Genomic DNA, 283,970 nt, shown 5'->3' on the forward strand with positions numbered 1-283,970 from the left:
GGATGTGTGCTACTAAAATACAGCTGCGTATTGTTTAGCTGCAGTGACTTTTATTATCTGCTTTCTATAACTAGTCTTTGTTGAATCTGCTTGTTCCTGTGTCATGTCAATCACTAATCACTAATTTAAATCTAGCCCATAGTCTTTTGAAAAGTTTAGAAAAGATTAACTCATGAGGGTATATTCCATCAGAATGTTTGATTTAACTGTGCTACATCACTGTTGTCTGTTGACCTGTCTGCAACCAATTCAGTATGTTGTCACTGATGACTTAATTAAAAAATACCAACATTCAGTCTTTCATAGTTTAACAGTGAACTGCTTATTCTTTTGAATTAGAACCCCAGCCACCAGTAAAAGTAGCCAAGGTGCTTTTCTCTTTCTCAGTGCACAAAGCACCAGGGAAATATGGCTCTGCTCCTCTGGGCTTTGACATGGTACACCAAAATGAATTTCAAATTTTGTTCTTCAAAACAAAGTGTAGGGATCCGTGTGGGGATAGAAATAATGGTCCAGTTGCAGACATACACTTCTGTTCAGCACAGTTTTTACATGACCTCATGGTTCATTTCAAGGATCAGGAGTTCATCTCTCGGTGCATAGGCCCTGTACATTTCAAGCAAGTGGGAGAGGGACAGAGAATCTCTCTGATGAGCAGTTACAGCAAAACCCCAGCATTGGTGGAATGATGAAAGTGTATTACTCAATCCCACAGACAGCAGTGAGTGATGAGGGCGTGTAAGTGAGGTCACAGTGCAGAGGGATCTTCACTGAGGACTTGAGAAAGCAGAGGGCAGGGAATGAGATCAGAGAACTGGAATGAAGCCTATGTCTGTATACAGATGCTCACATGGTATTGTTGCTGGTATCACAGATTATGGCAAATACCACTGCAAACAACATAGATAAAATTTTATTATTTTATGTATGTATATGAATCATATTTAACAATATGAGTTATATCCCATAATTCTGGCCTTTGACATTGACAATGCATAGCAAATATATGATGACAGCAAATATATGCAAATGCTGCAATTTCTAAAGTCTCAGAGTTGTCATTTAATTTAAATCCATCCCCAGTCACTTTATTATTCTTCTCTCTAGCAATTTTCCACTTCTCTCTTGCAATTTTCCACACATCAGCACAGTGGCATAGAACCTCAATGAAAGGTACTTATCGTCCGAGTTTCCCCCTGTATGTGACGTCAGATCCCTCATATCTACTACCTTCTGAGCATAGCAGGGGGATTCACCTCAGACAACCTAGGGAGGTGGTCCACACCTAAGTCACCTACTTTGCCTTCCTTGTGTGTTTATGTTTTGTTCTCACTTTCACACTGGCAGAAAAAGTGACTCAATTTGCTTTTTTCATGTGGTGTAAAAAGGCCTCATGTTCTTCAGACAGAATACTTTTCAGTTGATTTAAATTGCATTTATCCTCTCTGGTTAGGCCTCTGTTGATGCAATCCCATTGTCAGTAAAAAACATAATTACTGGCTTGTGCATAAGCAGTCACTAATTCATGCAAACAAAATGGACTTTATTGAACAAGGTCCCTTGCTTCTCATGACAACGCCCCCTGGGTGGACTTTAAAATTTTAATGGTATCTAGTAAAGATTTGTTAATCCTTTGCTATTTTCCATTTATATTCACTTTTTGAGGCCTATAAAATGATTTAAACAGTGTCTTCTTTATGATGAAATGTCCCTTTGTTGTGTGTGCTTTGCTCTATGAATTAGCTTTTCTAAGACTGTTCAAACTTTGATAAATTTAAAAGTTCCATGAGGGAATACTGGTGTGTAATTTTGTATATTTAGGGGTGAGTCATGATGTTTAAGATGGACATACTTAAAGTGCTTAGAAGTGAGTAAGTAGAAGTATAAAATAAGTTAAATATGGCCCAAATGGATCTGATCCATGCCTGATTTCCTAATTTCCTTTGTAACACCCTGTAGGTGCACTATTCAGTGTCAATTCACTGCACGCAATTAAATGTTTTCATCCTACTAATTTGAACAGTAAGCAGAATGTGTTCAATGTGCTGTAGTGCTGCGTTGTATAACGTGGTATGCTGTACAACGTGTACAGCTATTCATCGTGTATTTGGGTAGGTTCACCATAAGAAGGGGATGCTACAATTCAGCGCTGGACTGTAGCGTAACGCTAGCGTAAACCTTCGATTACATATCTGCAGTGGCGACTTGAACAAACTGCTTCAAAATATGACATGAAGATAAGTGTAATTTTAGTCATACTGATACGCACTGCAAATGAGCGGTTGTGACTGTGTAGGGTTTTGTGCTGCCTCTTTCTTGCTCGTATCAGCCTTCAGGCACTTTCAAACTCCGATTGCAATTCCTTTTGAAGCGCGTTCACTGTCTCTTTCAAAAGCGCAGTCGCTTATTTCCCTCCTATGCACGCGCTTACCGACTGAGTATGCTTGCATCCCAGGCGTAAACTAATGGAAAGACGGAGAACGCAATGATGGCGACCGCCGCGGAGGAAATTTGCCACAGCAGTCCCAATTCTGAAAATTACATCACGTCAGTATCTTTTAAAATCACAAGGAAAAACCAGGACAGACCCTGGACATTGAGGTTTATTTACCTGCAGTGCTGTGAGTATCAAGAGATAGCGCATTATTTTACGGGTATATGTTTCAGCCACAGCGACGTTTTCATTTTAACTGCTGGCTGTGATATTTACACATTTGCATCAGCGCATATATATCAGCGGTTTTAAATTGTTATCCCACGAAAAGCCAAAATACTGGTTTGTGTTGTTGAAATACACCAATTCACCCCCCGTTAGCTCAAAAACATTGCAGGAAATAGCTCTGTGTTTGTATCTTTTCACTCTCTTCACCCAAGTCGAGTAATGCACTGATATAATTGTTTCAAATTCGCCAAATATAAATAACGCTTCACCTTTTAGGGAGAATACAACATTGATCTGAAGTTGTAATAAGCATAATCAGTCATGTAATGCAATATGTAGCACAAAGCTCAAGAGGATAATCCAACCATTTTTAAACAAAAACTCCTTTTAATGCGATACCTGCAGGTGGCACACATCCTGTCAAATTAAAGCATGTGATCCCCGACGGAGTTCTAAATTTCAAGCTGTTAATTGTACTAGTGCATGTTCTGTTTTCTCTGTAAGTAGAACATGTCAGTGGAACAGACTGGAAGGTTGGAAATGTCTGCGTTATAGCTGTTTGGTGAATATTGACTGAATGGGAATGGTAATGTCACCAGGGTAGCCAAGAGTGTTTCACGAAAATCAGTTACTTCAAAAGTGCATTGTAAAACAACTGGTTTCGTTTGTTTGTTCAAAAAAAAAAAAAAAAAAAAAAAAAACTGCAGAGAAAGGCTTTGTCCCAATCATTAGGCTAATCATAGGTCTGAAAGAGAGATTATAGTGTGAAGCATACATTCACTGGAGGTACACTATTTGGTTATATTGAGAATCAAACGTCTGCTGTCAATTTAAATATAAATTTAACAAGACAGAACAGTCATTATTTTATACAGTACAGTACACAAGAAAGCAAACATTTTAGCCATCCTACAGCCCAGACTTTAATCTGTGCTTTCCCAAAAACAAAATGTAGGTCTGCTAGATGCGTATGGTAATTTAAGTGATTTGCAAAAAATGTATCATTGAGAGGTTGGATAAGATGTTAGCTGAGTTGATCAAGTATTTGGCGAAAATAGTTCAAACTGAATTTTATAATTCAGTAAGCATTTTGTTCTCATTTCAGTAGTATGTGCCATCATCTTCATCTTCATCATCACATTGCAAAGGTCAAGAGGTATACTCCCATCTTCAGTCCTGTTTCCTATGTTTTAAACAATAATGTGAATATAAATCATATAAATGAAATAGTGGTACCATGTGTGTCTCACCTCCCACACCCTTGCCATGTTTTATTGAGTTTCAAGTATTGTGTCGAGAACACTAGAATGAAGTTCTTACAGTTTCAAGCTCTGTGGTCGGCAGACCTCACCACAAAGCTAAATTTGAACATGAGCCAATAAATAATTCTCTCAGATTGTTTTGTACCACATCAGTCATAATCTGAACATTTTTCGCAGTTCTTCAGGGTAAGTTCTCAGAACTGTGAAATGTTGAGAGATTTGTCAGCTTCAGTGTTTTCATCTTTCCAGATCAGAAATAACCTTGCACTGTTATAAACAGCATTATGAAAGATTCCTATCTGTACACAGTTCATAAATAGCCCACAGCAACCCTACAGAACGACTTGAATTGTTTTATTAAAGTGTGTGTTGTCACAGGCACATCCATTTATTTGAAAAAGAAAGTAGTTTCCTTTAAGTTTCTAAATATCATCAGCTCCTGCATATTAATAAAGCCCTAAAACAAGGACAGTTACCAATTTTGTCTTTTTCTGTGTTATATCTGTAACTTTAATTACAGTGGAAGTCAAATAGTGATTAGATTCCTCAATAGTTAACCCAGGATTGAGCCAGAAATTGTTAAAAGCAAGTGACAATGACTCATGTTGGGTGACTGTTTAAAATCTTAAAATCTAAAATGTTGTTTAAAATCTATGTTATTACATTACTTCTGTGCTTGTTGTGACATTGCATGTCTACAGACATTAACTGTTAACTTAACTGCAAATTAACTGCAAGACGTAATTGTCTAAATTTATATGAAGTTGTTTTAAATTATACTGAAGACACATGTAACTGAAGATCCATTTATTCATATTTAATCAGCCAAAACCGTAAATGAATATGATTTTACCTTCAAAGAAACCAAACATTTGAACTAGTGACTGACTGCTCACAGCCAGTAACGTGATTAACAAAAACCTCATCAATGAAACAGCCATCCCTTTTAGAAACAAAATGATCATTTCTCATTTTAACCCAACAAATCAGACACAGCAATGACTAAATACTATTTATACGTGAAAGGATGTCATTATTTCTTTAGTACTAATATGTCGATGAGCATATTTAAAGCAGTGAGGCTTGTAATCACTGCAGTGTCATAGAGGCCTTTGACATTCTGTGCAGTTTTCTGAAAACACCCCTTGCATGTGGCAAGGTGTAACAGATGTAACAGATGAACACACATTTTGATCAGACTATGTCTGGGTTAGTATTTTGAAAATATTGATTGATGGATATGTGGATTACTTGTGGCCCAAAACTCTGCTGTACTTTTTTCCTGTTTGTATAGCATCTGGTATTTGTTTTTTGCTTGAAAACAGTCTGCAGTTGTGCTATGGGTTTGTGACTGATGTTTCCCCTTTTTATCAGGGCATGAGATGTTAAGAGTCACAGGACAATAAATAAGGGAGAGTAATCAACAGAAACTAGGAGACTGTGGTGAGCATTTTATTTGCTCCTGCAGGGAGGCCATCTAAACAGCACTAAATTTGTATTGCTTTATAAGATGGTGGTATATCCAAAAAATTTAATTTACATTAGTTAGTTTGATTGTCCAGTAATGCTGTTTTTCATTAATTTGTCATAAAATGGCCTTTCATTCTTTATATGCATATTATAGAAAATATTACATAATTCTGGTAACTTTACCACCAGACACTGAAGGGATAAAGTCACAGATAAATTTAATTTTGTCACAGGTGCTTTTGTCACAGTACTATAATTGCTAAAAACTCTGATTTCCTCTTTGCTCTCCTTTTATGCACTCCCTTAAATGGATTGATATGGTATAAAAATGGAACATAATTTTTCACCTTAATTCTTCAGCTTTTATATTAGATGATAGCGTTTTGGTAACATTGTTATTTGAAATACAAAAATATATACCTTTTAGTGTTCATGAACAATGGAATCAAAAAGTATTTTGCATTTCCAAGTAATACAGAATACTGGCACAGCTCTGAGTGTTGCTGGGGTCCTTACATTGTTGTTCTTTATAAAATAAATCACCAAAGAGGTGTTTGTGCTTTCATTTCAGTATAATACTGTCATATTATTAGTTGTATTTTTAACCTGTGTAAAAGTTGTTCATAGAGGTACGTGCAGAGGGCGGAGCTAGGGGCAATGTCTTGTTGGTCTTCAAGTAAGAAGTGCCCTTCCCTGCCAGATCAACCCTTGCTAAGTCAATGCCCTTTTTAATTTTGAGCCCTTGCCTTCCATAAAGTCTGTGCATGCCCCTGCATTTATATGCTCCAGATAGTGGCTGGGATGCTGGACCTGAAAAATAATGTTCAATTAGAACATTTAGTGGTAAAGAGCAGGGCTTGTAACCCAAAGGTTGACAGTTGAATTCCCCATTGGGGTATTGCTGTTGTGCTCTTGGGCGAGGTAATTAACCTAGATTGCTTCCAGTAAATACCTAGCTATACTGAGCTATGTATGTTGCTGTGGTAAAGAGAGACGGGGAACCTATGAATTAGAATATATATAGAACAGACTTGGTGCCTGTAGACCATAGCATATACTGTAGAACAGCAAAAGGCCTCTTATTAAGAAGCTAAGGGGAATAATGAACTCTTAATATTTTGGGCATTTTTAGAATTAAATCTGCAGTAGGGCTGTGTTACAAACTCACTATTTCCCTGGCTCGTGGTTATGTAGTGTGTACGGGAAGTAGGGCTGCAACCTGACATGAGTGTAAATGTACACCAAAAAAAAAAAAAAATTCAAAATAAAACTGGCACCGGCTGGCCCTCGGAAGGGATGGAGCCTACCTGTTGCCTTCGGATCCGTGTTCTCGGTGTCAGTCTGGGCCAGCTCGGTCTTGCCCCGCAGTGGCGGCCAGCTCCGCGGCCATTGTAGGCGTTCAGGTTTTGTTTTTATTATTTTTTATTTATTTATTTTTAGTTTTCTTTTTTTTCCTAAAAGGGTTAGCACCCACCGTGCAGAATGCAAAAAGAAATCCCTCAACCCGTGGGAGGACGTGGATGGCGTTGGCGTCTGTCGCGGTGTGGTTCACTGGCGTGCCGTCATTATTTTTTTATTTTACCAACCAAGATGCGCATAACTTAAATTACTTTCATGGCTAGCTCACACACTGATTCGGCTTCGTGCCCACGAGTTGATCAAGCTTGGACCCTCCTTTTCTTTGGAGGCAAACCACATGCTCGTTTCAAACTTGCCGCCATTCCCATGCCAAACTCCACCACCTCTGATCACCTGGAGCTCCTATGAAGGCAACCAGTGGTAGCCCCACCCCTCGAGGGACCGTCAGCTGTGTGATGACGTAGCAGCAGGTGCCAAAAGAAAAACCCAAAACAAAAGAATACGTGTGTAGGTGTGTGAGTGAGACACTACCCCCTCGTAACAGCTGTGCAATATGATGATATATATTGTGTAACGATAGAAAAATGTCTGTCGTTTTATATTATGCTCTATCGTTTATTTCATTGTGTCGCAAATCACACACTTTAGGGCAATATTTTTTCTCATTTAGACGAGGCTTTGCGTTCTTCCACAAGGCAGGGATGCAGGCAGGAATTTTGCATGAAGGCAACACAAACATGGAGGAGACTGAATGTGACACAGAGCTATAGTTGAAAAGTGTTTTCTATTCACCTTTTTATATTTTATACATTAATATTTTATATTTTGTTACATGCTTATTTTCATGCTATGTAGTGCGCATGTTACATTACATGGTTTGTTGTGTTTTCATTAGCGATATTAAAGTTTCTCATAGTTTTCAGTTAGCATTTGCTATATTTTTTTTAACGTTAAATCGCTGTTTCCTCAAAGCTAAAATTAGCTAGAATTTTTCCAATCTAGTGTTTTAATGGCACTGGATTTAGCATACGCGCTAAACGGCTAATCACACCGGTGTGACCGTACAGGCGGAAGGGTTAATTGAAAATTTGCACAAAGGTTGTAAATAAAAGGAGAAAAATAATCAAATATGACTAATTGCCTTTTATTTGTCGAGTATATAATTCAAAATGTAATAAGAAATAGGCCTTTCCATGTGCTCATTTTATATAAACTATTTATTCATTGAATTTACAGAAAATGTGCTATATCGTGATATGTATTGTTGTTGGGATATGAAATGATCTGTATCGGGGTATGAGATTTTGGTCATATCGCACAGGCCTAATCTGCAGATTTATTTCATTTCCAGTTCAGCTCCAGGAAGAATTTGGTGGATCACTTTTTTTCCAATATCTTCAGAATGTAAACAGATGAAGGAAATGGGTCGCTATTTAAAATCCATAGTTTCATATTGAAATAGACGGCTATCGAAAACAAGGTCGAGCAGGCAGAATGGATTGTATGTAGAAAACAAAATGTCACTGAATATTTTCATCAGATATTGAGGCTTTCCAGTGTTAACATTGTACTTTTGTGGATTTCAAAATGCTTACTTACAGTTACTGTAATTTAGTCAATAATTCATTAATCATTGTGGTTGGGAAAGCTATTGTTGAAAACTGATCTCCAGCACAGCAGTTGCATAGCATATGCAATGTCTGAAACGTTTAATTTTAATACTTTATATAAAGCTTTTAATCAGTTATGTAACAATAGTAACCAACGTTGCACTCTGTGTCTTTAGTTTTTAACTGTGTCTGGAAGCCAGCTAAAATAATTCACAGAATAGGAGGGCAGTATTTTCATACTAAAATAAACAACGTAAACCTTGGTAGACTAAACTTATTCAACCAGCCCTGGTTGGCAACTTATTAGCTCCTTACTCGAGGCCTCCCAAAGCCCACCTGGGGATTGCATTGTTCAGAGGCGTACCAGCTCAGTGGCGCAGCTCAATGCAAATGAATACACCGGGCCCAAACCAGAAGGCAAAACCGTCTGAAATATTTATGAACGAGTCTGAACATTTTTCAAATTGATATTCTGTGTCTACTCATTTATTTCCAGGAAACAATTTAATGAGGGAACAAAAAGTTATTCCATATAGCACAAACATGAGAATGTGAATTTCATCTGTATTGTACAGCATATCAATGATGCATTTCTCCTGATTGTGCTAAAGATGTGCTTCTTTTTTCTAATTCTGCACATAAGCCCTCAGTGCCATGTACAGCTCTCATCATCATTCAGTATTAGGCACCATATGCACCATACCCCACATCATTCATAATTCTGAAAGCTCTAATTTTCAGGTCATAGCCTGGGGAGGTTGGAGCTGGATAAACCTGACATGCTTGTTGTAAAGGTCTGCTCTATTTGTGTTGAGCGACTGTAATCCAATTTGAAGTTCTGCCCCTTGGACTTTATAGACATGTTCATTATCTCTAACTTTCTGCTTTTCCCTGCCCACCTTATCCCACCAATTTATATGTAAGCAGCTCACAGAGCAGAAGTGTATCAGGTGGCAGAAACGGACATTTCTCACAGATGCCCAGAATGTCATTTTTATTTTGCTCTCATTCCTCATATCATAAACCAGTTTCTGTCACTTAGATCCATATTAGGCTCACTGTTAGTGACACAAGGCCAGATATTATGCATCATACCTGGAGGTAATATATGTCTCTCTACAATGCTTATTTTGACACATACCTCAATTTGTATAATTTTAATTTACCCCTCACTATGAAGATTTGCACACTGCAGAGTCAGACAAACTTAGATATGCGCGACACTGTGTCCAGCCAAGCGTGTCCATTTTGACCCTCTTAACTTAAAACCCGGACCAGTGTTTATTTGATGTGTGCAAATCTTAGTGTTTTATCTTTTCTTCCAAATGTGAATGCTTTTGATTTGGAGGGTAGTAGGTTGTGTTACATATTAAGTGACAGGCATTGTATAAATGATGTTGTTGCTGGACTATGTGCCTGTAATTTATAATCTGGTCCTTGAAGTGTATATATTTTTTTTTTATTTGAGGTTACAGTGATTTATGATGTACTGTTTATGCACATTGTTTTGTTCTTCATTCTGAAAAATTTAGCTTCCTAATGTTTTTCATGCATCCATAACTAATCCCATCAAACATTTCTCTGCTGTTATGGAAATGAGACATAATTTGCAAATGGCTTAAAGAACATATTTTTTTTTTTTTCCATTTTAGCCTCATCTTTCACTTGTAACTGATGTTCCTTATTTCCATACAAGAAGTTAATCAGGAGCATCTTATTAATATTCATTGAAGCCACGCAACGTTGTCCTTCTAATTAGGTCAGAAATGGCAGCGGCAAGGAAAGTGTTCCTCTGGAGGTGTGGGTTCGTTCCTCACCAGGCCTGTTGAGACCACGCCTTTCTTCCCATCACATATTCCTTATGGCCAACAAAGGGTGAGAAGTGTGGGCATTTACTTTGATAAGTAGCTAGTGTGTAAAATTAGTACACGGCAACGTTGCCAGCCCTCAGCTGGATGCAGGTGGACATAATGTGTCATAATGTACAGATCCAAAGTGTAAATTGCATAAGCATGGAAGGCAATTAAGTGTTTCCTCTTTAGTGTTATATTGAAGGTGCTCCCAATGGCTTATAACCTTCTGTTCCCCAGAAAATATTTTGATTGGAAACTGCTAAAGCTGTAAACCCTTGAGAAATGCTATTACAGAAACAACAATAACAAAAAAAAACTTGCTGACTTGCTGACTGACTTGCTCAATGCTGCTGACTTTACCAGTTAGCACTGTGAAGCTAATCAGTGAAGAGCTAATCAATGAAAAGCCTGAAGCTGCCAAGTAAGGATTGGTTAACTGAATTGATTAACTGAATTGATAACTGAATTGATTAACTGAATTATTATCTCAGCCAAATTTTATGTAAAACTAATTTTTATGCTAATTTCAGATAGTAAGCTATAAAAATGATTTTGTGGTATTACTGAGTAAATAACTTGGTTTAGATATAGATTTAGATATAGATATTTAGATAAGAACCTGGAAGTGTTGACCACCTGATATTTATCAGATCATCGTGATCATTATTTTTGTTAACTTCTAAGCAGGTTGACCACAGATACTTAACTATACATTACATGTACAAATGGCCTTGGGGTTATTGTGGCTCACCCCAAACATTTTTGAAGAATTTTGTGAATTTTCAATATTTCATTAAACAAACCATTTATGATAATTAACCTTTTAAGGGCACAGGTTCAAAATGTAATAAGGGCAATTTGAAATTTATGTGTCATGTTGTCTCACTTGTTTTATGTTGTTTCATCAGAGAGATTATGAATTCTCATCGTCATCATTGTTTTTTCATAAAACTGGTAGTATTAACTGCATTTAAAGCTTTTTTTTTTGTCAGATGATGTTTTTTAGTCAGATTTTTATGTTGTAGTCTGTGGCAAAATTCAATGTCTGTTCTATGCTGTAGATCTTATTCTGAAACCACCGAGGAACAGGGAGTAAATGTCCTGCTTTGTGCCGTGATCTTACTTATTAAATGTCATAATCAGTGTAATCCATGCTGTCAAACTAAATTTCATATAGAGCTTTAGACCTTTGTCTGGTAGTGGGAATCTTTGTGGGAATTTAGGTTGTCTGTGTGATTAATACGTTTTGTATATCCAGCTCAAAGGGTACCCTAAACTATGACTCTGCCTTTCCGCTTCTTTGCTGTGGCTCTGTCTCTAGACCAGGCCCTGTATGTTGTGTTCATTGTCAGTTCTTTGGCATTTAATTTATGGAACTCAGTCAAAAGTACATCTGTGTAGACGTGATGTTTACAGTTGTCATTCATACTTTTGAAGACATAATAGTACACATCCCACTCCCCATTCCTGCAGCCATTCCATCTCATATTTTGATGGTTATAGTGTGTCTTGTACACTGTGCCAGGTGCCTTAAACAATTGTAGAGTTAACTCTGTATAAAGTCTGTATGCATATTGTACTCCTAATTTTGACTACAAACTGTTTTTGTTTTAGATTTCATATCAGTTGCAACTATTCTGGGAACTGGGATTTTAGGTGAGTTGAATTAGATATTATCATGTTCCTTTTTTTATTTTTGCTATGTTTACCATGGCTTCAATACCATGTCTTACAAAGACTGCTCAATTCTTACTTGCCCAATTTGAAGAAAAGGAAATTCCATGAAGAACATGCCATTGAAATTCCAGCCTGGGGTGAAAATAAATTATTATTTCAGTTGACAACCTTATGTTAATTACACCCGCTTTCACATAGTTTGTGTTGAGGAAGGCAAAAATCCAGGTCAGGATATTTGTTATGGCCTGGATGTGGTGTGTAGCTCACATCTCCTTCCCCTCTGACTCATTGTGCTGTTGTTCTTTAGATGTTCAGTGGGGCAACAGCAGTATTTTCAGCAAATATTGCGTGGTTATAATTAATTCAACAAATAAATGTGAAAGCGTCAAGAATTTTCAAAGATTCGGCATCACAGCAGAGATTTGGGGTTTGGCTCCTCCTTTCCTCTTCCCTCCCCTCCTGCACCATGGAAACTTGGGCAGTATTATGAATCGGAAGTATTAAAATAAGCAAGTCATAGTGCTTCGTCAAGTATGAAAGGATGAAATGGACTGTGAATCTTTGCACCTGAATCATGCAGATGAAACATCGCTTTGCAGTGGTGAGCAATTTGATGCTGCATCATTGCACCAATTGAGTCAGTAGCTGTCCTAATCAACCGCTTTGCAAAAACGACAATTTACATGGCAGCAGAAAACAAAGTGGCCACTACAGTGTATGCACAGGTAAATTATGGAGGGGGTGGACGTCAGGGAGGAAAATTAATAAGGAATGAATTTGCTCAGAATGTATTATCTTAAAAATGATTTATTCTGGGGTTTATGAGCTGTAGAGTAATGCATATTCTTTTTTGTAAAAGACAGCAATAACATGGTGCATTAAATTTTACATTTCTGTCTGGTGCTGATTTAATAGTTCTTAAAATGTAGTACCCAAACTGCTTAAAATCTCAGCTCTATCACTTTTATGCATTCATATTTCCATTACATTGGAATAACAGAAATCCACTACTTCTAGCAGTTAATGTTTCTTTTTCTGACTAAGGCTAAAATAGTAAAAGGATTTCAGGACTGTGTATGCTAAATAAAAGAGATTAGACACCGTTAATTGTTGTAAGACAATATATCGTACATGGACACCATATAAACGTCACTGGAAATGATTGCCTCTTTTCTTTCATTGTATCACATCATACAGGTACTGTATTGTACAAGTTGTACTGTACAAATATAACTCCTTTTTGTGACTGAAGGTTGTGATGTGGATGTTTGTTACTTCAGGTCTCCCAGTCACAATTGCACAAGCTGGGTTGCTCCCTTTCCTGGTCTCCTTTGTCATTGGTTTCTTCATACAGGTGAGTGTGCTGCAGAGACCTATTGTCATTTTACTGTACATTTCATTAGCACGGGGAAAAGGGCCCACGCAGAAGTATCCCTGCTGTTGCTGCTGACTGTCCTGCCTTTTAAATGCATGCAAATTCATTCCAAACATTACATGACTAATTTTTGGACTGTTGTTTCAAATTTGAAAACACGTCACATTAATTCTATAAAATGTCAGACATTTCACCAAAAAAGGTATGCTGCTCGCCTTCCAATAGCCTGATATTCATCATGCTCTTTCAAGTGACAGTACAGAAAAAATGTTTTATTAAAAGCAGTTTGATTATAAATGGGCCATTAGCTGTTGCAGAAGTTGAGGTATCAGGGTAACAGATGCATAATATTCTTTCAAGAGTGTTTTCAAGTCATTTATCACGCAATCAAGGATATTACATTTATGTGTAAGTCTGCCCAGCGTAGATTGAGCTACACTTTTCATCTGAATTATTATACTGGAAAACACCTGGCTACCGGTAAAAAGGATTACTTCATCCCTAGCTTATCATCCTTCAAATGGCTTTTTTTCCATGATGTAAATTCATTTTTCACTTGAACTCCCCTCAATGACTGAAACGTGTAAGGATTCACTGACTAAACGCAAGTGAGTCTATTTTTAACAGCTGGGGTAGCATTCAGAAAGTCATAAGCTCCGTTTTCACTGCAAATAAATCTCTAGCTATTAGTGGTTGTGTCAATGCATTGCACTGCTCCATACCTGAGTGAGCACTCCCCTACAAAAAACAGCCCAAATCAACCTTGAGGTAAACCTGATGCTGCATCATAAAGTGGAGATTGCATATTTCAGTGATCTCATACATTCTCTTCTTGACCCATCGCTAATGGGCCTAGATTTAAATAAAAAATACGTTGAGGAAAGATTTATTGCTCTTTGTGACAGAGCTAGCTATGTGCAGTACTAGCTGGTAAAGAAAACTGCAGTATCTCCATATCATAATCTGAAAACAAGGCAAGTTGTCCTCACAGTGAGTGCTAATACTACTTGTCTGTGATCATGATACTTAATCATGGTTTCATCGCAAAATCTAGCGAAAGAGCTGTATCAAAAGAATTGTGTTAGAAAGTTGAAATGACATTTGTTTTTTGTATGTAAATGAGATCAGATTAGGCTTGAATTACTTTTGTAAAATAATATAATAACTTAATCAGTATTGGCAACATTATTAACCAGTAACATTGAAGACATTGTCATTGTGTATTGTAGTTATTTTGTGTGTGTGTGTATGTGTGTGTGCATGCATGTGTGTTAAATGGAGTTGAATAATAACACCCAAAGTAATTACTGTTTCACCCTTCTTGCCAGTCCATTTGCTAGGGTAACATTACCCATATCTAACCCCATAGCACAGCTGCTTTGTAACGGATTATGTTAAGGTATGTCAGACAATTTGAAATTAGCCTGATCATTGTGCATCATTTAACATCTAATTATCTGCAGTGTTGTACTTTGTGCTTAAGGATGTGTTCGGTTAATGAAGCATTTCCACACTTTTGAAAGCTCTGCTGTGATAAAATGGTTTGTAACTTAAGGACATGATTAAATTAATTTGACATGATGTGAAGTAATTTGGAGGACACCTTTTTGAAAGTGGAGTGGGTACTTGGCTCAGACCAGATAAAGGTTACTCTGTTGACAGTACTCCCTGCATGAAACTTGGTGTTCTGCTGGTCTCCTCTTAATTATGCCATTGACAGACCTTAAAGTTGCTGCAAAGTTCACATCATATGCTCAGTCCTAGAGCTATACTGACAAGGCTGAGCCTCTGAATAAAATTAAATATTCAGGAAGGACAACAATGTTAAGGAAATAGAGGTAGTTTTGCTATATAAAAGAGGAGCAAAAATGTGATTTTTTTAGATTTTTCAAGTTACATGTATTCTACCTTTCTTTGTTCCAGGGCCTGCTTATATACCTGTTTGTTGACTTGCTTCAGAGATGCAGAGTTGTACAAATGGAGTCTTTAAAGGTACATGGGAATTGTGTAGACTTGAGCTAGCATCAAGTCTTGAAGCCATTTATGTTTCAAAAAAGTTTGTATTGTTCCACTTTGGTGTATTTTAATGTACCGCATTACATTACATTATTATCATTTAGCAGATGCTCTTCTCCAGAGCCACTTACAATTGTATCCTTTTATGCAGCTGGATATGTACCAACATTTTGGGTTAAGTACCTTGCTCAAGGTTACAACAGCAGTGTCCCAACACGTTTGTTTACAAGCCCTGCTCCTTACCACACAGCCCCACAATACATACACATATTATGAATGTAGAAACCTTCTGTATCAATGAGATGATATTCATGAATATTTTTGTTTAATATTTCCATATTTTCATATTTTAATCCATTACTTTTACATATTTGTGCCAGTGGAATGACGTGGGTTTTGTGTCTAGTTTCTCTGTTTCCTGAGAAAAATAGTGAAGATCTGCAGCCACAGCTGAACTGTGAGATAATATATTACTTATGTAGATTCCTCAAGAACCACACTTCATTGGGCCAACATGTTTACACATTACTGCATGTAGTAAAATGATAGACAGTATGGCTCTCTCAGTTTCTTCTCTATGCCTGAATTCCCCCATGAGGGAAATAAACATCACTTATTTTGCTACCAATCCCATGCCACTAGAAGTAAGCAGGCTGTTATCTCCCTCTGCTGTAGGCACTTAGATCTTCTCTGTCTGTGTCCTGGTAACTCTGCACTAGAATAGCACCATAGCCATGCGCTACCTTTCTCCCACCACATGTGTTATCATTAGCTAGCCCCTGTGAGCAATGCAGATTAAGTAAACAAAATAAAAATTCATTCCTCTTTCATCTGCATTTGATAATAAATGACACTTGATGACAATGGATTCATATTACTGCTTCTGAAGTGTTTATTTAGCAGAATTTATGAATTATTTATGAAAGCTGTTGTCTGTATTTCAAAACTATATTTTGTAATTCCATATGGTACACTGGCATAAGCCTGTGTGAAATAATTGCTTTGAATACATGCAGCGCCCAGTGGATTTTTTTTCTTTTGGATTTTCTTTCATAATTTATAGTGCAGCCTGATAGTGTAAGGCTGAGATATTATAATATTCTGGGATGTCCAGAAAATGTAACATGCCTTAATATAAAATGACTTAATGTGTTCACATAACTGTAGAATACAATAATAGTCAGAACTGACAATTGACAAAATTGCATTTCTACAATTAAATTTGGGACTACATTTCAGAATAATATAGAATAGAATAATATTATCAGAATTGATAATCAGTCTTACAAATACCATTTTCTGTTTCAAATCAGATGATTATTATCTCTGCTTCTCTAAAGGGTTGTTTTTCATACAAAAATACAAAGTGATTCTCACTTTTTCTTTGTTCTAGAGATTGTTTGAACTCAGTTCAAGTACATTTCACATTTCAGCTGTGATGTACTGATCCTGAGCTGTTAGTGGCACTTCACTTAAGATTTAGTAAAGACCTTACTAGGTCCAGTTCTCAGTAGGTGAGTTTTGGGCAGCTAGTGAAAGGTGCCTGAAAGACGCAACAAATTTAAATTCAATCTCTGACAAAGATTGACTGCCGGAGTCTATTGGCTGCAGACCCACTACAGTCACTACATTTTTATTACTCTAATGTGATTCACACTTTTCTAAGGTTGTCAGGTACATTTTGCAGTCATTGACTTAGAATTGGGGGGGGGGGGGGTTATTTGATGGATTAAAGATTGGTATCTTGGTTTGGAATTTGTGTTAGATTGCTATCAAACACTTTGGCATTTCACAGTTACATTAGGTCTGTTAAGATTTATTCAATGAGTAATTGATTACATACAATGAAGAGTGAATGTTTAATTTTTGGTTGAAGTCAGAACACATTTTCGTCTAATGGAGCTTATCTTGGAGTGTTATAATAATAATAAATTGACATTTCTTCTGAATTTCATTGGCCTTTTTCTTTTTTTGGTGCAGGAAAATTTTAAAGACGGCATATTTGTAGTATGGTCTGTCTTGACATTTATGATTGCGTGCAGCCAATACATGTATTGGTGGAAGTTTATGTGAGTCAGACGTATGTCACAAGGGAAATTAACTATTACATTTTTGACATAACTAAAAAAATGATGAAAATAGCCGAACCTCTATAATGACACTGTCTTAAAATTTGAAGGCTTTGAGTGCTCTGCTAAATTTGGCACCAATATTTAGCTCCACTTGTCAGAGCTACTTTGAGTCCCCAGTAGTGGCAAACAAATCTTAGCTTTAGTCATTCTTATTTTATCACTGTCATTATTTATTTACTTGGTTGATGCTTTTATCAAGAGCAGCTTGTATTTTTGGAATTATTTTTAAAGCTAATGCAGCAGTTGTCCCATCTGGGACTTGATCCTGTGGCCTTTGAGCCACGGCTCCAGAGCCTTGAACACCGCTATGTACAGCTGGTGTTATGTAGGACATGTGTCTAGACATTTAATGACTTTTTTAAACAAGGGATCATGCAGAAGTTATTTTTCAATGTTATTCACTTCATTGGGTCTGCCTTACTTGGGCTAAACTTGAGTAGGGAGTTTGATTTTAATGGTTGGTGCATACTTGAATTATTAAGCACATTTATGTAGCTCCTGGTGACCTTTTAATGGATGTTTGGTTGATTTTGGTAAAAACTGATCTACTGTATTTTTATAGCTTTTACATACTGACACACTTTGCACGCACTCAGTTCTGCCAAACTTAAGTTGTTTGAAAGTATAAAATGCTTGCCTTTACTTTTTAAACAGTGGTACACTCGTTGAAGTGTTGACCATCTTTTTTTTCCCAGCTCTTCTGTATTAACGACTACTGAATTATACTAATGTAGTGTATTATAAGAATGTTGTTGTATACAAAGTATAATATTAGTACTATATGACTGTGACTATTAGAAAAATAATATTCTTGCATATTTTTGCATATTTATATTTGTATGGGAAACTCATAACGTATCATTAATATCAATTATTAAGTCTGCAGCTCCAGTTGAGGGTTTTTATTAATTGCATGTCACTGCTGGTGACTTAATTAGCGATACTTTTTGTTAAGGTGCAGAAATTCAGTTGGAGTGAGCATATTTTACTTAGTCATTTATTACTTAGTTAAGTAATCAAACTGCTTTACTTTACATAAGCATATATGACAGGTATATGTAACATGAACTGGTCTGGCTTCTAGTCCTCAGAGACGGAGAGAATTCTAATGCAGGATGTTGGGTTGGAGGAGCCTGCTCCCACTAATATAGAGATGGAGGAGGATGAGGAAGATGGGGAAGAACCAGGTAAATCACCTTAAATGATCTGGAAACATTCATGTCTGTAGAGCATTACTTATTTGTTTGAATGCTGCTGCCTTTTGCCAATCCAAACCTGTCCAAAGATGAACCGTGGGTAAAAAAATATTTTAAAATATTGAAACATTTGATTTTCAGATCACTGACTCTGAACACATAACATCTGCAGTGTGGTACTTTGATGGATTCTATGCTCAACATTAACTCTCTCTAGCCCCAAGAGATTTGGGCAGATGGATGTCTGTGGAACTTCTTGTGATTGACATCCTTGCCAACACTTAGTTCCAACCATAGCGATGATTCAGGTCTGTGAGCCACCTGAAAAGAGCCCACCACTTGGGAACTACAGTTCTACACTTCTGCCACCTTCAGTATAAACCCTGAATTCACGTAATAGTCATTTCTGTGAGTGAGGAAGCAACACCTGTGGGAGCCACGGGGTTGAGAATGATAAGGGGCTCAGGGAGCCTGTTAATGAGTGGTTATTGGACCGAGTGGAAGTGCTCTTTAGATAGGTAGAATCTCATTTATTTCAGGCTGGAAGAGGTCTCTTGAATCAATTGGGAATTGTGCCTGCATTGTGAAGCACTGAAGCATTTCAAAGTTTTGGTGCGGTCAGACATGAGCTTGGCTTGACGAGTTTCCAGATCCTCTCATTTCAAATGTCACCCTAAACATCCCCTAATAGTGTCCAGCTGGTGAAGGTTGGTGCTTATCCAGATGGTTTAATGCAGCACTCTTTGGGAGGGCTTTTCTGAGTTAAAGCCCAAAGACTATTAGTGTAAATGGCATTTCATGAATAGGACTGTCAGGTGTTAGTTCAAACTGGCTAGTTTTCTTGAAATTGAGACTGTCTGGCACACTGCACAATGAAACACTACTGTCTCCGTTTGATACTATTGTAAGAATACCTTAATGTGGATTTTCTTTGGATTTTTCTTGGATGAGAATTTGCATTAGCTACAATCTCCACTGTAATTTTACTTCTGTAACTATTATTCTGCCTAGGATTACTCAATTCAGTAGTAAACCGAACTACAACCTAATTGATGGAAAACATATTTGTATTCCAGTTTATTTTGCCTGCATGCTGGTTGTTTCCCCTGCTGTTCTACAGGCAAAGATATGGTTTGCCATGTGAAACAGTTGGATATCTGACTCCAAAGCAGATGGTTGCTGTATTGTTTTTTATTAAGAGTACCACAGGGAACATTAACAGGAGGGATTGAAATGCAGGAGCTGCACTGAAATCAGCCAGCATCAGCGCTAACTAATCAGGGTCGGCTGGGCCTACAGAGGAGAAGCATTAACTATTTTTGACAAGAGATGGAGGGAATAGTCAGCTAATGAAGATGAATGATCCAGAGAAAAGGGCTGTCCTGTCGACGAAAAGAGTAAGGAGCAAGAGGCTGGTTCATGGAACACATCAGAAATCTTTGTTTCCTGCCCTTACTCTTCCATTTTCCATTAGAGGAATGTGAAGAATAAATTAAGACAATTCCTATGCTCATATTTACTGTTGATTGAGGCTGTATAAGGATTCTGAAGTTAGACTGAAAAAAATTCAATCCTTTTAACTAGGTTATCTGAAATTAAGTAATTAAATAATACGTAATCTGTTTATGAGGTAGCTATGAATATCCAGTATGGATTGACTTTTCTTAAATAGTCATTTGAGCAGTATCATTTATTATTATTAAATGGGCATACTTTAATGTGCATACTTGTGTTATTGGGGTTATTTGGATTATATGAGTTTGAGCTCAGCTGTTTGTGAGCTTTTGTTTTTTGATAAAATTTTCTTTATAGAATAACTAGCATCAATTACTAACATTACAATTATCATTGACTTATTGTAATGATTCAGCATAAATGACTTTCCATTTCTTTGTGTTCAAACTGAAATGGCCTGTGACCAAAAAGACAGATAATTAGCACTGTCAGCTGTATAGCCTTCCCAGCCATCCATTGATTGACAATCCATATTTAAAGTCTAAAATGTCTGGATGTGTTAATTGAATGCAGTGGTACATAATAGTTATAAATAACTGCTGAATACTGCCTAATGGTTGGGCTTTTATCTATATAATTACAGACATCCATTTTGTCATAATTTTGAATTTGGTAGTATTAAACATTTTCATCAGTCTTTTAAGCAGGCCTTGTTCATAAAGACTTGTGCTGGCCAGTGCCACTCAGTTAGCAATATCATAACACATGGAAGAACTTGGAATTTAAAAAAAATGACAAGGTGAACGTTCCCTATAAACATAGATAACATATTATGCATTATTTTATTGATCCTGCTACCCTAGCTTATCCTTATTCTTTGTGTCTGTCAAACTGTAAAACATTGATGGCTAGGAAATATACTGCAGGTCATTCACAAGAATAGGTAAAACAGGTAAGTGATATTTTGCTGTTAGTGTTAAATTCCTACCAGGAGAGTTCATTTTATATTATAAATAAGAGTAACTTCAAATCAGTTCATTTGAATTACCTGAAGCTGCTTTATTTTGTATATATGGTTTATAGGCAAAGGGGATAGTCTGATTAAATTAAATAAAGTTCCATTCAAAATTCAGTGCAAAAAAATGTGATGAGATGTGGTGATACATAGCATTTTCTCCCCTATATGCAAAATGAATAACTTCAAGCATGAGAAAGGATTTCAACTTTCCATCACGAATATCAGATTTGATAGGTTGGCATTTTCTAACCCGAGTAACTGACCATTTAAAATGAGTAATTTACATTATGTTTTTTATGAAGAAGATGTGGCTGGGTTGACTGGTTAAGAGATCTGAAGTCCCTTTTTTTGGGTTACTTCAAATGCAATAGATATTGGGTCATGGAGGTTTAAGTATGCTGTCCTTAATATGGCACATTCATTACTGTATGGTGTAGTTTATAAGGTGATTTTCAGTGTCTTGTGAGTCTGTCTTGACACATTGGTGTTTTTGCATAAAAATAAATTTGAGATTTTGCTCAGATTCCAATATCATCAAAATGCTTTGTTTTGACACTTTTGACACTGCAAGATGGTATGGAAACTTTTTTGTGGAGATAAAAATATGCTCCATTAAATGTGCATGGCAGTATATGATTTATAATCATCATCATGCACTGACATACCTGCACAATATTACAACTGCACTGAAGGCATAAGTATCAAAGTCCATTTTGCTGAGTGAAATCTCAAGAAGTCCCATCCATTGTGAAACTGGTCTCCCCTTACACGTCCAGGCCCAGTTTTTCCTGGCATGGTTTATGGATTTAACACATGAACAAGGTGCCTTTCATGCCAGCCAGCCTATTAGATCCATAAAATGCTTGAAATTGATCACCTATCATCGTTAATGCAGTTTTAAATAAAACGTTAATGCTAAAAAATTGGTTTATTACTGACAGTTTCGTGCGCAGACCTCTATTATCAGTGGTTAGATACTGCTTAATTTATAGGCCAGGTTGACAGTGTCATCTGATAGCTTTTGCAGTGGCCTGATATTCCATGATTCAATTACACCTTCACGGTCTCTGTATACAGGCTGGCTGGCTGGGATTTGATAAGAAGGCTATTAAAAAGATGGATTTCTCTAAGCTGAAAATGTGCAGCTGCTACTTGTCCAGTTCAGTGTCCTTAAGTGAGGACTGTAGTAATCAGGATATAGGTAGGCCATTCATCATGGTATTTAAAACAAAACAAAACAAAACAAATCAAATTCTGATTATAAAAACTTAGTGCAAAAGAAGGATAATATCTGATAACCAAATGTCTTGAAAGGTACTTTATGCTTTTATAGATATCTTAATGTATTGTAGGACGATGGGATAGCCTGTCTGGTGACACTATGGTATGTTGCATGTGCTTGCTGTGTGAACATCTGTAAAGGACAGTAGCAGGATACAAACGTGAACTGCCTTGTAAAGATCTGTATTAACTATTTATACCATACCATAGTTAAATAAAGGAGTACATTTAAGTGTCTTGACTTTGTCATGACATGTAGCTGGCATTTTAAAAATCAGCCTGAAAATCACTACACAAGAACATCAGAACAGCATAATCACTCCTGGTGACTATATTCAGTGTGCATGTCCTCTGTTATTAATCTGCTTTATAATAAAAATAAGCTTGAATCAGCTTTTTGAGTTAGAATTAATATATGTTCACTAAAATTAAAAAAAAAACTTTTTTCCACAAAAAAAGTTTTAAGCAAGCTGATGAATTAAAAAAGTTGGAAAGTCCAAATGAGAACATCACAGCACCCTTAGGCCTTGTACACATTTTTGTTGGCTCTAATGTGGCTTTTCACAGCTCTTTGCTCCTTAATACAGCATTGTGTGTGAGTGTGTACCAACATTGGAGTAAATATGAATACTTAATGCAGGATTGACCCAAAAGTTGTGTGTATGCAATATGTGATCTAAGATATGACAATGCTTTCCAGCACACCCTGATTTGTTAAAAGTGACTTCATATCAGACAGTGTACACTCCACAATAGCAAGGAGCTTCTTAGCTTTGTATTTTACACTTTTACTGGTGCAAAAACAAACTTACACATCATAACATCCAAGTTTTTTTTGTTTTAAATGAAGTTGTTTACAGTGAGTTTATGAGATTGAGGGTAGCCTTCTAGCTAGTATTACTTCTAACATCATTTATTCTGATTTGACCTAGTTAGCTAGGTGGCCCACATGTATGTTGTTGGCTTTTTAATAGAGAAAATTCCCCAGCATTCCCTCAAAGGAGCATTAGCAGCTGACCTGAGAGGCACCTTGAAACAAAAAACACAGATTGATGCCTCTTGTTCAGCTGCTTGATAATGCAGTAAACGTATCTTGTTTTGATTTTTCCATGAACCAAAAATACCTTATATAGTATTATATGCAGTACAAAATTGTTGATCTTATAACACTGGAAGGGTTTCAATGCATGTCTGTTTAACCTAAATATGAAGGAGCCAGACAACATTCAGACCATTCTTTGCTTGTGCTGACAGTTTACTTTGTAGTGACTTTGGCCAGCACAGTAAATAGAATTTTAAAACCTAAGAGGGTGAATTGTCACTTTAAAGAAATGTTGGTTGGCAGGAAACTACACAGGGAATATCTGCTGTGAACCTTCAGTGGTCTCAACTCATATGTGACTGAACTGTAAGAGCAGCTAGTTGATTGAAGCATTTCTTTTGGAGAATGTCTGGAAAAGTTTTGAAATATCTTCACACCTCAAGCTAAATGATAAATATCCATACTTTATATTGCATCCAAACAAGCTAGGTTAGGCTGAGCACATGTATGAAAAATTTGTCAGGGATGCATGCATATTGATTTATGTTGCTATATATGTAGACATTCTGTCTTGTTTATAGCTGTGAAAGACTAAATTATATCACTGCAGAGATTCATTGACTTTTAGAATGCATTTCAGACTTATTTTTGAATTTGCAAGGGTTTTGTGGAATAGACATACATTGCTGTGGATAAGTCTTGGGCATAATCAGGATTTACAAGACATGGATGAGAAGATATAAAATTGTATTCCTGTATAAACAAGCAAAAAACATTGAGTCAAGTTTGCATCACTCAAATCTGAGTGGCATCTGAAGCAAAATCAGCAGGGTTGGGGAGTAACGGAATACATGTATTGACGTTACGTATTTAAAATACAATATATGAGTAACTGTATCCCATTACAGTTCCCATTTAAATTGATGGTAATCAAATTACAGTTACTTTTTAAAAATATTTAGATTACTGAAGGGATTACATTGGATTTTTTTCATTTAATTGCATTTATATTTTCATTTAATTCTATTCAGTTGGAAAATCTATCCAATGATATCTCTGAGGTGTATCTCCCATGTGCCCCTCACAAAAAAAAAGAAGAAAAAAGCGTGCAGCCTGCTTGACTCAAAAGACAGTAGAATGGAGAGTGAGACAGAAAGCAACCAGCGCAACGCGTTTTATGTCATGGAAATACTGGGACCATTTCACTTTCAAATTTCAAATAGGGTCGCAACATTACAGTACAATGCAAGCTATAATTGCCAGCAACCAAACTGCTATCCGCTTCGAAAGAGTCAACCTCTAACCTGAAGAAGCATCTTGAAGTAAGTTCTCTTTTTCATTATTTAAGATAATATTGGTCGCTAGCTAGCTATCTTACCATAGTTTGGCTGCACTGGATTAGCTATTCAGCTAGCTAGTAGGCTAGTAGGTATAGTATTAAAGCTAACTAGCTAATGAGTAGATACAGTGACAAAACAATATGTCACATGTTCAAAACTGGGATTACTCCAACAATTTTACACTACGCATGTTATACATTAAATTGTTAAGATACTCCTTTCTCACTCACAATGTATTTAGGGTGGCTTGTGCCTTTTCTAACTCATGTTTTCATGTAATGTACAGTTTTTGAATTAACATTTACAATTCTGAAGAAACTGCGATGAAATGCCAACAGACTTAACATGGGGGTGCCAAAATGTTAGCCACAACAATGCTAAGTGAACATTCTAAAAATAACCGTTCAGAACCTTAGTCGGATGAAAAAAAAAAAGTTAAAAATTAAAAACAGTGTTCAGAAAGTAATCCAAAGTATTTAGTTTTTACATTACTTACCTTGAGTAATCTAACAGAATACGTTACGAATTACATTTTAGGACAAGTACTCTGTAATCTGTAGTGGAATACATATTAAAAGTAACCCTCCCAAACCTGAAAATCAGCAAGTACAAATAAATATCATCCTCCAACAGAACAAAGAAGTCCAAAAAGCAGTTTAAGAAGTCAGTTAGTTTGAAGTTTGAAATATTCCTGAGCAATAGAAAGAAGGCAAGGACTGAATTAACAGCAGGATGAGAAGAAAGCTAGGAAACGGTTCAGACGTCATTCCCCAACCCATAACTGTAAGGAAGTGTTTCAGTAAGAACACCTCTATTAAGAAAGGAGATCAAACTGAAAGGTCAAACATGCACACTGTTTTAGTGTACTAGTGCATCTGAGCATAAAAATGTGAAATGTCTGACTTCGCACCGATTTGAAAGATTTTTTTTCACCAGTTATTTTTTCAAAACTGCATCTTCCTCATTTCACACCTGATATGTCAAAAAGACTTCACTTAAGAAAAGGTAGGCCTTGAAGTAAGAGGAAATGGAGACAGTGTAAATAAAGCGGTGTGTCTGACAATATTTAGCTAAATAGAGTCTAATGTGTTGTAAGACTTCACAGAGTGGGCATGTTTGTAACTCTTGAGAAATGCATACTGATAATGTTTTACGAGTGAAGACATATAGAAAACAGGCTAGGGGACCTCTGACCCTTGGCATTTAGAGAGGGAAGTCAGTTGCCTGTAGTGGAAGATTTCCATGGCCTTGAAGGGGAAGTGTTACCTGTGAACTATACACACAGCAAATTGTCTTCCTTCAGCAACACCATACTGGGTAGCATACTGGATACTAATAAAGCAGAGAGAGCTCCACTGGTAAGGATTACTAATAAAGGAATCAACAGCAGTGGCCTTATAAGAATCAATTTGGGCTCACTCACATGTAATACTGTACTCAGATGAGTACATAATTAGTGAAAAAAACTTTTTGTTTACAATTTGAATACAGAAAATAATGGCCCTGCATTAATTACCATAGTACCTAGTTAAGGACTCAGTACCTAGATACCAATCCATATGACAGGCTCTGTCAGACTGATTCAGTTATTTCCCCAAATGGAAACTGCAGCCGTGTCTTATACCCTTTATAAGTTTTACAGTGACGTTCTTCACAGTACATGTTGTTGTCAGTAATGAATTATTCCATTAGATGGTTGGCACCAAAAAAATTCTCAGTGGTCAAAGTTAGTTCCTATTGAAGTAACTTCAGAACTGTGTGTTTTTTATTTTCCCTTTATAATATTACTTTTAATAATAATAATAATAGTGACATGTTTGTTTAACATGTTAAACATGTGTCATGGTATTGAAAATTAACAAAACAGTAAAATTTGTTTGGACAAAACAGTAAAGCAGTGTTTTACATCAATTTTTACTCTGTTATACACAAATGTCTCTCATTGGCAGTTACACCATCTACATTTACTGCCAGTATTCCTTTAATTCATACCTGGTCACACTATTTACAGTCCACAATTATGCTGGAAAGATCTACTGAAAATGGCATGGAACTAAGCTTCAAACTGTGATCTGTAATATTAGAAAATACATATATTGAGAAGAGAAGTAAGATATATTACCGTCAATTACTTTTGAATTGTATCTACAAGTGTATATGCTTCTTTTTTGAATGCCATTTTGTAATGAAATGTTCACAAAAATGTATGCCATTTATGAGATGGCAGAGGATGCTGGTTTTTGCACTCTGTGCCTAAACAGGTCTGATAGTTGACTGCCCCTTTCGGGGTGTTTTAGTCATTCAAACTCTATAATCTTTTCTGGTCAGAATGGATAAAAGTTTTATTTATTGGTTGTAGAACTGTTGACAAGGAAAAATATTCAATGCAAAACATTTCTTGCAAGTCTCTTTAACATGGTGTCTGCAAAATTGGATTTGAAAACGTGTCATACAATGAAATGATGTAATAACTGCAATATATTTTGAGAAGGTTATCATACCATCTCATCTCATACTGTGACATTCTTAACTGTGTCCGATGTAATGATATCTCGAGAGCTGCCATTTGAATTGTTACTAAATGGTCGGATACACCATATCTGCCGCAGCTCTTAGGACTGTAATATTGCTTACTTGACTTCTCCATTCAGTGCTGATTAAAAGCCACATACTGAATGGTGTAATGTCATCTTTGTGTTGATCTCACTTCTGGCGGCTTATCTCTATCAAAGCTCGAGCAAAATGTATCTGTGACAGGTGTGTGGATCTAGCATCTTTCCATCTTAATTACTTGGCTGTCTCCTGCACAGCAGATGGGTGCTTCTGAGAAATTAATGATATTGCCTTCCACATCCACTAGCATATTCCCCTGTCATTCTTACATTAGATGTACAGTAGTTTTAACTCAGTGCAAATTTTAAGCTGCTCTCTGTGCAGAAGCTTGATTACAGAGATCCCTGGCTGACTAACACAACTGATTTAGAAAGTTCATTTCAGTAGCATACACCTGAGTACCACAGGGAATTAAGATGTACTTTTTGGTACTTCAGAATTCCTTAAACAAGTAAGAGTAGGTAAGATGTGCAGACAGACTTGTGAGGAGAAGAACAAGTGACACTGGTTTACATCTAATGCATTCAGAGGTAATGGATATTCCTACATATCTGTATACTGCTTGTAAATCTGTAAGTCATAGAGAAGGTTTGCCAGTTATTTTTCTATCACAAAGCAGCGATAGCTCAAGCTTTCATGAGTTGTGGATGATGTACTGTGTCATATATAACATGTATAAATGTCAATCAAATAGGTCTTCTTTATAATTTCAACAGCTCAACTGCAGCCCAGCTGTAGATTTCAGGATTGTCTTTCTGTCTTTTTCAGTTTGCTGTGATGGTACAGTGTATAACTAAAGGCAGAGTTGAGCCTAGAGCATTATCAGAGGAGGAGGAACACTGCTGAGCCCTGTTGTAAGGAATGTCAGGGAAAAAGACTAACATTTACACTTCACAACCCGTGATCAATACCATCGCATGAAATCTACAGCCCAACCAAATCAGTCTCGTTGGGAATTCACATAGGATCCACCTTTCTCACATTGTGAATTTTATCTGGTTTGGGACCCCTGTGCCAGTGACAGGTTTTGGTATGAATGAATTATGCTGATTGGAAAGGTAGCACCTGCCGTACTTGCCTTGTTAACTGCTTCAGAGACAGGATTTTTCCCTGCGATGATTTACTGCTTGTTCTCACCTCTTCACTCTGAGATCCATTTTCTATTTCTCTATGTTCACTTCTCTGCTAATTCATTATTTATTATGTAAAGGTCAAATAAAGGTACATCTGATGTGAAACATGCATACTTCTCTATTTGTTATGGAGTAATGTACTATGGTCCACCTCGGCGCTGAAGGGTTGCACCGTGCATCTGTTACACATGGTGTTGACTGATTGGTCTCGTTACTGAAACCATTTATCTGAGCTGCTTGCTTTCTGAAGTATCCCTGTCTAAGGGCAGTATACAGATGGCATTTGGGGGTAGAGGTGGGGGCCGGTGTCAGGATCATTATACCTCAGTATGTGATGTCCAGCCTACTTCTTTTTCAGACAGGGATCTTCTTCAGAGGGACACATCTGTAAGCAACCTGGAGGGGTTGTTAGGACCCAGTCTTCACAGCTTGGGAGTTCTCTTCCTCAACAAGTATATGAGTCATGCCTTCAACTTCATCCTGCTCTTTCAGTTGTAAGTAGCGGTTTCCCAATATCTCTTTTATAGTCCATTATGTTTCTCATTTGCTTTCAGCTAAGGATTGGCATGTTAAGCTGCAGTGATCAAGCCTCCAGTGTAGGTTTTATTTATGTGGACAGTAGGGCTGTGACGATAACTGCATCACCACAATACCGCAGTCATGAGACGCCTACCGCGGGGTTGAGCTCATTACCGCATCACCGCAATTATTTATTTATTATAGGGCTGGCAACGTTAACGCGGTAACGCTCGTTCACAATTAATCTGGAAACTTTAACGTGTTAGTGTTTTAACGCAAATTAATCAAGTTTGACTGCAACTCCCTTCCGTAATTCCAGCGCAGATATTTACCTGTCTGAATTACTGAAAGGCGTGGCAAACGTAGATGTGCTGAACTGCAAATTTCGTTTTAACCCTTTGGCATGTAATTTATTTGTTATGGTATGTAGCGCATGTGTTACCTTATATGGTTCGTTATGTTTTCATTTACATTATTAAGTTTCTTATAGATTTCAGCATTTGCTATATTTCTAGAGTTAAATCGCTGTTTCCTCAAAGCTAAAATTAGCTAGAATTTCTTCAATCTAGTGTTCTAATGGCACCAGTAAACCACTAAATTGTGGTAAGTTGTTGCTTTATTACCGCAGGGAGAAAAAATCATTACCGTCACAGCCCTTCTCTTAGTGAACTCTAGTGTCCAAAGAAATTGGTGGGTTACTTTGTACAGTGTCCACTTATTCAGCTAGATGTTTTATTGTAGCAACTCTAATAAAGTGACTTGTTCAAGGCTCACAATAGTAGTGGCCACCTGGGGTGTGAACTTGCATCCTTTGGTGTTCAGTCTCAATTCCCTGAGCCCTGAAACACATACAACATGTTAGCAGTTGTATGAAATTAAAATGGCTCAGCTATTTTCTCTTCACTTGAGTTGTATGAACTGTAATATGAACTGTAATTTGCTTGGACACCAATAACAGAAATGGCACCAAGAAACACCCTAAACTTAAAGAGTGAATCTTCAGAGTGAATCATCTTGATGGGGAGAGCAGTGCTATTTGTTTCACAATTGTTTGAATTTACCTCTGCATAGTTAAAGAGTGTAGAATGATGTGAAGGTCAGTGTGATGAGGTGTGTTTCAGCAGGAGCCTCCTGATGGAGTGCGGCACTCATCCATTCTGAGCAGGACAACAGCCTGTCACCTCTCTGGGACCGGCCTATGACAAATAATCCCCAGTCTTGCAATTAAGATTAGAGTGCTTCTAGAATCAACACTATTGTGATGGAATAACCGATCTGTTTTGCATCAGGGATGTAACGCTGACATATCCCCTATTGCAAGTTATACATTGCCCAATACTTTATGTAAATTTTCAGTCAAGTCTGTCCTTTTGTTAGTGGATTAGCCTAGCCCCCAAAATGTATAGATTGCCCAAGACGGGCCGAAAAGCATGAAATAGGCTGTCCTGTGCCATGGTGTATTGTTTTTTTTTGTTTTTTTTTGTGCTGACTTGATTTCATGCCAATTGCTTGTTGCCAAGTAAGAACAGACTTGGGCCTAGTTTCAACCCAGTCTAACCCAGCTTTAGTGGTACTGGTTTATTTCATCAGACTCCACACATGCTTTGGTACAGTTTCATGGGAACCATACTGATCGGATAGAGATACTGGTCAGATGCAAAGCTTAAAGAATCATATAAATAGATAATATCTATGGAAAGTAATATACAAAAATAATAGCACTACCATTGATGGTAGTGCCATTACCATCAATACATCAGTATACTGGCAGTTTCCAAAAACCTCCCAAGACAGACGACTGATTGTGACTGTTTCTTTTAGCTATGTTGGCCTCTCTAGCTCCGAACTAATGGGGACATGGAAAGAGAAAGTTAAATAGTGTTAAGCTTGATACTGTAAGTGTTGCATTAATTCACCCAGAATTATACCCCAGACATAGTGCTGTATTTTTTAATGCAAGTTTGCTGTGTTTTTTAAGACTTATGTGCCAAACAGGAGATGCAGAGTCACATTATTGGAACTTTCACAGATTTTAACAAGATTTAATCTATGGTTAGGGTGAACCTCTTTTGTCTTATGAGGAACAGCTATTTGCTTCATGTTTCGACTGCATGCCAGACATGACCCCCTATTTGTCCATAAATTTGAGTAAAAGGATACTCAAAGTTAAGGGAAATGCACATTTCAGATCCAACCTGTGCCTTATATTATAGTGAACAACCTGCAGAATGGAGCTACCCTGATCAGCAAGTAACTGTATTTCAGTTACACTGTGGTGGTTTGTCTCCAAGCTTTTTTCTACTATTTGTATATTTAAATTTAACTTAGCTTATCAGACTTTGCCCTAGGGGCAGAAGAGATACTGGAGATGGGCCTGGAGCAGGGAACATGCGTTTGGCAGAGAGGAAAATATCAGAAAAACAAGGGATACTGTTAGACCAAAATTTGTCTCCACCTGGAAACCAGCAGGAAATCAACATGTTTTACCTGTCCCTTTTGCTATGGCAAGGATGGAGAGAATTGTCAACAGCCATTTGAACAAATCCAGCATCAGTACAGGAGCAGACTGAAGGAAAGGAAATGATGATTACCGCTGTACATGGAAATGCTGATATCTCTCTTTTACAGAAGGGTTTGTTCATGCCATTTTTTCTTTACATTTCAAACAGCTCCATGATTCCAACTTGGCAGTGAAATATCTCTGCATTAATAAATGGACATTATTTCCCCTCTCACAGCAAGACACCTCCCCCCTTCTCTTCACTGAATCGGCCATATCCTGTGGCATTTTACCACATATCATTCCAATTATTGTCATTTGTCATCAGCTCACTTCTGTGTCAACAGCAATTCCATTTATCACACTCCATGTTTTGCATCAATAAGAAAATCAAGGGCTCTGCAGAAAGAGCCACAGTTGACAACGTTCTTTTGTACAAAGAACCTCCCTTTTCATATTTCATCTTAATTCTCCATCACAGCATTTGGATTGAAACATTAATAAAACACGTCGTTCTAATTGTCGTCCATCCATTGTCACACATGAACTTGATATTCTATTTTAGAAATCATAGCAACAGCACTTAATCACCCCTTAGTTAGTGTCATTTATGTGGGGTCTTTTTTGAGTAAAAGAAATGCTGATCCATTGATACTTGTATATGTTTACATAATAATAATAAACTGAATTGAAAGCCCTGCATTCAGTTCTGACATTAGTCAATACCTTGACACAGAAACAGGATCTCGTGACTGGGAGCAATGCAAATCATTGAAAGGAAGAGGGAAACGTTTTGATTCATTCAAAGTAAAGCCTCCAAAGATCCATTCCCCTCTTTTCCCAGTTAGCAACATTTCATTTTGCAATGAATGCATGCATGACTTTTTAAATTTTTTATTAAAATAAACCATCCTAGTTGTGTTTTATTAATCTGCATGCTATGCTAATAAGGCCAAATAAACAATCTTTATATTTGCTGTTTTTAAGATAAGGCCAGATTTACGCAGACTTCATAATGCTGCAATGGTAATAGTGTTTGTCTCTTTTTGTATGGAAAACCTGATGGCAAGTTTTGAGGTCAGGAATGTGGGTGCTCTCTCTAGGGGTAGATACGCTCTAATTGCTTTTTTAAATGACACAATTAGATGCCTCAAAAACAATTGTGTTAATTTTGCAGAGTAAGTCAAATAAGTGCACATTTTATAAAATGATACTCAGAGTGGACAAGAGAATTCTCCATCTAGATCAACATAATCCTATTCCCAAACTGAGTGATGAATTCATTACCCTCATCTGAGAGTCATAGGGTCCATTAATTTTATCCTCAGACGCCATCATAAGATCATGATTTGGCCTGCACAGTCTTCCATATTATTCTGTTGCCTGTGTGTACCTGCATATTTATGAAGTACACAACCTACTCATCTGTGGGGGTGGGCTTTTAGCTCTCAGCATTCCATGACCAACCTGGGACCTTATGAAAATGAGGTGCTCTCTATTATTGGATGCATTTTAAAACTGGAAACAGAAGCATAAAGGTAAATGTTGCTTTGTATGGAATTTATTTTTGAAATCATATTATGAAAACCCTTCTTTTTTCATTTAATATACCATTAAATAGTCATTTTTTTCTCTTCTTGTTTTTTTAAAAAAGTTGTGTGTAAGTCTTAGAAATATGAATTTTATTTGAAAATTGTTTAGCATTTACATTTGCGTATCTACATTCGAAAATGTGTTCACACAGATATGCGTCTATGTTTACCTGATTTGTTTTCCAAAAAATATATACATTATTTTATATATTCTCTTAATACATATTTCCAATACAGAAATAATCATCCTGTTTTTGTAATTTATAATTTTTTCCTCACTTTCAGATTTGTATAGCTGTCTTAGGGCCAATGACTTGACTTTTGTGTGTTTGTCATGTTTGTGTTTCATCCTTGAGTTAAATGCCTGAGGCACTTGCATGTTGCTCCATTTGATTTGGGGCATGCTATAAAGTATTTTCAGGTGATTTGATGATTATTATTTAATGATTTACATCCTGCAGCTGTGTTTGCCCAGGGTGGCAAGACTCACATTGAGGGGGGTCACATATGACACACTTCCTGTAGCCAGCAGTAAGAGAGAAGATTCAATGATTACTTAAATCCAGATATTGGCATAAAATGAAGGCAGATGACAATTGTTTTGCCTGATAGTTAATTTGAGAATACTTTTTTTTTTTTTTATTAAATATTGTTTTGCTTGAAAGCACTCTAAAAACTCAGAGATGACTGAACCCAAAACTAGGGCACAGCCCCCCATGAGCAGCAATATCCAAACCACAGAAAGAGCATCTGAGTGTGGAGGGCGTCTTTGCAATCTGGCACTATGCCTCACAGCCTCACACCATTGGTGTGATGCCAAGATAAGTCCCCTCCCTGAGCTGGCATTACTTCAATGGTGGTGGGGAGGGTCATTCACTTAAGTTGTTAATTAAAGGTGCCCTGGCTGGAGCCCAGTGATTCAACTCGGAGAATGATTCCCAGCAACAGACCAAGGTGGCGTTTTTGTTTTGAACATATGGTGCTGTACTGTAGTGAACTGTGGGTGGTCTGGTCTGGGCCCTCCATATTTGCAAGACAAATAAATCATTGTCATCAGCTAAACATAAACCAGGAAATACAGTTTAGTTATGAAATACGATTAAAGCATCTTACATGTATATATCTGTGTATATCTTCTATCTCCACTGTGTATATCTGTTAACCTTACAGAGGCCGCTTTTGTAAACCATCTCTTTGGTCTTTTCAACTGTGCTTGGATTCCATTGTATGTGTTCTATTCTGTGCAGTGCTGGGCATGGACTCCACAAGGTGTCAAAAGTGCAGCACAGGGATGCAGGCCCATGTCATCTCCAATGCTTCTCATGGCTGTTGTAACTTATCTGGTGGTGGACCGCTACTCTGAATAGCTTGTGCCCTCTCCTCCCATAGATGTTCAATAGCAAACACAAAACTTCCTCCCTTGTTTACACTTTCTGGCAGAGGGGAGTAAATTTGCATCCAGAAGATCCATGTATTGTGCAGCATTCATCTTCCCATCAATTTAGTCCAGATTGCTAGTCCCTGGTGCTGAAAAGTACCCCCGTAACATGATGCTACCACCAGCGTATTTCACTGTGGGGATGGTGTTTCCTGGCTGATGTGCTGTGTTAGCTTTACACCACACATACTGCTTAGTGTTTGAGCCAAAAAGTTCCACTTTAGTCTCATAAGACCGCAAGACCTTCTGCCATATGTTTGTAGTATCTTCCTGCTGACTTCTGTAGCTTGGCTAGAGTGACAGTTGGCATCACAGTAGCCTCTCTGACAAGTGCCACTCTTGTTTGGCAACTAAGTTTAGGGGGGCGGCCGTGTGGCTGTAGTTCCATATTTCTTCCACTTCTGTATGATGGACTGCACTGAGCTCCGAGGTATGTTCAGTGCCTTTGAAATGTTCTTGTACCCTTCCCCAGATTTGTGCTTCTCCACAGTTATATCCCTCACTTGTTACGAATGCTCTTTTCTCTTCATTTTGGTTTGTTCAATGGTAGATCCAACCATACTGTTTGACCTCATAAAGAGGGAAGGTATTTATTCTCATGAAGTAATTCAAAACAGGTGATCTACTAATACCCTACACAGGTGGAGACCATCAACAGATTGGATGAGTTTGTAAGACAATGCACCTGAGCAAGAATAGCCTTTTAATTAGAGGTATGAAGGGTATGAATACTTTTTAAATCTCAAAGTTTAATTTTTTTTTAAGTTTAAAGTTTTTTTTTAAGTTTTTGGATGTTTCTTTTGATTTGTCATGATGTACAATACTGTGTAGACCAGCTGGAAAAATCTTACTTCAAAATATGTTAAATTTGCAAACTGAGACAATAAATTGTGAAAACAGTATTTGGGGCTGAATACTTTTTCAAGACACTGTATGTGGTAAGGGGGGACTTATAAGTGACTAATAAAATGATAAACAATCCATTTAAATTCCTAAACTTTTTGCTGTTTGTAGGCCTGTTTGTAGAGACAGACATGGTGGAGTTTTTGCTGTCTGACTCAAATGGGAGAGAAAGACAACAGAACAACAGAACTGTTGAATCGGATACCAAACAATTGTGGCCACCACAGGATACCTGTGTTAAGACACTACAGCAACTGAATGTAATCAAAAGAATTTCTCATGGATGTGAAAACCAATACTATTCCCCTCTTCCACCCAAAATCACATATTTAAAATAGAGAAAAAATCAACAAATGGTCTGCATGACTGGAAAATGTTCACATAGAAACAAACACACCGTACTGTAAACAGCATAAGAGTAACAGTCCATCCCTGCCATTGTATTATTATGCTGTAATGATGGAGGGCTCTGGCCACATCATCACAACCAGAAACACGTTCTCCAGACCTGATGTGCTGAGGATTTTTGAATTGAAAGTGTGATTTAGCATTGATTGGTGGGCTGTCCCTTGGCAGTGTCTGACCAATACCAACTCTTTAGCCATAAAGTCATAAATACCTAGTAATAGATGCTAAATTACCCATAATGCAGTTTTGACCATTTGATGTCCTGTTTTTGATGTAGTTTTAATGGCACTATAGAGCTAGATGTGACCTCGTCCTGCGTGCTCTTATATTTAGATGGATTTTTTCAAGATAAAACCTTTCAGCAGAGGAATACTACAAATAACTAAACCCCACCAAATGCTGCTGCCACTTATAAAAAGCAGAGGACATGCAATTTCATATCCACTGCGAAATTAAGTTGTTATTGACTAATGAATGGGTAATCCTTGCTGAGCCTTTTGGTGGCAATTTGAAAACACAGTACCTTATAAATAAATTTCTTTACAAAATAACATTTTTCATTTGTTATTGGCAAAGTAATCTAAAAATGTCAAACCACTTAACTGGAAATGGAAATATATTATGTTCTTATTTTGTTTCTTGCTTTGCAAACTGTTCCGAGATATATCATTTAGAAAATGTGTTAGCTATTTCCTACAATTTGTGAGGCTGTCTGGAATTAAACCTGCAAAGCTTGCAAACAAATTCATTATAAACTTGTTTTGTTGATTTACTGTATGGCTCTGTAAATGGTGAATCTTTTATTGAAGAGTACACAATGCGGGGGTGTGCATCACCCCATCACTCTGCCCCGGTAAAGGCCAGAGGGATTATGGGAAGGACTCACATGCTGTGAATGAGTAAGACTCAAGTGACACATGGGGAGGTGACATGCAAGCTCCTGAAATGTCACCACTGGCCACTCCCGCTGGGCTCAGAAGAGAGCTGCAGAAGAGCTGCTGCCTTGGACTTTTTAATAAAGACAAAAAGGTTAATGAAGGCAAAGAGAGAGCGCATTATCTGGGCAAGCCTTTTCCACTGTTGTCTCCTGAGGAAGCAGAACATGGTCTTGCAGGACGTGAACACTAAGCATGCTTTTTAATCCATTCATTGCCATCCACACTTTCAGTGTGAAATATTATTTGTGTGAAATGTCACTACCATCGTAATGAACAATATATTTTTTTTCCTTCAGAATAATAGCCTGTCCAGTCAGATGTATTATGTTCAGCATTTATCAGCTGACTTCATTTTGGAGGTGGCAGTATTTATAACATGAATATACATAATGAACTATTCCTTCTTTATTTTTTCGTTCAAGCAAGGTTGCCTTCAATTCAACTTGTTCAGAGGTTGTTTGTGTTGTGTTTTGAAGTATTCAGTTATTTTTCCAAGATAATACAGTCTGCTTCTGAGTTGTAAAGTACAATTTTGTTTTAGTTTTTGAAAATATATGGATAAGGATAAATTACAGAAGTACAACAGAACTGCATAACTCAAAAGAAAAACAAAAATTGATTTGATATATAGTGACATTTTCCTCCCTGTTGATGCTTTAGTTTATTTCATGGGTTTGAGAGCAAATTTATATATGAATAACCAGGATTTTAGACGGATCACACTGGATGCTTAGGGATACTCGAGGACAGAGTGGCAAAGGACATCTGAAAGCATTTACTAATGGACCTGTAATGATCTGTGGGGTAATGTCAGGTGTATTGCACTGAAGAAGTGGCCTGCTGGGCTGATGGAATGGTCCTTGTTATCAGCATTTAGACAGGTTTCAGTAACACCTCTTCGATCAATACCCTCTTCATTGTGTTCAAGGGGCTTAGGACTCGATCAATGCCCCACCATGACATCCTTCTCTTCTACAACAGCACTGCACAGCTCACAACGGATCTACTAATATTGTCCTGTCATCTGTGTGGACACCCACAGATTCCTCAGATAGATTAATGGTGAAACTCTGCACTGCTGTAAACCCTGAGTCAGGCCCTCCCACAGCTTTTTGTGAGGGATCATGGGATATCGTTGTACTCACTGTGTTCATGCCCTAATGAGTAAATTACTTTGTTGGGTTTGTTTGAAAGCGGCACAACTAACTTCATTATATTTGGTTTCATCATGGTTTTTGATTAAGATTCATAGCACCGACAGTATCAACAAAGACAATAATATTGCAGTTTTGTAAAACAAATATGATGCTCATGGCTGAACTATTCTGAAATGTCACTTTGTTGCATTCAATCACCCTCAAAGAAAATTGGATCTATGTATTAGGGGGAAAAACAGTCTGGCAGACTTGTTTTTTGCATCCGATTCATCAGTGTTGTGCATATTAACAGATTTCAGTTTTGAAGTCTGCACCTTTTTTTTCTTCTGTTAACTTTTCCATGTTTAAAGTGCATGCAGACTATATGCAGTCAGGTTCCCTGCTGAATTTTTACAGCTTCACAGAATCAGAGCAGAGCAATCATTAGCAGAGATGTGAGTAACAGTGGTGCAAATTGGCATAATGATGGAAAAGCTGAGAAGTAACGAGTTTGTCTTTCCTTCCAGCATATCTGTCGGGATCAGCTACGCCCTGGCAGGCAGCGAGGCCTATGCTGAGCTTCTCCATGTGAGGTGAGCTAGCGCCTGGCAGGGCACAGTGACACGGTGATGTTGCTACCACCTAGACTGAGTATGGCACTGTCACATTACTTTCAGGTAGTGTGATACTGGCAAGGAGTTTTAGTGGACACAACGTCTTAAACCCAGCTACTGGGGAATCACAAGTAGAAAGGGGGCATGTTATTCTGAGGTTAAAATGGAGGCTCAGTTCATAGGTTCGTAGGCAGTACTTCTAAGGTAATATAATTACATGCAAAGGAAGTCAAAGAATGAGAGAAAGCATAGCTACCTATAGCTAATTTGAAAGCATTTCTCTTCCTCTCCTCCTCAAAGTTCTTTTTATTGATTTTATCTCCATGTTACACACAAGACAAGCACATCTAAAAATTCCCTCCATCCCCCCTTTCATATCCATCAAACCCCCATCATCCCTTCCCTGCTGACTATTAAATATCATTTAAGGAAATTAATGAATGAATGAACGAATTAATAAATAAATATAATCTATAAATAGGTCTTCGAACCATTTTAAACCTTCCCCATGCCAGCTCTGAAAAGTTACATCCTGCATTGATGGCCTGAAAAGGTGATTAAGAGCTATGGTACTCAAAGGGGAGGAGTCTTGGATGTTTTCCTAAACTGAACCCATACCCTCAGTGAATGCTTCACAATTGGACTGTTAATAGGCGTGTTAGGGATCATTGGGAGCATGGCTCTGAGAAGTGCTGGGAGGGATATTTGCTTACAAGCCTGCATTTCCATGCCAACCCAGGATGGATAGTTAGGTAGCTGATGGTAATGCCACCAGTATAACATGCACTTTTGCTGGCTTCCCAGTAATAAAGCCATTCCGCCACTGTGCTTGGACCTCTGAAGAAAAATTTTGCACATTTTCCCTTGCAATTCCATATGTATAAAGAAGTTATGGATCTAAGGATTTAAAGAATGACAGAGGAATAAATACAGGTAAACACTGAAAAAGACTAAGGAATTTGGGAAGCACAACAATTTTAATTGAATTAATCCATCTAGTGAGAGCAGTGTTGAGAATGAACCACGTGGTGAGATCCTGTTTAGTTTGACCAAGTAATTTAGCAAAATTATTTCAAAAGATTTTACAGCTTTGTGTAACATAGACTCTGAGATATGTGATTTTATCTTTCACCATGTTGAGTGGTACATTTAGGTGTTGTAATTGCAGAGCTTCATTATTAATCACTCTTGTGCAAATTTAATTTATATCCAGAAAACTGACCAAAGCATTCAAGTAGGGAGAGACTGAAGGCAGAAGAGCCTCCGGTTTGGAAACGAAGTAGCAGATCATCTGCATACTAGTGCTCAATGCCTCCCCTCACCACACCACATACCTGCCGGCAGTTGCACAGAGCAACTGCCAATGGTTCAATGGCTAACGTAAAAAGTAGAGTGAAAAAACAGATTCAGAGGACAGCCCCATCAGGCGCCACAATGCAAATTAAATGGTTTTGAGTGCTGAATATTGGTTGGAATGTTGAAGAAGGAGAGCAGTGTAATAATTTAATTCAAGAGAGGACAACTGGTCCAAATCCAAACTTTTCTAAAACAAAAAAAGTTGTTCCGCTCCACCCTGTCAGATGCTTTTTCTGTATTCATTGTGGAATGGCCTGTGATGGGTAATATAAAATATTAGCAATGAATAGTGAAGAATGAGTGGTGATTCTTAATAAACCCAGTTTGGTCAGGGGAAACAACAGTGGGGAGGACATCCTCAGGCCTTGAAGCCAGCACCTTAGCTAAAACTTTAACATTGCAGTTTAGCAATGAAATAGGGCTGTAGTAGGCACAGTCCAAAGGATCTTTACCTTTTTTAGCTAATAAAGAAATACAGGCTTGGTTCAGTGTTGGTGGGAGAGTCATCTTCCTCAAGAGATTCAGAAAAGACTGAAACCAGGTGAGGAGTGAATTGCATAGAGAATTTCTTGTAGTCCTGGGGATTTCTCTGGCTGCAAAATGTGGCTGCTGCCACTTCTTCCTGAGTGGCTCGCTCTTCCAAGCGTGTTTTAAGGTCTAAGGACAAAGTGGGTACTGTTGAACTACTGAAGAATTCCATAACATCCTTTCTGGAAACAGAATCTGAAGTGTACAGTGTGGAATAAAAGTCTCTGAATGTATTGTTATGATCAGACGTGATCTCCCCATTATCCATATTCAGCCCGCTAATAATCTGTTTGGCTCAGATCCCAAGTAGCTGATTAGCTACCAGCTTCCCTGCCTTCTCACTATGTTCATAAAAGTTGGTTCTGGTCTTCTGCAAAAGATTCTCTGTTTCTTGGGTTGAGATTCTGTTTTAAGTTTTAAACAATCTTTATACAGGTCTGGTGTGGGACAGCTGACATACTGCCTATCTAACTGCAAAATCTCATTAGCAAGGAGTATTTGCTTCTCTTTTGAGCACTTTCTTTTATTAACTGCATATGAAATAATTTGTCCCTTAGATAAGCTTTAAGGGCCTCCCACACATTTGAGGGTGAAACATCCACAGATTTGTTAGCACTTAAAAACAAAGGTATCTGTTCATATATAAATTTAATTAAGTCCTCATCTGCTAAAACAGAAGAATTAAAGTGTCTGTTTCTCCTAGAGGAAGACAGGTTGGGAAATAATAGCTAGCTAGGTAAATCTATGTCCTGTCCTCGTGAGAATTCTAAATGTTGCCTACCTCTTTTCAGTTGTCTCATTTTGGGGAAGCCAGCTATTAAATGTTTGCTGCATTTCAATTTTCTCTGTTCCTGCTGTCACTTTCTTTTTTTGTGTTGGGCACCAGACCTTCTTTTGTTCTCCATTTTGCGTTTATTTCTCCTGTGTGAATACACTACTACACTGTAGATGAGAAATCTTTGGCAATAATGGAATTCTCCTTTGGTCGCTGGGTCACCCACACTACTCATGACCACTCACGCTCCTTAACAGGTCTTTCCCCGCAACCGATGTCACTCTGTGCTGGTAATTTACCAATCAAATAGTATATGTTATCTAACTGATTTTCATCAAAAAGGTCTTTCCGAGCCCGCTGAACATTATGCAAGTGTTACAATGGTTGTATTTTAAGCTTATTAATTTAACTTTTCTTTGGCCATGGCACCCCCAGTCTTCGGTGCCCCCATGCAGTGCATATGTTGCATACCCCCTTTTTGCGCCTCTGGGTGTTTTATTTTCAGTCTGCCATGTAAATTCATACCAACTGTTATTTGTGCTAGACTTATAACTAGAAATTATACAATGCTATCTAACTGATGGGTGTCTGTGACAGAATGACGCACGTACCATCACTGTTTGCCGTCTTCTAAACCTGGTATGGCTGACACTGCACAGCTGATCAGTAACGTTTGGAAAAATTGTGTTCACAACTTGTTTGTTGTGTCTGGTTTTGTCAAAGGTGATTTGGAAGCAGCATCAAATCAACAAAAAAGTGACGCTGACAATCTATGAAAAGATTCTCCATTGTGTGTGTTTGATAGCTACTGTATGGCACCAGTTGGCTGCCCACATTCATACACCTAAAGGCTAGTGGCCTAGCCATCCTTGAATGAGTTTTTCGTTGCTTACATACAAAAACATCCACAGTATTACATCTTCCTCTTAGTTGTAAAATCAAGCAAACCAAAAAAAGGTCACTTACAAACTCAGATGCGTATTTAAGCATGTAAAGTAGGTGCATCACCCTAAATGTGTCAGCTATTTCATGAATGTTTTATGGATCAATAATGCAACAATGCAACAATGCATATAATCATATTCCAATATTCCTGTCATTCTGGCAGGTATTTTTTCTTTGTGGGCAGTTACTTAAGTTGGGGTTTCTACATTTTGATCTGTGTTATGCAGTTCTTCTATTCTGTTGAAACAAATCGTTCTGTTTTAGGCAGCAGTACATGTAATTAATTCAGCTACACAAAATGGGTGCTTTCGTATGGAAGAAACCATCATATTTGCAGTTTTGTGTCAGCTAAAATCAATGAATAGGAAGTGTTAACTATAAGCTTTGTAATTTAACAGGAAAATATTGTAGTCTTCTGAGTGTATTTGATATTGTATATGTTCTTCAGCAGTATTCTCAGCCAGGTGAAGTTCTTAGAGTCTGAGCATGGGCAGGGTATACGGAGGCAGTATACTGTAAAGATGGAACCATGCAGAGTGCTTGCCTGACCAGCCTCAAGTCTGTGCATGCTGCTTATTAATATTGCATGATCTACTTAACTAATGGAGAAAAAAACAAAACTTAATAGCATGATGTAGCCAACAGACACAATGTGGAAAACAACAGAGTATTTCAACATATCTAATCAGTGTGTCTTTAAATTTTGAATATTAAGTTCATCTTTTATTTAGCATAAAATGTAGTTGAAAGAGAATACACAGCTGTATAATACCATGTTTGGTAGGGAACATTCAAGCTTGTGAACTGTGTTTTCATTTACGCATTTCTGTGGTTTGGGCTAATTTGTGGATATCAGTCTTCATGTTTCTGTAATATTGAGGGAATGTTTATCCCTTTAATGTTTAAATTTCAAAAAGCTTTACTTTGAGGAAATCATTCCCTTTTATCATGCTCTGAAAGTTTGCATTTAAACACATACTTAAGTTTGCCTTTTAACCCCTCCTGTGTATCCTGAAGGACTCTGGCCCTGAATGTTGCACAGATGAGGAAACATTTCCTTTTCATAACAACTGGAAATTCACTCATTATAACTTGCCTATAGGGTATGTTATCTGGTGATTTTTTCTTTCTTCAAAGCTTCAACATATAACACACAAATTCTACTTTTACATTTCTAAACAACAAGACAGAAACAGTCTTTGATATCTAGAGTTGCAAATTTCATAAGCACTCTTCAGTTTTATTGTTATTGTAGTTTTTTAATTCATAAAGAGCACTTCTTGATGATAATGTACTGGAGGTTACTGTTGAGAAATGTTTTTCTTTTCCTTTTTTTTCAGAGTGACTTTTGTTTCGAATCAGAAATTACTTGCTTCACTGTCATCATTACTGAACCATAAGAGATGGCATTTCTGTGATGTATCAGCAAGCTGTAAAAGAGCAAATGTGTTTTCTGTTTAATACCATGATTAAATGTGTCCTCAAAGAGACCACAGATGTACCAAAAATTGGAAACATCAGACTTTTTTCTCTACATTTTGAAGCACCCCATCATTGTTCTGCATTAAAATACCTGGCGAAAAAGGACAATCGTTCAAACACACTCTAATAGTCTCTCCAAGAACAGCATACGGTACTGTAATTCAATTATAGTAGGGCTCTAATTGCAACCTGGTGCTGGTATTACCTTATTTATATGAGTCTGTCCTTCACTGGCAGGATATAGCCATTCTAGTAGTTAGTCTGATTTTCCAAGACAGCTTGACACACAGTGAAATATTGGGTCAGCATTTACATTTATATTTTAAATTTACATTTATTCATTTGGCAGACACTTTTATCCAAAGAGACTTACAAGTGAGGTAGAGAACATCACCATAAGGAGTCAACAATATTAGAAGCATTGCATGACCAGGTTTTCAATAGTTGGCCAAACAAGGTACAAACTACCTGGTGCAGCTAAGGAGTGCATTAAACCATTAGATTAGTTTTTTATAGTTTAGTAGGACACCATTTTGAGAGAGGAGAAATTCCTTTAGGGGGTAGTGTTTCAGATGAGAGGGGAAGAGCGGTGTCTTCAAATGTTTCTTGAAGACAGACAGGGACTCTGTAGAACAGATGAAGAGTGGAAGTTGATTCCACCATTGGGGGACAACAGCAGAGAAAAGTAGAATAAAAAATAAAAATAAAGAATAAAAAATAGAAAGTTCTGGACAGTAATTTTGTGCCATGAAGTGACTGCACCACCAGACACCGTCCGGTAGCAAAGCATAGCAGTCGGGACAGAACATAGGCTTGCAGTGTGAGTTCAGGTAGATTGATGCAGTTTTGTTGGTTGCCCTGTACACAAGCATCAAGTCCTTGAACATGGTACGGGCAGCTACAGGGAGCTAGTGGAGCGAGACCAAGAGAGGTCTAACGTTAGTCCTTTTTTGGTTGGTTGAAAACCAGATGTGCAGCTGCATTCTGTGTCAGCTGCAGACGCTTAATAGTGCATGCAGGTAGGCCAGCCAAGAGAACATTGACCATGACCAGAGCCTGGACAAGGAGCTGCGCAGCATACTCAGATATGTAGGACCTGATTTTCCTGATGTTGTATAGCACAAATCTGCATGATCTGGCAGTTTTTGCAGTGTGGTCGGTAAATTTTAGTTGGTCATCAATCACTACCTCCAGGTTCATTGCAGACCTGGATGGAGTTAGTGTCGTTGAGCCGAGCTGTACGGTGATGTTGTGCTGGATCAACAGGCTGCCTGGGATGACTGGGAGCTCAGTCTTGGATATGTTGAGTTGAAGGTGGCACTCCTTCATCCAGGCAGAGATGTATGAGAGACAGGCAGAGATCTGTGCTGAGACCATGGGGTCATCAGATTGGAACGAGGGGTAGAGCTGGGTGTCATCGGCATAGCAGTGGTAGGAGAAGCCATGCGCCTGAATGATTGGGCCTAGTGTGGTTGTGTGTAGTGAGAAGAGGAGGGGACCAAGCACTGACCTCTGAGGTACCCCAGTGGTTAACCAATGGGACTTAGACTTCCCACCCCTCCAAGATACCTTGAAGGATCTGCCTGTGAGGTAGGACTCAAACTAGCTAAGTGTAGACTTTTTGAGCAGTGGTGTTACCCGAGCCTGCTTAAACGCGGCAGGGAAGGTGCCAGTGGTGAGCGATGTGTTGATGATGTGTGTGAGTGCAGGTAAGAGTGTGGGAGAGAGAGCCTGTAGGAGATGGTAGGGGATTGGGTCTAGGTGGTGGATCAGGTATAGAGTAGAAGCTTGGAGAAACCCTTCTGTGAGGTATTGAAAGGCACTTGATATACTTGTCAAGTGCAATTAGTGTCTAAAGTTGCCATAACTTTTGACTGACCTAAACTTTGAATAAAGCTTTCACTTAAGTTTTGAGGGGAGCAGTCTTGCACATTTGTATTCCTTTGAAATGGATATATTTTAGTGGTGTGGTTTAGTGGTGCTTCAAAAAATAAATAATAAAAAGTTGCCTTTAGATTTATTTCACATGTGATAAAGGTAATCTTTTTTTTATTACTTTTGATTGTAACACCCTCATTTCTTGAAGGTACTTATTTACAAATGCTCTGGTGCTTCTGTGCCCTTGAGTTCCTTTTAACATGTTTATTATTTATTTCATTATTATTTTATTCCATTTTAGTTGAATGACGCTCAGGTTCCCCTATATGTATATTAACAAAACACATATTTCTGACAAATGCTGCGGGAGAAATAATTCTCAGAGGGCAATTTATTTAAAAATGATGAGAAAGTAAGACCTTTTTAAGTGTAAGTATTTATTTGTTTTATTCATCAAAAATGGCATGCCAGATATGTTAGCCAGCCAAATACAGGTTGGCAGCATTGAGATTTTTTTAGTTTCCCACAGAAATAACTGCAGTGACCCAGAAGTATAAATTCCTAAAAACATCTATTTTTGGCAATTTAACCTAATTTAAATGCATATATGTCTTACAATGATGTTTCTATCATTATTCTTTATCTGTCTCATTGTGGAACTGTACACATCCTGTCCCCGTACTGTCGCTATAATTTACTGTATGCACTTTTGTAAGTTGCTTTGCATAAAAGCGTCTGCTAAATAAATAAATGTAAATGTAAATTTACAGAGACATCTGTCTATACGGCTAATTACAAAACAAAGCCCAATTACGTAGTGTAAGGATGTACACATGTGATGCTGTTTAAGCAAATAACAGGTGTTAAAAACCTACCTGGCAGTGATGATTGTGTATGGAAGCTGTCTTAGTAATCTAATAATAACCAAGAGAATAGTCATGTTAATAATATACCTGTGTAACTTGTAGTTGAGCATTTCTAAAGCAAAAATACCATCTCACTTCTCAAATGCAAAAACAAGAGTCAAGCAAAAATGGAGGTGAGCTACGCCTCCACACCAAAGCCATTTTTCTCAAGATTTTGACTAAATCAAAAGCAAGGTAGTTGTAGTCTGTTTGCTTTGTATAGGATTTGAACATTAGTGATGTCCTTTCACTTGCAAAAGTAATTTGAAGAAATTGTTTAGTTAATTTTTAAATGTTGAGGTAGCTGAAATGTGTCAGTATTGACTGCTGCTGTATGTATTTGAAGTTATTTCTAGAAACAGGTTGTAGTTGCACATAACTGCAATAATGAGATGTTTCCTATTCCAGGAAGCTAGCTAACAACTGCTTATATATTTGTATTGCTCAGATTATTGGCAACTATATTGTTATTTGTTCCAGCCCTCTTGGTCAACCTCACAAATAGATTCCCTCTGAGGAGTATTCTCCATAGAGAACAAAATAGATCGAATGCTGAGCATGACCCAGTATGACATCAGCAAGCATGACCCATGACTGTTTAAGCATATTGAAGCATGGCCTCCTTCCTCAGCTTGAGTTGTTTATAGGCTTTAGGCCATACATATATAGTGAGAAAACAAGCTACAGTCTGATTAAAATCATATTTTCCTTTCAATGAAGTAAATTAATGTAACAGCTAATTCCCTTATCCTGGATACATCCATTAATAATTGTACTATAGACAGTATTTACTTACGCATTTTTGTATATACACACACTTCTATACACACAAGGGTGCATGTGCAGGTGGCTGTATTTGTCTGATGAAAAGTTGGTCTCCTTCACTTGTGATGTTGGTTTGGCATGGTGTCAGAGCGGACGGGTGGGGACGAGCATGTCACAGACAAATGTGTGCTGTCAGAAGTCCCATCTGGGCCAGGGCTTTGTCATTTCACACTGCCACTCTCCCCTTGCTTCTGCCGTTGTGTGTCATTCTCCTTGGGTGCAGTGTGGTCCTAAAAACACACAGAAAAAAAAAAAAACCTACTCAGTATTCTGTTTGAGGTCATGACAGCCTTGACTGCTAAAACAAATACACTAATGAAGTAATAAAAGATGTGAAAGTATAAAGATGAGCTTATCGATTAGCTGTCAGCTCCTCTCTGAATAATTCAGAAAGTCACAGATCAGTGAGGTGAGTTTATGATACAAATTTGGACAGGAAATGAGTGTTGTAAGCAGGAAATCTTGACATAAACAGCTCACATTGGAATCAATATATGTTTGAACTTCAGACATTAAGTATTCATGTCAAGTAGGAGGATGATACCTACTAATAATAAACAAAAATATTCACTGATATAGCCTGTTTTGGCATGTATAATTTTATGACCATAACACTTTAGTTTGTTTCTTTCATTATTTTTCTTTTTGAAGTTCCACTTTAACAGTGAAGGTGATGGTTTGGTGTTTATGTAGGAAGATTCAATATTCAAGAGCAGAATAAATCAATCTATGCTATTCCTTCAGGTGTACCATTGAGTGAAAACACTCAGAGACTAATGAATTGTAACATGTAATCTGGGGTCTTCTTGAAGTTATTGAGTTTTCAAACCCCTCAGCAAAACAGAAAACGGACTTAATGAGATATAAAACTCTTTCGATCATGACTGTTAATCTGAATAATATGGCTGCATTTGGTCCCTCTTCATCTCTACTGGAATTGGGAATTGCTAAAGGTCTCGTGCAGTAAATGATAATATCATTGACTCATGAGACCATCACATATGTGTTTGGCTGTGGCACTGTCAGTAATTGGAAAGTGGGGAGGATCATTTATAGTAATCTTCAGTGTTGTTTCTGTCTGTTTCTGTCTGCCTCTTGTATATGGTGCTTAATCTAACCCAGCACTGAACATGTCACCATTGACTCATTATCTTACTTGTCATCACTGTTGTGTACCGCTCACAAATTGGAATCAAAGCCAGCTGTTCTAAGTATCTAAGCATTACACGGAGAAATCCAGTAATCTTATATAAGATCATAGATAAGTTATAAGCCTGGTGTTCTCTGCTCCTGTGTCCTTGAAATGGGATAATGCATAACTTTGACATGCACACTTGTTTAAATGAAAACTCTATGTATCTGGTTCAAAGATTACAGGAAATATATTAATCTACACAACCTTAAAAGCAGTTATTGTAAAAATATGACATTTACATTTACATTTATTCATTTGGGAGATGCTTTTATCCAAAACAACTTACAAGTGAGGCAGACGACAAGTTATACACAATATACACAGAAAGTTTACATTTACATTTACATTTATTTATTTAGCAGACGCTTTTATCCAAAGCGACTTTCAAAAGTTGTATACTATGTGTTGTTGTTGTTGTTAACGCCATGTACCAAAGCATAAATAACTACTGTATCAGAGTGGTACCAGAGGGGTGTCACTGGATTGGAGATGAAATTCTAGCAGGCAATCTTAACATTTCAGTTTCAATGTAGCAGCTGTGGCACGATGATTCCAAGTGTTAATTTAATGTGAACCCCTATCTCAGTTTTCGCCCCCATGGTCTTTTCCTGTAATTGCGTTTATCACTTTGGAAAGGTAATTTATTTTGTTACACTCCAGTAAATATTTAACCTTAATATTATTCACAGCATTTTTCCATTTCTGCAGGCCGTACCCACGCAAATGCTTGAATGGTTCATTAAGAACACATTATAGGCTGATGCATCTGCTTGGTTACATATTCAGAAAAAGCAGGGCAGTGCATTGGAGGAAAACGTCGACTTTAAAGCAATACCCTTGAAGTACAAATCAATAGGTTATTTCACCTTCCAAAGTGTGATTCAGATAAATTACACTGCATTCTAGCATCAGGAAGTTAATCCTATTGATGTTGTGTTCACTAAAATGCATTAACATGCAGAAAGGCCCCTTTGAAAGCACTATCATATAGAGTTTATGAGCATCATGTCCTTACAATATATGATTAAGAGATGTTCTTTTAGATTTATTAGTCTGAATCCCTGTGGCACTTTAATCATCTAGCTTTAATAGCAGTATGAAGTCGTTACCTGGAGATGAACCATAGTTATTGAGCCCATATAAACTTTGTGCTATAAGCTGGCATTTTCACAACTTTCTCCCACCGTATGCAAACACGCACACACGCGCACACACACACACCTACTCCTGTACAGTAAGACATTTACATTCACATTTACATTTATTCATTTAGCAGACGCTTTTATCCAAGCGACGTACAAAAGTGCAAATAGTGGGCGAGCAACAGGCACAAGGGTAAGATGTGTACAGGTCATACAATGCAGGTAGTGGTTACATAAGGAAGGTTACATATCTGATCTAAGGTTAGATGAGGTTACATATACAAAGACAATTGTATTTTTTCTCTCATTTGCTCCAGTGTTGTGCCATCAGTTGGAAGGATTTCTCGGGTGATCAATGTGTTGGAAAAATACCTTCCATTTTTAAAAAGTTTCACATTTCACTCTACCTTAGATAGGAAGGTGTCATGGAGTACAGTTGTGATGTTCCAATATGACAAAATCATGTTTTAATATGGTGGCCTTTCCAAGCAATGTGGTTACTGAAATATCTCTGGTGCTTAACCGTCTTCACCTGTTTGATCTCCTTTCAAGGCTTATCTACCGAATAATATTGTTAAATGGATTTTTTTTTTTCTTTTAAAAATGGTTATGATTAAAGAATTCACAGAGTCTGAAAACTGTTAGTTTCTTAAGAAATGTTGCAGTTTATATTTAAAATCTGTTTTACAATTTTAAGAAAATGGTAAAAATGGTAGCTTTTCTTGTAGAGCACAGTATGTGTGCAGAGTTTGTGTGGTGTTAGTGTGTTAAATATTAGTGATATTAATAGATATACGTAAGTATTCCTACATAAGAAGTGTGTAAAACACCATAAGTATTACATTAACCTTCATTAACACTTATTTCAGCTGATTTAAACTGTTGTTGGATATACTATGCCACTAAATTAGAATTTTATGGGAATGCCACTTATAATATGGATGGTGAACAGCATAACTTAAAACAGCCTTTGTCAAATGTCAGACATTTTTATGAATGTTTATGGTTTATGTGCTTAGATAGCTATAAGTAGTGCTATGTGAGACACTTTGTGGAATGTGTTAGCAAAAAAAGCATATCGTAACTAAGTAGTTAGAGAAAAGGTGATATTTCATTGTGAAGGGTGTCAGAGCACCCATCTAATATAGGAACATGTGAGTGTTCCTATATTAGACACAAAATCTGGAACTCATGGCTATTTAGTGTGTATAAGTGTTTCATTGTGTGGACCGTGGGATTCTTTTTATTATTATTTAAAATGTTATGATGCCCAATACATTGACATATTGTCAGTTTTTATTGAACGACTGTTTGTGCATACTTGCATCAGTGGTAATTAGCAAGTAGTAAGTAGTATTAGTTTTAATTCTTGGTTGATTCTTGTGTACTAATTATAAAATTTGAGAATTAAGAAGAGATTAAGGACATCTTACTTTTGCACATGAATTGTAATTGTTGCTTTGAAAGAAATAAAAGCAAATTTGAGTTGTCACCATGTGTGACATGTATTAAAGCAGGCATGCCGTTGTTTTCTGTCAGGATTTATTTTTATGGGACAGTTTAGATGAATAATGTGTGTTGTAACTATTTGTCTTATTTGCAGGCATATTTATGTTATTCCTGTGTTCACCTGGATACTTTCTCTGGGAATTCTCCTGGCTCAGATTGTGATTCAGCCAATCACATCATTGCTGACCCTCCTCAAAGGGACTCTGCTAATTGTCACGGTAAGCAAAGAATTGAATTTAAACCTGTTTTTAAACAACCTCTGTCACACCTGAAACTGCTGATGCTGGAAATCTGCGTCAGTGCAGATTAAAGACCGCAGACATATTGAGCAAATGAACTGTTTTACATATGTGTTATTATTATTATTATTATTATTATTATTATTATTATTATTATTATTGCAGGAGAGCAATAACCACAATAATAATAATGTGAATCTGCAGTCATCATCTTGCTTGAGGCTTTTTGTGAATCTTGATTATTCTTGATTACTTAATATTCACCATATTCTTAAAAAGTGACAGTCTTTGCTTCCTTAAGAGATAAGCAAAGCATAGCTAAGTTGCTTTTAAAACATTTGACTTGTTAGTGGACCAGGGTTCATTTATATTGTATGTGACAAGCTAAATACATTTTTTCACCGACTTTCTATAAATTATTCCGGTTATTCCATTGCAACTATTATTAAATACATTTTTTGGATGTTTAGATATGTTTCAATGTCTCCATTTCCTTCATTTTTTTCAGCATTCCTAATTACAGTAAACTATAAAAGGGATGCAATGGGCCACTGAGTAATTCTTGATAGAGAATATTACTCCAAAGAAGGACACAATTCAGAATCAGCTCAAATTGTATAATCCTAGGGCCAAGGGGTGTAGAATGTAGCACATATTCTGTATTTCCACTTAGTGTGCTCTGTCTGTATTGCAGCATGAATGATGTTCATCATGTCTATGATTCATTAATCCAACTACTGTGAAGTTGGATGGAAATTAATAAATAGGACTGAAGGCAAGGATATGACACTGCAAAGTTAATGAACTACAATTAAGAAGTAATAATGGATTCTGACACATGATTTATGAGGCTAAAGGAATGTGTTATATTAGCATTCCCATTGCTCTCACCCCCTATGGTTAAAGTCACTACACATACAACTTCGCCAGATGAAAATGCCATAGTAACACGGTCTCATACCTGGAAAAGTACTTAAATGTAATAAACCTAAATCTGAGTCCTACTGTGATATAACACGATGGATATAGTAATGGAAAATTGTCATAGTATCTCTTCATTTGACCATTGTTAAATGTGGTCATTGCAGTCTCTCACAAAATTAACTAGACATTTCTTCATGTATTGCTGTTTTAATGGGCCCTAAATGAAACAAAACCCACTCTCAATCAAGCTTGAAATGACAGAGAAGGATGTAAAACTGTTTATACTATTATGATTTCATGTGAAGGCTTCTACTTTGAGATGCCATTCTTTGTTTGTTTTTGTTATCCTTATCTTCTAACCAAACAAAAGAAGTTTGCTGTCTGCTGTATCAGTACTGTTTGCCTCACTACAAAGTGTAATAGTAGTGACTTAATGTGTTGCAATTAATGTATACAGCAAGCATGAAATCACAGGTATGCAATGCTTTTGATACTGTTAGTTGTTCAGTATGTCCTCAGCATCAATTGTTGTGTATTTAGCAGGCTGTGATTATTTTCTGATCTGCCCACTGTCAGATACATGACATACAGGCATAGTTGGATAGGTAGCAAAAGCTTTCCCTTCTGTATGTAGATTTGTGTGTGTGTGTGTGTGTATATATATATATATGTGTGTGTGTGTGTGTGTATATATATATACACACAATTATATATATATACAGTATATAGCATATTTTTTGCCTAAGTAGTATAGCGGCAATTTATTGTCCCAGTGACTGTATTTGATACATGTAACCTTAGATCAGATTAGCTCTGGCTCGCTACACCAACCTTGTGCTCTGCTTCAGCACTATATGCATTGTATTACCTGTACACATCTTGCCCTTGTGCCTGTTTGCCCACTATAAGCACTTTTGTACATCACTTTGGATAAAAGCGTCTGCTAAATTAATAAATGTAAATGTCTGTATATATATATATATATATATATATATATATATATATATATATATAGATAGATATATAGATAATGTACCTAATTAGACTGAGATTTTCTTTATTTGTAAATCACTCAACTCTGCAACAGTGCAGCCCAAAAAAGAAATAAAGTTATAAATGAGATAAGAATAAAATGAGAATGGGATAAGAAAAAAATCAACAACTGAAATGTCAACAATTAATAACTACTCATCTCCCTACTTTAGCACTTGGTTGAAGTACATTGTTGCCAGAATGCCAGTGTGCCACAAAGCTTTGGCAAATGCATGTTTGAAGCACAGTTGATAAGGCCTGATTGGCCAGTACATGTCCATGCGTTCATCATACATACAGCTCATTAAGCACTACTCCCTGGCTCACTTGTCACATGGGCCACGCTGGGTTTTTTTTACTCAGTCGCTATAAAATAGTTGTCCTGGCCGCACAACTTTGCACTTGCCCTGACCTTGCATTTACGCCCTTAAAACCAGGCAATTAATCTTTTTAGTCTCAGTGAAAGAAGACTCAGTTTTCACATGTTTAAAAGGGATTAATAAAGAGGATTAGAAAAGCTATTTGAAGTTGAGGTTTTGTTCACAGAACAAGAGGGCATAGGATTAAATTAGTTAAAGGGAAATTTCACACTGAAACTAGGAAGTATGTTCTCACACAACTGAAACTTATTGATAAATGGAATAGCTCACAAGGAATCATAGTGGAAGCAGAGGTATTTGGAGTGTTCAAAACCAGGCTTGCCACAGTGGTAGATACACTTCACCTAATAGACAAACCTACATGGTCTGAATTGTCTGATCCCACCATTAAACTTCATGTTTTTACACAGTTAATAGCCCTTGTTTACAGAATGCCAATTGAAATGGAATGTAGAGGGGTGTCACTTACCCTTGAAGGAGGATGACATTTATGTCATCGCTTTCACCGTGTTCATAATATCCACATACAGTAGGAATTTTTTGCATAGTGCTCTTCATGTCGGCATTGTTCATTAATCAGCTATGAATAATCTTGATCAGCTGTTTGTCACATAAAAAGGCAGCCATCCCGATACTGAGCTTATTTTCATATGTTTTATCAGTGAACAAATCGTTTTCATCATTCATTTTCACTGTTCATATTCATTTTACTCTTGTTAGTAGTGTCTATTTTTATGTCATACTGTGGGTGGTTATTATTTATGTAGGTGAGCCATTGGTTCATACATCATGTATCATGCAGTCAAGCATGCCGCTCTGACACAGAGGCTTTTTAGATTAAAAATCTACTTGTTACATTACCCACAACTCCTTCAGTCAATCAGTGCAAGTTGACATTATTTCGAAACAAAACTGTACTTCTATAATGACTGTAATACATCCAACACCAGTTGCTTAATGGTAATTTGATGAAATTATGGAAAATGTTAGCTGTCCAATATTACTTACAGCCAAAATTATTATCATTAACTGAATGTGCACACATTGTGTATGATGTTTTTTTCATTTCTTTTATCTGATTTTAGGTGATACAGTCTAAGTGGACTTTGTAGGCTTATTAGTTCTGTATGCAAAGTAAATATAGTGCCAGTGAGAATAAATAAATGATACCCTAATAGGTCAGATTTTATTGTGATTATGCATTGTAAATTGCATTGTGTGTAAACCCTTTTAACCAGTTGTGTAATGTATTTTAAATTGTACAAGAATATTTGCAGCCCCATTTATATGGTTCTCATCCATGCCTATTTTGTATTGTTCTAACTGGAAATTTATTGGTTATTTCCTTTCTTTCTGTTGTCCTGCCAACCCCCAGCGATGTCCTTTATTTCAGACCATGTTTATGCCAATGTAACATTTCTCACACGTATGACATAGCCATTGAAATACATTTCTAACTCTGCTATATAGAATGGAGTGGTAATTTCTCAAAAATCCATGGTAATTTTGTGTATGTACTCCCTTCCCCCAAAGAAGTAAATTCTGGCTGTCTCCCCTTACCTTCTGCTAGTTTCATTTTGGATAGGTCAACAGTAATGTGAGACATTTTTGAAGACGTTTCTGCCAAGATTCCAATTGAAAATGTAAATGAGTTAAATGGCTGCCTGGAAATTATTAAGAGGAGAGCTGAGCAGGAAGTGTGTCAGATGTTGGTCTGGTAATTGCTGTGAGTCAGGGATTTATTGTTAAGGTTGGCTCTGTCTCCTTTAATTCATAAAAGAACATTAAATATAAACCATTAAAAATGCATATGGTTTCTTTCTTGCACACTGCATCAGTTTTAAATCAATATTCATGGTGTATTTCAGATGAAAGACCATTTTTGGCTTAGCTGTAAGAAAAAAAGCATTTGAAAGTTATACGCTTCATATCAGTTTGTCTCATATCAGTGGACTTCTGTAAAAGTATTTTGATCAATCATAGACTGAATCGAGGACTTGCAGATTGATTCAACTGCAGCGGCTAGTATTGCTGTGACCGCTATGAATACCAATGACAGTGCAGCAACTTCAGAACTCTTGATCAGTGCATTGTCTCTATCGTGTGACTTCTTCACACTAAGGCTGCCAAAACTGAGTGCTCACCATGGTAGATGGCAGTGTTACACCTCCTGAGCCTCATTTCCAGGCACCCTCACTTTCCCTGTGGAGAGCTGGAACCTGCTGCTGTGCAGAGAAGGAACCCAAGAGTTACGTCACGTTTCATTTTTTCAGCTCTGTGATTTTGTCAGCTCTGTGTGTCAAATGTGGTGTCAAGAGTTTTGGTAAAATATTTAAATCTGTAAGAAGCAGTGTTTATAGAATTTTTAAGAAGAATGTCACATTCTGTAAGAGTATCAGTCTTAAGCTTTCTCTGAATATTGTAATTGGTCATCCATGAAGAATGCAAAATGTTGTGGTAGGTATGCATTTCAGTGAATTTGATCGCATGGTGCCTTGTACCTCCCCTTTTCCCCTGAGAAATACCTTTGTGTTGACTTAAGGATACTCCTCCAGAAGTATTTCTGTCTCTTGTAGTTGTACTTGTGTTGTAGAACATAGTTTTTAGGAGCTTTAGTAAAGGTTCCTTAATATGAAACACCTAATGATAACTTCATGGACATTACATAAACATCAATAAACACTGTGGTCTGTTTTCATAGGATCTCCTATTTGTCATTCATATCATAATTGGCCATGACCTTCTGTCTTGATTAGAGTCATGAGCCTTGCTTGACCTTTTTTGCAGTCCATGCATGCAGCCATTGTAGCACCAAGCATCTGCTGCCTCCATACTGCAGATGTTTAGCCAGATAGTCTCTCAGAATGTGTTCACAGTAAGTTTTGTTTATTTTTGTTTTCACTGGAAATGAGAAGCAAGCAGGACAAACATCTAAGACTTAATAAAGAACGGCTGGCAGTCTGCATCGACAAGAACAGATTGTGATAGTGTCAGACTTTTAAAAATGATAATTCCTTTGAAGGAACATATACTTCAAGGGTGTTGATACGGTCTAGCATATCAGTGAAGAATACATAGTAAGACCTTAGGTTTGCATATTTCAATAAAAAGAATATGTTACTTATACCATCTTTGACATGCATATAGCAGTAATAGACTAGTCCATGGCTGCATTTTTGGGTTCAGAAGCTCTCGCACCACATGCCATTTTAGAAACTGAAGTTCAATGAGGCCAGAACTGAACTTTTGCAAAAAGAGGGACTAAGTATTTTGTATTAAGTCACAAATTGCATCCTAGTTTATCGAAAAAGTAAACCAAATTATCTGTTGGCTTTCAGTTCAGTAGATTACCAAATAAATATTATTCTCACAAAGTGCACTAGTGTACAATGAAAGAGGAGTAAGTTAATTGTTTGACTGAGCTTCCGTTTATTTGCGACATTTAATGTAGGCTCACTTTAACACTTTCAAATCCCCCACTAGAGCAATGCAAGTAAGTTTCATTTGTTTATTATCTATTTTGTCTGGCTATCATGTTAGTTGGTACACTATATTATATACTTCTGGTATAATATTGTACATGAGTAAGGGTATGGTGAATTTCTTAAATTTGTTTGTAAACATTTTAAAATACTGCAGCAATAAAATATAGTTGCCACATAGTTCAATGACACTGATTAGAACAATTTGGAGCTTTAATTTAGTGCCATTGCGGTGATAGAATCTTGAGCTCCGTATCAGTTGTTAATAATTAAGTCAAAAACGGGCTGCATTTGGGTGGTCATTTATTCTTTGGAAACAAGATTTTCATGTGATTTTTCATTCAAGCCCATGCGTTTTGGAGATTTAAGGCAGACAATAAATATTTTTGCCATGTCCTCTGACTGGACTGCATTAAGCTCACATCTTTAGTGTGTGTGTTTATCTGAATTTATACCAATTAAAATCATACTGAAGGAAAACTAAAGGGTAATTACAAACACTGTGCATGCTGAACATCATGTTTCTCTAGAAGCACATGAGCAACCTCATAAAGAGCCTTTCTTAATGCTAATTAAGGTGAACATGAGAAAAAAAATGTCTTAAGTTTCAGATGTTATCACAAAGGATGTTTTGCTTTAAAATTTCAATATTTTTTGCTCAGTAAGGGACTTCTGTTGGATAGCCAGGAGCGTGAATTTATAATCTTTCTCACCATGTCATGAAAGATTGTGATTCCACAATGCCTGAGAAAATCAATTTCTCTCTTCTGATTTATTCATTCTGTCTGCTGTAGCACACATGCACTCACTCACACACACGCGCGCACACACGCACACACACACACACACACGCACACACACACACACACACACACACACACACACACACACACACACACACACACACACACACTCACTCACATACATATACCAGGAATCCATAAGGTTGTAACCCCATCATAACAATTCACTGGCAAACTGGTAAATCATGGGTCTTTAGAACTGCAGGATCCCTATAATCAGGGAGAATTATTCATCGAGTGTCACACAGTGCAGCTGACAGAATATAATGCCATCATATCACATGTTCACTAAAAATTGAATTAAAGAAGTATTGCAAAGCGTGAATATCATTCTGTTGACTACATGCAGATTGCCGTAAGCAATGGTAATTAAGCACTGCTACCTTGTGTATCAGTCACTGTGAAGCCTTAGATTTAAGGAACTAAACTCCAGTGGTAAACTGTCATTACTTGTTGTCAGTGGTATCTCTGCCTGTATTCTTGAGAAGAATGCTTTCTATTTTGTAGTGTACAAGAAAAAGGCTTATATTTTCTGTAGAAAACTCCATTCTATGCTCAGTAGGCAGTACAGGAATACATCTTTTTTTGTCTTGGTGTTGACCTTGTACTTTCTCCAGTCCATTGACAGAGTGTTTTTGTACCTTAACCTTGCTGATATACAAAACTGCTAAATCTTAACCTCTTTTGGATTTGTAGCTCCAGGACAGCTGTCTCTGTATGTTATCAAAGCAATCTAAAATCGATCTCGTCTTTTTTCTCAGTTCTTCTTCAAGGACAAATGACCCAAAGGATTCAATAAAAAAGTGAATGAAAGTTGCAATGAGGTTTATTGAAGACATTGTTATTCAAAAGAACACTTCCATGGTATTGTACATTAACCTTAGCCAATCAGTTCATGACAGTTTATGTTCATGTATGTATTTTGTTTGCATATCATCTATATCACCACCTGTCTAATTGCTTAGTATGTCTGACAAAGTGCCAGTAATAACTTGTGACATAACACGTAAAAAGTAAATGTACATTGGTAAGTGTGTTTTTTTGATTGGTGTCTGAATTCAGTGGCATTAAGAATATGTAAAAGATTGTAGTAGTTCAAAGCAGGCTGAAAACATGTATCTGGTTTATATGTATTTAACTGACAAGGAATACAGTTTGGTAGTTGATGAAGAAAAGTAGACATTATAGCAAGGTATCCATTGAAGTGAGTGTGTTCCTTTCTCTCAATAAATATTTTTCTTGGTGTCATGTTGCATGAAACATAATTTGTTAAAAAAGAATGTGCATTTTACTGGATAAGAAAATATTTTGTTATAATGCCACCAATAAGCCCCAAAACTAAGAAGAGTAACAACAGCAGAACAACAGCATAACTTTCTTAATCTCTGATGAGATGTGGTATAGCAATCTTAAACGTCTCTGGGGAATGCTTTTTGATATTGCTTAACTGGTATGAAGCATTTGACTGAAGGTTCATTTTACCAGAAGCAGCGCATGAAAACTTAATGTTCAAGTTTTAAATTTTTAAAAATGTCACAGGGAGGGTGAAACATGAGGTTGCAGTACAATAAAATACAAAAACTCTGAACTTTGGTTTATTAGTGATAGACTTTGTGGAACAATTACGAAAGATTTCAGCACTGCTTTGAAAGTTTTTTTTTTTTTTTTAAGTAGTAGCAATTATCCATGATTGAGTGTTTACCCCGGTGGTTATGTGCTTTGTGGAGTTCAGATGTGTTCCTAGTTGCACTTCCTCCTATAGTTAGCTGTGTCCAGAGTTTATTAAAATTCAGCTTCTGCTCACATAGTACGGGGGGTCAGGGACTTGTAGGAAATGACGTGATCCCACCACTTGATCAAAGAGATCACACGCCAGCACTGCAGCACATCTCCAGATCACGTCACACTAGCACAATCCCCCAGCGTATTAGTATGATTTGCATCAATAATTCACTTTCAGCTCTCACATGTACAGTGTACAAAAAGCAGATAGTAAAAATGGGTAACCTTGTAATTTTAGAATTTTGTTGTATGCTGTTGGAGCAGAACCCCAAGGGCAGCTGTATCTCTGAAAATGAACGCCAAAAGATTTGTTTTTCCAGTTAGAGGGCTAATCATGTTGTTTTCATCTCATTGGAGGAACTGAAAAAATGTTGTGTTATATTGGGATTGTGCGATGATCAGGATTCATGCAACATCATGTCTACCTTCACTGTTTTATGCTCAGTTGGTGGTAGCAAGCTGGTGGCTGCTTCTGTAATGTACTAAAGCCACCCAGAAGACCATCACTCCCTAAACCACACTGCTTCTTCACTTTATATGTAGCACAGTAAATCACACCTGTAATAGGATAGTGTGTGGCTCTCAGAGTCATCCTGCCCTGTCTCTGCAGTCTATTGGGTAAAAGCTTTGCCATGATGTATTATTAGTATCTCATCATTCTTGCATGTAATCTTTCAGTGGGCCTTCAAAGTGGAAAAAAGGCCTTCCTCAAACACACTATACCTGGGCTTTTAAGCAACTGAAAAGAAATTGCAGTCTTCTGCTGACACACCGGTTATGAACAATTACCTGATGCTGTTGGCTGACGTTGGAAATTTATGCAGCCTGAGTTCTGACCTCATTGCGAATTTAAATTGAAAATCTGAAGTCCTTCTCAAAAGCCAGTCTGAAAATAACTTGGCATTCATGCTGTAGTTTGTGCCTTAATCAATCCTGCTGAGTTGGAGCTTGCACCAGTAACAAGTGTCTAATGTTTCAACGTCTTTGTGATGGAATGCATTGTGTATGGAGAATGAGCAGTGGCTGAGCGGTTGTCTTAATTAGTTCCTTCTGTTTTTATTTTTTCAGTGTTGTTTGGTATGCATTTCATCCCCGTCAAAATTAATGACAGTACCTCCATCTATGCAGCAGATGAAAACCTCACAAATATCACTTTCCAGATGTTGCCTTGCACTCCTTATTGTTACTGTAGATTTTTGCAGACAGCATAAGTTGCCTGAAGCTACAATATTCCAATTAGTTAGGTGATTTATTTTGTAATTCATGAATGTGTGATGGAATAGAGGAGCACTAATCACAACAGGGGAATGGGCACTGATGCCGAGAGATCACAGGAAGTGGGGGCAGAGAGGACAGGTGACCTAACAGGAGGTGGATCTCTGAACAGGCTGAAGAAAAACAAAAGTAGAAACTTCTGCAGTCAGATGGCCATAGAAGAACGTAGGTAACTCCCTTTGACTCAGTGAAAGACTACTGCTTTATGCCAAAGATACTGGCCACACTATCAAAACAAGGGGAAAAGTATGAAACTGCAGTGGGAATGCATCAAACAACAAAACCACATCTTGTAGGAAAGCCGTTCAACTGCCATTTTACATCAAACATCATTACCTCATTCAAGACATGATGCAGATGGCAAAGGTGACCACCTATAGACCAAAAATTGGCATGATGAAAACACAATATTGATTTTACTGGAGAAAATAGGATCTGTAGTCACAATTCTGCCTCCCTGTTGGAATGCCCTTCACAGAGAACAAAGTGAGTCAGATGTCATTGTAGCAGCGTTTTTGAATTTTGCATACACGCTGCGTGACAAATGCATTACCACAGTGGTGGTGCGGCTGGGGAAAATTGAACTTGCATTCATTGGGTAGGAGGAGCTGGCACCTACATTTCAGCACTGTTAATCATGCTAAGATGCTTCCCACTATATGCCAAGAGCAATGATTGCTTCAAGAAATGCATTAAAGGCTCAGACTGACTCTGGTGGCTCAAGTCAGTTTGCTGAGGTCATCATGTTTGATTGTTTGCCTTTTAACATGCGTACACTTGTGTTTTCCTTTTTTATTACTATTTTTATTATTAGTGGGCCCACAGAGGAGGATTGACAAGTAAACTTTGCAAGAGTATTATTTTGTGCTACGTTTCATTAACAAAGTAACAGTTTGACACATGAATGGCAAGCTCTGTTCCATTCCTTCAAAAAATAAAAAGAAACATTGACAAGCAATGGAAAACCAACATTGTGTTTAAAACCAACGTTACATAGCCCGGATCTGTGTGTTGTGCAGATTGTTCCCACTGCAAGTGATTATTCATGTCATACAGGAAGTGTGATCATGTATGATTAGCTTTAGGAACAGCTATGGGGAGATAGGCCTGAACACTGTATCTGAGAGTTTTTGTTTCCAGAGGTTTCGTGAAACTACTTAAGAGTGAGGTCTGATGCAGTCAAGCCTGGAATTGCCCATGCTGCCCTTCAGGTGTTCTCAATATGTTGCATTTTTTTCCTCAGTGAAAGGTTTAGCAGAGCACAAAACCTCAATCACCATGGATAATCAAGTAGCGAAAATTGTTTTGTTGCTACTAAATCAGGTGATTACACGCAGGCTTATTGGAGCTGCAAAACACTTTTCACATTTTAGGTTTGTTGCAAGTGATAACCTAAGAACTCATGACCTTTCACAAATAATGAAGACTTCTCGTGTACAAGCGCGTGCTCACCCACCTGTGGTTACCTTTGTAGTCATTATTTTCATTTCATGCATTTGTTCTGTGTAGCAGAGGGGATATTAAGTGGGTTACACAGATAAGAACAGAATGCTATGCTGTATTATGCTGTAGTTCTGTGTAGTTGCTCGCATTTTGCCCATGTTTTATTCCAAAGATTTTAAGTCTTGCTCATTATTGTGGTCTGTTGTGTCCTGGTTATGGCTTCTTTGTTGCTGAAAGTGTACTGAGACCTGCAAAGTCTGAAGAATTGATGACATCTCCACTTATTTGTACTCTGTCTGAAAGCAGAAATAAGTGAAGTGTGGACGTTGTTGCAGAAATGGCTGCTGAAGATAGCCCTTCTTATCTTATGTTGTTTGTATCTGAACAATGTTCAAACTCAGCTGAGGCTGAGCTGAGACTGGGAACAACACAGAAGGATGTTCACCATTTTACTTGTAGTTCACGCATTGCTTCGGTTTTATCAGTATTTCTCCAGCTGGGAAAAAACTCACTGTGCTACCTACTGACAGAAGGAAGAGACATATGGTTCCTGGTAGTTTTGTACACAAATTAATCTTTTATTTGCTTACCTTTAAGTAATATTAATATTAAGTTAATATTAAATCATCAATGGTTAGCAGCAGGATTTTAAGAAAAAAAAAACTACTTGAAGGCAGCAGCCATGATAGATTCTTCTGTCCATTCTTAGGATGACTGGGTTGGCTTTCATTAGTGTCCAGATACTCTGAATTTCAGTGTTGGTTACCTACAGACCAAGTGTTTCCACTGACTTTAATTTAGCTGAACATATCAATATTACTATTTTATTATTATTAATATTTCATATTTCTGAGATAAATAAGTCTGATGCATTTACATTTGAATGTGTGTGAGTGTACATTTGTATGTATTTAATGGTTAATCCTTCTTGCTTTCTACCTGCAAATTGTAGAACACGTCATGCCTCTACATAGCGTCCTCTTTTACTGTCTGCTGTGTTTTTCTGCTTTTAAATGTCAGTCTTACAGCTAAGAGACTTACAGGAGAGGGAAAACAGTTATGTTCACCTCACCCTCACTGCACAGGTGTGGGTGAATTGTTCCCTCACAAAAGTTGATACAACAAAAGAGGAGGTCTGAGGACATCTCCAGAGGTCCCAGAATATCTTTGTTATATGAATGGGAGCATTTGAGAGTCACAGGAATGTCTGAACTAAGTTCAGCAATCAAAGACGGGCTATTGTACTCTGGAAACGATGAGACGCAGCGGACGGTAACAGAGCAGCGTGGGGAGGGGTTAACGCTGTGCTTTCCTCATCAATAAACCTCCTTACTCATATCATGGCACACAGCCAGAAAACACAGAGCAAAGCTCTGGACACCACTTTTAGACAGCATAGGGGGTGTTTAAAAAAGAAAACAAAAAAGAGCTTTCGTGAATGAACACTTAGGCAATTGTCAATAGCTGTACGTTAATTCACGGAAACATTAAAAAGTCTTAAAAACTCCAATACCATACTTTGTATCCAAGAAACACCCTTTTGTAAGCAAGATTATTTACATTGTAAATGCTTACTGTCTAACCAAGTACAGTATGTCGTGTACATATCTGTGTGTAGATATGTACATGACATTTAAAAGAAAGAATAAAAGAGTAAAAGTCTGTATATAATTAGAAAAGGTTAATCACCTTAAAGTAACAGGTACATTACAATTAACAGTATATCACATTACTCTTTTTTACATTACCATTATGTTTTTTTTTATTCCCTCCACTATGCTTCTTGGGAAATCCACTATGGTATTTGTACAGCACTTTGTGACAATCTAATTTGTAAAAATGTGCTGTAACAAATAAATTTGATTTGATTTTGGCCAAAACTTTGCATGTGATCAGGTAATTGCAGCACTGAATCTGCGGGGGCCTCTCTGTAAAATGGAACATTTACTCCGATGAGCATGTGCTAAAGTGATTAAAGGCGATAGGCACAATCACACAGTTGAAATGTGTCCCTTTAAATGGAATATCTGAATATAGAAGAGATTATGCAGCCATCATGTTTGAATCTTCTTTGCCCGTGTTCTCACTCATTCTTTCAGTATGGCGTTGTGCAAAGACTGGTAATGATTTTATTGCTTTCTTACAAGGGTAGATGGATGTTGGTAATGCTGTTGCATTAGATGAAATTCCTTTTGCATGGATTTACAAGCTCACAGTTTCACATACTTTCATTCCTCCGCTGAGAGTGATGGAACACATAAGCGTGTCTGTAAGTTGGCAAGGCCTTGTAACCTTGTAAAGCCAAATGTAAATGTGGATGACCGGTAATGAAACACAGAAAGGCAAGGGTGGTGAGATTGTTGTGGGAGGCAATCTGGTAGCAAACCGCAAATCCATGGTACAACAGGGAAGAGATGACTCTGTCTTAAATGAAATAAAGTGCTAGCAAATGATCAAAACAAGGAACCAAATAAATCTGGAATAATTGTCTGGAGGTGCTGAAATAACTACAGCTCCATGCACACATTGATCCATTGTGGAAGGACAGAGGCTTTCTGCTTTAGTTCTATGTTTATTTGCATTAGTATTGTTTGGAGATTATCGAGATCTCTTTTTTTTTTGCATTTCCAATGGTACAAATCATATTTCAGAACCTTTATCTTGAGCCATCTCCAGGAGCAGTGTATATGTACTGATTTTGTAGATGCTCTTATCCAGAATGACAAAAAGTGCATACAGTAAAGTTAGGGATCATTTGTACCATACACTGAATCATTAGTTCCGCAGTAAAGCTTTTAGGTCCAGTATATCCAGGGATGTATATATTTAGAAATTATCAATGAAAATAATTTTATTCATTTTATTTTTTGTAAATAAATGAACCAAATTTGATGAAAACGTCATTACATTACACTACATTATATTACAGTACATGTATTTAGCGTGTACTTAGTTCTTATCCAGACAGAAGTGAACAGAAGTTTATTCAAATTATATGCCCAAGGTGATATTCCCCTTATTCTGCATCTTTGACCTTGGGTACAGAATGTCAGGGCAAAATTAAATATAGCTGATGCCATTAGGTAGAATGGAATAAGCTTTTCAACTGTTGAGAGCAGGGATGTAAATATGCAAGGCCACTCATGTTCTTGGCCGCTAGTTGGCAATATTGCTTCCTCAGTCTCCATGTACTCAGGAGAGAGGTACAGTATAGTACATAGTTTAATCCAGGTCAGAGGTGGCAGTGCAATGGTGTGGGCTGTGATAAAGCATGGGTCAAAATCACAGTTAGCACTTATTGATGTTCTCTCCCCACTAATTGAGTCAAGACTTTCCTGGTACAGAGTAACATATGTGTGATGGACTGGTCACCCTTGACGTGAACCCAATAGAGCACCTCTGGAATATTCTGAATTGATGTGTTTTAAGATCAGTGCAGTGCGTTTTGCAGATATGATTTCCCAGAGAGAAATAAATGCTGTCATAATGTCAGTGCCATGTTAGGCACTAGCATTGCCAGCAGCAATGCCAGTATAGTCTTTCCTGTCTAAGAAAAAATATATGGAGCCAAACCATTTTAAAAGGATTTTATTAATGTGTTAATCATTATTCATAAGATTTTATGAATAAGGTAATTAATAACAATTTGGCTTTGCAATGAAAAATGATAAACAACTGATCAGATCAATAATCTGTTAAGTCATTTCCCCAAAACCACCATGCTATGCAGTGTGATGATTCTTTTTATCATACCTAAAAATCCACACATGCAAGTTCACATTAGTGCTAATTTTAGTTTTCATCAAAATGAATGAACTTGCTACATGAACATCAGCTGTGAAAGGTTTTGAAATGTGTTCTCAAGAATTAAATTGCTGGTTAAAATTTAAAGACAAAGAGCAATGTTTGCAAAATAAATAGCAAAAGGGACAGACTATGTAATACAGTATCATGGGCTTTAGCAGGCTGGACACATTTAGAATTAAGACTGAGACCCTTTTAGTCATCTCTTCTTGTCAGAGGATATTAAAACACACACACACACATGCACACAAACTTGATTTCCTCTTAAATTAATGCAACCCATTCTGTAGCCCACCAAGGCAGTCCCAGTGCAACTCAAACCTAGGAGGTTCCTTGACTGGAGACTCCAGTGATATTTGGATTCTTGAAAAACTTAAGGAAGCACTCAGGTTCCGATGGGTTAGGATTATAGTCATCAGAGAATGTGGCTGTGTGTGGCTGTGTGTGTGTGTGTATGTGTGTGTGTGTGTCTGTCTCTCTGTCTGTCTGTATGTGTTGCAGGGGTGGGGTGGAGGCGGTGGGGGTAGTGATAGAGCTGTGTACCTCTCAGTGGTATTACATTTATTTCCCATTGATTTGCACTCTTTTAGAAGCTGGCATGGCATCAGCTCTCTCCCTTGATATGGTTCCTGCTGAGAGTGCTACCTACTCCAAACAGATCAATGCTTTGAGACCAAGGTTTCTGCTGGTCTTTTTTTTGCCTTCTAGCAAACCCCCCAAAGACTAGAAACCGGGAGGTCTGATTGACACTTTCTGTGTAGCTTTATTAATAAAATATCAACATTTGGAATACATTGAAGGGGAAATGCTCTTCTCCTAAATGAACCCGGCAACTGTAACAAATGCATTCCCTTTTCTTGATGTAAAAAAAGGAAAGAGGAGAAAAAAACTGCCAAGCCTCTTCATGAAATGTGAGAGTGGAATATGGCTTCGTAGAGATGCAATTTGAAAGGGATACATTAGACATTCACGAGATAGAATGTGCAATGACCGTTCTATTCATCTTTAAAAGTGTGCCATTCTTCACAGAATATGCATGCAATATATTTTACAATTTCATATCCAGCCCATATATAATGCAATATTATTCATGCTCAGCACCCACATGACGAATGAGCCCACCGATACATAGGCAATAAAATGATAAGTTATTGAATAGTTTTCTGTAATACAAGTCTGTTTTCTGGCTAATTGCACTTATTACCCATAAATAGCCTGTTGTGACATTATGGATCAATCAAAATATACCACCTACAATGTGCAGTTCCCGACTGGCACAGTGAATCAATGAATCACTAAGGAGATGCTCGCATTAAATTTCATTTAAATGAAAAATTGAACCAACTGCTATTTCAGCAACATGCCGTAAATTAATTAATATCCATGAAAAGCAATTCTATGCAAGTAGCAGACTTAATGTATTAGTAGTGACTAGTTTTTTTTTTTTTCTTTCAGTAAAACTGAATCATTCATGGTACTCTCAAAGTAATATGTTTTGTAATTTAATAAGTTGCCAATTAAAATGTTTGTCCTGAAATGTTTGTTTAATGGAGTTATCAACCCTAATTCAAATGGACCCTTTCTCCCACACATTACTTATCTTTGATCTCAGTGTTAGTTTATATGACATGGAAGGCAAATGATAATGTCAGGGAAATCTAGTACAAATGTATGGTTTCAAAAGGTAATTGATTTAACATTTAATTGGCTTCAATACTCTATATTAGTCTTTAGACATACTTTTGGTGAACCTATGTAGATAAAATGTAAGCAGCTCCCTTGAAGATTGCAATTGAATCCACCTACGCCACGCTTTTGAAGTGCATGTTTTTCAAGCACGTTTTTTACTGATGTAGCTCACATTCATAGACTGTGCTATTAGGATAAAATAATCATTCCAATGATTTTCTTTCTTCCTTTTACAATCCACAATTGCACTGCAAAGACATAACTGTGATGCATTATTTAACTAAAACAACACAAACAATATACAGGTTGGTCCAAAATGTGCACCCCATACAGATCGTAAATGAGTAATTCAAAACAGCACAATATTTTCTTAACACAAGGTGTGAGAGTTGTTTTGTTTGTGTGTGTGTGTGTGTGTGTGTGTGTGTGTGTGTGTGTGTGTGTGTATGAGTATGTGTGTGATTGTTCATGGATTAGGTGAACTAATTTGAGGCACACTCAGAAATCATGTATTTATGAAATGGAAAAATGTTGAGAAGACAACTGGCCAACACTTGGAGTTTTACTACATTTGGTTGTGTTACAACCTGAAAGTTTAGTGCATTTTAATGGAACAAAATAATTTGAAAAATAAAATTGATTGGAAAATAGAAAACAGAAAAATCCAGCTTGGATAAGTATTCACCCCCTGAATAATTCAGAATTTAATACTTAGTTACTTCCTCTTTTGTAGCAATTCTATAGCCTCAGTTCTTCTGTGGTAAGCTTCCACAAGCTTTTCACATGTTGCCTACTCTTCCATGCAAAACTGCTCTAGTTGTTGCACATTATGTGGAAACTGGCAGTGTACAGCAGTCTTCTGTTTCTACCACAAATTTTATATTGGGTTTAACTCTGGACTTTAACATGGCCACTCTAGGATGTTCACTTTCTTGTTTTTATGCCGCTGTAAGGTTACTTTGGCTCTGTGTTTGGGATCATTGATATGTTGAAAGATGAATCACCATCTTAGTTTCATGCAGTTTTATGCAGACTTTTCTAGGTTTTGCTGAAGGATCTGCCTGTATTTTTCACCATGAATTCTTTTTTCCAGTCCATGCCGATGAAAAGCAACCCCATAACGTGCATACACAACAGTGAAGATGATGTTGTCGGAGTGATAAGCAGTGCCCTTCATTCCCCAGACATAGCTTTTAGCATTATTTAATCAGACCACAAAATTTTCTTCCTAATTGTCTCAGAGGCTACCACATGCCTTTTTGCATACTCCAAATGGGACTTAATATGACATTTTTTAAAGTTCCTCCTCGCCACACTACCATACAGCCCAGATTTGTGAGGTACCTGAGCAATTGTCTCATTTGCAGTTTCTCCCATATCAGTCAGGAAACACTGTACGTATTTCAGTGTTATCCACAGCCTCTTAGTTGCTGCTCTGACCAATGGCCTTCTTCCCTGGCTGCTCAGTTTTAAAGGATGACCTGGTCAACAAAGATTCTGGGTAGTTTTGTGTTCCTTTCACTTCTTGATAAGTGATTTCACACAGCTTTGTGGGATACCCAAAGCTTTGGAAATCTTTTTGATTTGGATCTTTGGAAAAAAGTTTCAAAAACAAATGCTTTTACAGACTATATTAATTTACTGTTGTGAAATATTTCATGACTCTTATAACAGAGAGATAACGTCTGTGGTACTGTATGAGAGATTTCATAATATTATCATATAATATTAATAGTCATAATCATAATAACAATATACTGTATGGTTCTGTACCATTGCAATTGTCATTGCAACTGTCTAAAAATTCCAAGTATATTAAATAGTATCAGAATGTCCATTCTGCCATTTCTGCAAAATCAACTTGTAAGTCATTCATTCATTGTTTAAGTAGCTATGTAAAATTGTGCACTATGTAAGTCATTAATGCTGTGTTCAGACTTGAGGCTTTAATGCTCTATTTCACATTGTTGCTCATATCCATTTTTTTTGACTATCCATATCCATTTTTGAAAGTGATTCATATCCCATGTCTGTGTGAATGGACCTCTGTCACGAAATGTCCCACATGCGGATATAAACAACAAAAGTCATCACGTATGCCTAATTACACAGAATTATAATGATAAGGGTAACCTGTCACATGCAGGGTATCATAAAATAACATTCCCTTCACGTTCCCTTTCGAGCGTTTATACACAGGATGTATGCAAGCTGCATGGCTAGATATTTTATTTATTTCCACACATTCATGTGGGCCAAATCAAAACTGAAAAGATGGGACTTCATGTGTTTTTTGTTGTTCATACTGCTCTAAAAACATCCAAACTGAGCCACATATGAGGGAAAAAAAATCAGACACATTTAGCTGCAGCCTGAATGTAGCTTAAGAGCTAAGTAACTAATGTATATTCACAAAAAATAAAATACATTTTCAGTCATACCTTAAATTAGCCTGTGATCACATGAAGTATTCACAGCTCATGGGGATAATCTTTGTGCTTCTCAGACTTTAAAGAAAACGATTTTCTTCCATTTTTAACTTTTCTCCTCATCAGTAGTACCTGATGAGTTTGGGGGGGCACCAGCAGCACCGGAAATTTTTTGAAAATCATAATTTGCTCTAGGTTGAGAGATGAATCCAGTCAAACGGAAGCTGTCAAACATGAAAGCACCAAAATCCTTGAAGTTGGTTTAACCTGTACAAAGGTTTTATGGAAGCAAAACATTACTTTACAAAAGACAGAAATTAACAGGGACATTGCCTGACAGCTCCTTTTCTGTGACAAGCGAGCCAGCCAAAGCATCAAAGTACATCACAAGATCAGACCATTAATAAACTACATTGGTATGCAGATACTGGGAAATATTAGAACATCGTGTGACATTCTCACAAAAAGCTCATTTGTTTTCTCTCAATCTTTGTAAAAATCTTTTATGTGTAGGCACACTATACAAATAGAAATCATTGTAGAATTAGTCAGAGATGATAAATCAAGTCTTAGGTTATCCAGGCAAAAGGTGGCAGAAGTTGGAAATCTGTCTTTTATTGTGTATTATGCATTATACAGGATAAAATAGTAAATTAAAAGGTTTTTTTTTTTAATTATAAAATAACATATGTGGGTAAATTATGAAGTAATTTATAAAGTAATTATGTTCTGATCTACCCAAATGGCTGTCAAACTAGAGTCCTAGCAATCTAGAGTCCCTAGATTGCCAGATTACGTCTTAGGGGAAGCCAAGTCTAAAAAAGTATCTTTGAATGCTTAGAGTATAAGCTAAGATTAGATTTATTGAAATATGCTTCATTGTTAAAATTGTTAAAAATGCACATCTAAAGCATCACTTTCATTGAGTGGTTCAAGTGGTTCTTGCTCATGTGCCAATGAGGAAGATGACATGATGCATGAAGGAGAAACCTCTGCAGGAGTGTTCAGTGCTTTATCTCTTTTCAAGGTGATGTGTTCAGTGCATGCTCCTATGTGTCCAGGATAAATGTATGAAATCCCTTGTATGGGGGTGGGTGTTTTTTTTTTTATCACAAAAAACAGGAATGATGGAGCTAGTCTCAGTTTTACACAATATTACTATGTAGCCATATCTTGTAACAATTTGGACTCTCACCAGGTTAAATAGTTTTGATATTTACAAAGTGAGGTGAAAAAAAAAACCACTGCTTTCATTCGGAACAACGCACGCATTTCAGTAGCCTCTGACTGAAATACTTGCCGCCATCTGCTGCTTCTCTGTGCATTAGGAGCTTAGGAGCTTGAGCAGCTCCTCTGTCATGTTCTCGCTTGACTTACATGGGGGTGCAGGTTGATCGGTGTGGCTTATTTGATAACGAGTCGTGCGAGAAATGGAGGAGGACCAAGAGGCTGTTTGTGAGGAATGTGCTACCTTCACATGTCAGCTCTTTAGCCCTCCTATCATTCTGCTGCCTCAGTTGCTGCCGGCCTCCTGGCCCCGGTCTGATATCCTGTGAAATGGATTCGGCAAGCTCGTCCGCAGTTCTGCTGTGTGCATTAGGAGATATTAGAGTGCGGCTTGGTTGTTGTGCTTTTTGAAGGGCTTAGCTTTAGAAAGCGGGTTGCTGGCTTGAATGTTGTTTATCCCCCCCCCCCCCCCCCCCAACAACTCAGAATTGCAGGGTATTGCCTTCTCCTTGAGGCTTTCATCCTACCTTATCCGTGGGTTACTGTAGGGGTTAAGTGGCAGAGGCCAGGCTGGCGAGTGCAGTGTGCGTGCCCGCCCCAGCCCACTGCCGCTTTTGTGGTGAGAGGGAGTGTGTGGGAGGTATATTTAGACAGACACCAGCCACTGAGGGACTCACTCACCATTGTTCAGTAATGTGTGCTTTTGCAGTTCAACCCCTTCTCCCCCCTCACTTTGGATTTCTGACAACGTCAAGTCAGGTACAAGCTAATCACAGCTTTTGGTTAATATCACCACCATCACACAATCCACTGAAGCTTTTTGCTAGGAGATGGAAAGTCACTTAGCCTTTTCTCTAGAGCTTAAAGAGACCTGTGCAGCTAATGGAATCTTCTACCTTCTAATCCAGGTCATTTTTTCCGAGGTGCTTAAAAGCAGAATGTTTACCTGTGGACAATTTCTGCTCTAGTTTAAAAGTACTAGCTTTCTCTGAGCCAGTACAATGTCCTTCTATCAATATAGTGCACAGGAAACTACCCACTGGAAAATGTTTCCAAAAGTAAAAGGCTAAGCCTGTGTTTCATCAAACAAATGACCTTTCCCATTGCTTTATCAAGTTTGGGAAATGTTCATCCCTTTAAAGTGCAACATTGCTTTCTGGGAATACATTGGAATTGGGACGAATTTGCCCACATAGCTCCATTTTCCCTTTTGCTGAGCACTGACCCTCCACTTCTTTTCAAAATGCCAGATTTCTCACAATTTGTAACCCTTACAAGACATTGAGTAACGTAAGATGTTTCAGTTCTGTACAGAAAAATGTGTTGGAAAAGAAGGTGAATAAATTAAGCGGTGTGGTTGGTTCAACATAAATTGATGTAGATTATTCAGCGTTTAAGGAATTGTCATTACCTCCTACAGAATATCAACAGGATATGTATTACAATCAGTGTCTTCTTCACCATAGCTCTACTTCATGGAAATATACACAGCTTCAGAGATGTCTTTTGCTCACAGTCATTTTTATGACTCATTTTTTGGATAGTATGTAATTAATGACTGAATCTGCCCATTGATGTCTGGTTCCGTTTTGGCACTGGACATACATTTTTGGTAAAGAATATCATTTCCTTATAGAAAGGAGTTTTATTCATTTTTGGCATTGATGCTCTAACATGATATATAGTGGCCTGAAAAAGTATTCACCCCTGGACTTTTACCACATCGTGTTGTGTTACAGCCTGAAACCTTGATCAATTTAGATGGTTTTTTTCCTTCTGATCTACACAATCTACTCTACACTTTAAATTTCCTAAAAAAAGAAAAACTGGTGCAGCCAGTTACCGTCAGAATTCAAATAGTCTGTTGGGTGGTATCCATCTGTGTGTAGCCGAAGGTGATTAACAGTTTTGATTGAATACATCTGTCTTTGTAAGGTTAAATACACCTGTCTATGTGGGGTCCCACCATAGGACAAAAAAAAGTCAACAACTCCGGGATAGAGTTGCAGACAGACACAAGTCAGGGGAGGGATACAAAAAAGATTTCCAAAGCTTTGGGTATCCTACAAAGCAGGGTGAAATCACTTGTCAAGAAGTTGAATCTTAAATCTTGAAAGACACAATCTTTGTCGACCAGGTCGTCCTTTAAAACTGAGCAGCCAGGGAAGGAGCAGCATTAGTCAGAGCAGTAACCAAGAGGCCAAGGATAACACTGAAAGACGTACAGTGTTTCCTTACTGAGAAACTGTGAATAATACAACAATTGCTCAGGTACCTCACAAATCTGGGCTGTATGGTAGTGCAGCAAGGAGGAAGCCACACTTTTAAAAAATGTAGTTTTGCATGGAAGAGTGGGCAAAAGCTTGCAAAAGCCCCAAAAGACTTGAGGCTGTAATTGATGCAAAAGGGATGCAACTAAGTACTAAATGCAAAATATCTCAGGGGGGTGAATACTTATCCAAGCTGGATTTTTTTGTTTGCTATTTTTAATTCAAATTTATTTTTAAAATCATTTTAAAAAATAAATTTTAAAATGATTAGTATGTTTTGCTTATTGTAAGAAAAGAAATCCATTCAAATGCATACAACCTTCAGGATGTAACACAACAAAATGTAGTAAGATCTGCCATTCAACTAGCAAAATGATTTTCACAGAAAATGTTCACAAAGAAGTAAAGCTTTTTCATGTGAAGTGGTATGCTTCCTATTCCTGGCTGCTGTCAAGAAGTAAATACAAACATTGAGTCTAAAAATACAATCTATCATTCAGTTTATTTCTACTGAGCCAGTGCTGAGACAAGCTTGCTTTGTAATATTTGATCTTGGACAATATGCGAGAAAGGTGGTTCATGTGGCACTGTGGTGCTTCTGATGAATTGTGTTCAGTGTTGAGTGGCCTGTAGTAAGTAGCCCTGATTTGACGTGCTGTTTGATTGTCGATTGCCATTGGATTCATGGGCTTGCGCTCCATTCAACAAATCATAGTAGCACTAAAATGTAAGTGTTAAACTGACCACTTTTGTTGGAGAGAAAAAAAAAGGAATTGCCAGCAGTTTGATTTTCAGCAGTAGATGCCCATTATATTAACGTGAGACATCCTGTTCAAAGCAACAGTAGTGTTCTGTATTTTTCTCCTTGACCAGTATTTGCTCATCTTCATAAAGTGAAATTATGTAATATGTCATTTAGCACTATACTGCCAGCAAAACAGTGGTTGATATTAACTCTGGATATTAAAAATGGGGACCTGCAATAAATTGTGTTTATAATCACATTGATTAAAGGACCAATTAAACATCCAAAACTTTAGTTGACAACTAATTCTTTGATGAAAACTGATTGTATAATAACCCAGTGACGTGAAATTATAAAAAAAAACAAAGCTGGGACTATGGGAGTATTTTTATAATTTCTATTTTTATTTTGTATCTTATAATGTGCAGTTATGCAGTTGAAAAACTTTCTTTCATTGCCTATGTTTTATTCTCAAGTCACTAACTGCTTGTGTTTTTTTTCTGTGAAATAGAGTAGCTGGCTATGTAAATTAGTGAGGACTTTGCTCAGCTTTCCATTGTGTCCCTCAGCTGATTTCCACAACCAAGAGGCAAATGTATTGTGAGGGTGGACATTTATTGTCATTTGATTTGCTTGTAATAATCTACATACAGTCTAAGGACTTGGCTAAAAAGCCACTTACTTCCATGATAAACCATTCTGCTTATTTCCTGAGTAAAGTTTTTTGTACATAAATTTAACAAGTTCATCCCAAGCATTAACCAGACAAGAGGGTGCATAGCATTTGGTAGCAGGCTAAGATGTCATGAAATAGCATGGACCAAAAACTCAGCTTTTGAAAATGCTATACATTATAATAACTGTAATATTATGATGGCTATCAACTTATACTTTTGTTAGCTAGTTTTAGCTAGCTTTTATTTTTTTTAGCTACAGTTTTAGCTACCCAGCCAAAAAACAAGAAACTGTGACTATGTTGCTGTGTAGGTTGCATCAATTAGTCAACCATTTCTTTCTGGTGAAGACATAAAGGAATTTGGAATTAGGAATGTGTACATACACTCTTTTAATCTCTCCTGCTAAATATGAAGGAACACAGACAGCAACAAAAACAACAGAAAGAAACAACCCAACAAATATACTAATAGGAGACAACAATGATTAGCTTTTTTTTGACTGACTGGTTGCCAAAAAAAGTGTTATTTGAATCAGAACATAGGGGAATGAGGAGAGTGGTACATTGTTCTTGTTTCTGCCAAGGTTTAACGTGTTAATTTGCTAATTTTCTATCAGTGTCCCTTGTTGATATTGCTAATTAAAAGCTGTTTGAGCAGCAGAAAGAATGTGATGTTCATGCTGTAATTTGAGAAATATCACAGGGCAGCTCAGCATTGTGTAACATCCTATGTGTACAGAGGGGCTGTGATTCTCTCACTGGGGCAGGCCCTCTTGAGTGCTTGCAGTTTAGAGAAATTCCATTAACAGCTTCTCAACTCCAGCCTCAGTACATTCAGTCTTCTCAGGTGAGCTGTCATTCTGGAAATGAAGACCCAGTCCAGTGTTTCTAATGCGACTTCTTTTGCCTATATGTCATCACATGCAGTCACACTGAAAAGAACTGGGGTAATACAAAATGAGAGTCCCCCTCCAAAAATAATGGATTTAGGCCTGGCATAATAGTGGCGGTCTAATAAAGACATACACTTATTGTTCAATATGCTTAATTTGCTCTTGTGGTGGGAAGATCTTTTGTGTGATGCCTTTAAATGTCTCATGAGTCATCATATAATTTATTACTTTTAGTGGATTTTTACTCGCTGAGTTGCATGGGATTTATGAGGAAATATGTGGGAAAAAACATAACATAAAAAACAAATCTACCCATTTATTCATGTTATCGCAGATAACAGGAGGTAACTATTATGATATACTGTCAGATAAGGCAGGCCATCTTTTCTGAAGCTTGGCCTAATTAGATGGATTGGATTTTCTGCTAGCTTGGGCATATCTAACACTGCTATCCTCTTCTTGATAAGCTCAACAGAGTAAGACAAAAGGGTAGATATCTGCAATTCATGCCAGGTAATTGCATCTCAAACAGTGTATCATACTAATCTTTATAACTGAATATGCTTGTGGTCTCTGAGCAGAAAATGATTAGCTATATGTGAACTGCATGGTTTCTCCTCAGTAGTGGCACTCATGGAAAAGCTGTATTGTGTGATTACTTATGCCTTGGTTTGATCGAAAGGCACAGATTTTAACACAAGGACATATGACACAGAGAAATTGTTTTGTAAATGTAGTTAGATATCCCAGCATTACAAATCAACCTCATCATGGCCAGTATCCCAATGGCCAGTGGTTACCTTTCAAGCAATTTAAATAAAATTTTCAGGTCAAAAAGTTCAGCTCTAAATAGATATACACAGTAGTTGAACATGACAATATGCTGTAAATAAAAAAACATTTTCAGAGAATAGCATAATTTTGTTTTGCACTTTTGTTAGTAGCTTGGTCTGAAAAGCTCAGTCAACAGTTCAGTCTTTCGTCAATCGTTGATAGTGATTATCTTCGATCATTACCCGTTCATTTTATTCTGCAGTGATTTCTCATTATGAAATCCCACAAGGAAATACTTTTATGATTGTTTTTACTGCGCATTTCATCTTCTTAGCTTCCTTTTGAGATACAGTGGCATATATCGTGAGAACTGACACGATGTATGGAGGGTCATGAATTATCATTTTTGTGCATTTGGGGGAAGAGGGAGTAATCCTAAAACTCTGTTTTAACTTCATCACATTTTGTGTCCTCAAGGTGGCTGTGACATTCACCGTGGGTTCAGAAGTTCACCAAGAGATGACAAATGACTTCTCTCAAATAGGAAAACCTTTTCTGATGGGCACCGTAGCGCTGGGTAAGTATTCTGAGTCAGTGTATGTAGCACAGCATAAGAAAAACACATGGTTGTGTGCATGGGCGTCAGTTTGTTTTGAAAAGTGGTGGGAACAGCGACGTGTCCGACATGTTCACACCTTTTTTAAAGTGGTGGGGACGAAATGGGCCACGACAAAAAGTGGTGGGGACATGTCCCCAGCATCCCCAGCGTAAATGACACCTATGGTCGTGTGTGCGGATTAAAGCAAAAAAGAAAGGCCACCGTTGAAAGAGATCCGCTGCACCCTTTGACACAGGTCTGGAGGGGGAAGAAAGAGTTGTTGTGCGCAGAATGTGTTTTGGTGATGCGTGTGGGGATGGAAGCTGTCCCCGATGTGCTAATCAGGAACAGTGCTGCGTGTGCCCAGAGGAGTGGCTGAAGGAGGTGCTTTGATAACCCCGGCACTCAGAAAACGCAGGTGTGAGCAGGGAACTTGCTTCCTGTCTTCTCTTAATTGGTTACTGCAGGTTTGGAGCTGCGAGGGCAACAAGCTGTCAGCTCCAGCCACTGGGGACCCACCACTAAACAGCAAACAGGACCCGCTAGTTGGAAAGTGTCTCGCATAGTCCCCTGAACTCATTTAAAGACATTTAGGCTCAGAGTGTTGAATTAAGAGGGAGTGCTGTCGTGCCCCTGTCTGTCTCAAAGAGTTTATGATCCCTGCGTCGGGAGACTTGGTGTCCTGGGATGGTGTTTTTAAGGGAGCCAGGAAGCAGGTTATACTTGTAGTGATAGAGGGTGAATGAGGTCATTATGTTGACAAGCCCAAGACTGAGGTAAAGTTGCAAAGTCACATGTGTTGTTCCTTATAGGTTATGGGTCATTACATTCAGATTTCTGTTACATTCATAGTGGAATATACATAACCTTTATTACATTCATAACCGTACTTAGTTTGTTAGATCAGACAATCACTTTGTTAGATGCAGGCTGAATCCCTGCATATCTTACTGTGGTCCAGGCACTACATTTTTCTCCATTTAGAGAAAACAAGAAAATCTATGGGGTTATTATCTGTCACTCAAGGAAAACTGTGCTTTACCCTTTTAATGCTCTGGTTATAGTATGAATGATTATAAATGGAAAATTCTCAGAAATGTGATATCTGAGAAATGTGTAGCAAATTGCTAAAGAGTATTTAAATGTGTGTTTTTTATTTGCTTATCTAGAACATCCTGGATTGTGCCTCAGGGAATAAACCACAAATTATTGGGGTCCTTACCCCTCTGATTGCCATCTGGTGTAGCATACCTGTTTTCATTTACAGCTACTTATGTATTTGTAATGATCCAAAGGTTTGGCAAATAAATGCCGTAGTTTAACAGCTAAATCACCATTGTTTCCTTAAATGCACACTGTAGTCACTTTCCAGTGTGCTAAATATGTAAGGGTTTACACCTGCAAAAACTTAAACATTATACATGGAATGTGCTGGGAAAAAGGAGGCCCATCCACAGAAACACACATCAAAGTTAACTCTGCCAGTCGAATCTATTTCAAATGAAAATGTGTCAGTATTTTTAAAATAATCTTTCCTGAGATGCCGAAGGGTTATCAGCATGTTTTATTCACTGGTGCAATCTTGTTTTTATAGGTGGGATTGTCAATGTGATGCCGTTCCTCTTCTCTGAAATCTCCCATAACAAATCACAGGTAAAAATGTTACAATATTGCTGATGAAACATATTTATTATTCATATCTACTGTGCTGTAGGAGTGAACTCATCTTTATTTTAATATCTAAAATCTCAGTTTTAACGTCCAAACTAGTACGTAATGAATGAACTGAAGTTTGACTGATGACGTGCATGGTCCCAGTGAATGATGTGCTTGGGGACATAGAGCTCCAACATGGTGTTCGACAACATGGGCAGAGAACATTTTACTGGCAGCTGGCAGCCTAAAGGGACACCAGAGCCTCAGCGAAAGCTCAAGGGGAGGGAAACATCTGTCAGCAATAGCCCAGCCTGATGGCAAAAGAACCTTGTGCACAGGATGTGTACATACGCGTGCACATGCACACACAGACACACACACACGCATTGACAGATCCAGAGGAAGCGGGGTAGCTGTGCTGACCTGTCCACTCTGGCGATTGCATGAACAATCACACGCACACAATCACACACACACACACACACACACACAGTCACACTTACACGCACACACACATGCAAAGGCAAGAATGGCCGTGCTCTATTGAGTGCAGCCAGCTGTGAGGTGGAGGCAGTAGCATCCATTAGGACTGTTTCTCCCAGCACAGCAGGCAGGCCACTGGAGCAGCCCAGTGGGTAATGGCTTGGGAAACATACCTTAAATACTGTCTCCCGGTGGCTGCGCTTCAAGGCACTGCATCCTGTCTGTGAATGGGAAAGCCACATTAGCATCAACTGTGGGCATCTACTGAGTCTGTATTGGATATCATATACCATTTATGTTCTGAAATGTCATATAGCATTTCAGATCACTAAATTTGCATGTGTAGGTTGTATAACAGTGAATTTGTGAATAGTCTGTCAGTTGCAAATATGTTGTCAATAGCTAATGTTATCCATATTTTTTCAGGTTACTGTACCTTTTCTCTCACTGCTGTGAAATTGAACTTGTTTAGTAGACTTGTGCAGCAGCTAGTTTTATGAGTGAATGTCTCATTTATTGATAAATGTCTGGTTTCAGATCATGTGGTTCAGAAGAGTTGTACTGGGAGGACTTGTCACATGCACTGTTTTAAATATTTTATGGTAAGTTTTGATGCCTTATAGATTATACCCCATTCACATTAAGAACAGGACATAATATGTGCAAAATTTAAAATTAACTGATGATTGCTCCTTAAGTAGCAGAAACAACCAAACAGAATTTTTAGCCTAGCTAAACAATCAGGAAATATATTGGGAAATGGAGCGCAGCTAACTCAAGCGTGCTCACCGGTCCCAAGTATCAGGTTTCCAAGGTGGCAGGAGAATGGGGTGTGTGACTGTGCCGCAGATTACTCTCACACTCCAAAGTCACTGCATCCTGTAAGTGGTGCCATCTTGTCAACAGTCCCCTGTTCCTGAAATAATTCCTCCACGAATTTTGTGAAAGGGACTTTTCAGTAAGATACAGTCCCAGTAAGAGCTCTAGTGGTGACAATGGTGGCTTTGCATCCGGGTAGCATAGGTGAAAGTCACCTGCAGATTTTAAAAAACATAGATCCTAAATCCAGCATTAAAATGAACAAGGCAGGAAATTTTTCAGGTTTTTCAGAACGCCAATGATCCTGCTGTAGCTCCCAGTCTGTTTGTTTTTGGAGTCTCGCTCACTAAAGTGCAACAAAGTTTTCCACAGCCCGCATTGTATCTAATCATCTGTAAAGAACCTATTGAGTTGGCAATCAGCACTTTGTTACTCAAGAGAGCGAAAGCAATTATGTTGGAGCAGATGAAAGGGGTTTGATCCAAGAGATGAAATCACCCATCAGCCCCAGTGAAGATGTATGTTGATACTCCTGAGTGCAGCCAGTTGACTTTTCACTTTTGAGGCGCCATTTATCATCGTCTGTAACTGAACTGCAGCTCTGGCAGCTGTTAATGTTTCCTCCAGTGTTTAACATTCACGACGACTGCAGCGTCTGTGACCATCCTCCTTATTCGAAATGAACATAATTGCGTTGATTGGAATCCCTCATCATGAAAATAACAAAGTGTTTTTTCCACAGTGTTTTTCAGTTGAATATTGTTCATGTAGAAGAATCACTTTTGAAATAGCACACAGAAGTGCATCAAACACTTAATTTTAGCTTTTTAGATAAGTCAAGAGTGTGCACGTGTGTTATATGAAAAAACCATGGCTGTGTGTGACATGGATTTGTCCTCAATTAGCGCAATTAGTGTTGGGTTAAGAAGTCATCTGCACTTCTGAAACCAGCTGTTCTTTATAGAAGTATATTTGATGTTTTGTTTGTTCATTTCCAGTTCAGATTTTGCCTGGGCAATCACCATTTGATTGGACTTCATTTGAGAACCTGTCGCCAAGTGTCCTGCACAAGCATTTCAGCTTAATTACTGTTCATTTGTCCTCATCACAGACTCCACACAGTACCATCAGGACACACCATTTCACTCTTCATTTGCATCTCGCAGTCTGGCTTTGTCTGGCCTTTGGGTGACAAAGAGAGGATGATCATTGGGAATCTCCATAAGATTGTATCAACACATTTGGTGTTTGCTTCAGCCTGACTGGGTTGCACAGGGCTCATTTTATACTGTGGTTCAGAAGAAAGTCATCTCTCTGTTAATGCAAAGATGTTTTCACAAATGGAAAGAATGATGATTTTGGATGGGGATTACATTTTTTCCCATCAGTTTCAAATAGTTGACCATTCATGGTTGACCATGATCCGTTCCAATGCCTTTGACCATGTCAGGAGCACTGCACCAACTCAAATGATAGAGGCCTTGTTAGTTACAGGTGATGAGGTGGTTGAGTATCATTCCTGATGAAAATAACAAAAGAACATTGTGAAAAGAAAATCTCAGAAAGGGAACAGTGTGCTGTGATTATTAATGCAGCACAGCATCCCTTCCATCAGTGGATCAATTTACAAAATCCAAAATTTCCAAAATGTATTTTTCTAAAAACATACATGATTTAAGCTGTTCTCTGTTCACAATGGCTCAATTAATTTGATCTTTGAGGGAATTTATGTACATTATCCATTACTACAATTGTGGTACTCAGTCTCACATCCAGTGTCATTTGATTGAGAGGCCTACATATAACCCCAGTAGTGTGCTTACAGTGCTTTCTGCACTGATTAAAAACAGCGTTGGATTGGTGTAATTTGTTATAGAATTTTATTGCAGGAATTTGTTATGTGTATTTAGCTTGGAGATTAGTAAGAGCATTTTACAGGGGTAGCTGTGCCAGACTGTACATATAGCATTTTGAACTATATTTGAAGTGTTTTGTGGTTTTAGGGTGAAAAAAACGCTCATTTTAATATGTGATGAATATTTCAGACCTCATTGCTGAGGGTTTATTGACGGTCATTAAAATGCTGTATCTGTTGCCTTCGGAGGAAAATTACAACAGGCAAAAGTTTAATGAAAACCCCTTACGCAGTAATTGGGAAGGACTTTGTAAACACACTGGAAGCCTGTTTCATATTGATTTAGTGAAATATTAGAAGGGAAAGGGATGATAGCTGATCCATGGAGGACCTGACTGCTTACTCAAGGATAGTGTGATTTGTTAGAGTGCTCTGTACATACTAGCAAACAAAAAAAGAAAGAAAACTGTAGACTGGTAGATTGACAGACTGCTATATGGCCTTTGACTTGAGAACATGCAAAGCTAGGATATGCAAGGTCCAGCATGTTGTCTTTGAGACAAAATAAAATGTAAAAATCTGCTTATGGTGGATATGTGACATGTTTAGGGATGCACCTACAAAGGAGATGAGGAAAAATATGTTGTCATTTATGCCTCGGCCTCTTGTACAAAATCAGTGAAGTACTGAGCTCTGAATCAGAGAAAGTGCAGAAAGGAGCCATGCAGGAAGACAAGTGAAACTGAATACCACAGAAGCAGTTGGACTGTGAGCTTGGCTGCATTCTGTTGTCATATGCTCTAGCAGCCTTGCCTGAAATACAAGATGTCTGACGAAAAGGCAGGTGACACACAGTTTCCCCACAAAAGCTCTGCCGATGAGAGGGAGACCATGCAGAACAGATATCAGAGGGAGGTAGGCATACACACACAGTCCCTCCTGGGAAGTGCATTGGCGATCAAAGGCATATCATGCGATAATTTAGAGCCTATTTACTGACTTCCTACCTGGAGGTTCTGAGCCCAGTCTGACATTGCGAGAAGTAATTCCCAGACCGTTTATTTTCCTCCTCATATATATATATATATATATCCTGAATTCTAATACGAGATACCCCCAACATACATACTCGCACACCCTTCTCATACTAAAGAACAGCAGAATAAAATAAAAATGATCTGGCGTTGAAACCTGCTCAAGCATAGCCACAACAAATTAACAGATAAATCTTCACTGTCCTAGGCCAGGCACCTGAAAACCTGCAGTATATAAAGTTGTTCATTACTTTCTCACCTCTGAATTTTTCCCAGTGTGACTAGACAATAATCATGTTACGCAGGAGGGCGTGCATTGAAAAGAAAGAAAATAATAGGAATCATCCATTATCACGTCAATTTCCTATTCTCTTTCTTTTTTCACCAGCTTTTTTTCTTACTTCATTTCTCTCACTGTTTTATAATCTTTCCAGGAAATACATTCATCTCAGAGAACAGTTTTTGCCTTTGGAGTTCATTCTTCTAATCCGCAGTATTATTACAGCAAATGTGGTGTTTTGGCCTCCCCAGGGGCCAAAGTGATTTACCTAGTTAGGCTTGTTTAAGTGTCATTTCATGTGGGCCTAAGGATGTGTCTGTATCTATGTTCATGCAGGTGTGTGTGTGTGTGTGTGCTTGTGTATATGTTTGAGTCTGTGTTGGTGCATGTGTGTGACACTGAGTGATTATGAAGGCTTGCTGCAGTGATACCCGAGTGTATGTGTGAGCCATGCTGAAGAGATGTGCAGGCTCTGTCCGCAGTCTGAGTGTGGCCTGGCTGCCTGTCTCATTCAGGCCGAGCACACCATCTGCAGACCTCGTGTCAGCTCACTCACGCTTCACAGGCTCCTCATTGACTGTCAGAGCCCAGCCACACCACTTTTGGGTGGGGAAAGTAGCTCTCATCATGTAGTATGTTCATGTTGTGTAATGGATTAAGTATCAGTCATGTTAGTCATCTTTTTGTCCAAAATGCTTATGGTATACATTTTTAAAACCCTTCTTTGAGTTCCTTTTTATTATTGTGGAAATTGCTATCTGTAATTATATTTTAAGTCAGTACTTCATCCATTAGATCTGTCCCCTTTTGTGAAAAGACTTTATTGACATTGTTTTCATATTGTATGCATAAAGTAATCAGTTTAGTTTTAACTTTTATAAGGGATTTGCAGGTATTAACCTGCTTTTGCAGCACAACAAAAATCAGCTCAAATCCAGTTCATGAATATCTCCTTCAGCTCACCTCCCACAGTGTGTTTGCAGGCTTATTTATTATTATTTTTTTCCCCAGGCAAATTGAATTGGCGGCACTGGGTTTGCTTGTTAACTCAGGGTGGGAGTTGGCTGATACAGCAGCCGTCTGCTGTGCAGCAGGACCCGTACATGTATTTATGGTTTGTGATATCAATCTGTATTTCCAGTGTGCTCGCCCGCTTCAGAGCCACTTCCGTCAAAGGGCAATAAAAATGGTGCCCGAGCCACGCGGTGCAGGAGCAGTTTTTCACTGCACCACTTCCCCGGGCCTCACATTGTCTGGATGCAAAGAAACTCAGCCTGTTTCTTGTTTCTATACGAATCCCAGTGACGGGGCACTCCCCGTGGTCTTGATTCAGTTGGTGCCGTCTGCATGCCAAATAATTGAGTCATCGGTGAGCAGGTCCCTGCGTGAGGCGGCGCTGGTGGCGCATCATTAATGGACGCAGAGGGGAGAGTGAACTGAGCATTGATCATGGGGGAACTCCGACTGCGATGACTACTGCTGATGAGCTATTGCAGTCAACCGGTGTGATCTGGAATTTGTCACAAAAATGAGAATGGGGGGCCCTTTTTCACCCAGTTTATGTCAGCACGAGTGCTCGTACTGTTTATCAAGTGATAAACTTTGATAAATAGTCTCAAAGCCAGCAAAGTGGGACCCATAATCCATTGAACGTGTCCATAAATCGAGGGGTATTTGAAAAGTGACACCCTGATAGCGGTTTGAAAATGGCAGTTTATGAGAAAGCATTGCAACATATATAAACCAGACTAGTAAATGACACGGAAGTGGTAATTAGAATATATTGGTCCTGTAATCATTTCTGATGACAGCACATGGAGAAAAGCATTTGCTTGTGAACATTCTATCCAAAGGTTGGATGTCATTGACCCTGGTTGTCAGAGGAGTGTCTGACACAGTTTCAAGACTCAAGACATTTTTTAAAGACTGCTGTCACAGGTTTGGGTTTGTTATTTGGACAGCTTTTAAAAGCTTTGTCATTCTGAAACTTGTTACAGAATTTAACCTCTTCTCCCTAGTATTCTTGGGTGAGTTAGAACATTGTGCTCTTTTTTGAGTCCTGTGTTTTTTCTGTCATCTACATCTGTATTTGAAGGCCGGACTTGTATTTTAATGCAATAATTTGCTTTTTTCATGCTCACCTTGATCTTTTTGTTCTTGTATCAAATAGTCCACAATGATGGAGTAATCAGGAGAAATCTGTTTCATACTCATTGATCCAGGTTAGTTCTGATGTGTCCACAGACATCACATGTCCAGTGCCCTAGAAGCAACAGCATAAATATTGAGCACATGAGGATGCAGACAGCCAGCGAAAGCCATAGGACACCCAAGCGTCCCTCTTCACATTGCCTTGCAATTCATCTCTTTCCATCCAATATACCAAACCAATACACTACAGCAGACTCCAAGACCTGATTCAATGCATGTTACAAATGTGACAGATTGGAAATGTATTAAAATAAATTACACATTCCCGATTGTCTGTTTTACGGAAGGCCCTGCATAATTGCATCGTAAATCAAACATTTTCTGGAGATTGATAAAGGTGGTGAAGTGGAAATGTTTCTGAAGGGATACAGTATTTTTAGATACAGTTCTAATCAGATACCATTTTTCATTGTATCATAACAGAACAGCGGCACGCTACATCTCTCAGGTTAACGCTGGACTTTTTATAAATCAGTCTCCCTGCCACTTTATTGAAATATTCTGTTACTAGTGTTGCAATGTGCCATTTTTACTTGTAGCAAATTGATCTTGGATGTGATAATTTAAACAAAGTTGTGTGCTTTTTCCAGAGCATAAAAATCCCACAGATGGAAAAGGGACTCTTTTGAGGGCTGCTTTGTCAAATGGTGCAATGCGCAGATGGTCAGCCACATTTCGAAGCCTCCACCTATACACACAGGCCTGCTTCCAGTTATGGCTGCGGTATATCAGAGGTCTTGCATACAGAAACTAGTTGAAGCGGCTGACTCTGTTCCTGACCCCATCCTCCTCATAATCATTTCTGTAAGAGAGGTGGGATCACGGCCCCAGCAAAAACGCTTTGTTCACCGCTGCTTATGCAGTCTGGTGGTTTTCTCCCAGGCTCTCAGCGTGGGCTTGTCTGCCTCCCTTCTGAATGGCTCTATCCACCTTTTTCCACGGGTTTTAGTAAGAGCAACTATCAGAGAGACAGAGAGAGAGAGAGAGAGAGAGAGAGAGAAAGAGAGAGAGAGAGAGAGGGAGAAAGAGAGAGAGAGAGAGAGAGAGATAGAGAGAGAGAGAGTGTGTGTCCTTCTTTGGTGTTCTCATCTGTCACAGGCAGGCATCGGAATTAATATGCCACAGCTGCACGCTAGCGCTCAGCGTTGACCTATTTTCTCCTTTAAATTTGAGAATTAGATATTGAGATCTGAAGATAATCCTCTTTGCACGTAATGCCCAGGTATGGGAGGTAAAAAGTCCCTCACTATGTGTTGTCATGGTATGTGGAATGGAAATAGGAATGTTCTGTTTCACCGGCATTTCTTTGACAGTTAGGCTGTGATTATGTAAGATGCCAGAGCATGCCAAATTTACTGACAGTGTTTCTAAAAAAATAATGAATGGAGTCAGTGAAATGAGGTGAACTTTAATTTATTCACCATATTTTACTTCCTGAATCACTCTTAGCCAGACTCCTGTGATGTGGTGACAAGAATTAAAGCACATTGTAACCAATAATCTATCATATAATAATCCCTGAAATGTGGACTTAATTTAACACATACATTGGTTCAGTTGCGACTATTCTCCAGGATGGTACAATATTCTTTCATTGACAGCCAGCATCTTCCTCCACAAACATATTGACTTGACCCTCTCTACAGTATTTAGAAGAATTACATTACAGGGTGAGAGCTCATGGCAAATAATCCAAAAATGTTTAATAGGTGGAAATACCCAACATAAAATCAGTGGCTGAAGAAACGTATATTTTTTTGTTTCAATATAACTTCAAATGAAACACAATTGTACAGTATTTGCCAGAATTTTTACAAGGTTACACCACAATGATGTACAGTTTTACAAAGCTGACTGAGCAGATGTGTAAATGATGAGATGTACTATATTCCAGTAAATGTTAATACAATGTAAATATAAGTTGGTATATGTTTTTTTTTATTTCTTTAATGATTTCTTTAATGATTCATGGTATAAGAAGTATAAGTATAAGAAAACATTCTGCTGGTGTTTAAACTCACTCTTCAGCTTTAAGTGTCTTGTTTTCATTTAGTACAGTACAACAGCATACTGAATTATGTTGTAGTCCTCATATATTGCCCCCCCCAACCCCATGTGAGTCTAATTTGTCTAAATTGAATAGCTATATTAAGATATCAGAACTATTTAAATGTGGTCTCTTGCTTTCCTAAGAACCATTCTTTTTCTGAAGGAGAGCATTTGGAATCTGTTTGTGTTTACTTTCTAAGTTGGGAATGTTGGGAAATGTTGTGAATCAACAGCAAAAGTGGCTAGAGGTGAACTAATGGATAGAATAATGGAAGTAGATAATTCATCTGTCTTTTTTCCTTCACCCAGGTGCTGGGCAGTGCTGGAAATCGTTCCCCAGATGTCCGTTAAAAAAGTCTTAGAAGATGGAATCTCAAATAACAGCGGCATCTTCACAGAGACCTCTCCGCCGGCATACACATTTGTCTACTCCAACATCTCCCTGGAGGAGTAAGTACACAGAGCTTTTCAACTTCCTTCCTGAAAGGCAGCCATGACCTCCAAAATTCACACCCAGAGGCTCCTCCGCATGTGGCGAGCAATGAATTAAAGCACCCCGTTTCAAGCTCATACAGGACAGCGCTGCTAATTGAAAAGTAATTCCAGCTCCGAAGCAGAGCTGACAACTTTCAAAGGCGTCACCTGGTCTCTTACACATGTGTGGTTGTAGGTGGTGTTTGATGGGTGCCTCTGTGGGCGTTTCAAAAGCGGAGCAACAAAGGGGAAAAAAGAGAAAGCAATAAAAAAAACAGGACACTTCTATGGTGCCTCTCAGGGATGGGAGTAGATTGTTTAAATAAAGCCATTCTCATTTAATGAGCCACTAATAACGCAATGCTACAAAGCAGCATCTCAGCACACATCCTTTGCTGCATATATGCAGAGCACAAATGCTCAGACTGCTCACCACGGCTCTCCATTTCAGCAACAGATGAACGGCAGGTTTGCGGCAGCTTGTTCCCGGCATTAATTAGGCAATGAAAGCAACTCATGCTGAAAGGGAGCGAAAGAAGAAACACTCTTGACTCTCCTCCCTCCGATTCCCCTCATAACAGAGCTGGGTGTTAGGTTTGTTCGTTCCTATGGGGCCCACCAATGGAGAGGAGTTTTTTTTTTTTTTTTGATCCAGCTAGCACCCAGATGAGCGCGTCTTCTTAAAAGGTAGACCGCGCAGCATTGTGTATTTGTTCATCCCAGATTAATTTATAAATGAGAGCATTTGAGTGGTTTGTATGTATTATACATGAGTGTAGATTTTAGGATGAATGATTTAGTGTTGCCTGAATAAGGCCTGGAATTATGAGACCCTGGTGTTGGGGAAGACGTGACGGGGCTCCGCATCTTCAGAGAGAGCAGACACAGAAGTAGGCTCTCTCATCCTCTCGCCTGATCCGCTTGATCGGCGCTGTCACAGCTCTGTGGAAATGTGTTGGAGTGCGTCTCAGAGCTGCTCTGAGCGTTCGTCAAGAGCTGGCGATGGTCCAAACAATCCACACGGCTGTGTCTTACAACAGCCATTTCCAGGAAAAAAAGTTTGCATTGCACAGGGATGTAATTATGAAACAACAAATTAACAGAAATCCAAAATTAGGATCTGTGGGAAGTTAGCATTTGTGACTCTGGCTCACAGACTCCCTGGTATTTTTTATAGAGCTATTCAAGAATAACCTTTTTAAATAACCTGAAAATCACCAATAACCAATGCAGCTGTAAGTCACTCCAAGTTGTCCGTCTGAGTTTTCCACAAAGTCACCCGAGATTAGCTAGCTAAATGTGTTCCAGTAAAGAGAAATCCTCTTTCTGTACTTGAATACCTTGGATGTGCAGACATCTGTTTTAGGCTGTGTTGTGCTTGGAAACAGTACAAGGGGTACAATATTGATATCTGTCAAGGACAGTTTCTGTTGAAGAAGAGAGAGTCTAAGATTCTAAATCCAGTCTTCAGTATTTCTAAAGGAAACACTTGACCTTCTGAATTCAACATTCTGCTTCAAGTGCAAATACTTCGTGAGCACAGAAAGAGAAATTGCCTTCTAATAGAGCACTACACGCTCCCAGTTTTGTTCGTCCTTTTAAATTTTTCTATTATGAATTAAAATCTGTAAGGTAGGGCTACATTGGTACAGGACTAAAGATGCTTCCTGTTTATTCATCGTATGCTGATTGTGACTAGCATCAACAGGGTTGCTACACATGCAGTATTGTAATAATACCAATTATAATTTGTAGCAATGCCATTATTTATAAACCAAAGAACAGTCATTTGTGTGAAATATGTTTCATGAGCACTGCTTTTTGTCCTGCTTGTCATGAACAGTATATTTTATAGTATACATTAACAGTATACAGTATACTGTATTTGCCTGGATAAAAGTTTATATTCCATTGAATGTCACAAAAGAGTTCATTCAGAGTTCCACGTTTTGTGTTGTTTTAAAATGTATTAATTTGTAATTTATATTTCAATTAAAATTAGAATTCTCTCATCTTTACACGATTATGCATCATCAGTGAATAAACATTGTGTTTTGTTCTTTCAACTACATGCAAAATTGGAGCAAAGAGCTACTTTTGTTTGATCCAATTCACCAGTTGTACACATTTTCATTGTTTTTGAATAGTTAGACTGGGGGTATCACAGTTTTTGCTTCAACTTTGTGTTATAGTCGGTTTGGGAATGTTCAGTTTGCAGGGAAAAGTGGAAAGTGACGGTGACAGGTGTCTTGTGTTATTAAAATAATTAAGGTACAAAAATTACTACGTTTGGTCCTGTCTGCTTCTGCAGAGCAATGCTGTCACCTACAGGCAAACACCTGCCACAACAAGGAACCACACTGTAAGAGGTAACAATTAATTCAGCCTCATTATTTTGTTCTGTAATGCAAATAGATTTACTTTGTTCTTATGCTGGTTCTGATCTAATATGCAATACATCTGAATTCGTTGTCTGAGGTTGCATTTATCAGAATTTTGTCATTTTCTTTACCTCTGTATGGCACTGGTCCTCATTGGCAAATTGATGTTATTCAGTTTTATGGTGTTCAAATGAGAATTCAGTGCAAATTATAATGCAGCACTGTGCATTGAGCTTTCATGTGATACATTTTATGTGTGGATTAAAAAAAGTGAGTTTTTTGGTTTTATTTCTTTGAACCTAGTGCTGTATTTTTGACATGATTTGGCTTACAGTACCCATGTCCCAAACTTCATCTCACTACATGCTCCTTCAGAGAAACTGATGAAGTAAAAAAAAAGAAAAAAAGATGGAAAACAAAATTAGTGGCAGAATTTAGTTACCTGTTCAAAGGGATTTACGGGGATTATGAGGATGCATCCAAAGACCAAATTGTTTTGTCAAGGTCGTAGGGTGATTTGTGGTTGGCAGATTTGTGGGGGGGGGGGGGGGGGGCTTTTGTTGATTTGGTGTGCCATCACCCCAGCTATGTGCCTGTTTGCATGTGCCACAGATATAAGACAAAAGGGTGTGGATGAAGCCATGAGGGCGGCGGCGCTTGATAAAAATGCAGAGCATCCAATTTCTCAGCAAAGCTGTGGAACATTCTGGAAATTGGAGGTCAGACGCGGAACGCTGCACACAATCCATGGCAACCGAGAGGAAGGCTCCAGGGGCACTCTCAGAAAGAAATAATTAAAGCCTGGAGAAATTCATTTGCTCTGAAGTCACAAAAAGTCATTGAGAACGTCTTTCCCACAGTGCTACCTGTCTCACTTACAACAGCCTTGGTTAAATATTTTAAAGAGCTGACCGAAAACAGGGGTGAGAGTTTAGTGTTAGGGCTCATATCTGAAAGAGAAGTACTTCTGTTAGACAGCAATCTCAATCTCAAAAGGAGTTTGAACTCTCACATTATTTAGTAGCTTGAGGAGGTGTTCTCTTCTCAGCTGTAAAGGAATATTACCTCATTCTAATGGCTTTATATGACCATGCTCTTGCAGATAAATTTCTTTGGGCCTTTGCCCTGTGTAGTATTAGAAATGTTTACAAGCCATGGTGTTCTGGATCAAAGCTCAATTGTGTCAGAGTGTTGAAGGTTGAATGTTAAATGTTGACTATATTCAAAAGCCTGTAGTAACACACTGAAATTGTACATCTTTTATTATAACAGACTGAACTAAGTATTTTAAGATGGTCAAAAGCATTTGTGAGCCAAGTCATTTTGATTTGAAAATGATTATCTTTTCGTTTGTACATTATGGACAGGTTTGCCTTTTGTTTTTAGCAAAACCATACTTTGCTCATATGAAAGGTGAGATGTATTAGTGAAGCAGTCTGTCATTGGAAGGGCTCAGCGTCACCAATCAAATTAAGTTTAGCTGAGGATAATGGTAGTGTGACATGGCAGCAGGAAGTGATGCATCAGGCTTTTAACTTCAATTGACATTCAAGGAGATCAGATAGAAACACATTAATGAGGTGCTGAGGTGAAAGCTTCAACACCCATCTTGCAAAGTAGCAGTCAGGCTCTCATCATTTTGCTTGCCTTAAGAGTAACCTATGACAAATGGGTCGCAAAGCTTGCCAAGGAAGAGGAACAGTGCGCTTCCATTAAAAATGAGCTCCATTTGAAATGTAATTCTTAAGTCTTACCATATTTTTCATTCTACTTTATCCTCCTTTATGTGTAGACAAACGTTTTGGATTTCTTTCTCCCCTGCATATAGTGTCCCAAATGGCTTAGAACCAGTTTGTACCCAAGTCCCTGAAATACTCTGCATTTGTACCCAAAAGCATAGGAATATTTAAAAAAAACTTGATAAATGTCCCTCTGGCTATAAAGAAAAGCTATTTAAATTTCAAAGAGACAAAGGGGATAGCCAAAAGCTAAAGCCTTTATGAAATGCAACACTAGTAAAAGTTTTACAAAGCAGCCCTCAGAAACCTTATGGGTGCCTTCACTATTTTATGCATGCCTAGAAAATGCCATTTCAGATGCACACAATAGCACATTAAATGTCTTTTATTTAGTCTGCACTGATGACACAAACTCCTTTGAGGGTGAATTTACAGATGAGGTAGTCTTAACTTGGTCACTTAACCTTGAATGTTATCAGCGTGTATAATATATGTATATGTTCACATGTTTGGTGCATTATGGTTTTTTTCTCAATTTGACTAAATCCTTGTGTGTTTGAGCAATCTGTCTACATAAGATACAAGATCACTGGCCAAGCTTGGTGTTCTTTTAACATTTTGTTCTTTTGCAAGAGAAAAAGCAAGCAGACTAATATGTTTTGCGTTATAGTCATTCTCATTGTCACACCTTGCAAGTCAGGGCAACACCATCTCATCTAATTTCCACAAAACAAAACAGCAAACAACAAGAAACCTCCACGAGTCTTACAGCAAATCCACAAAATCCACAAAAATGCATGAGAATGGAAAGTACAAAAAACTGTCTATGATCTGACCATAAGCATGACCTTCAATTTTTTTAATGGCTTTTAATTTCCAAATAATTCTTTAAAGCAAAGCTGCTTTATTTTAAATCCCCCCCTAAAATGGACAGTTTGGCATGAGCTCTGCAACAGGAGTTGCTTATTTTAGAGGCTTTGAGTGCATCCTGACGACTGCTTCTTGTCATCTTGGGAACTAAATGTGCAAATACGGGCTCCATGGTGACATGAGTTGTCTGCTGAGGAAGAAGAGGATAAAAGAAGTGCTGTGGATGTTTTTTTTTTTCTTTACTCCAGTCACCAAGGCCCCTGGTTATGCCTCTCTTTCTTGTTTAAAATAGCAGTTTTAAGACCAATTCATGTGTTGCATGTACTCCCATTGAATTCGTTAGACCTGTTTTGAACATGACAGTCACAGTCCACACAATGCAAGAAATGTGGTTATGTCATCCTGGCTGTTTAAGCAAAACTCATTACAAATGAGAAATGAAAAAATCATGAAATGAGGTTTCTGTCATGTGTATTGCGTTGTGTCTGTTGTGCTGGAGAAAGTTATGTTTGCTAGTCAGTGTTGCATATGTAGTTTGAGCAGTAAGCATGTAGTCAAAAGGGGCACAATAAAGGCATGAGAGTTAATTGAATGTATAAAGTGGTTTGAAACAAGAAGAAAAAATATGTAAACATTCGATTTGTTGTCTGAGGAAGTGCTGCAGCTTTTTTTATGTTTTTTTTTCTCTCATAACTGAAAAGTGTACTGGGGAAAACTTGATTACCCACAGTAATATCTATTTTTATGTGTACCCCATTTTGAGATTTGTTGTTCTTGCTCCATTACTTACCTGTAAAGCTAAAACTTTGACCTATGCTCTTCATAGCCCTCAGTTAGCTAGAGCTTCACAAACTCTCTTTGCCTTATCTTGTTTCTGCAGTGCATCCCTGGATAGTTTTACAATGGGACACTCACTCTGATGTGATTCAGTAGCAATTTGTTGTGTTTACCCTGTCAGTCATGAAAAGCGGGGCTAGTTTTGTTATGGTGAAGTTGTGTTGCTGTTGGCCAGCTTCCACCTTTTTCTTTTGGTCAAATAAGTGTTTCTGTTTTTTCCCAGGTCAGAGAGAGTGGGAGAGATAGCAACTATCCCACTTACAAAGGTAAGCTCTCATTTTGAACCTTGTGACCTATGTGAAGTGTGACCTGTGCACAAACGTGGTGAAAGGCTTGATGCTCAACCGGCATGTTTGCCTGCACAAATGAATGCAGTTTACTACAGGTGGGTTATCAGAATGGGATCTGGTATATATTTCTTGATTATTATTGGAGAAATATAGAAATAAGAATGGCAGCTGTTTCCCTGCTCTGCTGATGTGCAGCACACTGGTGTGCTGGCATTTACCACAGTCGAAACCCCGCCTGGGGCCATTGTGATGAAGAATCACCATGGCTCATGCATGTCGCCTGGATGTTTTGTTTTGGTTCGGGCGTTGCCTGGCAAGACAGATGTTCTTATCGGCTCCCTGCCACTGAACAAGGCTTGACGTTATTTATTGTGGGATTCGGCTGCTCGTGCACCATCATTTTGTACCACTTCCCAGATAAACGTGCTCGAGGCAGGCGAAGTAGCTCAGCAAACAAATACACTTTAGATATCAAGAGGGTCTCTCTCAGGTGAGGTGCACCAGGAACACACCCACAGAGATGCAGCAATAAATAGCTGCCATTTGCTGTAATGTGACTTGGAGTGCTTTTATATTGTTCATTTTTCCAGCAGGTTGAATATACCCAACAAGGAACACATTTTTTTCACCACTCTCTAATCAGCCATTCTTTGTTCTTCCTGTTCTTATTCAAGGAAGTGCATCATTGTGGATAATTACAGCAGCCTTAAGTGAAAAAGTGAGGGGGATCAGAGAACAATCACACATTTAGCTGTGAAGTTGGAAGGAGCAGAACTGGAGGTTTCATTTTCAATATGAGGGGGCTGGCTGAATTTCATGTCAAAAAGCCATTCTCTCCTGAATCCTCCTCTGCCATTCAGAGGCCAGCAGGCCTCACGGCAAGCTTCCCTCCTACAGAATAATTATTTTATTTACAGTTCCTGTGATCTAAATCAGTTTGCGCTCATTGCTCATTGAGTGCAGTTTTTAGTGGGAAACGTTCTCAGAGAGTGGAGCTGGCACGTGGCAGGTTCCCTGAGTGCACTATTCAAGCTGACACTGTCGGATAAATAATAATGTGTTTTTACATGATCTCACAAGTGATTTTATACACCCCCTTTCTCCCTCTCCAGTAGAGCTCTTTTGTGAAGTACTAGACATGGGGAAGTTCGGTACACTATCGTATTACCCTCAAAGTTATAGTAACTGCATGTACTCAGAGACTCTTTGAACAGATCTATTAGAACTTTGTAGAAATTTGGGCAGTGAGCACAGACATAAGAGAAATCATGGAAAGACATGAAATGTCCACATGACATTCATATATACATCACAGTAACATTATACAGTATTTGCATACAGTACGTGAAGAATGAGGAAAAAAGGCTGAAGTTGATTTCTGTCATTAGCTTTTTGGTACAGACATGTCACAGCTTTACTGGTCCATACACTGAGAAACTGAGGACCCGTTTGGTGTGCAGGATTGGTTACTGTATACCTGGTGCTTCTCATGAATAGCAAAAGGATCTGCAAATCAAACACTTGCAGCTCTGCTTGAAAAAAATCCTGTCCTGCTGTCCTATATTTGCACCACTCAGTGTAACTTCCGCCTTGTCTGAACAGCCCAACATGGCTGGGTCATTTGTAAGCCTTATCACAGGGAGTAAGGATAATGACTTACCCAGTGATTCATGTATTGGGTAAACTGGTCCGTTGAGAGGTCTCACAGCCAGCAGACACAACTTTATTGATAAATTTGTGAAAAGACACATTAAATCAAGGTGTATAGAGATGAGGCATTTCCCAATGTTTTCAGATCTGGTTCAGGACCACCGCATCTTAAGTGTTCAGTGGATTAATCAAGGGTACAGAATACATTTTAGGGCATCCTACCACCTCAGTCCTCATTTAACACCCCTCATCTGATATTCAGTCAGTTCTTCAGGGTTCTGCATTCACCCAAATTTCTGCTTAAATACTGGTGCTAAAATAGCAGTTTGATATATGTATGATAGCTAATAACTGACATGTGAAAAATGAAATGACACCTTGAATTTGACAAAGTTCATCATCCCTAACTAGTCAGTTCTCATTTGACATTTTGGCCTGAACACTCCTACTTTTTCTCTTTCCAATGAAGGGCATTGAATTTTTCTCACAAACATTTAATCTGTTTGATTATGTGACAGTTTTCACACATCTGAAAAATAACTTCTTGCATCATTTTCTGGCCAGTACCTTCCTCCACAATTTCACAGCACATTGTACAGACACAGTTACAGAACACTAATTGTAACTCCACATTTTTTTTTATCTCATCTGCATTATTCAAAATTTAAAACGTGTGGTTGTAAGACATGTATCCTTACCTAACAAGCTATATTTTTGTTGTGTGTGATACGTTTGTATTTTGGCAAGTTTGCTTTATCCCACTTAGGATTATGTTAGTCTAACACAGTGTGTTGAAGTGGTATAGTTTGTTTACTGATGACCACTAATCCATCATCAATTATTAATGTAGCTCTTTTTCTCAATTTGTTTTGCAGTTTTTTAGCTATCCATGTATTAACGTCTTACTGCTACATATTGTGTATAAGTTGTAGGTGAACAACAACACACAGATAAGTATTGTGAAATGAGGAATCATGTAAAAAGTTTATTTTTTTATTCATTTGCTTTTCATATTTCTCATGTCATGTGTTAAACCCTCATTTTTTCCCATCAGTCTTTATATGATAATCTGCAAACAATGCTTTCATTATCAAGTTCTCAGAAAGATATCTATTTTGGTTCAATTCTGGAGCTATCAGTGGCAACTGAGGTCCCTGATGTGCAAATGTACTTCAGGAGGGAAACATACTGCGTTGCTAGATGTCAGTTGCACTGTTGCTGGCAGCTGATTAGCTCCGCTTCCACTAGTCTAAAGCCAAGTATAGTGAGAATCCAGTGGTAACATGTGGCATACATAAGTTTACCCAGCTAGCAGTGAGAGGCATTATGTTTGCTGTGCCTGTGTTCCCCTCAGTATTCCATCCCCGTTTCCACCTGCTTTGCCCCCTGTGTGCTTCCTCCTCAGTGAGAGAATCCTGAAGGCCAGTGTCAGAGGCTAAAGGAAATCCTATGCTTACATGTTCATTTAAACATACAATTAAGTTGCGTTTTGTGAAATTGCAGGTGTCCTGACACGTGTAGTGTTATAGCCTGTTAAGGCACACACCTCAAGGAATCGTAACAGTAACAGAAAGACACAGGATAGGAGTAATTTCAATACTCTCGAGTAGAAGCCAGAGAATTTTTTCCGGCTCAGAATGAGTTAACACTCAGATTAAATGTTTCCCTTTCTGAAAAACAATTTTTTACACCTCTTTCACATCTGAACAGTTCCAGGCTTTGCTATGACAATTCAGCTGTGAAAAATATCTTTTTCTGTATCATTCCCATGGCCTGTGTTCTCAAAATCAGTACAGAGGGGGAAAAGATGTGAACCATACATGAATAATGTATCACTCCAGATATTTCAAGCCCAGGCATGCTTTCCTCTTTTCTTTAATTCCGTTCAGCTTTACCAACCTCTTAATGATGCTCAATATTTGAATTCAAATCATTTATAATCCATGTGTCGGGAGCTTTCCTTTTATATTTCCTTGCATTCTAGTTCCTGTATGTAGGCAAAAGAGAAATTGGTAGCACTGCAGTTGTAGCTGGGTTACAATTTGCTCCGCATATTCTCATGCATCGTTATTCTTTTATTTTGAAGAAATGCTTTCCCCCATCTTGTAAACAATCATGTACATAATCTGTTGTCTCCCTATGCATCATTTATTGGCTTCTGGTCATATTGTTTGTCATCCACAGCATTTGTCATCCAAATTATTACCTTTCATTTTGTCAGTAGCCCACACAAAAAAGTTCTGGAAAGTCAGACAATACATTGCAAAGATCACCAGTTCAGGATAAAATGAATAATTCATATTTAGTTGCAGTCAGATATGGTATTGGATTACACATTGCTTTCTTCTCCAGTCTTTGTAATGAAATCCCTGCCTTTTTCACCATTCAGTCCTCCCAAGTTTGCAAAAATAGTGTTTGATACAGTCACTTTTGAGTACTCAGATAGAAGGCACATTTGAGTGATTATGTGACTCTTGCATATCTGTCTCTGATGCGACATTTGTAATGTTTATACTTCAGCCCCCCATATATTTCCAAGTTTCAGTATGAGCTACAGAGGTGAATGCCTGTTTTTTAAACTGTAGAAAATATGATGCAAAGGTCATGACTAATAACAGATCCCTGAAAATATTTGACTGAATGGTGGAGTGGTGGCACATTCTTGGGACATTAATGAGAGGTCCTGTGGGGGAACCAAAAAAGAGCCTTAGCATCATCTTGGTTTATGCCTGCTTCCAAAAGTGGTTGGAAATGGTATCATGAGATCCTGCCCCCGCACTCCAGCATGGTTTACAGTCTGCATGTAAATGGGCCATTTACCATGTCAGAAGTCCTTGTGAGACTCACTTGAAGATTATTACAGTGTGTGAACAGGACATAATGATAATTAAACTAATAATTAACATTAATGGTGGTTGAATGGATGGATAGATCATTTGTATTGGCCTAAATACTAATCTTTTAATCTGCTCTAATTTCCTGGGCTACCAGCAGGTATCCAGCAATCTTGTGCTGTGTCTGAGGTTGGGTTGCACATAGATGCCAGCTATACAGCTATACATCTCACAGGGCATACTGGGATTCTGCTTGGAGATGTAATATTGCACATGCCACTGCCTAGCGCAGAGGGTCAAGTGTTTGCATATTTCTGGCATGGCCTAAATTTGTTAGGACTGTGTCATAGAACAGGCTGGAGGTGACCCATTGGCCAGGTGCTATCTCGTGAGTAACTCGAATAGACTTGCACATCTCTGACACATGCTGTTATCCACATTACACTCTATTAACAAACTGCTGGGCATGTTCCATTTACAAATGAATTAATCTAATTTAATCTTACAATATATTGATAATGGGACAGCATTATGAATTTGCTCCTACCGATGGAGGTCCCTGTGCCTGTTGTTTGGAGTGATTATGCTTTGTTACATTCCTTTAAGTGCACTGAGCCAGAACGGCTGAGGTAATAGGTTATGATGGCAATATGTTGGTTTGATGTGCTTAGGATAACTTTCAAATCAATTACACAGGAACTTCTCAGATAAAGTGAGTAATGACTTCCTGTGGCTCTAATGAAAACATGCTGCAATTACTGCACCCAGGATTTATCTAATTGGATAATTGTTACATTTGGAGGATACTGAGTATGTATGACAATAGAATTATCCAGGTTTATATTAGTTGATGATTTCCCACATAGTTGTGACTAAATGTAAATAGTCTCAACTTAATAATGTTTGCACTGTGTGACAAATCACCATTTAGCCTTTTTTCTATTTATTACATGAGTGCACCATAGATTGGGCTGGGCTTAGTTAATCGTTAATCAGGTTTGCACAGAAACTGGTCCCTATGCAGGTACATTTACATGTTCAGTTTTAATTGGGAAGAACACTCTTTTCAAAATAATAATTGTACAATTGAAACATGAGATTGGGCTAGCAGAACTTAGGCTAGTGGTACAGATTTGTTGGCACATACTTTGTACAAATATTTTTCATAACTCCCTTGTTTTCCCATCAGTCAAACTCCCTAACATTAACAAATGTTCTGTGTAATCATTTGTAAATAATTGGTCATATTTTGACTGACCTCACTTCATCACATTTTGGGATGTGAAGGACAGGGCACTAACCTTGTCCCTGGCTGTCCTGAGACATAAATCATAAGATTTATGCTGCCCAACAGCACAAGCTCTCCATTATCTTTGAATTTTGAGGTTCATCAACTCAGATGTTTGGTTGTCTCAGGTATGAACCCTAGTTTTAATCCCCACTTCTTCATATTCATCTGATATATCATTGTCTGCCACCTGTCACACAATTGTCAAGGCCAAAGCAGTGAAAGATGGGATGGAGATGACATTTCCTAGGTAATTTATAAAATTTCAACAGTCTGCCTTACTCCAAACACTCCAGGTGAACTCATGGTTATCACAGTACTGATGTGGATAGACATCAGTCCAGCTGAGAGGCCACTAGCATCTCGCTTTCACATTCTACCTTAAGCAACTCTTTCGTCATCCGGGGAAAATGTGTGTATGTTAAAAATCCAGTGATCCAGAAAGCAGTGCTCAAGGAAGAGAGCAGAATAGTCAGCTCAGCCCTTGGCTAGAAACAGCATGAACTTTCACTCCAAATCAAGGTTTTACATACAAAGCAGAATGAGGGATTTTTGATCAGAGCAGTACAATCTCAGTAGCCTCTATGTGACTCCACATTGTGAAGCAAACAAACACTGGCATGACTGGTTTAGGAAGAGAGTGATGTAAGTCCCGTCAGTCCTTTCAGGTGTCCACTAAGAAACCGTCATTAAAGGAGCTTTTAGAGACGTGTACAAACCACATGAAAGTTGCTTTCTGACATGCATCTGTCTTCTCATAGCTGACCATTCACCATTCAGTTCACATACGTGAGAGACTGCTGACTACACTGCTGACTACACTGCTGAGTAGTCAGCAGTGGCTGGAACTGACCAAAAGAGAGAGGGGCTATGCAGAGACATTCCTATCTATTCTGCCACTGCTCTATTATAATTCCAGGTGTTTCAAGACCACTTGTCTAACTACCTGAAAATATATGTTGAGAACCTTAATATGAATAGATGCACATCAGCTCTAATTTATTCATGGAACAATGCTTTACATTTGGTTACTGTTATTATACAACTATGAATTTCAACAAACCTCATGATAGCTAGCAAATTAAGATGGCAAACTCATCACCCATTCATCCACTACATAAACTTATGGATTTTAATGGTGAGTCTTGTGTCCATTTCTTACTCTTCTGGGAGCCTCCTATAAGCCTATAGCAGACTGTATGGTATAGAGATCTGAGCACTTCAGAAGAGGAGATATGCTGGGACACATTTTGGGATGATATTAGCTGTAATCCTAAACATCAGTTAATTTTAAATTCCTGCACAGAACATATGTGACTCAAAAACAACATAAAAGGCACTCCTCTTTGTTTGATCTGCCCACAGGGTGCAATGTGTCCATTAATTCATATGTTTTAGGAGTGTCCAGATGTGTTACATTTCTGGGAACAGGTTTCCTCAACACTGTCAAAATCCCTCTACACAATTCAGACACTCCTACCCAGTTACGATCCAGCAGCCAAGAGACAGACAGCACTACATTGGCAGCCCCCACGTTCAATCTCCTGGCTCGAATGTGTCCTTGCATTCATTGAGATAATTAAAATGGAGCTCTCTGCTCTGGATTCATGGCAACAGGGCTTCAACTGTTGTGACGTGGAGCCCTGCGGCAGTGACATGAATTCAGTGTCAATGATGTCATTGAAGCATAACAACTGTATTTTTACAATCAGGGACAGGGGGATATTATACTTTGTCATATGTTCAGATAAAAACAACTCACCCAATCCGATTTGCTGGAAAGCAAACAGCGCACTGACTTAACCGGTGACACAGACTAAATACAGATTAAGTGTCCTCTTCATAGATATGAAAGTAAACCCATTTTATTATTGCATTTGTTTCACCTACAAAGTTATTGTACCAGTTGATAGTTGTGTTTTTAGCATTATGTCTTCTTTTGAGTACAACTTTGGATGTAAACTACATTGCTCTCATTTTTGTCTTTTTTTTTTACCCAGATTTTGGTCCTTGCTATGTTTGATCTAAAGTAGGTTTGAGAAGCTTTGTATTTCTCACTGTTAAACAGCCCTTCCTATCCAGCTGTAACTCAAGACTTTGATTCTTTCTGTTTTTACCTAATTTCTGTTTCACTTGATTGATTCATTTCTCATTCCCTAACTTGGAATAAATGAATAGTAATGTAAATGATCATTACAGTTCATTGCAGCTGTATAATATATATGCCTGATTCTCATTTGGAACATATTTTCCTAACTCAATCACATCAGTTTCCATATGTTCCACTGCACTTGGGCTACATTACACTGTATGCTAGCTGTATGAAATGTGTGTTAATATTACACAGACAGAAATTCACTGGGAATGAAGACATGTGGCAATGATGAATATTCTGCTTCGCTAAACCAGATCGCAATGGGAGTTCATGTTTACTTGTATTTCAGTGGAGGAAAAATAAATGAAAAAAGTCTGTATTGATTACTTTCATTGTTGAAGTTTTTTTCTTATTTGGAGTTATCTTAAGACATATTTTCTTTTCTCCATCTTTGTTCATATTACTTTAATACATGTTGGTGCTTTTGTACTACAGCTGCCATTTGTTTATTTATTCATTTATTTGAGTTGCTGTTACCCAGAGGATATGCAAGGTGATCATGCCAAGGACCAAATGTGAATATCACTGGAGCAAGAACATAGATACAGAACAACCAATGGTGGGTTGACCATGGAGCTGAAAAAGTGCTTTAATATAAGCATGCAGTAATAAAAGTTTATGCACATATTGCCTGACAATCATCCTTAAAAGCAGCATGCTGACATGCACATTAGAGCATAATAATGATCTGAAAAATGTTTCCAAAGCCAATGTCCAGTGAATCAGCTTCAGAGTGAGGTTAAGCACTTCAGGTTAAGGCTGCCAGAGTCTCAGTGGGAAAAAAAGATAAAGACTGAACAGAAGTATTCTTAGTAACCCTCACAAGAGGATGAGAGTTCTGATGGTTGTTGGTAACTCATTCTGCCATTATTATTATTATTATTATTATTATTATTATTATTAATAATAAATGTCCTAAAAAGAGAAAGGATTAAATTAAGGAAATGACTGAAACAGTAATAAAACTCTTGCTAGGAATGAACAATGATTTTTCGTGTTACTGTGAGAGATACAAAATCAGTTACACATGCTTGTGTAAAATCAGCCACATGATTTCATCCTTATTATTTCCTATTGATTTTCTGTTCATATTCGATATTAGACATTTTGAACTATTAATTGTCCCTAACTAGTAATTAGTAATTGTCCCTTTCTGGCATCCCAGGTAGGTTTAGTAGGAGCGTAATAAGAGTAATAATTAATAGGCATATGTCAAGGACATCATCCAACATTTTCATTTCAGCCTCTTTCCATTCTGTCTCCATGCATTTATATGTTGGAATATGAAGAGAATTATGTATACACTAACATCTTTACAGATGACTTTCATTATTTGCACAGTTAACATGAGCGTTTTGCATTTGAAATGGTCGTGCACTTGTTGGTATTTGAAAATTTAATTAGAATGTTTTGTCCAAATATTAGTATGAGGATTGTCTTCCCTAATTTTGATTGCCATGCTAGCAAACCAAGTACCTATATTGATAGTATAATTATTACAATAGACAACACCATTTCTGTAATGTAATGAAGCTTCCTTTGTCTTGTGCTTCAAGGCATTTTTTTCTGTGTAGGCCTAAGTAGGATATTAATAACCCAGCAGTGAAATGTTGCTCCAATATAGCTACTTTATTTGAAAATAAGGGGGTAGTATCTGTTTATTTCATGCTTGTACTTTCCACACTGAAATAGTTTATTAGTTTTGTTTTATCAATGAAGTCACGATGATTTGACGATGCCTTAACCAAATTTTGAAGTGACAATACCTGATACATATTTGCTTCTCTTCAACCTGTCACATCCACACAAAGATGTTGCAGTTAAGTGCTTGTGTTTGTCTGGCTGACTGTTTGTGTGTCTTTCAAAATCACTTTCGGTGCTTAAACAGGAGCACAAATATTAGCAGGAATAACTATCCTGCTGCAGAGTGATCTCCCCAATCAAATATGGCCAGCCTGTCTGTTTTGCTGTGGGAAATACTGAGGTATAAAGCTGAGAGAGAAAAAAAATAAATTTAGTCATCTAAGTGTGGTTGAGAGAAGCTTCCAGACATATTATCAGATAGTGGGGATGTTAGGAAAGGGGTATTAGGGGAAAAATGAAGCATAAATTTTGATATCCCTTCATGTAATTGTTCATTCTTGTGTTGTTTCCGGAGTAAAGTGTGAACATAGACCTGCCATGAAAATTCTAAGTCAGCTAAGCTAATAAAAATCTTTGAAGCAAGTTTGAACCATGTTTAAGCATTCTAGAATAAAATGATACCTTTGAGCAAACAGGAAAAAGCAGAAAAGTATGGCTATGGACAGGGAGAAAAATCAGTACTAATATTGATGGGAACAGAAGAATTACTCTGCAGCAAAAAAGGAAATGTCAAACGTCTGTGTGATTCAGGCTGGTGAAGCTAACCACATAAATAAAGATGGAAATCTTGCACAGACCCAACCAGAAAGCCAAGCAAGGTGCTTTCATTCAGTGTAGATTTTGAGCCCACTTGATTAATGGCTATAAAATGCAAGGTTAGCATTTCATGTGTCACATTTTCAACCATGAGTTTATACCATAAGAGAAGGACAAGGCATTGACTTCCAAAGTTTTTTTTTTTTTTTTTGCTTTGGGATAGAATAGATTTTCAGACTGTCTATTACAAAATGAAACTGAAAGTGGAAACAGTGTGAAGGTCATTTTTAATAAGGCTGAATAGTGCAGTTAAATGTCAAGAGAAAACTCCCGCTAGATTGTTTGTAAGCAAAATCATTGCATGCTTTGATTCTGCCTGTTTTCCGAGAGGAAAGTGATGTCAGATCACACTGGCAAGTGCTGTTTTCTGAAGCGCTGGATTTCTGAAGGGCGAATCCATACCTCAGCACGGTCCGTCTCTTTAATTACGGGTGTCCTGTCATTTGCAATGTTCCTTCCATACGGAGGCAGCTGCCCCTGCCGAGAAAAATGTAGTCATCTTAAGGCTTTCCACTGTAACACAGCTTGGAACCTGGCCTCTGCAGCAGACAGCCTACAATGACGAAGACATACACTGGCAAACGTGCGGCTTTCCTGCCTCTGAGCTCTCTGTATTCCATGCAGCTCATTTCAGATTATTTGCTTTACTTTGTGTTTGTGCCAATGCAGCTAAAGGCTCCCATTCACCAAAGTGTACATTAGGTGGCAGAGAATCATAATTAAGACAAGCTGCCAATTTTGTGTTCCAGAAAAAAAAGACATGCCATGCATGCATAAGTAATAAAGTTTATTGTAAAGCATTGGCCTGAAATAACCAACTTAGTGCTAAGCCATATACTATGCATAGTCTAATTTAAATGAGGGCTCTCCTGCCATCTGCTTGAAGGTCATTTGCTGTAGTCTGCGCCTTTCCTCGACAAGTTCATTAGTAAACATGTCCAGTAAAGCCCACAAATCCTCAAGTCCCTGACATCTTTTATATGACCGTTTTTTTTTTTGGTGGTAATCAAAGGGCTTTTTCTACTCTTTCAAAGTTGAAAGTGGTTCTAAGCTAACTTTGAAGTCATCCACTCTCATGAGCTGTGCTTTGGTTCTCCTCATACAGAGGCATATTACCGCCACTGCAACCTTGCACTGTGCATCAGCTGTGTGAGTCAGCAAATTACACCAGGAAAAGTCATGATTGTAGGTCATCCACGTGTAGTCCCAGCTCTGCCCTCTGGCTCAGAGCCTTCAGTGGTTGGGGTCACTCTAAAGGATGCACCTCAATTTTGCAGGCCCTTCTTAAAGTCACCAATGTCAAATGTGATGATGGTTTCAAGACCAGCCATTAACCTCACATGAGACTATCAGAATGTGATTAGATGTTTTATCGTTCAGATGATTTTTGTAGGCTTCAGCCTAGTATGAACTCTACATGATTTATTTCAGTAAATAAACAGCCTGCTTTAAAAGTAGAAATTCAGATGACAATTGCTTTAAGGTGACAATTGCTTTAAGGTTAAAAAAAGCTATTTCCTTGTACCAGCAGTGCAGAATTTTCCAAACTTGTGGAATACACAGCCTTAGTATTTTGTCCATATGCTATACAAGTCACTGTTTGCAGTTTTGCGTCAAATCCCTGAAAGCATGCTTCAAAAATGTAAAGAGATTCTTACTGACACACAAAGAACAGAACCTGTATAAGACATTTTTAACTGAGCATATTCCCCCATGCACATCAGACAAACTACTGCAGGGTTTGAGTTCTTATCGGTTCTATATGTTCTTACACCTTAAGGTTTTCCTGCTGCCTTTATCCACCTTGTTGTATCATACTTTCAGCACATTACCTGTGTAATGGGATTCTAGGGTTGCTGGAGAGATTTGTTTGTCCTTGGAGGCCCTTTTTGTTTTGTTTGTGTCTTGCTGTGCTTGTGTTGGTTTCCATGGAAACAATGTCAGTTTTAGTTGGGGAATAACATAGGATGTACCTCAGTGATTAAAATGAGTAGTAACATGTTTGAAATATGCTAACGTGCATAGAAAGGATCATGCTGGGGACTTTCAGTTGTCCAGATTGCCAGCTGTTCTATCAGATTCCTCCATTTCAGAATTGTGATTGTTTGGCAGCATTTAGACACTTGAGAAGTTAACTTTCCCTTGTCAAACTTTGAGCAGTTTGAAATACATTTTGTGTAGTGCTATCCAATTCAAATGATGCCAAAATAGCTCCTGAGTTATAAAAAGTATTATTTGAAAATTGCTTGCTCTCTATTATGCATGGGGGGGGGGGTGTCCTGCAAAGCTCTTCTTTATGGGAAAATAAACATTTTCACATGGATATAGTGGTTAATGCACTCAGTTATTGTAGCGCCTGCTGTGGTACCATAATTCCACAGATGGGAGATCAGTGGTGTATAGCAACTGTGTTCTGCAGATTTCGTGTAATTGCTGATATTACCTAGTTACTGGTAAGTGGTGCACCAAATAGTGAAATTCTGAAATAATTTCAGTGAAAGTGACCATGAAGGATAGCCATTAGGCTGATGCACTGTGATAGGCTGTAAGCTCCAGTCACTTGTCGTCTGTGTGGCATGCAGTTAAAGATGAATTTATAATGTTCACAGTCTCTTTCCAATTCACAGAATTTTGGCTGTGCACTTGTGCTCTGTATTTAGCTTGGTTAGATATACCCAGTATTTAAATGTTAATTACCAAAAGGTAGTCAGTATAGCAGAGCTGGAAAACTAGAAAGTCTTCACATGAGAGTTGCACTGTGGAGACCTGTGCCAACAGTCACAAGTAGAAATGTTTTTATTGCATGCTTCACAGCAACTATAGTTAAGAACATCTCACTTTCCTTTTTCAAAGCAAAATGACATGGCATGGAATAGGGCCATAGGAATAGAGGAATAGGAATAGAGTGTTGAGTGTGGAGTAGCGTCTGTAGCTAGTGTAGTTCTCTCTACTTTTTTATGTCCGTGTACCGCAAGCATAAAACAAGGCTTTCATAACTTGTGCACCACACTTGACTTTGATAATTGGCCCAAAGCACATTGCAGTATACAATGTGGTGGTCTCTGAACATATCTAAAACATGTCAATAACAAAAAGATCACTTGGTAATTATTGAAAGTTAAGGGCAAGCTACCAATATGGTTGTTTTGAATCCGGACCATATTTGCCCATCAATCAATCAATTTGAACCACTCAATCTTGTGATTTTGATAATCAATATACTCACAAAAACAAATGAAATATGTATGTCATACATTTTCTCAAAACAAAAGACCAATTTGATCAGAAAACAGTTTCTGGTTCTGAATAAACTGCATTAGAAAATAGATTTCAGATTCTACCATTGGCGTTCAAAACAGTTCAGAAACAGTTTGTAAAAAACTGAGCTTTTTATGGCATTGTAGAGCTCACAGCCATATGCCAGCCTAACCTGCACATAGCAGGGAAGAGCAGGGAACCCGTGGCCTTGGTGCATGAGTTCATTCCTGCCACGTGGCTCAACAGGTCACGCTTCACTCCAGCTTACATGCCAGTGAAAAGGCTATCCTGGCAGTCAAGGAAATGCACGCTTTGTCTTTATGCAGAGATCAGTGTTGCTGTCACTCTGTCACAAGCTGCATCTTACTTTTTCGCAATACAATCCTCATGAGATCTGGGCATAGAATAATGAGGAGTGAATTAACCACCAAACTGTCTGTCTGTGTGGTTCTCACTTTTTCATTGTACAATTCTCTCTGACTTAAATGTGTCTATTAATATCCACTACCCTGGCAGTGTTTCAGATCAAAACACACCAATAAAAAAAGGTAGAAGACAGGTTGTGTGTTTACTTTGTTGTCACATTAGAATTTAAAAACAGGAGGTCTCAAGTATGTTATCATGATCATGCAGCAATCTCATCTAAGGGGATATTTGTCATAAATGAAGAACAATATAACTAGTCACAAGTTTGTAATTGATCCCTTTGGGACCAAAAGTATTTTGCTTACTGCCACAGACTTTTGAAAGAGAAATGCACTTAAAACATGGTGGCCATAGAGAACCCAACAGGAGTAGTTCATAAAAGTATGTTGATTTGTGTGTCTTTACATTTGTAGAGAAGCTAGCCACCACTTCTCTAATACATGAGCCAAAAACAAAAGGTTAAAAACCAAGTTTATTTTGAAATCCAAACAAAGAAACCATCCTGTACAAGTCCAAAGCAGGGACAAAGTGAGCCTTTTCCTGCTCCCCAGCCACACCTGTATTTAATCACCTTTCAATTAGTCAGGTGTGACTTGTTACCTAATTGGCTGGCTCCCCAAGCAAATTGCCAACATGTGCACATAATTACAAATGATTGACACACAATTGGCAATTTACAATTAGCATTTAGTCCAAGGAAGAGGTGGTGAAGGTTCTCTTTCACAACAGTGTTCACTCAGGTGTTCCTTGGGACTTTGGAGGAGAAAGGTACCATTTGAAAGTACTTGAATCTTACAGCACTGACATTTTAGTCTCAAATTGCATATTTATGAGTCATATGTTTGTGTTTAATTAATTAATTGGTTTTCTGTTTTATGACTAAGTTCCCCTCTGTATAAATGCTGATTTTATGAATAATACTGGTTATAAAATATTACAGCATAGCTATGTGTATAGCTGTGTTGACAGTTAATTCCTGTTTGTAGTGAGTTTCCCTCTGAAAGCATTAAAGAAAAAACATATGTTGATTGGACCAAAAAAAAAAAAAAAGACAATCAGGCTTTCTTAATTTAGTCTCATTGGCTGCTCAGTTCTCTCCATAGAAAGAAATTAATTGTATCTAAATCCAGTCTCATGGAATTATGGCATACCTCATCTGCAGTAATTCGTCTTCATTGGGATTAAAGGGGAACAATGTACACTGAAATTTCACAGTCTGACAATGCCACAGCAAAGAATGAGTTTAATTTAAGGGTTGTATTCCATGGGGGTTGACTGTGAAAACAGACATTCCATACCGATTATATAGTATAGCACCAGACCACACCGAGCTAATGATATTTTCATCATCACAGGTTGTGGTTGTAGATATACCTTACCTAGATAAATAAGTCTACTTAAATGTAATGTACCATTGGTATCTACATCTATTCTTACTCCCCATTAATTAGGAACAAAACCACTTGGCATAACAGAAAAAATGTATGAATTGGATCAATTTTCACTCATATATTATACTTTAATCTTAATTGCATTGCACTGAGCAAAGTCATATTATTCATAAATAATGAATCACATTCCTGGACACCCTGAAGTAATCTTTCATGTAATATTCATGACAAAACAAACCTAAATCAACATACAGCTTTTGCAAGTTCACTGGAAGATTCTGGAGCTTCATAGACGCTTACAAAGGTTCCCTGTTCCCCTAGGGAATGAAATTAGTGCATGCATCGTCTTGGTTAAGGTCAGAGAGCTCTTTCATAACTGCAAGGCCATGACAAGTAGGGAGATAGCAATATAAGAATTTTTTAAAAAGCTGAATCTACCATTTTACACTGGAGTGTCCACTATTATTTAGAATCACCAGCATTGGTTGTGGCAACTAGGTGAGGATGCGGTCACAAGTTTATCTTGCCACCACAGATTGTGACACAGGTGATCCAAAAGGTGACCATAAACACAAAAGCAACAGTTGGAAATCTCCAAACCAACTTGTCTTCAAGATATAGTGTCAATAAGTACCATTCGATTTGCATACATGAATCAGCGTTCATTGATGGTACGCAAGGAAGGATCCTCTTCTGAAGGCAAACCACAAAAATGGCAACTCCAGTTTCCCAAACTACAAATCTGAATGGCAAATGCAAGCAGTCACATGAAAAATATGTATACAGTGTGTATATATGTTGTTTCGGTGTGGTTCTGATTTGATTTCTATTTCTATCATTTAGTGTGCCTATGTAATGTAGATATGTCCTTAGTTGTTAGTTACCAGGGTTGGGGAGTAATGGAATACATGTAACGGCGTTACATATTTAAAATACAAAATATAGTATATGAGTAACTGTATTCCGTTACAGTTACCATTTAAATTGATGGTAATCAAATTACAGTTACATTTTAAAAATATTTAGATTACTGAAGGGATTACATTGGATTTTTTTGCATTTAATTTCATTTATTTATTTCATGTTTATTCAGTTGGAAAATCTATGCAATGATAGGCAACTCCCGGGTGTATCTCCCATATGCCCCTCATGAAAAAAAAGAAGAAGAAAAAAGCACACAGCCTGCCTGACTCACAAAACAGTAGAATGGAGAGTGAGACAGAAAGCAACCAGCGCAACGCGTTTATGTCATGGAAATACTGGGATCATTTTACTTTGAAATTTGGCAAAGGTCGCAACATAACAGTACAATGCAAGTTGTGTTTGCCAGCAACCATACTAGTATCCGCTTCAAAAGAGTCGACCTCTAGCCTGAGGAAGCATCTTGAAGCAAGTTCTCCTTTTCATTATTTAAGCTAATATTGATCACTAGCTAGCTATCTTACATAGTTTGGCTGCACTGGATTAGCTATTCAGCTAGCTATAGGCTAGTAGGTATAGTATTAAAGCTAACTAGCTAAGGAGTAGATACAGTGACAAAACAAGTGAAATTTCACATGTTCAAAACTGTGTTTACTCCAGCAATTTTGCACTATTGCATTAAATTGTTAAGCTACTCCTATCTCACTCACAGTGTATTTAGGATGGCTTGTGCCTTTTCTAACTCTGTTGTTGCTGTTTTCGTGTAATGTGCGGTTTTTGAATTAACATTTACAATTCTGAAGAAACTGCGCTGAAATGCTAAGTGAACATTCTAAAAATAACCGTTCAGAACCTTAGTCGGATGAACATTCTTTAAAAAACCGTTAAGAACGTTCTTCGGATTCACATTCACAGTTTTACTTACATACTTTTAAAAATTTTAAAAGTTACGCACCTTGTGATCTAACAGAATATGTTACAAATTACATTTTAGGGCAAGTATTCTGTAATCTGTAGTGGAATAAATATTAAAAGTAACCGTCCCAACCCTGTTAGTTACCACACTACACTATACTGAATTCCAAAATAATTAGAGGACTACTTTGTATATGGCTCCCATTCAGTTTGGTCGCTACTTACCTAAAGGGAATATTTTCAGAAAAAAGAAAGATAAAGTTATCAACACTACTATGTGTTAATGTAGTACCCACTCGTTACTCATTGGGCACCATGTACCTTTTCATCACATGGTTATTGCTCTCTCGCTCTCAAGTTTTGGAGAGTAAAAATATCAAAAGTGATCTATGCTTCAGAACACAAAGTAAAAAAAATACTGGGTGAATAATCTCATGAAGAAAGTAGACTGGCAGTATACTCATATTTTCTTAATCAAAAGGTTATCTCAGTCTGATGAGGAAAGTGGTGTATTCTATACAGCCCTTGAGGGGATCAGTCAGAAAGAAAGAGTGAAGAATTCCTCTATCACATAAAACTGAACTGACTTTTTTTCTGGTAGCTGTGCGACAGGCTTAAAAAGGTCTGTAACTCCTTGACTTCTTAAGAAACTGCTACGTTGGGGTGTGTGAGATTGATAAGGTTTGAGCTCTCCATTTTACTTTCGATGCGATTAATCGCAGAGGGCCTGCATTATCCATTGTAGCAACCTTGGGCCTTTGCCCTCAGGGAGATCAAAGACATTAAATGCAAAGGCCCATTCTACAGGCCCACGATTGATACTTTGAACATGGCACAGTAATTGGAATAGAAGAGGCCATTCAGGTCCTCATACTCCCTGTTTTTTATCTTCTTTCTATCATTTTACACCTGAGATAGATGCTTGACTGGAAAGAGTTATGGATATCAGGCTTAGTTCTGGGGAAGCATAACTGGCATGTTCATCAGTTTGACATATGCCAGAATGGTATGATAATGATAAAAGGCATCAATCTCAAGCATGTGCGAGACCGTGGGCATAAAAGGAGATATCTAGGAGATGCTGACCATACAGTAACGCAGTCTTTAAGGTGGAAGCAGCCCAGAAGCCGCTCAACAGCAGTAACACCAGTGATCCACAACAGAATCAACAGAAATCAACAGAATTTGATGGGACCAGCTGTAATGTAGTATTAGCATTCATTTGTAATTTTTGTATGGTTATATATTTAAAGATATTATTTTTAAGGGTATAATCATTTAATACATCAGAAACGTCAGATCTTTTGCTGGTCTATTTTCCCTCTTGTGAAGGGTTATGGTTGAGTTTGTAATCAGATCTATGCCAGTGGTTTACATGGCACAACAGTGCACATTAAACTGACATTTTCAAACTGATGTGTCTTGGATATAATTTCAGTCTCATCTCAAGGGTAGCATTCAGATGCTTCTGAATGTTAATTTCTGGAAACATCCCAAGTGTGTGCTTGTGTGAATGTCTGGGTATTAAAATAAAAAGCAATTTGCCAGTAACTTAAGAACACTGTTAAAAGGAAAGCATATATATGTAAATTGTGATTTTTTTTTGTGAAGTTATTCTGCTTATTATTTATGCAAACAAGCTCAGGTTCTAACATTTGAATACTATTAAAATTACTGAAATGTATGTGTTTATTCGAAAATGATTTTAGACAATTTTATGTGCATTCTATATAATGGTCTGAGGGTCTGAAAGCCTATATCGTTTACAGAAAATTCTCCATTCAAAGCATTTCCTTTGAGATGAAAAGCAATCACAACTTTTGTGAGGTCCCACACTGGCTTTTGAATTTTACAGATTCACTTTCATATGTGATAACATCATGCTGCCTCATATAATGTTTCTTTTCTCTGAACTCATTTGTTAAAATTTGCTCATTGTAGATTTTTGAATTTTGAAACCTCTAAAATGGGCATTAAAATTGCAATCCACTGAGGCCTCTCTGTAATGCTTTTACTGTTTTGACCAATAAAATCCATTTCCCAGATTGAGATGTGGTCCAAACTCAGTCCCTATCCTGAAAAAGCATCAGGGTTTTTATGGGTCTGTTTTAACTTCAAGTATTACTTGAGTTCTGTTTCATTTTTGTTTTTCTTAAATGTGTGTTTGGGTTCCTGTAGATTTTTCAGTATGGTCAGAATGAAGGCAAGATATTAAAATAGTAATCTGTACAGGACTTTGCCTTTGGGGTGAGCATTGAGACACTGCCATGAGCCAGAAAATTTGTGATCTAATTTAGGAGCAGTGAGGCGTTCATTCTTCTCTCTGTAGGCTTTTGGCACTCCACTACATTCCCTTTGTACTTGAGGAGTCAGCTTTTGCCACTTTTCACGAATACTCTGCCTGTGTCATTGGAGTCACACATCATGTGCTGGGAAGGGACTGGTTTGTTTTCTCACTGTTTTTGCTTGACTTACAAACACACTAACGTTTTTAGTGCAGCTCAGTTCACAGTTCATTCAATTTATTTCATCCTTGTGATGTCCTGTCATTAATTGCTGCTCGTACACTTTGTACACTTTCTCAGAAAAATAGCACCACTGAAGTGTTATCCTCTGAAAATGTTAGCAAGCTAATCTTTATTAACATAGTAACATAGTAAAAAGATATTGGTAGGTGGTGGGGCTGCGTGTGTGTACTGTACTATGTTGTAATTACCTGACAGCATCTCCAATCCTACTAGTTTTCTATGGTAATTGAAACAGTCCCATCATGCCTTCAAATTTGTTTATTTCTAGTTAGTGTTCTACGGGTCATTATTTCTTACAGTTGATGTCATTTTAAGTTGTTACTGATGTCATTGTAAATAAGAATTTGCATGGTCAAATAAGAGTTTAAAGAATAGATAAAATAAAAAATATTGCTGATACTGAAATTCGCTGTTCACTTGTATTGTAGAGAATTCTGTTGCTTGCATTAGCTTTACCAAATGGAATTTAAAGATAGCAAAGTAATGTGATTGCTCTGTATTCTATTAATAGAAGACAAACTAAACCATTTGCAGTGACTATACCGAGCCCAGTATATTTTGTATTCTGTATCATTAAACATCCAAAAAAGATAAAACCTTTTTGTCATTAAGCAGGAACTTCTATAAAATTCTGATCTTTTTTCAACACAGTATTAATTTTAGATAGCTATTGTTCACTTCTCATCTACCTAGTTACCCTAGCACTGTTGTGTTAACATTGACAACTTCTCAGTTGCAATATTATGCTGGATTCATTTTTAAGTCACATGATAGTGACACTCTAATAAATTAATAATATGACATGTAATGACATAAGTCCTAAAGATGCACATGCTAATGGATTACCTTAAAACAATTCATATCAGAGGTATTTTGAAAGCAAACTAAACCACTGTTAGAAAGTTTTTTTTCTTCATTTTTCTTCACTGTAATTGTAGTCAACAGTCAGACAGCTTGCTTTTTTTGAGCATACCACAAGATTTAAAGAAATGAGGACTGTAGCACAGTGGACAAGTATACAGTATAGATAGAGTTCACTGCATTATTTGCCACCACTGTCTGCAAGCAGCCACATTGTGTAAAGCTAAGAGAGAACCTTGGCCTCTGTGGGCAGTATCCCTCAGTGTGGGTTACTTCTCGTTCCCAGGACACCTGCTTCCAGCTGCAACCAATGTTTATAAATTATCCAGGACATTTTAATGAGACCCAGAACTGGCTTCAATACATTTTGCTTTACACCCACACAAAGTCATTTTTTTTCTCCTGCTTAAGTGTCCTGCTGTTTTTCCCCAGATCCTTTTTATAATAACTGTCACTGTTTCATGGCTTCTCAAAGATATGCCCTTCACAACTAATATATAATATATGAATAAGCAACAAAAGCTCATAAAATTCAACAGAACTCAATAGAACAGTGTTCAGATAATAAAGGCCTTGTTGGTTTTGACCTGTGGCATTTTTTGTAACAATTACAATTATTTTTGCAGTTCTCTAATTATTTGTAACAGCTACTTATCTGCAAATTAGCAGTTGTTTATACAGATGGACACACTGCACATTAGCGTGGACAACAGAGGCAGAATTATAATCAGAAAATGTTCACGTGTTTAGTGCATAAGCTATGTCTGATTTCTCAAATGGATTGTTCAGGCTTAAAAACATGCATGCAAGAGCATGTGACTTAATAAAATATAGCTTTGTTTTTGGCTGCATGCAGAAAAGTAAGTGGATAAAAGGTCAATATTCAGCGGGCTTTGTGTTATTTGCAAATGTCTTGACAAATTTTTCTGTAATGTTCTGATGGGTTTAAGTGTCTTTTTAAAGTTTTTAATTAATAGTTGACATTTTGGAAGCCAGTACAAAATGCACCATACATAATTCAAAGTTACAGTCAGACACTGCACCTACATTTAGGTGCCTGCAGTGCTGTATGTGACATACCCAAGTGCAGTGTTGCAATGCTGATCTGACCAAAACTGCTTAAAGATCTGATAGACTAGAGACACTCACACTGTAATAACTCCTAGTGATGGGGAGGAAAGATTCTGGTTTTTTTAATAATTGTTTGATGAGAGAAGAACCCCCTGATGTTTGTAGATGAAGCCTCAGGAATGCGTGTCCAACCTCTCTAGGAGTGGGAGTGCTTTTAAAGATCACCCTTGTTCTTCATCGCCAAAACACAATTTTTGTTTTACTCCAAAATGCCATAACGATCTGATCCCCGAAAGTCAAGAGTGGCCTTTAAAGCTTCACCTCTGGGGGGCTGTGTGCTCGAGGAGGAGCTGGCTCTTCCAGGCATCCTTCTGACTACCCAAGGGCACGCTGGAAAAAAGAGAAGCATGTCTAAACAGTTAGATGTTTTAAAGCTCCAGATTGCAGTGTTCCTGTCATTTTGCTGCAGTGCTGAGGATGTACTTCACAGTGCAAAAGAACATCCTCGGGCTCCTACATAATGAAAACAAAACCAGGAGAACAAGATACTGTGCCAGTACCCACTCCTTTGTGCATATAGCTCTGTAGCATTTGGCTGTGAGGCTATTCATTTTGTACCAGGGGTCACAGTTGAATTCTTTCTTATCAGATTTAATTGTCAGAAGACGTTTGAATCAAATTTTATGTTTCCATTAGAGCATTTATGGACTTATGGGGAAAGTGTTGATTGATGTGGTAATTGAGATGCTATTTTAAATGCATATTTACATATTGTTTAAATAATTTAAAAGAAACACTTTGTCATCTGATTAGCAGTATGTGAAAATCAATGCTCAAGACCACATTCGTCATGTGTACCGCGCTTGCACTATGGAGTCAGTTAGGGCGCAAGGGAATTTTCTTAGAAAAGATCTTGAGTGCCATCAAGTGGCTATCAATGGACATTGCACATGGTTTCATGCATCAAGCACTTGTGTTTTGAACATTTTAGTCGTTCGTGAAAACATAATATATTGTTAATTTTAAGCAACTCGGTATAGGTTGTATTTTTAGGAAATCAGACACATAATAGCGTGGAGTTAATCATGCAATGCTGAAAAAGGGCCTGTTCTTTGAATTTATTCTGCATGCTAATTAGATTCAAGATAGGCTTGTACTACTAAATTATTATTATTACTAATTGCATCACTCAGACATGCACGTAGCTGTCACACAAGCCAACATGGTCCCTATAATACTTCCTACTAGTTACAATGCAATTGTTTGTGCCTCCTTTTGGCTGTATATGAATGTTTCTCTTCCAGTTCGATGTACAGTGCTTGAGGTACAGATACATAAATTATTTTCCACTCATTTGAGATGTCCCTTCATTCTCTGGAGATGAATTGCCTCTGTAGTTTTGCTTCCTGGACAATTTCCCATTGGGTTTTGCTAGAGCGCATGAAATACTAACACATGTAATAAATGCTGGCATTTTAATGGGGGATTTGCCTGGGACCAGACAGCCAGACTGCAACTTACAAGAATGTGTGAGAAGCAGCAGCAGATGACACCACTGGTCTAAACAAGAAAACAGCGTCAATCCATGTGAAATCACCATGCCCTCCAACATAGCTGTCTCATTTCTGCTTAAACAGTGACACATTCATCATGGCAAGGGCAAAGCTCTGGTCAGATTTGCAAAATTGTAACTCTCCGTTTGTCTGAAGTAGATCCGTAATGAGGTCGAGGGTGTTAACGTTTTACCCTTTTTTTTTTGCCTGTATGTCTCCGAGCACTATGCTGACCTTAACAGAGGTGAAAATTAGAATCCACAGCAAATAATGCTGGAATGATAGAGAATCTGTCCTAGTACCAACGAGTACTTTAACAAACTACAATTTCTCTTTACCAACTACAATTTTGTAGTGAAGGGGGAGAGAGGCTTTTGCACAACAAACTGGGTGGAACTTCCATGTGCTGTACAATTGTTGACTGATGTTAACCGAAGCACTTGGATCTCAACAGGAGAGCACATTGATTTGCTGTAATTGCTGAGCCAATAAGCCGTTTAGGACACAGAATGGCTGCATCATTGGGTTCATGATGCATCACTCTCCCATTGCTGCAATGTAGAGGCTCAAACCCCATGATCTGCAAATACTTCCTGAATCAATGGGTTCAACTGTAGTGGTCTATCAGCCATCCTCCTTACAGCTACACCACACTGCTGCCCATATTATCAAAGAGCATGTTTCTCAAGTAAATCATTTCATTTGTGCAGCCTTTCCTCCCATAACAACCTATTCAGATGAACTATTTTATCTTGACAATATCCATGCTATTCCTATGTATGCTCAATGTATGCTTCTATAGTCATTTTTTGTTTGGTTTTGTTCTCTTATTAGGTTGTACTTACACAAACAACCTCTGCCTCTCTATCACAGAGGATAAGCTTGCTAAATCAATTCATTAGAAAATGGAATTGCCCTTACCAGCCAACTGATATTAGATCACTTGCCAGTTACCAAAGTGGGTTCATTTTTTTGTCATTTCTCTCAATTTCATCTCCATGCTCTGAACATCTGCGAGTGAAATGGTTCCAACATGCTGAGCACCACTTTGTAGGTATCCCCAAGAACATTTGCCAGAAAGTAATGCTGGAGGACAGCTTGACGCCAGTGTATGTGTGTGTGTGGATGTGCCAGTGTGACTCCATATATGACTTGAAAGGCTGTTTTAGTGAAAACAGCCCTGTTTTGACATGGTGTTTGTCTTTTGCTCTCTTTTCACAGATCATTAATCAGAAGCACAGGCACTTCTCCTGGGTGGTGAAATTGATACAGATTTTTATTGCCATCAGTATAACAGTGTCTTTTCTGGTGATGGGATCTGCAATGAAACATACAAGTATGTCCCTGCGTAACATCTCTTGCTGTCACAACACCCATTCCTGTAGGCTGAAAGAAAAATGTGAAAAGGCGAACAAACCTCTGCGTTGTTTTAAGCGTGCTTTCACGTGTGCGTTCATACCATGTGTTCTGATACAGAAGACCGTATCCAGTTCAGAGGTAACATGTGGAAAATCCAGCTATGCCAGTATGGATACAGGACATGAGAAACGTGACATGAATTCCCAACAAAAGCTCTGTTTCTGTTTCTGTGCATCACTGCCAGCGGCCCTTACATACTTTGGTCTCCTTAAATATCTTAGGCATTCCTCTTCTTCATGTTGTTCTCTTCCTTCTTTTAACAGTTTTGACAAATTATCTGTCTCCTCTATACATGCAAAGAAACTTATCCCTCATATCATACAGCGTCAAACTCAGGGGATGTTAGTATTTCTTGCCCAATATCAAATGCATGCCAGTTAACTTGGACCCTGAACCCCCTCAGCCAAGTTATATAGGATTCATCACTCTGGGGTGCAGCACTGGTTTCACATGTGCCACATTGGGCAAATGCATTTTTTGACCCTTCTCCAGTGCGATTTAAAAGGGATTTACAAAAAGCACCCACACTGCTGATCTCTGGCACACTCAACTCTTTTATTACTTGTCTATCTAATGAAAGGCCCAGCCGCTCCACATTAAACACTGCTTTATTGTGGCCGGATCTGTGTCCACAGAATGGGATGCTAGCCAGCAATTGGGTGATTTCCATTTTTGGAACTGAATTTCTTAACAAGAATTCACCCCAAAGGTGTTGTTTTTCTCCCAGGCCTCATTCTAATATATATGCAATTTGGAGGCTTTATTGTAGGAAGAGAAAAGAGGCGGTTTTCCAGTGAGGGACTTCCAGGCCAAGAGGGATTCCTGAATGTCTGTTGCATTTTTACAGGTTTAAATACTGTTTGAGAGAGCTAGGAAATTATCAGTTTGATAAATCTATCTTCATTCTGAGAAATATCTAACCCATATAAAATATATTAGTAGGCCAAGAGGTGTACAGAGAGTTATCCACTTGCTGTAGGACATTATTGCTTGTACGGTCCGACCTCGGCTCACAGCTACATCGGCAGGTCTGCGCTGGTCCTGGCAGCATGAGGAGAGCTACCCCCTGCCAACCGTAGCGCTCCCATTAAAGCTAATCTCACCGTACTGCTGAGTCATCCATCACTAGAGCTAGCCTGGCCCCAGTTTCCCCTTGTGAAAACTGCCCCATTGTGCAGCTCATGGATGAGGCTGGCTTTCTTTGTGTACAGTGCTCAACATCAAACCAAATACTGTGTCTTGGTCCCTCTCTGTCTTTTTTTTAAGTCAGACGGAAGCTGTCCACGCCATTGCATTATACACTGGTCTACTTCAGTTTTTAGCATATGGGAGTTCATTTATTTTTCTTATCCTATGGTCTGCAATCCAATTTTAAGAGCATAAACCATGGACTTAGCTTCACTGTGGCTGTAATGACATCTGAGAGCTTGTTTTATTTTTGATCTGATTGTTGATCAGATGTTAATACAGATGATTAAAGGCCCCATTTTCTGATGGGAGCTAGAGAGGGGCTGAAAATGGAATCACCAGAGAAAAACAGCACATAGATCTTTTTTATATGCTAATGTTTGCTTGCCTTTGTTGGAATATTCATTTGAAGTTTTCAAAGCATCTGCAATTAAATACATATTTCATTGGACAATAAAACTGTCGAAAAAAATGAACAAGAGCATCAGGTGACCATCAGGTTTCCCTTTCGTTTTTTTGTAAATTGTCTCCAGCGATCAAAATGTCTGTTATGCTTTATTACATAACATAATGAAGGCCATGACTCATACAGGCACGGTGTTATTATTGCAAAATTACTGCAGCGGCGGTCTAGCAAAAGAAGTACTCCTTGATTGAAGTCCAGAGGTGTGTACATTTAGTGAATTTCTCTGCCAAATAAGAGCGTCTATCATAGTCACAGTTGCACAAATTAACAGTAGAACATGGCTATTGAATTTCACATTGGCAGGTGCAGGTTGTTTACAGGATCATGTAACCACCCTGTGGTGGTATCAATGCACTGTTTTCCCTATTGTAGTTGATGGTTTAGTGAATGCCCTCTTGGATGGGAATGCCGAGGGCATGTGTAGAAACAGTGGGAAGAGTTTGCCTCGCTTCCTTCAGAGGTGTAACTCAAGAAGGTAAGATTTTTTTTTGGTTTTTTACTACATAATTTCATTGAAACGGGTAAGAAAGCATTTGTGTTTAAATTTGTTGCATATAACAGGCATATTAAATTCCTGGGTTCCCCTGATGAAATACAAACATTTTTCATAAATGGAAAACTGTTGATCTCTTTATGTGTCTTAATTGATGTTAAATAGTGTTAAATAGTTCAATTCTTCTCCTTTCCAGATTAGTCAATGGATTCATGTCTCTCCTGGCATTTGGACTCATTTTTCTTGTAGCATCCTGCGATCCAAAGGTTGGTATTTTATCTCACAGGAGATTAATTTAAACCTACAGCTTGAAAAGACAGACTCTTGAATCTGAACCATTATTATTGAAGAGATACAAAGCGTCTTCACTAAAAAATATGCATGTTAGGATTCTGTACAGCTGTACACTGCACTATGATAGACAGAGGCAGGGGCGCCGCTAGAAATTTTGGGCCCTATGAAAGAGTATAATATTGGGCCCCCCAAACCTAGACCACCCACCAACCTAGAAAACCCATTTGACGACCCAAAGTTTAATTATTTGTAGACTGGTAGCTCTAGTGTAGTCTAGTGTTAATTACCTAATACTTAGCCTACTGTCATTCACCATTGATGTATGGATGGTCAGAGGTACATGAGTGGCATCTCTCATTAGTGTTATTTTCTAGAAAAAAGACATGTGAATTCAAAAGCAGTGTATATGAGCCTTAACCCCAAAGACCTTTAGCTTCGTGGATTGCGCTGTAAATACATTATCAACAAAATACTGCTCACCTCCTTCTCCTTCAACTGGGAGGTGGGTTGTGGGAAGGGTTCGTAATCCTGAAGCAGAATCTGTGCATGATGAGGGCATACCTGAATAGTGAACAAGCTAGTTAGCATGTATGCTAGTTAGCTAGCTATAGCAAGAGTGTGCACTAGCTGGCTATAAATTATGTTAATTATATTTGGATCAAAATTGCACTCATCTCATTTTCAGTGGCGATAAAGTTAATGTACTGAATAATTAAGTGAAATGACACTGACACTGCACTTGTTAGTTAGCTAGAATACATCCAGGCAGTGTGTAGGCCACAATAGTAATGTTGGCTAGGTAGCTATATGTTAATGGGCACCAAAGGAAGTTTTGTAAATAAATAAACCTTTCTTTGGAAAAAACTGGATGACTGTCGGCCCTTCTTAGCTTTCTGTTGCCTCACTTTTCGCTTTTCATATCCCCTTTTTCGATGACGACATGTCAAATCTACTGACAGTTCACCATCTGTTGTACTCGTAAGCGCACCTACTGGAAAGCAAAGATTCTAGTGCGCTCTGTAATCATTGCTGGAAAGTATGCCTACACAAGACTGAACCATGCAATGAATAGAGAGAGGGATGAAATATAAAGGCTATCCTGATAATTTTGCCAAAAATGGAGAAACAAACCACAAACCACGGTGCCCCTGGACAGAGGTAATGGTATTAGAACAATGGCTGTACAATTACTCATTCACCCCAAACCTCTTAAACCTGAACGGAGGCTTTAAGGTGCCCCCTTTTCTTCCTCTGGTCTTTCTGCATGCTGTAGAACTGTCTTCTTCAAACTCCAGGCTGAAGTGAGATGAGCTCATACATGACCACAATGCAAAGATCCAGCTGTACAGGGTACATTGAAAACAGTGGTTTTCATTTCGTTCGCAAGGAATAAATTACTGCCGCTGTGGTCTGTTTAACCCTATCGCTGCTGTAGGCCACTTGAGGAGAAACTAACACATCAAGTTTCCATGTTCTTTTCAGGCATCACTTCATCCTTGTGAGTCACTTACAAAGCCCCTTCCCTGTGCAGCAAGAGTGCCATTGATTTCTTTCACATCCTGTTTGGACTGCCAACAATGCTGTCATCAAAACTCATTTATGCTTCATATTATCAAAATCTTTAGTAGGCTATTAACATTTGTATCAAAGTGGTACAAATCCTGCCTCCACCAGATACATTTTAAATGGTAGATTTATATTTACCATTCAAATTCAAACTACAAAATAAAATGTATTCCACATTAGGAAGTGTGTACACTGAGTACTTACTGATATTTTGTCTTTACCATCATGCTTACCATCATATGTCATATGATATGCTCATATTTTGTAAGGTCAAAATCAAAGAGGATTGAGTGCACTCAAATTAGCTGTGAAATGTGAGAGTGAGTATTGTTTGTTTGCAAAAGGTCTGATTTTAAAGGAGAAATTTGCCACCATCCAGCAAGAAGTGCTTTAAGCTGAAGTGGTTGAAATGACACCTCAAGCAAACTTTTTGTATGGTCTATAGGGATTTGTGGTGATGCTGGATAAAGTGGTATCTTTCTCCCTGAACACCGAAATGGGTTTGTTCATTTTCCTAATGATGCGGACGTCCAGGTCAGAGCCATTCAGGTGGGTGCACTCAGTTTGGGGGAAATAAAATTCCAGGGATAAAAAGTGTCCCCCATATTTTGTGTTAAACTGCATCTCCCCTTGCCACACAGACACCTTTCTGTGCCTCTGCCTATGGGGGAGAGACTCTTCCGGCTGCACTGGGTCCTGCCTCTGTACTTCCTCTTCGCCGTGGGGTATGACGTCTTCACTAGCCTGATGGAAGTAGCAGAAAGCTTTATCCAAACCCAGTCCCAGTCAACCAACTCGTCCCTCCACTGAGACCCAGGACTCACTGACATAATGGTATGGTCACTGGTGCTGCTCAACATTTGTACATTCTCTTTCTGTACAATGTGAAACATTACCGCTTCCCTTTTAATATTGTACATCACTTAGGTTAAAGTGAGCATTTAGACTAAGGGTCCAACATGCTAAATTCCCCCAGAGGAAAAAAAAAAAATGAAGTTCTTGAATATTGAATTGAATATGCAAGCACTCATGATAACACTTTATACAGTGGAAAAAATAATTTTCACTTGCATGGTTTATGCTGCAATACTCATCACACTTTGTCAGTAGTCTGATTTTTAAGTTGACCACCTGCAATCTTGTTAATATGTAGCTACTTCATGATCATAGCAGTTTAACCTGTTTTATAGGGCAATATCTGGGTGTGCTTCCAGGCACTAATCATGAGAGTTTATAGCCCTTTCAAGGACTGCATATCATTTGTGCTCTAGATTCGGTACTTGCAGTAGTATGACTGACAAGTTTATAATGTTGTATATGAGCATAATCTTTGCATTGGTAGACTGATATTCTTACTTTAGAACAGTATGTGTGCCAGCTCAGATGCAGTTTATGGAAGATTATTCCTTTTCAGAACTGCAACTTTCTGTATATAACTGTGCTGCTTAAATTCCCACCTTCTGAAGATCTTTGTATCCGACAATTGGGTCTCAAGTTTTACTGAAAATGTTTTTTGAGATCTAACAACCATGGAAAAAGTTGGTGAGCAAATGAACAGTGGGCGATGGTGTAGCGCAGAGGTCAAGAAAGTAGGCTTGAAGGTTTCAGAGCTATTCCCAGGTGGTGTGGTTTCATCGCACCCTAGAGCAAAGAGCTTAACCTGGATTGTTACAGCACATCAAGCTAAATGTAAAAAAAGTAAGCTATGTATGCTGAATAACTTGCCTTTGCCAGTTGAATATAAAATGACTTTATGCACTCAAAATATTGTTACACATTTGTCTCCTTAGTTATACATTGCTGATGATCAGTTTAAAGAGTAATCAAATGTAATGTTTATGAATTCTAAACTGCAGTTTTGATGCATTTCATGTTTCTGCAAAATAAAACGCTTTGTAATACCTGCAAATCAAATCAAAGTGCAGACACTGAGTGCCATCTGTGAACTGTTATGCATGTCTTCATACTGCACATTACAACAATTACAATTTTCTGTCAGTCTGTTGACAGCATCCACTCAAAGCATGAAAAACCTAGACAATTTTCACAATATAGCAGAAGTCTTATTTCTGCAGAGTCATCCCTTATCTGGCTTCTATCAGGACAGGACTTTACAGTCCAGATTTACTACAATGGTTATGTCTAGTAACAGCTTCAGCAAGGATTACATTGATGATTTCAGGGAATGCCAAAGTCATATCATGTTGCAGAAACAACATAAATATAAGGACAAAGTACACTGCGGTTAGAGTTAATCCATACCTTAAAGGCATCAGCTTGAGAAAAACTATAAACTCATGTAATTATTGTGTATTACTGTGTAGTGACAAGAAATCATTACCAACTGGCTATCATTAATGTTCCAAAATGATGTTTCAACTGAACATTGACAATAATGAACACACTGTGATAATATCAAAATATATTTTATTCTGGACTTTTTTCAGATCTGATTCAAATAACAACAGTCAGATCAATACAATGCAAAGGGAATCTGCAACAAAAAACTAATTTAGTGAGGAAATAAAAGGGTGGGCGTGGGCACTCAAGATGCAATGTGGAACCCAAATCCTCAAAACTGGTTATTTACATGGTTCAGGATGGTATGGCATGTCCAATTCTTTTCAATTTTAATCCTTTTGTTTTAACAGCTACAAAGAAATAGGACTTACAAAAGTTTTCAAAGAGTACAAAACCGCAAGGGGACATACAGATAGTAAGAATAAGATCAGAAGTCAGGTAAGGACAATGGAAGGAGGGAAGAAACAGGACTGCAAATTTGTTAAAAAAGAAAAGATAAAATACCATTCCACTGTCATAGACTGTATAATAAATAGTGTCCAGATGGTGCAATCTACTTAAAGTAGACAAACTTTATACAGCATTCAAAGTTCTACACTCTGTATAAAATGTATGATTAAGCCAAATTATTTCCTACACACACCAAACGAGCATGTACTGTAAGGCTTAAAAAAGAATGAAGCGTGGTTTGCGTGCTGGTTACAGCAGGGCTTGGGACTGCCATGATTCTGGCTCTGAACTTGATCAGCTGGCACTGTCTGTAACATTCCACTGTGCCCCGTTGTCTTGCTGACCAATATGGGCAAGCAATTCACCACGCAGGCCCGACTCGGCATGTGCCCGTGGAGCTTTTGCCAAGGCTAAAAATCAACTGGGATGCTGATGTAGCACTCTGAAGTACACAGAAAGTCTCAGAAAACAAACTGTAGCTGACAATAAAACATAGAGGAAAAACAAAATGGTCTAATTTTACTATGACTGTATTAATGGTATTTTATAACAGAGAACCTCTCATACACTTGCAACTGCATGGTGAAGACACATGATGCATAATTTTAAAACACACTTGACAGTGTGTAACAAGGTAGCAATACAGATTTAATTTTAAAACTACCCTTACATGTACGAGTATATAAAATAATTCCCTGTGATAACACAGATATTTCTATAGTTAAATTGGTGCTCCATGTAATATTTACCAATTACATTTTCTTTTCCCTGCCCAACACCCAGACTTGCTTTAAGCTTCATCTTTTACTCTAATAACAGAAATATTTGTCAGTGCATTACTGAGAATAGTCTTCTGTCAACACATCATATGGAAATCCTATGAAACATCAGATTGGAAAAGTTCCAGTTTTAATGACTAATAAAATGCAAAACAACAAAACAATTAGACTGCTGTGCTGACAAAATAAAAACAGAATCAGTTATGAAATATCAAAGCAGAGATGGAAGCAATTATGCAGGTGGCACAAGTAAAATATTGAGACTTGATTATCTTTTAGCATTCATTTGCACACAATTAACTAAACCATGTCAATCTCACAGCTTTAGAGGCAAAAGCAAGGTTACATAATGAAAGATCAAAGTAAGTCCAACACCAGTATGAAATACTGTAAGCTGTCAGTTTGTCACAAAAAAAGAAACTTAAAGCAAGTCTTCCCTTTTTGAGTAATACATTGCAGAGGGACCTCAGTCTGCCAGACAGCAGTGTTAAATTGATTTTTACATTGTCCAGTGGACTTTTTTTAAAAAGCTACACGTTATCAGTCATTAATACTGGAGCCTAATTTGTCACCGACTAAAACATCATCTGCAGTTTACTAATGAATGGTGCTTTCTAATAACAGCTACAGCAGTAAACCTTTGTCCAGAAAGATCTTGTATGAACATTTTTTTATGTTGCTCTATCAATAGTGCACAATCCAACCATAATTATGGTTTTAAAGCAAAATGATCCATGATGCATCTTCTCAAATTTTTGTGCCCATCTTATTTGTGTATTTCTTTATATTTGACAGAAAATAATGTCCCCTTTGGAAAAAAAAATCCTACTGCTTTTAGATGTGAACAGTAAAACCATAGCATCAAAACTACAATTGAATAAGAAAAAGTTTTAACTAAAATTTAACAATATCCGAGTCCCCCCTCAATGTTTTTGAACCACAAAAACACACAGTACCAAAGACATTTTTTGTAATAACTGTTTTCTGTCCAAGTAAGAAGGAAATGGAGGAAGGTGACAGACTCCTCCATTTCAAGCAGCTGTAACATAAAGAACTGAAACGTTTGAAAAGGAGAAAGGAACTAACTGCCTGCCGTAGGATGGAGAAAGCCGATATGTCTGCACACACAAACTTATCTACCAACGAAGATAAAAATCCTTTTTTATTGAGACTGGTTTGAAGAACAAAACAGAAAATAGCTTTCAAATTTTGGTACATATATGGGTCCTTTTTCCCCCTCTTCTTTTTTCTTTTCTTTTTTTCTTTTTCTGTCACTTACAAAAGTCCCCTCGTGTCTGTGGGTAGAATCCTCTGGGCCCAGGACGTTCCCTAGTCCTCGGAGGCTGCTGTGTCGGGGTGCAATGTTTTGGCTGTAGTGGCTGGCCATGGTTCAGTAGGGACTAGCAGTACGTGGGGCAGGGACAGTCATTTTGGCTATGTACACATTCATAGTCGGTCCATGGCTTCCAACAAGCAGCGTTATTTCCGCAGATCTAATACACACACCTGCAATCAACCAGAGTATTTTGTGAATTTTGAGCTATTAATATATGAGAAGAAAAGGTGCTACAATTATAAACATTCAGATTTAAAACAAATATGCTTTGTTCCTAGGAGGTAAGACTTCTGTGTTTGCTTTCATTTGTAAATAATAAGATTTCATCGACCAAGATCAAATCAGCTTTTGTTTTATGTTGAAGGTAGGCATTACACACAATTCATTTTGAGTATGGGTTTGGTTAAAGCATGACTGGACCAATGAAACAACTTTACAGAAATAAAGAATTCGCACTGCGAGCATGCTTCATCAAAAATGCCATTAAGCTGCAGCACAACTTACAGATCCATCTGATGCACTTGCTCCCACTTTGTCGCCCGCTGCATTCCAGCAGACTTCAAAGATGCCTCCTGTTCCCCTGTAGCTATGGACTAAAGCACCCGTCTGACAGCAAGAAAAAAAAAAAAAAAAATTAAAAATCGTGATCAGCTGAAGGATCACTGGGTGTCCACAGTGATCACGCCACAGAATGCTTTTTAGATGAATTTAATTTCCCATGGAACTTAAGCAGGGCTGTCATGTAGCATTCTTGACTCTGGATGTATATGTTATGGGTATCAATCTCTGAAAAAAAACTGCAGTAACAAAACTTCCTTTGCTCAAACAATCAACTAAAATACGCTTGTGCGAACTGGTTGCACAACTGGTTGCAAAGATGTGGAGCAGAACGAGAGCAAGCTGTACCTGTGTGTTCCAGATGTGGACACACTTGTCAAAGGAACCGCTGGCCAAGAACCTGCCATCTGGGCTGAAGGCTACGCTGTACACGGGTTCCTGGTGTTTGGTCAGCGTGTGTATGCAGATGCCTCGGTCTACATCCCATAACCGAACAGTGGAGTCGAAGGACGCGCTGCAAGGAAGCAGTCAGCGTTAGCCAAGTAACACTGAAACGGTGATGGGGTTTATCCCAGTGTTCCTTGGAATAATGCACATGATAAATAACCGAATGGACGATCAGTATATTACAATGAATGCAAATACTGCTATGCACTCCAACAAGTTTAGTATTGGTAAGTTGCACTAAAGGAATGAAAGCAGTTTAATATTGGTAAACAGACTGGACTGTTGCGAGGTACCTGGCAAGCATGAGATTGGCGTTGGGGTTGTTGGTTCCAGGCCCAGTGGGGCTCCATTTGATAGTGTAGATTTCTTTGCTGTGTGCTTGCAAATCATGAACACAGGTGTCTTGCTTCATACTCCAGATCTGCCATGGAACCATGGACAATTAACAATGAACAATACAAAAACCACAATAAAACTAAACACAGAATAGGCACAGAAATGTTTCTATATGACATGCTGCATTCTCATCAAATTCCTCGATTGCTGAAAACTACTGTAGACATCCTGACGTATCCACGTTTCAGACGGCAAGCAAGTTTTTAAATCACATGGTATGTTTTAGTTCTCTTAAGCAATCCTCATTGGACTGTAGAAATCCGCCAATTCAGTTTTCTAATGTTAATATTTCAGTCGCTGTCACTTGGATTAAATTGTTTATCTATTGTTTAGTTGGTGGTGGCACCAATCTGTCACGGGCATGGCATGGCATTCAGCAGCTAGGGACCCTGCCTGTTTGCTTTGAGAAAACACCGTGAGGCCACACGGTGCCTCAGACTGACCTTCAGAGTCATGTCATCAGAACAGGATGCCAGCAGGTTACCGGTCGGATCCCACTTGATTGCATTCACTTCATTCTGGAAGAGAAAGGGATGGATGAGATGAGAGGGGGTGTGTTCCCCGGCCTTGGCCATTCCCGCCAAAGACACACACATAGACGGAAGGGCGAGGGCTTACCGTGTGCCCTTGGAATGTCTTGATGGGTCTGTCCTGGCCAAGTTTGCACACGTGGATGCACATGTCTGTGCTGCAGGAGGCAAACGTGTTGTTGCTCTGCCAGTCCACATCCAGTGCAGGTGCTGCCGTTGGGAAAGGGAGGACACAAAAACATTGCTGAGTTCACCTGCTAAGTGTTAAGATGAAGGTATGGGAGGCTGTACATCCCTGGTAAGGACACTGTTTTCTATGTGCTCGATGAATACTGGACACAAGCAAAAATGAGGCAGATTTTGCACTACTCTGACATGCATGGGTCTGTTCTGTGTACATTTGCAACTCACCTGAATGAAAGGGGAACTGTTGCTTGGCCTCTCCTGTATGAGCATCCCATATGATTGTTGTCTGGGTAGAAGGGTAACAGACCTGACATTAATATCTGTTGTGTTCCTATAAGCATACAGAGGATTTTCACTAAAATCTATTTTACATAAAGCTTTTATGTGTAAATCACGGAAGAAAAAAACATGAAATCCCAATCTGAAAGGTATATGGATTTGCTAATGAAAGTTCACTCATATTGGTTTTTGACCTACATCCAACAAAAATGTCAAGTCAAGTAAATGTAACATACAGATATTACAGACATTAAGAGAATCCGTTTATGATCTTACCTTGTCTACACCAGCACTAAGGATGAAATTTCCTTTTTTATTCCATTTCAGAGCAAAAATAGGACCTTTGTGCTGCCCCAAGGTACTGGCAAGATTACCTACAAATCACGATTCGTTCATATCAGAAACAAAAATCAACATGGACTTCTGTATTCATGAACAAGTAAGAGAAAATATAGCAGCTCACCATCTTTAGTCCATATTCTTGCAAATCCATCATAGGAGCCTGTTGCTAGTAGCGTACCTTCACTCTGCAGTAATCCGCATTAATAAGAGCAGTTAGTCATTACAGAACCAAGTCATTGTTTTCTTTTGCTGCAAACGTGCAAAAATGATGTTTCTTGCATTGCTATTTGGCCACGAGTCTCCCTCTCTGTAATTTAACGTCTGTCCTTGAATTACAAAATCATGCAGAAAACTGACAGCATACTTCCACTCACTAACGGAGTATGTCAGTGTTCACTGGACATCTGTGAATAAAGCCCACAGCCTGGGCTGAGGCCTACAGTGGAACAGCTGGAGCGCCACTCACATTCCAGTCTAATGATGTGACGTCTTTGTTGCTTGGTACGTCTTGCCCTCCTTCCCGTATACAGTGTCTGAGCACGAGCTGCGTGGAGCTGCTGGTGCTGTTTTCGCTAAGGTTCCAGATGCGCGCTGTGGAATCCCCGGACCTGGGGAGAGAGATGCGGTCACACCGCTGCAGCGGGACTGCCAGCGTGGCTCACGTGCCCTCAGTGGCCACTCACTGCACCACACCCAAATCAACCGACAGCACTTCTCCTAGGGTTCACCATCACTGGCTCCAGAGACAAGAGAGTCGTTCATGGAAGCAAGCTCTATGGGTGTAAACAGACTTTTGGTAGCTGATAGCAACACATGCCGTCTCTAAGTGGGTCTTTTTATACTGTTAAAGAAGGTTTGCGATGCCAAGGACGTGTGATTCTATGCTCTCACTTCTAAATAAAGCTCAAGCACCAATTATTATTTTTCATTCCTGTGGAGCATATGAAAACAGATAGCATTTACATGTGTTCCACGTAGATTCATAATTCCTTGCAGAGCTGTGATGAGCCACCATGCTACAGTAAAGACAATGTTTTGGTGCATGGAATATTGGAAGTACCACTAGAACACTAACTGCAAAATTGCATGCAGCTAGTAAGCAGTATTCCATTTCCAGGAAGAATTTAAGTGACGCTCGCCAAATCCACAATCACTTAATCCGAACTGATATTGTTCACAGGCTCTTCCTAAAATTCCCTCATCCTGGCTGTGTGAATGGATTTGGGGTTGTGGTGAAATAGTCAAGTGGGCAGGTGAGGCTGTGGGGACACTAACCCGGAGGCAAGGAGGTCACTAACGGGGTTCCATGCGCAAATGAACACCTCCGACTCGTGGCCGCGCAGCACCATGGCTTTATTCTGGGGGATCTCCACGTCCCCGTCAACCTCCATCATGTCTGCATGGTTGTCTGTTAGTGCGGAGAAACAGCCATGAGAACCCAGAGCATCTAAATCACAGAGACAAAAGCGACACCTTATAAACACACTTTGCAGGTTTATGCAGTCACAGCTGCTGCATCAGGCAAAACATATGTTCATTATACCAAATCTTCAGACTGTGACATACAACATAGCCGCAATGCTTTGCCTTTGATCACTGCATGCGTTCACACCACTCAAATGCAAGCAAATATGAGAAAACAGCTGATCTAGATTACAGTCAGTGCTAGTCTTGCTGTGGAGGTACAGAGGCCTGGTAGAATGGACTTACTAGCTAAGGCATGAGCTCCGTTCTCTTCCCCGTTGGCCGTGTTTTCGCCATTCTTGGTGTTGCCCTGCAGGTTGGCCGTGGTGGCGGGTGGTGCGGCGGCAGCTTGCTGCTGTGCCAGCTTGTCTCGGTAGGCCTGCTGCCGCGTCTGTACCACATCCGGCATCACCGCATCGATCAACGACAGGGACTCGATCGGTCGCCCATCAAACAGCGTGCCGTCCTATAGACAGGGGTCCACTGTGAGCTCCTCCCTTCTCCCAATTCACTAACTTGACAGACGCTCATATCATACAAACTGATCATATGTGCAATGTACAAATAGGCTCCTATATGACTAAAAGCAACAGGAAATACCACTTGAACTTCTCACTTAAAATGTTTAATTTAGCCCAAGTGACAAGCTTTGGTCACATCATTTTACCTTTGAGAACCATTTGCTTTAGCCATAGTTATTTATCATGGCTGGACGTGAATTACTTGGATGGGTAAACGTAGAGGAGTGTGAATGGACAGTTAAAGCTAGCCTCACCTCATTGATGCTGACTTCAGCCTCCACATACTGCAGGCCCTTCTGGATGATGGAGATGAGAGCAGCAGGGGGCACTAGGGCGCCATTTATATTGGACTGGCTGATGTGGCTCTCGATGCCAAACGTGAAGGCTGAGTGAGAAAACCCTGCCAGAGACATGACAAGCACATCAGTGTGATGATGTAACACTTGTGTAAGAAACACTGTCCACAGCATGCAGTAGACAGTCAACGGTCTCCTTTGTTACATCTGAAATCATATTAAAATATTACCAACACAGGAATTTGCATGGTTTCTAAAAATAAAAATGAAATTAAGGAAATTCATACTGAGACACCCTAATACCATGTTGGAAGCTGCAGCACACATTGACTAACACTGATTGTCCAAATGCATGGTTTAAAGAAAACCTACCTGACTCCTGCAGGTATCTGTACACCAGAAAGTTGACCTCATCACTGCTTATGCTCATCTTTACTCCTGGTTACACCATGAGGTCAGCACACAGGACACAAGCCTGCAGGCAGAGCAAGAAAGAGAGAAAGGATGGGGGAAGACAGACACACACCTTTAGTCCATGAAGATGCCAGCATCCCAAAATTCTTGTGAAAAATAACATAGTTGTGACACTAAGGTTCGAAGGACAACCTTTAAAAACAAGTTTGAGTTCTTGGCTAATACAGAAGCAAATTCCTCCCCTACACATTCCAAAAGCCCATTGCGTTAGAGTACTAGAAGGCATTTCGAACAAGTACTAGAAGGCATTTTGTGCGCACAGAACATTCCTCACTGTGCTGCAGTTCACACCAGGGCACCGGTATCTCCTGCCTCCAGAGACATTCACTGGCTCCCTGCTGCCAGAGGTTAACAGTGGACAACAGTGGTACTCTTTCTAAGGCACTTAAAAAAAAAACAAGCTGCAGTACCTCTGTCCTCCACTGTACTCTTATAGCAGTGTTGTACTAGAAGTGCTCCTTCTGTCTTGTCTCCTTTTGCAGCAATGGAAGATTGCTTCAACACCCAATCACCACCAACACAGAACTTTGTTTTCTTCAATTAGCACAGGCACAATCAGGAATATGGGCCCAAGCACTGGAGACTGACAGATTCCTTAAAGTGAGAACACACACTTGTGCTATGCTTACAGTATTTGTGTTGGGTATTATAAATTGCCTAGTGTACAACATGAGCACCAGAAAGTCTGCTGTATGAAGGGTACAGTTGTTTTGAGCTTTGTTTATTTAGTCTATTTTTGGCTTACTGGAATGGAAATAGTCTCAGACTATTAATTTCAGACCCCCCACAACATGATATGGATTGGTTAAAGGCAACATAATTATGGGCTCAGTTCAACAATTACTACACGCAAGTGATCTACAATAAGGGTCAGGCTGAAACAGAAATAACACGCCATCAGACACACCATCGTATAGATCTGAAATCTGTCAAAAGTGGACACCAACTAAATAAACAGTGGGTCCTTCAAAAAGCACAAACTGACACATATACCAACTAATGTTATGCATTCCACAAGCAATGCCAATGGGATAAATATATATTTACGCTAGTGTGCTGCAGGCAAAAATGATGTCTAACTACACAAGTTCTGGTGTGTGCATTGATTAAATGTAACACAATGAAACACATCAATGTGCTTAGAATTCAGAAGGGAAAATTCTGTGCTGCTGATCCTCCTCACTTTCATTTTACTCTGTTTATGAAGCACTACAGAATAAATCAGACAAAGACCATATAGATGTAATTCTTGGGCAGTGTTTTGACAGAAATTATAACTGGCACATAAGGCTAAAATGAATAGCTCAAGTGCACTTCCAGGGACATTCACACAAGTCAGAGTGGCAACTTAACAGAGCTTTAAATAATGGTAGCAAATTATGTACACAAGACAGTAGCTAACAAGCTATCACCATGATAAAAAGTCCTTCCCAGTAGAGCAGAAATGCAGCAGAATGAGCGTTAGTGTATTAAGCTGAACTTCCGACTGCTCAACCCACTTTTAAACACCGGAATTCAGCAAGGCCATTTGGGTTCCACCTAGCTCCAGACACAGTACATATTTGCTAGTTCATATGCGAGGTAGAAAGCTACCAGACATTCTGAATTCTGAATTCTGCATTTCATTGTCTGACATTCAGACATTGAAATGCAGTTGCAACTATGCTTAGCTAACCAGCAACACTGCAAACAGGACTGCAATAAAATGTTTGCAATTGTTTGCTGGTATTACATATATTTCACAGAATCATGGGATTGATTATAAATATCACCATCATTATTAAATATATTATATATTTAATTAGGGCTGTGCGATATGATGAAAATCTCATATCCCGATATAGGTCATTTCATATCCTGATAACGATACATATCACGATATAGCACATTTTCTGTAAATTCAATGAATAGTTTATATAAAATGACCACATGGTAAGGCCTATTTCTTATTACATTTCAAATTATATACTTGACAAATAAAAAGTACTTACTCATATTTGATTATTTTTCTCCTTTTATTTAGGACCTTTGTGCAAATTTTCAATTAACCCTTTCGCGCATACAGTCACACCGGTGTGATTAGCCTTTTAGCGTGTATGCTAAAACCGGTGCGATTAAAACACTAGACTGGAAAAATTCTAGCTAATTTTAGTTTTGAGGAAACGGCAATTTAATGTTAAAAAATATAGCAAATGCTAACTGAAAACTATGAGAAGCTTAATAACGCTAATGACATGCTAGATATAGCGTATAAATACGTTACGTGTGAAAGGGTTTAGCATGTAACAAAATATAAAATATTAATGTATAAAATATAAAAATGTGAATAGAAAACACTTTTCAACTATAGTTCTGTGTCACATTCAGTCTCCTCCATGTTTGTTTGTGTTGCCTTCACGCAAAATTTCTGCCTGCATCCCTGCCGTGTGGGAGAACGTGAAGCGTCGTCCAAATGACGAAAAATATTGCTGTAAAGTGTGTGATTTGCGACACAATGAAATGAGCATAATGAGCATAATGGGAAAACGATAGGCGTTTTTCTATCGTCACACGATATATATCGTCATATCGCACAGCCCTATATTTAATGTAATATGATAGAATAGAATATAATAGAATACATAAAATAGTTAACTTTAAAACACCACTGCTGTTTCAACTTTTTTCAACAGTGGCATAATCATAAAGTGAGAATTATTATGGTCAAATCATGTTAGGCTAATAAATAAATCACCATTTTACTACATAGCATTACATGTTCTCCTTGATACACACATGAAAATAGTTTTTCATTACTGTTATATTCTCAAAACACAATCATCAAGATATAACATTACTTCAGCCTGTGAGAAAAAGCTATGCTGGAACAGCAAGTTTGTTTACAAAGTGCACTTCAGAAGGGTTAAAGACAAACACAGCCATATTATTTTTGTTGTTGGCTGAGGCTGGAGGAAGCAGACCTTGAAACAATAATGACGCTAACTCACTGACTGACTGAGCAGCTTCAGCACTTCAGCTTCAGTACTGCACTCATACAGAGGGTGAGAAGGCCAGAAAAATTGTTGTTGGTGTTGAACAGTACCTGTTCAATTAATGTTTTATCATCGGCGACAATAACCTAACTCTAAATATAAAATCAGTATTTGAGCTCATGTCCTGCCTCAGCAGCCTTGTGAAGCTGAATTTTCAGTAATGGGTAATGACACCCGCTTTGGGGTGTGAATGTTGCTCCAGCTGGCATCCGGTAATGGTGTTCCACAAGCATCATGTGGCAGGATTAAAGATTATGAACAAATCTTTCAGCAGTGTCACACTGCAAAACTTTGCTTCTAATTTATATTTTAAGTACAGATGATGTGCAAGTAGTATAGCATGTTCTAAGTCAACATATGGGGGAAGAAAAACACTTTATATTTCTTGTATCTAGATTCGCTAGCTCATAGTAGAAGAGCTGTATGTTTTAGCCCTAACGTAATCATTCAAATAGCAAATAGCTCATATATGAATTGTGGGAAAAGGATTTACCAATCTAATGTTCTCTTCAATATAATCCAAACCTCACACTGTTTGTGCAGGCCCACCCCACAGAAGTCCTTCTGCCAACCATGCTGCATTGTTTTCAGCCCCCACTATAAATCTGCTCAAGGGGAAGAAAACAGTGCAGCTAGAAAATAGTGCAATAATGCACCACAGTTGTATTTTTATTTCGCTGTCTAAATGTTACATAACCGCACTACAGAGGAATGTCTTGGACACTGGCTGTGGAGAGATAAGAAGGTATAAAAGCAACCTTATGCATCTGTGAAACACTTGAAACAGCCCTTGTGCATCAACACATATGCTGTACCTACACTGATAGTGTGTTGACAAATGTGTGTTCTGAAAAGTGAAATGTACTAGATGTTCAATGTTATAGGATGTGGTTTGCACAGTATTTTCATTTGCTAAGATGCTCTCATAGACCACTGTAGTAAAGAAGTGTTCATTTCTTTTTCATTTCCAGGTGCTGAGGTTTTGTTCTATTTTGAGAGCACAGCTGTAGCAATGGAAATTTTCCTTTTCCTTCCCTGCAAAATAGATCTGCAGCTATTTGAGCATTCAGTTTGCTTCAAGAAGGGAAGAGCTATTTCAGCTCTTAATTCTTGAGGATAAAATCATTAGAGGCCTTCAAGTACTTGTCCTAATTTCACACTGTTTTTACAGTGCATTTCAAACACTGGTAAACAAATCCACAACAAACACCTGTGCGATCTGTTTGGTTAATTTGCTTAAGTGATTATCAATATTAAGATACTTTGCCAATTCATGACTACTGTCTGGAGTATTGCAAGATAAGTTTAATGGCAGGTGTAGCAGTAAAGACAGATAAGAGGAAATGGCACAGTCTAGCTGACATTTACAGCGGAAAAAGTTAGAGGGATTGACACATTGTGAAGTACTAAATTGTCAATTTCACATCAATTAAAAACACCTCCCAGATCCCCCACATCAACTATGGCAATTCAGAAGAAAAGTTGCTAGTAAAAAAAATATTACTGATAATTCGTATTATTATTATTATTACTACTGCTATTTATAATAATAATAAAAATAATCCCAGTTCACTTCTTAAACTATACTTCACTAAACATGTATGCACTATCCACACCATTCTGTCTCTGGAAATGTGACTGAGAGGTTACAACTCAGCTTTAGTTAAAGTTAAAATAAGCAAAGTTAAAATAAAAATTAAAAAATGCTCTGCCTGCACAAATGTCCTCAGTGTGGTTTGTTTCATCTTGGTTAGTTGAGACACCATAGTTCTTCATCTTTAGGTGGCTTTTTTTGGCCACGGCTGAAATTCAGTTCTGTACCAAAAGGCCTTTTTTTAATTGACTCCTCTTAGAGCTGCACTCTAAGTGCTACATTCTAGCTAGCTGGCAAAATTATACAACCACAGCTCACCTCCACCCCCTCTCCCATCCATTCTGTGTCTAAAAAGAGAACACTGATCCTTAATGGGGAACCTTGGCGAGTTATTCATGGGGTTGATTTGGATGTTACTCTTCAACATCTGTAATATATTTCAAATGTGTATTATTTCTTATACCATTAAGCATTGCCAGTTCAACAGACACTAATGTTAAACCACCCTGATACCCTGACAAATACAACGATACTGTACCTATTACCATCCCTCATCTATATCATTTTAATTACACTGTCATTAATGAACTTGTGAGTCACTAGTGCAAACTATTACTGTAACCAAAATGAGCAGCATCTCAAACAAAATCAGTCAGACAAACGCTACTATGAGTGGCAATGCTATAGAAAGAGTCTACACCTAACCTACACTAACAAACAAACAAAACACGAGTGGAGCTGCAATGGCCAATCACACCAGAGTTGCTGGAACAGAGTAGCTTTTAGCTCCTTGAAAGGACCTGAGCATTTGAATCAATGTGTTTCATCTCATGGTGCTCCCAAATTAAATCCTTGCAACAGTGTGGAGTACTCATCCACATTATTGAACTCCAAGATCAATGGCCAGGAAGAGTGCTCCATTCAATAATAACCTACACACTGACGACCACCTTAGAGCACAATCAAATCAGGAAACTTGTTGGATTTCCTGGTTTGAGTCAAACGAGAGGGAAATAACTTGAAAGAAAAAGAATGGGAGGAAGTCTCCAACTGCATTTTACAAAATGGTCTCAGGTGAGTTTTGCTTGGCCTGAAATTTAAGCTCAACCCAGCCCAAGCCAAATGACTTCAAGCCTGATCCTGGTCTATGGCCTGAGATGCACAGTGATTCATAAGCCAGAGCCTGACCCAAATAATATTAATCAAGATAATGATAATAAAAACACACTTTTATCTCAGAACATAACTTGGTCAGCATTTAGAGGGAATTAAAGATTTAACTGCATTTAATAGTAATTTTGGTGAGAGAGAAGAAAGAAACAGACCGTGAAATTAAGACACATATTTGAACGTGGATCACTCTTTTGAATTGTGCTATTTTTCAGGCATATGCGAAGGAACCCTCTTCCTTTTAATCCCCCCCCCCCCCCCCCCCCCATCAGCACAGGGTCTGTTGTATTACTCAATCTGCATTTTTAAAACCTACTGGAAACAATTTGTTTTAAAGTTATTAATGTAAACCAAGTAAGCCTACTCATCTGTAAGGACACCTGTGTTACTGGTAACCACCAAATCAGTTCTCCTTACCTTAGACTGCCCCCTTAAGATATACATATCAAGCCACTTGTATCCAGAAAGGGTCGTGCTGGCCCATTTTATTCTTTCATAATCAGCAACTGCATTCTAGTAATAGTAGTAGTAATAGTTTATTTCAGTCCTTATTAACAATTTTACAAAACGAATACACATAGAAATAAATAAATAACCATTCTATGCCAGGCCTCCAAATTGTAACTGTCCTGACAATCACATGCCTCTGAGGCATGGGGTAGGAAGGGGGCATGGCAGAAATACATGTTATTTACACTAGTAGTGACACTGAATTGAAGTGAAAATTAGGCAGGAGGGGGGCCTTGACAAAGCAGCCACCACTGAAGTGAAATGCTGGGCATGAACGGCTGGGCATTCAGACAGTGCACCACCTAGAAGTAACAACTGTTTAGACTATTTTGCCTTGTTGTGTAATACATTGCTTTCCTGGCTTACTAATTAGCTACTGAAACCCCATGTCTGGAGCAGGAACTGGAGCCAGTCACCTAGACCCTACTTTCAGCAATCCACCCTTGCAAGATGACTGGCCTGTCATGATATTCTGCAAGTAAGCATCATCTTAAAAAATATGTAGCTAGCTGTTAGTAAGTATTGCAAATGGGCAAACTACTTATCAAGTAGTACTGCAAAGTAGGAGGGTTGCCTCATCACTGTTAGGAGATTCGACTACCTAGTTTGATTAATGTAAGATGCATTTCATTTAGTTAGGCAGCTGTGCACATATTTTGTGCTTATTAACAATAAGTTGGGATGTTCAAATTACACACACACACACACACACACACACACACACACTTATTCCAGTAAATGCATGGATATTAGCTTTCATAACTATATGGTTTGCTATAATATGCCAGCTAGTTTGGTAATACTGATCCCTTTTTACCAACAATTTGAACATATTATGTAGTTCTGGTTTCGAAAAAAAAAAAAAACAGCTATAAATCATCAAATCAAGTTATTCTTTGTGCACATATCACTTGTTTTACATGCATGGAGTTTTCAAACAGCGGAGACTGTGGCCAATACTAACAAGTGAGCAAGCCAATATCATTAAGTTAAAGCTACACTAGCTCACCATGTAGTTTTCATTTTTCATTTTACCAAACGGGTAATTTTTGTGTGGCTGGTTATGGAGTCAATTTCTGGAACTATTTTTCACACAAAACTTGTGAAGTGGGATGCTATAGATACTGGTGGTTACACCTGTAACAACAAATGAAGCACTAGCACCACAGTCAATAGCAGCTAGCTTGCTGTAACAAGGTCTTGTATTCCACAGCTAGCTAACACAGCAGGTACTGTAACAGCTGCTACCTTCAGCAGGAAATAGGTGTAGCCAGTACCTAACCAGACAGCTGGCTAACAAGCGGCACTCTCTGCTTAGTCAGCTATCACTAGCAGTACCTAGCTAGTTGCTAGGTAAGGCATTTACAGCAAGCTTAATATTTACTGTTATTATCTGAGATGCGTTTAGGAGCACAGCGGGGGTGAGAAAGCCACTAGGGAGGCATTCCGGGAATCAACAGGTGCCCCCACAGCTTGGTTTTCAATCCAATATGCAGCCAAGTGAATAAGCTCCTTGTAGCCACAGTGATTGGCCTGTGGCTCATGAAGACCACATTACAACAGGATGCTGAAACATGAATATCTAATAAGTACTCTGTCTGCTGGGCAGGCTACTCTCAATAACATACACTTCATTTATTTATTCACACAACTAGGTCTGATAAGGATTGGGTAAATTATTAAAACTACAGGATAGGCCCATATCATCCCGAAAATGTACAATAGTCTGAATCTGCATATAACAATTATAGAGATGATTAAAATCCATGAGATGTCTACAGCAATCTTTTCAAATTTGCCCCACAAACCTATGTTAGAATGCTAATACTCTTACCTGTCACACTTCTTGGAGCAATGAGGTCATCGTAGTGAATACTTTTCCACCATAATGCAGTGTTCTTTGTATAATCAAAGAATGCTTCAGTTGTATAATATTAAGCAGGGCAATAGTTGGCTTAACACTAATGTAGCGTATAAGGAGCCGCTTTAATTTAATCATGAAAGGGAGTCCTACAGGGCATGGTTTTAATCAGATATTGACAACAAAGTGGACATGATATTCAAGCAGTGTACTGCTGGCAGTAATTAACCTGTTTGTAATGAGCCCTGTGGTAAAATATAAAAATGAGAGCCAGGTGATAACCTTAATGTCCTTGACCTGGTATGTTCAGACTGCCTTTCAGTTTGGACCAACTGACAAACTTCACTGTTGCATACATAATTTCATAATAAACTGACAGACAGTGTGACAAGGTTGAGAAGTAAACAAGAGCTGGCAGGGATACCTCTACACAACTTTAACTTTGGCCACCAGAGACAGGACTGATCATACCTGTGTGCAGGGCCATATGAAATCCTCATTATTCTTAAATGAATAAAATAAACTTGGGATCCAAACTGTTTGTCTCCTGGTCATTGTACATCAGGGACATCATGCTGCTGTAAACTTTATGTAAATGCCCTGAACAATGATTTTCAAATGAAGTGTAGCTACGGAGCTAGCCAAGTAGATTCAAAATTTCAGAGCTTGGAGTGTGTAAGCAGCAAATAATACAAAAACGTAAGGAAAACTGACAGATGTTAACACTGAACAAAACAATCAAAACTAAATATAGTAAAGTTAAAGACTGTAATTTAAAAAAGTTTGGAATTTGTAATTCTTTTGTTCCCCTGCTCCACAGTTGCTACACAGACACGTAGTCAACAATATTTTTTTTATTATTATTATTTTAAAACCAAGTTTTATAGGGCCCTTGGTGTGCCCTGCTTATTTGTCCATAAGACACTTGGCTTTTCAGACAACTGTTTGTACAAGAACTTGAGTCACAAGTTTGCTTCAACCCTGAGAGAGTGCAATCCTCCCTTCATTTCAATTGTCCCTTTGACAGACATGTTTCTGACAATGTCATGGCTTCTCCATTTAAATTTCTGTAAACCTATCCTGGTGTGTACATTGCTTTACATAACACTACAAAATAAAAACCTGACACTGTAATTCTCCTAAACAACAACAAAGTGAAAAAAGAGATAAGGCAAGTTTGCATTTTTCACTCTCCATCTAATTTAATTCACTACATTTACAACATAACACGTGTTATCACTGAAAAAGAGCAGTAACAGCAGCTGGTTATCATCTCTCCAAAAATAACATCTCGGCCAACTGACAATTAAATGAAGTTCAGAGGCAAAGCAGGGTGATCAATCCAGAGTGAAAACAAAGAGCTCTGCTTATTACATGCCACATGCTAGCAGACAGTGTCATCACAGATTAAGACGGACATAGCTGTAAACTGCTTGTGATGTAACACACTCACCGAGGAAAATAATGGGCTGTTGAGATTAATGCGTCACCTCGCTTGACCTACTTCGGGTTCGTATCCATCAGTGCCAATTTAACCATGGAAAGAACATTACATGGCAGAACATGAATGGGTTTTTTCTCTCTCTCTCTCTTTTGTTGGGTTTCAAGTATCCTACTGGCCCTGGGCAGGTCAACATTTTCCATTTTTGTGCAACTGGAAATAATTATAATTTATTATAGGATCTAGCCCTGATTATGGCCAGCAAACCACTTTGGGCAACTGAGTTTTAGTAATAAAGCACACCCATTGGGTGTTCAAGCATTCCCCCCCCCCCCCCCCCCCCCCCCCACAGCACCACCATCACTGTACCATCCAGCTCTGCTCATTAAAAATAAGCAAAGCCAAACAAAAAACACAACTTGTGGGAGTAAACCAGAGCTTTAGGTGTTGGCAGCAACCTCTTCTGGTGCTACTTCCAAAATGTCATCAGGGAAATGTCAGTACCCTTCTGAATGTGACCTGCTCCAAACCCTATCAATCATACTCATTTCACCACAAGTAAAAAAAAAATCCCTTGTATTAAAGTTTTTACACAGTAATTGATATTTAACATGGTGCCAGCGTGATTTACCAGAGCTGCAAGAGTTTCACATTCACTAATTATAAACTAGATAGATGCTAAACTCAGAAGATCCCAAAAGCAGCCAATGTCTAAAACGTCACTGTTGCTGATTATTGTGCATGGCAGAATACAATGAAAAGGTTTCACAACAAAAAAAAAAAAAACAGCTAATATATCTTCATGGGAACAAAGTGTGGTTATTTGGGAATTGGAAACCCCTTGCGGGTTGCTGACAATGACGACGTACACGTGGAGCGCTCACATCTGCTCTCACAGTGGGATCTTCCACGTCTCATTTTCCTTGGACATCGCCTGAAGTCAGACCAAAGTCACTGCCAACTCCCCATACAAGGCACAAGTAAAGTGGCAGCTGAGTGCTCACAGACAGCAAGTTGAATCTGGAAACGGTTTCTTTCTTTACCCTATATGTTCCCTGTACAATTTGCAACAAAAATGTATAACTCTCTTCTCACACATGAATATTATGTTCAGCGATGCACTGCTGCTTTCCGAGGAACAACCATCGCTGGATTCTTACTATACGTCACGTAAACAAGAAATATGCTATCAAGATGAAGTAGCTCCGTGGGTACACATACCTGATCAGGTACACCTATTCAGTCATTTACAATGAAATCAAATTATACTTGAAATGTAACATTAATAAAGGAGAGGGGTTTGTTACTTTTGAGGTAAAGGGCCCTGGTCTTTGGACAGTGTTCTGCATGTCTGAGTGACAGATGGTGGTGGCACTGCCGGTCTGTGCCTTTTGAGGCTAATTTACTCATGCTTTGCCATTTGCCAGAAATACACGGGCTGCTGTCATCGTGCTCTCTGCATACATAAACCACCATTGTGGAATACACTCAGACGAGAGAGAGAGGGATGAGTAAGACCTGTGGTTCAAATTCACTCTCAGTTTCTGTGTTCCACTCACACTTTTGATTTTAGATGTTGCGGAGGAGTTTCCAGCAGGCATTAGATTGGTCTCCAGTTAATGGATTTTCCAATCTCATATGCTGTATACGTTTCTGTGAGAAAACGAGGCAGGCTGGCTTGGTGAAGCTCTGCATTAAACAGAAACATTAACCTGCAATTCACCTCCACTGACTGACTTTTCAGTGTGTTCTGATTTCTCCTCAGAATATCCAGGGCAGTCAGAATGCAAACATGGTAGACAGTTGCCGTGTCGGATTACATCAAAACGGATTACATTCGGATTATAATCATTTGGATTACATTCAAACGGAGAATCTACCAATGTATGTGTGTGCAGTAGTGCCTCTCATGTTTTCTTACAATGTTAAACCATTAACAGCTGCAATAAGCCTTTCTTGTCTTCTATAATAAATAACCCCAAGGTCTTGTATTTTTAATAGCAGTGCCTGATTGCTGCTTAACAGCTTTCTGCAAGAGGAGAAGCAAGACCTTGAAGTGAAGGAGTGCACAATTTCTAAATGCAACATTTTCTCTGCTGTGGAGAGATGAGAACCAGTCATAGTAATTAATTTAATTATCTTTTTTATAATTTCCCACAATGCAAAAATGCTTAGATGCACATAAATTATGCAACTCCAAGACGGGCACAGACAAAAACCCCATCCTTAGATGTATCACTGGTTACACACTGTTTTAGCATCATATAACCTTTCTTCACCTCAAAATTCTTCCAAGCATGTCAGAGCAACTGCCACAAGCATGTGCTGCAGAAAAAGTTTACCTTTATGAACACCATACTTACATCTACAGCTTTCAAACTCTTAAGGTTTAGAATACTTTTAAACATAAATAAAATGCAATAAATTTAATATAAGTGTATTATCCTTAGATGCAAAAATATAGTGATCTTGAACATGAATCAATTCAAAATGGAGTCCTGCATATGCCTGACCACATCGAAAAATGGAAAGAGAGAAAGACAACTACTCCGGGTCCTAGCGACAATAAAAAGGACTAGAGTACACAGATGAACACCACTCAAACACAGGGTAAGTGAATCAAGGGGAATGTGGGCACAAAGCCCCACAGTTCCACTCCAAGGCTTGTTAGCAAACTATAAGAAAGGGGACTTTTAAGGTATTCTTCAACAAAGGTGTGAAATTTCAGATTCCTTGAAGACAAAGTGGAAAGAATGAACACAAAAGATGCTGACTCATCTCTGTGGTGTCAGAATTGATCCAAGTTCCGACACTTGAAATCCAGCAAAACACTTCCCACGCTGTAGCTCACACTAAACATTTTGCTCTGCAGCAATGGTCAAACCTGGTTAAATTTGCGATGGTCCTCTTGACTACATTATGCAGTCACTGAGCAAGAATGTGGCATGATTATTTCACAACAGTCTCAGCTTGCAGGAACAGGTATGGAAAATTACAGCAAAGGTTACCCATGTCTGGGACAAAACCATGGAGCAGAGAACTAAAGTAAGAAAATCCCTTTCTGCACTAGAAACACACTTAATCCTGAGATGCATAATGCAGTGAGATGCGTAACACAGTGTCCGAAATGATAACTTCAGGTCCACCAGCCCAGGCAAGCAAACTGTGTAAACAGTCCACAGGTACCAGGCATGACAGGCTATAACTGTGCTGTGAGTTACAGTCAGAGAAGACAGCAAAGCAGGATTTGTTGTCCCCCCTCGTGACCGGAGGAGGCCAGTTCTGCTTCCCTTGTGTGCGCTTTACTGAGCAGTCTTTCATTCCCATTATCATGCGTTTTACAAAGAGCTCTGTGCCTCAGCGAATGTGGCACAATCTTTTCTGTTTCAGATGTTCTATAAGAGGCAGCCACATTTCCCAGAAGTGGCTATCTCAAAGCACTTTGTCATCGAGCATTTTGACTCAATACTTAGCACCAAAGAGATACTGAATACATTCAGGAATGTAACAGCTTTTAGAGGGATGGCAGTTACTGGCAGTTCTGTATCTGTGAAGAAAATGCAGACAAAAATGCATTTCCCAGCATTACAATTATTAAGGGGAAACATAAATCTCTAAACTAGGCCATATTCCATGGCAACCACACAGAGTTTTGAACTCACTAATTAATGCTAGGTTTAACTGCATGCACAGACTGACAAAAGCTATCTGAATCCTTATCCACTCTAGAAGAACACAAAAAATGTTGCTAATGCATTCTGAAGAGGGATGAACTTTCAGCAGCTGAATATCAACAGCACTTCAACAAATACTTGTTGCTGAAAAGTACAAACGTCCATACAGAGTTCTGAGGCAAACTGCTTTACAGAGGCCCTGGAAGGAATCAACAGACCAGAGTAAACCTATAGATTTGGTGTCATTCGAGATTTGCCGTTACAAATTTTAGTATTTAAGCTTCGTGCTGCAGGTTAAAATTGTGTGACGAACAGGGGATGGCTGGGTAGGCAGTAATGAGGCCTTCCTGGCTGATGTACTGACAGACCAATCAATAGCAAAGTTATTTTAATCTCCAGCTGTGTCGGAGCTCATCAGAATGAGCCAGGGCTTGTGTTTGCAGACACACCATCAACGATCAAAACAATAACTGGGACTCAACCTTTTTATCCTTCATACATGGATTAAGAGTAATTCCAAATCCCAAGGTTACTGTAATATTGCTCCATGGAAGCGCACGTCATGGCAGAACCTCAGCTAAAACAAATGAAAATATCTACTCCATTTTGCAAATGGTTTTTATTGCAGGAAGGAGACAAAGCCTGCTAAAATGGCCAGCCACGCCTGTGATTTTGCATGGCTTTTACTGAAGCTCAGCTGCCCCCTTTATGACCCTAGTTCCAGCTGGAGGGACGCAACAGAGCAGAAGTATTCCGCAACAGACACCCCAACCACGCAAACCTATAGGATAAGGCAAGCATCACCACTGGGACTTCAGCCTCAGAGATGCCCATGCACAGTGCAGAGGATACCCCTGCCAACATCTGTCCATAGCTCCCTTCCAAAACTGCCACACCCCGGAACAAGACCCAATGTAGAGCGGCAGAGAATCTCAGCTTTCCCAAATGCTTCTTCAACAGTGAGATCTTAAACTGGACTCTAGGTTATCATTTCTTTTACAGTTCACGTTCAATTGATCTGCGAAACAAGAGACAGGACTATTTCATGTATAGGTCACCCTATCGCACTGTCTGCTTTACAATCAACCACGTGAGTTATTACCAGCAGACACGACGACTGTGATCTACCGGGTTTACCCACTGATAGTTCAGCATTCATGTGACTTACCACAGTATTAACTCTGAGGTTTCCACAACACAAAAGTTTTTATAAGAGCGCTGCCCCACAGTCTGCGCACCTGCAAAGACCAAAGAAAGTCAGATTAAAATAATTATAGGTTTACATAAAAACATGGAACTTAAAGAATATGAGATTATTTTAACCAACAGAGCTGGCCATAGCCATTATATATTTGTCAAATGCAATAACTGGAGGACAACATACGCACCATGAAATATGGTATGGCATATATTAAGTTTGAATACCATTTTCTGCATTATAACACATTTACATTTAAGACAACTGGATTGTACATGCTACTGAGGGAGGTAACTGCATGTTCGTGCCAACAAATTCCTGTTTACATTTTAACAACGCCAGTTCGTACAGTATTCCTATGGCCTTGGTGACTTGCTTAACGACCACAACATTGAACACATTCTGTATTGTCTTCTTTGCTTATTTGAAAATAATTCTGCCACTTTCAGTCTATGTGAATGACACACTTTATGGAATTCATATGTTCTTTATGAATTTCCTTCTTTACTTCTACAAGATGTGTATACAGAAACTCTTAAGTTTTTTTTTTTTTAAATCATACTTCACACACTGAAGTGCAATCTTTTTTTACTGAAAGCAATTGCTTTGGCTGAAAGAAAGGGTTTCTGACTCATGTGCAACAGTGAGGCACCTGCGATTAAAATATTTTTCTCCAAAACTACCCTGTCACTCCAAAATGAATGGCAGCGCCGAGCTGACCATGGCAAATCTCATTTTTACACAATGAGCACTAAAATCCAACGTCCAAAAAAGACAAGACATATGACAGCAGGCTATTCTGTAAGAATGTGCTCCCTTCACCAGACTCATGGAGATAAATTAGTTCCTTTCCTCAACAACGCTGGGCCCAGGAGCACCGCAAGTTCAAATGACCATTGACAAAGAAACAAAAACAAATGGAACCAAACTGGCAGGGAAACCAGGGAGGATTGGCCCATTTCAGTGGCCTCTTGTCCAGTGTGAAGTATACAGACATCCTGGGATATCTGCCACTTCCTCCATACGTGGCGCTCACAAGCACAGTCTCTCCTGTGGATCTGAGAACTCTTTGTGGGGCTGCACCTGCTGAGTAGATGTCATTACCAGCTTCCGTCTCAGATAGCAATACGCTCATTAACTCAGCTTTCTTTCCAGTGATTTGCAACACAGAGCAGCAGGTGTTTTCTTAGGCATTATCTTGTCTTTGGCTGAGACGTTTCTGGGCCGGATACACAGGGAAACTGGTGATGTGTTCTGGAGCTGTGCCTTGCACCTGTGTACATGGCAAACCCGAATGCCACCCATCAGCGCACTTTGACCACGCAACACTGCATCCCTACCCAGTACCAGACAGGAAGGCCACCCATCATTACACTTTGACCAAGCAACATCGTACCCTTATCCAGTACCAAACAGGAAGGCCTCCTAGTCTAATGAGCTGTGTAACTATCCTTGAGCACAGTCAAATCGTACCCATTGTATAATGCTCCCACTTCCATGGGAGGAGAGGCAGGGGTCCCCAAACAAAGATGAGTGGCTGAAGTTGGGCTGAATATCTGTACGAGCAATTGAAATATCTGGTATATTTGAATATCTGAAAACTCTTTCCCTACTGGGTTTGACTTTCATAGCACATAAATGTACAGTTAGCTAAGGTATTACATCTATTCAGTCGTAGCATGACCAGATTTGAAAGCATCCTTACCAGAGGGTAGCTACAGCTGGCATGGCCTGATTATCAATTAGTTAGTAATTAGTACTGAATCATTATTCCTTAAATCAATACATATATTGCCAGCTAAGTAACACCAAAGAAGGTAGTAATTCAACAACACACAAAATGCTTTGACTTGGCCCTCAATGCAGATCTTAACTAACCTGAAAAACTGATTGCTAATTTATACATGTTGCACAGAAGCCAAAAATAGCTTGCAACAGTAGCTAACCTGATCAAACATATTTTTTGCATTGTCTGAAATGCTAAAGTGTTTGCATACAAAATGCACCTTTGCTGCCACTGCTATTATTTCCAAAAAAAAAACAGTTCTGACAACAATGACACTGTCACAGATTTGGTTACCATACAAATTATGTTTATTCTCAAGGTAAGAGATCACATTTCACTTGCTCTGTTTATGCTCTGTTATCATCAGTTATTATTAGTTCTCCAGCTGAATGTTAATTTTGAATATTAGAAAATTACTACCAAGTTGCATACCACAAAATTAATGGGCTGATTGTGTATTTTATTAGACTTCTTTGAAGATAAAAAAAACAGTTATTTCTGTTGGTTTTATATTTTTTGATAAGCTTTACATACTTTTCTAACAGTCTCATTTGCAAAGAAAATACATATAATATTGCTTATATGTAGGGGCAGATAATAAAATGCAGCCATTATACTTCAGTATGCAAAAAACCCTGTAACTGGCCTGTTACATTTACTGCTATCCTACTCAGTACTATTTTAATCATCCACCCACATAATAAATGTGAACATTAATCATTACCCTCATATATAGAAATCTGAAACTGAAACTGTTTTGATGTTTTGCTGCACACCCACCATATTCACTATGCAAATGTCTCTCCTCCACCTTCTTGCCCAAGTAATGTACTCCTTGGCTGACAAAAATGTCACTCGTCTGACAAGCCAGCAACGCACACCTGCTTCTAACCGGTGCCCAAAAATAATTGCCACGGGTGGGTGTAATTTCCATCCTGAGTAGCAAGACGCTAACTAGAAAGTTATTAAATCTAGGCTTTTTCAAGTATTTCAAGTTAGTGTAATTGTTGTTTCAACTTCATATATGTTAAAGCAGAGGACATTTAACAGCAAACACCTGATGCTGCTTTCTGAAGTTAGAAAGCCACTCCCTATTTAGTTTGCCTAAGAGCCATCTATTAAGGGAAGCAGTGATAATATAAATAAACTTGTTCAATTACTGTTGTTCACTAAACCAACAAACCAGCTGACTAAACTATTATTGGAAAAGATGAACAGAGTACTGACGTTTGTGTGTGTTCATTTAAAAGCATGGATTTACACTGACTTCAAAATCAGTCTCATTTTTTTGACTCTCCACTGTTGTTTTAGCATTTCCTAGGTCGACATCCTCAACCGTATTTACACCTGCTGCTATCAGACTTCCTCCAACCCAACCACAAAGACAATGTTCACAATAAAACCACAGCATGCTAATTCATTACATCCTGCAGGCTATGCCTTTCAACAATATAACACTAATCGCCTGGGCCTTGAAAGATGGCAAAAGCAATATGTTTAAAAGTTACTATCTATATTGCTGGGGTGGCAGTTACCTTGACAAATGAACTGGGTCCTGACAGTATCCCTTACTCACAGTTTGACTGAAGTTTGAACACTGCAACAAGGAGAGGGTACACTTTTGGCATGTTTTTTTCTCCCCATTAAGTAAGCAATTTTTTTTTCGGACACTTCTTATGTGACAAGCATACATGACATCCTTTGTAGTTTGTCATTCAGTTCTTATAAGGTAAGTGCACCCTTTAAGTGCACCAAAATATTACTTCATGTACCACTTCAACAAGTAATCCCAATGAGTATATTTCTCTTTTAGCTTGCTGACTACTAGGGGAGTAATGATACAAATACAATGTTAATGTTGCATGTGAGAATTGATCCATACCACTTATTTTTAAATTTTTTATTATAATTAATGTAGCAATTTGGATTAAACTAAAACACTTATGACAATCCTACATCTGAGCAAGGGATATAACCAATTTGTCATTTAATCGAGTATTAGTCATGAGTACGTATGTAACAGTAAAATTAATCATTGACAAACTGGTCAAAATAGAACAGGTTAAACATTAAAACTTATTGGGTGAAATTGGATGACATTTTAGGCAGAGTGGGACTCTCTCATTCCCATTCCAAGCTTTTCAGAAGAAGAGATGACTATCTTGTGCAGGAGTAGACCAACAGCATGAGTGCAGAGAAGTGCTTTGACACAAAATAACTTAGATTCATATTAGGCATTGCTGTTAAATTAATTCAGTTCTGAGTAATAATGTGCATCTTCTTCATTTAATTACATCAGTATATTGTTATTATGTTACATGATGTACATAATACACTTTTAATGTTGGTGAATGAATGCAGTGTGACTCTTCACAACACAGAAAGATATTGCTTCGTTAGCTTACTAACGTACCAACTGAAGTGCGTTGATTGCTCTTGCTCGCTTTCACATTGAGCTAGCTAAACGGCTAGGCTGATGTCACGTTCAAGACTGTAATGGAAATACTGTGGTCAGTGCAAAGTTAAGCTCTGATAGACAGCCAACTGTAGCTAGCTGGGTATTTTTTGTACTTAGCAGCTGATTTTAGCTCAGCACAAAAATAATAATTCAATGGCTGTCATTTGGTTACGTGCAGTATCACTAGGGCACTGATTCTCAATCCTGCTCCTGGGGCCCCCTGCTCTGCACGTTTTCCATCTCTCCCTGCTCTACCTACCTGACTGAACTCATCAGTGGCACTTTTGATTAGCTGAGCACACCTGATTTAATCAATCAAGTGTGTTTGGAGCAAGGATAGATAGAAGATATGCAGGACAGGGAGGCTCCAGGAGTAGGATTGAGAAACACTGCACTAAGGAAAATGTGGGACAACAAAAAGATCAGGAAAGCAATAAAACACTTTAAATTTATCTTATCTTTGTTTAGACTTATTTGTTTTGTTTCTGCTAATAGGAAAATGATTTGCCTATTCAGTTTGTTTTTGTGCACCGAAACATTTCTGTTCCCTGTTCACAACAGAATTCACAGCATTTACCTGATAATTTATCAACAGGATGACACTGGTCTCACCGAAAGAATGGAAATAAAGAAGTAAACAGAAAATGAGTTTTTATTACTTGAAAGCCTTTTTTCCCCTCTATTGACAATCTAAGGTCCTTATTGACCTTGGCCACATCATAGCTTACAACAAAAGTGAAAAATAACAGCACTATTATCACAAAAGAGACTTACTTTGCACATGTCTTTGCACATGAACTTGACTATCTTCACTGCTAGGCACAGGCTCCTTGTAAAAAATAACACAATTCCCCTCAATAACTAACCTGTCTCACATCTGATCTGACAATACAAAAGACCAAAATACATTCTCATGGGAGTAAAGACTGGACCAATACTCTGCCGCAGGTGTAGAATTAAAACAACAACTTCAGGCAACAGTCGTCAATCGGTACTAATGAGTGTAATTTGAAAACCCTCAGGACTGAAAGCCTCTTACTACCCCTCAAGTCCATTTTGTATGTAAATGGAGCATACTGTGTCCTAATGGTAAATTTTCTAAGTTGTACTTACAATTTACTAAATTTATGGACATAACATCAATAAACGCTACTCTCTCTGGAGAGTCGTATTTATCAGTCTGAACTGACCTATAACAATGGATTCCCCACGTCACCTTAACTGTGCCATCACAGCATATTTGGGCCAGAGTGATTTAAAGTGCAATTTAAGGTGCAAAGGCTCAGCTGATGAAAGATGACTGCACTGTTATGAGAAAAGGGAAGAAAACAAAGCAGCTTCATAGCATTATAGATAATAAACAGACTGGGTCAGAGGCAGAGGTTGGGATCCCCGGGGTTAGTCAGATAATGCAGTCTCACAGAAGACAGCTCACTCTGTGCCTTAATGCATTAATGAAGGTTGAGAAACAAGAGGAAGCTGTGGGCTTGACTGCCTTGAATTTACGTTACAAAAAGAGGCCTGATCCCAAAATGACCTTGCTTGCTTTTGTAGAGCAGCTTGTCACAAGACTGCAATGTGATTGTCTAAATGCAAAAACACTGGCCAAAAATAGCATTTTAAACAGACTTTAGATCACCTGCTCTGTAAGTCATGACAAACGGTTCTAGAAGGCAAGCTAGGTAGTTTGGACAAGCGAACATTTTGGTAGGGGTCATGCAAAACCAAGATTGGAACCCCATTCTTCTCAGATTATGATTAAATGTATGTATATATGTATGTAAAAAAATTCTATCTATGGTTCCATGCATTTTTATCTCTAACAGCTAGCTTGTACCTTGTCTGGCCAACTATTGAAACTTGATCATACTGTGCTTGTAAAACTGTTCACTGCGGCTTTTTGCTTGCATGTACTCTACCTCACTTGTAAGTCACTTTGGATAAAAGCGTCGGGCAAATGGAATAATGCAAATGCAAATGCGAATGTGAATAATCACGTATGAGTTATTGGGCATGCTCATTTCAGAAAGTAAACCTCTTCAAATGTTTCCTGTTGACGGTTTGAACTTGCAAAATGGTGAAAAATCACTGAGGTAATTTAACTGTACCAACTTAACTTCCATCAACACTACTTACCATCATTTGTACCTGCTAAGAAGACGCGTTACAAGTCTAGCCATCACAAGAGTCTACTATTGCAGTTACTAATCACCTAGTCACCTATTAATTTACATAATTAATCAACAATCTCCCAGTCATTTGCATAACTTATCACCTAGCGATCTAGTTACCTGCATAACCAGCTAATCTTTACACTTTGCCTGCCCCAAACTGAAGAACAGTTAGGCCCTGTTCACACCTTGCATCAACATGAATCTTGGGTGATCCGATCACAAGTGGACAGCTCTAAGTACAGGTGTGAATGCACCCGAGGACACATTGAGATCCGATTGCTCAGACCACATTTGGAGGTGGTCTGGGCCGCATACGGCCACATTCTTTTAGCAGTGCATACGCGAATGTGTTGTGTGCCACATTGAAGGACAGCCTACTTAACTGACGCCCTCTGCGTAAGCGGAGTATGTACGCATTGCTGCCTCCTGCCGGTTAATTAACCCTTTCATGCATACGGTCACACCAGTGTGATTATCCATTTAGCGCGTATGCTCAAATGTGCGATTTAAACACAAGATTGGAAAAATTATAGCTCATTTTAGCTTTGAAGAAACAGCGATTTAACGTTAAAAAATATAGCAAATTCTAACTGAAAACTATGAGAAGCTTAATAACACTAATGAAAACATAAACCATGTAACGTAACACACGTGCTACATAGCATAAAATAAGTTAGGGTTAAACAAAGGGTTAAAAACTACAACGCATTTGGTCTTTGCAAACGGAAATGATGTATGTGTTTATCTGCATATGGAGCGGGGAAGTGAGGCCCCCCCCCCCCCCCGTCCCCCCGGTAGTGTGCATGAAATATCTATTAACTTAGATTTAAACAATAATAAATTAAAATCGTTACATACCTATAATATTAAAAACATCTGTAAAACCACAAAAATGAAAGATTGCCCTGCTCTGGTTAGAAAAACTGCAATGGTATTGCCTACAACAGATGCTTATTAGTTGTTGCTATGGCTAGTTTTACCACCTGAAGATGCTTTCTAAGAGGTTCAGCCTTAGAAGTTAGAAGCTACCACTCTCTCAGAACAGAGAGCTTCCAACGTGCTAGTCTAAGTAGCTAGACGACTGGTTAAGTATCAGTGAACTAAAAACTGCTAGGCTAAACTTGAATGCATGCTATTCGGCTTGGTAATGTTATCTTTCGTCTGCCTTCTGACAACATTAGCTTGGTAGCTATGCAGCATCCAAATTGTTTTATTTGACTCTGTCATTTGGGCTGGCAGATGTAGGGGTAAAAGGAGGAGAATGTGTTATTTGGTTAGGGAAAATGTGAGAAAATAACATTTACTTGCTTTACTTTTCACTTTCTTTACTTACTTTTCATTTGCTTATTTCCTTATTTATTTATTCAAATGCAAGCCTGTGCTTAATTTGCTGTCCCCTGTTTGTGTAGTTTTATGTAGACCTATACTGTACGTGATTCACCATACAGCACGAGTACAGCATCATAAATAATTTAAAAAAATGATGTCATTAACTGATATTATTAAGTGCAGAAAACTGGTAAAATGGTTTCAGAACAGCATTTTAAGAGCTGAAGTTTATTGTTTACTGGCTTTATCTGCCTTCTATCCATGGGCAATGGTATTTCTTTTTTAATTTGTATGCTTGGTGTAAACATATTTTTTTTATTTAGAGTGCTTTCTAAATTAAACTATTCTTTATCTACCAGGAACAGAATCTGTTACAGCCACAGACACCACAAGACATTTCATAAGCAGCCCCATCACCAGACTCATCAGTAGTATTATCCACAAAAACAATCTTTTTAAAATACAGTATTAGCAGAAAAGGATTCATTATTCCCTTGTTAAAAAGCAATACATTACCATATTATCACAGAAAGCAGTGGGATGATACCCTGCACTACAGCCCAAACAAAGTGGTGGGCAAACCCCAGAATTACACCCAATCATGCCTTTCTACAGATCAATGTAAACTACAAGAAAACTATAGGTATTTGGCCACTGAGATTCAAAATTTGTGTGGAAAGTATGAAGACGTGCTGTAGCAACATCATTCTCAATCACAGAAACAAAGACTGGAGAAATTAAGGTAGAAAGCACATCAAAGAGCTACGACTAATTACTCTTGGCCTAAAATAAGGCCCTTGGGTAATAATGGAAGTGAAGAATGGCTCTTAAATTTGCCACGGCCTTTCAGACCACTTGTTCCATTTCAGTGATGTACAATCATCAGTCCACGTCAGCCCAACTGCTGTCTGGCAGAAGAGTAACAGAACTGAGGAATGTTTCTGAATTACTGCTTCCTTGTAACAGGTCACCCGGGTTGACAGCACAGTGTTGACGCTCGGTTCCATTTGGAGCTTAATGCAAATCCTGCACGATCATCCACCCATAACACGCAGTCGTGCATGCATGCGCACACATACAGTACACCCCAGAAATACAGTGCTGCTATCAGTGCCTCTGGCAGCCCAACTCTAACAGACTCCGTGACACTCAGGTCTCTCAAGAAGAGGTACACTGTTATGTATTTATCTCACTGGTTGAGTTCCAAGAACCTCAGAAATGTCTTCTTGACTGCATTTAAGTGAACATGGAGCAAGGGTCAGGGTTGGGAGGTTGGGGGTCGAGGGTGATCAGTTACAGACAGTAAGTATTAAGGTAAATATGCTGACCCACTGAAATGGAAATGGGGGATATATTAGTTGTTTTTAGTTTAGTCCTCCCTAGACCTTTGTTGCTTGGGGCTGTACTGAAGCCAAACATAAACTTGTCCATGCCTGAACTGAATGAAGAAATTTTTTTTTGACAGGACTCTGGCAGTGGTTTGCATGTGCTGTTTTACCACACAGTCATTAAAATATCATTTAAAAAAAAAAGTCATTACCTTTTATATGAATTACTGCATTCCTTATCTTTCACTGCAGTTATGATTCACTGTGCTACCATATTAAGCAGTGGGAAGAAGAAAAAATAAGTTCATTAACAGACAGTATGTAAAGTTTTTATCCCCTTATGTAAATTTACTTACCATGTGACCGAGTATTGTTCCGACAGCCGATGTTGGTCCGACAGCCTCACGGTACTAGTGAGTACCTTCTTTTAGTCTAGGGAGACAAAAAAAAAAAAAAAAACATTACACACCTGCATAAATACGCAATCGATATGTCCTCCAGCAAATAAGATGAGATTAAGGCCAATACAGAATGTATGCAGTTCAAGATAAAATTCATCGAAAACTGACAGAATTATCAATGATACCTTTGCTTCCTTTTTGAATACCATAAAATTTTAGATCTTAGGACACTGCAATGTGATGAATGTGTCATACAGTGCAGTTCCCAATAGTTTAAGGATGAGAATGTCAATGGTTTTTAGTGAAGGTAGTTGTTACAAAAAGTGGCTAAAGTCACATCTCAGTGCATCTGAACCACAACAATAAACATCCTGCACAGCAAATCCCAGGCACAATTTTATATTAACCCCCAAGGGCCTAACAACCTATGTATACAACTCAATTTCAGCCAATAAACCACACCATCTTGGAACCCAGATTATGACTCCTGTCAGCAAATACTATTTACCAATCCATAGGTTACAGATGGATGAAGGCTTTATTCAATTTCATGTGAAAGGTTACAGATCTGTTTTTCATTACACGCAGCTTTAAAGGATCAACAACAGAACGCCAGAAATACAGAAGACTTAAACAGGACAATCCCTCAGCTATCTCAACAGGGATAGCATACCATAGTGGATGCTTTGACTTTTTCTGAGACAGATGGGGCAGGGTGGGGTGTTCAGTGTACAAATCCAAGCCATGTTCAGCAACATGCCTGCAATACTCCTTAGCTCATAGTTGGCATGGATACATGGCAAATAGGTTATTCAGAGGAATGACACTTTTCATCCAAGAGTTCTGTTGCTCCCATGCTAAATATTCTGTAGATTCTGTGTTATGCCTGGATGCCACAATAAATCCCATTGTAAATAAGAGTGTTACAGGTTGCCTCTAGCAACTAGACTATCCACTGTAAGAGCCTTCTCAGGGAAACACAGCACTGTCATGCAAAAGAGTTAATCATCGCTCTGTCTGCAGTTGAGGTAAAACAAGTGCTGCCCTCTTTTCTGAGTTGGAATTGAGAAATAAGTAGGCAGTAACAGTCTACTGTGGCATTTATCCTAGCCCACATTAGGCTACACTTTTTTCGTATGTGCCTTTCATTAATAAATAAGACCACAGATAATGGTCTTTGCTTTTTGCTTTATCACTGAGAGAAAAATTACAAAATGGAGGAATGCACATAGAAAACAACGATGATGACAGTTATAATAATAATAATAATAATAATAATAATAATAATAATAATAATAATAATAATTATTATTATTATTATTATTATTATTATTATTATTATTATTATCAACAACAACAAAAACATTGATTAGCAAGCACTACTCTGTTGCCCTGTGTAACAGCTGGCATGTAGATTGAAGCACACTCAACTCCATACAGTGTTGAAATGAACCAAAGGTCAGGGATACCTATGGAAATTCAACAAAAGCACAAACCACTGGGGCTTCCAGTTGGGCTTCAGGAAAGATTGTATACCCAACATTTTTTACATTTTTTAGAGCAATTCTCATTCTGTTCTTGTAGAGCACTCTTTACAACAAATGGATTCCGCAGAGAAAAGAATAGAACAGTGGAGGACATGGATTTTTATTCCTTATTCTCCTTTCTCCAAACCGGCTATAAGGAAAGCAACTAATCATGAAACAGATCAAAGAAATTGTGTGGGCTAACTCAAAAGGGGGACACACAGACAGCGCACATGCCTCACTAGACCCACAAATGGAAGCTGGCCAGCTACCTGATACATCTGCCTGATACCTCGCTGACTGAGCCACTTTGATCAAAGAGCTATCCTCAAAGGCACTGACTCTTTAAAAGCCAACTTCACGAAAAATTGAAACCAAAGTTTCTGCAATAAACTCAAGTCACTTCACTGGACAAACTGACATACAGCAAGCTGCCGTAATCATCTAAACAAGCTACACCTAGTCAATTTACCTTAAAATTGGGAGAGGTCTGATCAAAATCAAGAGAGCTCATTGAGTCTTCACCTGCAGCATGTGGACATATCATCAAACCAGCTGAGGACACTCATCTTCAAATTTCACAGGAACAACAGGTGAGAGATCCTTAAACCTTACTGAAACCCTGGCACTCTGACCAAGCAGTCTCGCCTGCTGCTTTTTGCTGATTAGTCTAGCACCTTAACTTAACTGCAAAGCATTCTCTCTGTGCCTGGCCTCTCTTAAAATGAAGGGGGCCCAATGCTTCCTTCTCTACCCTTTGGCCCCTTTTAGTTCAAATGATACCCTCTTCAATGACCCAACCACCTGTGTCTTAACAGGCCATAAGATGTCCTCAGTTTTCCAGTGAAAAAGGGGTAAAACAGGGCTGTCTACTTTTGTTCGCCCTCTCCCTAGATCTTCTAGCCCAGGCAGTCAGACAAAATCCCCTCATCTTACCCATACACATGAATGGCACTGTGTATTGCATCTCCTTATATTCAGACAATATACTCCCTCTATTATTCAGACTATCACAACCCAGCTCCCCATATCCTCTCATTATTTAAGCAATTCAGATCATTTCCAGGTTATAAAATTAACTGTTTAAAATCCACCTTAATGGCTCACAATATCTGTCTTAATTCAGCTAGCCATCCACTTAAGCCATCCAGTTTTCCAGTTTTCGCAGTACAGAGAAAGACTTCACAGATCTAGGAATCTGAGAGAAAATTCCACCCAACTCTGAGGAAAAGAAACGTCTTGGACATGTCAGATAATCTCAAAAAAGGCTTGGGTAGGTGGTTCCCACAACACCTTTCATTGCCTGACAGGATGTCTGTAGCAAAAATGAATATTGTCCCTCATTTCAACTTTTGATTTTCCATGGTTCCTCTCATACTCTCATCTAGATTCTTTAAAGAAATTTATACTATGTACGGGACTTTTATTCATAATAATATAAAATCTAGAACTTGTCTCTCAATACTACAGCAGTCCAAATCTTCTGGTGGGTTTGCTTTTCCAAATTGTATTTTTGATCTTTTCAATCAAGAATAATTAAATCATGATTTGACACCTAATCAAAGCTCTCTTCCTGATAAAGTAGGACAGCTATGCCTCTACGAATTCAGGATTTACCATTTTCAGGTGTGAAGCAAATAACTTCCACTATATCAGCAGGCTTGATTTTGGCTAAGCTACATGTATGGATACAAGCATGTAAATATTTGACCTTTACTTTGAAGTTCCACAAAGTGTCTCCTGTATGGTTTAATAATAATCTTCCGTTGGGCTCTAAACTGTGTCTTCTCTCTTTGGTAAAATGATAATATAAACCGTGGTTATGCCCATTTTTTCTGTAATTGTAAACAAACAAACAAAAAAAAAACACAAAGAAATCTGGCACAGGAATGACACAATGTAGTCCCCTTGATCCTGAACATGGTGAGTGAGGATGACCCCCCACCCTTCCCACCCACATAAAGGAAAATGATCCCAAGTGCACATTATGTCTGGCCCAGACTTAATCCTAACCACATCTGCACTTTTTGCAGCAAACACAATGACTGTTCTGCCTAAGAAAAGGGATCTACTTCAGATACAGTGTACTGCATGTAATGTGTTCAACACTCTCCTCTTGGTTTTACACGGCCTAAAACACATAATAGGCTAATGTTTTGTTGAAATATGTTTTTAAAAGATCAGGGTATTAATGGTATAAGCAATAGAAGATGACCAACAGATCAGCCAAGCCAAGTGATCAGGCTGATATCTGCATTAAACCCGGTGGTCATTTAAAAGGTATGTACATACAAGAAATCAATTCTATCTTGAGATCAAGCAAACCTCTGCAAACAGCTATGACTATACCCAGCTACCAAATGGCTGGTCAGCCCTACCATGTTTACTTAGCTATAGTTTGCTGCAGAAGGTAACTACAGGTTAGCTGCCAAAAAAGGACACACTTGAGTAAAAAATAATATTAATAACAGAAGGTGTTTCCACACAGGTGTGGTTCCTGAGTTAATTAACACCCCGTTATGCACATGGTCATGTATAAAAATGCTTGGCAGGCCCAGTTGCTCAAATATTTTGGTTACCATGGCTAGGAGAGATCACAGTGATTCTGAGAGAAGGATGGGTTTTGGGGCACATTTGGAGCTACAGGGATGAAGGCTGCTTAACTTGTTGATGTTTCACACTGAACACAGCTAAATGATGTTGGTAGCTGTAAGCCTGAGAGAAAGACATCATCAACATGAAAGAGCGTACTCCTCGACCATGATGTCCATGCATTGGTTCGAGATGCAAGGCAAAACAGACAAGCAACTCTGAATCAGCTGACTGAAAATATCTATGGTGAGAGCAGGCAGTTTCATCAAGAACAGTATGTCGAGAGCATCACAGAGAAGGATACTATGGTTGAGCTGCAGTGTATAAAGCCCCTGTTATACAGAAAAATGCATGTTTTCAAGTAAAGTGGAACAAAGAACACAGGCTGTGGTCTCCTGAGCAGTGGAAAAAAGTCATATGGTCAGATGAGTCATCTTTCACCCTTTTCTCAACAAGTGGAAAATTGCATGTGTGGCACACACCAAAAGAAACCTACAGGCTTGAGTGCTTGTTCCCACAGTGAATGGTTCTGGTGGCTTTGTTATGCTGTGGGGTGCATTTTCCCGGCAGGGTTTATGTCTACTCAACCCTTTAGAGCGCAAGGTAGACGCCGATATATAAAAAGCCATTCTGAGTGATCAGCTTCATGCTGTGGTGAAGTATTTCTGTCTTGATGGGAGTGGTCTCGTCCAGTTTAGGACCTGAGACAGCGTTTAGCACCATCACAATCAAAAAAACCAAGGGATGGAAGTCTCATGGAAGAATGGTGTTGTATCCGTCTGGTAGAGTGTATATCAAATAGTAAACTTCATCGGAAAACTTTAAAACATTCAGGTCAAGATAATACTACCCCCACATTTAACAGCCTTTAATCTATTAATCATATAGAGTGTCATGTTCATTTTGCACTGAATAAGTCCGCTCCCGTTAGCTAGCCAGCTGGATCATTGATTATTGCAGACTATTATTGTATTATTGATTATTATTGTCTGTTACTAGCAAGCCAGGCAGGAGTAAAGTTGGAGTTGGAGTAAAGCATATGAGCATAAAGTGAAGAAATTCATTAAATTCCACAACACTGTCCAGCAGCATTATTCGTAATCGACTCCCATTTTGATCTAAGAGACTAGTATAGACTAGAGACTAAAGGACTCCAAGTTGTCAATTAATTTGTTCGTATGAGACGCAATGATAATTTACTCACTCTAAAACAAAAGTGACAACAAATCTGAAGGAACATGTGCAAGACTGTCAACACTGGCTAACCTTGAAGCATGCGAATGACTGTGATCCCTGGCTAACTTGAAGTAAGCCACCAGTCAGCTGAATACCATGATTGTGCATTGTATAGCATGGTTGAGGTCAATTCAATTTCATTTCAATTGTAACTCAACTCAATTGTAATTCAATTCAGGAATAGAAAATCCACACATTTATCTTCAACAAACTTTCAATTCATGAATTGGATTTCAATTCATTCCCAGAACTAACTGAACTGAAACTGAATTGACCCCAATCCTGCTATGCACTGCATCATCGTTGTATGCAGCTGGCTAATGCTTAGCTTCAAGTTAGCCAGTGTTGACGTTTACCAACAGGTGGTAACAGTACCAGCAGGCTTACAGTTATGCACATGCTGCCATGAATTCTGGTAACTGTTTTATTAGAGTGAAGAAACTCTCATTAATAAATTCTCTCTAGCAAAGTTCAATTTCATTAACAGATGAATGTAAGACTGATGGTCTCTCAGGCTGAAACTTTAGACCAGGGGTCTCCAACACGTCGCTCACCAGCTACCGGTAGCTCACTGCCTGTTTTTGAGTAGCTTGCCAAAAGGTTCTAAGATTATGTACAAAAAAAATCTGACAACAAATAAATGCACCCTGTAAACCTCTCCCCATTTCAATCCAATCAATAATACAGACGTCCCACCCCCCTCCAACACAAAATGATATCAGCTGTCAATCAAATAAGTTAGGCTACTGTCAAGTTTTCCAACACGTCACGTCAGTTACCCTGTAGGCTAGCTACTGAGATAGCAACTGAGCTAAAGCAAGGAGTTTGGTGGTGTTAGCAAGCCAGTTTAGCCTATAAAATAGCCAGGTTTATGATGAATAAAGAAAGTGGCCAGGCCAAAAAAAACATGCTATTTCCATGCGGAATGGGAATGCGAGTTTTTTTTTTTCCCACGAATGTGAAGGACAAGTGTGTGCGCCTCTTCTGCGGTACCAGCGTTTCAGTTGGTAAATGATGTTCAGCGCCACTTCAGGGACATTCTAAAGCTCGTGAAAAGGCTTAACGTGGCTTAATGTTCCAAAACAGCGATCAATGATCACCAAATTTCTCTCGGATATGTCTGGTCATAAACACTTTCACTTGTCAAAAAATCAAAACCGAAATCCTATGAGTATGGACGTTATCTTACATCAAGCGTTTTCCTCTCTACTGATGCCCATTATAAGGAAAAGGCTTAACGTGGCTTAATGTTCCAAAATAGCATCCAGTGATCACCAAATTTGTGACATAAACACGTAGTAATGTTTTCTATGACTTTGATGTGAATTTAAGATGTTTTGATATGTGTGTGACAGAGTGCTGTCACTACGGTTGAGTATGCGCTCTGACTGCCCTACCAACGAGCCTGGCTCTTTGGCGTCGCGGTCAAAGTTGCAGTTTGGTATCCCACAGACCCCGGGTTCGAGGCCGGGTTGGGTGACTGCTCTTGCCCTTCGCTGCAAGGAGCTTGACACATTGAAATTTGAAACATATGGATACAGAACATACATTTGACATGCTACTGATGTGAATTTAAGATGCTTTGATCTAAAGTGTGAGCTTTGGATATTGACATTTGATACATGTATATACAAAAAGAAGCTTAATTCAGCTGGTTAATGTGAATAAGTGTGAGTTATACGTTATGTGAATAAGTGTGAGTAATAAGACATGAGTAGCTCTCCGCCACTTTCATTTTTCCAAAGTAGCTCTCAGATGAAAAAAGGTTGGAGACCCCTGTTTTAGACTACTGATACTTCTTTTCACTGGTTTAGCCCCAACCACAGAGTGCCTGTGCCAGTCACTGTATTCATTTTTTTATTGTAAACATATGAACAAGGCAACTATTTTGAACTTTTCTGTTCAGTAACAGAACTGGATTTTTTACTGTTTTGGTAAAGAAAATTGTTTGATAGCTGTGCTGTATTTGGCAGACCTTCTTACCGGTTGTTGAGGCTTCAGTATTTTAAAAAAAGACACACAACAAGGTAGTTAGACTCAATATGCAACTGCTGCCATACTCTTGCACCTCACAGAGGACCACATGACTATCCAGTGACTATCTGTGCCCCATTTTGTCCCTGAAAGCTACACACTGAAGTGATGGTAATGACACAGGACATGTTGCCATGGGTACATCTGTACAGAAATACTGCGCAGATCCTTGGATCTGTTCCACCAGTTCATTATTTTTAGAAACTTTCACACTTACTTTCTTAACAACTGAGAACTGTGTATTTGCCACTTTTCAAGGTTCTACAAACACCAGAATTGCACAGGGTCATATTTCACTTATAGAAAACAGGCTTATAGAAAACATTACATTACAAAAAGACAATGGAATGGAAAGATTATTTTTTTATACAACACATTTTTTTCATACAACACAATTTCCATACTGCTTGTTATAGGAGAAATAAAATTAGAAGTCCTGTCCTGTGCTGATATTGGCTTAATGACATAATCTACATCCTATAGTGCAGCTGTAATTCTGACATTTCCCTAAAAGATGGAGGGAAAAAATGTAATCAGTGATCACCTCTACTGCCCAGCATGAAATGCTAATAACTCATCCATTCAAGTATTTCTAACTAAATTGATTAAATGACAGACAAAAGGACAGAATTCCTTAGAGATGCTGCACATGTGGAATTTAGACCTGTAATTTAATTAACCAACTTAAAGTTTTCCTTAATCATTATCACATTGTGGAAGAGAGACCATATTTTAAGCACTGTTTCACTGTTTCTAATGAAGTGACGGTGCAGCAGCTTCTGAACCGTGCCTCATGTTATTATGAAGATGGCTTCAGCCTCTAGCTGGAAATAAATGGTGATGAAACCTGGGGTGATTCACGCTCAGTGTGTAACTGCTGCTGCTTGAGTACTCTGATGTGGTAAGCTCCACCTTTGCATGAAGATCATTATTCAAATCCACCCAAAACATGATTTTCCCCCCTCACTGAATTAATAGCAAGAGTTGTTGTTGTGGTGTCCCATCTGTAAGTTGCAAAATTAATTTCACCCCTGCAGTAATTTTCCATTCTGCTTTTGCATCCCTGATTGCCAATTTAATTCCTTCTCACCAGTGATATATACACCTTGGACTGAGATGATTATTTCAGTGACAGTATATCAAATCTTATCACACTGATGAAAATGACCACCAGGACTCATTAGGTTTGTCAGTTACTAGTTCTGTATGAATTTATTCATATTGCTTTATTAATAATTTATTCATGTGAGTGTTGCATGAATTCAGCTGTGAAAAATAAGTCTCAAAACACATCAGACCATGAAAAATGACCTCAAATTATGACAAATTATGGGAGAAAGAAAATTATTATCCCATACAGATGACAAGAACCAAGTATATAACTCCTTCTTCAAGCCAAATTATAGTAGCCTCTACTAACTTTTGTTCACTTCATCAACACAGTTAAGTGCCTCTGTTTTGTAGACACTGAAAGTCAAGCAGTTTAAACTACAGTACTGGAATTTGTTTATAACTTCAAGAGATCCAGGCATTCAAGACTGTTTCTTTCCCTCCCTTAACAACAGTGAGAAGCACTAGCAATAAATCAAAGGGCCTTTGAGCAGCGTCAAAACAGTGGTGTCTACACTGTATTATTGATATTGACATGAACTGTATGGAGATATAGTCAAAATCAACCAAAGCTGATAAACTGACTCTCAAAATAATCCAAGTTTAACCCACTATAAAATATTGAAAAGATGCTGTCCTACAACCAAATGTGTCCAGTTAATCACGCTATGTGCTAAGACTTGTGAAAGCCAGTTAAAGCCAGAATTTTTTTTTATTGCAAATCTCAAATAATGCGAGAAGCTTGTCCCCTGAGTTTGATCTTGGGTGTCACTGAACAGTTTTCTGAGTAGATGATCAAAACAATATTGTTACAGGTAATGAAAAATTCAAAATAATTTGGATTATTTGACCTCACGTTGAAGACTGAGCAGTTTCAACATTTGAGGTGATTTTGGCTGTAGCCAGGCAGCTTCACTTATAGCGTTCAGTCCTATGGATTAGTGACTACAGTTTCAGACTACACAACCTAAACCTAGGTTTTCAATGGGATTTTTTTTGCTTTATCTGTTGATAAATGACGGAAATACTGACCTTTCGCCTGCTTCCCCTGGAGCAGCAGGTACTGTATTTGTCTGCAATTAATTTTGGTTGAAGATACCCACGTTCTATTTACATCACTGTGAAATGCTGGCTGTATGCTTCCAAAAAGGTGTGGAACATGAAATGATAAGCAGTAGTGGAGAGCCAGAGCAAGATAACTGCACTGGTGTGGTCTGGGCCTGGCCTGACATTAAAAGGATTAATCGGATCATTCTCAGTTCTCTTATGTTGCAATGCATTACAGCAGTTAGGGTCCATTTCATCTGCTATTAGAGGAGCTTCTTTTCTTCAGCTTCATGTTAAAAAAAAGGAAATTGAGCCAGATTCGAAATTCATGCAAAGAAATGATTCTGTGCTTGTAGCATGCACACAATCAACTTGACCAACATTTTATAATTCATCTGTTTGTTCTTATTTCAAACTTCTACTTCAATCCAAACAAATTTTATGACTATTCCAGACTTATTCAGACATTGTATGTGAACATAATGATATTCTGTTCAATCTTGTTTGATATAAACATAAAGATATATTAGTTAACTAATGCTACCATTCAGCTTATCAAACATATCTGCCAAATTGTTATTGTGAATTTCTCTGTACTATATGTGATAGGGGTTACATGCTTAAACCTTGCCTGATGAAGCTGTTGGCCAACTGACAGATACCATAGGAGACTGCACACAACCAACTACATATGCACACTCGCTCAGTGATGGAACACACCATCAGTGTGCTAAAAGGCTGATGAATGTGTTTGGACAAAGCAAGCAGAACACTTCTGTACACACCTGAGATGGCATGCAAAAACACATTCACCTGCTATGCTGTTTTCCTTCACTGCCAGACATATGGCAGCAGGAGGCCGCTAGGCCCAATGACCCGCTCATCGCTTCAGAAATCAGAATTGAGATTCACTATTTGCCTAGAATACATACATCTAACTGTGAGCCTTTTCACCCCTGGCTTAGATCTCTAATGTCTACCCCCCACACACTCTATATATTTTGGATACAAATTTCACTGTAAGCCAAGACAGGCTTTTTTTTTTAACTGACATCTATTTGGGATTTTCCATCATTTGAATGAGGGTATGAACAAGATTGGTTGCTTCTGCAAGTTTCATGAATCTGACAAGACTTCTTCAAACAAACTTTCCCAAGAACATAATACGCTGATTTCTACAAACATTTTGATAGATGAGGCTCGTCTGTCGGTTAATCACTGCCACTTTGCATAGAAAATTGGAAAATGGGATAATTTTTTTTTTTGATTGGAGTGGCTTCAGAATTTTCACCTTTGTTTGAGTCCACTTGTGAAGTGGATGAGACCTGTCCCTGCCAAAAAAGCCCCAGCACAGTACTGAGAACGGGTTTAATTGGGTCAGCTGGGAACAGCATGAGGAGGTGGGATGATCAAGGTCAGGAGATGCCAAGTAAAGGTTCGCTGCGGCAGGCAATGTGTTCTGTTACAGAGCTTTTTTGCATGAGCATGGCTCACTGTTTCATATGAAAAGAATGTGAGCTCATTGACTGCTCACACTTACTACTTACAGAGTACATGCACAAAATATAACTAATAGTTTGTAGGGCTGCCCCCGACCAAAGATTTTCCTAGTGGACTAGTAGTCGTTAGTTCAAGCCATTAGTCGACTAGTCGTCGCACGTTTATGATGTTAATTTCATTATCTAAATACATATTTTTTGAGGTATCAGAAAATGGTTTGAGTACCAGGGCTGAAAAAGGATGCTATAAGTAACATTGTTAACACTGTACTACATTGCAGAGAAATACAAAACCGTAATAATGAGCCTTTAAAATACAAAGCGCACGCACAAAGAAAACTAATGGAATAACCTTTTCGTGTGTACAGTCACACCGGTCTGATTAGCCATTTTGCGCGTATGCTAAAAAAGGTGCGATTAGAACACTAGTTTGGAAAAATTCTAGTTAATTTTAGCTTTTAGGAAACTGATTTAAAGTTAAAAAATACTGACTGAAAACTATGAGAAGCTTAATGCTAATGAAAACATAATGAACCATGTAACGTAACAACCGCGCTACATGGCATAAAAATAAGTCACGTGCGAAAGGGTTAAACTGTTAACAGTTAATATATTTTCAAGTTCAAATTTGCCTTATCAATAAAAAAGCCGTTCTTTAATGTTGTCAACCGTCATTTTGTGCTTTTTTTTTTAAGTACCGGTTCAGGCACCGTTTGGGCACTGGTACCGTTTTAAAAGTATCGCTTTAGCACCAGTGTTGGAAAAAACCCGAATACCCAACCCTAGATTTAAGCCCTTGTTACACCTGTATGAGTAATCTAACTTGTTTCCACACAAATTTCCACACAGTTCTTTTTTTAAAGGGCGTGTAAATATGCATTATATACACAGAGGGTTGAAGTTAAGATGGAAAATATAACAGGATTTTTTCTAATTCTTGCTAGCTGACTGTGGAATACTGAACTTTGAATATGTTCAGCTCACTGACCTCAAAACACTGAATGGTATACCCTGAAGTAATAAACCCTAGGGTGAAATCATGGTCCCAGAAGTGTCATGTGACAAAGGGCAGATTGGGACTGGAGGGGCTCTTATGGAGACAATCTAGTAAACTGAAGGGTCAAAGTAAATCATATTTCCTCTGGTAAAAACAACAGCTCAGAACCTTCACAACTGGGCAGATTGTTAAATTCAATTCAGTAAGTATGTCCCTTCTTGCTGAGCATTTTCACGTGAGTCTCAAACAAGTCCATGAGCATTTTTCAATCTGGTTCTCAAACAAGCTGCTGATACCAAAACATGTGGGATGTTTCCTTTGCTTAAACACAAGTCCATAAAATAAGAATGCAAGGGTAATAAAATTACCAGCCTCTATTCCTTTAATTTTTTTCCTTTTTTGAAATTTAAATTGTTTTTTTTTTTTTTAATTGTTAGGCATTTTAGATGCATTCAAGCACACATACTATCAGATTAAAGTCCACGCTTAGTCATCAATTTCTCACAGCCGTGGAGAGAACATTACCCATCAGAATGAACCACCCGCTGCACAGGAAATCTACAAGCATGCAAAGACTCCTGATTGTTTTGTGGAAAACACAGACTTTTCCTGAAGTAGGAAAAAGTACTAAGGAGACATCCGGTATCACATGTTGCTTGCTGAATGTGACTGACATGACTGCAAAGGGTCACTTGCACAGCTCTAACATCAATGGACCATGCAGAAAAAGCCCTACAACCCGACCTGCACCCAACTGTTTCAGGCTTATAATTGCACCATAAGACTCAGTTCCAGTCAGGTCAGGCTCAGTATTTCTGGATGTGAGAGTCTGATCTCATTTTGAATTAATTACATATGCACAAAGGGAACGTCTTTAAGGCTATCAAATATATCGCACTTGAACGGAGGATTGATTTATTTACTCACTTACTTAGACAGGGAGAACTTAATGTCGCTTATGTGCCATCCATTTTCCCAAAAAGGTCTGTTTGCTTGTTGAACAGTTGAGCTGAATCTAAAAAAAAACAACTCACTGTTATCATTATTTGTTATTATTATTCCATCTGATTTCTGAATACAGCTCCTCCTACAGCTTTTTAGTTACACCTATGACACTTGGTCAGTGCCTTGAGGTGGCATTGGATTGTGTTGCTTGTGCTTTTTGTGTCAATGCCTTGTAAGATTACAAGTTTGTAAGATTACAAGTTTTTATTTCACCATATAGTGTGCTGTTTTCCCACCAAAGACAGACTGCAATGTGTTCATTTGTTAAACTACTGAATGTTACATACTGTGGCTTATGTATTTTTGTACAGCCCTTTATTCATTGAGCGCACTGTGTTTTATCAAAAAGGACAGGCTTTTGGTAAGATCGCTTTGATTAATGCTGAATTTCATTATAGTAATTGCAAGAATTTTCACACACGGGTCCCCCAGCCAGGATGGGGTCAGGGTCGGGTGGAGTCAAGAAACAGGTAACAAGTTATTATCTTTAGGCCAGGTTTGGTTCAGGTATTTAAGTACATAGGTTGGGTTGGGCTCAAGTTTTAGGCCTGCACAGATCTTTAAATTTAAAGATAAGGTACAGCAGAACCTTGAAGACCTAAACCTCAGAGCTGCAAACAACTCAGACAGCCAAACAGGTTTGAAACCACACATATGCAAAAAACATGGAAAATTGACAATTCAAAATGACAAAAAAAAACATAAAGGAGTGACTGTCAATTGATACAAAACCTGAAATAATTACAAAACTAGAGAAAGGGATAGGACATAGCACCATGGTAAGAGAGTAGAACACAGGGAAAGCCACCGTTTCTGATACCAGAAAGGTCTAGCATAAAATCAAGCAGTTCACAACTGAGGATAAAAACAGCAAGGAGCATATGCACCATTTGAAAACCTGAGAATGAGAACTCTGACAAAGCAAGAGCCAAAGGTGCCCCTATCAGAGGCCTAGTTGTCATGCAAAAAGCAAAATCTTTGTAAGGAACGATATATAGAGAGAGGCAGGGACATTAAGGCTAGTAGCAAGTGACATTTTAGTAATGTCTGTCTTCTACGCAGTGGGGAAAAAGCTTTACATACTTCATAAATGTTTATTTCCTGTTTATACATTTATGTGGGTGACCAGAGCCATGACCAAAAACAGTGTCACCGTCCTTCTTACTTACAGCTATGCTATCATTCCTGACACATGAGTGGGAAATCTCCCAGATTATGAGCAAAGCTATTCTGAAGCACACAGGTGGGGATATAAAGGTTAAATGCTGAGATGAAAAATCAGGGTATCAACATACAGAATAGCCTTCAAGTAGTGTTTTAGTGTTTAACAGCTTTTTTTTCCGCTGGAATCAGCATCGTGATAATCTGTTATAGGACTGCATGTCAAAGAGTCACTGATGGGTGGATAGTGTCCACACTGGAAGCATATGAAAGCAGCACACACACAGCACACAGCAGTTAATTTCACTAAGTCACAGTATGACTCTATGCCGATATGTATTAGGATGGAGGATAACTTCATGAATTTGAATGAAACCCCCATGGAAAACAAAATGCCACAAAAATTATAAGAACAATATTTTAGTCCACCACCTTGGAATTAGCAGTGCTTACATGTGTCCTTCTCCATACGATTCAATAATGAAAAGAAACAAGTCCTAAAAACTGATGAGCTAAAAATCAATCCTACTGTTCCAAGGAGTTTATTCTGTTTTTGCGTACACTCGGTGTAATGTGTCTGTCCTAAATGGTACTCCCCATGAACTTGCATTCCATCAAATTTCCACTCGAGTCAATGGCTGATGCATTAGAACCTCAGAAGTGCTGAAATATTCTTAAAGGAATTCAATGACATAGGTGTTATGTCTCATAATAGTCCCATAACCAAAACATTCTGCATCTACCATTCAGACAAGACATTCCACGCACTTCAAACTCTCTTCAGAATGATGTTATATGAGTGGGTGCGACCTTGTTCAGCCATGTTTGTGTGTTGAGGACAGCTAAATCAGAAATGGCAAAGGGGGGAGGGGGACTGCACTGACACTTGTGGGCTGCCAAGAAATTGTCAGTGCAAATTAAACAATCTGTGTGACATCAGCATTTCAGTACTGGAACCTTTTTGTCTTCTGATCAGGCTGTTGCTGGGACTCTGTGTTAAATTCTGTTTTTGCTGTGTTTGTTTTCACCGCATGTGGTTAATGAAGTGGGGAAAGATCTGCCTGTAGGAGGAAGGCTTGTTTACCAAGCTTCACATCAACTTCAGCAAAGAACCACCAGGTCTACGGGCACACTCACTATTCTGATATTTATTAGGGGTGATACGACTGCAGCCATGCAGTTACATTTAAGGATTACCACCTATAACAATGTGTTGACTGACTGCTTAGTAAAATCTGGGATGATTCACACTGCAGTGAAAAATACAATCATTGTTTCAGTGACTCAAAAGGCTCAGTGCAATCACAGTTGATCCTAACAGGAGCCAGAGCCTGAACTGCCAAAACCTACCCCAGAACCAGTGCATAGTTTAATTAATATGCTAGCAGCAATGAAGTGCAAAAGTGCAGAAAAATAACATGCACAGCACTGGAGTTTATTTCAACTTCATATATAAAAAAATACTCTGCAAAAATATATCAAAAAGACTATACATTATAAAATTTTTACTACCCTCAAGGCCATTTCAACATGGAAAAATGAAAGAAAAATAAAAACAAAATCTGGAAGTTCAGTGCATAATTATCTTACTACATCGACTAGAGAAAAGGAAAAGCACCCCATTCTGAGTTTTAGACAGCTGGTGGGCTTTCAAGGGCTGAACCTCCAAGAGAGGTCCTTACATTCCTGGGAAACAGAACGAACTACCTGAGGGACAGGAAGCTAGCTAATTCCCGACCTTCTCCCCCAAACAGAGGGTGGTGATTTAACCAATACCAACTTGTGACAGAATACTGGACACATTGTGGGACATACCATTGCACTTGTAATGAAGAGGGAAAGCAAATTATTTATTTTGATTTAGCTACAAATTTAGTTTCATATTTATAGCTGAATAAATATTAATAAATGGTCTAGTTAGCTAAAACAAAAAGTTACATGTTGCCTGACTCATGTAAAAAGAGTGGTGACAAAAAATTTCACAATTTGTACACAAAACACTCTGGAGGCTAGAACATCCTAACACCTACTGCATTAAAGTGTGGAACAGAAAGGTTAAAGGCAAGCTAGGCAGGTGACCAGTTACATATTTGATTTTCTTATGATAACTGGATTAGTAAATACCTTTTTTTCTGCAGTACTGAAGGCTCTGTGATCAGTACTTTTAATATATTGTTTCAACTATTAGAAATGGGTTTAGAATGGCATTTATTGAAGCCTAAAGACCACTGACGTTTTAATGGTTTGTTTTGTTCTTACTTCAACTCATCACTCACAAAACCATTTAAGGAAAATGCATTGTTTCTAGAAGTTTTAGACAATGTTATGCAAATAATGCTGAATGAAATGTGACAGCTACAAATAAAAAATATTAACATTAGCATGCCAAGTGCAAAAAATGTACAGCTACTGTCATCTGTGAGGTGATCAAAGTCGCTGCTAATATTTTCATTAGTGTTCACTGATTCACTTCACTTTCTATCAAAGGACACAATATTTTGATGAGAAACAGGGACGTAAGCCAAAGGAAAAGAAATATATGTGAGGCTGATTGAGCTTTTTCTTTCAAACAAACCTACAGGTCCTCCTTCAAGTCATGCGTAATTTAACTCAACTCTTCCAGTAAAATCACTCTTGTCCTTGACTCAGACATGACCCACTTCCTTTCAGTGTCTGCCGTTATGATTTTCTTGGCAATTTAACGCTAATTTAATTTCAAATGAGACAACTGAAAATTTCAGGTAACAAAACAGAAAGGCAGACAAGTGGTTAATAATTATTCTAACTCAACATTCTGGTATTATGCCCCATCTAGGAGAACAGTTCCTAATATGCATTTCCTGCTTCATCCATACATCTGTGGACTGATTCATCACACTATCAACATCTGTTGTTTTTTTTGTTTTTTTTGTTTTTTTTGTTTTTTTTAATTTTTAAAAAAAACACAGGCCTACCCTTTTTCCTTGTTTTTTACTGTTTCCTCGTGTAAAAGCTACAAGGCGTTTCCTGGAGCTTGGTTTTTCACGCTCCTTTGCTGTATCTTGCATCTCTGCTGTATTTTGTATGAGGGGTACAGACTGGCCAAGAGAACACACAACATTCCCACTTCCTGCACTCTCAACTTGACTCACAATCACCAGCTGAACTACGCAGAAAGCCTAAGCAGCACAAGGTCACCAATTTCCCTTTGTTAAATCAACAATGCACCTTATATAATCGTGAAGTATACTAAGTGGTGCTTAGTAAGATTTCATCAATGCCAACACTTACTGACAAAAATGACAATGACAATGGCAGCATTATTGATGCTGAAATGATACATATCAAAAACAAGCCTGAAAAATGGTTTATGTTACTTTTACCTCCAATTATATTTATTCATACATTTTACTGCAATTTTAGAGGAAAAGTTCATTTACACGGGCTTGTTTTTGTTTTTTTTCCCTGCAATATGCCGTAACTGTAGATGGTTGAAAGTAACTTTAATACATACCAGAAATGATGAATACCCAATCATCCAAGTTCATGTAAGTGACATAAATGTCTCACAAAAATCATGAAGTTTAAAGACAAAAGCGTGAACATTTTTCTTTTGAAACCACAGCCCCTTGTTGGCTGCTTTTCTAACATTTAGCATGATTTGTATCCATCTGGTACACAGCAAGCAATATTCCATCAGAGGTGGTTAAACACGTTGCCATGGTGAGTGTTCCCTGAAGACAATGGATTCGTTTACATAAGTATGTGCTTGCACAGTCCCATCTGATCTTTTTCAGTGTTCCCAAAAACACACAATAGAACAACATCCATCTTCGTAATCTGGATCTCTTATTCCCAACAGGGGAAAAGGGATCTTAAAAATGGAAATGAGGGAGTCCAATGACATTCTTTTGATGGCAGAAATTCAGAATAGTGTCACAACTGTTCTCTTCTTATATTTTAATATAACATAATTCCAACACATACCACAAGTACCTCCTTCATAATTCAAATGACTCGGTCACATAATTCTTGTGACAGATGTCATCAGCTTCCACTTAATTTCTACCACCCAAGCCACTCCCTCTGCCAAACATCTGCAATTACAGACAAGCAAATTCTTTTAAAATTGGCTTCAGCCCTAGGACTTGAACCATTGATTAAATAATATCTATAAATCCAAAATTCTGGAGAGGAGGATTTTGAATTTTGATGACAGACTAATGAAAGTACTCATACCACTTACCCTGACTGACCCATTGACACTGTGCCAACTGATTAAGTATTTAATACACTTCTCTTAAGTGATTTCTCCTCATTACATATGCTCTTCACAGTTTTCCAAAGAGGGAGTGTAGTATGCAACAGGCCCACATAAGCCAGCAGCAGCCCTACCAAGAATCCAACAGGGAAATATTGGTGAGGGATCCTTCTGATTCATTTATTTCATTCCATATAATATGGAATTGGAATCATCCCCCCCCCCCATTCCATCCACTATTATAAATGTTATACACTGACAAGGAACAATAATAACCAAGGTTAGTAAAAGCTCAGCTAAGTATATCCAGTGGTTCAGGGAATACAGACCTGTATTCAAAGGCCTTACCCTTTCATTAGATGACAAAACACCTTTGGTACAAATTCACAATTGTTTTCAGTCACATATTAAATAGTGCTCTCTGACTGTCAATAACAATTCAGTCAGATAACTTATTAGATACTCCAACTCAAGGACAACTGGATTGTTCAGAATACTTCAATTCCATCCAGCAACACAGCAGATAACTGAACCCACCCTGTGGGTCACATGTCACAACAACCTGCACATATACAGGGGATAATACACCTCAAAACACATATGCTGAATCTGTTCCTTATTTTACACTTTATTTGGCATGCCATCTAAACTAAATTGACTCAAGAGCAGAGACCTTTCCCACCTGTTCCGCAATTTCCTCTCCTGAAGCACCTGCACACTAGTGGGTACCACAACCCTGACTGCTAAATGCATAATCTGTTTTGGAAGGGATGAACTATTGCAGTATTCTTATTTCATAACATTTCTGTTTTAAACTGACAATAATCTCTCAGACCTCACCTCTATGTTTCTTGACCTTACGTTGTACAGCAAGACTGTTCTCATGACAGTCCCCACCTATAAAATTCTTACCATTACCAGTTGTGCATTAGGCTTGTCTCAGTGCAACAATGCACTCACACTGGAACTCAGGGGGCAGCAAATACAATCCTCTGAATAAGCTTTCAACAATGGCAACTGTTCCTTTGAATTGGCTATAGCCAGTGTGTTGATGAAGCCAATCTTGGCAACCCTATGGATTAGAGACATATCAGGCATATACCAGGTAAGATGGTTCGGGTGTTATGATATTCTGCAATTACAAATTTTCATTTAACTAATGATGACAAAATGAAAAGTTTTTTCCCCCATTTTTTTTTTAAACATTTCCATTGAACTACCACTGATTAGTGAATAAGAAAGCTGCTTATAGGATCTAGATAACAAGCAGTTGCAGAGCTGGCAAAGTAGTTTGTTACCTAGCTTTACTAAACTAAGCAGTATTTAACTGAGCTAGTCAGCAAGATGACAATTCTCAGTTCCTTGTTTTGTTCATTTTTCATGAGATTTTCGAGTTATACCAGCTCCCACCCATTGCAATAAGTACATGAATACTATAGCTAGCTAGATACAATATATGCGCTAACAAGCTAGCCATCTCACCTTTTTCCATTTCCAACAATATGAAAATGCTATGGTTGAGCCATTGCATTCTGTCTCGCCCACAATACAGTTGTAATCAGTTGACCAGTGAACCTAACAACATGCAGGTATCGTTCTACTCGTATATAGCTGACTGGAACCAAATCATTAGGCACCCACAGGCCCATAAATCACATTACATGCAAGAGAATCCAGACCTGATCACGATTATAGTATAATTACTATGAGTAATAGCTTTATCTTAGATAGCAAGTAAAATTTTTAAATTGCAATATTATGATTGTACTTAGTTTAACGATGCTGCAGGGTCACAAGAGAAAGAAAAACTGCTCAAACACCACTCTCCTGTGGGGTGTCAGTACATGCAAAGTTTGTTGTGGCGAAATTTGTTCTGAGATTTGGAGAAACTTAGGCCTGCATGGAGGCAGTTAAAGATCTGAAAAAATCTGAGCTCTTCAACATAGCTTACTACTGCACTTGTGTTAAAAAAACAGTATACAATTATACAATTGACTAGCAGTTCAACATTGCCTTAACAACATACCAGTGTAAACTGGGAGATGGGCTGCTTTCTTTTATGATGTTAATCCATGCTGGACAGAGGGATGAAAAATTACTCATTCTCTTTTTTAGCCCAGATTCTCCTGTTAAGATGTGGGTCGTATTATTCCTAAACAATTATTGCCCTTCACAAGAATACACATTTCATCCTGTTTCTGGGCCACATTACTGTCTTGCAGGCAAATAAAAAATCATTAGGTCTACTCATTTTGCCTTGTAATAATTTTCTGCCTCATCATTGTCTCCATCAGGTCCCTTAATCATTTCCCTCCAGCTGTGGCCTCTCTCTCTCCTCCTGCAGCTACCTCAGGCTCCCTCAGATTGATGTCTTAAATTTCATAGTCAGCACAACATCTATTTGCCATGTTTTTGTGCCTGAGCTTCCTCAATGTTCCACTGTCCCCTCTGCCACCCTCTTATGAAGTAAAATGACAGGGAGTTGTGAAGACAGGGTCAAGTGTCCATTGTGTTTGACAGCAGCAGTACATCATTTAGCAGGAGGTAAACCTACTTTACACCAGTTTCTTTTCCATCTTTGAGAAGAGTCAAGTGTCTCTACACCAGGTCTAACATAAATCTCTTTTCAATGTATGAATTTCAGCCTGGAGTGACTTATTCCACCTTAATATTTATTAACCATTGTAAATACTGGCTTGAGAAATTGCCATGATTACAACACCATTACAACACCAAAAAGCAAAAGGTCTTCCTTTCGACAGTGTCGAAGCTCCTGATCTGCTTCTAGTTCTATATATATTTACAGATATTGTCGGCACTTGTCAAGTGAGCCACCTGGGACCCATATTAATTGATTTTTTTTTTAATGAAATAAAAATGTGCTATCTAATAAAGACAAAATATAATGAAATGTTTACAGCATGCAGTTTTTTAAATAATTGTGTAAGGATCAGATGGTTTGATCATTTTCATATGCATATACTGTATATTTTTAATCATTTGAGCTATACCCCCATCCCTATCCCCTGGTAGGTAACACTACATATCACGTAATGGAGAAGGATATTCCTTATATTTTAAATGTTAATATGTTTTATGTTGGAAAAAATGTTATTTTGGAAAGAAAACTAATTTTAATGAAGAAACTTTTATAACAAAAAGAAAAAAACATAGTAGGGACATACTACAGCAGTGTGACCGAGGGCTCTGCCATTTGTTCTCGATAAGCACTATTATATACACACACTGTTCTGAGGGTGGTTGTAATTACCCACAGTTAGCTAGTTAGCACCTAGGCTAGCGTCTCTGTCCCTGCATGTGAAGGCTCTGGATCTCTGTGTTTACAAGTATGTCTGGTTGTGGCTTTGTGACGTCCATTCGTTCATTTCAGCTCAATGTGGTGTTTGTTTTAGTTACTGGGTTGACACTTTAACCATTACAGATGTATATACCAGACTTATTCATTCACATGTACACTTAAACTTCTGTAACTTGTCGATATCATACTGTAAATAATTACATGCATACAAATTTACGCACTTCACCTTCAGATTTTATTTTACTCGTCATTTAGTAAGGTTTTTTTGGTCTTCTGTGGCACCTTGTTTGTCCTTCATCTTCCGGGCTGTAAAACATACACATGTGCACCATGGTCGGCCGTGTCCATCAAGATAACCTACAATACAATAACTGTACAATAAAACGCCTCTTCATGAAAGGACATGCTACACTGATCACTACAATGGCTTGAGAATGTATTATATAATATTCCTGATATTTGTGGAATGTAATTATTGTGTATTAGGTGTTTTTTTTTTATTCATAACTGATTACAAAATGAATGGGAGAGTCCTGTTAGGAAGGAGCAAAATGTACAAAATGGGCTCTGGTTTTGAGTGTAAGGTTCAGTACAGGTTGAGGCATGCTGACATCCTGACATCAGGCATAAGCCTGAACAACTAAGAGAACAAGTAAAAGTTTGTGCATAGTGTGTTTGGGTCAATGCAAAATTTATTTTGGGTTTAGGACATACTGAAACACCTTTGCACTGATGTGCTAGGCGTGGCTGCCAGATCAACATTTTAGAGAGTATTTTAAGTCTGAAAGTCCACACACCCTCAATTATAGAGAAATAATATACTGAAAACAATATATATTGAAATAATTTTCTAATTGTATAAATTCCGTATCATTGCTAATGTGCCCAAACCTATTTATTACTAAACATTACTAGCTAGTTGAGTTAGATGGACACACACTAAAACACAGCTTAATAGTCAAGTCACTACTCAATTTACAAGGGAATGCTTGCTGTATATAAAAGCAGAGCTTGCTAAAGACATGAAGATATATGGACCTCTCTACAGCAAGTTCACTTAACTCTCCATAACCCATTCCACAATTATCACAAGTGTATTTTGCAGGTGGTAAGCCACCCAGAACTATCTAATGGTACAAGCATGTAGGTCATAAGTACTGAGCTGACCCAGGACTCATCAGAATAAACACAACTAGCCACCTTGAGTGGTTGACATAAAACCAGTAATGAGAGAAAATGTTAAGACAGTCTTGCACTAGGCCAGGCTAGCTAGCTACATTCTTCAACAGAGTAACAGTATGCACCTTTTCTGAATTGCAGCAGTGCCGAAAAAAGTCACAAGATTGGTTTGGCAGTTTTGGTAGTTTGCCCATATTTGCTAATCTACAACATCAAGTAGGTAGTACCAAAAATGATGAAATGAAAAATTAACACCAAATATATAATTTATAAAATTTATACATAATATATAAATTTTCTGAAATAAAAGTAAGGCAGGATAACGATAAAGAACTTTGCAAGAAGAGTAAGCAAGCGTGGAAGTTCCATCTGCAAACCCTGGCAAGACAGTGTAAAGAAAGGAGACCCTCTTTTTGCCAAAATGAGATTAATCTCTCTTTGTTTGGGAGGATCGCCTTCAGAGCTTTTTATAGTGAGTCAACAATGGATGTTCTGTACCGTCACTGCCAGTCTATAATCTGATATACTACATAGACTTTCTCACTTGCACAAATGGCAGGGCTTTCCCAGATTTAAATTTTCCTTGTGGTGAACCAAAAAGCTCATCAGCGTTTAACTGTTAAAATGTTAACAGCAGTTATTTTCACCGCTGTTACAGTGTAAGATTTTCAACACTGGCTCAGCCGCAGAAAAAAAGCTGCCACCCCCCCGGATCAAGTCTCCCCAAGTTACTCACATTCGTTTCATGTGATGCCTGATATTTACATGTGATGTGTTGGCTTACTTTAAGCTCCTTGCTTAACCAAAGAATATTTTTGGAAATAATATCATGCGACAATGATTATCATGTTGGTCCTGCGCAATAATAAACTGAATTAACTAGACAGCGTTTAAAGAGAGAGCACATGGAATCAATGATTCTCATAGGCATATTTTCAGGAACAACTTCTAGTACCCCCTCCCCCAGCACTACAGAACACAGACTCTCTACCAACACAACTGAGAAAAAGAAAAGGAAAAAAAAAAACAGAAAGGGATTTCCCTTGACAAGTCAAGACATAGCCAAGGGAGGAAGGGACTTTCTAGCACTAACGGGCCATTTCCACTCATTGTCATCTGCGAAGAAAAAAAAAAAACTCAATGGGACCATGAGATCAAAAAAAACAAGAGCTTTACGAACATGTAAAATGGTCGATGGAACAAGAGATCTGTTTTAACCCACATATTTCCCTGATTTGCCTTTAACCTCAATCCATCATGAATATAAAGCCAACGTAATGTGTGCTTTTGGGTTTTGCCAAAAGGAACACGACAAGTTTCTCAAAATAGTGTCTTCCTTAAAACAATCACACCTGCCATATAGGTCCAGATATTCATAACATACAGTTGATAAACCACAAAAATGACAAGTTCAATTCAGTGGTGTTATAACAGACATTGTTTTTGGCCTCAATTAAAATTGCTTCAACCTTCCTTAACGGACAAGGGTTTCACTTTGTGGAATATAGCCTACTTAAGACATCAAGTCTGGATTAACTCTTCATAAGGTTTTCCAGTGGAAAACAAAAGGCGCTGTCCTCCATATAGTGCAACATACAGGGTACAACTTACTACATTCACTCTTCTCCCACACCAATTAACCTACGTCTCAAACCATCTTTGCAAGAACTTTAATAAACACTTCCACTGTTCAAGTTAGCAAGAAACCTTGCAGTTGTGCATATCAGTATTACCCAACCACTCCCCAGGACTGGAGGTGTGCCAGCCCAGAAATGATCCTGGACTTTTCAATTCGAGCCTTTTCCCCATTATTTTGTAGCCACAGCCAGTGTGGTCACACAACAGATAGTAAGAGGTATGTCTATTTGTAGGATGGCATGACCATACTTCAACTAACTACTGAGACATCCAATAGTTTGGTCATGTTAAATTATAAGCCAACCAAAGGTGGCTTAAAACTCAAGTGCAGCAGATGGAGAAATGTTAAGATTTAGAACTAGGTTTGACACTTTCACTGTTTTGGAACCACCAATGCACCATGGTCTGGAAAATGATGCATTCAAGCTATTCACTGTGAACTGTACCAAATGTAACTGACACTTTTTGACATACAAAACATGACATATTACAATATTACATCCCTAGATAGTCTCAAATCATGAGACTGTAGGAAACTGTACATGCTGTACATACTGTACACTGCTGACATGATCATAACATTCAGCTAGCCAGCCACAGATCTCACTGGCCAGCTCTGCGCATTCAGTACTACACCATTCTAGTCATAAACTTAACACTATCATGAATTTAATGTAATTAACTTGGCCACCTCTCATTCAGCCAGCACTGCTCCTAAGGACATCATAGTGAAAATGAAAAAGTGAATGTGCCAATTTTTGGCTCATCTCAACTTTGTTCAGTCAACTTCGTACAGCATTTCCACATGACATTCAAATTCTAGTCTGCCACTTTCTGATGTGTGACACCAGCATGAAAAATGTGCTTGGTTTCACACTGGTTCAACACTATCCAGTTCCTCCCTTGAGATGTGTGGAGTAGTTTCAGTACTGAACTACAGTTCCCAACTTGCAAATATGCTTCAGTGTAATTCCCACAAACTGTCTGCTTACTTGTTCTGCTGAAAAATGGGACTGGCAACACCCAAAAACAGAGGAACTGCAAGATCACCACTCTTTGTGCCACTCTTCCATGCATACAGGCTGCTGCCAGGCCATGTTGCAACCCAGCAAAGCCAGCACCAAATACCAGGGAGAGCAAAGCAGCTTTCTTTTTTTTTTAGTCATACTCAAATTGTGTAAAATGACAAAGATCATAAGAGTAGCCACTTCTTCTCTTCTCCCCCCCAGTTGAGCTGCTGGAGATCTAAAAAGTAACTCTCCACTTACTGTAAAGAGTCTGCACTACAGTACTTCCAGCCCAGAGTGTGTGTGCTAGAGAGTTTATTTGCCAATTCACCTCTCTTAGAAAGAGCCTGAATTTAAATGCCTCCAGTTCGCTCTGCTTTCACATTAGCCTCAGCATTCAACGTCTGAGCACAAATGGACATTCAAATTCTGGTGGCATATCAGAAAGCACTCTAAGTTCACCTGGCACAAGACCTCAAAGCAACTCTTTTTTCATCTTGATCCTTACCTTACAATTTATTCAGCATACAAATGAAGTGCACTAAACTGTCTTAGGAGCAGAGAACCTTTTTTTTTACTCTATTACTTCTTTAGGGTCTAAAATGAACACCCACCAGGGTGAAAATGCAGGTAATTTTCTTTTTTGGCGAGTTAAAGTGGAAGGGTCACTATCCACTCTAGCGGGGCATTTTTGCATAAAAATGTATATCACAGTCTACCATATTAGTCAAAGTTATACTCCAAGTGCAATTAAGGTGCAAATGCACAAGTTCACTTTACACTCTCAGAACTTTAAACTCTCGGAACACTCTGAGTTACTACAGCATACATTGCTACGGTGACACAGAGGACTTCTTGCTTTGTAATTCTCTGGTTGCAGATGGCAAATCATGCAGCAAAATGGTCACAAAAGGTGCAGCTGTCTGATTGATCAAAATGTCGTAGCCTCAACGTTTTTTCAATAGGCACTGTTCATTTAATGCTAAGCTGAATACAATTCCCCACTTTGGATCTTTGCATTCCAAGCTTAAAAAGCACTGGTCTACTCCATTAAGTGGAATCATGAGAGATTCTGAGAGAATAATCTAAACTTGAAATCAACAGCAATGAGGAGAGCTTTTCTGATGACCTTCAGACAAGAATTGAGAGTACACAGGCAACACAGGTGCTCTGTATAATGAATCCCTGGATCCCTTTTTACGCTGAAAAAAACCTGGGAATTTACCAGGTTGGACCCAGCTCCAGAGCTGGGTGCATTCCTGGGTTTGATAATCTGGGAAGGCCCATTTATACCAAAGGCACAACCAGGCAATCCCAGGCCAGTGTAAAAGGGGTCTCAGATAACAGCTGTCAGGCTAACTACCAAGCTAGATACTACAATAAACATTACTGTGATTTAGCTATCAGCTTTAGCTGTAATATTATCTTGCTGGTTAGAGGTTTAAGATAAGAATGCAAAATGTTGTCAGCATACAGATGCATGCCTCACAACTTCCAATTAATATGTAGCTTGATTCTCCCATTTATACAAGAATGCAAACAGATGACTTTCTTCCTGTGACACACCCAGCCTGGGTCTGCAAATCATGTATAAAATATGTAATTTTTGAATGAGGTTACCTCTGCTTTTACATCACTAATGTGATGTAAAACTGCTAAAAAAAACTGCTACTGGACACTTTAAGCCTAAATGCAGGTTATTCATTTATCAGTTTTTTTATGGTTATGTTAACAAATGTAATTGTAAGCCCCAAAAAATGAATAAAAATATATGACTGAATATAAAGTTAAGCGGGGCCCATTATTGACGTGATATAAAGAACATGCAGATATAACAGTAATATACTTTGGAATTTAGAACTGATCAGCTGCTACTGTGAAGGTGTCACTACTGACAACAAAATTTGTATACAAACCTAATACAAGAGAGAGAACATAAAGCCAGAGGAGAGACAAACTTATTTTGTTACTGCAAACACATCTGATTCATTCCAACTTCAATTCTTTTTCAATTAAGTGACCAATATACATACCATCTTAATGTAATGCAATAAGATAGTTAGTAAGCTAACTTAGCACGCACTACATACAACACACATCTATAGTACAAACACTTTGCAGATATAAGAAAGTGTCACCAGATGTTTGGAATATTTTTAGAAAATCAAAGGTAAATATTTTGAAAAACTGCTCTGCAAGTGTGACAATCAGCTTACTTGCCCACTTAAGTCAAACAGAAACTAGGTTACAGGAGTCAAGCACCTTAAATCCTGTGGATTTGGGACTTACATAACACAAGTTTATAAATCACAGGTAGATGCAGAATGAGTGCTGTAGTTTGACCACTGTTGTATGACTCAGGATTCAAATGATTTTTGAACCATAAGGTACTGTCCACTGGCTAGCGGTGCTACCTTATAGGGTCGTGAAGTCCTTGACGAAACACCAACAAATTCTACCATGCTGCCTTAATATAATTTTCTCCCACTTACAGTGCATCCATTGGTGTCTATGGATGGATCAAATAAACCTGGATTTTGTTGCCATGGGTGCTGTAAGGTTGCTCACTATTGCTCAGACCTTTTGTAAACGTGTCTACTTCCACAGCTAACTGTTTCTAATTGTAGTTCTACATAGAACAGTTTACTGAAAACATCTGGCTCTTGTTGGCACACTGTATTATGGAATGGTTATTTTTTTTCATTGGCCTGTTACTGGCCTCAGAAGAAATCCAAAACTGGGTCCAAATTTGGTGAAAATTTCTAACGTGTTGCAAATTGACTCAAAACTCATAAGCCCTCACAACACCAAATCTCACTGCTCACAAGCACCCAACAACACAATCTATGGGGTTAAGCCGGTGCATTATTTCAGTATACACACACAGCAAACATCACTTAGAATCACAGCCAACATAGTAAAACTGTATCAGCTACTAAAAGTGCTAACTTACTCTTGAACTTATAACATGTAAATGGATACAGCAAGGTGGTAACACAAAGAAAATGGGAAAGATTTCAAAGACGGTGGGGGGGGGGGGGGGGGGCGTGTCAGTTTAGGAAAATCCAAACTAGTTCCATATTACCGATGCTGAATTCTTTTTAGGGACCAACTCATAAAAACCGTGGAAAATGAGAGTTTCAAAAGACTGCTCAAAATAGCTGATCCACGGTGCGAGATACCCAGCCTCAAATCTTTTTCCAATACGAATCATGATAAGATCGTGGATCGTGATCCTGCCTGAAAAGAAAAATCATGATATGATTGCCCATTGCCCACGTGATATGCCCACCCCTAAAATTTTTAAGTCAAAGAATTAGTAGGCTATTGCCACAAAGTGCATGATGACCTCAGTAGATGTTGAGAAATACAGGAATAAGATAAGATAAAACAGAAAGAAATTGTGAAAATAGCAACAAACAGAGAAGCATATTTTGAAACAAATGTTGCAGCAACATAATGAGCAAGAGATGCCACAAGCTAGATTGCATAAGGAGGGACATACACTTTTTCAGAGGACACAGAATTGAGTAAAAGAGAACTCAGGGTGATGCTAAAATTATTCATGTGGTCATTAAGAGAACTATTTTTGTTTTTGAATTGAATATTGCAAAATATTGCAAAAATCCACAGTACTAAACATTGTAAAAAAAAAAAAAATCCAAAGACAAAATAAAACAAATGAGACGTAATTTAATGGGGAATAAAACAAGACTGTATATCACCAGATGGCAAGGACATGAACCGGGTTAATACTTCCTGGACGCAAATCAATTGTACAACTTTCCATTGGTTTCAATGTCAAAATAAGGCAAAGTCACAACCCCTTTTGGTGTTCCCAGTACTGTTGATACAACAGTAGAGATAATAATAGGGTTCAGGTGTGTTGATAAAATACCTCCCAATTTAACACAAACAGCCTTTGCTCAAATACAGTCCTCCCCTCCCCCATCTCATCCCACTATGTGCTGTCAAGCAGCTGAATTACATAACTATGCCTACTGTAATTTGAGAGTGTGAAGAACACTTAAATCAATTATTTAGGATGGAGATTAGTTTACCCACAGCATATTCATCAGGACCATCTTGAGATGAATTATCACAGGTTTCAAAATTAAAGAAAATCTTGAAAGGACTCCCCAGTTAAATACTTGTTGACTAAACTGAATCAAATAGCTACATTTCAACAAATGTGTGCAGAAACAGTTAGCAGAAATCCCCAAGATGTATATAAATCATGACACCCCACCAAACACACACCACCAAAATAAATAAACAAATAATAAAATAAATTAATGATTACATTTTTGATATACAACATTCCCTGTTTCATAACATTTCACTATTAGGTCAAATTATTAAGACCACAATTATCAGATTACTCTGTATATATATATTCCTGTCAATCCTGTAACCTTAAAAGCACCAACCATCCTCCCTACCACTCTAGAAAACTAAAAAGCCTCATAAATGTATTCTGTAAATTCTGTACATAGTACATTACCCCAAGAGGCCTTTTTAGTGAAATGCTGGCGAACGTTTCAGAACTGGTTTGTTTGGGTAACCATATTATATGAAAACCACATAAATAAGTAAATGCAAACACGACGGATAGCTGTTGTACCTATGGCTTTCAGGGCAATATAAAACTCACCGGCATTATTTTCAACAAAACACCACACGTCCCAGTGTGTCAATGAGTTTAAAATATCTTGGCTTTGACTCTGAGCTCCCCTCCCCCACACGCACGAGTTCAACCACTGCCACATTGCTGTCATAGGTACTGTTTATCCTGGGAATTCACATATAAATGCACTCATATGGCCCAAACACACAAGCCAGAGTATCACAGTTTAACTTGTAACATTATCTGCCCTCTTGTAGCCATAATCTACATATCTATATTAAAACACACCTTGCTAGGTAGCTACCTAGTCACTGCTCTTGACGACTGCTTCTTACTTCAGCATGCTTTTCAGATTTCTTATGACCTAGCTAGCTGGACAGCTAACTATAAACGTCTAATAAAATAATACGAGGTAGTTACCCATCAGTATTGCTACCTACACCTCTGGTTAAATAGTTAGCTAGGCTGTCGTTTGATTATTAACAGCGATATAGGCTGACTAACAGTCCAAATACATGTTGTAATTAATTGTAGTTCATTCTGTAGCCTGACGAAATCTAGCCAGCGCTAGCTTGGAGCTAGCTGCTGGTGCATTCACAAAACACACATACACTGCCCATCCCCCACCTCGCTCACTGATATTCACCAAACACACACACACACACACACCCTTGTCAATACGTTAGGCAACTATTAATACGCCATTAACAGAAATATTATCATATGTGATTAATTGCTGGCATGGTGTATTCGTTTATTTTCCAAATCGTCGTTAAAAGCAAAGCGAAGAGCTCTTACTTTAATATCCAGATCACACAAGGGGTGCCTTCTCTGCTGTGCAGCTTGTGTGGAATTTCCTCCTCGGATATTTTTTAAAATACGATACCAATAACGCGTTATAAGCCTACTTGAAGACGGTAGTTCGGTAGTTAAATTCCCATATAAGCGTCGTGCTATGTGTATATAATCATGGCTCTTTGATAAAACCTAAAAAATAACGATTGAAGAGAGGTTGAGGAACATTGTAAGGCTGTTAGTAGAGAAAGAGCCAAACGGTTCAGGAGCAGCCAACGGCTTCAGACACTCAAACACTGAAGAGGTGACTTTCCATGCAAAAATGGGGCAGGCCCAGGCAACTGTTTCTGCAGCTGTACACACAATGAGGAAAGGACATATCGTGCATTAACCAGTCTGCTGGTTCCATTACTAAGAAAGTGCCTGGCCGGAAAAAAACTCACCCTTGGCTGTAATAAAATACAAACAGTACAATATCTTTTAATTAAATGGAAGAGTTCATTTTCACAAAGGTTGACATGTTGTGGTGATTCTCCCCCTAGAGATCTGGGTTTTTACTACAGCAACTAATCTGAAAGGGTGAAGTTCCCTCTGCGATTGCTACAGGCAGACAGACAGATTATCATCTGTGACATTTATCATTATTTTGATCAGTGTTAATCAGCAATAATGAAATAAAGTAATACTTTGCTATGCGGAAATGGAATTTACTAGTAATTTTTAGTCATTAGTACTGTTTCACTGGAAACGTAGGTCCAGTGATAAAAAACAACTCTATTGTATATAAGCATTTTGTTACAATAAACTAAGCAAAAAACAACTAATATGATAGTGTACACAATGTAAATCGCATTGTTGGATTTTAAGAGAAGGATACCACTCAGATTGTGTTAAGTGAAGGTGCCAGGTGTTACGCATTTATATAGTGGCTTTTCAGACAGAATGCTTCTCTCCAATACTGGCTCCAAAACAGTATGGTTAACGGCACTGAGTCATTGAGTCATCAATGATAGATAGTCAGATAGTCCAAATGTTTTATTGTGTTTGTTGCTTCCATTTCTCTAGCCTCCTAAAAATGTCTACAGAATACCTATTTCTTGAGCCCCAACAGACCAAACATTGGTGGAATATCTTGCTGGAATCCAAGCAAACTGATAAATTACTAATTGTTTGCCACAACAAGCGATACCAGACTATTTAAAATGGCAACTGGTGAAAATACTTGAAATTGTGCAAAATATAAATACCCAGTACTGCTCTTGCTATTAGATATGATTATGTAATTACTATCATGCTGCATTGCACAACATAACATAAACATAACCTCAGACATCAAATATATCCATATTAAGTTAATTAATTGCATGGTGGTATGATTCAGTGAATATTTGATCAATAAACGACTTAGCAAAAAAAGAAATGACTGTACCAAGTAAGTTAACACATAAAACAAAAATAATTAGAAATCCTCAAAATCTGTGCATCTGTTTACGCCATACAAAAGTCTTCAAAGTACAACTCATTAAAAAGAAGCTTTGATACAAATGTAAGACTTTAAGTGAAGACGTTTGAAAGTAACATTCAAAGGGGTTTTTTGATAGGAACATAATTCCCATGTGACAAAGGTGTAAATAACAAGGCAAGGCATATCCAAAATCCAGGACATTCAGGCCCGGGGGAGCCCATCTGGCATCCTGATACTGGAGACACTGATAGATACTACAAAGCCCCAGAAAAAAGGAAGGAGGCATGAAGAAAAGCTGTCGTTAGGGAGAAACACAAAGGCGGCAGGGAGAGATTGTTTAAAAACAAAGCTGACATGGAAGGATGTGAGGTTTGAAACACAACTGGCAATACTGGCAGAAGACTTCTGACTTCAGATTACACCACACAATTTAGGAGAGCCAGGGAGACGGGAGTAAAGGACAAAGCTGTAATTTCATTAAAATGACATTCAACCCCAGACATGATTCTTGATGAGAACAGCGTACTACTTTATGCAGGTATGTTCAATGCTTGGTTCAATGCAGAGTCACGCTCAGAATGTGGGCAAATTGAGCAGGTGACTTCAGTTTCAAAAAGTAGAGATGTTGTGAAATGAAGACACATGTTTAAACTACAGCAACATGTTTATCATGTGACCTTAATTATACTCCCACCCCCACCTCCCCAAAGAACAAAAAAAAACGTCTGCTCACACAAGCGTGTCCATGCATTGAGGGATATCTGCTAATGAGGTTTGTGTTTCTTACTTGATAGATCTCCCCCTCAGGGGGGCTCTGTGTTCTTGTGTGACCCTGAAGTTTGCTGCAGAGTGGCTACAAGAAACACATGCCCTTTTGTCATTAAATTCAAGCAATTCCAGTAATTGATTGTTCCTACCTCACAGACAGTGGAATCCTTGATTTTACTAAAGTAGATTTTTTGAACGATCACTCTGGGAAACAACACTGTATTTTTACTGGAATTTACTACTGGAATTAACTAGAATTTTTTAAGTACTTTTCAGAATCATAGCAATTGTTCAATAATACAGATCATATGGGTTTGGTACAATTTAAGTGTAACCTAAATCATTAAGATTAAGATCTCTGAAAGTGAAAACCAGCTAAATTATTCAGCTGTAGCCCAAATTCTCCCTGTGATGGTGTATTTTAAATTCAGTCAATATGTGTGGAGTCTTAGCAGAGTTTTTAAATTGATCCATCCCTCCGTTCACTTGCATTCACAAGTGGACAAAGAGACATCTACGTGCCTTCTGAATAAAAGAATATTACTTCAAGTGAATATTGATTAAGCTCTACTTCAAACCTAATAGGAAGCAAAACAGTCTGAAAACCAAGTAATTGAATTATAATTTTACTCATACATTTTCATATTTTCCTTTACTATGAAATACAACACATCCACTGTATCTATTCTGTGTCTTTGCTCCACCACTTTGAGTGACACATGTAAATTCAATGTCCAGGTACTGTAATTTCAGGGACTTCAAAAGTAGCATGCATTCAACATTTTGAATAATGTTATGAATTATGACAAAAACGGAATTATACAAAGGATGTTTTTGCAAATTTGATGGGGTTTTTTCCATTACTTACTGTAATTTTCTAGTCAAGCAGCATGTAATTTATGGTTTCATTACTGTGTGCTCCTCATCCTTTACAACTGACTGAATGTCATGGATTTTGTTATATACTCAGTGGGGCCTTCAGCTCAAATAACACAGGCATGCTCATTTGATAGCTCTTTGTGTCTTGCCTCTGTTTAGTTAATGTAGTGTCCAGGGGATCTGAGTCTAGTGGCATGTCATCTGAAATCACTTGTGACCTTTTGATATAAGGATAAGGCCCAATGCAGTGCCAATGACTCTTTTCTATGTCATATTTATTATCAGATGAAAAAAAATCTATTAAAAATGTTATTTACTTAAGTCACCCATAATGTAAGCAGTATGCTAGAATTTTTAAGAATCATAGCATTCTCTACCTATGTCATTATATGACAGTTCTGAAATTCATTCTGACAGCGTGTGTGCATGTGTGCACTGTGTGAGCATTTTAAAATTGTAGTTGGGGAGAAGAATTCAATTTGCTGTGTTAGCTAGTAAGTTTCTGGGGGGAGTGAGCTGATGGCATCATATTATGCTTATTTTACAGTGCCCTCTGTATGGTTTGGAAGAGATGGGACATGTAAAAGAAAAATACTCCAGAACTGCTCTACTGCCTGCCTTGGTATTTGAGTAAGGACTGCGGTTTTGGCAGAAACTGAAAAGCATTTCTGGTTGGACAAGTTATGTAGGACAATTTTGAAATTAAAATGTTGTCTTCATGATTCATCACCCTTCACACCTGACAATAATTCAGTTTGATTTGTCACGTTCATCATCTGGATAACTTTCACAGGAGATTTTTTATCAGCTCCTCAGATACACAATCATATAGTTCCACTTACGCTGTTAATGGCAGCTTCTGCTTCTATCTGTTCTGACTGAGTTCTAAATACAAAAAAGAGAAATTATTGTAAACTATAGTGAAGCTGCGCACCCGTTAAAAAAGATTATGTCTGTGCCGATTAGTCACTGCAGGATCCCACCCATCCCCCACGCTGGCCTGTAAACCCATTTTTGCCTGCCCGGGCATTGCCTGCAATAGATTGATTCCACCCCACCCCCTATCCTTTGCTCAGTCATTCAGACTTGGAAAGTCAATAACAAGCTGACATCATCATTGGTTTGTATATTACACTGCTACAGTACTTTCAAGATACCCACAATCTTCTAAGAGAGGAGCACTCTTGTTTGAGATACTGAGTTAATGAGATATGTGAATAAAGATGGTCAGAACAAAATGTAAGAACAAAGGAAAGCTAAGCAAACTACTGAAGGGATTTCAAGCTGTTGTGTCTTTGTGGGACGAGGAGAGACGATGATGCAATGGTGACCACAAGACTCTCTCCCTTATGACAGCGACAGAAGGCTGATCGAGATGTTACCATGCAGGACATTTTCTGCTTTGATTTGGTGAACAATTAACAAAGGCGACAGGCAATAATAAAAGCAGGACCATCAACAAACCAGGTTCTATTGGACAAGTAAGCATTCGTAAAACAAAAATAAGAGCTGATCTTACTTCATGTTTTGATTGATAAATAACATTATAGGCATCAAATTATCAGGGCTATGGAGTAAACCAGATAGCAACCCCCATCATGCAAGGAATTTCCAATGATTATTTCTCACTTATCAGTTATTGCAAGAATAGAGGGTCAGCATAAGTTGCCACATTGTATTTTTTTCTTTGTTGACACCTTTATTCACTAACAAATTTCTCAACCTGTGAAAATTAATTTATGATATTCATTATCATTACATGGCGTTTCCATACCAGAATTGTGCATCACATGTAAATTGGGGGCGGGTTCAAGCGTATAACAGATTCCTACTTTCATAAAGTAACAATTACCAAGTTACATAACAGAAATCGCACCAAGCCAGGTCACAGCAAAGGGGAAAAAAATTTCACGATGCCAGCAGGGGCAATGTAGAAGACACTATTGACCCTAATCGAATGTACCTGTTTTTTATTATTTTGCTTATTTTTTAACACTGCAAAAATCATCCATTGAAGGCATACTTTTAATCCAGAGTTAAATATATGCTGGTGCAAAGGAGGGAATAAACCTTGCTCAGGGGCAAAGCAGTCACACATTGGATTCAAACCCGCTACAATTGGTCTGGGAACTGCCTGACAGCATGTGCTCAGAATTCAAGAGACCATGAAAAGGCCAGAGGTGTAAAATAAGTCTTCAGGCTGCAAAGTAACGTGATAATACTAATTTAGCCACTCTTTCTTTAATTAAATTCAGATAATCACTACAGACATATTCAGAATATACCTATCTAATTATAAAGCTCTGGATAAAGTTGAGAAATGCAGCTATTGTCCTAGTTTGATCTTAGACTTATCCTTTTTTTCTCTGATAGCCAGAGTAGACACACATGGCCAACAGAATTGCAGTCAGCTATGCACGGTGGGGTTCTGCATTCCATTTCTCCCAGACGTTTTCTTAGTCCAACAGCATGCACGGGAACGATGTGCCGTCAGCCATAGTAGTCAGAGAAGCTAATATATCAAGAGGCCCTGCCAGATATTTTCTGGAACACCTGTTTGGAGTTATTTGAAACCATGTTTCCCTCCATTGCTGAAAATGCCACTGAACAGTCTTTTTTGTGTGTAATGGTTTTCTTTTTGTAGTAGGACCATTTCCTCCTGAAAAATACTTTACTCATCCATTTGAATCCTCTGTTAAAGGTTCAGCACTGCACAAAGATGTGTGTGTGTGCGTGTGTGTGTGTGTGTGTGTGTGTGTGTGTGTGTGTGTGTGTGGGCGCGCGTGTGTGTGTGTATCTCTGTGCTGGGTGGGTGGGTAGGCATGGATTTTGTGACAAGGAAAGGAAAATTAGGGGCTTTCTGACCTTTAAATACACAATTAAGCATTCACACCAATGCCATAACATGAGGCGCTAAAGTGCTCAAGGCAATTAGAGCACCCTGTGAGAGTTAGCACTGTGTCGTATAAGGTCATTTCTTTGTTCAGCTTCTTTGTGACCAAGACCTTGCTAAACCTGCCTATAAATGAACATTGTGATGCATTTCAGTGGTGAATTAATGCTTTTCTTTATGTGGTATGCTATGTTTGGTATATAACATTACTGAAAAAATATATAAAATATAATATAATATATAATATAAAAAAAAACTATAAGCAGAGTCATTTCCTGTAAAATAATGTAAAGCCACAAATAGAACCAATTCTACCAATTCTGGGATTCAGATTACTTTTTCAAATTGTGTTTTGTGTTTATTTTTATACTACTATTTTTCATCATGCTACAAAAAACTATGCCCCTTTAACCTACAGTAGTGAGAATTTCCATTAGCATACCTGGCAGATTTTTTTTTTTCTATTCTGCTTAATTCCATATCTGTCTGTAACAAGATGATTTTAATTTCGAACTGGATGCATCTGTTAATACTTTAAACAGTCACTCCATGAGGTGTGAAAACATAATACCAAGTTCCCATTTGTGTGGAAACGAAACCACTTAGGAAATCAGGAAGCCTTTGAAAAAGGCTGGTCAGAGATAATAGATTACTACTGCTGCTTCTGTAACCCAGTGCTGTATGTAAGGCTGTTGTACACATATTCACATTCTGCTCCTATCAGTTGGTACCATTAGCATTGTGAGGATCTTTTTTTGGATTATCTATCATATAGGATGACAGCAACTTGGTTGCTGCTGTCAGTTGCCAAGGGGCCTTCCACTGAGCAAGTGAGTCAATGAGTGAGTACACAGCCATTTCAAGGGTTGTTTCCTCTAGTCGCGGCCAAAAATACTGTGAATTAACAGTGAGACTGACAAATAACAGGGTACAAGAAATTAGCAAACAGAACATCACATGTTCAGCAGTTGATAAAACTAACAAATAATATTGTGTTGCTCCGTGGCTAGATTTAAACCTTGCCACAGAGTATATTAAAGTACAGACTTAGTGTGGTGACACCACTCTACAAAGCAGCACTCTACACCCTTATAAAATTGTATGTAAGAATCCACAAATAGTCCACTAACAAAGCTTCCCCTATTAAGAGTCACTGACTGGGACTCCCAAGTGGATGAGTAGGCAAGGTTCTCATCTCAAGGGCAGCCCTAGTCAGTCAGCAATAAACGGGAACCACACTGGTGGAACAAACTGGCTTCATTCCATCAGGGGTAGGGTTGTGGTTGGTTGGCAAAGTTCTCCTTGTGTGACTGCTGTCTCCTTGTGGGCCTGCAAGTTGCCACACCCCTTACGACATATCCTCCAACTGACACTCCACTTCGCTGTGATGCACTGTGGGAAAAAAATAGCTGTTAGCTTGCATGTGAGCATATCAGAGGATTGCATTCATCTCACTTTGTATTTAACTTGCTGTACCTTCACAACTAAGATTGTTGTTGTGTAATTCAAAAAAGTTTTTTTTTTCTTAAAGGGAAAAGGTATAACAGAGAATAATCAGCAATTGATTAGACTGACAAAGGCAAAAAACTCCATGGATACGCCAAATGCTGTCACATTCAATTGCTTTTATGAGGTACTTTCTTGTTTCGCAGCATGTCAGATGAATTAAGAGCTAACCACTGAAGTGACCTAAATATGTTAACACTTCATTGCAAGTTTGCTCAGTCTCTCTAAACATGATCAACCTTTTATGTTATTATGATTTAATGATCTATGTCTTGTACAATTTTTAATTTCATAATTTCATACTTTATAAAAAATACAGCAAATTTCCTTAGAATACTACATTGATTATTCTTTCTGAAGAGGATTTACCCAAATATTTAGAATTCAGAACATGGACAGCTGTTCCCCAGCTCCTTATTTTATTTGTTTGTTTGTTTGTGTATTTATTTATTCTTTTTTTTTTTCAAAAATTATGGAACTTGACCACAATAATCCATGTTTTCACACATTATTCAGAAGTTTCATAAAGAGAGCAAAATTTGGAAACATATAATTATATATGTTCTTCAAATAAAATAAACCTTAGAGGGTAACTTCACCAACACCACTACTACTACTACGACTACTAGTACTGCTACAAACAATAATAATAATAATAATAATAATAATAATATGATCCTTTTACACAATCTGTATCATTTTAAAAGCTGTTGATTACTTAAATGGATTAATGTAGACCCAGACTTAGTTCAGCTAATTTGCAGATATAGTCTGCTCTTTGTACACAATTTCAACTGATATACTTCAGTATATATCAACATCAATAACAAGCTAATGGCCTGAATGGTTCTGGACTGCCATCTGTACATGTTTTGACAGTGCACACAGTGATCAGAGAAAAATGAATAGTGGTTGTGAATTATAAATTGTGTTACTATTTATCCGCTATGCATCATAAAGGGGAATGTCATATGCTAACATCAAAATGCAACGTTCTTGTGAAAGAAAAGGAGATCTCTCTGTTGTAAACCATATCCTTCCCTTTCAGTATGCACGGCTATTATACAGGAAGACACTACATTACATTTCAGATTGTCATTGACATTTCCCTTTTAGTCTCATTGTTCTTAATTGTTCAGGTTTTCCCCCCTCCAGTCTTAAAAATGAATCGGTATAAGAGGGCTTTCACTCATCCTGACCAGCTGTTTTCCAGGATTGTGGTTGGAGATGACTGATTTACAACAATTAAAACAACAGAATTCTCAGTCTACATTCCATCTCTCAACATCAAATACCTGAGGAAAACTTCAAAAGAGATCCCTAGTGGATTTTGGCGTTATGTTGCCATGAGGCCACAAGCAGACCACTGAACAAAGACACACAATGTATTCCCAAAGCCACCATTCTCTAATGTTTATCTGAAGTGAAGACAAATGGTCAGTGAAAATTAATGTCAAGATATTTAAGTACACATTCCTGAATTTGACTATTTATGTTGGGTGTGTCTCAATTCCATTTTAGCCAAGCATATGGATCTTTCGAGCTTGTGTCCACAGATTCCAGATTAACAGCAAATTGACATATGATCTTATCAATGTAATTGATCACCAAATCATTTTGGCTTCTTTGCCTTCCTAATTTAATCCTATACCAACATGAAGGAAGCAGTAGACATGTTGGCTTCTTAGGTTGACTTTTACATGTTTGCGCCGATTCAAAGACATAAACAACATATAAAGATCAATGTTCAGAAGAATTTTAGTTTCGGATGGCTTTCTTTTCCTCCAAATAGGCATATTAATGATAATCATTAAGTGATAATCATAGTGATAATCATAAAGTGATAATCAGAGGGATAGATTACTGCAATCAGCAAGTTTGCTCCCACATACATTTATCTGAACTCAATGATTGTATCAGTTCCTTTTCTTTAGACATCTTTTAATCTTCAAGCAGGAATAAGATGTTTGCAGCCAAATGTTTTAATGATATTTTGCAAGCCAAGAGTTACAAAGTAATAAATCACTACACAACTAATAGCAGGTTTAAGGGCATTTACTATGTGTGTGTGTGTGTGTGTGTGTGTGTGTGTGTGTGGGTGGGTGGGTGTGTGTGTGTGTCTGCAAACATGTGTATATGAGCGTGGCAATCACCTGATCATATGAATGTGCATATACATAGGATTTGTCAGTGAATAATTCTGTTGTTTCTTTTTAATGTGTTCCTGTATATTGAAGATTGAAGTGGTTCTCCCCTATGGAGATGGTCTGTCTCTACCTACGATCTTTAAAAATGTTTAATTGATGGAAAACCCACAATGTACAGCGTGAGTCAGCTGATCTGAATCATACATGGTACAAACAAAACAAATGCTGCCCAACAGATTTTCCTGGTGAGCACAGGTTAACAACTTACAATGTCTTAAATATCTTAAACTTCAAAATGGGTACTGTAGCTAAAAGTTACTGGATCACTACGCTTACAAACAGTGGCATGTGAAATCACACTTCATGAAACCTACAAAATAAGACTTTTTTGATCTGAGTTCAGACTTGGCAATAAACTGATAGAATGTCTCCTGTCCTCAGCGTGGTTCCTGCTGTGTTTGTGTGTAAACAAGACTCCTCTCTAGAATGAGCCTCCACTGAGGAGTGTGAGAAGTACAAGCTGGTCTTGCAAGGGAATTTGTGTGCAGGAGGGGAAGTGAGTGTGCACTGTGCAGACAGATCTTCTGTGTAGAAATACTACTTGGATTTCATCAGATTTGTCCATCACCTCTAACAGCAGCCACTGAAGATTTCCCATCACACAAAGGTGGGGCTGAAAAATGCACAGTGCATGGTAGCTGGACTCACATTGAGCATCGTAAACATTTCAGTCAACAGTTCAGTCCTCTGACCAGGGTGAATTTCCGTGTCATGCACGTTACATAATGGTAAAATGGTGTTGATTGAACCACTGACTAACATGGCACAAACATTTTACAGTAAACACTTACACTGTGAGAGCTGGTTATAGATGACACAATAATTGATTCATAATGTGTGTTTTGTGGCTATGTTTGGTTTTAATGTAGATCACAGAGTGGTGCTAAGGCATCCCTCTTGCTGCTTTTCACAAAATACACACACACACACACACACACACACATATATACATACTGTGTGTGTATTATATATTAGGCCTATATATTCAGAGTTGGGAGGGTTACTTTTAATATGTATTCCACTACAGATTATAGAATACTTGCCCTAAAATGTAATTTGTAATGTATTCTGTTAGATTACTCAAGGTAAGTAATGCAATCTAAATACTTTGGATTACTTTCTGAGCACTCTGCTTTTAATTTTTAAAAGTATGTAAGTAAGAGTGTGAATGTGGCATACCATTAAACTTCCAGTAAAGGCCGTGGCGTTTGTTTGCTTTAATTACTTAACGTTACTGGCGTTTATTGGAGACTCAGCGATAATAAGAGTTTATTTCACCTAAAGCCCTCAGGATTCTGCAAGTCATTGGTAGCTGAACTGACCAGGAAAATTCACCATGTTTTTTTTTCCCAAGTAGCCTACTTAACAAACATTATACAACACTCTTTGGTAGCAACTCAAACAGGAATCACTAACATTGTCATTGCAACCTATGATGGGAGAGCACAGGCTGTAAGAATAGAAGTATCACTGTGAATTTAGGCTAGCATGATCTGAAAGACAGCTTGTTTTGTTGTGTTTATTTATCTAATTCGTGAACAGATGAACACGCATAAGGCAAATTGAATTCACTAAAACAACCTATTTTTTTACCTAATGTAAAAATTCTTTAGTTAATAACTTTTCCCCGGCGTTTATTTGAGGCAGGCATTTATTTCACTGAAAGGGTCGCACAGTAGTTTAACAATTTAATGTATAATATGCGTAGAGTTGTTGGAGTAATCACCGTTTTGAACATGTGAAATTTCACTTGTTTTGTCACTGTATCTATTCGTTAGCTAGTTAGCTTTAATACTATACCTACTAGCTAGCTGAATAGCTAATCCAGTGCAGCCAAACTATGTAAGATAACTAGCTAGCGATCAATATTAGCTTACATAATGAAAAAGAGAACTTACTTCAAGATGCTTCTTCAGGTTTGACTATTTTGAAGCGGATAGCAGTTTGGTTGCTGGCAAACACAGCTTGCATTGTACTGTTATGTTGTGACCTTTGCCAAATTTAAGTAAAATGGTCCCGGTATTAACATAACATAAACGCATTAACATAAACCCACGCAGGGAGGGTGGGTGGCGGGGGGGTCCTCTTCTCCCTACATCCCATCTGCACAGAGCGAGTTAGGAGGTCACATCCCCATGCTGCTGGTCAGGCGTGGGACTGAGGAGGAAGACTGAGAGGCAGTGCGCGGGCTGGCTCTCTGCCAGTCAGGGCGGTAATGAGGTGAGTGGCTGCCTCTGAGGGGAGCAGAGCATACAAGGCAGAACACAAACAACAGAGAGTGACACACGGCCCTCTGCACCAAACGATGTGTGTGTGACTCTCTCTCTCTCTCTCTTTCATACAGAGACACACATAGCTCTGCACAAAGTGATGTGTGTGTCCCTCATTCTCTCAGACATGCACAACCCTCCCCCACACACAGATAACCACATACACATATACTCACAAACAAACAGACACACTCTTAGGAACACCCATGCAGTCACACACATGCAGTTGTCATATGCTTAGCTAATTATTTTGGATTAAAAGTCAAAAGGCCAACTGAACTGAATGCTAACTATTGCACACTTTCCATACAAAAATATTCACCACTATCATCACCTCATGTGTACACCACTATCACCACCTCATGTGTATAAGGTTTCCTCCTTGTTTTTAATTATTGTGTGTGTGTGTGTGTGTGTGTTTGTTTACTGCAAGTCAGTATGTGACTGATCTACTACACCTCTCCTTGCTGGTCTCCCTAAATGTGTAGTCTTCTACAGCTCATTCAAAATGCTGTTGCTCGTCATATCTATAACTAGCCAACATACTTGCATGTCATGGCTCTCATCATCTCCCTCCATTGGTTACTAGTTGTGGCCAGAATAAAATACAAATATCTGGTCCCAGCCTATGGGGCAACAGTAACTGCACCCTTATACCTTCAATGTATTATCAAACAATACACTCCTGCCAGATCACGCCACTCCTCAATTTCTGGCTGTCCTGTCACCCCTCCCCGAAAGTGCCCATGCTTTCGGTAATGTGTATTGTCTACCACGTGCCCCCCCCCCCCCCCCCAGCGGTGGACTGAGCTCCCCACAACAGTCAGATATGCCAAATCACTATCACTCTTCCACTGTAGATTGAAACCTTATCTGTTCAACCTGTATCTTGGTTAAACTAACACTGAACTGTAAGTGTTCATGCTATATCCTCAGTATTTTTGTAAGTTGCTCTGGGTAAGGCCATCTGGTAAATGACTAAATGTACAGTAAATGTTAACAAATAATTGTTGCTACCCTGCTCTGACCCTTAAACCAAAATATCGAGTTTTGAATTTGCAAATTTTGTTTTCAAAGACAAGGGGGACAAAAAATAACCACAATTGTATAATGGAGATAATCTGATGATTTACGCTTGTCTGTTCACGAAAAAAATAAGAAGGTGGGCCACATAAAAGATAATCAACATTAACAAAGTAGGTTTTTAGGGGCGAAAAAGGAAAACATTTTCCTTGATCACAGAAGATCACAAATGTACATTTGAAAGTCTCCTGTCTGTGAAAGAGAGTGCAGTGTGGAAGACATTGGGTTCATCATTTTTTTAACACATTGCTGACACAGTGCTGAGTTTGGAGGGTGAAAAATTAAGGTAATTTCAAGGCTGACAAGCTGCCGTTTGAATTCTTCACTTCAGCAGTTAGAGGAGCACCTTTTTCACGAACACAGATTATTGTGATTTAGAGGCATTAAGAAAATAGCTAAACTTGGAAAAACGTGGAAAATTTTTCCTTCTGCAGAGGAACAAATCCCGGTTCCTGAATGTATTTAGTATTATGAAAGTGATTCTGTAAGAACTTGAAAGTGAATGCTTGCATAGCTATGTAAATAAAGAATATTTTCAGAAATATGTAGCTGTCATTAAGAAACTTTGATATGCTATGAGCACATTCTCTCTTATGATTTTAAAATAAGACATCACCACCCACCATGTGTACATGGTACCTAATCACGATTAAATGAATTACCTGCCCCAAGCTTTCGATGACTCAGTCATATAAAGATCCATTCCATTTTGCCTTCAGTTCCCGACACTGCACTGCTCAGCCAGGGTTCAGTTTATCTGGAAACTAAATATACCCAGATGGCGTTTCTGCATTGACCTAGTTTAGCTTGAGCTGAAAGCATTTAAGCTCCCATGTGGCTTCTCAATTGAAAATCATGATGCAAATGTTTTCATTCCAAGCACAAAGAGGAGGAAAGTTTCCTGAGCTCAGAGAGCTAACTGTGGTCATCTGCAAGACTTTCACACTATCCTTTTCAATGATCAGTTCAAAACATTAACAGGATGTAACCTACCACTGAGCAAGTAACTGATCATAGTTTGTGTTGTAATTTTTCTGGGGTGGGGCATTTATGACATTCCTCTATAGTACCATTTGCATGATGGTGCAACACAAAACATTATATCATTCCTTTCAGAGCTCTGCTCAAGCTGTAAATCACTTCAGATTTTGGCTGAGAAGGGTGATTTAAGAACATCTTTTGGCAGGTAACTGCTCCTGTACTTTCCAGCCCTACAGATTGTGTCATTCATAAATCCCGCCCTTATTCTGGGTTTACATATCGAAACAGAAGTCTGTCCCTGGGGTTGCGGCGTCAGAGTAAACACCATGTACAATGGAGAGGCAGGATTTTAATAGAATAGTCAAAAATTATTCCATATAGAGCACTAGATGGGAAAGTAGGCCAATGCCCAGTGTTTTATGATTTCCCCCTGATCCTACCCCTCATGCGTCATCATTCTGTTGCTGGTTTTTTTTTTTCTTGTTTTTATCTGACACTGTGCACTTGCTTGGGCTTTCTCACCTGGTTCAGGGCTAAAAACAAAAAATGGTAACTGAGTATTCCCCTCCTGTCCATTTCCTCTCCAATCTGTGAGGTGCCTGCTACTATGTGCTCCTCGAGTAGATTGCTTGTGTTGATTTATGCAGGTCGGAAAGGGACCAGGTATCACTTATCTTCAGAACCTGCGGAAGATGAAAGAGGCGTGATAGAAACATCTCCTGCTGAGTCTGGCAAAGGCATCAAACACAAGCTGACATTCCTTTACATGTCAGGAGCCCTCCTAGTTCTATATCAGGCTGAGGCAAGAGAAAAGACACAGACACAAACCAGCTACTCCTCATACCATTTTTGTGTGGAATGTACGACAACTATTGATTTGGGAAACAAAACCTGAGGTCATGTGTGAGGAGCAAGTAAATGAATGCACTGAATGCTGCAAGAAAGTGACCCAGGCCCAAATTAAACAACTTTCATTTCTATGTGTTTTGGAAACTCATACCTTGTAATAAAAGCAAATTTTTTTCCTGTTCTTTCCTCCTCCATCTGTCTAAATAATGGATTGCCATAGCTTTTCTGTTTCAAGGGTAAAAATGTATAACGGGATAAAAATACACACCATGCCTTATGTTTCACATGCAGCATAAATAAAGCTGGGCTGCCCACAAAAGCATGTCTTTTCCTCCTCTGCTGAATTCCAGGGAACTAATGGTGCCTTGACCAACCCATTCCAGCTGCACTGCAACAGGAGCTTGTACAGGCTTCTTAGCAACAGTTGTTGCTATGAAAGCCCTGTTGAGAGCTGGATGGAAACAACAGAGAATACCGCACCTGTAGAACAACAACAAAGAAATGGTGGTGCATTTCCAAAGCCAGATAATGCTTCACCTCACTGTAGAATAACAATACACCCCAGGATGCTTTTTCAAACATAACCCACAGCTTTCTCTGCCAGCTGTGAGAATGTGGGGCAAATTGCACACTTAGTTTCTCATTATGTAGCTATTATGATCGTTACTTATGTTTTGTGTTGAGTGTTCTTCTCGGGACCCAGGGTCACTCATTTTTCATAGGACCCAGGCAGATGGCAACCTACTGCAATGAAAAATGAAAGCATGAAAAATTCAGGAGTGATGGTAAAAAAATGATGGGAATATCATGGACTCCCCGAGAAGGGGCAGCTGCATTATATTCTCTGCAAGACACTGGCTTCACATGGATGCTAGGAGCACACAACAGAAAGCAACAAAAGGATGTGTGCAGATTCCTACAAGCACATCTCTAGTCTTGTAATTTGATGGTGGCCGGTATTTGTCCACCAGCTGTTCAAACTCTTTGTTTTCAGCTTGCAGGGAAGTCAGCTACAGCACTTATGGTAATATCCATGGGTCATTTCAGTGTACTGTTTTATCACAACCAATTATTTGTGTTCTTGGAAACACTTGTGAAATTATATGACATGTTCATGCTTCTGTGCTGCTGCTGAAAATAGGGCTTAATTTTTCAAAACAAAATAACAGTAGACCACACTTCCTTGTCACAGACATAAGTTAATAATGCTCATTAGCATACTAAGGAGTACTAACACTTCCATTCCTCCGATTTGTAAACTCACTGTGTGAGAACCTAATCATATTAAACAGAATCTCGCAAACATATCTAAATGCTTTGTGACGTTTTTATGGCACACAGCTACCTGTATTTCCAATAAACATATTTTTATACTATCAATCATTATGTGTTATACAAAAAATATTGTATGTTCATTTGTGATAAATCAAAATCATGACAACTTCGATAATAGTGAATTAGCATCCTTGCTTTATAATATTTGACAGCAATTATATTGATGGAACATAACTATTTATTTTCATCTTCATTACTACTATTACATACATATATATATAAAAATCATTTTTGACAATATATGAATTTTATGCACGCTGTTTTTTCTCAATTTGTCATTAGGCAAGGACAATTGGGACATTATGCATACAGTATATATTTGTAAACCATTGGTGATTATTTCCTTTTCACCAGGGAGTACATTTTATATTACATTTAAAGGAAATATTACATTTAAAGGAAAGGTACAATGCAATTATACCATCACTGCTAGTAATGTTTGGGCTATCATGGGTTCAGACCTGAGCAGGATGAGATGAGGAGCTGTACCAGTTGTGTAAAAGGGTAATATAACATCATGTCAAATTCTGGGCTCTTGCAAATGGTCTGGGAAATATTTTTTTACCAAGTAAATGCATCATTTTTAATAATCAAAGATATAAAATCTGCATATTTGTTCTGCATTATCAGGATATACACATATACACTATATGCAGCTAAAAATCTGGTAGAGAACAAAATAATGGGAGTTTACCGGAAAAAAAAAACATTTGAGGACATCTAACAAAAACTCTCATGCAGAGATAGGACTAGCCTGGCAAGGTCACTTCCTGTTGAATCTCAATTTGAAACTTGGCAAAAGCCTGAGGGAGGGGGGAAAATGAAGGCTACGCATGGCTTTATCCTTACATACAGTATCTGTCTTACGGCCACTCAATTTACAGCTGGTTATGCTTTGATGCCACATGAAGCGTAGCTTACACAGTCTTCCCTTTGTGTGCATGTGGGTATGTTTGTTGGTCAGCGCACACAAGCATTGTTTGCTTTTAGTGTCTGTATGAGCTGCTAGAGGATGGAGCAGCATCTGGAGACCTTGACTGAGCTTCCACTGAAAGCAGAACTTTTAGAAAATGTGGCCTACAGGAAGTAGCTTAGAGATAAATAACCCAAAGAGTACATGCAGTTCATCATCATAAAAATATAAACAAAGACAGTTCTTTGTTAGTTTTAGAAACAGCATTAGACATTTATGGATAAAATGTATATTCACTAGTAAAAGCTTTTTACAACACAAAAACTATAAAGATAAAACTACCTTTCTTAAAGACCTTTGCATCATAATAAAAGTATGCATTATTTTATATGCGTCTCTATGTCTGTATTTTCCTTATTGACTAATCAATGATAGTACAGTGTGCAATTCAAGCCAGCCTACCATTGATGACAGTATAATTTAATTAGGAAATTTGACAAAAATCTTATTAAGCCTCAGAGACTCATCCACAACAGGCACTAACAATCCATAGTACTGTCTAAAATTTTAATCATAAGACACAGCATTCCCTGACGAAAGTGGACCAGTCTCTGTTTAATAAAACCAGACAGTGTAATATATATAAAAAAAAAAGCCCAACTGGGATTAAGGATATTATTTACATGGTAAATTGCTTTCTTGTTTATTTTCAAAACAGACTCAAAACAGCTGAAAATGAAAACACTTGTCATTTTTTTTAACATGCAGAATACAATGCCAATGAGGATCTCAGAGACTATGATACCGGTTTCTTTCCACTTTTAACATGTTTTTTTTTCATGAAATAGTTGAACCATTTCAGAAATGCCACAGCCTGTCTGTACCAAATTATGTAAATATAAAAAGTGAAATTGCTCAAGTTTACTTATTTGGTTGCTCAACATGAGTCTTTCTCATTGTGGGAGTCAAGGAATTACTTTTCTTTCTTCAGCCAGAGCGAGAGCTAGATATTTTTGTCAAGCAAAAGGAATGGGTGTAACTGAGTGTGATATGCCAAGTTTCCTGTGACCTGATGTAAGATTAAATAAGGAAAATAAGGACTTTCTTCTGGATGCATATTTAAATTGAAGGAGTGGCCACAACTTTGAGCCAATTGTGCATTCACAGATTAGAAATTGTTCTACTCCATGACTTGGCAGCCAGGACTGTGTTATTGAATTCTCATTCATAGCCTTGCAGTGGGTTCTGAACTGGCTTTCAGAACTTGCACTCTCAGCCTTACTTACTTGAACAAAAACAAACCATCAGGGATGGCTATGATGCTAAAATTCTTTCCATCAAAATCACATTTATCACAAAAATGGCTAATTATACTCATAGAGGCATACTATACAGGAAGCTCCATGATCCCATTCAAAGTTTATGATCATGAATGGATGTTTGAATTTGACAAAAAATTTGATTACACCTTTTGGGAATACATAGAAAATTGTAAGAATTGTAAGACCATATCTCTGCAATTCCCTTTTAAGATCCTGATGTAAGAATATGCTTTTGGTGCACTTACATTTTACCTCTCCCTTCAATCCTAGTTTATATAAGCAAAAATAAACTTTGACTTTAGTTGAAATGGGATACACTTTACAAGGACAATATGTTCTTGTGGAGGCCTAAACACATGGGACAGGACTCAAATGCAAAACATGGATACAAAATGTTTCTTGTAGGATTCCCCCATGAAAATGAAAGCAAAATTGTAGCTCATTTTGGCCCTAACCCACTTCCTGCATTTAAATTCCATAATAACTACACGGCTGTGTTTGCCTCCAATTTGTAATTAGTTTCCCAACAGGGTAAGCCAGTCTGCAGCAAATATTTGCTGTTAATCACTCAAGATTGCTGCTGTAGAGTGATTGGATGGGATTTATTGGCATACCCCTTTGACAGACATTTCTACAGAATGTCTTATGAGAAAGCAACACTGATAAATGGAGAGGTCTTTTTAACTCAGAGCCACAAGCCATTCGTTTGATTTACTTTGTTTCACCACAATGAAGGAGACATTACATGTGATAAAAATAGGAACTGCATAATAGAGAACTCAATGAGCATGCATGAGCATGAGGGCTCTTCCCTCAGTCTAGCTTTATGCAATTTCATTCAGCAAGATTAGCATTCCAATATTACTTTGCTGTGCAGTTCTGTATGTCATCTGTGTCTCATTCTGCAAAAAAAAGCATGTAGGAGTTTGGCCATTACCAAAACAGTTCATGCTATCAGAGAACCGAAAACTCAGATGTATTATATCTAAAGGGAACATATTGTTCAGGTTGTTCTCTTCTATGTCTGTTCTTTGATGCAACATATTTCTCATATGCAGTATCCAAGCATTGTTCATATGTTTTTTTTTTTGTGATAGTAAGCATGGAGTAATATCAGTTGCTCACATCTGGTCATTTTTGGTGAGTCTACTGCAGACGAATCCCTAGATCCTTTCTAGGGAATGTTGCACAGACATTTCTTGTTTTTTTTTTCATTTTGCCTATATCAGGCTGACCCATCACATTTAAGACGTATTGCCATTCCTTGAAAATCATGTGCATACAAATCATCACATGACTCAAGCTAACATCTGAAACCTTGATTAAATATTGTTTGAAATTAAATATTTTACACAATACAGTATCCCTTTACTTATCATGATGAAAAACATGGCTATATACCCTCGTGAACTTAATCGCTGTTCATACATTCTTATCTGTGTGATTATGGATACCCCCATCCCCTGCCCCCTGCATGCACACACACACACACACACACACACACACACAGATAAGAAATGTAGAGATTGTCCTTTAACAGAGTAGATCCTAGAGACTGTGATTGGGGGGAGCTTTTTGTTAGTCCATTCCTCATTATCTGACAGAGGGTTTGTGCTCTTGCCATAGAGAACAGGAAAGGGACACTCCTGGCTGGACTTGGGTGGTCACCTGACATGGTGAGGATGCAGAGGAAGACTGAAATTGCACCTCTAGTGCCCCCGTCATCCAGGTCCAGTGTACACGCAGAATTGTTCAAGTGCTGGACAGTTGGTTTATGACATCATTTCCATTTCATCATTATAAATTACAGCAAGTTGAAAAAAACAAAACATTTACTCCTTCTTAGGCATTTGAAATGTCATCCAGGGATTAGGCAGCACTGATTTACCAAAAGGGACATTTTTGTGACTTGACAATACATTGAGTAATTTGTTGTCTGTTTTGCTTTAGCAGTGTCCCACTTCAATAGGCATGTACAATGTTTCAATATTTGTGGTACATACCATATTGGTTAGACATTTTTTGTCTGCTAAACCAGTTGACAGTGTGTTGCGTATGAATATTTGGTAACTCTTTTAGCTACATTACAGTGATGTTGTCACTATGTGATTGCATTCTCATTGCATTCTGTGTGGAAAACCTTCAACCATTAATTTAATTACCTGTGTTTACTAAATACTGTGTGTAAGCATTATATAGGTTCACATGTTTATTAGTTTTCCATATGGCAGGTACTATGTAATTAGGGGTATGTAGAGCTACAAAGTTACAAAACATGTCTGTTACATAAATGCATGCGTAATTACACAGATATAATACAATTTCAAAATGTGACCTAATTCAACAGGGCAATGTACTTTGTGAATCTAATCCATGTTTAAATAAGACACTGCCTTGTGCAGAGACAGCCTTTAAACTTCATTGGAATAAACTCATGACACAGACACTCATTTGACTGTTGTTAGGGCTAGGGCCACACACATGCGCACACTTTTGTTTTAGGTTTTATCTGGCATGTGCTGCAGCATCATTGTGCAGCTTGAGGGGGCCTCTCTTCCAGGTATGCATAAAAGGGTGAGCTATTTACCAGAAGGGGAGGATGAAAAAAATGTTGTGGCAATTTTGAATGCTGGTGAATAGTTTAGATGCTGTCTGGATGGGGAGACCAGCACACAGCATTTTGTCAGGGGGCGTGCAACAATTATGTTCATTAACAAAGGCTATTTGTTTTAGCCAGCACGCCAGTATTTAGGGATTTCTTTTGGGGCCCACCACAACCTAAGCAGTGGTTGTTTGTTTATGCTGTTTGTGTCACAGGGTCTTGCAAGACAGCATTTTCAGAGTCACCTCTTCGCCATGTGTTCCACGGAGCTGGTTGTTGCACTACTGTTGCCATGCCATCGTTTTTAAATAAAAATAAAAATAAACTGAACAAACCATCACTGCTCCTCCAGTAGCATATCAGTGAGGTCACCTGTGCTGCCTTGGACTGGGAGGTCTGCCTCTGGCCACTTTTGGATTTGTTTGTTTGTTCTTCTATGCCCACACAACACACAGTTGGGTTACGCTAACAACTTCCTTTACAGTCACTTTCATCACATTATTTGAAGTCAGAGAGGGCTTAGTTGTAACACTACAGAAAAATACCTTTACAAACAGTCATTTTCAAAGCCAGAGCTTCATTTTTACCATATGGGTACCATATTTTACCACGCCTTGTATTAACATAGAGGCAAAATTGCACATTTTGTCTGCACAGTATGTATTGCCTTTTTCTCAGTGGTTTCCCAGTGGATCGTCTGAAAATACTCAGACAGGGCACCACGTGACTCTTAAAGCCCCATGACAGTTATTGCTTTTTTTTGTTCCAAAAAGAAAAAATTAAGCCAGATTCCAGTAGATGTGTTTAATTTCTTTGGTCAATGCATCCTGTAGCCCATTGTGTGCATGTCATCATTTGATGTTGATTTCTTTTATCCCAGTGCTCTGGAAGAATAAAAAAGGGGGCATACCCTCTAAGCCTTCTAAGAAAGACCATAGACTGAATAGTAATAAGATCCACTCCACTAATCTGAATTGATATAGAGAAGCAAAGGGGAGAGGACAAGGAGCGAGAGTTCCACAGAACTGCTTTACTGTTGCCTGGTATGTGTACTGAGATTTATTTATTTTTTGGGGGGGGATTTTCATACTGCACGGTTGAAAGGCTTTACTCCAAATGAGGTGTCTGATTCAGACAGGAGCCAGAGGCAGGGGACACGAACATGCACCTGCACCTGCCGCCCCGGGCAATGATGACTCACATCCACAGAGCACAGCGTCCCCTCTCTGCGCATGGACTCACAGGCTCTTAGTACTCCTGACTTCAGTGTGATGTTTCCATTAGCATCGAGGCTCCAAGGATAATCATGTCATTTTGTGCGGACTGACTGTCTGCTGAGATTCTAAATGAGCTTACTGGAAGGCTGACGTGTTAGACGGACATTTAGTGGCCTCATTATGATCTTCCCTGACGACGATCACCTTTCAGTACACTTTCAGCGCATGGGTTTAATTGAGACAAATAGTCCTCTGCGGCTACTGAGAGTTATGTGCTTACGTTAAAGCTTGTTGTGCTTTTTCCAGGTTTTCCAGGAATATCTCAGCACATTAGGTGATGATGAGGCCTTTATTGCCTGTGGACGGGCCACCGGACTTTTTGAATTTGTGATGCCGGTTCTGCCTTAATCCCTCCTGACATGTTTGACAATCACAGATTACAAGACAGCTAGGATGGCCGAACTTCTGCCAGGGACAAGGGGTTTGGAAAGGGGGAAATTTCTGGTATGTGTTCCTGTGTGTGTGCATTACACTGGAGTGCTGGAACAATCGTTGGAAGAAAGTCCCCACTGACATCAGCACAACAAGTCTGTTCAAAGACAATGGAGGTCTCTTAAGGGAGTCCAAATATTTTCTGTTGATGATAAAAGCAGGAAAGATTAAATGGCAGTCTTTGAACTTCTCTCTTGTGAAAACAATGAAAGCCTGTCTTGGCGTGCATGCAGAAACACATATACAGTATTCGGCATATGTAAAGCAAATTAACTTGGACAGGATTATGTTGATAAATGCAAAATGATGCAACACAGCTGAAATTGCTTTTGCTTGATCATGCCAAGATATAACTGGGCCAGGCTATTTTCCTCCTGTCTAACCAACAGCAATGTCTGTTCTCCTCCTATTTTTGCTGAAAAAGAGCATGATATTTAATTAAACTATATGTCTCCAGCTTAGGTTAATGTATTACCATTTGGCTTTACAGGAGGTCAAGATGTTCCCTTTAATTATACAATTGCTTTCTCTGCCACAATAAATCAAACAGAGCAGTCTATAGTTTCGGGGAAGCTTTCTAAGTTTATATTGCAATTCTATTTTTTTACAACTGGTCACTATCTGTTTGTTGATCACTACATTAAATCTTTAAGGCTACCAGCTTGTGATTCAATATTCAAAGGGAGCTGGGAAAGACATGTCTACTTCTCACAGCATGGTATTCACTGTCTTGCACAGCTGGGAAAGGTAGAGCACAAGCGTGGACAGAGATGCTACACAAACAAATGGGCACAAGAATCAGTGCAGACTGAACAGATCAGTATTTCTTATTCCACCTCCAATACCACAGAGATTTAACTCTCTGCTCACACTGAATCCTGGAGGAACTTTATGTTTTCATACATCACTTACACATACAGAGTAAAACACAGGAACCATGTCCCACTCCTTCCAGAGCAACAGCAGTCATTTCAAACATGGGCAGAGACCAAAACCAAGTGGGGTGCACACTTACAAAGCCTAGGTTTCGGAAAGAAGAAAAATCTCATGGCGACCAGAGTTTCCATTTACTTTAGGCCCAGCTGGGAAAGGGCCAGGGTAAGCCCAAGGTGTGTGCTTATAGGTGATGCTGAGATGTGTCTTTAGTGTATGGTCTTGACATGATGACAAAAGGGATTATTTTCTCAAATGCATTTAGCATTAAAATATAACAAAAACAAGAGCACTCACTGACAATTCACTTAAATGTCTCGATTTTCCTCTTATAACAAAAAGCTTCCCGATATCTAAAAGATGCTCATCTACATATTATATATATTGTATATTATAGTTTATATGGTATGACTTTGTAGAAATGTGACATAATGAAGAAAATATACCTAACAATTTTTCCTGGAAATATATTATATAGTGTATATTGTAATGTACATCCTACAAAGTATATGTAAATAATTGATGTAGTCACATTTTTTAAAATTATTTTTAACTAAAGGTGCCTTATTCACAGATAAAATAGCAGAATCCCACGTGGGATGCAAAGCACAATAAATACAGTGAGCTGCAGAAATTCCAGAACTTTCCTGTGTTTAACACAACACCAAATTAGAAAACTTCAATTTCTGGGCCAGGATATAATTTAGTCATATCTTAATAATGTCTCCAGTTCCCAGTTTTGAATTTCAGCCTCTCGTCAGATAGGGAATGTTATGTTTGTTAACAAACCTTCCTGATGTAGGAGGTGCATAAGGATAAAGTCAAGAATTTCTCCTCTCTGGGCCTTTTTTAGCACCGAAGAAATGTATTCTAACATTCTAATACGCATGTTTACGCTGTGCCATCTCTCAGCTGTATCAAGTGATGGCTTTGAGCTCTCAGGCTTCCAAGCTCACTTTGATCTTCCTACTCAATTATCTCAGTCCTCATCTGGATCTCTTTCAAAGACCAGAAGAACAAATCCGTTTGACTCACCATTTAGATTTCAGTGAAGGACCAGCTTTTGACTGCTGGTACTAACGTATGTGTCAGGGAGTAAGATCACAGACATTCTGGATTTCATATGTGCAGGTCCTTGGTCCTTTATGCACTTTCAAACCACTGTAAACAGGGTGTTTTCCACAAGACTGTTTGATGGGAGGACATTATGCAAAATTCCCTTATCTTTAGTACCACAACACTAATTAAGGCAGACCATTATGATGAACCTAATTCTAAAACTGCATTTTACAGAGAAGACAGCCTCTGCACATCATAGCAAAAGGTATACTGTTCATATAAAGTCATTCTTAGCAATACTTTGTGCAATTAATAACATGATATTTTCCCTACTCCCATATTTAGGTGCATAATGATGCCTTGTGTTCTTTTATTGCCGACCGTTCCGGATCTGTTTTAATGGTACTGCTGTAATGTTTCATTTTCCCCTGCAGCTCATTTGGATGCAGAGCCAGTCCTTTCATTATCATCAAAGGCAATCTCTCAATGATTGGAACCATGCTTCAACAAACCCCTGTCCCTGAAGAGGGTTTATGAAATGATAGGAATGCTGAAGTAAATATTTATTGGGTGTAGAGGGGGAACAGGGCCACCTCTGCAGCTCAGCGGGAAATTCACTATTCATGGGCAGCAGAAGACCCAATCATATTGGCAATATATGACACGGCTGGTTATCTGTGGATGCCTTTACAAAGGGAAAGTGCACATCAGGATGTTAATGCTAATTATTTATGCATATATCACAGCATGAGAGGTTAAGCAGCCCCAGACTTCCAACATCCACTAAGTCAAAAGTCAAAGGGAGAAGTAATGCTTGATTGTCAATCCTAAAGCTGTTTCTCTTTCTCTCTCTCTCTCTCTCTCATAAACATACATGCACACAATCACAAAAATACACATAGAGGAGCTCACAATACACATACCATAACGACTTTGCAAAAAGAAACTGGTCATTGTCTGGTTAAAATCTGAATTCACACCACTGTCTTCTCAATAAGGAACAAACAAGAATATTATTTTCACCTGATAGGCTGAGGCAATCTCATGGTGGACCTGTTTTCTTAAATCTATTTTTTCCAAGCTGCTGTCAACCTTCTTTCACACTACAGCTCATTTATTTTTAAAACTTGCAAGGAGAGGAAATGTCACACGAGATAGAATTTTAGCAGCGCTCTCATGTGTGAATGCTCTGGGCTATGAGAGGGAAAAAACAACCCAAAACTGTAGGATCCAAAAATCTGTGAGCAGACACACAGAAATGTGCACGAGCATGCACACACAAACACACCCACACATGCAAAGGGAATTGGGGAAACAAAATTAGCCACACCAAAATTAGCTGTTAAAAAGTAGTGAATAATGCTGGGAAAGACAGAAGGATAGACAAGGGAGTAGACAAAATAATGGAAACACCAAATAAAAAAAGGACTTGTATTTTGAAGTACACTATATGGCCAAAAGTATATGGACACCCCTCCTAATTATTGAGTTCAGGTGTTTCAGCCACACCGATTGTTAACAGGTGCAGAAAATCAAACACATAGCCATGCAATCTCCATAGACAAACCTTGGAAGTAGAATGGGTCGTACTGGAGAGCTCAGTTAACATGGCACTGTCATAGGATGCCATCTTTGCCACAAGTCAGTTTGTGAAATTTCTGCCCTGCTAGATCTGTCCCGGTCAACTGTAGTTGCTATTATTGTCAAGTGGAAGCGTCTAGGAGCAACAACTGCTCAGCCATGAAGTGGTAGACCATGCAAACTTACAGAGTGGGGCCGCCGAGTGCTGAAGCGTGTAGCACGTAAAAACCACCTATTCTCTGTTGAATCACTCTCTACAGAGTTCCAAACTGTCTCTGGCTGCAACATCAGCACAAGAGCTGTGTATCAGGAGCTTCATGAAATGGGTTTCCACAGCCAAACAGCTGCACACAAGCCTAACATCACTATGCGCAATGCCAAGCGACAGCTGGAGTGGTGCAAAGCACACCACCACTGGACTCTGGAGCAGTGGAAACATGTTCTCTGGAGTGATGAATCACGCTTCACTATCTGGCAGTCTGATGGACGAATCTGGGTTTGGCAGATGCCAGGAGAGCGCTAGGGTTTGGGCTAGGCCTCTTGGTTCCAGTTTAGGGTAACATTAATGCTACAGCATACAAAGACATTTTAGACAATTGTATGCTTCTAACTTTGTGGCAACAGTTTGGGGAAGGCCCTTTCCTGTTCCAGCATGACTGTGCCCCTGTGCACAAAGCAACGTCCATAAAGACATGGTCTGATGAGTTTGGTGTGGAGGAGCTCCAGTGGCCTGCACAGAGCCCTGACCTCAACCCCATTGAACACCTTTGGGATGAATTACAGCACTGACTGCGAGCCAGGCCTTCTCGTCCAACATCAGTGCCTGACCTCGCAAATGCTCTTTTGGCTGAATGGGCACAAATTCCCACAGACACACACCAAAATCTTGTGGAAAGCCTTCCCAGAAGAGCGGAGACTGTTATAGCTGCAAGGGGGGGGGGGGGGGGCAACTCTATATTCTCTATATTAATGCCCATGGTTTTGGAATGGGATGTCCAATAAGCTCATATAGGTGTGATGGTCAGGTGTACACGTACTTTTGGCCATATAGTGTAGCTTAATCATGAATAAAAAGAAGACACATATGTTTCATATCAATGTCAAAACTAATTACCAATTGCCAACTAATTACCAATATTTCTGCAAAAAAAAAAAACATTTTCAAATCAACAAATCAACACATGAGACATGTAACTGCTTTTGAAAAAGCCAAATAGCTGGTGAATGACTTTCAGATGTGTTAGTCCAAGAATCAGCAAAATTATTTAATGTGTCAAGGGGATCATTGAAAATCATGACATCATATGCCAAACAAGGAAAAACTGCATCAGCAAAGAGGAAGAGGTGTCGTAAGATGAAGCTCACTGACAGTTATAGATGGACGCTTAACAGGATAGTTGCTGTAAACCACAAAACAATGGTCTCAAAAATTACCACAGAACTGAATCTACATCTCTATGTCCCAGTCTCAATAAAATTTGTATGTTGTGAGCATCCATCTTCACCCCTCACTCAAGACAATCAATAGTAACAAGCCCTCAGACCATATATTTTATTCAGGTTAGAATTTCACTGGCAGAATTCTCAACTTCATCTAAAGGAAGAATAAAGGCTTTCCCTTCCATTCCATGTGTTTTGTTCCATTCTGGATATGATCATTTTGAGCAGTTTCTCGAGGAATGAATCACTTGGACATGAAAAAAAAAACTCCTACGGTTAAAATTCACCAGCCAAAAGTCTCAGTTTTATTTGATGGAAAGTTGATCAAGTATGGAGACATCAACATGGTGCACACATGGTGCACACAGATTACACGTAGTGACCGTCTGGGGAACACAAACTGATTTTTAGAGCATCTGAAATTTCAAACTTTGCAAAGTGTGTCTTATTTGCAGCATGTCAGTGATTGTTACTAAAACTTTTCAGAATCGGAATAAGAACTTGTCATTCAACAGATATTAACACATATAGGTGTCTTAGTGTTGCACTCATGCATAAAAACAACGCATACATACGGACATACACGATGTATGCCTATTGATTCACATAAACATTAATAAATTGAAATGAACATGCTCATATGTTTAAGAACTACATGCTGCTGTGCACTGGAATTTAATCATAGCTGACGGAGTCCAAAGATATTTTGACAGCTTCTCAGAAGAAACTGTACTATCCTTAAGGGACTTGAAACACTTACCTGAGGGGAGGGGTGGAGAGAGATGTTTTTCTGGGTGGGACTGATTAGCACGTACTGTGCGGAACACTGCTGTCATTCACTGGCATGGTGCATGCTAATCGCATTTCCAGCTTGGCAAATCACTTGGAAGAAATTGGTTTTTAAAGTGAACCAAGTCCCTTCTTCTTCACAAAGAACCAACGGAAGTCCTTCACATAAAGAGGAATAGGCAGATCAGCAGATAATTAGATTGTGGACCCAAATTTGTATGATCACAGATGACTAAAGCCCAGAAAGAATCTAATAAAAGAATAGCAGTGCTTAAAGTAAAATTGACCTTTGATTTTTGCAGAGCATTCTTGTAGTTTTTCCAGCTAAATATGAACAAAAGCTGATTTCTTGAGCGTGTTACAATGGGTGTGCTTAATGTCACCATTACAAAGTGATGAAAATCAGGCATTAGCTCTTTGCTCATTAGTGTCCTTTGCGGACAGATGCATTAGTTCATGTGTGCAGCTGTCCCATCTGTGCATATGAATTTCCATGGAAAACAGGAGATCTTAAATTTTGTAACCATTTTATGAGTGATGGGCTCCATCCTCTCAAACTCCAGCACAGTAGCTGGTGATATGCACCTGATAAGATGGTTCTCATCCTTCTAATTCCACCAAAGAAGATGAAAAGGGTTATGTATACAGGTTGGGTGGAGCCATAGGAAACGTAGCATAGTAATCACATGTCCTGTCAGCCATGGTGGTAATACTAGCAATTGAGGTTGTGAAACTTTGTAGCCTCTCCAGAAGACCCATCTAATCCATTTAGGGGTATGATAATATCACTGCACTGCAGAGTGGGACATCAGCAAGGAATTTCTTTACCTCAAAACCATCTACTCACCACAGTGGTATGGAGCTGTATTACCAGGAATACAGCCCTCAATGCAGTTGACAAACAGAGATATACCAGAAGTTAAATTTACTTTGCTGCTCTGTATATTCCAAAGAATTGTTGAAAATTGTACTGACAGCTGCCAAGTTCACTAGCTACGAATGAATTTTCCCTCTTCCAGCTTTCCAGCCTGCTCTGGTCTATATTCATATTCACAACATAGAAGAGTTCTTCCCTTATAAGCTATGCATAAATTTTCAGCTCTCGGGCAGCTACAAATTGGTTATGAGAAAGAAGAGGGTATACAGGCAAGCAAAAAGGAGCCAGACTGAGCAAAGCCTTGGAAGTGAGCAGAAAGATTTTCTGAGTTGTGTCTTGAGCTGAGACCTTTGCTGTGTAGCAGCAAATCAGCTTGGTGAAGGGGCAGTAAAATAGCTCATACTGCACAAAGATGCATTGCTAATGCATTTCACATATTGACTGTATTGACCTTCCTTATAGTGTATACAGTAATATATATATACTCGCCTTTCTTCATTTGAAAGGGGCTTGGAGACAAAGACAAAATCCCGGATCCAGGAATGGCCTGTATTGTAATGGTCTCATGTGTTGTTGGTGGGGTGGTGGGGGAAGAGGCGGCGGAGGGGGGTGGGATGTGGGGGAGAGCGAGAGAGAGTCTGCCCTTCCCCCACTCTGTCTCACTAGCCACCAAATCTCTCCAGGCAGCCGTGGGAAGCACACAGCAGCAATACATCATCTATATTTCAAACCCTGCCAGTAAAGGAAAGGTGGGGAATCTCTATCTTAAAGATACAGCTGTCTCCTGACCTAATTCTTTTCATAGCTGTGGCACTTAGTGAGGAAAGGGGGAAAACAGTTGCAAGAACAACATGAAAGATAATTATATCAGAATGAAAACTTTCAGAAAGCTGTACATTAGGTGACCTCGAGACATTAGGTTTAATCCATTATTACAGACCTTTTTACTGAAAACATCTGCATGCGTTGGAATCTTTTATCTACTAAGGAACATATTTATTTATTAATGTATATTAATGTCAATATGTTAATGTAGCTTACAATATATTAGTGTATTTTAGTCTTTCAGGCTGTGATTACTCCTTTTTGCCACGCTACAAATTTTGCACACATATGCATAATATATGCCCTATGAACTTCTGTGACAAATGTGCATTTATTGATTGTGCCTCATTCTTACTTTTCTGCAAGGATGAATAATGAAATTCCTCTCCTGCAGGGTAAACCATTCCTGTGCGGACAGATTTTGGTTGGATTCCTGTGAACAGTGCTCACTCATGAGACTCTGTCAGCTTTCTTGAGGTTTTCTAATGATATCAAGTCTTTAGAGGGTTAGGCTTTATTGCTTCTGTTTCCCTGCTCTGCTAAACCACTCTTATGGCAAAAAACATTGGCTTCAATGTGTTACTTATGATATAAAGACATTAGATGGAATTATTGAGGTGCTTTCTTAGCAGCCATTCATTTTCCTGATTCCTTTAAATAGAGCCTAGAACCCCCACCATACCAGACTCCCAGGTAATAAACTATTAACAAATGGGGCAGGGGGCCGTGCAGTGCCATCATGTTTGGAGGAAACAAATATCCATGTGCGGTCATGTCACTGTAGGTCAGGAATGCTCTGCCTGGCAGCCGATGCACGTCCACTTCCTCCTTGTCCCCCATCATTCACGTACTGGGCACTGGGCAGCAGAGATAGATAGGGGAATCCCACTCTAGATGCTTTCTACTGTCCCATCATGTTAATAAATGATTCTTTCCCTCCACCAGATACTGGAATGCTCCCATGCTCCTGTTTTTGTTTTGCTTCTTCCACACAAAACCATTGTGGTTCATTTTGATCAGGTCCTGCACAGACCCCGACAGGCTTGTTTCCAATATAGTCTCTATTCTCATACACAAACCTAGGCCCCGTTCTCCTTTTTTCCACCCCTTTTTTTTCCCCAGGGGTTTAGGAGAACCTGAATTGCAGCTTGGGCCTTCCTTGTAGAGACATTTTGATTCTCTTCGTTTTGAGGTTTGAGCCTCTCTGCGGAGTGGAACTTCAGCCCACAGGAGAGGATCTCTGGCAAAGTGAGATGGCTGGTGTTAGAGATTGGAGTTAGAGAAATCCTATTAGCAGCATTAACTAAAAAGCCTCTTCTGATGTGAGTTCAACACAAGGTCACCCAGAAGGGCTAAGGAAGCAGTCATGGGATTGAAAAGTCAGGCAACAACACTTAACTTTCTGCGGATCTCCATGTATACTCCTGTGTCCTTCATTAGTGATATCAAATACGGCGAGTCAGGAGTATCCTCTAGAGTTTGGTGCATGCTGCATTTTCAGACTGCCAAGCATGCATTTTGTTTCAGCATGAGCCATTTGGACTGCATGTCTCACGTGGGGGTAATTATGTGCAGTTGAATCTCAGAGCTGTTTGCTGCTCCTTTTCAGCCTAAACCCCCCTCTGCTAAAGAATCACGTCTTTAGCAGTTCTTCATTTTAAAGCTATTTGCAGCACAGCCTTTCCTGCAGGAAAGAAAATGGGGCTACAATTTGTTTGAATGGATTCATTAAAACTTATGCTTTGAAAACAGTTATATTTGTGTACCACTACAATCACCAGAGTGCCCCTTGTGGTAGCTGACAGTGATCAGGGATAAGTTATACCTAAGACAGAGGAAAAACAAACCAACCTCACATAATGACCCACATGGTTAATGTTTGCTGGATGAGAATGGGTAAAGTAATAAATAAAATGGAATTGCATAATAAACAATCAACCAACTGAATGCACATAGCCTTAAAATATTAGCTCACTAACATAAATAGGATGCCTGTTTACAAATGTATCTACATCATAAAGCAAGTCCATGGGTCCAACCCTCCATAAGGTTTTGTTTCAAATGCTATTCAAGCCAATCTCTTGCTATGTTATCTCTGATGTACCTTTATAACCTTTCCTCTATGTGACAATCAGGTAACTGCCACAACGAGCATTTTTCAGTTCAGGAGAGGAATTAATTTTTAACCAAATAACTAGACATGAGAAAAACTTCAAAGCATATCCACATGAAGCACTTGGCTCTTATCAGCTTGTGGGGTCAGTCAGCCATTTGATATTTGATAAGGCTACTGGCAGTCGATAAAGGGTGAGAGGGGGGTGTCTGATGCAATTCAAAACCAAAATAAAAAATCTACTCTTCTGGGGTTTTAATTTGACACCTTTTTTCCCAGCCATTCCTACCTTTACCTAACACACGCACACACGCACACACACACACACACATAGTGATTCTTCTAGGCTTTGTTAGAGTGGGTGGGAATGCCATGCATCTCCCAGCCTACTGGTCAAAGAATACCAGGGTAGCAGCATTTACCTCTGGAGTACTGATATTTACAAATAACTGAAAAAGACAACACATCTTCAGTGGCCTCTGAATTCTTTACTGTGGGGCTGACAGGTCTGTATGGACTGGATTCACCAGAGACCTAAAAACAAATAGTCCAAAACTCACATTACAGCACACCTTTACTGCTCTTCCCAAGGAAAAAAAAACACATATGAACAACAGCCAATCATGACCTGCTACCAGTCATAGACGAGAGCAGTCAGTCATGGATGACTATTAATTATGCCTTATTTATGTAAGAGTAATGCAAAATGGCAATTGACATTCAGGGATCCCTGCAAAGAATTTAAAAAAATACTCTCCTAGCATGCAACCATCATACTAAAACTGTGGTTCCCTTTATGTGCCCTGAACTTGACCATTCCCTTTAGAACACTTCACCAAACCAGGAGAGCACCAATCCCAATTTTCCGCCTGCAGGCAAAACACTTAAATATCTGTGTCAGGGACTCTACTGTCTTTTTCACAAAAATGTGCAAATTTCATTTGTCATTTCCGCAGTTTTGAGTTACTATGGATTCCACCAAAAGGAAACTGGAAACTCAGAGAGGTGACCTTAAAGGATTGTGGCAGGCAGCCAAGAAAGCTTCTTGTGTCCTCCAGAAAAGCACTGATTGAAATGGAGGGAGGAGGTAGGCTGTATGTGGTGGGGGAAGGGCAGCAATGAGAGAGAGAAAGAGCATTAGGGGGGAAATGTTAAACTCTCCCTCTGCTCAGACTTGCCTGTCTGGTTCCCCTCCATGCCTGAGTAACAGGGAACACCCATGACTGCGGTTTCTTACTGTCACAAGAATGCAAGGAGGGAAAAAGCAATGTTACGGCAACTGGCAGACCCTTTCATTCCACTGCCACAGTGGAAGTACAGTCGGACAACTCCTCATGCCTCTTTCGATTAAGATGATACTCTAGATTGGTCATCATTTTTAAGGGATCACCTCCTCCATGTAATTCCCTACTGGTAATGTTACACTTTGCTTTCAGCACAAGTATGTCTTATAAGTACGATTGCCAGCTTGCTGGAATGAAAGCACTTCCTCCTCAACAAGTACTTTGTATAATCAGGTTTCAGCAGAAAATAATTTTGAATAGTTTTGTTGAATGCCTTGATTGCATTTATTTAAACTATAACAGCTCCAAAAATGGCAGGAAGTGAACATACTAACAGCATGTTTCAACTGATGGAGTTTTTGCTTCAATCAATCCAATACAATTTGCCTGCAGGAAAGGAAAATGCCCAAAAAAGTATCACTGGAAGCACATTAGAGGGGCTTATTTCTTATTTCATCTTGGTCAGATCTGTATTGAGAGACTTTAGCTATCAGGCGGGGAGGAAGGTCAGAGCACTGTGGGCCACATTAAACGGACCTAACTGAGTCTGGCTTTGACCATCTCACAAAACAAATACACAAACATGTAAGCACAAACGTTGATAAATACACTCTGACAGCTTGAAAATGTAGCCTACAATAACAAACACAGAGGGCGGGACTAAATTTCTGTTTTTCTGAATTTATTACGAAAGCAATTTACGGAAAGACTCCTACAGCCCATGGCACAGTTGTTCCATTAATAGAAACAAGCAGGCATCAAAAATTAAAGGATCAGCCTCTTCTCACAACTTATAGCTGAGGCCTACCCACAGATGGCAAAAGACCAGTGGTGAAAGGAGCCACCTTTCACAACTGGTCTTTTGCCATCTGTGGGCATATATAAACATATCTTAATGGGAGGGAAAGTAGACTTCCCCTCCCATTAAGATATGTTTTATGAGCTCCATGGCTTTGGCTTCCTGCTTGGCTGTTAGTAGCGAGTGATAAACACTAAATTCCAGAGCAAATGCTGCAGATCTGAACACCAGAAACTGACCCTCTAAAGAAACCATATAGAGGTCCTTTGTGATTGCAAAGGAAGGTAATTCATGCTTTACTTGAGTCACAGCACACTCACCTCTGTGATTATGAGATGCATCAGCAGGTTGCACAGTGATATTGGGAATTCAACACATCACTAGTAATTAAAACATATTATTGAAATGTATTTAATGATCTATGTGTGTCATGTGAAGTACAGTACAGTTCTGTAGGTATTTCAAACCAACAAGCCACTGTGATTGATGTGTTGTATGGCACATAATTCAAACAGTTTTAACAGCTAATCACATCCCAACGGATGTAGATGTGCCACACTTGCGACCTCCATGAAATTGTGGCTATGCTCACTCATCTGCGTATACTTTTTTGATAAATGGCCACATAATAAACATAATATAAGCTGCAAGTCTAACCTGTCTCAAAACAGAGGAAAAAGGAGAGGAAGAGACAGAACACTTCATCCTATCTGTTAAAATGTCATTTGAATTTGTTGCACAGAAACCCATCCTCTGATGAGCCAGATGGATGCAAATATTAATCTTTTCATCACTTGTCAGGTCAAAAGCTTTCTGACAATAGGTTTGGTTCATTTGCAAAAGGTCCCTCATTTGTTTGAGGAAAAGCCATAGCTGCCATGATCATCATTAGATCATTAGATTGCAGTGCGGAAACGCTCTGAAATCAGACTGCTTCATGCCTGGACTGATTGCTCATGGCCCCAGGGAAGCCCTTCACATCTACATGGTAACATGAAAGGGAAAGCGCATCAGATAATCAATCTTCTGTACAGCAACACTCCAAGTAGAGCTACCCAAAGCTGAACTACCCTCACTCATGGCTCATTTATGTTTTTGTAAAATGTTGAGTGCATGATGCACAGCAAATCCAGCAAATCAAACACACACACACACACACACACACACGTGTGTGTGTGCCTTAAGAAAATCTCACTTTTTAGAATTGAATCAATTTCATGACTTTACATGAATTGAATGTGCATAGGTTGCTAGGGATTTAAACACGGCAGTAGTTCCATGTTAAATATTAACATTACTTGTAGGCTTTGACTAGCTGCCTGGATACAGCTAAGCCAATAAAAGCTATCATTGTTTCCCTAGCAACAGTATTATGGCTTCTTTCAAATGAAGCAACTTATTTCTTCTATGAAAAATCAAGATAAGAAGAAATCCTGGAAAATGAAATCAACCATTTTTCATTTCTCCATTTTACATTTTAGGTAACAAAGTGAAAATCATGTTAAAAGCTTGCACTGGACCATTTATATGCAGTTAACCCAATAAGCATATAAGGATTCTTCTTTCCACAGAACACTACTGGTACAAAAATTAGAAAGAAATGGAGACAAGATGAATTCTAGCAACAGCTGATTGCAAACAGAGGATGCCTTGTTGTAGTGGCTGCTGCTGAAACCCATATGCAGCAGCATGTTGATGTGAGATGAAAATGAAAGGAGGGATGAATGAATGGGGCAGCATGAAGGACTAGCTAATGACGGTGCTCACAAACACAGTGACAGGGGACTGAGACACTGCCAGCTTCTGTCAACAGGCCAGCGCAACCCTGCTCTGTACACATACACACACCCACGCACACACACACACAAACACAGGCATGTACACATGTATGTACACACAGACACACACACACAGACACACACAAATACACTCAAGCAGTCACACACACATATTCACACCTGCTTAGATAATAGGATGCATATTTCCCCCACCCCCTGCCATTTGCCTCAGCCCCTCCACAGTGAAAGAGCACCCAGGGGAATGGAAAAACACACATTTGTGCCAAGAACTCAATTTATCTCTCCAAATGCCAGTGAAAGGAGAACCTAGAACTGCCAACAGAGTGACTGAAGCTTTCATTATCACCCAGACTGGAAAGAAGTTGGAATATTCCTGGCATTAAATTAATGGTAAAGAATCAGACAGAGAGAGAGAGACAAAGAGAGAAATACTGAGAGAGAAAGGGAGAGCAATATACACGTGTCTTCATATATAATAGTCCCCAGTCCTCAAAACAGTTCTGACAGAGTAATTTGCGAAAATGAACATACTTTACAGCTGGTAAACTCTACACTGTTGATTTCCATTTTCTTTTAGTCAGTTTCATGGTACTCCACAGGAGCACCTCAGTTCTGACTTGCTGTTAATAGAACGTTCCACCTTAATAAAGACATAATGACAGCCATCGGAGTTTTTCCTTTTGAGAGGGGGTGGCACTTGTGCAGTGAGGTTGGGTTATTATGTACAGTATATTTCCCATGATGTCTAGACAGAATCTATAAAGTGTTTAAAGCCTGGCTGTATAACAATACAAACAGGAGTCACCTCATGCCATGAAGGACAAAAAGCTTTCTTCAGAAAAAGTTAACATTTAAACTCTCTGTAACAATGCTACAAAATGCTTCAGTTTTAAGTGTACCTGTATGGCTGAATTAACCAGTGCACGTAGAAGGAGTGCATGACACACTTCAGAAAGCAATCCACGGAGTGCCACGTCACGTTCACAAAGACTGTAAAGGTCCCATAATACTTTTCAATGTGTTTACTGAACCATTATGCATTTTGTAATGAATAATAATAATTGATATTAATATGTTTAATTACTTTTTCATATATCAATGGAATGGCTAGATCATTTTCATTACGATAAACCAATGTTGTGCTATACAAATTTCCAGAATGTATGGTAAATTTGGCCATGAATCTTATTGTGATTCTTATTTGTAATTTTAAAAGTTGTGATTACAATATATATATGTATATATATATATATATATATATATATATATATATGTATATATATATATATATATATATATATATATATATATATATATATATATATATGGAGGGTAACATTTCAGTTTAAATATTGCAGACAATGAAATGCGATCACTTATTTTACAGGTACAAAACACAACATAACCTTCATGTTTCTAAATTTTATATCAAAGAGCTGGAATTACATTTGAAACTATTTTATGAAGGTAAGAGAATGAACATTGTTCATTTTTTTGATCATTTCTATGATTTCATATCTGAAGTGATAGATAGATAAGTGATAGATTTCATAGAATGCACATATTCCTTTGTGCATTTATAATCAGTCACATACCAACATGCAGTGAGTGCAACTCTATTGAGTTCCCATATTATTAATGTCAGGGAATTCCACAATGAGTCCAATGTCTCTCTAGTGCATGTAGGGCACACAGAGCAACTCATTCAGAGTAAGGCACACGTCAGAGTGTCTCCAGTGAAAACTAATATGGCTCTAGTCTCCTTTGTTGCTCAACAGTGTCACCCACCCCCCCTCTCCCAAAGCTGTTCCAGGAATTGAGCTCTGAGAGAAAGGCCCTTTCACCTACATTTCTTGGAGGTTGGGCCTGCCTAGGCTTGCAGTGCTCGACTGCACTTCACAGCACAAGTTTCACAGCACTTGCCCTACAGTGCGAGCTTGCTGGCTTTTCCACCATCTGTTATGAGAGCACATTTTAAAACCAAAACATGTATGGGGCCGGGCTGTAACAGGGCGTGCATGGAAGGCAGTCCATTCAAATGTATAACTAATGGCTGCAAAGCAGTGTTAAGTACTTTAAGTATTGTTCACCATTTCACTCAACTACAAATGCTCAAGAATGCCACTTAATCTGATATTTCACTCTGCAGAGTTAATTCTGTCCATGACTGTATGTTTTTAAAGTGGAACTAAAGATGAACATCTATTTGAAATGATGATTCCACTGGTTTTCTATTTCTTTCTTACATTTAAAACCTGGTACAGTATATGGTTAGTTGGACATTTATATCACTACATGTATACCCCATTAATTTCTCCCTAAACATTTAGACAAATTAGGGCATCAGATATATGTAATCATTTCAATTTTTATTTCGTCCTTAATACTATTTTAAGATTGTGTGATTTCTAATGCATGTCTTTAAAAACAAAGGCTTAATCATTTTAATTGAGAAGTTTCCCTCAGTTATGTAAGGCATCAATAATTATTTCAGAATTCCTAATTGATATTTTTTTATGTGGAGTACAATGGTGTCAGAGGATCAGAGGTTCCACAGCAATTTCAGACAAGAATCGGCTACAGCAGCAACTAGAAAAAAGTAGGCATTACAAAGCCACACTTTCAAATGAGTCATAAAACATTCCATGGCACCTTCCTCAAAGAGAAAGGGCATTTCCATGTATTCTAACTATATTCTGGGCTACACATTATTACAGCATGTTACTGGTGGTTGTATAAAGCACAATGAGATCTTTGATATGAATAAAAGGTGCTAGATCAATGATTATAATTATTATTACCTGTCTGTATAGTAAAGCAGTCTTATTATGTGTGGTCAACCTGTAGCATTAAGGTCTTATGCATCCCTTTCACAACTTCACCTATGGTCTCTGAAATTAATGTGAAGGAAAAGAAAATACAATCATGACAAACTGGCTTAATGCTACAATTGAAAGTGTCATTGTTGGGTCTGGTGCAACAAATGAAACACTATTATAGCATATACAAAGATGAAGGGCTCTTGAGCAAGGTGTATTCAGGTGATCCCCTTCATCTCACCCAGAACATGAGAGGCAGAACTGCAATGTGCATTTGTCACAATGCCCATTTCATTACCTCCCTCTCATGTCAAGGGCAAAACTAAATGATTTTCAACACACAAGTGAATACATGGCTAAATGGTAGGAAATGACAGTTTTCAGTAAAATGTATTAAAATTATGAAAATGTGTGGGGGAATATGTTTGTATTTTTGTCAAGGTAAAAGTTTCATTCTAATTCCATGAAATGTTTTATCATATCTAAGTATAGTGTTGAATGTATTCTTTTGGTATTTTATTGTACACACAAAGGGAGTATTGCTGAAAGGAGGTAACAAGGTAACATGTGTTGCCAAATAGCATCTGCTGCACTGCATCCCTTTGTTTATAAACTGTTTATGGGTCTGGCTTAAGCAAAAGCTTAATATTAGTTCAGTGTAACGGATAGCACAGATTGTTTAGCTATGGACATATACAGACTGGCTCCCAAGGGGATTCCATTTGAAAAAACACACTGACTAGGCCAAAGGATTCCTTAATGATCAATGCCTGAACAAATACATTTCCAAACAGCCCTGGAAGGAAGCTTTCTGTCACCTGCACTCCACTGTTCTTGATCCCAGATGTTTACATGCTTCCTCCAACATCATGCATGACCAGAACAGGGCTGTGTTTTAATACTCACATAAACTCAAAGTCTTCAGCTGAAGAATCACAGTGCACCTGCTAACCCAGGCCTCAGGTGGATTCCGATTGTGAAGTCTGAACTTGCTCACTAGTTAAGAGAGCAGGGAGAGTAGGCATGTCAAGTGAGCAGACATATTTCTGACAGGAAAGAGACATCTCTCACTTAGTATTCCGTGAAGGAACGGATCTGTCAGAGAGCAAATATTGCACTACAAGCAGTGACTAAGATAAACTGATAACATAAATATTTGGGTTTATTATGATTATTATGATTATTAACCATAGTTGTCACAGTTGTTTACAGACACTCTAATTCAGGTGAGAGCTGATAGCTATGTGCATTGCAGAGTGAAAAGTGGCAAATATTATTTAAGTGGAAATTACCATTTAAATATGGTACAATACAAATTACAATTTGAAATGGTTAGGTCATCTACATTGTACTCTAGGTACAAACCCAAGACCAAGGTTTTAAATTTTTAAATCTGGCTCTGCAGTTCATGGAAATGCTGTTGACGTGCACTCTGGGAAAGAATGACGTCACTGTCTCAGCTGTTTCTCAGCGTTCTTAATGCCACGGATTAAGTCTGTTTTGCTTTTTTCCTTTGATTGTTTATCCCTGATGGACTATGGAGCAGTGAGAGAATCGTCCATTGAGTACATTGCAGCATGGCAGACATGTCACTGTGCATGCACTTTGATCATATTTCATTTATGTGCTGAGGGCCCACCCCACCCCGACTAAATGGCAGGAAAGTATCAACATGCCTGCAGAATAAAACACACTCAGCAAACTCAAAGAAAAATACCCACTGGAAAAAATAACAAATTGTTTTGTTTACTATGGGTGCTGGAAGGTCCTTTTGGGAAGGGTATACAATATCACAGCAATATTTCAGCATCTAATGACAGCCTAGGAGAGCTGAACTAGGATAGCCTTGTGTAGCATGGAGCACTCAGTTAGTATTCGTGTACTTCTGAAAAGCATTATCACTCTCCCATCAGGAGCATTTAATGCCACTCCCATGTAAGTGTGTAAAACATCTCTATTTCAGAAAAACAATTCTATAATGCAATTTAAAGCTGACATCTTAATATGAGATTCACTGACAGTACCAAAAGTACTGAAACTCATTTGCACCCCCCCTCCTCTCTGAATGTGAAGAATACTGCTTTCATCAAAGCACCTTCCCTTTTCATTCTATAAATGGCAGCTATTAAGCCTCTTCATTACTGTTAAATATTGAAAGTGGAGCATCCATCTTACCCCAACACAATGGCCATTTGTATCTGAGCAGCTTCGTAGTCTTATATTAAGAGCAGGGACAGAGAAAGATCATACTTTAGCTTTATAAACAATTTTATAATCCAGTATGAGATCAAAAATTGAACTTGACAGCAATCACGCTGAACCTTGCTATCAGGTGATATTCTTGAGCTATTAGCTCCATCTGGGCTTATAGCTTTGCAGGCTTAAACAATGAAGAATGTCATATGGGAAATGCAAGAAAAATACATATTATACAAGGTAACCAGTGTCCAGATGTAGAGTTTAATTCATGCTAAGCTTTCAGCTACCTAAAAATATCCTGCAAGGATATATACAGTATTATATAATGACATTTGCCATGATTTATTTCAGTAATAAAAAGTGAAACATGAGGGCCCTCTTAGGAATTCAAATATGGTTCTAACATGTGAAAGTCATCTAATACTTAAGGAATAGTCCTTACAAATCTAACTTACACTCTGCTCAAGTGTACCAATGCCAATTCCAAGTTCTCAGGCCTTGAAAATAAGGACCTTTTTGATAATGTAACAGGCAGCACACATCTTTTGGTGTTGAAATGGATGATTCAGTTAAAAAGTTAATAAAAACAGAGGGAACTGCTGTGAGGACCTGTGCCATGGTGTGGATACACAGCTGACAAACATTAAGTTCATCTTCACCTGTCAGGCCCAACATTACACAGCTTGCCCTTGGTGTACGGCCCCATTAATGTGCACAGTGCTGAATGCTGAAGAGTCCATTTGCCTTTTGAAACATTCATTTGTAATGTTATATAACTTCTTTTCTTGGCTGTTTTCCTTCATTGAATGTTGTAGACACCATTTACTGGAATATATTTTGCTTAGCTCATTAGGAATCAATTAAAGAGTGCGTAGTTTCAAAGCACAAGGTAAAATTAGATTTGTGCCTTCAGCAAGCAAACCCCATGAGGTGGGCGCTAAAGTCATTTCTATTTGTGTCACAGCAGGGCTGTTTGAAGAAAGCAGTTATCTTGTATTGCAAAAAAAGACAGAATTTGTTGGATCTAGGCTCAGACGTTCTCACCCCCCATATCTTGCGTGGACTGCACAATAAATATTTAAGCGCTGAAAATCTACAGCAGACCAGATAACTGCTCCTGGTTCCACTGCTCACCATTCTCCCAGACGTATGAAGATAAAGCAGAAACATGAGTGTACTGTGGCTGACAACAATTCTTACAACCAAATCAGTCACTCCCAATCACTGTCTGAACATGAGAAATACTGCACCTGGCATTCAAGGCTGATGAGATGTGCATCTCCGTTTGCAAAGAAAGAAGGGGTTAACCCTTACCTTATTATAACTCAGTTAACATGGCTTCTGTGGTAAAGGAGATGTGATATTAGAACATTCCATACTAAGCCTGTAGTACATGTATATGTATGGCAATTTCATCTTTATCATTATTATCTTTATTGTTATTTGGTAAGTGCCCTTATCCAAAGTTACCTGCAATGAACAAGACAAACACAATACAACAGTGGACATAATCTAGTTTTCATCATATATGAAGTTATTGCACAAGTTGAAATGACAAATAATTAAAATATGACAATTTTAAATAATTCATAAATAGATGTGACTGTCTGTTAAAAAAGGTAATTATAGTTATATAGTTAACTAAAGTACTACTTTAAAAGTAATGTCATCTGAAGGAAATTTTTTATTATAAAATAAAATTCACTTTATACACCATATTTTGATTACTTTAAAATCCATTTACATTTTCTGTGTCATTGGTTAATATTTACTTTCTATCCCACCATTCTTTACTCATTCCAATTTTCATGGATATAGCTCTGGTCAAATCATAAATACCTGCCAAGCAATTAAAAACAATAACAGTCATCACGCTGAAGCACTCTTGGATCATGAGAAGGTATAATTACTTTATACATGTCCCACAAGGTTCTACCAATCCTTCATGTTGTAGACTTTCAAGACAAACCATTTTGTCATAATGCAATATTTTTGTCGCAGTTGGGCCAATAGTGTGAACATATGAGTATAACAGGGTTGCTGCCCTAAAAAAGAACAATAATTGAATTTTTATTGTTGCCTTGTCTACCAGTGATCACATTCCAGAATATATTTCCAGAATAGATAATAAAACAAAATGTAAGCCATCAGGCAATTGATGTGCATATTGTGCAGCCACACAGACACACACACACACACACACACACACACACACACACACACACACACACACGCACACATGCACACACAGACACTGACTGTGCTGACTGCTGACTGAAAGATGGGAAGTCCTTGGGTATTTATGTGTGTTGAATGTTATTAGTAGATATTATTATCCTTCTGAATTATAGAGCTAATATGTGAATGGAGTGAACAGACGTAAATTTTGGACATGCCTCTTTAACTGGCATTGGATTCCAGATCTTTATCATTTAGCATTGATGGCTGCACATACCCTTTTCCCTTCCTCTGTAGCTGACAGACATGGTGCTGGTGCACAGCTCTGTGCAGGACCTGCTTGCCTCTCCATCATCCTCTGTTATTTTTATCTTGCACTCTACACCGCAAGAAGAATGGACGGCAGTATCAACACTGCTGTAATTCCATTAGCAGTGCTCCTATTGCAGAATTACAGATGTATTTACAGAATTGATCTTTGGAAACAGAACGTCTGTTTTTGGTAAGAATTTGCATTTCGATATGGAATAATCATGGCCATGCAATTTATTCCACGCAGGTAGCGTGATATGAAAATTAGTTGCATGATATAAAAATTAAGTTTGTAGGAAATACTGAACTCTGATAAATAACTAGCCATGCAAAAATCAATTACAAGCAATTACAAGTTATAGCTCATTTCAACAATTCATGTTGTTTATGAATTAAAACTGCAACCGCTCTTAATAGGAACAGGAAGGACCAATAACTATACAATGGGAAAGAGATGGGTTTTCCCTAAGACGCTTTGTGGAATGGGTCCTTTGTGCTCAGTGGAGTCTGATAATGAGGACTGACAGAATATAGAGGTTATCTGAGGCCAGCCTGTCTCGGAGGATTGTAAGCCTGATGCTGTACATTGTTAGTCCAGCCTACTATTCTTCTGGGTGCTTATATAAACTGAACAGTTAGTTTAGTACATACCTTTTCCATTTCGAAGTGGGGTTTGAATGAATGAACTAATATGCACCCCCACCCCCCACCCCCCAGAAAAAAAACAACACATCAAGAATGATCAGGGACAGCAGGATGTTTAAAAACATGAATTCCCTTCCTGGACATAGTGGCTGGAGTCTGATGTGAAACTGCTGACAAGTGTTTTTTTTTTTTTTTGTGTGTTGTATGTCTTAATGCATCTATTATTGAATGGAATGACACTGATCTGAGCACTGTTTTGCTGTTTTATGAGACCTGTTCTTAGAAATGCAGCACATGTTTCTGGTTTCTCTTCCATACCTGATATGCATCTAAATGTTGGCATATCGGAGATATTTTGGAGTCTTGCTGAAGGATGCAGTACACAACGTATACTGTGTACCAGATGTGAACAGCAATCAATAGTAGTAACTCTGATTGCCTGGCTTATCTGAATGCAACACTCTTTCAAGGTTAACGTACAGTCTGCATCAGTGATACTGATAACAGGACAATAGGAATGTGACATTCCTTTTGTTTACTTTTAGACACCTTGGCATTGAAAGAGAATATTGCCTACAGCTACCCTTAGTTTTGGAGGTTCTTATCCATTTTGACAAAATGCACCCGAAAATCACGTATAGCATTTGTTTTTTATTTTTAATAAATTTGCAAAAACTTCTAAAAATATTTTAGAAATGCTTTGCCATTATGGGTTCTTGTGTGTAGACTGACAGCTAAAAGAATACATTTAATCCATTTTAGATTAAGTCTATAACACAACAAAATGTGCAAAATATGAAGGGGTTTGAATACTTTCCAAAGCCACTATGAATAGCCATTGCTTAGTTAATGATAGTTTTCACCTGATGAAAGAAAATATTCTGAATCTGAAAGCTGTTAAGGTGATGTGTGACCAAATCAAATATGTTGTCTTTTTTCCCTAGGTTGCAGATGCATGGGCCCTTCCACCCCAGTGTTTGAAATGACTGCTACAGCCCACGCAGCACTGTGAGAAATGACTCTGCAGTTCATCTCCACAGGAGCAAGAGGGTTGAGCAGGGTGAGCTTGGATAGAAATCCAACACATTTGATCACATCTGAAGCTCAAGTATGCTGGCTGGCCCTAATAACGTCCAATAGGATGTGTGATTAAATTCATGGAATGAATTAATGAAAACTGGGTTCTACTTAATCTGGAGGGAAATGGAAAACCAGTCGATTTTATGTCTCCAGCTAAGCCCTTTCTCATATATACCTCCTGTATTATGAAGACTGAAATGGGCACATTCCAGAGCCTTTTATGTAAAGTATCTATCTGTAAATTTAAATCTCTGGTGGGAGTTTGTTAATGAAGAACATAAAGGAAGGTTGTGAGTTCACTAATTAGAGAATTTGCTAAATATGCTAAAAGTGTCCCTGCTAATTCAGTAATAATGAAGACTAGAGATGTATGTACAAAATCTGACACATAGATAATAATAAAGAGAACAAATCCCATTATAATGAGAGCAGTCCCCCAAGGTGCAATTTTGAAAAGCTTCATAATTATTGTATTTTAAACATTACAGGGATATTCTTTGAAGTGCAGGACAATAATACATGTTTGTTGTCTCACATTACAAAAATCAACAATTGACAAAATGTTAGTTTTCATTTTATTTATATGCTTTGTGTCCACTTCATATTTTCCTTGCCACTGTTTGCTACCATTAATATTGGTATAAATTTACAGGTACATAACACTGTTACTAACAACCCCCATGCTGTAACGAAAACAAAAAACATAAATTTGAGTTTTGAAGGTAAAACTGAGCATAAACTTATAAACAGAAAATATAGAACAATTATGATTAAGTTTCTAAGTTGTGAAATTGCTTCCCTGAGAGCACTATGCATGTGGACATTCTTTTTTTTTTCTTTCCATCTTGGTGACAGATTAAATGTATGTAAAATGTTAAATTCCCTGTAATAGCCTCCATTCTTTCCAGCAAGGAGAATCCAGTGTCCCCTGTTCTGATGCAGCTCACATCTACACTCTCAAGTCATGAAGCTTTGCATTAATGCCTTATTAATTCTTTCAAAATTTCAAGAATCACAAAGCTTCAGAGCAGTAGGCTAAATCTCACTGATTGATGTTTGTCCCACAAAGGAAACCTGGCTGACAGTGGTAACTGGATGTCAGAGAAAGGGCAGCAACACATATTCAATTACATATTGCAAAATTAGCAAATGGATGGTTAACCTTTTGGAGATGAATATCTTTGATTGTTTTGCATTCAAAATACATTGTCAGATCTACCAATGAGCTCACAAGACTTAATAGAAAAACATGCAAAGATTTTGTTGGCTTCAAGTGAAACCTTAAGTGAAATATATTTTTGGCACATCCAGGAATAATATGACTGTCAATCTCAATTTTGCGATAACTATTGGAATTCAGCCTGATATAAAGAATTTAGCATGAAAAAAATGGGTACTGAATTTAAAAGAGTACTAGTTTTGCCCAGTTTTTCCTTTTTCAATTTGACAGCCATAAAATAAAAGATGTTTTTTATGTTATGGTTACGGCAATACTGCTTTAAATAATAAATAATAGGCTCTATAGTGATTCTGCCTGAAATAAAAGGGCCTACCTGTGATGAATACCTTGACACATCTACTTAATTAATTTGTAATTGTTTATTTTTTTTTAAATCAGCCTGTGCTTCACAGGCCAAACTGCTGTAGGGGATATATTTACATTAAATATGTTTAGAGTTGCTTTGCTATAAAATGTGTTTAATAAGAGACCTGAGATCAGGAGACATTAGCTTTGGGCTTTCGAAATATTCTTGATTAAGGCACTGACAAGATTCATTAATCTGAAAACAACCCCCGTCAAAAGACACCACCACCAAGATAACCACAGCAGATATATAAAGGCAAACCACAAATGTGAAACAGGGGACTTTGACCAAGATCTGCCTGAAAATGCCATATTTCATGTGAAGGAGAGAAAAGGGACCCCTTTGTTGCAGCTCTCTGTTTTCACAATTAGATTAGTGATAAACAATATCGGTGCCAGCTGGCAGACTACATCCTCAAGTTTCTAAAACAAAATTTTCCATCTGCCAAGGAAAATGTCTGGAGGACCTCAAGTAGGACTCCCAAAAGATGGCGAGACATCATTTGACAGGCAGGCTGGTGATAAATGCAGTGAGAGGGTGGGAGGTAAGGGGGAGGGGTGTCATCTGCAATCTGTTACAGCTGCAACTCTGGAAAAGGTATCAGGATCCCAGGCTCCATGTCTTCTGTATACAGATGGAAACAGATGCAACACAAAGTGGTGCAGATCAGGGTGTTGATGTGAGCCATGAGAAATGGCTATGGCACTGTGGGGTAGTTTAACTTTCACCAAATACATGCTGCATGCAATGGTTTGGCATATTTTTATTTTAGCTTTTTTAGTCAACAAGGCAATGCAATGTAGCACACTTCCATATATTCTGAGATTGCTGCATAATAAACAGGAGGCAGGAAGCCACAAGCCTGAGCCTAATCTAGTTTTTGCACTTTTTTTAGAGGGCACTTCATTTTCAATATCAGCATATGTGGATCGTCCAGTTAAAGTTCATCCTATTTCAGTTGCCAAAGGTTTGTGCTTGTTTGTGGAAACAACTCAGATAACACCATAACATTACCTTATTCCTTATTTAATCCATTCTTGCATAAATAATCCAATATGTGGTGCCCCACTCATTCTTGCTGACAAAAAATGCAGTTTACACAATCTCTAGCTAATTAACAGCAACTGAGATTAGACATGGTAATGTTTCTAAGAATGTGACTGTTAACAGAAGTCACATCAAAAAAGTCATTTGGCCATTTGGCCAGTGCTTGCACAGCGGCATGCTTTAATGGTGCTATAAAGTATTTTACTCATACTATGAGAAATGTATATGAGTATGTCCATCATTCTCTTTCTCCCTTAAACTAGCCTGGTTTGTACAGTGAGCTGCCTTCTCTTTAATTGTCATCATCAGTGATGAGGATAGTCACACAATAAAATAACAATTCACATGAAGCACCCATAAGATATGCCGGAATTTCAGTTCTTATAAATATTTTGGATTCATATCCAATGGAATCTTCAGTACTCTGCATCATCATGCAACATAGTTGGCTTTTGTTTTAGATCTGGTGGATCTGGACAAGAGCAGCTGCTGAATCTTGTCCCACAGCTGCACTTCAACAAATACAATCCATTGAATCTCAGTCGTAAAGATTCAATGTTAATGTACCATCCCAGTAGCACCAGGTATTGCTCACACCAGTGTGTATCCTGTAAATACTGTGTTTGGTGTTTACATGCTGGCTGGTCTCAGAGATATGCACTTGGAAAACACATTTTGATGCAGAGAAGAATTCCAGAACAGGCTGTGATGATGTAATTCAAGCAGAATGGCATGCAATATGCAGTTCCCTGAAAGGTAATTCCCTCAAGCTCCAAGGCTTTCCAAAAAAGCTGGGGGTTGGGCAGACAACTGAAAAGCCAGACAATGACCTCCCCGTGGTGTTTGGTTGATTACGGCACCCAGTGGATGTGACCGTGAGACTGGCTATCACTGATCCATATTGTTGTAACTGTGTTATTCCATTTAACATGCTCTGGGTCACTGCTATGTTAACACTAGTACTGCCATTGTCTTGTCTTTATCAACGTAACCTTGATATAAATCTTGTGGACACCAGGCCAAAGGAAATGTACAGATTGGTTGTGTTTTTCTAATCTTATTTGTAGAAACTGAAGACCAAAGCCAAGCTATTGAGTAAGTCATGCATCAGACCTCTTGGCATTGTGTAATATTAGACATAATATGTGACACAAAAATAGAGCTACAAAAACGCATACAAGTGACATTACCAATTTATTTGTTATGTCCACATCCTGGAATTTATGACATTATGGCATAATTATACTTCCTTCCGTGAATCCATCTATGAATAATTTTTCAGAAAAGAACAGCAGCTGTTCAAAATGCTGTTCAGAAAGCTGTTCTCGGTTCAAAATATGGACTATTTAGACTGTAAGCTCATTTTGGTGTTACAGAGAGTACAACCACATTATCCACATTAACTTAATGTAACTTAAATTCAAAGGATCACAACAGAATGACTTTAAATTTAGGGTCGATTACGCTCCTAACAGGAGAGTGTCGCTTTGGTATTAGCCAGCACTTGTGTCATGGAAACTCATCTCTCACTTTGTGTCCTTTGAAACTGTCCTTAAGAGGCTTCCAAGAACATCAATTTTACAGAGGGAAAATGAAAGTGGGCTGATATCTGGCTATTTTTTGGCAAAGCAATTCCATCTAGGAATAAAACCCGGTGAGGACTTCCTTACTTTAAAGGCTAAGTGGGTCACATTCAAGCTTCTGTATACCATGATGAGACATTTATGCTATTTATTGTACAGAAAGTAGATTGTCTGGATGTTTTGTCAGAAATCAAACACAAATTCTGACTTGCAGATTTAATTTGTCTTGTGTAATCAGGGGATTTCCACATCTCAGTTTTTGTGTAACTTGATCCGCTACTCTTATGAAATTATACACTCATATTTTTTATTTTAATGCCTCTGATTTTTCTGCCTTTTCAGCCATGCTTTATACTGTTTATAATTGCCATCCCATGGTATTTGAGGGCACATCTCTTGTATTTCCAAATATTTCAACAATGCATTTTGATGACTGTGGCCACATATGGTGGTTCTACTCAGCAGGAGGTCCATCATGACCTTGGTGTTGAGGTCAGTGCATCTTTGGGCAAGCTTAGCCAGCTGGGAGCAGAAAATCAATTGAAAATGTATTAGAGATCGATTACTGTAACAGAATGCTGGGAAATAATGGGGTGTAAGGAATAAAAAAGGTTTGATGCATTCAGACAGATGTATTACAGTATGCCCATGAAACTGTCACTGTTGCACATGTATAGGCATCAGTTACAGAGGAGCAGAGGGCAATACAAATTAAAAAGTATTCTGTTAACCTACAGCCCTGTGACCTTTCTAATTTGAATAATTCAAGGCTTGATTTCTATATAGAACTATTGTGAGGGCAAACCACTTGTCACATGTCATGTCATTTCAATTAATAAAAAACTAAACTTAAATAAAAATAACATCTGATTTACACAATGTTTATTTAGGTAATATGTGTAGATGTAGGTGATATGTGGAGGCGTATATGAATATTCTTGACACAAGGCAAGAAGAGTATGTGCTGAGGTGGAAAACAAATATTTATGTCTGGTGTAGATATGGTGTCACATCGACACCACTTAAAATTTCATTTCTCTCTTTTTTTCCACCACTAAAAAGCTTTGTTGCTAAAATGCATATTCATATTCCTAGCACAAATGAAGACATAGCTCTTGAGATTAAATATGGATACCTGAATTTACAACCAGGAGGCACACAGATGACTGTCAATTGGGAGTAGAGGTGCATCGTTAAGATAAACCACAGTGAAAAATGAACAAGTATTCATGTGGAATGCTGTGCCGCTAATGCATATATTTCACTGATTTCATGTTTATGATCATATTCAAGGTTATAACCATAATCATAGGAATTATTTTTGTGAGACCTCTCACACAAACATATAGAGTACATATACAGTGCAGTATCCACTGGAAAGAGGGAGTGCTTCAGCAAGCACAATATTATGTGATAGGATAATAAGAGGATCTGTTCTCTTGTGGCGTTTAAAATCATATAAATGGCTTGGTAATTAAAAAATATCCTATAGTTACATTGTATCAAGGTGTGTTAATGCGGTTAAAACATGAGTAATGTCATGTAAATTAAATATGCTGTTTTTGTATTGATATGAAAATAGGTCAAAATATATGACAAGCAGCTTTCCACATTTTTTAGGTTAATAAGAATGTAATCTATTACACATCTGTAACACTAACAACAAATATTAACATTATATTGAAAACATAAATAAATAAAACATACAATTAGAAAATATACTGTTTCTACCTATTTAGATATCTACCTATCTACCCACCTACCTATCACTGACAGTGCATTAACAAAATATCAATTATCCATGACAATTTATATGCAAACCTTGGCTAATACTTAGACCATGACTGGATGAAGGATTCTATGTGCACTGTAGGCAGGAAAGCAGGAATGCACATGGAATTCACAAACCAGTCACAATGTTCCACATTTGCAATTAAGGCAGGTGTGTGCAATTGCCCTTGCCACCTATGAATGTTTCATATAGTATGCATTACTTGGATAAGTGTGGTCAAACTGGGCACTGATTTTGCAGATTGCTTCCTCAAAGTAATCTGTCAAATTTATAAAGGACAATATTATGTGCAAGCCACATATTTGTGTGGACATTTTATGACCTTTGAGAAGCTGGTTTTAATGTTACTTTTATATGTTCAATATATGATTGTGTAAACTATCCATCATGTAGAAGCTCAATCAATCTTTAAGAGTCTAATGTTCATATATTCATTCAACCTTATCTGTAAACTGTAACTCACATAACAGTAAGGATCAAGGATATGAATGCATATACAGATATAATTTTAAGATTATAGCTTTGAAATAATTTTGAGGCTAGACACTGTCTGCATTATCTGTCGGCAGGTAACAGATCTTTTATCAATAAAGCTGGCAAAATGCAAACATGCTGGAATTTCCCACTGACCTCCATTCATCCTGCTTTGACACATTTTGGAGTTGCGTGATCTGAAGAGTTTGTAGTACGTGGAGTGTGCATATTGCCCCTCGGTGCACACAATGTAAATAAACCAACAATTATAGGGCTCCATTCATACCAAAAGAATGCCAGCACTCTTCCAAGTTCACCACAGGGAAAAGAGCCATGAAATGCAAAAAAAAAAAACATTTTAGTCCAGTCATACAAACACTTTGGCAATAAACTGATGAAAAATACTAGCATTTTACTGGGAGCTTGTTCAATGATGCAGTCAAAATTCAGTTATAGAGAGGACGGGAGTGGCCATAAGTACATCTTCAGCAACCCAGTCTGTTTATGTAGTCAAACAGCAAATACTGTAGTTGTCACATTTATGCAACTGTGAAAGAATTAATGACACTTGACACCTGAATGTAATAGGAAAGCATTCAGAGGATGTCTCATCATCACTTGAATAAAGATCTGAGGATCATCAGGATCATCAGGTCAGTCCTATTGTTCATAGCTCCCTTAATAGCATGATATTCTGCAGACTCAAGTTTGAAAGGGAGCAGGCAGATTATACTCTCTTTACACCCTGGATAACAGAACAATAGGATAATATACAGCCTTGCAGATGGATATTTTTACTTTCTCTGCATGGGAAGAGTGCTTTGAACATGCTGATGTAATTTTTTCCCCCCACTGGCTTCTTTCTGGTAAGCAGCATTAGAGTAGTCTTTCTTCCCACACCATTTACTCTGACATTTTCAAACCTTGTGACGTGATATTTTTGCATTTTATAATGAAAGAAAGTGGGTGTATTTGTTCCCCCGTCTTTTCTTGCCGTTTGTGAGCATAAATCAAAGCTCAGGCTTTCTGCTGTGTTCTGCAGGTCTGTTGGCTTGATAGATCATATTCCCTTAAATCTGAGTTGAAGCCTCAGGCTGACTCCAAAAGATTTATTTGCCTCTTCCAGATCCATGCACCCTCATCATTATTTGCTGTGTTAGTAAGAAGGCACCTGGAGCAGAGCTCATCACATGAACTAACTTGTAGGTGTACCACAGGTAAACACAATGCAACCCCAGCAGTGAGGCCTCTGTATGTGTACTGCACTTGCCTGAATCTTCCTATTTGTTTTGTTTGTGAAACAGCTCCATGATAAATAGCTAGTACATGGGGTCCTTCTCTCTAGTCACACTGAAGAGTAGGTGTGCTGAAATAGAAACTAAAAGTTGTGTAACTCTGTGTTCATCCACATTTATGCTATACTGCCTCCTTACAGTATGTTGTTTTAAGCCTCCTTGACTCATCAATATCTGGAAATGAGCCACTACCAAGTATTGCCAGCAGAGAAATTTTGACTTTGAGGTTGATTATGAAAGATGAATAAACATGCAGTTTTGACCACTCTCAATCACTGAATACACAGTGTGTACAGTCTAGCTGGAAGGAAAAACTTTCCATTCAACGTATTTCCACCAAGGATCCCGACAGCCTGCTAACCACTGAAAGTGAAGCATCACTACCATAGGAGGTTTAAACCTGTCTTACTGGGACTAACAAGAAAATGCAATAATGCTAAAAAGCTTTATTCTTTATTATTACAAATGCAGTTTAAATCACTGCCCATGAATGCAAGCAATCCCTTTGGAAGTTGCTGATTTGTTAGAATTAGCATATGGGTTACAGTTGGTAAACATCATTTCATCGCATTCAGAATCTAACTAATCAGAGTTTTTGGTGTGGGCCTCACCTTATGATACTGCTGTTAAATTGCTTAAAATTTGAGGATTGCTAGCTAATTACACTGTGAATTGGTCCCTACTGAGGAAATTGTGAAATGAACAATTGGATTGAATAAGTAACAAAGCATTTAGCAAATTATCAATGCAGTAATTGGTTATTTCAATTGTATGGTGGTCTTCATTGAAGAGAATGTGCTGAGAACAATACCAAGTCATATAGCTGATTTTTATTCTTTAAAAATCATAACAATATATGATACTTGATATAAGATAATTTGCACAAGGTGAGAGCAATTCAATAGTTATATGTGAAAGTCCAGTGTCCTGTGAGTTTTTAAAGTATGATTCAACTATCTGAAATTATTTCATTAACATTTATAAAATATATATATTATATATATTTCTCTACAGACGCAAAGTGTAAGAAAAATAACAATACATATTGCATTCTGAGACTGCATCATCCATGTATTCATATGATAATCCTTTGATGATTCATTCTAACAGAGGCTTTTTTGATACACATATAATGTTGCCAATGCTATAAAATGTGAAAAGATTTACTTTAAATGAAAATTACATAAACACATCAAATTTAAATTTATGGTAGACTCACAGCCTGGAAGTAAAAACAGGTTTGTCTGTCAGATGATCATGGCCTTCAGAAATATCATGACCTTCATTTGCAGTTGAAGTGAATCCTCATATAAACGTATATCTTCTTTTATGAAAAACATGAAAATTAGAGCTCTAGGGGGAATTCATAACCTAATGATATTAATAATACTTTCATAAACTAAAACCTCTTCAGGTCAGCAAGTCTGCCTGCAGGCTACTAAGCATAGACATGAGATTTGTACCCCTTATCAATTAAGTTAAAGATCTGAAAGCCCTTTTACACTGTGGTAGTCAATCCATCCTGAGTGAGTCCACAGTCCCAGTCTAAACAATTTTGTCTGCTAAGTCCAATCTCAAATGGATAGCGCTTTTCTCATGCTCAAGGCACTGTACAGTACAAGATAGCCTAGGATGAATTCAAGAATACAAACAAACAATAAGAACAGAGCATAGTTATTAATTACTAGGTATCTATAGCTATAGCACTCAGTTAGGGAAACTGTAACTGCACATAACATAGAAAATTCAGTGTTGCCTTTTGTGTTTTTCAATCACACATAGGGTCCTTATTTCCCTTGCAACATAATGCAGTGACCAAGCTCTAAGCAGAAGTGGGTACAGTAGAAGTTTCATAGGAAGGAAATCTGAAATATGGTAATTAGATGACACTAGCATTATGTGTTACTCCAACACAAAGCAGATGCTATTGCTAAATGGGCTGAATATGAAATTATTACCTGTGATGTGGGCAAGGCTGGACATTGTGATAACCGTTTGTGTCTCTTGTATTTTCCCCTTTGCCATTCTGAGTGTGGAAAAGGCATAGTTTGACCAAAATTAGCAAGTTACATTCATAGTAGGGGAAAAGGAGGTGTTTGTGACATAGGCCCAGGTACAGCATATTTATATGCACACTGCATTCCAGGAAATTGTCCCTCCATGGTTACAGTCATTTTCCAACTAAGCTGTTTACATGCGCCGTGAAATACAACTGTTGCTAATATTCCTGTAGACATGGTAATCAGAGCATCACAAATAAGCCCTATAAAGCAGTGTTTCTCAGCTCCCAGTCTGTGGACCTTTGCCCGTCTGTGGGACGCTGCTGACCGGTCCTTTGATGCCCCTTTTTCAACCATGTACCTAGCTAGTGAATAGGCTAACATCAGCTAACTGTATCAAATTTTTTGTGGCTAATGTAGATAAATGTTACTTCAGTTTACGTTTAACAAACAGCCTTACAGACAGTGATACACTTGTTGTCATGGCAATGCAAGCACCGACTGCCTAGTTCTTATGGGAAACAAAGCTCAGTCAGATCACAACGCTTGGTATGTGACATGCAGTCAAAGAGCCTTTCCAAACAACAATCTCTTCATTGTGGTTTAAAAAGAAGAAAAGGGAAGGGTGAGCATTCAGGACTCAGAAAAGAGAAAACAGCAATGTGTCACTAGAATATATCACCCATCATATATCAAATGTGGTTTTACATCTACTGACCATGAATGTCCACTCAAGTGCTGTGTGTACTATGACAAACTACTTGAAGTAACATTGTATGAAATTATTGAACGTACTTTGCCATCTCTGGTAGAGAGCCAGGACCTTATGTAGCAGCCTCCAAATCTACCACAAGCAAGCAACACCTGACCTGTCAGGACAGATGTAATTTAAGGTCACAGGTTGAGGAGAGAGGATATTGTCCAGTATACTTTCAGTCACCAGCATGTATTCCATGTTGATATGTATAAAAATGCAAGGATTTACAGAACAAACAATGAGTAAAATACTTAAAATATATAGAACACAATGTTTAACTATTATAAGTTATTTTGACAATATTTTTTTGACGGTGCGTTCTCTTTCAGGTTAATGTGTACCGATGTGTGCTCATATACTTCTTAAAACCCTAAGTTAATATCAATATGCGATTGATAGTTCATATGTTCACCTCACATTACAATGTGTGAGAATTAATTACTCAAAAGCACTTTGTGCCATCATTTGTGCTCTGAAATGCCTTACACTTTTGTTAAGAAGTAGATGTAGAGCAAAGCAGAAACTGGCACCAAAATATGATTTTTTACTCCAACACATACAAATGAATTCAGTTCTCTTTACACTGAAATGTGAATGTGAATGTATTATAAATCACTCCCGATAGAACAGCATAAAGAAAAAAAATCAAATTAATCAGAAATAATAAATATAGCAAGTTAGCCTGTTACGTGAACAGGAAAGTAATGCAATAGAATAAAAACGAAATATAGATTCCTAGCTGACAGAATCAGAAAAAATGAGATTCATCACAAGTAATGTCTCCACATAAAGCCAAACTTTGTACAGATCAGTACATTTTTTGCCTCAGCATTCCCCTGTCAAACACATTAAAATTATTTTCTGTTTCAGAAACTCTATGGATAGATCCAAAAACCAATCTTGTTTCATCACTGCTGAAACCAGCTTAGCTCCTAATTTTGATAAAGGCTCATCTCTTCTCATAAACACATTTGGGTTGTGAAATCTCACAGCTAATTCAAGATGGATTTGCCATATCACAAGACATGGAAACTCCCTTTCCATTCTGAAACTCATATGCCACTAGCCGTTACATTCCATCTTTCCCTTAAATCCCAGACAATGTGTTTAAGTGTGGTCACCCTGAACTCACCCTAAACCCATAATGTCCTGCAGTGTGAAGAGGGGACAGCCGGAGAGAGGATGGCTCATTGAGCCATCTCTGGCCCTCCATTACTTTCAGCGAGTCATCTGATCGGTGTTCAGGTAGTCTGATCAGAATCGGTGAATGACATTAGGGTGGCACAGCTTTGTGACTTCCACAGCAATCCTGAAGTGAGCTGGCCAAAAACACAATGCATTACATATTGCAAAGAGTGTTTCACAAATCAATCCATAAACTGCAGTAAGTTTAGTAATGATGTCATGTAGACACCATTAGAACACTTCTTTTGGGGCCATTAATGCATCTGGTCTGTGTATACATATACAATATGTAAGCAGCGCTCTGCTGGTAGTTTGGCCTGAGGGTGCATTTAGTATATTTTATAAACATATACTATATACCTATACCATGTTTATGTGTATACAGTACTCTAAATGTAGCCATGGGCCAATTAACAAATTCACCTTTATTGATTCACCATTGGTAAAGTGAATTATTTGTTCTGATCCAAACTCTGTTTGGTAAAATGACTTGAAACTAAAAACGCAGGTGTCAGGAGTTTCATCTGACCTCCTCTAAAAGTAATTACACATACTCTCATAGGTGCTATTTATTTATAACATTGTTACCAACAGGCTTAGCTCAATTTTAAAGCAATTACTCTGATACCACTGCCTTGTAAAATAACTGCTATTTAACATCACTCGCCTGTTGTTGCCACATGGATTGGTGAAGTGCTGATTACCTGACAACTTTCTATAACCCAGGTGATTCATGCTCTGAATCTCTGCTTTCTTGTTGGGCTCTGAACCCCTGATGAAATAGCCGGTCTAATGGTGCCACAGTGCTTTTAGATGCATCTCCTTGCATCTCCTGGGTGCCTGAATGAGTAATTGGGTGTCCTGGGATTTTTTTCTTAAAGGCATCCCTATCATGACTTGATGGTGCTCATCGTTATCAAACTTAGTGAACACTGACTCACAAACAGCCCACAGTTAGTGCAATCGTCGTAAGTGTGGCATGACATTTTAAGAGCCTAACAAGACTTAACCTTGTTTTGATGGACTGTCAGGTATTACCTGTCAAATACAGGAGTAATAACATGTGATTCTACTCTGGAGCACAAAGATGCAGATCTATCGAGGCTGACAAGCAATGTCATTGACAGATTTAATAATAGCACAGGGTCATCACAGCTGTATTAAAGTCAGAGATGCACTAGACCAAGGTGAGTATTTTTGTACTGAAGGCTACATTAATCATGCAGTATTTTATCATGTGTTCAGGAAATGTTCTTCCATTTATTAAATGGGTTTTGTTTTTGGGACTATACTGAAGCATATTGCTCAAAGGCTCAAAGTTGTATTTCTTTTCACACATTATGGCATGGCACTGTATGTATACTAAGTCAATAAATAATCTGTACTGTATTCATGGTAGAAGGTATAGCTGAATGCTGTGTTATCGTCATAATGTAATACTGTTACATTTCTCAGTTATGCCATACAGACATTAGTACTAATAATATTGTATAAATATAACATTTTTCTCCCAGCAGTGTTTTAATTTTCATTGCTTGCAGAGTAAACTTTCCTAAACTTTGGATGACATTTTGCACCACAATGGAAAATGCAAAAGAAACAAACAGTGGTCTGTTTCAGATTTCTGCAAAGTCATTAGTTAGTTGGCAGGATGATGGATGATGATGGATCATAAGGCTGAAATCAAAGGTGAAAATGGACCTTTGCTAACCAGCACATTATTCAGTTTGTTTGATTCTGAAAATAACTTCAGTTTTGTGGAAAACTCATAGTATTATCTAAATAACCTGACATGCTTTAGTGAAGTACTTTCACTTAACTGGTGCCGTACTATAGTACCAACTCTCACCAAATGTCCAAAGTGCGTTCCTGAGTAGGCCAGCTGAGCTCTAGGCCAGGGTTAAATCCTAGCCAATGATGAATGGGAACCCACAGATTGGCTTTCTTCGGATACGGGTGCTTCTGCCGGCAGGGCTTGCTAGTCTCACCACTCTTAGGCACCTTGTGATTCATCAGGCTCCTTTGAGTTGCTCGGTTGATGCCAACAGAGTAGTGCCCATCCTCCGATGTGTGCCCACTGCACTATAGTGCATTCTGTGACATTTGGTGTGAAAAATGACCATTGGCTGTGTGCAAGTGTATGGAAGGGTTGAGTGCAGAGTTCGTCATGGTGAGACAAGCCAAGCATACAATTAAAGATTCCAAAGACAGAGTTATATAAAAGGCATGAAACAATTCACATATCAACTGTATTAAAATACACCGTAGTACATTTATGCTGTGGCTGGCAGGCTTAATTACTTGGGAAGCAGTAATGAAAGATAGGAGCATGATAAGAGCATGGTAATTTAACTCAAACTTCACTTGTTAAAAGTAAATAAATAATAATAAAACAATCTGGCTTGCAGAAGTGCCACATACACTATAGTGGGAATCATCAGTACGTTTAAAATACCACATCATATTCAAATGGTTGAGTAAGACCACCAGATAAATAATTTCTTATATTTTTGACTGAATTGGACCAAGGAATTACATATCTGTAATCCAAGTTTCATTTATTAGAAAGAAAACACATCTTAGAATTTTTGGAAATTGGAAATTTTGGGTTTGCAAATAAGCAGTATTGTTAATTCTGCAAAATAATACTTCCAGTCAACTGTCAACATACTTTTAGTCAACCCTGTACTCACCTGAATGTGGTTAAATTGGTAGGTAGAGGCCTTTGAAGCAAAGTCCTTTCATCATGAACTCTGAGACAATTGTGATGGATTATCTTGGCTTTGTGAAGTAAATAAGGCAAAGTAGTGGCTTCAGTTACATTTTGCTGGAAACACTACAGCAAGATAGCAATGAGTGGGAGAATAGCCTGTTATAACAGAACTAGTGGAATGATTCATTTGTACAGTGGTGTACATACTTGTAAGTGAGCTGTACACCAGTCACATTCTCATTAATAGCAAGCAAGAATTTTCCTAGTTAATGGTAAACAATACTGCCTGTAGTACACTGTGAGTTTGTTTTGTCTAAAATCACATACAACCCCTATCACTACAATTATAACACTTGACTAATAGTAGCAGTATTAATAGTTGCCATAGCAGTTGCACAAGTTGAATAGTGCCAATTTCAGTATCAGCCTGCATTTAAGGATTGTTACCGTCTGCATTAGCTTATGCAAAGTAGGAGGATTGAATTTTAGCCCTTATCTGGAAAAACTGGCTGCTTCCCCAGTCCATGCACTCTATCTTTAAAAGCTGGGTGTCACGGCAGAGATATGACCCACTCTGTGCTCCATTCATCTGATCGGGAAGAAGGAAATTACGCTGCAGGGTCACCGGCTGGCACAGATGTGGCTCCAGCACTCTCTGTGGTTATTTTGTCATCACTTTCAAGTGGAGAAAATTTCATTTGGAGACTTGTCGGACAAAAAAATCTCATATCTGAATTATTACACACTGACCCAGATACATGCATTTTCTCAAATGCCTGATTCTTGCATTTATTCACTCCTATGATAGAGTTTCAGAATCAATATCAACCACATCTTGTGGGGAACTGAAGGATTCAAAATGATCCAGCAGGGGGATGAAATTTGTATACGTTGCATCTCTCCTTTTTTGGATGTATTTTACTTTTACACCATTCCTTGATTTTTGCACACCGCTGTAACACCTTTCTTTATTACAGATAATGTCACATGTACTGGTCATACCATGGTAATTTGATGACACCATTATTAATTAAAGCAGTCCCTTTCTGTGCGCATACACACTAAAGCAATGTGCGTGATACACACACAGACATACTCTGGAGGAAACCATTCTGCTGACTGAGTGACACTTGTGTTGCACCTGTTCGCGTCCGAGGGTCTGACTCAAAACAGCAGAACGAGAGGACAGAGGAACCACAGGGGACAAGCTGGCACTGTTAAAACGATGCACCTGAGGGAAACAACCTGCCAGAGGCTTGAGAGAAAGCTCAGCGTTCTGTCACACTTATGCATATGGAGTCGCACGAGCCTCCGTTTCACCGAGACACTGCCGCAGCTTGTTAATATGGAAGTGATGATGAAATGATGTCAAACTGTTCTGATGGCTTTAGGGGAGAAACAAAGCTTATTTGCAAAGTCATTTCCATTTGTTAATCTTCAGCGGTGATCTCGGAGGGAAGGGATTTACATCCACCTGGTTCCAGCGCCCCAGGTAGCATTATCACGATGACCTTTATTCACTGGTCTGGAAGATTAAAGCTTGAGCTAAATAAATATGTTATAATAAGTGGATAATAAACAGGAAAATGCCTCATTTCACATGGTAACTTTTAAAAGCAAAACGATGCAAATTTGTTTTGAAGGCTGCAAGAATGGTTTTGAAGCAGTAATTGTATGGTAAGGATACTAAGAGCTATACTTAGCTAGTTTACCTTTAAATTATCATTTAGCGTGTGTATGAAATAAATTTGAAGTTTCTCCAAGGGTCATTAGAAAATGTTTCTTATAAGAAGTGTATAATTGGCTATACCAAGCACACATCCATTTATTGGTTCATAACATCTGATTTATAATTGCAATTATATATTTACACACACAACATTAACTTTTTGGTCCCCTGAAACTCTATTTGTATTCAGTCTAAAGTTCCATTTAGCACAAACTTTGTGATGATGCAATGTAATTACAAATTGTGTATTATTTTTCCATTACATTTTCCATTGTATGTAGAACAAAGGAACAAGGTCTCCAGCATGACACCAACATGCAGTAAACATCACTTCTAACTGACAAAATACAAGGCACATCGAAGGAGGCCATTGTCTATTGACAAACAATGGCCCATATTCAATTTAACCATACTTGTCCTTGATTTTAAGTAACAAGCTGCAGCAGGAGCTCATGTTTTCCCAACCCTAAAATGGAACGCATGGTTGAGTTCGTCATCCCCCATTGAGGGAAAAGGGCACTGCAGTTAGATTGAATCTGGGCCAGGGCCTCGTTTTTTAACCATGGAAACTGTAACGTAAGCATCCATTAAGGGAACAGGAAGTACAGTGCGGCACAAACAAACAGCATGTCGTGGGTGCAGAATGGAAGGGCGTGTGGCATCTAATGGCTGGATCTGCCTGTGTGAACGAAGGAGGCAGGGAGGGAGCTCGGTACGCAGCACACGTCTCCCAGCAGAATCAGCAGCAGAGCTGAACTGCACGCTCAGCAGGGCTATTTTTAGACCCTGGAAACAGGCAAAACTCAACCAGCAGCACTGCAGAGATAAGAGTGGAAATTTATGAACCCTAATCTCTCATCACAATGCTGCAGATTGCTCTCCCAATGGAGATGTCTCTGTCAAGCCTCCCATTCCTACAGAGAGTCTTGGATATATAATACATTGTTTTTATTTAGAGCAATGCTCCGATGATATTCTTTTATTATTCTAACATTGGTGACCTATCAAATTCGGCAGTGTATGGGATTTATGAAGCATGGTTTAGCTTGTCACAACAGTCTTGACACCAGCATCATTTTTACACTGGATATATTAAAAAAGGTTCTATAATGTTTTTTTTGGGGGGGAGTGGGGGGGGGGGGGGGGCAGAAATCTAGATGTAGAAGTCTACATTTGATAAACAAATTCAATTTTCCTTTAACCTGGATTTTTTTAGTTTTCCCCGACAGAGCAATTTATTCCTGTTTGGACGCAGTCACTGGATTACGCATTGTAGTCAGATAATTCATTGTTCTATAATATATTTTGCTCAATGCTTGTTTTTTTCATGAATAATATTTCATTTCACAACCAAAAACAATCTCACCACATTTCCTGCAGATTTTCAAAGCATGCAGTGTATTGAAAAACCCTCCTTGGACAAAAGCCCTTTTTCTCTACAGCACAGTACTTGCTTGCCGACTTGACCCTAAACAATGAGATTTCCAGCAGGAATTACTGGTTTAGCTTTACTACGATTTGTGTACCTTACACCTATACCGACTGCACTGCTACTTGTTATGCAAAAGTTCTGGTTTGGCAATATAAATGCAAATCATATTCTGATAGAACCAGGGCAAGGCAAGGCGATTTTTATTCGGCAGTTGGAAGATGGCAAAATGGACATCATTTCTTTGTTAACCTTGCAGACACACTAAGGAAGGGAGCAGTGGCTTGTCGTCTGTTATTCTGGGATGAGAACGTGATGTGTGCCAGTAACTGGCACATGCACTTTGACTGCTCTCAGCTTCAGTTCCCTCTTCAGTCCAATAGATTCTGATCATCTTGCATGCTCAGTCCAGTTTGCTCAATTAACAATTTTCACACTGCTTTTAAATTTGTCATTCCATCTGTTGATGTAACTGAATTGCCATGTGAAATAAGAAGGCTTTGGAAAGGGTTTGACTGAATTTGGGTGAAAGGGAAATAGTTTGCCTGTTCAATTTAACTGGATAAATAGAGTATAAATGTATACTGGATCATGTAAAGAAATGGCTGGAAAAGCAATGTCCAATGGATACCTCAGATGTTACCATCCTGTTCAGAGGTTCTGGGGTAAGTTACTGATGCATACAAAGAGAAAAGACTGCAGAGTTGCTCAGTGGGTAAGGAGCTCACCTTAAGTGCAAGGTGAGCTCTGTGTCCTGGGTTCAGTCCCTGCCATGTCATCCACAAATTGGTTTTGTTGTGCTAGGGACAGGGATGGGTAGGTCAGCCAGGGTCCTCTCATCTCAAGATCACATGAACCTTGCGATTCATCTCAGGGATTAGGGTTAGGGTTAGGGTTAGGGCAGAATAACACCTCTCCTCCAATGTGCAGCCACTCTGTTATACTGTGTCATGTGACTTTCAGTGTGAAAATTGTATTGGAGGTTTGTATTTGTCTTGCCTCACTGCTCCTGCGAGTGCAGAGGTTGTCATGGTGAGAAGAGTCTAGTAAATAATTGTCAATACTAAATTCTAAAAGGCACTAAAAAGGCAACGCATATCTTATATAATTCACAACTGTGTCTACTATACTGTACTATTGTATTTATAAACATATGACAGATACTTGTGCAAACTGTTCTTAGGATCATCACCAGTGTAGCAATGGTCCAAGTACTTTAATTACTGTGATAATGAAAATGTGTTAGGTAATTGTATTTTTATGTACTGCGTACATAACCTATGATCATTAACAGGCTAGACCTGTTAATAGATGTTTTCAGGAGATGAATGTTTTGGTTTCATCAAGTCCTGATTAACAGAACACAGCTTCCACTGAGCGCACACACACACACACACACACACACACACACACACACACACACACGCACACGCACACGCACACACACACACGCACACACACACACGCACACCACAGCTCATCCCAGTGTCTTTTGGCTCATGACATTGTATCATACGACTGACTGACTGACTGTATCTCTTATTGGCAATTATTTTTAGCGTAGCTCATTGTGTTACGCAGCTGTTTCTGTCTGCTCCTCTGCTCTGAGCATCCTCCATAGACCGGTTTCATGCCCTTTCCTCAGATGTGACCTGCCTCCTGAATGGCGTTAATAAGGAAAGCATGTCAAGTAACAGCAGCTTCTGCTACATGCCATATTTTTCAGAATTGAAATGATTCTAAAAATAACCAGTGGGCAGGAGCAGGGTGGTATGATGAACACGTTGGCATGGCTTCATGCTAATTCCTTAACGAGTCCCCCTTTCTTGAAGTCTGCTCTGCCAAAAGCACTGCCCACAGAATTCTGTCCCTGTTTTAAGGGACAGCACAGCACAGCAGGACAATAACCATGCTGGAAATTTCCCTTATCCAAAACAAAAGTCAATCAAGAAGAACTACTGCTATGGGATGGCCAGTAGTCTTCATGATTTAGAGGCAACAATTAATTTCTCTATTGAATAGAAGGCTTGCAGCATTTGTGCTTTTAGTATGGAAAGAAATTCAACAAAAACCGATAAAACACCGTAAATTTGAATCAGAAGCAAAAGAAGTTCCTTCCTTTGACATTATTCCCTCATACCAATCGCTGCCACTGTTCATCACTGACAGGGCCATCAGGGAAAGCTGACATTTACTCTGTTCTCAGGTTCCTGATTCCTCCTTGATCTGCTAAGCACCTCTTCTAGCCAGGCAATAATTCATTGATGTGCTACCTCAAGCTCAGGAATCTTACACTTATTCTAGCCGAGTAATCCCTTGTTAAATTTTATGACCTGTAACCAAGATAAAATATGATAAGGGCAAGGGGAAAATGACTAGGGAGGTATCCACAGTATATGCACCTTTTCTGACCCATTTTGAAATACCAACAGCAACAAAATGAGTTGTATTAGATTCACAAATTACACAAATGAACACACATTAGACAAATGAATGAGCATTTAAAAAATTGAACTGATGCTTGTGGACAAGCAAAGCAAGTTTGACAGGAACAAATCATACTGGTCTTTTGGAATGTAAAGGTCAGAAAAACTAAGGCCTGTCAAAATGACAATAGTTTGAATGGACAGCCATTGCTATAATACATACAGAATTAATAATTGTATGACATATTTACTGCAAATGTACTAATATAAATATATTATTAGTACTAATAATTCAGTATTTTTCCATTGGTATTACATTAATACCTAAAAATACACGTTGATCACATTTATTGCATTATTACGTTTTCACACAAAATTCAGTTGCTTTTTTGTGTCTGGAAAAATAATTAATATATCAATAATTAATTACTAAATAACCATGCAATGGTACCTTTTCAATAAAGCTAGTCATCTTAAGATACTAACCATAGGAAATACATTGCAATTTGCTACTACTTCAGCTTAACTTACTGTTGCATCCAGAACTAAATACTTACATACTTGCATACAACCAACTTAAAATTATGGCATGAAACTGAAAATTGTTTAGATGTTATTTATTAGCTAAGTTCATAGTACGCTAATACAGTAATAATCAACATAAATGAATTGCAAACAAATGGATAGATTATCTGTCTTTTAACAATTTTTAACTTTTAATACTGTTACATTTAGTAAATATAAGTAAGCAATAATTGTTATTCTGCCAAGTGGGTACTAATATGGGCCATGGTGCATCTTGGTTTATTTATATTAAGTACTGGTACTAATAGAAGCTTATATTTACATTTACATTTATTCATTTAGCAGACGCTTTTATCCAAGCGAGGCAGAGTACAACACAAGCAAAAAACCATAAGGAGTCAGCAATATTAGAAGCACTGCATGACCAGGTTTCAATGGTTGGCCAGACAAGGTACAAGCTAGCTGGTAGAGATAATGAGTGCTTTAAACCATTAGATTACTTTTTTGAATAGGGAAACAGTTTTGAGAAATGAGAAATTCCTTTAGGTGGTAGTGTTTAAGGTGCTCAGGTGAGATCAGAAGAGCTGTGTCTTCAGATTTCTCTTTAAGATGGAGAGGGACTCGGTAGAACGGATGAAGTGCAGAAGTAGTCTGGAGGAAATGGAAGGGGATTGGGTCCAGGGGGCAGGTGGTGGGTCAGTTAGAAAGAAGCTTGGGGACATCAGCCTCAGAGATAGGGGACAATGTGGACAGTAGTGTGTTGCGTGTGGGTGGAAACTGGCTGTGAATGTGTGGAGTGAAGAACTGATGGATTCCACCTGTCCAAGTCATCAGCAGTCAGAAACATTGAGGGTAGAGGCAGCGGAGGGCAGAGGAGAGAGGTGAATGTTGTGAACAGTTTGCGGGTGTCTGAAGTGTTGTTGATCTTGTCCTGGTAGTAAGTGGCCTTGGCAGTGGAGATGTTGGAGGAGAAAGAGGACAGCAGAGAACCTCAGAAAACCAGGGGTTGGAGAGTGTCGCGCATGCAGGCCTGGAGGAGAGAGGGCAGGTGCTGTCGAAATAGGTGGTTAGGATGGAGCAGAGAGTGTCAGTGACATGTACGTCAAATGAGGAGAAATGGTTGGGAGAGGGGAGAGAGGTAGAGATCAGGGAGGAAAAGGGAGTGGATGAGAGGGAACGGAGGTTGCGGCAAAAGGAAACAGGAGGAGGAGAGGGTCGTGGACATGGAGGGAGACACAGTAAACTGAACGAAGAAGTGATGAGACGTGTAGCAGAATGACAAGGAGGTTGTCAGTGATACAGTGATTCAGTGAGGTGCAGCTGGGTGCCTGCTTTGTTAGCCACTGGAGTGCAGACACATTTTCAGGTCAAAGGAGGCCAAAAGAGTAAGAAAGTTTGCAGCTTGAGGTGTGTCAAGGTGGATGTTCAGGTCGCCGAGGATCACAAGTGGGCTGCTGTATTCAGGGAAGGAAGACAGTAACAAGTCCAGCTCTTGAAGTTGTCCAGCTGACCTGGAGGATAATAAATGACAACAAAATAGATTTTGACAGGTTCAGTAACAGTGATTACATGGTATTCAAAGACTATGAGGTTAATTCAAACAAAATATACTTAGTAATAGGGACAAAACCTTTTTATCCATGACATGACATATCAAACCTACTGAAAAGTTTAACACAGTTGCCAGTGGCAACTTTCCACATTTGTTTTCAGCAATATGATAACATGGGGGAGTTTATAAGTCCTAATACAGATACCTTTACATTTTCAGGTAGCACTCAGTTGTTTATGCATGTGTGTGGTCTTTTGTTGCTTTAAAATATTTCATGAAAAGTTGTAAATGTGTCAGAGGGAGTAAAAATAACTAGGAGGAGAGATATAGTCACTTTTGTATCTAGAAGGCTTTAATAACACATGGAATGGTTGAGCAAGTGGTGCTTGACATTCTGCCAACTTGTTTAATTTTGTTTTGAGGATAAATAAATCTTTGAGTTGCACTTGGTGCAAGAAATGCACTATAAAAGTCACATAAATTTGGTTCCTCTTTCCAGACAGATTTTGTGCATAAATCTGTGACTGTGAAAAATGGTTCTTTTTAACCTGACACTGTAATCTTTGCTTCAATTTATTGACCATATTTTATGTGTAACTGACACAGCATAGCCACCCATGGTAGTCTTGCAGTATCTAATTACCTGATACTAATGCGTGGATTTTTACCATACAACCAACACTGTTTTTCGTACTTCCATCCTTAAAATACTTCCCTATTAATTAAGTGCGGGTGTTTTCTCCAGTTAACAAAGCAATCAAATTAAAATAGCCTTCTCATCAATGCATGCTGTGAACATTGTGTATAGCCAAATTATTTCTGTATTTTAAAATATATACTTTTTTACAGTTTTTTAAGATAAAAAAATGAAATTGAACAAAACGAATGGTACAATAGTATTGATGCAATGCCAGTGATATAGTGAGAAACATAGAAACAATAAAAAAAAACAAATAGAAACAATAAAGTAAGCAATAGCAATGCATTTCTTTGTGAAAATAAACCACGATGGGGTGATGTGATGCAACCCCAAGGCACAGCTGTAGCAGCTAACTAAGATGCACAGGGGCAGGAGTTTTGCTTCTGTTCTTCAACATAAAGGCTGCTCCTGTACCTGAGGGATTAGCTGTGCTGCTTTTGTTGTGACTTGCATTTCAGCATATTTGTTGTGATGAATGTGTTGCCATCTTAAAATATAATTTTAATCCAATACAGAAAAGTGAAACACATTAGGCTACAGAATGCCACAGTAAAAAACAGCACTTAAATCTTACAATAAGCATAAAGTAGGCTATCACTATTACCACAACCTCAAAATAAGAAGAAAATGAACACCTTGCCTGGAAACAGGCACATCCAGTTAGGGTAAACAAGGGAACAGTGCCTCTGTTGGGGAAAAAAAGCAATTTAGCTTTAATTATGACATTTGTTTACATGCCTTTTTACATTACAATTACATTTTTGTATATTATTAACATTCGTTAGTTGCCTTCAACCTTTCCTAGTGATAGCTCTGTGAGAGCTTTTCTGTGCAAAATCTGAGCATAAGCTATAGGAGTAAAATACCGATGACCTTTTTGTACCTGTAGAGAATTTATGTCTGCAGTTAAGTTACTTGCTTTGCTCTATGGCCTGCGTTCAAGCCAAGCCATGTCATTAGCTAATGAAAAAAATTTGCTTCATTCCTCTGGGGATTGGGGCGTGTGTGTGTCAGCAGGGGGTTGCTCATCTCACCACTCTTAGGCACTCTGTGGCTTGTCCAGCTCCTACAGGTTGCTCACATGACATCAGAGAAACTGCACCCATCCTAAAACAGATACTCAGCCGGCTGCAGTGCACTGGGTGACTTGTTGTGTGAAAAATAGTCACAGTTGGCATGAAGGATTGCATTTGCTATGCCCCAGCGCTCCTGCACTGTGCTGTGGTTGCTGCAGTGAGATGAGCCTTATACACTGAGGGGAGCAATGAAAAAAAAATTTATTTACAAATAATTCAAGCATTTATTTACAAAAATGACAATTTGACTAATCACTTAATTATGGAGACATAAACGTAAGCAAATGCTGATATGTGTCTATGCCACTCAGGAAACACTAGGTACAAACACAGCAATCATTTAAGATTATTATAGCACCACTCAATAGCCTGCCATTGACTTACTCTCTGTAGCTCTGTTCAAGGAAACATTTTACCCTTGACCTAATCAGTCAACTCTACAAGCGTTCAACATGTTAATCAAAAGCTATTGCATTGGACTAGATAAGCTTTTATTACACAAGGGAGCACGGGCAGTCAGGCGTAAGTGATTTACCCTTTTTTTCCTGAGTATTACTTTGCTGTGGTGTACCAGGAATGTTTGCAAAACAAAGCCACCTTTAATTATTGTTAAAATAAGAAAACCCATTTGCTAGTTTCCAAAAGCAGCATTATAAAATCTGTCAAAATGTGATTTGCTGGAAGGTGTAAAAGGCCAGAAGAAATAAATCCAGTTAATAGTGTTGGATTTCTGGCCACATTTAGCCCTTTGGACTCCAGCAGCTCTGATTAACAGATGAGGCCAGTCCATTGATTCTGAAAGATGGCTTCCCCAGTTTATCAGGGACCCAAGGTACTGGCAGCAATAAATGAGAACAGGAAATCAATGAGGGCAAAAAAGAACTAAAATGGAAGGGAGCAAATGGCTGTTTTAAGACAGTGATATGCAAGAACATTTAAGGTATCAGCAAGGTGAAGACAAGAACATTAGAATATTAAATGAATAAAATATGATGCTCTGGGAACCCTGCCAAGTTCTGAAATGAGGAAAAATGCAGACCACACTCAGCAACAGAGCAGCTCAAAAGGAAGCACTGCCTGCCCAAGCCAGGCTCAGAACAATTTACTGTCCGCTAGGTTTTGCATACGTGTTATTTTCCCCTCTGTTTCTTTTTATTTTCTGCACTCCTTTTCATACGGATGTCCTCTCGGAATTGATATATTTGTCCTTGAACAATTGCAATGTATTTTCAGCTCAGTTTGAAACCCCAATGTTTCAACAACTCCTTCAGCTCAATGTTTCTACCTACTATATGGCACTGGCAAAGCTCAGAAGCAGAAATAGTCCACTTGATTGATAACCATTTAAGAAAAGCATTTAGCCTTGCAGGAAACAAGCAGACTGCACTGTCTTTATCTCTCATTTCCAAAGGTATTTTTTCTTGTTTTAAATATTGGCAAGTATGGCATGACAATGCCTTCACATCTTATTGTCTTGATTGATTTGTTCTGTCCGAATAACTTAAAAAATAAGATGTAATGTACAATATATTTGCAATCCCTTTACTGTTGCTACTTGAAGTTACCAAAAATAAGGGCACTTAATCAGCCCTCGCTCATTATTTCAGCTGCCAAACATTTGTAAAAGCCTGTCAGACTGTGTCATACAAATTCAGGCTGACCATGGCTTTTCATGTAACATTAAATGTCTCAATGCCGATCTTTCAGCGGTCTGCTTCAGTCTCTGCTAGAGTAATCACACAGGGTAACAGTGAAGCATGCCAAGTATGCATAAGGAATATTTGTCCAATCTTTCCTATAATTGTGATTTGTGGCTAGCTAAATGCCTTTCACAGTATGTATTAGATTGGTTAATTAAAAACCCACATTGGCTTGGCTGCTGTTAGTGAATTTTCCTTCCCTCTTCAACTAATATATCAAAATCATATTGTTTTGCTAAATATTAAAGGAGGATTAAGCAAAACCATAACAATCATTAACTCCCAAAACTTGCAAGAGATGGATACAGATACAGCCCATGATTTCACAGGACACTGAATGTATTGCAGGAGTGAATTTATTTTGATGTACTGTTCTGCTTTGGCACTATACTGGAGTTTTTAAATGCAAATTGTCAGTAAAAAAAAAAGAAAACAATTTGATGATACAAAAAAAACTCATGTAACATGAAAAATGTTTTTTTTAATATCACTGACAATTTTCATTTCGGAATTGTAATTGCAGTTACTAGAGCTTGCAGTTAGTTGAATTTACCCAAAAGCGTGTTGATTATTACACTGCAACAGTGAAAGTAAAGACTTGAATATGACAGCAAGTGAGGTGAAGTGAAAGGGAAAATCACCCATGCACATATGATTACAGAACTGAAATGAAACAACAAACCATCTTTATTGAGAGAGAGAGGGCACTCTCCAGGAACAGCCTGCAGCCTATTGACAGGCTTTTGGAAGCTGGGAGGTAGCCACTTCCTCTAACAATGGTAAGCAGGTGTTATGCATTGTTCTCACTGGCCATATAAGGTGCAGATAATCTGTCCTGTGTCATATACCGAGTAATGCTTTTTAGATAAATATATAGAGGGGTAACCTGTAGTGGAGCGAGCGGGGGCGCAGAGGGTGCAGCTGCCCCGGGCCCACAGTTCTTCCAGTTACAAAGGGGCCCACCTTGGGCCCAATCTGCCTGACTGAACATGCATTTTTGTTGTTTAGTTGAATATTTTGAATAAAGTTTGATTGTGTGTCTTGATTGTGGCAAAAAATAAAAAGTCAGATATTTATTTTGAAATTCACATATTTATTTTGAATGAGCAGAGACACAACAGTGCTGAAATAGCACACCTCATTGTAATCTGCATTTCTCTCTGTTCCGCCCTTCCGTCTCTGCAAGTTTCCCCTTGGATCTGTCTTGCATCTCCATACAGCCTATAATAGGCTGTATAAGGGCCCGCTACAGGTCCTCGCCCCCTCTGCAATGAGCCATTGGCTCTGCCCCTGGGTGTTACTGATCTCTAGGTCATTTGCTGCAGCATCAAGGGTACATACACCTCATGCATGCACATAATGGTAGTTCAAAAGTGCCCTAAATTCTCAACAGCTAAGCATCACTCAATATAATATGACTATAATATGCATCATTCTAACAAGCTGCTGAGATTCCTCATTCCACAGCCTCGCAGTAAACACACCTACTTCTACACATCAGGTTTCATTTTGAAAAGTAAGCTGAGAGAAACTGGTCCCAGCCCAGGCCAAGGTATATCTCGATGTAGTGCAAACATGGCAGAAACCCAAGCCACGCTGAAGTAGAGCTGAATCCAAGCTATTATATACCTGCTATTAGGCTTAATTGGGAAAGCTTCCACATTTTTTGTGAGAGGCACCTTACAGCTTAGGCAGAATAAACTGTTTTTTTTTTTTTTTTTGCATTTTATGAACACTGTTGCACCATTGGGAAAACATTTCTTTCAAAAAGAACTTACAGTATGTTAAATGTCAACAGATCATCACTCTGCTGTTATTATTCAATTAATAGCTAAATCAAACCTAATTCTTCAAAACTAGTCAGAACAAAAACGAGCTCACACACTGTGCCCCAAGGACCAGGGATGGGCATCACTGCTCACAAATCATAGAGCCTTTGTTTACAGTTTCCAAATTCATTTTTCAAGTAAATATTTGCAAGTTCTTTACTAGGTATTTATATGTACCGAGGGTCGCTCTTTATTATCAGCAATTGACCTTAGCATTATCTTCAATTATCACTGAACAGGAATTTGCTAATTGGAACTTGAAACTGATTTTGTTTCCAGGAAAAAATATAAGTGAGTATTCAAAATCCCAACATTCATATAGATGAAGTCATTTAATACACTAAATAAACGGCAACTAATGTATTAATAAAGCAAGCCGACAGGCTCTTAAAACTCTAATTAAGCAATGTTTGCAACAACCAACCAAATAGTTACCATAGTTACCAAATAATTTTATGTTTTATTTTTCCATGTTACCATCCTGGATGTCCTTCAAATCGTAGAAAGTGTAAAGAGGTGTACACTCAACGTTACACGGCTTTTCCCTTCACAGAGTTTCATGAACCAATCCTCTGATCACAAATCTCTTCACAAATCCACATAAATTTTCCCTGATCAGGAAGGAGTTCAGAGAACCAAACTGATCAAATGGTCTTTGACTGAAAATGGAAAGATGCCTTAACACAACGATCATTAACAGAGCAGGGACAGGATCACATTGTGCTTCCAATATTTAAAACAAAGTTTCCTAACCACACAAATTGCACCAGGGGACTTCAATGCAAGTGTAGCATTCAAAATATAAACTTGAGCAGGCCACACAATACTCACATGTGGTCAAATGTTTGGTTCAAGAAAAAAATACAGAAATCCCTAGATAGGCACTGGGCGGGAATGAAGCACACATGGATAAGTGGTTGTGACACAATTCTTCGCAAGAAGGAAAGGACACACAAGGACTGCCTTGAAATAAACACAAGAACATGGCAACTCTTAAAAGGAGGAATACAAAGACTTCAAGTGAGTAACATCTGCAAAGATCCACAGCGGCAAAATGAGTACAGACAAAATAAAAAGTGAAGCAGACTGCAGAGAGCAAGCCTTTTAATCACCTAGCAAATGAACCAAAACTACAGCATGGAGTATATGGCTTTACAAGAATGTAATGAAAATGAACAGCATTGTGAAGGGGAAACACAACATTTGGTCTGAGCACCCACAGATTACATCTTGCATTTTTAACATGATGTTCCATAGCTGGAGGAGATGACACCTCTGTGTGCTGGCATTGATTAACAATGATGTTGCTGCTCTCTGGACTGTTGTCAGGGTAAGGGCTGTTGTCTCACACTGTAGGAAGGATTCCCTCTAACTGTATAAGAGAGAACCCAACTATATTGTCATTGAACATGTTTCTGAACTGTGTCATAAAGATGTTTCCACAGTAAAACTCCTTTCTCCTTTATGATCATTGGGTCTGACTTCTATTAAATGCATCAGTCTTTATATTACATTGGATTTGGTGTTTACTGACAAAAAATGGCATAATACATACTCTATCAGAATAAAAGTGAAATCAACCCAAATCTATGAAAGACACATAATATCCCAAATGAGCAAGCCAAACAGACAGAACTTTCAATGGCAATTGAAAACACCTCCAACCAGTTCTGAACATTCAAGACAATGTGCACTGAGCAATGACATAAATCTACTAATATAAAATCTGAAGTTTTCTCTAGGTCACCCATTACATTACAAGTAGGCAGGGCATGCTGACCTACCTATACAGCATAGAATTATGCTCTTATGGGGTTTCCTACAGAAATAAAGATTTACTTTTTTACCCTCAAAGCTCATTTGCCCAATCTCAAGGGATCTGCTGCCCTGCACTGACACTAAATTGATTCCCTAGTTGTTCTTCACAGAATCAATGTATATAGTATTTCGTGTAAATAGTTTTTTTTCTTCTGTGTGATAAGATTACCTCAAACAGTAAGCTAATGCTAATTGATTAACTGTAGATTGCTACCTAGCTAGCAATTGCATGAACAAAATTGCAGCGGTGAAATCTGTTTGTTGTGTTATTGCTTGCTAGCCAGCTAGGAAGTTGTTTGCTATGAGTATTGCAAAACAAATTAGTGTTGGACTAACCAGCTGATGGACTTATCCCTGTTAGCCAGCTGGCTAGCAAGCCCTAGAGCCCTTGCTACGCGTCATTATTTTTGAAATTAGTGTTGATCCTTTGTGCAGCTAGCTACCTTCTCTACTCTCAGCTGCCTTCAGATGGCTCTGTACCTAGGTATTAAGTTATGATGTAACTGGCACGTGACCCACCATAGAAGAAGGACTGTGTAGCTGAGACCAATACATTTTTTTCCAAATGTCTCACATTATGAAACTGCGGAATTAATTCTGATTTAGCTAATTTCATTACTACATCACATTCAATTGTATAATGATCTACAGCTTTATCAGGTCCACAGTCATTACATTTGAATAATAGGGATATTTGATAAAAGTCAAAGCTGAATCAAGACAGGCGTTAGTGAGTGGTTTTGTTTCTGATCCCTCACCATCCCCCTGGACTATGACTGTGATGTCTGTGTGGTCGGCTGCTGTCCATTCACATGTCCTGCCATCTGTCATTTCCACCTTTCTGCGTGCAACCCAGCAAAATCCCTCTGAACACACTGTCTTCTCATCTGACTGCTTATTTCTCTCCATCTGTAATCAACCCAAGTTTAGTTGTAAAAATCTGCCAAAGGAAAAAAAAATCAGTGAAAAATTTCTTACAGTGGACCCAACTGTGCAAAGAGGTGCACAAGTAAATGGAAACTACATTCTTATATTTCAATATCTGCATCAGGCATGATAAATCATGTGAGCCGATGTGATATGAAATATCATGGTTACATTCAGTCACTGGGCTCAAGGGCTAAACTGTAAACATAGGGAAATGAGTCCCTTAAGAAGTTGAAAAAGCAGCTCTGGCATGGTTATGCAGAAAGTAGCTCATACTTACTCACAAAAATGACACTTATCAAAATAAAAGTGACAGATTTAAGTGACAGCTTAAAATTCAGTCCTCCGGTTCCTATTTAACAAAGAAACTCCTGGCTGTCAACTCAGATTAAACTGGCTCTGGCACAATATCTACATAAAGTATTCTAGTCCTATTCTATAGGTTCTGAGCTTTTTTGACAATGTTTTCTTAGTATGGCTCAGCCTATTTGGCCTCTTCCTCTTCCTTCAGTTTACAGTAAACAGCCAACATGACTGCTTCCTTAGCCTCCCCTTGTCAGTATTAAGAAAGAAAGTGTGCAATTTATTGGGATTGAAAAGAGGTTAATCACACATAATGAGCCTCTGGTCACTAATCAAGCATTTATGCAAGTTCAGCAGTTAGTATTCGTGCCCCTTCTTTAGTACTTGGTTGAACCACCTTTCACAGCTACGACAGCAATCAGTCTTTTCAGATAACTCTCTATTAATTTTGCACAATGTGATGGAGCAATAATAGCCCATTCCTTCCTGCAAAATTGCTCAAGTTGTACCAGGTTAGTTGGGGAGCGGCGATGGACAGCAATTTTGAGGTCTTTCCACGGATGTTCAATACGGGAATAGCCCATACATGTATATTAGTTCTTGAAACATTTTTGTTTTCTTAGCTAGCCCATGCTAAACAAATCTTGCGCTTGTCTGGTGACAGAGACTGACATAATAACTGTAGGCGGGGTGATGTAGGCAGTGACGAAATTTGGACACAAGTGGTCAGCTGGACACCTTCGAGACGCATGTTAGACACAGGTGTAAACGGCGATGTGTCTTGGCGGTCCACTTGTGATCCGATCGCCCAAGACGCATTTTAAAACCAAGTGCAAACAGGGCCAGAGGGTTCTGAGGATCAGAAATTAGTTCAGAAATTAGATTGACTTATACCTTAAAAGCATTACAATGTAGTTGTTTTCATTTTCCTCTGATCCAGAAGAAAAACAAAGTTATAACCTTAGGAAAAATGAACATTGAAAACAACAATTTAAGATACCAGCATGATAAATAGAAAATCTCCTACAGGCCTGCAGTTAAAACACCCATTTTTTTAATGAATAGTTAAAAGCAGTGAAGTAACAAAGTCTAGACTTTATTTGTTACTGTGAAAATTACAAAAAAAAAATAGAACAAAACAAGGCTTGTTACAGATCTCTACCCAGTTCTTTAATGTCTAAAACTATACTTTTGAAAGTGAGCCCATTAGTTACTGGACACAACTATAACTGAACAATGCTACTGCTACAAAGTGACTGCATGCATGCTTCAGACAGAAGCTGGGGATAGGCCACTGAAGAAAGGACAAAAGAACAACATCAGCTGAAAGAAGGGAGTCAGCCTGTGTGTGTGCTAGCGTGTGTGGAGCGAATGTTGATTTAATTGCATGTGACAGATCCAGGCCATGCTCCAGCTATCATAAAAGACCACCGAGTGCTATTGATCCAGGTATTATTGTGGGGACTCTTCTACTTTGGTCGATTGACAGACATCCAATAAAAACAGCAGAGTGTAAGAGCAAAGGAGACCACATCGATGCCTGTTCTCATGGGCTGCTTAAAACAATAGAAAACCAACCCACCAAGGCTGGGGGTGGCGTTTCATTCTTGGTAGCTGTTTTATTTTTCATTTTCCATGAATGTATAATTTTACTAAAAGCTGATTTATATGTGATACCTCTAATTGTGCCTCTGGCCTAACTGGGAAATTTCAAAAATAAACATGATTTCTCTCAGTTCAGTGAGAGAAAGTCTCAGATACTGCTGCTATGGACAGACTTGGAGTGCAAAGGTCTTGTTATCCATCATCCATGATCATGGAAACTTGTAGACACCATGGTTACACATAGAGAGGCAAAATGTTAGGTGTTGGTGCACTTGCTTGTGTGTAGGTCATCAGGAAACAAATCTAAATGCATTCTGCAGGATGTCTGCAGTTCTAAAAAGCAGTTTTGATAAGATATTTACCTAGGAGGAGACAAAAGATAAGTCACGGACTGGGATAAGACTGTCACAATCAGTCTACATGTATCCAGGCTTTAATTTTTGTCATTTGCAATTTTACTTGTAGCACCAGTTACCTGCCATTCAAGGAAGTGACATGTAATCAGTTATAAAAAGTAGTAATCAGTAGTACTAATCTGCCATTATTTGACAAGCTTGTGCTTACCATATATGAAGTCAGCACTTGTGTAACAATCTCCAGTTAAATACATCTATTTTATACAGCTCAAATATAAAATAGAAGGACAGTTACAAAATGAATGTCTGACATTTCCATCCCAACCATCTAGCATATTGTGTAATCTTTGCATTTAGGTGGATTTTTAATGAACACCTCAAGTGATGCTAATCACTCAAGGACACAGCTCTCTCTCAAGTATTGAGGCCATGACACTTCAGATACAACCCTTTATAGAAATTACTCCCCCACCATCATCTAAATGGCACATGGCTGTTATCACAACTGAATATGTCATAAACACTGGATATAAGATGGTACATACAAATGTTTTAATAAATTACTTTGACCCTAAACACAGCAACAGAAAAGAGAGATAAGGGGCCCCCAGGGTGATTTAAGTGCAAATATAAAGAAGCAAAATTTCCATGGAAGAGACTAGGGGTAATACTGTGCAGAAGAAAGATATCAGTTTAATTATGAATGATATTAGCCATTCCTTCCTGGGTGCCTATCAGATATGCTACTAAAACTATCACAAGACTCATGTGAGAGTTCTTATCAGAAGGGAAACAGACTAAGCCAAAAATAATAAAAGAAACAGGGAGTAAAAAAAGGTCACTTGTGCTCTTGCCAAAGGGAGGCATTCTCCCACTGTAACTCTGTGACACTTCCTTCAAGGCTACGACCAATTACTCAGTCATTTAATTATTTTAGCTTTCTGTTGACATGTCCAAAAATAACACCCAGTGCTCACTGCTTCAGCTAGCTAAAAATGCATACATGATCCACAACAGGGTACATATAAATCAAAATGGCTGAAATTAACAGTGTAGGGCACTGCTATTTGTAGTGGAAAATACCAGACTGCCTATTGTAAATCAGTCAATGTGTGATAGTCCTCAACTTGCTGTTTATGTACAGTCAGTGAAATGAAAACCTTGAGATATCCACTAATCAGATAGGTTAACCGTGCTTACTTATAGTGGCTCATGCTAACTGTTAGGCATTTTTCCAAAAAAGGGGGAAAAAATCCACAAATAGCACCAGGTTTGTAAATTGTGATTAGTGGTGTTGGCAATGTTTTTATTATGCTTCAGCCTTTTAAGAACTAGATTAACTGCTTTGTTGTGTTTTGTATTCTAGAGTTGCTGTATGTGTCTCTACCGCCATCCTTACATATTGCTTGAGATATGGACACCAGAAGCAAATTAGACCATTGTTCATCCCGTCTTACTTTCGCTTTCCCACTGATTCTTTTATTCTTCCAGAATGCCATCCTTTTTCTCCATTTGGAACTTTATTTGGTAATTAAGAGAGTTGAAAAGGAGATTGGTTTCAGTGGTACACAGCCTGTCTCTGGGCTGGCAGTGCAGGGCAAAGCATGGTGGCAGCACATTGCAAAATCCCCCGCTACATGTGAGTGAGTGCGTTTAAGGAAGACAGAGTGACAGAAACACAAGAGGGAGGCACGGCCAGCGAGGCTCACTGGAACTACCCACAGAACCGCTGCAGCACTGACGCACAAGACTGAATTGAATGCACATGTTTGGGCTGTCCTCTAGACTACAACAGTCTTTGTTTCATTGCAGTGATGTGCTTTGCATCACAGGTACATGGTCATTCATTACCACCCACCCCCCCCCCCCCCCCCCCCAATACACAGAGAGATTCAGAGGAAGAATCTGTAAAATTTAACAGCCTTAGTCATTACTTACAGTGCTGTGATCTTTATGTATTGTGATTCTAGTGTGTGGTTATGCTTCTGTCACACCCTCAGAAAAATGAAGCAGGGTTTCATAACGGATGGATGGCAAAGTGGGAAAAATTGCTTACCGATTGCTGTTCATAAATATGCCTTCTCCTTGCAGTCTCCATCAATCAGTGCTTTTCACATAAAGCTGCACTGCTCATCAGTCTAAATGATAAGTTAATGAGGTATGATTAGTATTTCTTGGACTCACACAAACACACAGTTCTATGAATTATTAGAGAAGGACAGAAGTGTGTGTGTATGTGTGTACGTGTGTGTGTGTGTGTGTGTGTGTGTGCGTGTGTGTGTGTGGTTTCAACCCATGGAAAGCCAAGTGAAAGCAGAAAAATGCCATGTGAACTTTCCAGTAACCATCTCATAGTGTCTACACAGTGTTTCAGTATTTTAATTAGGCGATGGCGTGTTGTCTACTACCTGGGAAGCACGTTTTTATGGTACAAAGATATTCTCAGTGTTACAGTTAGGACACACAATACTTTCTGCAATGCACAAAAGCTTCATAAACAGATTAAAGCTTGGATCATGTATAAACCCAATAAAAACAATAAACAAAAACCTGAAGACATTATGTCATGTGTGTTGGTTGTTGGAAGTGGTATGCTATTATAGATCATTTTCATTGGAATTTGGCAATCTAACAGCCTGGCCTAGTTTATGGCATGCTTAACTGCGAAACAAAATGTCAAAAAACATAAAATGAGAGTTGTTTCCTGTTGGCCACAACATGTCCTTCTATATATAGCCAGTCACCCTACACGTTTACACATTCTACTTATTTACATATACCAATCTATCACAACTATTTCAGGAGGCATAAATGGAGTGCATTCTCTATCCATGCTGAACACAATGCTTATAGCAATAATAGCTTGTTGACCACTATGCAAGCCAAATAGCAATTCAGGTAGTAGGACTTTTCAGTTTGACATATTCAAGGCCTTACACATGGCAATGGTCTACTTATGTGCTAAAACGGTGTTATTGCCTGCTGTGGAAGCAATCACTTCACCTTCATGTAAATGATACTGTGAGTGATAGTTCCCACACTACCCTGTATGAAACAACATTGCCAACAGTAAGCTTCAGTCTTATTGATCACGGAACCCTCACTGCATACTAAGCCAGAATTGGAATGCAAATGTAACTCATTGGCTGGTAGCTAACCAGCTGTTGGCTAGCTACAGATTGACTGAGGCCAGTGTAAGCTGATCTTGATATGACAGCCAATGTGATGATTGCATTGGGTTGGAATTTTTCTGAATGCCTTTAGCCTCTGTGTTTTTGATGTACTCTACCTCTACATATAGTTCTGATTCTAATTCCCCTGGCTTACACTGACCATTTATAACACAGTTCATTAGGGCACCATGTTCACCTTTCATGGTTAATCACTTTAGCTAAGGTTATGTTGTCATAGTAACATTTCACATGGTTTTTATTAATCCTTTTCACACTGATACGTTGCATCCCTATGTGACCCTCAATTTACTGGATTGTTTTCGAGGGAATTCCAACTTGAAAGGCTGGGTTTTGTAATGTTGCAGGGCAAGTTTTATTTGGGGGGAAATTAATTTAATCATCTGGAAAGCACCAGGACTACCACTGGGTGGCAAAGCAACGAGAATCAGGGGATTTCCATGACATTTGTTTATGTGTGTTTATATGTCTGCAGCAAACAGCAAGGAATACAGTATGCTGGGTAAACATTTCCAGATAATCACATAATCATGATTATCAATAAGCACAATACATATATCGAGGAAGAATGCTATATAGTGTCGCTTACTGCTATACATTATCACATGACCACACCCTTTCCAACTGTTTTCTTCCCCTTCATTCATTTAGGGCAATATGTTGCAGCCAAATTCCATCAAATTTGTATTTCTAACATTATGCCCATAATTGTGAGTTTTTGCTAAAAATGTCTTCCAATTATAATAGGTACATAGAGGACAGAGGCAATGTACTTTTGTTTCCAGTTTTCTCCCTTTTCCTGCATTTGCAATGTTAGTCAGATAGTCAAAGCACACAGCAGTAATTGTGCCCTCTTACAAAAGGATAAACTGAGACGACAAAAAATACACACATCCAAAAAGCATTCATAATTCACATCTTAACTGGCAGAAAGGTAGCCAAGAATTTGCAGATCAAAAAACAGGTACATCACTAATATCTTTAGTGGGTTCCATTCTCTTTTTACCTTTTTTTCCCTGCCTCAATATTAAAGTTTAAATCTTCATTTAAATTTTGATCCTTGTGCAAATGTGATATTTCCCACTTCCAATGTCAGTTAAATATTATGCCACTAATGGAATTGTGCAAGGTTAGCTTTTTGGAATGTTGTAAAGCTATTTGCTGGCTACACCACTTGCTACTGTCTGCAAAAGCATCTTAATAAAAATGCCACTAATCCCAGAGAAAGGCAAGGACATTCTTACACCCACAAACCACAAACTGCCAAAGCACTTCATTAGCACTCATATCCAATTGGCTAGTCCACTTTTTGCAAATACAGCACCACAAAATTCCTGAAATACAGTGGTAGAGGATACAGATAATCACACATATCTGCTTACATACTCTACACAGACTTACACTACAGTGTACACTCCAAAAATCTGCAGACTCAGGATGTGGAGGTGAGTAGCACTCATTTTGTTCTCTAGCAGAAAAAGTGTCTGATGAGGCAGATTAAGAGCCTGGTGTGACAAGAGGACTAAGTGAACACCATGTTCGAGGAATCCCCTGTTCATTATCTGCCTAGTTTAATGAGTGAACTGGTTGCATGCATCACAACTTTGTCTCCCTAAAGCTTAATCTCCACATAGACAACAGGCTAAGCAAGGATGTGACAGGAACCCACTCACCTCCTGCTAACATGTGCCCTAAATTGTTGTGATTAAGCAGCAGATGCACAGTTAGATACCAGAGGAACCGTATGTTCAGTATGGCAACATCATGTTCTTACCTAACCAGCACACACAAAAGCCCACCCAATGTCCTAAGCCGTTTAACTCTGGGATGGCGGTGTACAATGACATAAAGGCTCAGAACTTTGGTCTCTTGGATTTTGGGTCACCGCTACTCCTGAGATGGACAACACAAAGAGTAAACGTCACCAGAGTTGTTGCAAAGCATTAGCTCTACTCCCTTCTAGTGCTGGAGAGACACCGCACCATGTATTTCAGGATTTCCATCAAGAAGCTTAAAAGTGAGATGGAACAGACTGATGATACTACAAAATTAATACCTCAACATACAGGTATGGATAAGAGTTAATATGAAAAGTAGTCAGCTTGTGTAAGGCTTGTAAACCATTTAGTTAGCACCTAATGCTTAAATAAAAGATCTGTGGAAAGTGGCTATAAAGTTCAAATGGGAGTGGGCTATGTCACATTACTAAAGCTTAAAGCCAGAATAATAACACCCCATTAGATATCAGTCCGACATGTTATTATTAAAAATAAATTGCTTTGTCTCGCAAATATTGACCATGATGTAAGGGCAAACGCATTTGTAAAGGGAGTGTAGCTGTCCTGATTGGGGAGTATGTGGCCACACCTTCTTCATTCCTCTGGCTCATGATGTTTTCTTCCCAGTGCACTTGTCACTTCTATCTGCACAGTGCTCTCAGAATACCACAACTGCGCTAGCCTCACCTCTTCTGACCTGCACTTGACTTTTGCACTTGGATTAGAGAGCTGCATTCAGGCCTTCAGGCTCAGGCCCTTGATGTAAATGTGTATTCTGTAACAACACCCAAGCAAGGGCATTTCAAAACAGCCTGTGTCTGTGGCTGTGTTGTGTGTTTTCCTCTTTAGATTTTCAGAAGAACGGCTAAGCAGGCCATCACCATATATAATGAACATTTATAAAGCACATAGATCTAAGCACGCAAAAGGCAGAGAAACCCTGTGGCATAGGACTACACATGATATTAAAATGTGTCTCATGTGAGGGCAGCTATGTTGCACAGCCTCCTTTGTTTATGTTGACTATCTGTAATCAAAATCTCTTGGGAGAGCACAACACAGCTTGTGAGGTGATGCCAATCCTTGCTGCCAACAGTAGCAACGGCAGACCAAACGCTTGAGATTCCAGCCTGTTGGATGTTGCCCCGGCTAGTTCTGACACAGCAGACAGAACGCCACCCAGTGGCACTGGGCCAGGTCAGGCACTGCCCGGTTCTGTTGCCCGCGTTTGGAAAGGCCTGACAAGGACTGCTCAAGATCTAATTAATTCTGCAGTGCCCCTGGCTTGGTGAAGTGATACTGTCTCCATGCAGTATGCGCTCAGCGGAGAATATCACAGCTCTCCCAGTGTGACAGCACAACAGGCTTATTAGTGGCGCCCAGGTAACACAATGTGACACGTCTCTACAGCTCTACAGCTGGGACCCCCTTCCCCCCACAGAAGGTGATACCCTACCTGGAATTGCTTTTTTTCCACAGCTTTTATGGACTGCCACAGCGTAGTATAAGACACGGTGGCAGTACAATAGCCAGAGAACATTATCAGTAATTACAGTTTAAATGAGATGGGGAGAGGCGAGCACACGCTCGCCAGAACGCTGTGTTCTAGGGCAGTTACAGAATAGATAATAGGAGAGCTTCAGAACGGCAGATTGCTATTCCAGTCACAATCACGGTGTCATGCGTTCCTGGGAGACAGCTCTGTTCCCAAACATTTTGTAACATTCAGGATATGTATTAGCCTGAGTCAGAGTCTGCATCTGCCAAGCAGCTCATGTAATTCAGCACACATGGTCACCACTTATATTGAGGGGAATATGAGAAGATCTTCAGGGTATGTGCATAGCAGGTGTGCATACTATGAGCACACAGTTCATCACACATGTATGTAGAGGGGGGGTGTAGGAAGGGCTCATCCATGCACATTTGCATCTGTAGATGTATTTCTACATTCGCTTATCTGTGAGTTCAATCTATGAATAGCATGCATATGTACCCTGCTGTTTGAACCAGGTGCTGTACAATAACCAGCTCCACTGCAGTCTTCTGAATGGGAGTTACCTTTATGATGCAAATTTGTGATAAATTATTATTACTATCCCCCAAAGATTACTGAAGAACAATTATTTATGATGTCTGAGGGAAAAAATATACATATATTTTGTATAATCAATGAAATCAGTAAAGAACTGAAGTAGAAAGAGACAGTCAGAGTTCAGTTATACATGATGCATGATGTTGTTTATGTCTATCATTTTACAGTGCCAGAGCTCAAAGATAATTGCCTGAGTTGTAATTCCATACTGCTACATTTTAAAAATATTCAAGGACTGTAAGTCTAACATGAAATTACGCTGATTTGTTTGGCCTTTGGCGGATTTGGGCAAGCAATAGGAACATCGTGGGCGTTTTCTCCCACTGCCCGTACTATAATGCTGTCTGTCCATGCAGCACTTGTGTAGGTGTGAAGAGGAAGATTATCCAATGACACACAGATGTCAACAATCAGATCACGTAAGAGCCTGGAATTCAGTGAAGACTATAAACCAATTGTACATGTGCCAGAGGCACACATGGCATGGGGTTACTGAATACAAAATATACACTGCAAAACCTGGAGTATAAATGCACTGGCTGAAGTACCCATACATAATGATTTTAGCTTTGCTTTGCATATTGTTGTTTAAAAGTAAAATATGCATTCATTTAATTCAGCTGTTTTTCCATCAGGAGACAAAAAACACTCAGGTTTTCAGTCCCCAGGTGGGCTGTCAATTAATAATTCATTTAATATCCTCTTTCACCTTCATTTTCCTGCAAAACATACTGCATTGAATTCAGTTTAGTGAATTCTCACAGCAACAACCTAATTCACACACACACACACACACACACACATACAAAACAAACATGGGCATGCCACTTCTGTAACAGGAAAACTGATTTACTACAAATAACAAAGAAGCAAATTAAAATGGCTTTTTTCCATTTGTGTGATGGAGATTTTGTATCATTAATGTCCAATCCACCAACATTCCATTTCAAAATAACAATATAGGTTAACAACAAAATCATAAGAATGTCTATTACAAAATGAATTAAGCATTATGAAACAACAATTGCACAGCAATTCACCTGATTCTCACCTATCATCATTTATTCAACCAACACAATTTCATATGATACCTGTTGAGGGAATGTATTCACTTGACTGGAGAGGTATAATGGTTATAGACAGAGTATGATTTTACTATGACAGAAACAACAACAAATATTTATGAGGCAATTGGAGTATAGTTACTGATGAAAGCATTTTTTTTACCGTAGCTTGCTGGTAAACAAGACAATATTGTTTATTACCTATTAAAATATGAAATGCAATGTTAATATTAACTGACAACAGAAAAAAGAACAGCATACACTCTTCATTAGAACAGTGTGCATCCACCATTTTAACTTCGGTGTACAGTATGAACTTCAGTGTAACTTTTCCAATGTGAGCCATTGCAATTGTGAGCCCTTGAGTCATTTTTTCTCCCCTCATACACAGATAAGTCAAGCCATAATTCAGAGAAACTGGGTCATTCGTACGAGCCAGAAATTATGCAGTATTTGAAAAATCCTTCTATAGTAGGACATCAGCTTCAAAGGAAAGACACAACTACTCCAAAGCTCAAAACAACAGGTCACCTTTATAGACAGAAAAGTGAAAGGGACCAACAAAGAAACGCTAGCATACAGCATACTCCATCTTTATTCCTACCCCTAATTAACTGAGAATTACAAACACAATATAATAAAGTACATATCGGATAATTGTGTTCTGTTTTGAAGTTGTTCATAATGTCTTATTTTAATCTCAATGGCACTGCAGAGAGCACATTCATGCAAAGAAAATTCACACAGAGAAAAAGGTATCATCTAATTAGCTTGTGGTTGGCGCTCATGATTGCGAGAACAAGGGAAACACCAAACTGTGACATCCAACCTTTCAACTGCATTGTCAAGTTACTATTACTGCACTCTCAAATCAAGATTTCAAAGTCATGGTGTTTTGAGCATTGGGTATCTAGACTATTCCTCTGACAACCAGTTACATGTATTTTTATAAATGGCAGGCTGGACTCTATAGTTTCATTCTGAACAAATTGCTCTTGCAGAGCGAGCTCCCTAGGATCCCTCAGTTATCAATAAATTGATTTTCTGAAACAATATATAACATTATGCAGTTGCAAAAATACACACACATATACATGTGCTCCAGGTATAACTGTGATAAACTTTCTGCTTCAATCAAATATGCTGTTCTGTACATAATGTTCATAATTCCTTTCTGTTTATATTTCATCATTTGTATGAGAAAAAAATCCAACAAAAAGGTAAATCTATTATAAAACAATGGCAGCCATTATGCAGGCACTTGCTGCAAAGTGGTTACATTTATTATACAGTTTATACACAAAACAGTAAAGTGACAAACAGGAAAACAATGGCTGTATGTTCTTTGCATCTTTAATTTGTATAAGATTAAAAAATACGCTGAACTCAACTGCAGAGCATGCAGGATATAACATCACAAGCACAGTGATCTATTACACTAACAGCTGGAAAAATATATATAACACATGTTGCAGTGCTTCATGAAGAATTTAAAAAAAAACTGAAAGCTGAAATAAAAATTCCAAACTTGAAAATACTCAGAAGTCATGTTTTGCTTCAGTTCTAAAATAAAGTACTACAGTGATTTCTATCAGAGCAATAGCCTATTCCAGTTATGTTTGGTAATTATATTACAAGAGGCCTTTGGTCATTTATCTCTGACTTATTCTTATATATGTTTTGACACACTCTTAGTGCACTTTTTACGACACACAAGGAGCAGACAACCAATTTTAGTAGCACATGTGGAAAAGGTGATATTGACAAAGAAATTCCTTTTAATCATTGACTTATTTTACAGCAAAAAGATAAAACATGACGTAGAGCTATGTTATGGAATGGGAATGTAGTGAAAAAGGTACAAGACACCATCAAATGCCACATATATATCTCCATAGATCAAAGCGGATGGGGAAAGGGGGCCAGTGGAACCAAACTTTGTTTGCAGCTTATATTGACTATGTACAGTTTTTCATGCACTGTTTGTTCAGTCACACTGGGGGGAGGCAACTGTCATGGCCTGAATGCAGAGACACTAGTACAGTTAGTAATGTTATTGTAAATAAATGAAATATTAATGCAAAGATGTGATCATGGTCTGGCCAATCACTTTGGTTTACGGTCCTTTCTTTAATGGACTGAGGTGAAAACATGCTCATAAGAAATCACACTTCTTCTAACATCGACAAAATTTATAACTGATCACTGGACAACAACTTTTTTCAAACGTTTTTCTGAAAAAAAAAAATAGAGATTATGATAGACAATATCAAGCTGAACACAAAAATAATTTCAGATTTGCTGTATCACATAGGAGTTTTGAGAAACATTAAAATAACTTTTATTGAGTTTAACATGTTTAATTGCATAATGATGCTGACACATTGTGTTGGTTCAACTGAGCTTAAAATGTTTTGCAGCTGATTTTCATTTGTACTCAGCATCTGGTGCCTCTTGTGTCAGTGTCCAACAATAGTCAGCCAGCATTGATGGATTCCAGTTACCCTGAAACCGCTTTTCCATGGTCGCAATGTTCTGGTGAAACCTTTCACCATGTTCATCACTGACTGCACCAAGATCAGCAGGGAAGAAGTCCAAGTGTGAATGCAGAAAATGAATTTTCAATGACATGTTGCACTTCATGGTGTATGCTTTAAGCATGTTGTCAAGCAGCTCAATGTAGTTTGGTGCTCTGTAGTTGCAAAGAACATTCTCAACAACATCCTTACATGCCTTCCATGCTATTTTCTCTGGCCCCACTAGCAGATCTTCTAACTCCCTGTCATTGATGACCTGTCTGATTTGTGGACCAACAAAAATGCCTTCCTTAATCTTGGCATCAGTTATTCTTGGAAAAATCTGTCTCAAATAGCGAAATCCATCACTTTCTTTGTTCATTGCTTTCACAAAATTTTTCATTAATCTGAGTTTTATATGAAGAGGCGGCAGAAATATCTTTGTTACGCCACACTTTTCTGCCGTGGAACGAGATGCTTACGGATGCCAGTTCTTTTTAATGTAATGTGACTCTTTAGCACAGCTACCCCATTCACAAAGGAAAAAACAGTACTTTGTAAATCCGAGCTGCGTTCCTAGTAGCAGTGCCAATAATTTTAGATCACCACAGATGTTCCAGTCGTAATTGCTGTACTGTATATGTTTCAACAACAATTCCATGTTATTGTAGGTTTCTTTCATGTGTACTGCATAGCCAATGGGTACTGAAGGGTGGACATTGCCATTGTGTAACGAGACAGCTTTCAGGCTTAACTTTGATGAATCTATAAAAAGAGACCCAAACCCAAAGTCAATATCAGTGCAGAAACAGAGGTTGTCAACCTGCGTAAAGAAGTTTGTCAAATGTTCTTGATGGTTCCGAAAGATAGAAATTTTTGTACCTGGTGACAGCAAACCCCATCCTTGCAATCTTGAACCAAGTAGTTCTGCTTTAGCTTTTCACAAATCTAAGTCCCTGACCAGGTCATTTAATTCTGGCTGTGTTATCAGATGAGGATAACCAGGCATAAAGGGTTCAACATCTGGATCAGTGTCGTTTTCCACATCTGGTTCATGCGTTGTGGCATCTTCATCTGCCTCATCTAGGCTCTATGTCTCTGGTGGCTTTGGTACTGGCAAACTGTCATCATGTGGCACTGGTCTCATGGCTGAAGGCAGATTGGGGTATTCAATAAATTTCTTATTTTTAGTAGAGAAGTCAGATACATTGGTCAGACAGAAGTAACAGTCCGTCATGTGATCCTTCTGTTCTCGCCATATCATTGGGACTGCAAATGGCATTGACTTCTGATCACCTCTGAGCCAAGCTCTCAGGTTGACTGCACATGTTGCACAACAAATGTGAGGAGCCCAGGGCTTGTTTTGGTCACCAATTTTACATCCGAAGTAGAGCTCATAGGCTTTGTTAATAAGTGCAGTCATGGTGTATCTTTGAGCCTTAAGCGTATACTCACCACAGATGTAACAGTGTGTGTGTGTGTGTGTGTGTGTGTGTGTGTGTGTGTGTGTACAAGTTGTACAAAATGAATACTTCCATCTCTATGCAATGTACAATGTACAGCCAAAGATAGTAGCCCATGTGGTATATGGACTGTGGACATGAAAGGCCTTGTTTGAAAATGGAGCTAAGAGGTGAGTATTCCTGTTTCTTAAATTTTACTGAAATTTATAGTTAATATTCACTCTAGAAAGAGTTTCAGTACAAAAGCTGAATGCCTTACTCTCCAAAGCAGCTCCTCACATGCAAGCCTCAGTCACAAAACATAATCACTAGTGTGTAAGACCAAGATGTTTCAAAAGTAAACCAGTGCACATCTATATTTAGTTTTCAGGGAAATAAAGTTAAATTCAAATTTGTACCCCTGCCCAAAAGCTCAGATAAGTCCTCAGGTCAGTAAAATGTATCCCATGCATCTCCTTGACCAAGAATTTTAGGGCCAGAAAATTATCATTACATTTCATATATAAAACATTAGAATATTAAACTTCAAAATAATGGTAAATGAGTCAGTTGAGTTGCTCACATTGAGTTTCTCCACATTGATTAACTGTCCATTGCTAATTTTGCACCAAACATAATAAATCACCTGGTGCACTCCAGGAATCAAAGAATGAGAAAAGTTGGACAATTGGTAGCATGAAATTAGTGGATATGAGGTGGTCATAGCAAAGACAAGACCCAAATAAAAAATAACTAAAAGAAATTAAAAGGAGAACAAAAGAGATAAATAAAGATAAATCTCAGGCATGAGGTATTTGGCCAACATACATTGTGGGAACAAACAAAAGAGGAAATTTGAAGGACACAGACCATATGGCTTTTACCTATAAGAAGAAATATTGTTTCAATGAACCCAAAGAATTTTTTTTTTCATCCTGCATTTTGGTTGCATGTCTTTGTCAATATTTCTACATTCATATATTTAGTGTTTGTTTGTTTCAATGGATGACTTCCCTGTACAGACTTTTTCTTTTTCCTAGTTAATTTCCAAGTTAATAAACCACAGGCAAACAAACCTACTTAGGCTTTTTGGCCATTAGATATCTTAAAAAATAAACAAATATTTTTTCTATCATGTCCTTGTACTCTTCTCTGAACATGAACATGAAAAAAAAAAGCTTATGAGAGAAAGCGTGCATTTTGCAAAGAGTCTGACTCCCCAAATTGAGTCCTGTGTATCACATGTGCTGTATGGAAATGGCTGCCATGCATCTCCCAGGTGGCTTCCACACATTGGTGGTGGGTATGGGTCAGACTCATTGTACAATGTTTTCACATCCCTAACGTATTTAACATCTCCTTGTTTAAAAGTCCATGCCCCTAAAATCACATTTTCTTTAAAGCCCTTTGCCATACCAGCATGTTCTTCTGTGTGGAATAAAACATGAAACACCAGACAGTAACCTTATTTAAAAACAGATTTTGAGTGCCCATGACCCATGTTTTTTTTCCAATTCAGCATGTAACCAGTAATATTTTAATGACATGAGGATTATTGGAATAGTTTACTAGCAATAGTTAGACTCTATACCCATATACAATACAACAAGAACACTGATATAAACAAAGTCATGGTGAAAATCTTGGTAAGACTGTGCATTACTATGTATTTTATATTTATTTATATTTTGCTTTGTCATAGAAAACTTTCATAGAAAAAAATTTACAGGTTTGATTTGGTCAATTACAAATGAAATGTTAATTTCAATGTTCAATGTCAATGGAATCCCAAAGGCCACACAGTGAAAGGTTCCCTATTAATTAAAAAAAAAAACTAAGAAAAACAGAGATAAAAATAGTTTGTATCATGTGCTTTCAACACACTTAACATCACATGGAAAACTGCTATGAAAAAATAGTATTGTCCTGTACACAAGAAACCTCTAAACCATTTCATTTAGACTATCACTATGTTTGTCTTCAGAATTAGATAGAAGATTACCAATCAGTAAAATGAAAGAATTCATTCATTAATAAGTAAAGATGAAAAAACTAGGTTAATTTAATGGAGCAAATGTGGTGGCATGTTTTTGGAAGAATTTAGCCAGTTGTTAGAACTTGTGTAGTGTGCTGGAGAGGAAGAATGGCAGCACTCCATCACTGACGCTAAAGGGCCGTGACGGTGCAGCGTGCTGCTGCCTCTCTTCACATCTCGCCCTTCCTCCCCTGCAGCAACGCTCTGTCCCCTGACATGTTTTACAGCTGGATGGCAGAACTGATAGCAAGGTGGAATCCATCTTGCTGTCATGGTGCCCACAGCTGCACAGCATTGCAATCACACAGACACATTGCACACATGTGCACATGCACACATGCTGCCCCTATAGGTCTGGTTTTGATAGCAATACAGGCTTGACTAGGTTGCCATGCCAACAGGAGTGAAAAAAGGCAGGAACTGAAATTCCAGCCTTCATACAAAGTACAACAGATTAAAAAAACCCTGCAAGTGACTGAAGGCTTTCAATTCTTGAGTTTATGGGTATATTATCAATGAATAATACTAAATCTCTCTTAATACAAAAGACACATAATGCCAATCCTCATGCTGACGGATACTGAAGTCCTTTATGGAGGCTGCTGTGTTCTTACATAAAATGGTGGAACTGTTTCATCAAATGTTTAATGTGCTCCCAAATCCCTGGTGCTGGGCATCTCACACTGCATATCCTAAACATGTGCTGAGCACAAAAGCACAAAACCCTGGTCCTCCATTTTATAGGATACATAAAAAAAGTAAAAACAAAATAAATAAAATCTGTGACATCACTGAATCCTCCTTTTCCTTTGCTTGTTTTGAAATCATTAATCAGAGCAGTTTTCTTTGCCTGATCAGCATTTAGGTCATCCATGTTGTAAGGAGAGAACATCCGGCTGATTTCCCCAGCAGCCTGTCTTTTTGAGAGGCATCTCAAAGCACCAACAGCTCTCTCAGGCTCTCGGCTCCTTCCTGCCTCAGCTCTAGCTTATGAACACGCTGTGATATACCTGTGATACACAACCAGTTTCCGTCCTTTAATTTGTTGCCATGGGTTTTAAATCACCATTAACCAACCACAACCAGAAAACCAGCCAGATACATAGATGTAACCCTTCAGTGCTTCACTATGCAGAGCATACTGTCAGAGTGCTCCTGGCTGATATCTGTCGGTGGCAGCTGCAAAGATATATATTCTATTTGAGCTTGATTTCTTGCTCTAAGTACTCTGTATAAGAAAGCTCTAAAGCAGTCAGGCTATTTTTATCCCACTCTCTGTCTTCGCCTGCATATTCAGTCCAGGGGGATTTGCTGATGTTTTCAAGCAAAAGACTGTCAGTGAGAAGTTCAGCACCAATGCTAAACAGTCTTAACAGTACAATCACTTGTCAGTCAGAGTGTTTCATCATGTCTCTGCTGTGGCAGGTGCTGCCATATTTTAGAATATGGATGGCATGTGTTGACTTTTTTCCCCACAAGGTTTTTTACAAGTAGAAAATCAATTCATGTTATGGGCACATTTGAGGGGAGAGCCTTGACCTCTCCCAAACGGCATCTATTTATAGCAGATCATTCCCACAACATGAAAACTTAATGGCAATCATGATTTATTAAGAGCAAACATTAGAGAGTAATAATTGTTATGTTTAGAGTAAACCCTGGCCAGAATTTAAACTGCACCCCAAACCACACAGCACAGTAAATCTGTCACATTGATTTTGGATTCTTCCTGGCATGAGGAGAGTAGCCTTTTGGGACTCACAGAGTGCATCAGCCTCAATAATTGCCACCGTTACAAACTCCCCAGCCATGACTGGCAAGCATAAAGCACCACAAGGAACCAAAGGAAACTACCCTCTTATTACTCTATTCCCTCTATGGTCGTCTGCGCTACTTCTCTCCTTCCCTCCTTCTCTCCTCAGCTCTCCTCTCCCTTCTGTTTTCCTCCATATGAATTAGTGTCAGTATGGAAGTAATGTAGTTTTTCACCTCGCATGAATAAGCAATTCAGGCTCCCCAGGCACTCAGGCTGTCTTGAGATTCCAGACATTCTGGTGGCTGGGCATGTAAACATCTCTCCATGAGTGAAGTGAGCTGAGGCTCTCCCTGGTTCAAGTGACTGGGGCCTACACGGTCTACAACTTTGACTTGCATTCAAGCATCCATGAATTATTTCTTTAGGACTGCAAATTTTGCAAATGCTTTTTGTGTTGTTTTGTTTTGTTTACAAGCATCCAACACAGCTGTGAGTGATGTGGCATAAACAATATAATATTGCCCTACTATGCTTGTAAAGCTTTCAAGAGCAAATACTATTGGTATTCTGTGGAATTCCATTTTTATCTGCTGGAATGAAGCTGAGATGTAGAATGCCATCACTGCAGTTTGCAATTTCATCGTTCTGGGCAAGCCTTGTTGATTATTTTCCTATTTACCAGACGAACCATTTTCACTTTGACTTGTCCAGTCGTGAATGGGCTTGTCATTTGTCAAAATCAGGAACAACCTGAAACACAATCTCAATGAGTGGGTTCTGTGAAAGGCCAAATCTATGGGAATGTGAGTTGGACCAGGGATTAATGCGTTTTTATGGAAACAGAGACACCAAGTGGAACGTCCCTGCACTACAGATCTTTAAGTGCTAAGAATTAGCATCTATGTTAGTCCATCTAATTGCAAATAATACATGCATCCATCTTACTGTAAATAATTTGTATTACACATATGAAAAGAAATAGTGAGTATACTCCTATAATCAAATTTTGCTTGTTAGGACGATGATATGGAATTGTATTGTTCATTCAAAATTTTGCTGAGGTGAAAAACGTGATCTGTAAAAAAAAAATAATAATAATAGTTATTTGTAAAATAATTATTTGTAAAATCACTGTCAATATCTGATATTATACAGTGGTTCTTTCTGCTCCCTGAACAGCATCACATAACCTGTGTCAAGACCACTTCCTTCTTCATCAATAACAGAGAGACAAGCAAACTTATCATCAGCAATTCAGCAGCTATGTGTGTGAAGAATCCGTGCAATATCTTTTGTATTAATCTTACCTTTGGATTAAAGCACCAGATATAAACAATGCATGTCTTGTGCATACAGGTCACCATATTGCTATCTTAAGTATAGGGACAATTGACAATTGACAGCAGTATTTATCTGTGGAAGTAGGGCAGAACCGGATGTGTTGCTTTTGTTACTGCATACAGCTCACAATCATCTGTGGTCTGTCCAGATGTGTCAAACAAGACATCTTTAATTAAAAATGACAATGTGTGTTATGTGAAGAATAGTTCCTCCTACTAATAGTATATGCGGATTTCTGTGTTT

The 283,970-nt window shown here is 38.4% G+C and overlaps 2 protein-coding genes across 5 annotated transcripts; one reads left to right on the forward strand and one right to left on the reverse strand.

Annotated features, from left to right (window-relative positions):
- The first annotated feature begins 2,142 nt into the window (after window positions 1-2,142).
- si:ch211-51h4.2 lies at window positions 2,143-125,013 on the forward strand. Of its 3 annotated transcripts, XM_036554964.1 has the most exons (18): window positions 2,143-2,621; window positions 11,831-11,872; window positions 13,174-13,247; window positions 15,192-15,260; window positions 18,501-18,603; window positions 28,853-28,988; window positions 38,456-38,521; window positions 51,177-51,300; window positions 77,427-77,526; window positions 79,142-79,200; window positions 80,224-80,288; window positions 88,244-88,384; window positions 94,459-94,501; window positions 119,058-119,172; window positions 121,282-121,384; window positions 121,599-121,668; window positions 123,708-123,811; window positions 123,904-125,013. In XM_036554964.1, exons 1-18 carry the CDS (start codon window positions 2,486-2,488, stop codon window positions 124,070-124,072), a joined length of 1,719 nt encoding a protein of 572 aa, XP_036410857.1. In that variant the 5' UTR covers window positions 2,143-2,485; the 3' UTR covers window positions 124,073-125,013. The 3 variants fall into 3 exon arrangements, with proteins under 3 accessions (XP_036410857.1, XP_036410848.1, XP_036410865.1); XM_036554955.1 differs by lacking the exons at window positions 121,282-121,384; window positions 121,599-121,668; window positions 123,708-123,811; window positions 123,904-125,013 and having other exon boundaries at window positions 119,058-119,975; XM_036554972.1 differs by lacking the exons at window positions 11,831-11,872; window positions 121,282-121,384; window positions 121,599-121,668; window positions 123,708-123,811; window positions 123,904-125,013 and having other exon boundaries at window positions 119,058-119,975.
- A 1,773-nt stretch (window positions 125,014-126,786) lies between these two features.
- On the reverse strand, window positions 126,787-188,836 carry LOC118772998 (F-box-like/WD repeat-containing protein TBL1XR1). Of its 2 annotated transcripts, none has more exons than XM_036521723.1 (17): window positions 188,593-188,836; window positions 157,533-157,608; window positions 148,072-148,141; window positions 133,520-133,622; window positions 133,106-133,251; window positions 132,577-132,796; window positions 132,142-132,274; window positions 131,333-131,474; window positions 130,988-131,051; window positions 130,801-130,898; window positions 130,471-130,531; window positions 130,148-130,269; window positions 129,973-130,047; window positions 129,427-129,554; window positions 129,035-129,200; window positions 128,633-128,734; window positions 126,787-128,298 (listed from the first exon to the last, which is right to left on the reverse strand). In XM_036521723.1, the coding sequence occupies exons 4-17, from the start codon at window positions 133,575-133,577 to the stop codon at window positions 128,272-128,274; spliced, it is 1,542 nt and encodes a 513-aa protein (XP_036377616.1). In that variant the 5' UTR covers window positions 133,578-133,622; window positions 148,072-148,141; window positions 157,533-157,608; window positions 188,593-188,836; the 3' UTR covers window positions 126,787-128,271. The 2 variants fall into 2 exon arrangements, with proteins under 2 accessions (XP_036377616.1, XP_036377615.1); XM_036521722.1 differs by having other exon boundaries at window positions 132,142-132,313.
- Window positions 188,837-283,970: the final 95,134 nt, after the last annotated feature.

Source organism: Megalops cyprinoides, chromosome 2, assembly GCF_013368585.1.
Source record: "Megalops cyprinoides isolate fMegCyp1 chromosome 2, fMegCyp1.pri, whole genome shotgun sequence".
Lineage (NCBI taxonomy): Eukaryota > Metazoa > Chordata > Actinopteri > Elopiformes > Megalopidae > Megalops > Megalops cyprinoides.

Coding starts and splice junctions, on each gene's coding strand:
- si:ch211-51h4.2 (XM_036554955.1), top strand. CDS start 2,486: ATGATGGCGACCGCCGCGGAGGAAATTTGCCACAGCAGTCCCAATTCT. Junction 38,522..51,176: donor GCTGAGCTTCTCCATGTGAG/GTGAGCTAGCGC, acceptor TCTTATTTGCAG/GCATATTTATGTTATTCCTG. Junction 79,201..80,223: donor TCTCCCATAACAAATCACAG/GTAAAAATGTTA, acceptor GTCTGGTTTCAG/ATCATGTGGTTCAGAAGAGT.
- LOC118772998 (XM_036521722.1), bottom strand. CDS start 133,577: ATGAGCATAAGCAGTGATGAGGTCAACTTTCTGGTGTACAGATACCTG. Junction 130,899..130,987: donor AAGAATATGGACTAAAGATG/GTGAGCTGCTAT, acceptor CGTGATTTGTAG/GTAATCTTGCCAGTACCTTG. Junction 130,532..130,800: donor TTAGTGCTGGTGTAGACAAG/GTAAGATCATAA, acceptor CCTTCTACCCAG/ACAACAATCATATGGGATGC.